Source organism: Amblyomma mixtum, chromosome 2 (assembly GCF_055824585.1).
Source record: "Amblyomma mixtum isolate Tamu chromosome 2, ASM5582458v1, whole genome shotgun sequence".
Classification (NCBI taxonomy): domain Eukaryota; kingdom Metazoa; phylum Arthropoda; class Arachnida; order Ixodida; family Ixodidae; genus Amblyomma; species Amblyomma mixtum.
The window spans coordinates 44,318,946-44,607,303 of record NC_143013.1 but is presented as its reverse complement, the minus strand read 5'-3'; the positions used below and the strand labels follow the sequence as shown (position 1 = coordinate 44,607,303).

Below are 288,358 nucleotides of genomic sequence, written 5' to 3'. Positions count from 1 at the left end.
ATTTCAGATGAGACAAGTAGGAAATATCTAGTTTTAGACTTCGCAGTCCGCTTTTCCTCGCCCAAGAATCTTCTAAACTTGACGATGCAGCTCCCAAAAAGGATTCAGATACCCCGTGCATTTGAAGGCAGCTATACCGCATGCCGTTTTCAACAAAATCACAAAGCAGGAGTGTTAGTATTGCATGCTAACGTTACTTAGAAATGGGCTCAGAGGTTTTTATTGAGCCTTTGCGCACTACGAAATAATAACTAGTACTTGTAAATACCGGTAAAGATAACCATGGTATCCAGCGTTAACGTCCATGCAAGTGAGCGTGCGTGCGTGGGAGTGAGTGAGCGAGTGAGCTGGATGGGTGCGTGGTGAGTAGGGCCTGGAACTTTAGGCAATTGCCTAAAAATGCTTATAAATGACTAACTGGAAAATTGTTGCCAGTGCCTGCCTTTTTTTGGTGTTCTTTAGTAAATGCGTCTTTTTTAAGCATAGTTGTTGCCTATAAACGACTAAAACAGCCATTTGGGTACATGGTGCCATTTTGCTGTCCTGCGACGTCGGTCGAATGAGGTGGAAAGGGCGCACCGATGCACACACAAAAGAACGGATGAGCGAGTATTACTAACGCCTGTTTTTGTATTTCTACGCTCGCGCGCATAAAACTTAACGTGACGCTGCGTCCCTTCAACAATATTACTTGTAGATTATGGCGTTTAGGTAACTAGAGTACTGCAACTTCCGGACTATAGTCCGAATGCGTGTATATTTCGCAGCGCCCAGTTCTCACATGCCGTTCGCGAATGAGCCAATTAACCCCTTGACTTCTAGAGTACATGGAATGTTTTTGGAATTTTTCCTGCTTAGCGCGTTTTAAAGAAAAATACTTTGTAGCCGACACCCAAATAACATCGTATCAAAGAATATTCTATAGTGCGTCTACTGTATAACGGAAATCACGGTACATGTCGTTCTAGGTAGCGCCCAGCTTTTAATAGGGGCAAGAATGTTTCTTTCATTGAGCACTGAAAAAATTCCGACTGCTATAGGACCTGCACCCATTCCTATGAATGCAAATCAAGTTCTACAGCGATGAAAGGTGGCCCAGCAGCTACTAACTTATCGGACTATATGATAACAGAATATAACTTCTATGCCATTCAAACTAACATTACGTACGCGAATGTTACTTCTGTGGCTCGAAAACCTGAACTCTTGGGCAACGTCTGGTGCAAGCGATTGTCCAGAAATGCTTAAAATGTTTTAAAATTTTTATCACAGCTCCAGACAGCAAATGCTCAGGCCTGTAATGCGTTCCTGCGGAATCTCGCACCGAGCGTACGGTCTCGCAAGTGTTGAATACTAGTTTGAAGGATCAGATGGCCTTCTAGTTACGAAACAGGTCTATGCCATGCAGGAGCTTTGCGACGTTGTTATGTAACATTGACTGCCCTTCGGCTTAGCTGGACGCACTGTTCTTCAAGCAGCCTTAGTGGCTTACGAAACTTGCGTGTTCTTGTCATTAAGGCTCTAAGGTTTCTTTTTCATTGCAATCTTTGATAGCAGCACAAAAACGCTAAACGTCAAATGCTTAACTCACGTTGTATAACTCGCTTGTGTGCTATGAAGGGCGTAAAAAATTGCCGCAGACTCTCCCACTTTCTTTCGGCGCTCTTCGTGCCTCATCCATAATCGGATAAGCCAGGACGCCGTTCCCATCGCTGCGTTCAGAAAACGTTTAATGTGAAAAAGCGCATTCTACCTTGCGAGTGAATTGAAGCGCATAATATAATGCACCTTACTGCGGTTAACGGGCTAAGGACCGAGGAGATGGAGATAACATTTAATTACTTTTTTGAGCGAAAAAGGCAACTATCGACCACACATTTCTTGCAGCCGTTCGTGTACGTGGTGTGTCTCGTCAAAAATAAAACCAAAGTCTAAATATCTCATATCTTTTTTTAAAGTGAATTCAGTAAGGCGAAATGCTAGCCCGCAGCAAAGCACTTGATATTAGCGAGCAAAACATCGACCGCATTACCTTCGGTGTACCTACACGTTGTGCTACCTTTAACCTAGCGTCGCCTCACGTGGGGTGCGTTTATGCCTCTACAAGCCTCGAAGTGCGCTGTGTCTGTCTGCATCCTCATGTAGCTTCGTCTGGACGCCTCATGAGTCACATGCCCTTTCAGCGCAACTTTAAGAGTAAGCTAACCTCGGAGACTTTCGAAATTAGAACAATTTCACCAGCTTCTACGCCCGACTATATTTAGGCTTCGAAATTGAAGGCGTAGCCGTGATGTTCGGGTGGCATTTGTGAAGATGCTTTCTCTCAGTTCAGACATGAGAAGGGAGTGGACAGTCTACTCAGACAGCCCCCTAGGTCCTTTAGGAAAAGCGTGAAAAGCGCTGACATTTTTCAAGTACGCAGTATTTATTTACGGGAATTACGCGACACACAGGTATCCGAAGCGGGCGAAGCGGAGGCAAGATAAGCAAGCTCATAGAATTATATGTGATTGGATAGATTGGAAGTCCACAGGGAACGTATAAACCCAGTGGAACTGAACATGGACTACACAGTCTTCTTACTGCACAGTAAAACATTTGTTAGATAAACTATCATTAGACACTTGGAAAGTGTTCGAATGCAAATTGAACGCCTATCAGTAAACAATGTCGATTTTGGTGGTTATTTCATATCGGTGACCGAGTTCAGCTAGACAAGTTGATTTCAGTAATCAGGCGCGTTAAAAACCTCTGCTCCATGAAGCGAAAAGGGGAGGGGAGCAATGATATGCGTCGGCGCAGAGACTGGAAGGGTGAAATGATGCACGTCCACGCTGCCAACGCTTCCACAGCATATCGGTACTTAGTGAGTCGAGAGAAAAGCTCCCCTCTTGCGGGACTATCGCGGGACAAATCTGTAGGCGCAAAGCAAGTGTAGACACAGCGGATTTTCGGCACTCACGGTTCTCGGTATTCCATTAAAGCTTGTTTTTTTTTCGATTTTTTTTTGTGCTCATTGGTTGTTTGTCCCGATGTCTTACAACCAGAAACACTCGCGAATTCATCGAAGAATACAAAAAACAATGTCGTCACTTCCATGCACCTCACTTACGGGCAGCAGGCAATAAATATGTATGAGTTCTGAGCAAAAGCAAAAATGCATGGATAATGTTTTCACTGCAAACCAGGAAAAATAAGGAATTAATGGTAAACAAATCACAAGAACATTGATTTTTTCCCCTGCCTCTTTTTTTCTCCTTGTGTACTCAAATCTTGTTTCTACCGAATGTATAGCACAATTCCTGTGGCAACAACCTAAACCTTGTTTTATATGCGCGCATGAGAAAACTATCCTTTTGTGGAGAGCGTCGTCTGCTCTTGCTGAGGACAGCCACTCAATAAGTGGTCGTGTTTTCGCCCCGGAAACGAAGCACGGCAAAGAAAAAATCTGCATATGGTCAAAGACAGAACACGACCAGGAAATAAAACCGGTTGCCGAGACGCGCCGACAGGATCGCAGTTGTTTCGCAGTCGTGAAGCCCGTTGATAAGTGCCAATGAGATCCGCTTCCGTTCGTATCGTCGTTTTGTTGCATTCTCCTAACCCTCATCTTTCTTTCATGTTCACCACACAAATCTCCCCGCCTGGTTGCGGTCGGAATGCAGCCCGCGTGTACTTTGTGTTTATGTCCACCGTTATTTAGTGCTGTGTGCTTTCCGCGTTAGGAAATCTCCCTTTCAGCTTCCTACAGGGCCTGTTTGCTCCGATCGCGCCGTACGCTGTATAGCGTTATCATTCATTCATTCATTCATTCATTCATTCATTCATTCATTCATTCATTCATTCATTCATTCATTCATTCATTCATTCATTCATTCATTCATTCATTCATTCATTTTTATTTACACCAAAAAGATGTGCGTAAGCACCGGCAAAAAGCGAAAACATTTTCGCTTGAAATGCGCCGGCGCCCCCCTGTACATGGCATACAGCGAAACAGCACACAAAGTAATCACATAACAATTCATACTCTGTTAGTTTGTAGACGAAATACTATTAAGAAAACAAAAATATACACATGCTTGCATGCGTGAATCCTCAGTCGGAGGTTAGTTATCGTGGTGGAAAGTAAATGACGAGAGCACAAGAAGGTGCAACCGTCGGTAGTTGCCACAGGAACCGTCCGGAAGGTGGTTAGCGTAGGAGGAGGAGGAGGGCGGGGTGAGAGCGGAGGGATCTTGAACTGGAGGGTGGCTACCGTTGAAGGCAGAGGCAATGGCCAGAGTGCAAGAAGGCGCAACCAGTGGGTGGTTGCCATGGGAACAAACCTGAGGGTAGCTACCTTGATAGGAGGAATTGAAGAGAGAGTGCGAAGGCATAACCGGAGGTTACCACAGGCGCCATCTGGGGAGTGGTTACCGTGGAAGGAGGGCGGAGAGGTTCATCGGTGCCGCACCGCGCTTTGAGCGGCGGCCGGGAGAAAAGAGATAGTCGCAAAACAAGTAAATGGGGAGTTATACAGATATAAAGGCGCTCTCATATTAGCTACTCAGTATATCTTTATAAACGCCTTAGAAACTGTCGCTGTACCTTTCGTTACACAGGGATAACCGTCCTGTAATATTTTATCTCTCAGAGGATGTACGCCTTCAAACAGTCATTCATATTATGGGCGTTAAATGTAGCGGATCTGTAGTCTCTTTGTGCAATTTTCGATTTATTATTCTACAGGGCGTATTCACGAAATTTGTGCTGATGTGGAACGGAGATCCTTTCGTCAGCGCCACTCTAAACGCTGGGTTAATGTTGTGCATGTCAGTTACTACTTTGCTTTATTATATCACAGAGTGCTTTTTCTATGCCCTTCTCTAGGACGCCATCGCCTGACCACGCTCACGAAACACTTGCGCCGTTAAGCTGCAGAAAAGCGCTAAGGGAAGCTAAGGGGACACTTGGTTAGACAACGTGTGCAGAATGCGATGTAATTAGAATCGGCGAATTTTATGACAGATCACAACGCCGGGTTCTTTCCGCCGCAGGTGGCACGCCACGTGGCCAGATAATGTCATAGCTGTCGTGACCAGTCAGCGAATTTTTACGGACCATGACTTGATGACGTCGTACCTACCTTGACCAATCAATGAATTTGACGACAGCGACAAATGTAGCGCAGCGCACGTGCGCACGGATTGTATGAGCGGCCCTGTCTGCTGTCTGGCACTGCCTGCACGTGGTAGCAGGACAAAAGGTGAGGCCGACTGAGAAGGCGTGGCCAGCAAGAGATTCAAACTTGTCGGATTACTACCATTAGTGGATCCATGACCATGCGCAGCAGCTTCGCTTTCTACGCCGCCACTGTCTCGCGTCCAGCGCGCTTCTTCTTTCGGTTGAGATGCTTCGCCCAGACAACGCACACTCAGGCAATGACGACCTAAGCCGTCGGCGCGCGATTGACCGGCGGTCATTGACAGAGACAGTGCCACATTTCTTATTGTTCTTTTGCATAAACATGTTCTTTCCAGTTCGGTGTCGCTGAAGCTACACATTCTCATAGACATGGTCAAACGAGTGGCCCATAGTAGGCCATCGTTTGCGATGTTGGTTGGTTGGTTGGTTTATGGGGTTTAACGTCCCAAAGCGACTAAGGCTATGAGAGACGCCGTAGTGGAGGGCTCCGGAAATTTAGACCACCTGGGGTTCTTTAACGTGCACTGACATCGCACAGTACACGGGCCTCTCTGTTTATGTCGGTGCAAATGCAGCGCCCAAACATATTTTGTATGAGTTGCATTGCGCTTGTCCGATCTAGTCGTGTTTTCGTTTTTCAGTTCAGCGCGAAATGCGCTAAACGAAATTCTCTCTAAAGCCACGGTGCTCGAAGATAATAAATAAATAAATAAATAAATAAATAAATAAATAAATAAATAAATAAATAAATAAATAAATAAATAAATAAATAAATAAACAAACTACTTTTTCTCATTGTGAGTTTTTCGAATCTCTAATTATTCTCAAATGTTCTCGGTTTCAGGTTGCATATGAACACTGAACATTGCCGCAGGCAACTTCTTTACACGCAGCCGTTTCTATGTCGCAGAACGTTGCGGGACGTTCCTGTGTTTTTAACATTAGTGCGCGAGTTCATTGGCACAGCTCGAAAAATGGACACGGCAATGAATCCGGACACCGAATGCCTATATTGCATGAGTAACAAATTGCTTTCCTGTGATGAAGGCACACCGCTCCTCCATCCGACATCGAATACACTCACCTCGATCTCCATACATATAGCATGCAGGTTGCTTACACAAGGCATATCGAGAACCTCCTCTCTCTGCTGTATGAGAAAGCCAATGATAGGGGACTAGAACTAATGCTGATGAGCCTTATTCTCTACGCGCCACACTCTTTTCCTCGACCCTGGTACAGAAATGACCACAAGACGAACCAAGAGAGACTAACGCTCGCGAATCTGGGGATAAAGGAACAGAGCCGTGACGTGGACATTCGCAGACAGGCTCTGTATATGCTTTGCACCTCAGCCAGCAGAAGACGGTCGGGAACAACGACGAAAACCAAACCAGTATGCGCTAGAAAGCAGCATCTCTGGCATCTCTTCCTGCCGCGATCTGGTAATCCCGCTGTTTCCCACAGTGGCCGGCGGGAAAACGAGTGCTGTCAGCTGTTTCCCTGGCATCCCTATCATTGACCTTTTCCTTCGTTGCAGTCTGCCTACGACGGCATGCGGCAAAGCCTAACCGGGAGCTCGAAGGCCTCAGCCGGTATTGGTGCCGAATCCGAGGACCTGTGGTCGGAAATGAGGGCAGAGTTCCGATCTCTGTTTCTAGCTCGACACCGCTTGAATTCATATGTTGGTTGCTTTCGTGACGATACGTTCCTAATTTTAGCAGTGCTGGCTTATCGTGATCTCAGCTTATTCGAAGGTAATTCATTACTTTCGCGCTTAACATCATAGACAACTCTGCAACACATTGCGGATTACAATGGCCGCCGCGGTGGTTCAATCGTTATGGTGCCCGGCTGCTGATTCGGAAGACGTGGGTTCGATACCGGCGGCGATGGTTGCATTTCGATGGAGGCGACATTATAGGGGCCCGTGTACTGCGCGATGTCAGTGCACCTTAAAGAAGCCCAGGTGGTGGAAATTTCCGGAGCCCTTCACTACGGCGTCCCTCATAGCCCAAGTTGCTTTTGGACGTTAAACCCCATAAACCGAAGCAAACCATTTCGGATTATAAAAGCAAAAATAATTGGCCTGTTGGTGCTTTTGGAACGTGAAATACGTAGCTTGAAGAGACAAGGCCAGAAGGACCGAAAGAACGCAAAGCGACACATGCTAACTTCCAACATAGTTTTATTACAGACAATACCGATATTCTTATACCAGCAGGGTTCATGACCAGCATTCTAGGATAACAGAAATTTTAATACTTGAAAACTGTAAGGTTATTTTATGGAAATGGTTTACGGGGGTTTAACGTTCGAAAGAGTGTCAGGCTATGAGGGACGCCGTAATGAAGGGCTCCGGAAATTTCGACCACCTGGGGTTTTCAACGCGCACTGGCACTGACGTCGCACAGAAATTCACATGCGATTATATTAGAGGCACACACGAACTAGCTACATATTAACAAAATACATTTTAAGCTCTGAGCCTGACTCGAAATAAATATAATTTCGAAATTGTTGGGGGTGCAGTTTGGCTGAGTCAGACATCAGTACATGACAGCTATCGAGAGAATTTTATATCAACTCATCACTCACGACCAACGAACATGGACTATTCACACGCTTACCGCAAATATATGTGGACCAAATCGCAGTTCACGCAACCCGACTGCTCAGTGTAGCGCATTACGCGTGTTTTATTTTTATCTGGAAGTAACGTCGCAACGTTGCAGTAGTGCACAAATGTAAATAAGCGCCAAGCAGAGCGCCGATAGTTTTCTGAAATCTAAACTATGGCAGTATTTTTTTTTGGGGGGGGGATGTCAAGCAACATATCCTATAATCACGGTACATTACAAAGTCTGGCAACTTGCCAGACTGAAACACTGCGCTGCTGAGAAAATTTCGCTTGATTTCACGCAAACCGAGAACCAGTGCATCAAGAGCAAAAGCAGCAGTGACTTCATAGGCGTCAAATAGTTCGACGCATTACGTCAGCGTATACGACGCACCCCTTGGACTAATGACACTAATAGTTTGGTGCTTTTGGCATTGAGGTGCCGAATTTCTTGACGTCCTGAAGATCACGTCGCCGTTATTGCAGCCGGTGGCTAGTCTCGCTGTACTGCTTTAGAGGCCCCTTACGATAGTCATATGAACATGCACGGGCGGACGGTTTGCCATTTGTCCGTTCTGGCGCAGTCGAAGGCGCTGATGAACTCGGCCATGTTTATAATGGGCACCATGCATCGAAGCCAGGTGTAGGCCTCGTCGCTGTTCTGGTCGGCGTTACAGGTGAGCAGGCAGTACCTGCGAAAAAAGGTCCGCTGTGCCGTTACCCAGACGTCCTTGAAGTTGTTGGATGAGCTCACCGAAGCGTAGGAGGCCTTCATGACGCTGTGAGCCATCTTCACAGCGCGCGTCCAGCGGTACAGGTCGAGAGCCCTGGCCGGCGGCATGTCTTTGAGGGAACTGTGTAGCATGGAATGCACCGTAGTCTCGGTGCAGCGCAGAAAGTACTCGACATTGTTCACGTACCAGTCCCCGCCTACCTGCGCGTTGGTTGGCATGCCGGCGTTGAAGACTTCCATGGCGATCAGCACGCCCACTGTTCCCGTGTCGAACTCGATGGGAACTCGGTCTGAGTACATGATGGGGGTTCTCCGTATGGCAGCGGGCAAGATCACGGCGTTCATGACAGGAGAATACGTGGCTTGCTCCGACAAGAAGAGTCCGTTTAGAATGGCATCGCCTAACGAAGGTGGTCGCCTGAGCCGCCTGGAGGTCTCCGAAGTTTTGAGGAACGTGTACAATGTGCCGAAATCTCCCGAGAAGTCTGCGCTCTCGAAGAAGGCGACGGACTCGTTAGGCATCGGTTTCAGCGACGACTCGTGCAACGCCAGGCGCACATCGGCAAGAGCGTTAACTGCTCTCTCTATGTCCTCCTCGGCCATTCCCGAGATGACAGGACGTTCGGCGGCAAGCTTCTGGATCGCGTCGAAGATCGCGACTGCCCGAGATGGTTCCGAGGCAGAGCTGTAAGTTAGATTGCTCAATAGTCGTGACCAAGTTGGAGGCATGACATCTTGACTGGCGCCGATGCACAGCTGATCGACGATGTTAATGGCGTTCTCCAATGGATACCACTTCAGGTATTGAAACTGGCCAATCTCCATCGCGATATGCAAGAAGACATAGACGAGGCCATCTTCTAGGTGCTGGCGGAAGTAGTTGACTCTGGAGTTGATAGTGTCCAGTCCCTTGGCAACGACTGTTGACGTGTCGCTTAATTGGGTGTCGGATGGTGCGATTGAGTTAATGACGTCCCTCCATCCATGCTCGCCGAAGTCCTCGTTTAGAAATTTGAAACTAGACGCAGTGAACGCCTGCACGCCGACCGGGACCAGAGTGCGTGAAATGAGCCTGCTCTCAAGCTCCAACAAAGCAGCTGCTGTGCTCTGTGCGTTTTCACCTTTCAATCGCAGCATTAGCGGATCACCTGCCAGTCGTGGCATGAGCTCATGCACGGAAGTCAGCAGTTTCGCGATGAACTGCTTGGCACCGGTCTTGTTGGGCCTTCTCTCTCTGAGCTTCTCTGCTAGAGTGCTGCCGGGCGTGAGATGAAGCGACACGACGCCGCGGTGAGTCACCAGATTTGTGCTTAACAGAGAAGTGATGCCCCTGGTTAGCGACAGCTGGATGACTCGCCTTAACAGCACCGACATGTTTCGGAAGCTGAGAATGTCCATGTCCTTTCTAAAGAAGCCCGCCAGGTTCGCTTCCGTGTCTGTTAGCGTTGAAGTTGTCGCCATGTACGTGTAGCAGGACCTGAGCAGGACGAGAAAACTCTAGTGAGAATGCGGATGTCTGGAACATTCGAGACAATTTTGATCTCCGTAATGGAAGTTTAACACTCTGAGAGGTCCATGTGGTGGCTTCGTTCGAAACAGTAATTTGTTTCTTTTTGTCCGGAGTTAACTATTGGCTTTTGAATAAATAGGCGCCTTCCGCATTTTTGAAGTCTACTTCGGTTTAAAAACATTGCGTTGTTTCATAAACCAAGAATTTTTTTCATGCAGGACGGTCATCTTAAGGTAAGAAATTTCCTAAAGGATTTTGTATTCAGTCCGACTACTGCCTTCAATGAGACCGGCAATCATCGTGTCCTGACGAGAACTGAAGCGCTGAGATGAAGACTTGGATACAATGAACGAGTTTTTGCGCTACTTAAGCCGAGAGAACGGCTACAAGACACAGCTTAATGGACTGCTGCGGATTAGATACAGCACATGAGCATAGACCTCGCACTCATTAGCAGAGCCAATGAGGTACCGCAGCGGATATTTGAAGGCGTCGGCTGCACATCCGTAGGGCTCACCTGTAGAACTTGGCGAACTGTGCGACGCCCATCTGATCGCCAATGCTCGCGATGAGTTCGTCGTCTTTCATGGACCAGTGGAGGGTGGAGAACATGTCTTTCGCAGCCTCACCGGTCAGGTTGTCGGCGGCACTGTCGGCAACGCCATTGGCATAGCGCTCGACTGTCCAACGGCGGCACACATGCCGGTAGAAATTGCTGCACGGCTCCACTCCTTTGTCCATGAGCGAGTCGAGGAAGCTGAGCGCCCGGCGGCAGTCGTGGCTTGAGCAGTGCAGGAGCTTGCTGCGGGGGTTCGGGGAAAACGTGGCAACCAGCGCGGTGCCGACGACCAGGACTGCGCACACCGTGGCGCCCAGCGCGATGGCTGTGCGCACGTCGCGATCCGTGGGCGTAGACTCCCGCGGGAGGTAGTGCATCGTGGTGTTGCCGACTGCAGTTTGAAAGGGATCGACACCGCACGAGGGTGAGGAACATGTGTGACCTTGTTCAAAATGATGCGTGCGCATAACATTTTAATTTTACTTCACTGCCCAACGTGATCTCGGAAGCATTACAGAAGGGAGTGTTTTGAGGGCTTTTACACTCCATCTCACGAATCCTCTCAAAGCAATGGCAGCTAAGAGCGAAAGGAGACGGTTTCTACAAATGTTCTGCTCTCACGCACTCAAGAGCCAACTTGACTCTGCTGGGAGATACCCCTTAATACGCTCTAATAGCTTCCACTCCAGTGCAATATACTGCGAGGTGCTATAGTGGCTCACTGGTCACGGTGTGCGGATTCAGATTACGAGGTCCCAGGATTGACTCTTGGCCACAGTGGTCGCATTTCATTGTAGGCGAAATTCAAAAGATGCCTGTGTGCTGTGTGGTGTCAGAGCACATGGAAAAACCCCCATGTGGTCGCAATCTAGAACCCTCCACTACGGCGCCCAGTCTCCCTCCTCTATCTCTTCTCCCACGACGCGGTTTAAGTGTCCAATGAAGAGACAGAGCAACTGCGCCTTTTCCTCTTCTGAAAACCAACTGAACTGGTACCCGAATACGGCGTAGGTGCCCCGTGTCTGAACAGCTAAGCTTGATTTTAAGGCTATTAGCGGCTGCCTGCCGCGACCTGCTGCAGCTAACTGATGGCCCCTGCATAACTCGATCAAACCACGTCTTTATGAAGAGCAAACGCGATAATTCTTGCTTTTAAGTTTGTTAGGCATTCGTGGCTTAATCACGGTGACCTCTGCTCTCTCTAAGCAACGTTTGGAAGAAACAGATTCCATCAACTTAGAAGCAAACGGCTTTACACGCATGCATTCAACAAAAACTCGTCTATCTCCCAGTTTAGTGTCATATTCTTTCGCTCGACCTTACGCTTATGTTCGCCTGTAGAAGCATTGCTTTCACTCTTACATCTTTCGAGTTAATCTCCAAAGTATTATGTGCCGCCTAGTAGACAAAAGTTATCTAAATGCATGAGCAGAGTTGTTGCACACGTGTAGGTGAGGTTAACTGCGCCAGAGACAGCATTTCGTGCTGCTAGTGTCGTTGTCTGGGTTGGACCCATTGCACAAGCGGCTACATTGGCGGGCCTGACCTGGGTGTTACTAGGAATGCTGCGCATGGGCGTGAGACACTGACTATTGAGTATTCTTCACCAGATTGGCCCTTATAAGAATAACAACGACGAAAATCTTCGAGAAGTATCGGGCTGCTGCTGTGGCAACAGCTTCAAACGTGGAGCGTTTTCCACGTCTATGTAGTGGCCCTCAAGCGCAGGTGGTCAGTCAAGAGATTTGCCGGCACAGTGCCCTTCATTGCAGGTTAAACACTGCGCATGCAAAGTTTCATGCGCGGAGCCGCTTCTGCGGTCAATGTACGGAATGATCATAGGCAGGAAACCGTACAATGAGTTTCCCATGCATTTTTGTCTCTTGAAGTAAGTGAGTGATGTAGGGGCACGGTATGCGCGCGCAGGTGTCGATCTCGCCTAACTGGCACCGACCGAGAACATGAATACACTCTATAGCTTGATATACATGATATATAGCTTCCGTCTGCTTGGGGGGAGGAGCATGCTTGAGGAAGCGACCACATGAGCTTGCGTGCGGGAGTAAAGTACAAAATATTACTGTACTTATTTATGCCTGCTTCGGCCGGTGAATATGTGCACCAGAATACGGGACCGGAGCACCGAAGCTAGGGTGGCTACACGAAAGCGAAGCAAGCGAACGGCTATGTGGTGCAGTAACGTAAAATTCTTGGGTAAATACAAAACGTAATTGTACCCGTGCGGGATGCTTTTCGGGTTCTTGAACTTTGCTCTGTTTGCGAGTATTTTAACCGCAGCCAAATAGTATGGATGTACGATTTTTTGAACCTTTTTCCGTGACGCCAGTGACCCAGTACTTTGCTTTTTCGCCAGTCGTCCCGTTTGAAGTGGCACCATGTTGCCCGTTGCAGATTGAAGAGTACTGTTTATAGCAGCCGTTTTTAATATCGTGTGAGGAATTCAATGAGTGCACCATTTTTCAAAAAAAATATTTAGTCAAAGCAGCTTGCTATTTAATTTTAGCAAGTAATACTTGGTGAAGTTATTTAGAGAGTACCACTTGCAGTGCACTGATGATTTCCGCCTTGTTAAAGCCTGGGGGCTTTCTTCCTGCGAACTGATGTCGTCGGAAGCCTGTTGCCTAGGTGGTCGGTGCGGTTTTGAAGCCTGAAACAGAACAGCATTTGAGAACATCTGATATGTTCCAGCATAACTGCGCTAGACAGCGAGGGCATTCAACACACAGTGAACTGCATGTGTAATGAAGTCAACAAAGCCACGCTAGGTAACACTAGATGGTTAAATATTGTGGTGCCTTGAAGGCACGCTGGGTGTCCCGAGACCAGCTGTGGGAACGCCCCGTGTCCTGTACCTTCTTTCTTCGCGCTCGTAAGTTTTGCATCCACAAAACACCACGAAGTCTTTAGATTGCAGCGTAGGCAGGAAATTAAAAACACCCTGTGGCAGTGGGCGAGACAAAACAAGTGGAGAATAGTTTCCTGCTTCCGAGAGACGATCGTTAGAACGCTGCTCAGATTTCAGCATAATTAGCCCAAGCGCTGAGCAGAAGTATCTGACTCGTTTGTGGTCTCAGTTTGGATTGCCCAAACCTTCACTGCTAATATGTCAGGTGGTTGGACGCCCCCCGCCCCCAATGGAGGCTGGTCCTGCGCTTATATAAAACATCGAGGAGGTGGTTCCATGACGAGCAGAAACTCTTCGAAAAACGCTACCGATACCACCATTTTTAATAGCTCCAGTTACGAAACCCCCAATCTTACCGGAGCATGTTTCACGGCGAGTTTCAGCAAATGGCTGTTCTGCCGCTAAAGCTGGGCAATCATCCACTGACAGAGCTCTGACTGTTCTTTGAAATAATCCCGTTCGGACCAAAGCTGACTATAGTTCTTAATGCAGCAAGTGGCGAGGCTTGAACCTTTAAGTGTAGTTTTTATTGTAAACGCATTTTACATTTCTTCTTAGCCTCGTGGCCTGCATGCTTTCACGTCTTTTAATATGCAGGAAACTGGATTCTGCACTGCGCTGCAATGCACTGTACTGTCTGCTCTCAGATTACTTCCGAAACACTCACCCCCGTTAACGCTGCCATGACGCGCACCAGTAATGGCGACGTACTGCCAGTGGGGCTAAGACCAGACAGCTTCCTCTTCGGCTCGATGTCTTGAGCGTCGGGCTGTACTTTGCCTTCGACAACCTCTGGCACTGGGCCCTCGTTCTTAGAACTTGAGGAATACGCATTCGCCGGTATCTCGGCTTTCTCTCCGGCGTCCACGAGCGTTGGGTTCTCGTCTTTCGCTTGCAAGGAATGTGCGTTACACGGCACCAGAGCGCTGCCTTCGAAGTTCGTGGGCTTGGGGCTCCCGTCCTTCGCGTCCGAAGTATATGCCTTCCACGGCACCGGGGAATTCCCGTCGACATCGACAGGCATTGGGCTCTCGACCTTCGAGTCCGAAGGATGTGCCTTTAACGACGTCTGAGCTTTCGCTTTGACACCACCCGGCTTTGGGCTCGTATCCTTGGTGTCTGAGGAATTCGCCTTCGATGCGGCCGTTCCTTTTGGCACCGTCGGGAGTGCTGCAAAGATGCATGCACGCATCGTCACAGACTGCCATGATATGAGATCCGCAAAACGTCTTAGCTGATGGGAAGACATCGGGCAAACCATTGCAGAGAGACCACGCTCAAACTTGCATGCAACCAATTTTAACCTATAGCGTATCCATCAGAGCCGAAAGGCAGGAGGCTGAGCAGAGTGCTAGGCGACAAAAATTTGAAATTCTACAAAACAAGAGAAAGAACACTAATATACACAATGCAGCATGACCTGGTCTGGCATTATTGAGGCATCCCTGGTAAATAATCTTCAGGGTTCAATTTTCGCTAAAAAAATGTTTACTAGATTTTGTGCGCCCGGCACATTCCGAATTTCATGGTATTTTTGGCAATACCTAAATAAAAAAAAATGTTGCATAATCGGCACATACAGATAGCGCATAAAGCCAAAATGTTTTGCTTTATTACACCTATAGCTCCTGGCTGTACACCATATTTTAAGGTACATCTGAACCGTGTCTAGGGTGCTATCACTGCGTGGGCGCATCACAGTGTCTCAGAATATCAAGCATGTCGCGAAAGACTAAACGTATATACTTGCAGGAATCAGAGGTTGTGGGTAGCTTTTCCTGACGACCACGGCTTGGGAACAGTTCAAGCAAAAATATCACACTAGCACTGAATACCTAGAAGAGAACCGTTAGAGTACTGGTGGCATAAAAGCAGAATGAAAAAAATTCATGAACATGAACAATTAGAGAACAAAGAATAATATAGCTTGGACAATACGAATAAGCTAGCTGAGAATTGAAAAGGACGCTGCACGATAAGTGATAGGCACTTTCGTTGCACCACGTTTTTTTTCCCATAGTCGCGTGCACGAGTCACGCCAGAAGTTAACCACCCAAGATTGCAGGAGATAATTGGGTTCGCTTCCAAGGTACTGAAAATTCGCACGCATGGTCTTTTCGTGACCGACTACGACTGTAACCGCTCCTACACAGGCCCCGCCCGCCTGCATTACATAGCAGCGTCAGAAGTCAGCTCCGAACCATGCTGGAGTCATTTTTGACGCCATTTGCACGTGCGCAGAGTCCCATTGTTCGCGCCGTTGCCCACTGCCATACGATTTACGTGCCACGAACGGCAGGTGCACGCAGGGTTGGAAAGGACCTCTCTCAACATAGGGAAATCGAAGTGCTTAGCTTTCCTCTTTTTTGCGCTACAGTAATTCCCCGCTGCGGAGAACAGGAACGGTACAAAATAAGGAAAGGTGAACCCACGTGAGGTGTCGGTCTGTGGCGAGAGGCTCTGGGATGCCCGCAGCGGTGGGGAACCACAGGCCGCGCCGGGCGCGAGCGACTGCGAAGAGTCGGTGAGCGCTGAGCCGCTCGACTTGGAGTTGTCGTACCGCTTGGGACTCTTTGGCTGAGGCTGCGCCTGGTGTTGGCGGTGGCTCCTGTCCTTGGTGCCGTGCAGCTTGTTTTGCGCCCGCGGCTTGGCCGCCTTGGCGCTGGGCGACAGCAGGTCGGCTCGCTGAGGTTGCTGCTGCTCGGCCATGGTGGAAGGCAGCGCTTCTTCTGCTTCCTCCTCTTATTCTCACGTGCAAGGCACGAGCTCACGCAGGGACATTTCCCTAGGAACTGCACTGCATATCTTATTACTATAATGAAAAGTGAAAAAAAAAATGCTACAATATAAATGACCAATCGCTGCTCACAAATAGTAATACATTACTTTACAATTACTTTCACAAAGTATTTAAAGTTACATTTGTATTACTGTAAACTCTATTGCTTTATTACTCCACCTTGCTGCTTTATAGAGTTCAGAACGCTTCTTGATTTTCTGATGATTGCTCAAACACGCATGGACAATTAATTGTCTGCATTGTCACTGTTAAATGTTGTAGTCTAGCCTCTACAAATGCGGGGACCCCGTCCAAGACTAAAGATACTTTCACGTATCTTGTGATCGGTCACAACGCTGAACGTTCAGCTGTAAAGGTAAATGTGTCACTCCAAAAATAAAGCTAGACACTTTTTTTAACCATCTCTCTCTCTCTCTTATTGAGTAGTGAAGGAAATTGCTGAATATGTAATCAAACATATAAATTAATTACGGGCGGAAAGTCCGGTGTGGAAAAATACGGCAAAACGAAATATTCAGGAAGCCTTTGGCACAGCACAAACGTCGTTAACTTACAGGATTTAGCACTGAGAACTCATTAGGGTTAAATCTGGAAGAATAAACTCTGCCAAATGTGTATATTATTCATTTAGATAGAGATTTGACTTCAGGATCCTGTGGATGTCGCCTTGCTAGATAAAGCGATGAAATAGGCTTTGCTTGACGCGGCTTGGATTCCGTTTGATTGGACTTGTCCCAGGAACACGTCACAAGCGGGAAAAACGCTAAAATGGCTCTTTTTTTTTGTGTCCATGCGTCGCACGTGTTTCATTGCGCTTACAGCAGCCGAATGTTATAGCTGCCACACCGGTCACATGTGCGTAGGCCGGAATATAGCGGTTATTTTTATGAACCCCATTTTCTGCGTATTCCTGCTGCCGTCTGCGATAGGTTCTGATAGTCAGCACAGCTCCGCCGTAAACCACCGTAAGCCGAATTAAACAGTGGGGTGTTTTGAATTAAAATGATCTTTTTTTATTTTCAAAGGCTGAGCGAATGCCCTAGCTTCACGCTAAGTGGCCATCTAGTGACCGCTACCATGCACGCACGTAGTATACGCTGCGGTGTTCTCACTTCCATTGTGTTCGGTGTAAAAATGTGCTCAGCGACGTCACGTTGCCCAGAAAGGGCAGTAGAAAGTGCTATCAGAAAATAGGGTGGTGTGAAACAATAAATGTGCCCACGGCAGATATACTTGCAACGAAAGTTGTCTAAGTAGGTTCCTCCAGGGCAATAGGACCGCATAGGGTGGTGTGAAACAATAAATGTGCCCACGGCAGATATACTTGCAACGAAAGTTGCCTAAGTAGGTTCCTCCAGGGCAATAGGACCGCTTGGCGCTTGTCGGCGCTGTCTCGTGCAGCCCAGAGCGCGCCTGTTGTTCTTGTCCGGAGGAGAGTTTGATCGACGAACGTCGACGCGGAACACGACGTCCCCGTTGCTCACCAATATGAGCGTTATTGCCGGACGACAGCTTCGCGACGCCAGCGGGAGAAGAAGAAAAAGAAAAAATACGCTCTGTTTCCCATTTTTCTTTTTGTACGAATCCCGTCCACTTTTCTCTGCCTTCCTGGCACTGCCGGTTCTTCAGGGATATCCGTACATTTACTTTATATTATATGCTTTCGTGAGTGATTTCTCCAATCCCTGTCCGGAGAGATGGCCGTTGAGGCCAACAGACCTCCCTCTCTCTCGCGCCGACCCTCCGCCTAGCGCCTAATTGCCTGGCCTTGTTTGGCTCTCTTCAATCATTATTGTCTTGTCCTCCGCCCATGAGTGCTTATTGTGTATGCTCATCTTCGTTCTGCAAGCATGTTGTCGGCAGTTCGCCATGTCCCAGCGGCCATTCCGACCATACCACGGGACGTCTCCGTCGTTGAAGGGTGCGCGATGCCGCTGCCGCCCGTCGACGAAAGGACGATATTTCATTCTAGGCTGACACTGCGCCGGCCTGATGTCTTCGAAGTCTCTCTGTGCGAGAATCGCCATGCTATAGCTGTGGTGCACGTCACTTCGGAATAGGGGTATGCCTTCTGGCGCCAAGGCAATAACGAATAAGCAAACGCATTCACTCCAAAAACGTGCATTAGGCTATCTACCGCGCTACTGGGGTTCCACTGCTAATTATTTCTCAATATTCAGTTTAAGTATTGAATTAACTTATATGGAAACTCATTTGTGAGTTCCGTGGTGCTTGCACAATGCTTCGCCTTCACTCTTCGGGCACTAGCCGCAGTGAAAGCACTGCGTCGATGCACGCGGTTCTGTTTGACGGCGCCTTCGAGTTAACTTTGGCTCACCACTAAAAAGAAATAGAAATTGAAAGCACAAGCGCCGCCGACCGTCAAGTCGCTCAGGAAGGAGATGGGCCTCACGGTGGTTTGTGTTCTTCTGGCCATGCAGCCGGCTGACCACGATGGTGTAGGGCATGAGGGGTATGCGCAAACCAAAGTAACAGAGAAAGAACAGATACACACACCGCAGATACACACGCCATCTTGGTTTTCGCTACCCCTCATGCCATCGATCACCGACTTACCGACTTGATCAAGTTTCCACCCTTGTCACGATGATATGCTTGACCGATGCACACACTTGTGCCAGTGGGGACAGAATGCACCGTCGATACCGAGACGCGATGTATGTGTACGTACATACGATACAACGCGGACGTGTGTAAGCGATATTAATGGAGCCCAGAATATTTCACCGCTATAGATATACACACAACTTCCACTGGGGCATACGCAGACGGCGCTGCCGTCTCGTGCGTCTCAATGGAAATCTCTCTTGTTCACCTTGTGGTGAAACGGGGTAGTCGCCTATCCCGCAGATGACCACAGCGCGATCAGGTCATGCTGTCCGTCCAGGGCTGTGCTAGACAGAACGGCTTACCTTTGTCACGAGGAGCGGTGGTGCATGGGGGTATAGTAATACTACTAATAATCTCTGCATTTGCTACCGTTATGTACATGATGACAGGGGCTCGGAGAAAAAGCTGCCATAAGGCAGCTTGACAGAGCCTCAAGCCCCCAATTAGGTAATGACAAGCGAGTGGCCAATACAACTATGCGAAAATGTAAACACAAACAGTACAGTGCAATTTTAAACACCGTGAATCACAAATTAAAGATTCCACAATACTAATGAATATAACGTATGGTTTTGTGTGCAAAAAATGGAAGCGAGGAAACAAAGGAAAAACATATGATAAGGAACACAAAGTACATTGTACACATTTTTCTTTCAAACGAATGTTACACTTTCTATTTCTGCTATAAAACCCCGAATTCTGAAGTTTATTCTGAATTTAAGAAAAAAAGTTTTAAAGTAAGTGCTGGAATTATGACTCTGGTGGATAAATATTTATTTGGGACAAACTGTTAAGCAAGCGGGGCAATCTATTTTCTAATGTGTGCAGGCCGTACGTCGTTTTGTATGCGTTAACTTTAAAAGGATTTCGGTTGCGGGTTTCGTATGCTTGTTCTCCTTGTTGTAGATTAACCAGTTATCGAAGTATGTATTATTAGAACTTTCTCGTTTAGAAGCGTGACGTAAGGTGTAGTCCGGCTGCCTTATTACTGGGATCATTTTGTACCTCAAGAAAAGCTGACTAGTGTGGTGAAATAATGGTACACATTCAGCTATGCGTAAAAAGCTTTTTTTACAGTATGTGTAGTTCCCGAAGTTTTCCTGCGTTGTCGAAGCCCAGGTTAAAATGCCGTAATTTAAGCGAGAATGAAACAGAGATCAATACATTGTTATTTTCACATTAGTTGGTAATACATGCCGATTTCGGTAGACAATACCGATAACTTGTGACAGTTTTGTAGCAAGATCATGGATCTGATCATACTTTCATTGAAAATAACAGGATTAGGTTTATGGGGGTTTAACGTCCCAATTTGACTCAGGCTATGAGTGACGCCGTAGTGAAGGAGGAGGAGGTAGAAGAGGAAAGGCAGGGAGGTTAACCGAAAGAATAATCGGTTTGCTACCTTACACGGGGGGAAAGGGCTGAGGGGATAAAAAAAGGAAAGAGAAAAGAGAGTAGCGAAAAATTGAAGTCACTCTAAAAAGTCAGTGTTCGTTGAAGTCACAGCCTATCATGCAGGCCAGATGTTCGCAAGAAGCGGAGCAGTGCCTTGGAGGCCTTTACCGCCGAAGGCTTCGGAAATTTCGACCACCTGGGGATTTTTAACGTGCACTGACATCGCACAGTACACGGACCACTAGAATTTCACTTCCACGTCTGGATTTTGCTCTTATCTCTGGATTTCACACTTTGTGGCAAATGTGAATATCGGTATCTCTCAGCTCCTCCCCCAATGTCACAACTATTCTTTTTGCCTACAGTCACCTCGTCACAGGTCTCAGGTACTCCTTTGATTTATAGATTGTGTCCACCTTTGGTACTGTTCCAGGTGGTCAACTCGTGCATGCACGACCGGATTTTTCTCTTCAAGTTATGTTTTTTTAATGGGTTGTTTCATGCCATCCGTTAGTTCTTTTATGTCTTCATGAAATTCAATTACATTATCACAAGTCTCCCAACGAAACTTAACACTGTCCTATCGCATTTCAAGGCACAATTCTCTTCGGAATTCATTGACCTTCTTAGATAAGTCTTTCGCATCATTCGACATCAGATAAGCAGAACAACAACAACAACAACAACAACAACAACAACAACAACAACAACAACAACAACAACAACAACAACAACAACAACAACAACAACAACAACAACAACAACAACAACAACAACAACAACAACAACAACAACAACAACAACAACAACAACAACAACAACAACAACAACAACAACAACAACAACAACAACAACAACAACAACAACAACAACAACAACAACAACAACAACAACAACAACAACAACAACAACAACAACAACAACAACAACAGATGCAAAAATAAGGCAGTGTTTGGTAGCAGCGATCAAGCATTAAAATAAGGAAAGTGATCGCAAAAATGTTCTCTGTCGCAAAAGCAGGAATACGCCTATAGGTGTGTGCCCGCCGGTACACCGCTGCCGAACAGAGCGAGGCGATGGCCCGTTCCGCGTTTCTCGGCCAGAGAAAAAATGTGCAGGTAGCATCATCATAAATGACCTAAAGTTTATCTTAAATTACATTTTTCCCACAGCGGCAGATGCTGTCTCTCTCCCTTTCAAGAGGGCGCAGTTGAACGTCGTAGATGGTCGTCGCATCAAATAAAATGTTCTCTGCTTCGAGTTTTCACAAACGCAGCTTTTTCAGTTTCGCCTGTGGAGGCCATATCAGGCTCTGTAGGCGCAGATGAAATATTTTTCGATGTATGAAGCGAATATGCTGGAAATTTAGTACCTTTGCCTAAAACTCCAGAAAACTGCTGAAACCTGACACACTGAAGACGGAAATGAAAATTAAATGCAGAACAGATATGGCCACGACAAAGAAGCGTCTTTGCATGTGAGCCGGCTGCGAACACCAGACAAAAACGTGAACTTCACGAGCAAACCTGTGAGCCTAGCTGTTAGAGCGCAGAGTAATATGTAGCTGATATTAGCGTAAAACGGCGCACACCAGAAGAAGAAAAATTGCAGCAATGAACCGTATTTAGCGTCATATCCGCAGCACTGCTCACTCACTGGTTATTGCTCCTGAGAGCAATGGCCTCCCACTGCAAAGGTATGTTCGTGCATAAGCCACGAGCAAGGGAGTATGTCTGTTCTGTCGTAACGCGATATCGCTGTGCGTACTGCATAGAGAGATGGATATCCGGATGTCAGAGGCGAGAAAGTAAACATAAACACGGCACTTAAAAATCGGAACTGCGCTCGTTTCGAAAAGCCCAACATATTATGTAAGTTCTTCAAATCTAAAGAAAGAATGCCATTTTACATCGTGTTAGAACACAATGCTATTATCATACTTTCGTCTTGTCTCGTTTTTTTGTGTGTTTTTTTTACTTTTCATGTTAAAGAATACGCGAAAAGCAGCAGCGTCCACCCCAGTGCACTAACGCAGGGCTCGGAGTGAAGCTATCAGTCTTCTTAAAGCCAGGATCCCAGCGCTGGTGGTTTCAAGGGATCACGACGCTGAGTCCACCTGGTGTCCTGATTTGTTACCCTCGCTCGCAATCTACAGATAAAGCCAGGACATTTATTTTCTTTGCTGGCGGTCTGGAAAAGCTTCGGAACGCTAAGAATAAATTTTTATTTTCCTATCTTTCCTGCACTCAGCTCCTGTACGTTGCCTGTCTAAAGACCGAAGAGCTAAAAAGTGAAAGCGAGATACCGAGAAATTCTCGCTGTTCTCATCGGGAAATATTTTCGAGTGTAAGGTCCCGTGTTACGTATAAATAATTACCGGTTACGCAAAGGTAGTATTCACGACTCAAATCAGTGTGCTGTGGTTCGCGATTATTATTTTTACACCCAGGCTTATTCAAATATGAAGGATCTCGAGCCAAGTGCCCATCTATTAAAATGCAACGCGCTGTCGTGCTAGATGCCTTTCGCTGGGGAAATTGCACCTTGGTAACCTGAACACGTGTCTCATCCAGGTTCCTCGTATGCTTTTAATTTATTCTAATGAGGCTGAGTAGTTTCTGTGCTTTACGTGACTGTGTGCGAGTACGTTCAATTTTTTTTGCAAAATGCAAATCACTGCTTTTCAACTTGAAGCTTTAGTACTCTTCTGTCCTGTAGGATAGATTCGAACGGAAGCCTGCTTGGGGTTGCAAGAAAATTTTACCACCTACAATGTGTCTTGGAAAGTTCACATTGTCGAGTAATGAGTTTAACCTGCACCGTGCATGAGCCTCCGACATCTCTGCTTCGTTCAACACAAGCAATAAAGAGAGCGCCTGAACATTTTTGCTCTTAGAAACGTACAAGAAAACGTGTTGAAAGTTTAGAGGCGCGTGTATATTGCGATGTCAGTGCACGTTAAAGAACTCCAGGCGTTGGAAATTAGCCGGAGCTATCCACTACTCACTGGTAAAAATGCATCTTCACCCCTCCCCCTCACCCGCCTGCAGCCGATATAGCCGAGGCGGATTGCTGTAATGCTCCACGTATGCCGTCGCCCAAGTGTTTCACGAAGGAACGCTCGCAAGTATAAGCCCCTTAACCAACAAGAAACCGAAGTGAGACAGTGAGAGGCAGACATGAGACATGGGTCGCTGCACCCATGATTAACTATTTATGGTACATAACACAAAGAAAGAAATCTATTCTCCCTCTGTGCTTTAAAAGTCAGAGCAGAGCTAACAGTTCGATTAAAATCACACGAGAACATGTTGAGGGGGTACTCTAATAAACTGAAACTTTCTCTTCACTGTGGAGTAGAGTGTTTAAAAATTGCCGAAAGAGCATTAGAGAAGCGTCAGTTAGATTCCTTTCTAGACGTGAGACTTCCTTCAGTCTTCTTGTCAGATTAGCAGGATGCAATTTTCACAAAGCCTAACGCAGACAGCTTTCGGTTGGTAAATCTACGCACTAGCGCATCGGATTTTATCTTAAGAAAAAATGAAAAGTATGCCATATTGCAAAAAAAGTGGGGCTGAACCGAGTCTCGTAACGGTTCGGAACGGTTCTTTTGAGTCGCGGTTCGGCTTCAGTTCAAGATGGCATAAGGTTCTCTTCCGGTCCCGCGCAAAAATATGGGTTAGGTTCCGGTTTCGGGTTCGGGTTCGGTTCCGGCTCGACACCTTGGTTTCAAGAAAAAAATGTTGAAATATCACCTCTTGAGCATACAGCGCGAGGTGGAAGGCTGCTTTCATTAAGTATGCTTGGCCGGACTTATTCAAAAAATTCGTCCGATATAAGGATATCTGCAAGAGCAAGCGCTGCATGCTTTCCTTTTGTTTGTTTCTTTTTTCTTCTTGGCCACACATAGCACAAGACATCACGTGTTATAGCATCGGGTACGGTTCGCAACTAGCGGGCTGAACGGCATGGTGAATGTAATTAAATATGAGAAAAAATTAATGATTGTCTTCTGCCAGCAATGAACGATGCTGTATTTAAATATGTTAACAGTATCACGATGCCTATAAAAGAACGTCATAGTCAGCACAAAGGAGAAAAAACACGTTCGCGGTGCGCGTAGTAACGCACGACATAAGTGTTAAACTTTCAAATGACGCACTTTCGCTAAATGAGCAACTTCAATGATTAATCACGACTGATGCGAAAGTTAATCAGATGGTTGCTTAAATCATTTAAGATAAGAAGAAAGCCCAAATGAAAACAACAAAGTAAATTCATGATGCTCCACATCTGTAAGCAAGCAGTTTAAGGTGAGAAGTCTCACGCAGCCTCAAAACAGTCTGGAAAAACCTATAAACCAACACTCTAAATTCTGAATAATTCCCAGATATCGTGACATCATTAACTAGGGCGGAGGTAAAACGAAGAAAGCAGAAAGTTTCAGTCATTTTTCCCAATAACGTTTTTAGTTTCTGCTCGATGTCATCCTTGAACTGAACATTCTGAGGTGCCGTCAGGCGCCTTTACCACCCGGAAGCGGATGGGCATTCTTTTTTTCCCTCCTCATTTATTATTATTGATGTGGTAAACCTTTCCATTCTATACATGAATAGACACAATCATTGCCGAGCCTACATCTGTGAAAGCTCGCTACAGAGTGCGTCGCCAGCTCTGAAAGAAGACTGCCGCACGATGGTTGCGATTTCAAGTCACTCATATTTGCAGAGGCATCCATCGACTTTGCGAGGTCCAGTTGAGAGGAAAGCAGAGAGGACGCCGCCTACAGAAGACGCCTTCTTCTTATGGGTTTGGGTGAATCTCACGATAAGTGCGCTCGTCAAGATCGAAACTTTGAGACGTAGAATGACGTTTCGAGAGATAGAAATGAAAGGTGCAGGCTAAGCGCATTTTGCGTTGTTATAGTGTTTTACAGTTTCAAATGCTGTCCAGTCACCTCCCGTACAGACCAGAAACGTCCATCGTAAAACCCGCGCGTCATTTTTACCTCGTTTCGACTGCTTTTCTAGCGATATACATGAACGTGAGGGAACAGAGGCGGAGACACAATGAGTGCATCCGGCTGAAGGGAACTGTTTTCTGAGGCGCGTCCTTTTGAAGCAGAACCGCTGCATTCCAACGGAAGGCTGCCCTGTGCTATAAAGGGCTCTGGCGGAGGGAGTAGAATGCGTTGCGAACAAAAATTGGGGGCCGGCTAAGCCCGTTTTAAGCATAGAGCAGCAATTATTTTTTTTTTTTACGCCGTCAGGATGACGTATGATAGAAATAAATGAAGAGAATTCTAGAGCCGCCGTGCTGCGAAGAATATTTCATGCTACAGGGCATTCATGGTTTTGCATGCTGAGGTCGTAAGCAAAGCGAAAAACGTAACATCGAGCGACGTGCGCGCGCAAAACTGGCTCCCTGGGTCAGTGGACACCTCAATAGCGTTGACCTGAATGAAAAAGTATAAGATGCCCAGCATTCTGTTCTGTTCAGTCGCGCTGTCAGATACGTGGTGGTGGGGCCTACCTGCAAAAAACTGTGTTTTAACACAATATTTCGTGCTTGGCAATGCTAAACCGCCTGCCATTTTGTTTACAGCTTTAGGACGTATACCAAACAGACAGCCAGTTAGGATGAAACATAAAATCAACCTATCCTCATGAAATGCGGCGGGCGTTCGCATAAACAAAATAAAACAAAAAGTATCAGAACAACATCGACACTACAAGTGCATTTTCTTCGTGATGGCGTGCGTACATCATTCTCGCTACCTCGTTCCAAACAACTAAAATGCCCGATCATGCCTTTTGCTTTTTCCCTTCCAAGATGAAACTTCCAAGCACAGACATCACAATCCTCGATTGCCTCGAGTCTCCGTCTGTTCAGCGGCGGAGGCATGCTATACGGCTAGTGAAAGTTCTTTCGAAACATTCACCGACTTTCTTTTGCAATCAGCAGCTGCTGCTCCAATTTATGCTCAGGAATTGGAATCGGAACGAGGTAAATATTTACAACGCTACAACGACGTGCTTCGGAAGTTTTCACGTCAGGCATATGGTGTCTCGGATTGCATTTCTCTCCGAAAAAAAGCCTAACGAGGCGGTACACGGGAGCAGAAATATTCACAATCCGTGCACCCGATCCGCTGAATGCCATATAAGTAATAACACGGTGCCCGTACATTTTCGGCAGATGCATACCTTAACATTTAGGCAAAAATTTTAGTTTGTTGCCCGTTGAGAAACGTTTATTTTTTTATTTAATGGAAGCGGGTGTTCTCGGCATATGTCATATTTCTGCTTAGATCAGTAGTTCTCGTCAGTGGGCATTCATTCCTGCATTCTGGATAGAAATCTGGGGGCCTGCATATGCCGCTTGTAACACGGAATTTACTTCTGACCTGTTTTTAGATCACTGGGCGTATGCATTAACACCCGGAGGCCTGGGGCTTTCCTAGGAACCTGGTCGTTCTCCAGATCACAGAACGCACCTTAGTAACGTGGCATCATTGATATTACACAGATTACGGAAGCCGCGTGTGTAGAAGACGCACGAACGTCACCCAATCGACGCTGTACAAGACATCTTTTCGCGGTGTTTCAGGACTGCTGTCAAGACATGGACTCGGGATAGCTGGGCAGTTGCTTGTGGCGGACTGCGATGCGTCCTCGCGACCTGAGGGTGTCCTCTTTTTTTAGACATCGAGCAAGTTTTATGTAGGAATTTTTATCCGACTTTGCCAGAACTAGCTGGAAACGAGCAGTTGTGGGAAGAAAATTCAGATATAGATGCGTAAATACAGATTTCCTTAACTAACATGTGACTGCTAACGTACTGCACATTACAGCGACAGCGAGATCTGTATAAAAGGCTTGAGTGACGTAAAATCATGTTTGTCTTGCCTATGTCGGAGGGGGGTTCAAGGAGGTCGCGAAAAGCTCGTCAGTTTCGAGTTTTTCCTGCTTTTCCAGCTTAGAAATATGCACTAACACAAAAGTCCCTATTGCAGAGATACCTCTGTGACCGCGTCCTATAAAGTTATTTCAAAAAATTGAAAATTACTTTCTGTTTTGTCCACCGATTAAAAGCAACCTATAAAATGTTGTCAGGCTCGTTATAGAGTTCACATTTGTGCGCGATCCTTTTTTTTGTTTGTATTAGTATGATATTCTACCGTACCTGGGATGACCAATGCAACAATAAAGAAACAGCTGCAACAATAAAGAAACAAACTGCTCGTAGTGTCACTGTTATAAAGACCACTCGCATGCTCCATAAGCTGCACAGTCGACCATCGTCCACTTGACCAATGCACACCTTACCACATGACAACAGAACATTCTGCGTTATTCCAACCTTGCAGGCCTGCATACCCGAAACGAGCCCGTGCTTGACTGAGTGCACACGAAGCGAAGCTTTTGCAGCACATAACCATCGACTCCTTAGTGCAGAAAGATGATCGCGCGAAAAGCCGCGCATTGACATGCTCTTTAGGCTTTCCTGTTTTCTTTTCCTCTTTTTTATCTTCTTTATTCTTGCTTAGGCATGTCGCATTTCGATCGTTTTCTCTTTTGCTCGATCTTACTTGTGCGCTCAGATGACAGTGTGTTTATCCTTTCGACTGGCAGCGCGTTAAAATCATCGCACCTGCTTCTAATGATCACATGTATTATTCATGCCCATCGTTGACTCGTTAGTAGAGGCATACAAGGCAATGCTGGCCATGCGGAGAACCGTTATTTGAGCTCGTGTGTGCTGCGATAAATCAGACAGTCGTTATCACCGGGACGCTGTGCCATCTAGCGCAGGGAAAACCGATATACTCATGAGGGTATTTTCTCATGCCGCACGATGTAAGCGAATACTGGCGCCAACAGGAGAGGAAGGAAGAGGGATATTGGAGATAGGCAAGCACCCCCTTGGCTATAGGCCTTAAAGCCTGCCCCATTTATATTGTCGGAGCTAAGGCGAGGAAGAACCAGCCCCGACAGCGTTGGGGTTCGAGCTGTTTTTATTGGGCTGGTCGTGCTGCTGTTGTTGTTGTTGTTGTTGTAGCCTACGACAGAATGGCACATACCCACTCTGGGGGATCGGCCAAGAGTCGGGTGCTGCGGTGGCCTAGCGCCAACCTCTTCTTCCTTGTCCGGCGCCGTGCCGTGGCTTGCTACCAGATGGTTTGGTTTAGTTTACGGGCTTTAACGTACCAAAGCGACTAAGGCTATGAGGGACGCCGTAGTGGAGGGCTCCGGAAATTTCGACCACCTGGGGTTCTTTAACGCGCACTGACATCGCACAGTACACGGGCCTGAGCGCAGAGCGAGGAGTGTTACAGCATCAAGGCAACTCACTCAAAAGTGAAGCTACTCAAGAATGCACAAGACATTTATTTCTACAAGCAGAAATAAAGAGACTGGAAGATAATAAAATCTTGCGAACAGGGTTAGTGGAACATATCAGAGAGTGCGATAGAACTAAATGAAATCATGTTAAATTCCGTAGGATCTTTCCTTCAGCGTGGCTGTACGTACCAGGAACAACTGAGGAAGAACTAAGCACGCAACTGAGACAGCTGGATGCCTCCTGTGGTCACCACTCTCCCGGCACTGGCCGACGTTCTCCAGCTGTGCACGTGTGATTCGAGACAAGATTCTAGTTTTTACGCTGCTTGGACAATAATTACGGCATTCAGGTAGCGATGGCGAAGACTGGATATATCCAGCGTATATGAAGGTCGAGGCTTGCATTTGTCAGAAAAAAAGAGGATGCCGAAAACTTGCCGGAGCAGCATTCGAACAATAAGCTTGCAGTACCCTGCTCCAGGATTACTTTCATTGTTGTGTGGAAAGAGTGTAGCGCGGCATTACGGAACACGACAACGCGCTTGGCATGTCTGAACACCATTTTCGGCGCTACTTACGTCTCGCGAAAGAAACTGTGTGGTGCTTAATTGTGCGCTGAAATGACAGAGCACGGTCCTTGTGGCATGGCTGCAATGGATGCAGAGGTGGTATTGAGAAAAGCGGTGGCGCTGAATCTAGATCGGTGATGCTAGTGATTGTTCCTTTGGTTCCCCGCCTCGTGTTGCTTTTGTCACAATCGACGTCACGATGAAACGAAAGAAAGCAAAATAAAAGCGTACAAAATACGGCCTCCAATCTCTGTGAAAAAAAAAATGCAATCATGGGCGACAAGTTCTACAAAGTTCGCCATTGATTACCGTGTTTTAGGCGCGATATTTGAAATGCTTCTAGTCATCGCAAATGAAATGAATACGAGATCAGCGGCCATTGCGTCCCGACGGATGCCGATTGTGAGTGTACTTCACTGCGATGCTTATCATGTACCCATCGTACGCAATATTTACACCGTCTAATGTTACACAACAGCCTATGCCCTCAGCAGCTTTGCCTCGGTTAGAGCATGCGTGCAATGGAGTACCCTTTACAGGAGGAATAAACGTGACCTGGTTTGTTTTCAGCGGTGCACGACTACCACACTGTGCTGTTAGAAATGTCGAATGTTGCATTCAATATCGAGTGCCAAATTTAGAATTTTAAATGTTGAATTCAATTGAAGAATTTAATTTGAACAATGAACAGCAGTTACGCCCATTCCAAAATTACTGGGGACACCTAAGGAACTTTAATGCGGACACATTCAAATTCTATTCCAATTCTGTTTCAGTTATAAGCAAATTATGCTCTAATTATAATCTTTCTCTTTGTTGCTGGTGCAGTTGTAAGTACAGTTTACTATTACTGGTTAAAATTTTGTATTTTTCCCTCCTTTGATGACGTCACGTTGTTTCGACCAATAGCGAGTTTTGTAACGCCGCCAATGTCGGTGTCGGTAAGCCATCTAATACTTTCCCATTAATCACATTATCATTTTTTTTTTGTGCTGTTACAAAAACTTTGCTAGAGAATGGATGGTGAGCCTGAATGCTGAATGCATGCAGTGCACTCTGCGCCATTTATGCCGGCGTCCACATGAAAACATTATCAAACTTTCTCTTCCCTTTTAAAGGCGAATGTCTTAGCTTCTTTTATCCGCTCCGTAGACAGGATGATTCATCACAGCCCTTCTTTTAGTGACTGCAACAGACGAAGCGCAAAATTTGACGCGCAGTTTCAGCCTACACACGAGAAAACGCGGTCAACAGCTAGCACATGGTCGAAAGGACAGCACACAGAGCCATCATATTCCTACGTTACTCTGAAAGAATCTTGCCAGACCTTGCCCACGAAAAAAAAAGAAGACACGTGATTATTATTGGGTACTCGCGGCTATTAAATCTCTCTTGGATATTTTAATTCGAATATTCGAAATGCGTTGGAGTCATAGGCCGAATACGAATCAAGTCGAATACGAATATTAAACGTATGTTAGCAAATCGATACCTGAAATTTTCAAATATTTCGCAGCACTAATAAATAGTGATGTAAAGGTATTTGTATAAAGCGATTTGGCTGAAGCAAGAGATGAAAGTGTGTTGTACACTTCCGCCGATTATTAAGCTAGTCGGCTTCAAACTTAAGCAAGCGCAGAGCATGATGCGCTGAAGCCAGGCGGCTGATAAGGGAAGCAATCCAAAGCTAGAAAATGCACAGATTGGCAGAAAATAATGGAGGGAACAACCTAAAGGGTATGACGCGATTACATGAATGAGTTAATGCCCATACCTGCTGAATTTGTCATTTCAAGCTTTACATTCATATGGCTTCGGGAGTTCTCATACCACTTCTTGTGCAATGGTGCAGCGGTTGAGATGCGCCACTGCTCTGCGATGATAGGTGAACCGATGGACATTGTGCGACCTAAGATGCTGTTCCCGAGCGACCTCTCGCAGTCAGCTGTTGTTGTAACTGTCACTTGCTAGGGTGGTTAGTTTGTTCACAGTCCGATGGACAGGTTATGATGTCGCCATAATGTCACGTGACCTACGTAGCCCACCCAGGGGAGATGTCTTCCAAGGCTCAACGTGAGTGGCGTGTCAGCACGTGAGGGTAAAGCGTAAGTGAAGCCTGTCGCTGCCTTCCCTGGCTTTTATTGTGCGATCATCAATCTGTGAGACGAAGTGTACGTATTTCAAAAAGTATTATGCATGCAAACTCACCTATCTTTCTGTTAAGATGATGTCTATGCCAAGGGTGCAGAGAAAGAAAAAGTAATTTTGAACACGTTCCTGCGAATATCATCCAAGGATAGTTATTACCTCGACTTGCACGAAGCGATAAGCGAGGAAGATGTGCATACTGAGCACAATTTTTTACTTTCTTTTTCGATCGAGGAATTGAAAAGAACGCTACAGTTGCACGCGCCCTAAACTTGGGCCTGCATTTTATTACAAACGCTTATCACGTAGTTAATAGGAAAAAACACATTCAAAGAAAAAAAATAAGTTGAAAAACGCGAATAGTTTGCACAGTGTAGAAGTAAAATTAAAAGAGAAACGAATAAAAAAACACCAAATTGCCGGCTCTGCTGCGCGGTATAATAGCGAATGATGATGTCATTTTTCAAAAGAGTTAACTGTTGGGAGTGTTGTTGTTCTGACATCCCATTCATCTTGTTTAGCCCAAACGACAGGAGGAAGGGAGAGACGTGTGAATATTTATCAGACCTAAAATAGAATACGCATGCTCAGTCTGGGATCCCCATCAAGCTAATCTTTCTAACACCCTCGAAGCTCTACAAAATCGCACTGCAAGGTTTATTTTCTCAGACTACTCCTATCATTCCAGTGTCACTGCACTCAAATCACGGGCAAATCTTACTAATCTTGAAAAGCGACGCTGCATCTTCAGGCTGTGCCTTTTTCACAAGTTCTACCATACGCCACTCAATGTTTCAGCAATTTTACCACTTCATCGACAGTCAAGCCGCACCAGCCATCCTAAAGCCGTCTATCCGCCCCCAGCACAGACCACAGCCCATCTTCGTTCGTTTTTTGTTCAGACCGCTCGGGACTGGAACAAACTGCCTGTCGACGCTGTGCACCACTCCGACCCACATTCCTTCAAGACTGCCATCGAACCACTCTTCACTTGAACATTATGCCCATCCCTCATGTAATACCCCACACCAAGGGGCATTTGAGGTACTAATAATAAATAAATAAATAAATAAATAAATAATTTCTGAGCTAAATCAGTTTGGTTTAATATTGGTTTGTTAGGGTTTAACTTCCCAAAGCGACTCAGCCTATGAGGGACACCGTAGTGAAGTGCTCCGGAAATTCCGACCACCTGGGGTTCTTTAACGTGCACTGACATCGCACAGTACACAGGCCTCTAGAATTTCGCCTCCATCGAAATGAGGTAAATCAGTGTTCCTTTCGTCACACTAGCCTGCAACCTGCCACACTCCCGCTCACTGATAACACTGAGTTAAAAAACCGAGAAAGGAACGGAGGCGAACAAACTCTTTTGTTAGGGATGGAAAAAAAAAAAAAACTCAGTTTATGCCTCATGCAAGGTACAGAGGGCAAAACGCATGTCTAGAACACGCTCTGAGCGTGTTTCGGGCGTAACACGCGATAACTAGCGATTAGATTTGGTTAAAGATGGTCTGGATGTAAACATGGGCTGTTAAACTCATAGAATTTCATCGTCATTTTTTGCCTTCTTGGTTGCAGCGGCTTTTGGAGCTCTGGAACGCAGAGTTTGGTTGTTCCGGGCATGTGTTTTGCCCTCTGTACATAGTCAGTTTAAGCAGTGTGAGTCGACTCTGAGAAGAATGAAACCAAACGACTTAAGTGGCATGGAGCTGTTATCAAAAGCGCGTCGACAACAAGAAATGCAGTTTTCTTTCTCCGCGAAAGCACAAGGTAAAATCGAGCATATATTTTTTCATTGATTTTGTGTTTCGTTTGATCTCGCGCTTACAGTTTTGACGCTTGGAAAGGCGCTGGTAGTTTCGACGTATTTCGAGGATCGATGGAGAGCTGGTGCGGTGGCTTTATACCGGGACTGCGGCGCTCCAGGGTTCTTTGCTTCCGAGTCGATATCTGCACAGGTCGCCTCAGGGGAGTCGTGGCAAATGCTTCGGTGGCCTCCGCTGCGCTCTGCTGTCATGATCGCCAATTTCAAGTTTGAACGCAGGGGACATGTGTCGTGGTAATTTGGATGAGTAACGATTTCTAGAGTTTAGTCTATAGCGTCAAGCAATTTTCGCTTTATTTTAGGGACAGACACGTTATTTAACGGTTAAGGCTTAAATACGTGACTGAAGCGGTTATGGATACTGTACTTTAGCAGAAAACTGCGTGTTATATGCAGATTTTTGAAAAGTCGTCTCACTGAGAGTAAGTGAATGTTTCTTTCCTTTTTTGCTGCGAGCCCATTCGCTGATTAATGTTCACGCTGATGAATGTTGCAGAATATATATCGTAGTGGTTAGCAAAATAATTGAGTTGGTAGGCAAAGCCCATGAAGTATTGTGCCTGCTTTCTGTATTCACGTTTAATTTAGGTCTTTTTCTTCTGCTGACTTCCGCAATGAAATATCAGCTCAACCTTATGGCCGCGTAAGAGAAGGCTGAGGTTAAAAAACAAAAAAAAGCAAATGGCGAGCGACCATACGATGAGATTGAATAAATCTGCGTTATATTCCAGTAGCATAGTGACTTCGCGTCAACAGCGCCGCGTCCACTGCCAACATGTATAAAGAAGGCTGAGGTTTTGCTAAGCTGGAAAGCCTCGAAGTCTTCTTGGCACCGGACAGCCTGTGTCGACCCTTTAGTGAAGAAGGCCTTGTCACGAAATGAGGTGTTGCAAAAAGCTTCCAAAGACGGCACTGTGCGTTTGAGCTCAGGGGGCTTAAAAAATTCCAAGTACGATTACGATTATCCGCAAAACGAAATATGAGCGCAGCTCTGCCAGCGTCTCAGGATCTGTAGGCTCATTGCTTTGCTTTGCTTTGCTGGGTCGTCGGAACGTCTTGACGGCAATATTAGTTCGATATTAGTATTAGGTAATGAAGACGAAGATGTGCCGCGCACAGCGCGTTAGAACGTGTGTACTAGTCCGATAGCAGTAATAGTTGAAGAATACGACGACGTGCAAGGCAAAGCGTGAGAGCGTTGCAGTTTAATGCGAAACGTGATCGAATGCCGCGATAGCACAGTGCCCTCGTGCAGTGGCCAGCGAAGCTGATCTGTTCGCGCCGCCAAGGGTTCGAATCCCAGTCGCTGCAATGTTTATTTATTTATGGTTCGGCTCGGCGTCCGAGGGCGGCGACGTGGCTCAACCCACGAACAGGCGCTTGCTTAAGAGCCACAGAAAGCATGGCCGGTGGATTAAGAGAGGAGTAGTCGAGTTTAAAGCATGTTGGCACAGCCTTGCATCGCAGAAAGCACAAAAAAAAATAAACGAAAACAGAAAGTGCGCCCTTTTCTTCCAATAAGAAATTAATCAGTAAACCATGGGGTCCGAAAAAGATGCGTGCCGTCCGTGACACTTTCTGCCTTATAAATTCGGTCTTTCCACAAAAAGGCCTTTATATTACGATGAGAGGCGCAAATGTGAACGCTATCGATACTAATAAGGGAGTAATTACTCATTGACAGCCACCCGAGCGCAGCCATACGGCTACAAAGGAAAGCTATACAGCTTTCTCAGAAACTATTCGTCAGGAGCGAAAGATAGAAACATTTAATTTTATTCTCAGTTCTCGCAATTATTGGTGGTGTCTGTTTCTACGTGTAGAAGTCTCTCAGCCGCGGTGGAATAGGAGGACTTTGCGAAGTGTATCGAAAGTGCTATTGTTTGTTTTTGCGCTGAGGAACACGACAGAAAAGGTGCGATGGGTCTTGCTTGGATTATTTTCCAGACATCTGGCATGCACCTCGCTATAGCGAAGAGTGAAGTTATGGCTGCCGATGTTCGATGTTTGAATTTAGCCCTGGTTGTATTGGTGCACGTCGCTTTGAATAAACGTCTCAATACCAGATGGTGAGACAAGGCAGGAGAAATATCGAGTTAAAAATCACAAGCATTGAACAGCTCATTGTCTCATTTCCTTTTCCTTCGTATCCAAAACAGACTCCTTTTCTCCAGTGTTATCACCCGAATCTTCAACTTGCGAAGAAGTCTCTTTTCATTTCACAGCCAGATAACGAACATGCGTGGTCAGTGTTTTGCCATGGCGATATCTACATTGCACATTATGAGCTTGTTGTCCTCTTAAAGAGAGGGGTGTTTTACTGCGCTGCACGCAAAGGGAAAGCAAGGAAAATGAAAGGTTCAGACAGATATGCGTTAATGTAATAAACAGCGTGTTTCAGTAAGTCGTAGAAGCCGATTTACGTAACAACGCCTCTCGCCTTACAGGGAATGTGCTTAACAGGCCGTGTCCTTAACAGACCACGTCTTTAACATGTTACCGAAACGTCGCGGCTTCGCACGCTGGCTGCTGAATTTAGCGCAGACGCTTCTGCTTCCAAGAAGAGAAGCTGCTAGTCTCGTTCCCAAAACAGCGGTGTTGATCTGCGCTGGTGAATAAAATGACGGCTGCCGCGCAATAAGCAACACGGTGATAGACTTTGTCAACGGAGAATTGCGTAATATCACAACCAGCGCGAAAAGAAAACTCCAGCAGAAGCTAGTAAAACATTCGATCAAAAACCTTAAAAATTTTTGTCGCCCTTTGGCATGCTTGTGAAATATGCTACAATAACAAAGGGCCAGGCGTTTCGTCATATAGGCCAGCGTTAACATCATGGCTCAGGAATTCAGTCGCTGGAAAATCTTTGACTGGGTTTATGTGGGTTAAACAGTGTCAACTAAAATGAAGCAGAATGATGCGGAAAGTATCGTAAACTCAGCACGAACTTTGTTGCAAAGGGTTACGCAAGTTTGGGGCGACAGATGGGCCCCTCTTGAAACAACATCACCCACAAGCCTCCTGCAGCTGACGCATCTACAGTGTGGAGACATCCTACAAACAATGCAAAAGCATTGCCTTCCTCCCGCTCCCTTTTCATTCTCCCGGAAGAAAAGAAAAGCAACAACACAATGACTGCATAAGGCCCGAACCTACTAAGAGCCGCCGATCATCTCGTATTGTGAGCAGTTGATTCGTGCCGCCGACGATCGAATTTTGCGAGTGCTGCAATCAGGTTCGAGCTCTCGTCTTACACGGTCGCGAAGATTTTCACCATTGTAGAAAGGTTATAATTCTCGCTTCATCAGCAAGCCACCGCTCAAGTGAAGCAAGTTGTTCAAAGATGCCGAAAACTTGGTGTTGACGAAGGTAGAGGGAAACATGCCTTTTTTGTTTTATATATATTAGAGGGGATAGCGGTATTAGCGTATACTATTAATTCAGTTTAATTAAGTTCATTTTTTCCCATAAACCTTATAGAAGGTTTCTGAGCAAAGTTCTATTTCTGACAGCCTGACGGGGCCTTTAAACCACCAAACAACAACCAGCATTTACCTGTCGTTCTAATGCTCTAAATTTTTCGTTGTTTTTTTGGTGCTCATATTTTAATAAGCAGGCGCTGTGGTGCATTAAGCATTGCTGGAGAATTGTTGCGAGCCTCCTGACTCTGAAACTGGATATCTCTCCCCGCAAAGATGTGTTCTTCGATTTCCAAAAAGCTGTCAGCAAGACTCCATCGAAAATTACGTGAAAAGTGGCAAAAGGTCCAGTAGAAGCCGCAGTTTGTGGGCGCTATATTGCACTGCCCAAACCGGCATGGGCCTCGCAGTTTATTCCTTTTCTGCCCTGTCATTCCTCACACAACTTGGATCACTTTTGTGATGCAAGTGCGCAGTGGTGTAAACGCAGGTTGCTTCTGCCAACTTTATGCGTAGTTTTTCTTGTGCGATGTAATTACCGGTCGGTAATGGCGACGTTGCATTTATTATAGGGACTTGGATCCCGCAACATTTCTGGCACAGCACATCCCACCACTGCGTATACGCTACGCGACAGCCAAACCAGCTTTGTTTACTGTTCACCTGCAGAGTACGTGTAAATAATATACCAGACGCAAGCGAGGCTTAGGTGAATGACGTTGCTTCAGCTTGAAATACGAGGACTCAACAAGCAGAGATTGAGCGCAGGAGAAAATCTAGAGAACCGCGGCCGCTGAAGCAAATATCGAAGCAAAATAAACCTGAGTAGAGCGGCCCTCGGTTTCTTGGTGCGTCGCTACCTCTAAGGGGCGAATAAAAAGAAAAATCGATGGGAAACAGGCGTCTCATGCTGAGGTTTTCCGCTCTGCAGCTCTCTCACTTACACCGCGCTCACATCGGTGCAAACGAAGATATACCTTTGCGGATAATGGTGGCCTTATTTATTCCTGTTCGGCTTGGGCAACTGCGCCTGCTTACGCGTTTTTCACGTACTTACTTCTTTGCGTTGGTGCACCACCTTAGAACTCCGGGCTCCGCTCCCGCTCTGAAGAAAGGTGAGGCGGAAGATGCCCCTCGTTTGCCTATTTTTCGCATTACTGGCGGTAAAAATCTTTTTCGTCCTCTCAGTCAGCCGAACTGGGCGCACTTTGCCTACTCTTGTTGTACAAGTGGCCTATGCAAACGTCGAGTGCCGTCGCCATAGATGTGTTCTGGTGCGCAAGTGCACTAGAAAGGTCACTGGCTTAAAACCTGATGCGTTCCAGAAGAGGGCTGACGAGGGCTGGTTCGCACATATTGATGGTGATAATGTAAAAGCGCTTAAGACGGGACAAAAGTAACGAGACACACACTTGCCCTGACTAGCAACCAAATAATTTATAGCAACAAATGAGGCAGCATATGGAGGAAATATGGCGAGAAAAATGAGCGAGAAAAACCACACAACCGGAAAGAATTATTCACAGTAGTGGAGATTGTTGGGCGAGTTGGTGAAGCCATGTGATGAAGAAAACTTGTGGCAAACCACGACGGGACACGAGGCAGAAACACATGAACACAAAGGAAGGTCACTGATTTCAGCGTCACTGATTCAGCGTCACTGAATTATTCAGCGGCACTGATTAAGAAATGCATAAACTTCTGGGAAGAGAGCTATCGAGGGGCTGCTGATGAATGTGTCATTAGTTTTGTGTTTATGGTGGGCCTCGGAAATAAGCCTCGAGGTCTTGTTTTTATACTCTGTGATGACAGCGTTCCGATGAAAAATCTCTTCACAATTTTCGCACTCCGCACAGTGTACGGCTAGATGGTTTATTCGTCACTCGTTCTCTGTATCTTAGGAGTGCTCACGTAGTTGACGTTTGTCTGACCAAATTTCAGAACATTTTGAGATTCTTGCCTTCTCCCAGACCGAGAAGCGTTTTTACATCAGAAAACAGCTTCAGAGGCTTCCGGTAAAGCTTTGTGCGCATGCGATTGGCATGCGGCGGGGGACTGCAGCCGTCTGCGGTGATTGGTCGCCTTCTGTGCCAATCCCGATGCGCGTCGCAGCTGTCGTCTCGTTCGCAGTCGTTGTTGGCAGCGTATTAGCTCTGCGGGGCTTGCACGGATCCTACGTGAGAAGAAGCAGGAGCAACCTCGCAGTTCGGTCCCTACCAACTAACAAACATGTTGTAGATATAGCTCGAAGTGCAACACTTCGAAAGCTCTTTAGCAAGCACAGTGATTTCAAAAAGTACAGGGTGTAATAAACGCAAACTATTTTTATGCAGATAAGCAATTCAAGAACTCAGTATGGCTATAATGCGATAAACAAGAGGAAAATAATAAAGCTGCAAATTTTCGTGTCTACTGAAGCATCATCATTATCGACCTGACTGTACCCATTGCAGTATAAAGGCATCTCCCATATCTCTACATACAATCGTGTGCTGTGCAAGCTGCACCCATCCTATACCCGCGAAATTCTTTATCCCATCTGCCCACCTAACTTTCTGCCGACTCCTGTTACGTTTCTATTTCCTTGGAATCCAGTCTAAGGACAATCGGTTATCTTGCCTTCGCATTACAAGCATATTGAATCATTTCCTGAAAAAGAAACAGGGTGAATTACTCCAAAGTAGATATGTTATAACGTTAGTTCGGCAGCTCACAGTCTACTATAAAAAGGATCGATGACTTATAAAAATGCGCAATGTTCGATATGTTTTGTACTTAAAGTGATTGGTTTCGCACACCCCCTATAAAATTTGTGGCTAGTGGGAGAGAGAGAATGACTTTTTATTTGTAAAAAGGAGACCTGAGTGGATTGTGGGTGTAGTCCTCAGTCCAAGGTTCCCCGAAAAATTATGATTTCTGTGTTGTCATAAACTTTAGGTTGCGAGTACAATATTGAATTTTTAAGTTTAAGCGAGCGCATTTCAAATTCATGTCCTGCGCTACCGACGCCCGCAGTCACAGTGAAGGAACGGCGTTTTCTAAACGCATGGCTTTGCTCAGCTTACTTTTAAGAACAGAACAGAGCAGCATTTCTTAGCTGCAGGAAGCCATGGATTTGAATGCCATCATCATCATTATCATCATCATAGTTAAGCAGCCTAATAACGCTCACTTCAGGAAAAAGGCTTTTCTTATATCTCTCTAAGTAACAGTGCCCTGTGCCAGCTACGGCTACCTTGTCGGCGCAAACTTTCTAACCTCAGCCACGCACCTTAACTTGTGATGCCTCCTACTACGCTTGCCTTCTTTGGAATACACTCTGTTACACTTAATGACAATAGGTTATATTGCCTTAACATTCCATGCTCTGCTCAAGCCCATTTCTTTTCTTTGATTTGGATTGTGGTGTCATTAACTTGCTTTTGTTCCCTGGCCCACTATGTTCTCTTCCTGTCTCCTAACGTTGCACCTATCATTTTCCTTTTCATAGCTCGCTGCATTGTCCTCAGTTTTAAGTTCAACCCTTTTCGCTAGCCTCCACGCTTCTGCCGCATAGTTGAATACTGGTGAGATGCAGCTGTTATTTATACTTTTCTCTTGGGAAATACTGGTAAACTTCCATTCGCGATCTGAGAGTACCTGCCAAAAGCACTTCACCCCACCCTTGTTCTCCTAGTTATTTCACTCTTGTAATCCGAATCACTGCCTGCTCCAAGTAGATGAATTGCCTTACCACTTTCAAAGCTTCACTGCCTGTCGTAAACTGCTGTTTTTTCCGAGACTGCTGAATATTACTTTATTTGTCTGCATTTTAATTTTTAAACCCAGCGTTCTGCATTGTCTGTCTAGGTCCTCAGCCATGCTTTGCAATTCATCCCCTATGTTACTTAGCAGTGTAGCACCATCAGCGAATCCTAGGTTACTGAGGTATTGTCCATTAACTTTCATCCCTAGCACTTCGCAATACAGCTCTCTGAACGACTCCTGTACACACGCGTTGAATAATACTGGACAGATTGGGCATATTATATGAGCACGCATCAATTTCTCCCGTGTGTTCCGTGTGCCCTGGAAACCATGTGATGCATCACCCATTGTTGCGTACTTTTACGGAAATAACCAGGAAATTTTCCGGTTAGTAAAAGAAAACAGCAAAAACAGGAAGAGGCATAGGCGTGAGTACGTTGTGTGTGTGTGTGTGTGTGTGTGTGTGCGTGTGCGTGCGTGTGCGTGTGCGTGTGCGTGTGCGTGCGTGTGTGTGTGTGTGTGCGCGTGCGTGCGTGTGCGTTGCGTGTGTGCGTGGGTGTGCCTTGCGTGTGTGCGTGTGTGCGTGTGTGAGAAAGAGATAGAGTGAGAGTGAGAGCCACACACTTTCTAGCAACGCAGCGTACTCTTCGATGGCCGAAGCTGGTCAAGCGCTTTAATTCAGGCGCCCATGCGTGGCGAGCTGCTGCCGCACCGCCGCGAACAACTAATTGGGCTGAAAACAGCTGGCCACGCGCGAACGAGTCCGACAAAGGCTGCAGGACAGCAGTGCAGGGGCTCTCACGGTGGATGCAGCCTGTTGCGCTTTTTAACGTTGTTGCTGGTTTCTTTATTGTCACGTTTTGTATAGGCCCGAAATCTTTCAACGACAGCACATTCTTGTCTGGTGTACAGCGTGGAACAATTACAAGTCACGCCGCTGCCGTTAGACAAAAGAGAGCTGTCGCCCACGCAGTCGCCTGCACAGCCAAGTGGTCTCCGCCGCATCTTCTCCACGCTCAAGTAATGCTCTCTTTCTCTCTGCGAAGGCAACCAGTCTTTGCAGCCTATGAATTGTAAGCGCTGAAAACACATGACCACTCACTACTCTATTATTCCAACACGAGCACAGTGCGCCGTTGTGAAAACGACGCGTGTTGTCAGCTGAAGAGAGGCTGAATCCAGAAAACTATTTGCTAATTAGAACGGCTCGTTATTGACCAGCTCTCCTTGCGCTGGGAGCTCATAACCGCCAGTGTTGTGAAAAACTCGAACTTTCCGCTGAGCTGTTTATCGGTATCAGTCAGGTTGGAAATAAATTTGTTTCTTTGGATTGTAGTATGCGGGAACTGCCGCCATCGACTCTGAATAAAGTTTACTTCAGACCAGAAGCCATTTTGCACCACATTTAATGTTAAGGAAGTGGTCACATGACCAGGAGTGATGTTACTGAGGTTTTCATTGCTACATCATGCAGCTACAACTGATACTACTTACTTTATGCCAGCAGGCATACTGTCGCAATCAAAAAAGAAACTGCTACTACTTTATGATACTGCCACTGCTGATACTACCCCTGAAGCTGTTGGGAGCAGTACCACTGCCGCCACCGCTCCTGAGGGCGACGTCCTTCGTTATAGACGTCATATACAAACCTACATACGACCACAACTACTACTCTACTGCTAGTACTAGTACGGTCGCGACTAATAACACTCCTGCTTCTACAACTGCTCCAATACTAATAGTTCCATTGAATAGGAAGACAACGATGACTTCTATATTTTGCCGTGGACGCTGGAAAACCTCCTTTGTGTACATCTGTCCCTGCAAATATGAGGCACTGGCTCATTTGCAGCACCATTAAGTTACATGCAGCTTTAGCTGCCAAAGAACTGCACGGTTTGAGCTAGATGGAGAAGAGCGTCGCACTGCGGGATGCAGCCGCGCACTAAAGAGCGTCCATGCTTGACATGCGTCTAGCGCACTCCGCGGGTAGCCTAGCTTAATGCGCTAAAAATGGCTCGGGGAATCGTAGTCTGCCAGCTGTAGGTCCACTGAGAGATAACCATGGCAGGAACTTGTTACCAAGACGAATGGTTTGCGAACGTGCTCGAGTCACGCCTCAGACGAAGGATACTGTGGGAACACCTGCTCGTTCATTTGCATGCTTAAACCTCCAACTGCGCCAGGGGCCAATTTGTATTCAAAGCGACGAACCTGCAGCTATTGCTTACGTGTTTTCCCGCTCAGATGCGTCGTTAAAATGCATCCTTTCCCGTCTTTATACGGATGGAAAGCGCTTCTCCTTTTTATTATTATAGGAACTACAACACATTAGTGTTGAAGCGAGTTCGGGTAAATTATGGCGCCCTCTGGGTGCCCTTTTCGCTGCCTGCGGCCACAACACACAAGCCATACTGCATGGATGAAATGCATCGCAATAACGCTAAGAAAGGCCGAAACGCCGCCTTCCTTACCTGGTGGTCGCTTATTCATTTACTTTAAAGTCGCTATGAAAATCTATTCGCAGGCTGTACGAGGAATTTTTTAGGGATGCATGCACCGGATATAGCCCAACTATTTATAAACGTGCAGGTAGGAGGCATTTTGAGATCGGCATATCGGCATATGTGATGACATTCTCAAGGATAGTGGGAATAGTCAAAACATGCACATTTTGTTCTGTCCCAGTCTATGTGACTAGAATGGGCGACTGGCATGCATCCTGATTTTTTTTTTTTTTTGCGCTCAGTGACCCAGCAAAACTTCTCCGCCATGTAGTCACACTCTATATATATCACACCCTGCGCCCTCGATATGCAATTTAGGCTTTATCTGTGTTTAAGCTCGCAGCTTCGTACCCAGCTTGCGTAGCATTGGTTTTCAACATTAACTGCTTTTCTCGCTGTTGAAACCTGTTTAGAGACAACAAGCTAACGTCGCGCTACTGTGGTGTCGATATGCGTTCTTATGTGTGTGCATCGCGATCGACCCCACGTTTACACTGCGCTAATACTCGGAGCGCTCGCTTCGTTCCCGAAATGTACTCTGCCTGTGCTGTGTGGATGCACTACAGGTGTGAGATAAAAGTCATAAACGTTACTGATTCTTTTTTTTTTTGTGCCGGCACACAAAAATTGCTTGAACAATTTCATTGTTTCCTTTGTGCGGACATTTCATGTGTTGCTCGCGCGGGCATCTGCAACCGTTTCTCTTCGACCGCAATCACTTTTACTTGCAGTCACTAAATTGTCTAAAATAAAAGAAGGAAAATGCAGCTACAGCCATTTTCAAGGGCAACATTCACCTGTGATTACGTAAACTTATAGAACATCGTCAAAAGCGCGATTTTCAAAGCCATAACTGAAGCATACATGGCATATACCGAAAACCCCCGTCCCTGCGCCCTAGCTTGACAAAAAATCCAGAATAAACGGTCTCTTGCTTTCACTGCAGCAAACAACAACCCCCAGACGGGTCACACAACAGCCCAACCGAGTTTCGTTGGTGATAAAGGCGCGTTCCTCCCTCCAAGTTAGATATGTTTAATCTGCGAAGTGTCAGTTGGACGCATCATACCTCTTACTCTTCTCTCTATTTTTTTTTGTCCTTCTTCAGGGGTGTTTAGTTGCGGTTTGCTTTCACACGGTGATCTTTTACGTATCACTTACTACCTTTTCCCAAGCTGCATTCAGCCCTTACTAATGTCCTGTCGCGGTGACTTAGTGACTATAATGTTAGACTGCTGATCCCAAAGTCGTGGGATCGAATCTCGATCGCAGCGGCCTTATTTCGATGGAGTCGAAGCGCGAATAGAGGGTTGATTTTTGTAATTTCGTGGTGTGAAACGAACTCTGACCACATGGGGAGCTGCAGTGCTGGTAAAGAATAGCGGCGGGTGAAGCAACCATCGCAACATGCCAGCCTCCACACCTCGACCTTTGACCTTCACCCTTCAGCTCGTCTCCAAAACGAGCCGTGTTTCCCGCTGCCAACTTGCCTTTCGCCCACGCATTCTCAGACATTAGCATTCTGGCTCGCATCACTTACCGCAGCGTAGCCATCCCTCAGACACTACATTTCGGCCATTGCAGAGCGCCGGAAGATTCTTGATTTCATCGCCTGACGATCCACGCTTTCTTCCGGACCTTTTGTGCCCCTACCATCGAAGCCCACTCGTCATTGCTCCTGTGGCTACCATTCCAGGGGTGAAGCCCTGTGGGACACCCTTCCATCTCGTTCAGGCCGCAGCCAAGAACTCGCCCAGGGAGTAGCACCCGTCGTCGGCGGAGAATTCGGCTCCAGTGAACGCATCGCGAGCAGTGAAATAAAATATAGAACTTAGAAACCCAGCACTTTCGGGGCTGGCTGTACCCTCGCTGAAGCTGCGGCAAGCTTAGTAACCAGATCTAAAAATGATGATCATGGGTTGCGCCGTGGACCCGTGCTCTTTTTGCTGGCGTGTGCATTATTCCGCTGTTTTATGGCTACGTAATCCGGCCGACAGCAGCAACAGTTACTAAAACCGTTGTACTCCCTATTTATGAAACCATGCACAGCGCTGTGAGATCTTGATGCTGCGAAGTTTAATCAAGGAGCGAATTCAGAAACCGGTTCACATGCGAATCTGTTTTCGACTGTCCGCTGCTCGTGCGCTTACCAGTTATGACATCTCCCGATAGAACGGCCAAGGCCCCTAGTCTATTGAGGGCCGATGTTGCGTTAGAACAAATCTGGGAATTTAGCTAACTGATTAAGTTTAAGTTCCGCGGTACTGCACAGTTAGGGTGAAGCATAGTATGGGTGACATGGAGAACCCTTGAAACAGGCCACAGTTTTTTTTTTTTTCTGCTATTACAGGACACCACCAGAACTTCGCTGTTAGAGCCACTTTTGCCGTCTCTGATTGGAGACGCTGCTTTGGGAACAAATTCGACCAGCCAATTAGGCTCTAGCGTCCTTCCGTCTTTTTTTTTTTTTTTTTTGCGCACGATCACTAGAAAACCTGCGTTGTGGCTGCAGGCGCGAAAATTCGGTCTGCTCAATAACCTCAGGCGGGCATGTTTCTGCTCTCAGTCATCGCTGATTCGTAATGCCGTCCGGGAAATTATTGGTTAGAGTGCCACCGCCTCGCGATGCAAACGCCTGAAGAGCAGTCGGAGTGGTAGTATTGTTACATCGGCTGAGTAATATTATGTCTTGCGTAGAAGGAAAGCATGCTAAAAGAAACACTCTAAATAAATGCAAATCAAGGCAAAAAAAAAATAACAGAAAAGAGGTTGTTTTTTTTCCCATTGGGAGCAAAGCAAATAACAGGCCAGTTCAAAAATCTTCAGAAAAAATAACGTTCAGAAATAGTGCTTTCCTCTGCCCGCTCAGGGGTGCAGGCTCCATGTTTGACATGGACACGGCAAAATAAGCGTATTGAGAAGGCAAACTGGCGTATGCTGAAAGCCAGACGCTAGGCGCCGAACGAAGATTAGGCCCACATGCCTTTCGGGGCTCTATTTTGACAGAGAACGAGGGAGAAAAACATTTATTTTCCGACTCTGGTCCGGGTCGCCGTCTCAAGGCAGCCTTCCTTTCCGGGCTCATTCTCTTGCATTCTTTTTCCACTGATCAGCTTCGGACTCGGTACCATGTCCTGCGAAAGCATTCCTTGCTGGCTATCGGCCCTGACGACACTGGCAGAAGCAGCCGATCATGCAAGAAGGACTAGTGGGAAAATGAACCATAGCAGAATACGGCCTCAGGACAGTTTCGCCCAGAAAAGGATGTAAGAACTCTTACTTTAGTTTTTAGTCTTTACTCTTTAGTGCACACGCTATTTCACTGTTTATCAGCGACGCAAGATATTAATTAGGATGATCTGTGTTTTTTGCCCATATATTGCAGCGCACGGTGAACACCCGGCACGCTGCTACTAAATTTCAGCTTCTATTGTCTTCTCTCGCTGCGGCTGCATATGCGGCCGAGCTCAGGTGAACGATGCTCTATGAGAGCGCTTACGGATGTCTCGGTTTTGTTTTTGGAACGCTTTAAAATTATTCTGAGCTCTGATATTTTATTTATCTTTCGAAGCGACTTCTCTAGATTAGACTGCCACTCCTTTGCAGCGTTGCGTGAGACTCTGAGCCATGGGCCTCTTTAGTAAGGACACGTTTCGCTGACAGTCAACTTCGCTATCAGAAAAAGAGATGCCTAGCATCCTTCAGAACTTTCGAGAAGACGTCTGCCGTGTCGGGTAATATTGCATCTAAAATCAGAATCTGGGCTCCTGAGAGACTCCGACTGCATGAATGGCAGAATATACCAAACAACGCTGTCGACTGACGGCGACCGCCAAGTGGTCAAAATTATTGTACTTCACTGGAGTATAGATCAGAGCGATAGTAATGACATGCAGACAACCAAAGCTCGAAAACCACGCAAGGAAGGGTGCTCATCCTGACACGATCCGTTTGGTGCAAGACATACGGCAGTGCTCCATCTCAATCCATCACGCGCATATATTTGAGCTCGTGGTCGGCGTCAGGCACAGCACATGCCGCCCTGTCGTCTTTTCCGAGTAACGGTCCTGCAGATATGCGCCTTTCTGCCTTTTCGCTGCCAGCAGGACTGCGCAGTGGTGGTTTCATAAGGATGCGCTTACACACATATACTCACCAGAGCGTTTAATCTCTAGCTCAACTTTACGTAGTACTCTACTGGTGCCATACTCTCCTTCACAAGTCGTTCCTTTGCAACCATCACAAGCCCGTGGTTGCCAACGTAAAGCTGTTGTCGGAGCTACGAGAGCTTGCGAGTATAGATGCCCTATCTCAGAACAGGAAAGCAAGAGAACGAAAAGAACTGCGGTGCCAGCAATAACTCGATGAATGGGTTTCCTGCCCGACTCGTAGCTTCCGTTGTAAGCGGGGTTCGGGGCCGTTGGCGTAGCATTTAGCGACTGAAAACTTCTGTCATCCGTTGGGAGACTGCAACGGTAGTCAAGATGTGCTCTGATTTAAAGGTCACATGGGACTCAACAGTGTGCATGTGTGGTCCCATGATTCAGGCAGGTAGTTAGCCTGAAAACGGCGCACTCCTGGGGGAAAGAATGAGGCCCACCTATTGCTTTCATTTCTTTGGCGTGTGGAAGGGCGAATGAAGACCTTCGAATGTTCATTGTTTGTTGTGAGCACAGTGTTAAGACATTCTGTTGAAGTAGCGTGAAATAAATTTATATGATCATTGCCTGCTAGACCGGAAGGCAATTACGACATTTAACACTAAGGTCAGTCAGTGGTAACTATAAAATCATTGTTTAGCGATAATGGCTAATGGTACTCTTTGAACACATTTACTTTTTTCTTGCCCCGCCGCGGTGGCTCAGTGGTTACGGCGCTCGGCAACTGACCTGAAAGACGCGGGTTGGATCCCGGCTGCGGCTGCCGAATTTCGTTGGAGGCGAAATTCTAGAGGCCCGTGTACTGTACGATGCCAGTGCATGTTAATGAACCCCAAGTGGTCGAAATTTCCGAAGCTCTTCACTACACACAGCGTCCCTCATAGCCTGAGTCGTTTTGGGACGTTCAACCCCAATAAACAAAACCAAACATTTACTTTCTTATCGCACTGCTCTCCATGAAGCCGAATCAAACCAACTGTCACATTCATTCCACTTGCCAAGTTCAATGCAGCTCGAAGGCGATCACTTCAGTGTATTCGGCACAACTGAATGTAGGCAAGGTCGGCGTCGTTGCACTGGCTTTATCCGTCACTTAGCCGAAGCGCGGTTATTGACTGGTCTATTAAAGCCCCGGTGGCTTACGGCACCGAATTGCGTGCGGTATTTGCGCGCAACTCTCGCCTGACAGAACCTTGGCTCCGTCCAATAACACGTCTTCAAATTATCCCATAAAGAAAATGCACGACGTCGAATTATCACGCTGCTATAAAATTAGTGCCCTGGCCTCGCTGCCGCTATACGCTCATCATACGTATTCGATTCGGTGCAGAGCGTTGATCTGGCGTCTAAACCACATCCTCCTTTCAAGGGCATATTAGCCATTAAGCTGCAGTGCCTCTGGAAGTCTATTCCCGACCTTCTTTTCCTTGTTTCTTTTCTTTTATTATCTTCTCATTTTCTTTTTTCGTTTTTGTCAGCGACGCAGTCGTGCTCAGCGACGTTTTTTGCAGCGTCGCTTAATCTGTAAACGGTTTTCAATTTCTTGTCAGACAGCCACGTTCCTCCTGCAGAAAACATAAAGTAATGATGACCCGGGTAGTGCAGAACACATTATTTGGTTTCATTTCTGGATTTTATGTGCCTCTGTACTTTCCGTGCACTCGTTAAAGCGTGTCGACCGAGCGAGAACCTGAAGCCCTTAATGACCATCTGCGCCAAAGCTGATGTTGTGCAGCCATACAGGAACGCAGAATTCCAGAGTGTGACATCGATTCCCTGGACGTCCTCGGCTGTGAGCTCCCTCACAACCAAGGTCAAAAGGAAAAGATAATAACTGGTCGCACTTTTCGCCCCCTATTTCAGAAAGCTGGTGACATTTTCATTTCTTACAGACTTTGACTACCAAGTAGCGACATCTTATTCCGCAGTGCCTGCATGGAACAGTAAACAAAATAGTTTCGTACTAAAAGAATTGAAAACAAAAACTATGACAGTATTATATCTTTAAAAAATTTTCCTGTTAGACACAAGGTCCGCAAGCGTGCAAAGCCCACTTCTTATTTTAGTCAGGGAGATATATTTTCATTATTTAGAACCACTACACACCGGACCATAAGAAAAATTCAAACTGGTGTGGCACCACAGGGACAGGGACCGAGACAGAGTGACAACAACACAAGTGACAACAACACAAGGCATTGAAAAATTCAGTGCCTTTCACCGGTGCTGGCGTCATTATCGACACCACGGCAAAAAAAGAACACCCACGCAGGATATCCCACATCTTTTGCCTTCTGAAAGTGCAGCGGTGCTGTACAGGGATATAAGCCGTGGTTCAGGTTCAATTGGTCTCTAAATACTGGCGTTGTTGCCCTCAAGAAAAGTGTTATGAAACAGGAAACCACGCAAAAGAATAGAGTGTGGTAGTAGTTGTTGTCATGTTGTGCTGGAAGGAGCGGGTTACTTGGGGCTCTCCGAGGAGCCCCTTATGCATCGCTTATCCCAGAATGGCCGTTCAAAGCCGTATGTCCATGCGACGCGCGCTTTCCAGTATGCGCGCTTACCGCGCCCACAGGAGCGATGGGCGTAAACGAGCAGCTCGCGCCAGCCCGTGCTCTGCGTGAGCTGTCATCTGCAGGAACCGCCCCACCGCGCGCGCTATAAGATGCAGCCGGTACGCGTAGCTTCAACTTCAAGCAACTCCGTCACGGTCAGGAGGGACTCCAACTATGCTTGCATGGCCACCCAGTGATGCGTTTACGCGGGCTGCCCTATTTTGGCACGCACTGTGATAAACTCTCATTATATAGGCAGCCAACGATCCCTAACTGTTTACGCGGCTCTCGGCCGGTGATGAAAATAAGGGTGAGCTGCTTGGCGATGGAGCTCTGCGCTGGCATTTTAGTGCGAAAGCCCTACTAAGACGTACCAACCACGAGCAACAATCTTGTCTTGTCCTGGCCCGTGCCCCGAACTAACTCGGGCTTACACGAGTTACTCGGGTTAGTTCGGAGGAGCGTCGCGCCATCTGTAGCCAGGGGGACGCAGGTGACAGTTAAATTAATGACTGCGATGAAAGAAAGTGCCTCAGAGTTTTTTTCGCAGTACGTAAATTTACTCAGCCGGGTATCTAGGATGATCGCGCCAATTACCCTCCAGCGCATGCCAACTGTTAATGTTATCGTATAAGACTAGGTGCACGTTTTCGGTAGTTTAGACGTAAGCTTATGTTCGCTTGAAATACTAATGCAACCTCTAGGTCTTGTCTAAGACACTGAGATGGCCTAATATTTCGAAGCAGGGTGGTTCTGTCTTAAGTTAAGCACAAAGTGGTTCCACAGAGAGTTTTTCCGGACAGGTCTGGATATTCTTTCGTTTTTTTTTAATCTAGTGAATAGACGTTCAGCTTACTGAGCATCTAAGAAGGGCGTCTGTTCTGAGGTGAGATTCGAAGCCAAGAAAGGATAATATATTTCAGGAAAATCGAATAGATTGCCTCTCTCCTGTGTATTGTATCCTGCTCAGTTTTATGTTTTGTAATCATGTCATACCAACTAGCCCCTCATCGCTCACTCTTGGAATAGATTGAGTATATCGCTCATTTCGCAACACCTGGCAGCAGACGCCTGAATGGAATTCGCATAGATATGCGGAAAGCGTCAACAAGCCCTTGAAAAGCGAGGCGGATATGAAATAATAATAATAATAATAATAATAATAATAATAATAATAATAATAATAATAATAATAATAATAATAATAATAATAATAATAATAATAATAATAATAATAATAATAATAATAATAATAATAATAATAATAATAATAATAATAATAATAATAATAATAATAATAATAATAATAATAATTTTTATTAGTCCTCATAGTATACACATGATAACTTGCCGGGCCTGCCGAAGCCTCTGCATGGCTTGTATGGCAGAGCCCGGCAGCGGGGCAGAATCTGAATTCACAAACAAATGGTATGCGCTTGTTCAGATTAACAGACAGCCAAATATGCTATTGGCGTACACACTGAAAACTCATAATTGTGTCATATAAATACGTTAAAAAATATATATATTTTTTTAAGTTCAATACACTTTCAATGTATTAACATAAATCAGTCAGACAAAATAAAGAAAAGAAGACCGCACTGAGCAATGCCATTGTGCACATACATAGAAAGGAACAAAGCTATATCGGATGCTCCGAAACATCATAAAATACGTACCAAAAGCACTATGCACCACCTATTTTTGAAGTTTTATTAAAGCTCTTTTGATTCCGGATCGTGTAGTTTGTTGTAATACTGTCCCAGGAAGGTCATTAAAGGTCAGGGGAATGTAGTATTTTCTAAGGCTTTTACCGTAACGTGTTCTTATAGGAGGTATCGCAAAACCTGTATCGGCACGTAAAACTTTACCGATGCTGCGTCGCTGACGAAAGTCAGTATTCCAGAAGTACTTGGGAACTATGGTGGAGAGAAAAAGGGTGTCGAAGTCTGGAAGTTTTAGATATTTAAACAATGTAATACCAGGTGCAGGGGGGTTGGTGTTATAAGCAATACTCTTAAGAATGTTCTTGAGCAGCCCATTAATTTTGTTTTTCCAAAACAATGAACAATTGAAAAAACAGGCTATACCATATCGAATGACAGAGTATGCTAAGGAGTGTAAGATCATTTTTTTTACACGTAAAGGAACAAGTGATTGCAATCGGTACAACATGCAAGCAATCTGTCGAAGTCTAGTACAGATAAAGGACATGTGTTTGTTCCAAGCCAGGTCGGAGTCAAAGTAGACACCCAGATATTTTACTGAATCAGTGTACTGAACGGGTGGGCATGTGCAGGACGAGCATTTGTGGGAATGAAGGTAAACAGGTATTTGTGTACTGATAGTTCGCAACGGATTATGAAAACATACCAGTTGTGTCTTGGTTGGGTTTACATTTATCTTGTTTTCCTGAAACCATGCCATGGTTTCAGATATGTCTAACTGTAGCATTGACACAGCGTCCTTGTAATTCATATGCCTAGCAATAATAAGTGTATCATCGGCATACTGATAAATATTACTGTATCGAATGACCGAGCTAAAATCATTAACATAAATGTTAAATAGTAACGGTGATAACACTGATCCTTGTGGTACACCCGTCTGAGTGAATTTTATGGTACTTCTAAATTCTCCTAAACAGACTAACTGCGACCGCTGCGAGAGATAATTACGCAAAAAATCATGAAACTGGCCGCGGAAGCCATAGCTATACAACTTGCTGCACAGTATGTCCCGACTGACAGAATCAAAGGCCTTGGCTAAATCCAAGAAGAGAGCACATGCAATCTGGTTTCGCTCAAAAGTTTCATGTAGAAAATCTGATAGGCTTTCGAAGAGCACATTTGTACCGCTACCTGCTATGAATCCATATTGAGAAGGTGTGAGCATGTTATGCTTTTCTACAAAGCTGTACATAACATCGAGAACATGTTTTTCTAAAATTTGAGATAGTATAGGCAGTACAGATATCGGGCGATAATTTGCGGGGTTCGAAGGATCTCCATTTTTGTACAGGGGAATGATGCGTGCTTGCTTCATTTCATCGGGCATCAGGCCCGTCTCTAAAATAGTGTTCAAAATAAAAAGAACCGGTTCCGTCAATACCGGCAGATTCCGCCAGATATCGTCCGCAGATATGCCATCCACACCAACAGCGCGTCTTTTCCGAGACTGTCGCACAATGTGCACTAAAGTTTCCTTATCAAGTGGTGGTAGGTAGGCCGAGTCCGTAGTAAGGTTCGCTGGCGCCTGATAATGAGATCGTTCATGACTGTCAGCTTGAGACCCGAACGAAAAGTGGTCATTTAGACTGTTTGCAACGTCCGACGATATCTCTCCGAATCCTTTTTTAATGTTATCAATGTAACTATGCGATTGACAACCACGCAGCTCATTTACCAGCATCCACGTTTTCTTTGCATTATTCTTAGAAGCTGAAAATTGGGTGCTATAATGCTGCCGTCTAGAAGCCCGCAGCATTGCCGTTACTTTATTTCTCGTGGCTCTGTACAAATCCCTTAGTGACTGGTTATTTGGTGATTGTCTGCATTTCTTCCAAAGTTGTTCTTTTTCTTTTATAACCGTTAATATATTATGATTCAACCAGTGCAGATTTTTATGGCGCTTTTTCACAGAAACTGTTTTTTTACACTTGTCACGAATGTCAGAAAATATTTCTAGGAACCTCTTATAGGACGTACCTGGACATGAACTCGAGTGTACCGTTTCCCAATTTTGTTCTGAGATTAATTGGTCAAGCTTAGCTCTGTCGATTATCTCCAAACAAGTATTCAAGTATAAACAAGTATAATAATAATAATAATAATAATTGGAATGAAGAAGATGATACAGTGCTACCAACGACGACGAAGCGCTAGCGCCGAGGTGAAGAAGAAGAAGTCCGTAGAAGGCTCGTGCTGGAGAACTGCCGCTTTCTAGAGGACAACAACAACAACAACAACTGCCGCTTGTGTGCCGGTCCCTCGCCTCGCTGGTTCCCGGACTTCTTGCGCCAGGGTCTTTATCGCTGGTGCTACAACGTGTCAATAAACCGCTCTACATTTGGTGGAGGTTGCGGCGGTCACCTTTCCCCATCACCGTGGACCTTCGCAGTCTCACCATCCCGATGTCCAAGGCCGGTCAGCAGCCCCCCAGTCAACAGCCAGCCCCCCCGCCGGAGCCAGTCATCTGCTCCGGTGCCGTCCGGCAGCGGGACCCCGCTGTTTTCAGCGGCCACAGCGACCAGGATGTGGAAGATTGGCTGGAGTCGTATGAACGGGTGAGCCGCCATAACAACTGGGACGACCGCGTCAAACTCACCAATGTGATTTTCTACCTCAGCGACGTTGCGAACCTGTGGTTCCGGAACCACGAGGCCGACATTCCCACCTGGGCCGTTCTGAAGAGCACACTCGCGGAGGTTTTCGGTCGTCCCGCCGTGCGGAAACTGCGCGCTGAGCAAAGCCTGCGTGTCCGAGCTCAGAACACTAACGAGACTTTCACGAGCTACATTGAGGATGTAGTGGACCTTTGTAAGCGTGTTGACCCGGCTATGACCGAGGCTGACAAGATAAAGCATATCCTGAAAGGCATCGACGACGACGCCTTTCAGATGTTGTTGGCGAAGAGCCCCACCACCGTTGCCTCGGTGTACACCCTGTGCCAAGGTTTCGACGAGTTGCGGAAACAACGCCTTTGTGCTCGTCGCTCTCCCCCACCTGCCGACTCCATCTCCGGCCTGGGCATCAACAATGACTTACTCGCTACCATCAAAGACTTCGTGCGGGACGAGGTCGCCAGGCAACTCTCGCTCCTTTCTCACCAACACTCGTCACCGCCCGTCCTCAGTCCTGAGATCCGGCACGCCATCACGCAGGAGGTCGCCGATGCACTTCTTTGTCTTCGGCAACCGGCACCCTTGGCTCCCCAGGCCGGTCTTTTCCAAATCCAGCCCAACCCTGTTGCCGCCCCGCTGAGCTACGATCCTGCAGTAACCGTGCCGCCTGCGCCCGCACCTGTGCCTCTCACCTATGCCGACGCTGTCAGAAGACCACCGCGGCAGCAGGCCTATGCATACGCTCCTCCTGCGGTGTCTGCGCCTGCTGCTCCACGACACCGTTTCGCGCCCGCTGCCTACAATCCTTGGCGCACGGCTGATAACAGACCTATCTGCTACGCCTGCGGTATTCCAGGCCACGTCGCGCGCCTCTGTCGACGTACTATGCCTGCGCCTCTGCACCCCCTGCCGGACTACCCCGGTACGGATCGCACCTTCCGCCCACCTTTCGAACCACCCCATCGGGGCGCCTCGCCTGATCGCGCGCTTGGTCGCCAGCCCTACGTTTCACACCGCTCGCCCTCCCCTCGCCGCCGCTCCTTGTCGCCCATGAGGCGTCGCACCGCCACCGCCGATTCGGAAAACTAGCAGCCGCAGTTCCTGGGGCACGAACTGCGCTCTCATCGCCCTGCTCAAGTCCTCGCCTTTCACCGCCGAATCTTCTTGACGTGTTTGTAGACGGCGTCCCGACACTTGCGCTTGTGGACACTGGGGCCACCGTTTCTGTTATTAACGAAAACTTCTGCCGTTCACTTCGAAAAGTTACCACCCCATCTTCTGGACTCTCCCTCCGTACAGCTAGCGCCGAGCCCGTTGTTCCTTCTGCCGCTTGCACAGCACGCGTCGTCATCGCCGATGTTTTATATGTTGTCGAATTTTTAGTCCTCCGTGCAAGCTCCCATGACGTCATCCTTGGCTGGGACTTTCTATCCCGCCATAGCGCCGTCATTGACTGTGCCCGTGCGCAGGTCGTCTTTTCTCCGCTTTGTGATGCACTCTTCGACGAACCTCCGATTCGCTGTGATGATAAGCTTGTTGTTGCCGAGGACACCGATATTCCCCCTGAGAGTGCTGTGCTCGTCCCTGTGTGCGCCGCCTCTGTTTCTGACGCCACCGTTCTCTTCAAGCCTTCCCCCCTCCTTGCCTCTCGCCGACTTCTCTCTCTTCCTTTCGCCGTCATCAACATTCACCACGGTGCTGCCGCAATCCTCGTCTCTAACACCTCATTCTCTGCGTTTCCCCTGCTTCGTGGCGAGTGCCTTGGTCATTTTGAACCCGCTGACTTCATCTCTTCCTTCGACACCGATGTGCCCTCCTCCAGTCTTGACCTCGCTGCCCTCACCCCACGTCGCGCTACTCCCGATCACCCACTGCCTTCGGACATTTTCGACCGCTCTATTGATCCTGCCCTCGACACAGCTCAACACGCGCAGCTTCTTGTCCTGCTCGACCAGTTTCGCTCATCGTTTGACCACCAGTCCTCTTCTTTGGGCCGTGCGACCACTGTCGAGCACCACATTGAAACCGGTACCCATACTCCTCTCCGTCAGCGCCCCTACCGTGTGTCACTTCCTGAACGCCGTCTCATCGCTGAGCAAGTGGACGATATGCTACAACGCGGTGTTATTCAGCCATCTGCAAGTCCTTGGTCCTCCCCAGTTGTCCTGGTCAAAAAGAAGGATGGCTCGATACGATTTTGCGTGGACTATCGCCGGCTCAACAAAATTACGCGCAAAGACGTCTACCCGCTACCCCGTATTGGCGACGCCCTTGACTGCTTGCAAGGCGCCGAGTTCTTCTCCTCTCTGGATCTCCGTTCCGGCTATTGGCAAGTCCCGATGTCTGAGTCCGACCGTCCTAAAACGGCATTCGTTACCCCTGACGGCCTATACGAATTCACCGTAATGCCATTCGGTCTGTGTAACGCTCCCGCCACGTTCGAACGAATGATGGACAACATCTTGCGCGGCCTCAAGTGGAACATTTGTCTCTGCTATTTAGATGATGTTGTTGTGTTTTCGCCCGATTTTCCGACGCATCTCCAGCGCTTGCGCCAGATATTGAGCTGCCTCACCCGTGCTGGCCTCCAACTTAACCTCAAGAAATGTCACTTTGGCGCCCGGCAACTGACAATACTCGGCCACCTCGTATCCAAAGATGGCGTCCTACCTGATCCTGACAAACTCCGTGCTGTGGCTGACTTCCCTAAACCGATCTCTACGAAACAGCTGCGCCGATTTGTGGGCCTCTGCTCCTATTTTCGGCGCTTTGTCCCTAATTTCGCCTCTATCGTCGAGCCCCTTACGAAACTCCTCAATGGTCCCGCCGACCTGTCTACGTGGGACTCTGCCTGCGATGAAGCTTTTGCTGCGCTCCGTCGCCTTCTTACTTCACCCCCTATTCTTCGGCACTATGACCCCAGTGCTCCTACTGAGGTGCACACCGACGCCAGCGGAATTGGCCTCGGTGCTGTCCTGGCCCAGCGCAAGCCCGAATTTTCTGAATACGTTGTTGCGTACGCCAGCCGTGCTCTCACCAAAGCCGAGTCGAACTACACCGTGACACAAAAGGAGTGCCTGGCCGTAGTGTGGGCTCTCACGAAATTTCGCCCATACTTATCTGGCCGCCCGTTCACCGTCGTTACTGATCACCACGCCTTGTGCTGGTTGGCCTCCCTCAAAGATCCCTCAGGACGCCTTGGCCGCTGGGCGCTCCGTCTTCAGGAATTCGATATTACCGTAGTCTACCGGTCGGGCCGCAAGCACTCCGACGCTGACGCCTTGTCACGCTCGCCACTGCCCTCTCCTGCGCCTTCTTCCCCCTTATCTGATTCCCTACTCGCAGCGCTCACTACTACGGACATGCCCAATCAACAACGCCAGGATCCATGGATTTTATCCTTGCTCGATGTCCTTCGTGCACACTCTACGTCCTCCTTCCCTCGGGCCCTTCGTCGCCAAGCTTCCCATTTTGCCATCCGCGACGATCTCCTATACCGCCGCAACTATCGTCCGGACGGCCGAAAGTGGCTCCTCGTGATTCCCCGCCACCTTCGGTCTGAGATCTGTGCGCACTACCATGCCGACCCTCAGAGCGCTCACGCTGGATCGCTAAAAACCTACGAGCGCCTACGGCAGAGGTACTACTGGCGGGGCATGTACAACTTCGTTCGTCGCTACGTTCGCTCCTGCACAGCCTGTCAGCAGCGGAAGTCGCCACCTCGACCCTCGACTGCCCCGTTACAGCCATTACCATGCCCGGCTCGCCCTTTCGATCGTGTGGGCATCGACCTATATGGGCCGCTCCCCTTCACGACCGCCGGGAATCGATGGATTATCGTTGCCGTGGACCACCTCACTCGGTATGCTGAGACCGCTGCCCTACCTGCGGCTACTGCTCGCGACGTCGCCTTCTTCCTTCTTCATCACTTCGTCCTGCGTCACGGCGCTCCGCGAGAACTTCTCAGTGACCGCGGCCGTGTCTTCTTGTCTGAAGTTGTTAGAGAGCTTCTCGATGCGTGCCACTCAGTTCACCGTACCACTACTGCTTACCACCCCCAAACCAACGGCCTCACCGAACGATTCAACCGGACTCTTGGGGACATGATCGCCATGTACATTAGCTCCGACAGCTCTAATTGGGATCAAGTCCTTCCGTTTGTGACCTATGCATATAACACCGCATCTCAGGCAACCACCGGCTTTTCCCCATTCTTTATTTTATTCGGGTGCGAGCCTTCCTGTCTCCTGGACACAATCCTTCCCTACAACCCCGACAGCTCGGAATATACTTCCCTTTCTGACATTACCCGCCATGCTGAGCAGTGCCGCCGGTTGGCTCGCTCCTTCACCGCCGAACGTCAAGGACTCCGCAAACATGAGTCCGATCAACACACGCCCGCTGCCCAATTCTCCACTGGATCACTGGTCTGGCTCTCTGTTCCGGCAGCGTCCAAATTTTCGGCCAAGCACATTGGTCCTTACCGTATCTTAGAGCGTACGTCACCTGTGAACTATATCATCGAACCGGTGACACCTTCTTTGGACCATCGCCGCCGTGGTCGCGACGTCGTTCATGTCAGCCGCTTGAAGCCTTATTACAGCCCTCTCGTCGTCTCCTCGCCTTGAGTCGCCAGGATGGCTCCCTCTTTCCGCGGGGGCAGTTGGAATGAAAAAGATGATACAGTGCTACCAACGACGACGAAGCGCTAGCGCCGAGGTGAAGAAGAAGAAGAAGTCCGTAGAAGGCTCGTGCTGGAGAACTGCCGCTTGTGTGCCGGTCCCTCGCCTCGCTGGTTCCCGGACTTCTTGCGCCAGGGTCTTTATCGCTGGTGCTACAACGTGTCAATAAACCGCTCTACATAATAATAATAATAATAATAATAATAATAATAATAATAATAATAATAATAATAATAATAATAATAATAATAATAATAATAATAATAATAATAATAATAATAATAATAATAATAATTAATAATCTTTATTCAGCATAATCTGAACATACAAAGAAACGGAAGCGCCGAAGCCACAAGTGGGCTTGTGCGGCGACAACCGGCAGCCGCGGCAATCTTCGCGCTACATCAGAGCTCCATCAGAGGCAAAAGAAAATTAAAAGACGTAAACATGAAGAACACAAAAATTTTGGCACGGAAAGAATGAAAAAGCACTGATAAGATTTTAGTACATGTTAAAGATTCTCTAACGGTTGAACAGCAACACGCAGTTTTTTGCGGGTGGTTAAAGAAAATAAATCATCCGGTAATTCGTTAAAGATAGCTGACACGTAATATTTTCTAGTTGCTTTGCCGTAGTGAGTGCGCACTCTCGGTTTATGATAGCGAGGAACATGTCTCAACGGTACCGGTTTCGTATTTATGTGTCTGTATGCGCTATTCCAAAAATATTTCAGTACTACAATTTGTTTAAAAAGATTGTCGAAAGAAGGCAAACCGGCTGCGGTAAAGACACTGTTGGGCAGATTTTCCTGCGGCAAGTAGAGAACGCTTGTAGCAATGTTTTTCAAAATCCTATTAACACGACATTTCCATGTGAAAGAGCAGTTAAAAAAACCACACATACCGTATCTCAAGACACTATACCCCAGAGCCTGGGCGACTAATTTTCTAACGGAAAATGGCATCATAGTTCGCAAATTAAACAACAAGCATGCAACACTTCTGAGTTTCTTACAAATGTGAGTCATCTGAGTATTCCATGCCAAATCACTGTCTATGTATATACCAAGATACATAACCGACGGGACGCTAATTATAGGTTGACAAGAACACGAAGAGCAGTATGAGGTGTGTAAATATATGGAACCTGCACTTGGTACATCTTTATGCGGGTTACGAAAACAGACAAGTCTGGATTTGGTGTTATTTATTTGTATTAAATTTGAGGCAAACCAATCACTAACTTTAATAGCGTCCTCCTGAAGGTTAGCCAGGGCATATGAAAAATCAGGGTTGCTTGAGACTAGTAAAGTGTCATCGGCGTAAAGGAATATGGTGGATGATTTCACATGGTCACATATGTCATTCACATATAAGTTAAACAACAAAGGAGATAAAGTGGACCCTTGCGGGACACCACACAGCACTTTTACAGCGTCACTGCAGATAGGCCCAAACATGACTGCTTGAGAACGATTGTGAAGATAGTTTTCAATTAAAGACAAAAAAGGACCCTAAATCCATACGAGTACAGTTTAGAACACAAAATTTGATGATTTACCGTGTTGAAAGCTTTATTTACGTCCAAAAAAAGTGCGAATGCTACCTCATTGTTCTCCAGGCTTTGATGGAGCAAATCGGAGAGATTTTCTAATAGCACCTGTGTTCCTGACCCGCTGACAAAACCGTACTGATTCCCACTCATTAGGTCATGTTTAGTAATAAAAGCATTCATTACAGAAAGTACATGTTTTTCCAATATCTGGGATACGCAGGAAAGAATAGATATAGGGCGGTAGTTTGCAATATCATTCTTTTTTCCACTTTTGTACAGAGGAACAACGCGAGCGCTCTTCAGTGATTCTGGCCATGTACCACTCTTAATTATGCCGTTTAAGATAAGCAGCAAAACATTTTTCAGAGCTGTAATGTTTCTTATCAGATCACCTATGAAAATGTTGTCAAGTCTTTTGTCTCTTGTCAAGTACAAGAGACAAAAGAGATAGTAGCTTTCTCAGCATTTCCAGGGCAAAGAAACCTCTCAGTTCACGGCCACCAAGCCTGTTCACTTGCGTAAAGCATCGAGTTTAGCCGTGGACAGTTCGAAGTTCCCCACAAATGCTGAGCGTATCCGCAAGACACCTGTGCCATAAAACTTATCATCTGGACTGGAGTTAATGACTGCTGGGGCCTTTTGCGCTACTTAAACGCGAGTATTTGCTCCGACATTTTGTGCTGCAATCTATTTACCATCCCGAAAGCCCGCGAAAAAAGAAAAGAGCATGTAAAGGTGAAAAAAAAAAAGGTTTTAAGTCGAAGAGTTTTTTCATGGCTTAGGTTTGCGAAAATATACAGCAGCGTCGGTAAGTTACGTTTCAAGGATGTTTGTACGTCCTATGGAGACCTTTTTTAAACTTCAAGCTCTTTACTACACTTCGCCTTCATGCCTTCTTTCTTTAGAAGCGAAGTACGGGAGCTGGATGCATTAACGACGGCACCATCGTTACGCGGAAAGAACCGTCAGGAACAGTTAAAGCATTTATAAACCTGATTGGACTGTTCATATCACGTGCCTCTAACTTTCTCGACAACATTCTCGGGCAAGTGGCTTCAGCACTGCATTCGGGCTAGGTTAATTATAGCACAGAGCATGCAGTGATTAACAGAACCAAGCAGCCAGGTTTTCCACATTCCAATAAATTATGCTTTAGGGGGTAAATGAAGAGGTACGAGGCGTCAAATAGAAGTTTCACGCGGCGAAAACTCGCGGACACGGGGAAAACTTTCTTCACAATCCAGCCTGCATGGTGAACGTTTTGCTTGTAGAGCAAAACAAAATTAACGCAACTACAGAGCTGGTTGTGCCGCAGTAAAATCCTGTGATAGGGTGACGAACGGTATTCGTCAAGCGGGTGAAATTAATGACTTAATGTATGGTTACGTTTACAGGAATGCAGGAAGCACCACATTTTTCATTCAAAGTACTGATGTGCACAAAGGAAGAACTAAATTTGAAGGAAGCCAAAAGCCGCCTAATTCAAAGTAAGTATAGTGGAACGTGTTTTTTTTTTGTTTGTTTGTAGTGGGTATCAATGGCAATTTATTAGTTCAATAATTTTTTGCCCGAAAGATGAATAATTACAAGCTAGAAGAAAGGACAACCCCATGCCACCAGTAGGATCCGTGCTCATGGCCTCTGTATGTCGCGTACTACGGTCTGCCAACTGAGCTATGCGGCTGCTATCCAACTTTCTGCTTTCGAGTGTATTCAAGTTAGGAATAATGTAACCTTGAAAGTGTTCACCAAAGCAGCCCTCGTCTTTAGCGGCGGGCGTAGAACGTCCTGTAATAACCTAAGTGCCTCGTGTAGCGTTATCTCATGGAAAGGGCGACATTTTTGCGATAAGCTTCTTATGCTACCTACAGAATCAATATTCCAGAACCGAGGCTCTCGTTAAGCTATTGAACAGACAAGGGTAGGGGCACGAGGGAAAGCATAGGAGAATAGGGTATTATACATGGAATATGGTTCAATACTTGGTATGCATGAATAGAAAATTAGCAGAGTAATTTTTTTACTTGAAAGATAACTGATTTCAAAAAAGAAGAAAAACAACCACGTGCCACCAGTGGAATCCGAACCCACGAACTTCGTGCGTCACGTACGGTACGCAAGAGAAAACTTTATTTATTGTAAGTATGCCTTTAGCAAAGCAGGTTAAATGGGTGGGCACCCATTGAAAGGGTCGCATAATCAAAAGCTCGTGTCCCAGAACGTTGCTAAGAAGCCGTAATGTAACACGAACGATGGCAAATATTTTATCTCATCCAGTGTTTCAGCACATGCTCTCATCATCGCCCTTGTTTGTAGCTTCTTAATAACCCTCGAGTAGCACTTTAAGGGGGTGCAATTAATGCTTCCTACCCCCATTTCGTGCCAGCCGGTGTCGTGGTCTCCGTCGAATTAATGCAGTCGCAGCCCCAAGCTGTGGCATTAGCTATCTAGCCAGTGTGACAGTGTGAGCGCCATCCAGATGAGGCAGGCGCTACTAACGACGCGCGCTGTGCTCATCGTGCAGTCCAAGAACGATTCCTTTCCCGGTACATTCTTTTGCTATCTTGCCCTTTGGTCATTCAAATTTTCTATACCGCAGTCAACGGCTGGCATTTATTGCACAGCTGTTGGACATGGCGTCACGAGTCGCAGCATACCACGACAGAAGGAGTAAAGATTGGATGAAGAAAACAATCTCTGAAAAACACGTTCCCTGGAGGCCATTACCGATCGGTGCCTGGACGCGGGCGGTATCCATGAAGTCGCATGGGGACCGCATACAGCCACATCGTTGGGCAATAGTTGCGTTCATGAGGCACTTGCGGTAGGTTACGTTTCTGGGCTAATTGGTTTATATTAGATTAAAACAAAAATGCAAAGGTTCGTGCTTATGAAGAACAGGGACGAGTGCTGTCATCGGGAAAAAACCGCGTGTGTGGTTTAGTTCGTCGTGAACGGAAATTCCCGCGTTCACTCGCTGCCCGGGGCTGATGTCCGCGTATGCACGCACTACATGCGGTGCGATGTGGAGGAGGAGGAGGAAAACTTTTATTTCTATTTACAGTGAGAGGTCGATGGGGCGAGCCGGAAGGGCCCGCCCCTTACAAACACTAGGAGGGATCCCTAGTCCGGGATCCCTGTAGCTTCCGCAGCGGCCCGGGCTCTAGCTACCAATGCCTGTTGGGCATGGAGTTCGGAGCAGCCGCGCAGGGCAGCTTCCCAGTCCTCTCGAGTGGGGTGGAGGTGGGGTGGGTAGGCAGGATTGGAAGGGCATGCCCACACCATGTGGTAGGTGTCCGAAAACTCCTCCTCACAGTGTGGGCACGCGCCCGAGAAAGAAGAATTGAAGTGCTTAAGTACTGCCGGGCACAGTACAGTATTGGTATAGAGGCGGAGAAGCCAGCGCTCCTCCACCCTGGTGAGGCCTTTACAGGGAGGGGGATAGAGACCATGAAAATTTTGATAAAGAGAGGTGATCTCTTTAAAGGTGATGGCCGGATTGAAATTGAATTCCGGATCAGGCTGCGGATGAGGCGACGCCCGGTGAGTAAGCGCGCGGGCGGCAGCGTCTGCTGCCTCGTTCCCCTCAAGACCCGCATGAGCCGGAGCCCACACGATGGTACGATGGGTCGGAAACCCTGTGTATTCGCATGCGTGAAGAATTTTGAAAGCACGGTCTGGAATATACCCTTGCTCAATATTGCGGCAGGCGCCCCTGGAGTCCGTAATAATGACTCGGGACTCTGGATCTGCGGCGGCCAGTGCAATGGCGATCTCTTCCGCAAATGTAATGTTTGGGGCACGGAAAGTAAGGCCCTGAACTGTAGTGTTTAGGTGGATGACGGCCGCCGTGTACCAACCCCCATGGTGTGGGCCGGCCGCATCCACATAGAAGACACCTGGCTTATGGCCATATTGTTGAGAAATAGCCTCCGCCCGCGCGAGACGGCGACCATCATGGGTGTCTGCAGTCATGTTCTTCGGAAGGGGTCGCACCTGGAGTGCAAAGCGCCAGGCTTCAGGGATGCGGACCCGTTCTTCTGTATGTGTTGCGTAGGATATGTGCAAGCGGGTCAGAAGGCGGCTCCCCGCAGGTGTTTTGCTTAGGCGCAAGTATTGATTGTTAAGATGAGCTTCTCGTAACTCCCCAAAGGTGTTGGTCATCCCCAGACCGAGGAGACGCTTGTTGGACGTCGTTATGGGGAGGTCGAGCGCTCTCTTATAAATCTTGCGGAGAACTACTTCTAAGGCATTCTCATCGCATTTGCGTAGGTGGAGGTAGGGAGCCGAATATAAAATCCGGCTGGTCACGAATGCATTGGCCAGCCGCAGGGCATCTTTGCATCGTAGTCCCCCCCTTTTATTGGACACCCGGCGGAGCATCCGACCCACCTGGTCCCCCACCTTACGTAGCTTGTTTAGGGTAGTGTCTATCTTGCGCCTATGATGAATGAAAAGCCCCAGTACCCGGATCTCCTCGTGTTCAGGTATCGGTCCGCTAAGTAGGGAAAGGGCAATTTTGGTTGTGCACTTTGAGTTGGGGCGTATGTGCACAAATTCAGATTTGCTCGGGGAGCATTCAAGACCACAGCGACGAGCGTATTCGTCCACAATAGCTGCCGCTTGTTGCAGGTTGGTCTCGATGTCTCCAACCGATTGTTGTGTTGCCCAGAGGGTGATGTCGTCCGCGTACAGAGCGTGCTGCACACCGGCGACCTCTGCCAGCTGGGTAGGGAGCTTCATCATGGCCAGATTAAATAGTAATGGCGAGAGGACAGCTCCCTTGAATGAATCCTTGAATGATTTGAATGAATCCTGTGGGCCACGAAGAAAGCGCCTTGACACGTGGCGGGGACGGACTATTTGGAATGGAAGCATTGTGCACTGCTGCGTTTAGGTGAAGCAGACGGTCCAATCGCATTACTAGCTCCATGCAAAAGAAAAGAACACCTCTAGACCTCAGTTTCTGCGGAAATTCTAAATCCGCGAAAACACTTGCGCCACTCAGGAACACACACAGAAACTAATGCAGAAGAACTTGCTTTGGGGCTAGTTGGTTCATGATTGAAGTTCAGAATGGCGCAAAAGACACACACACACAGGAAAAATAGGGGATGACACAAAGAGCGCCTCTTTGTGTCATCCCCTATTTTTCCTGTGTGTGTGTCTTTTGCGCCATTCTGAACTTCAGAAACTAATGGCTTGTCCGAAATAGCCAGAGATGTATATTTCTATGTGAGCACGGTATACTAATGCCGGAAACTACTACATCGATTATTTTAGGTATGCGAGCTGCTTATGAGCAAAGAGGTTGCATATTACCATCATTATTGCACTTACATGTTGGCAAGTTAATCCGTAGTGCTGCTCCTAACGTGAGATCGATTAATTAGTCGCACTGCTTCCTAAAGTGTTGTCTTTTAAGTGCTTTGTCCCCGGACCAGCCTGCCAGGCCCCTCTAAAAAGCATGAATCTCACGGCGCTGGGGCGTTCTGAGGATTATCGCGTCGACGCTTTCATCTTAATCTTTCAGAGACATAATTGCGTACATAATCGCATGAGGCTGCCTAGCAAGATGACACGTGTGCGCTGATGGACTGCTAAGCTTTAATGTGCCTTCCTGGAGACATTTCTTTGTTAAACCAGACACGTGGCAACGGTTATTCACTGCTTAATTTTCTGCAGTTCTTGAAGGTCGCAGGCCGTCGGAACGGAATAGCTTGGTGTGGCTGCGAAGTTAAGCGGCTTTCCCGAGGGAAACAAAGCATGGAAAATAATAAGGGTGAAGAAGCCCGGGGAAACTGTACACACGGTGTACAGAAAAAAAGAGTCAGAAGAGCGGTTCCAGACGCGCTTAAATTACGCTGGCATGAATTCATAAGACGTGCTGATCCCTGACAAAGTGGAGTTTTGGGACTGTTGGGGATTCATGATTTGCAGGTTGGCTTAGCGCGACACAAACGAGGACAAGAGGGGGACACAGGACCCTCCTTTGTCCAACGCCAAGGACTAAAATTAAAGGTCACCAGAGAAAAACTGCGCCAAAAAAAAAAAAGCCCGCACGAGGCAACGTGTATTATCAAGTAATTTCCGTACAAACCAGGCATGAAGATTTCAAGATGCTTAAAATAAATTGCTTAAAATTGCTTAAATTGCTTAAATTTGCAAAATGCTTAAAATAAATAAAGAATTCTAGCTTTAATGCTTACTGCAGACTTTCTGTTGTGCAAAGCTGTTTGCGCAATCCTCCGAAGTAGTATGCAGCCAAATACGCATTTCTTTTTTTTTGAGCAAGATAAAATTAAAAAAAAAATGACCACAGATGTCAGAATCTTATTTGGCCAAGCTTTAAGCTCCTCTCTTGGTAGCGGGGACGTGAGAGCTATATCTCAATAAGATAAATGGCGCAGAAAGGCTGCCAAGCCGCCAAGCATACAAGAAACCAGGGTCAGCTGTATATTAGCAAAATTGCGTGTTCATTATCCGTTCATAACCTTTTGAATACCTTTTCACGCATTGGTAGCAATTCCTAACGCCTGTATATTTAAGCATACAGCGATTGACCATTCTGATGAAGAAGGCTCTTCTTCAGGCTCGGGCTCTTCTTCAAAGTTCGTGTCTAGCTATTGTCAAGTAGAAAAAAACAGGAAAGTTTCAGTAACATCGCGTCATATCTCAGGGCGAGAGAGCAGGAAAAAGAATAAGCGGACCAGCGATAGGAAGAGCGCACGAATTTTGTTTCTCTGTGAAGCTCATTCATAGGTGCGAATAAGTACAGTGTATTATTTTCTTCATCTTTAGCTATTTCTCTGAAGCATACGCAAATACAGTTCTGACGCCAGCGTAAAAAGCCAGACGATATTTCACTGGCCTTTTTGGGTCCTCCTGTCAATATATCTTTTGGTGGATTTGCTCTTCTGTACTTAATCATTTTTCCTGCAACTTTTGCAATCAGCTCATGGAAGGATTCCCCAGCTTTCAGTTTCTTGACAGCTTTCTTATCATGATTTCCACTGGCTGATTTGGAGCGAGGTGCTGAATCCGCTCAAGAGTGACCAAATCTGCCGCAGAGCGATCCAGTGCTGATCGACCAGCGAAACACAAAGATGCTCCGGCAGGGAGCATAACGGAAGCTCTCATGCTCAACCGGTTCCGGAAGTCGGGCTTGGCATCCATCCGCACATTTTCGTTTGACGATGACCAGTGATGTGTGACGCGGTTCAGTCGTATCTCGCACGTAGCTTGTGACGTGCGCAGGAATTTGCCATGGTCATATGGTCCCCGACATCCTCAGCTTAACACCGGGGGTATGAAGTGCAAGGATTTGTCGTGAGCACTTCCAATTTTTCGGAGAAAAAGTACAGCACTTCACATCAATTTAATAGCCCCTTTAACAAGTGCCGAGAAAGACACGCCGTGGATGGCATCTTAAGGCATTCGTCACTCTCACATGGGCTGTATACGCGTCCCATGTAAAGGCTCTTGTTAGAGGTAGAAGTAAAAACAATATTTTAGACATTTTCACAGCTGCGGCTCTTCATTTATTTGGAGCGTTACACCTTATTAGCTCGTACCTCAGTTTCGCGCCGTCGTCCTCGTCAGTAGCGCCACCTGCCACCTTCTTTTATTGGCAGGTGGCACCTGGAGAGAGAGAAATCTCCTTCGCCACGCTTAGACGAAATGGGGCAGAAGGAAGTGGGGTCGGAAAATGGGAGTGAAGGTGAGACAGGCGGTTCTAAGGGGCATGCGCTTGGAAGAGGCCCTGCAAAATTTTTTCGAGTACCACGGCAGCCCTGTTTCAGCCCCGGCTGTCTGCTTTTGCGCAAAAAACAAACAAACAGCATGTTTGTGCAAGATTTTTTGCTCTCATAATGCAGTTAACGCTCAAATATTCTTGTTACGCACTCGTAACCATCCTGGTTATTGTTTTTTTTTAAGCATGAAATGCTTTTAGCTCCCGTTGTCGGCAGTGTGGTGACGTCACGCCGAGACCGAGATCCATCATCCGGGCACTGAAATCCACTCATCCGAGCACTGAAATCCACTCATCCGGGCACTGAAATCCACTCATCCGGGCACTGAATTCCAGTCATCCGGGCACTGAAATCCACTCATCCGGGCACTGAATTCCAGTCATCCGGGCTCTGAAACGAGAACATCCGGGCACCGTACGAGACTTAACGAGATTTAACGAGACTTTCTAAGCCCTCCTACGCGACCGGCATGCAAGCGCCGGTTGGTCTCCAAACGAGACAAAAAATAACTGCTGCCAGTGCCTTCTCAATGTTTATCAAGATATCAGTGGAGCTGTGGGTTTGATAATGCACGGAATTATAATTTCCGATTTCTAATAACCGTGCAAAAAGCACATAAATGCCACGTTACACTTCGTTGTCATACGTGATCTCTTAGGGGCTTCGCGCATCGAAGCAAAGCCGCGCAGGCGCACAGGGGCCCGGGGGAGAAGCGCTGCGTTCAAAGGGCAAGGCATCGCGCCGAACGGGTGGTGGCGTTCCTCCCTTCCTTTACGGTGCGGTTCGGGTGTCCACCGAGATGGCAGAGAATTACTGCGCCATTTCCTTTCCTCAAAAAACCTTGCGTTCAAATGGCAAGGCGTCGCGCTGAACGGGTGGTGGCGTTCCTCCCTTCCTGTAAGGTGCGGTTCGGGTGTCCACCGAGATGACATTAGGCCCGTAAACATTTCATGCTTACTCTACTCTCGTTTACGGGAGAGGCAGCTAATTTTTCTCTAAGTATCAGTCCCATCTATTGGAAACGCGCAATGCCTGCTTTTCGTGGCTGAAAAGTTTATAAAGAATGCTACCTGAATTCTTAAGCAGCAGATACATTATTCAGCACGAGCTTATTTGTAAACTTCTTCCCACTTCGTTGTCAGTAATAAGTTGGTCGTTTCTATTATTACGCGCCCGATTTGGAAGGGAATAAAATGCGAAAGGTCGACGTAGAGGAAAGGGGAGAGGGCAAAACTTCTTTTCCCAAGTTTGCTATTGCCACTCCAGCTCATTTGCCGACCCGATTTTTCGTCGCTCGTCGTCTCCTGTTGCTTCTGAAATTGCCTTACGGGGAGAAAAAAAAAAAGAAAACCCCGGAGCACGAACAACCATCCGCTAAAATGGCGTTGAAAGGCGAGGAAGACATTCTACTCTTTTTTCTGCAGGAATGCGTGAGCAGGATCCGATTTCTTTTCTTCTTCTTTTAAAGTTTTTGTTTTGTACGTCAGACTGCACGCTCGCTAACAGCGCCTCCCTGTCGGAACTGAGCCGCGGAGCACAAGAAGGCAGCGCTAATGGAAAAAAGGTTCGCCGGAAGAGGCGCGATAGAAGCGCTTCTTCATCGCGCTGCTCCGGATCAACTGTGGAGCCATTCCTTACGCAAAAAGTGATCTGGGAGACAAATGGGAGCTCCCGCTGAACGCGTGGTATTGGTTCGGCAACACCTCCCACTACTTTGAAGCTTTCTCGATTATCGGGTGCGCATCTGTTCGCGGTGTGGCTTTGCAGGAAGGAAACGTTATTTCTATTTTCACCATGCATGGACAGCAGAGTGGCTTTCGTAGAAGTCTGAATTTGGAAGCTATGCGATTAACTTAGAGTCACAATTGAGCATGGGTTCGGGCTGTTGACATTTAATATTGTTTTGATTTTAAGAGCTTCACATTTGTTTTTGTCTGCCTGCCCGCTTATATGTAGCCTTAATAACGTACCATCTGAGTTGTATAAATCAGTGGTCACGTTAAACTGTTTCCATGTAGTGACCATTTTTTCAGAATGTTTCTGTGAAGTTATTCTATCGTGAGCTCTCCTTTCATCCGAAGTTGCCGCCGTCGCGCGAACCCTTGCTGGCTCTGGATAGCCACCAGCATCGTGTAGGGATGTTTCAGTAATGGTAGTCTTTATTACTATTATTATAGCAGCAGCACATCAGCACTAGTAACACAGTAGCAGAACCATTAGCAGCACAGCAGCAGTAGCAGCACAGTAGCAGTAGTAGCACAGTAGCAGTATAGTAGCATAGTAGCATAGTAGCATATTCATTCAATCTTTTTTTATTTACACCAAAAAGATGTGGGTAGGCACCGGCAAAAAGCGAAAAAATTTTCGCTTGAAATGCGCCGGCGCCCCCCTGTACATGGCATACAGCGAAACAGCACACAAAGTAATCACATGTCAATTCATACTCTGTTAGTTTGTAGATGAAAAACTATTAAGAAAACAAAAACAAAAATATACACATGGTACAGATCACTCTTCCACCATTCATTTACACTGACAAGTTATGAGAGGAACATGGTTTTGATGGAACGCAAGCTGCATTTTTCCAATTGTACGTTGCTGGTACAAAAGGTATTTAAAAGTCGTGGCATAGTGGAACACAACATCTGGCAACCGAATTGAGTTCTAGAACTTGGAACGTAGCATAGTAGCATAGTAGCATAGTAGCATAGTAGCATAGTAGCATAGTAGCATAGTAGCATAGTAGCATAGTAGCATAGTAGCATAGTAGCTTAGTAGCAGTAGCAGCATCTCAGCATGGTAGCAGTGCCATGAGCAGCATATCAGCATAATAGCAGTAGCATAGTAGCAGTAGCAGCATCTCAGCATGGTAGCAGTACCATGAGCAGCATATCAGCATAATAGTAGTAGTAGCATAGTAGCATAGTCGCATAGTCGCATAGTAGCATAGTATCATAGTAGCATAGTATCATAGTAGCATAGTAGCATAGTAGCATAGTAGCAATGTGAGCACAGCAGCATAGCAGCAGTAGCAGTAGCAGCATAGCAGCGTGGTAGCAATGGCAGCACAGCAGCAATTGTAATCGTAGCAGCGTAGCAGCAGCAACAGTAGCAGTAGCAGCGTAGCGTTTGGGTTTATTGGGGTTTAACGTCCCAAAGCAACTCAGGTTATGAGAGACACCGTAGTGAAGGGCTCCGGAAATTTCGACCACCTGGGGTTCTTTAACGTGCACTGACATCGCACAGTACACGGGCCTCTAGAATTTCGCCTTCATCGAAATTCGGCCGATGCGGCCGGGATCGAACCCGCGCCTTTCGGGTCAGCAGCCGAGCGCCGTAACCACTGAGCCACCGCGGCGGGGCAGCAGTGGAGCAGTAAAGCAGTAGCAGCAGTAAAGCAGTAGCAGCAGTAGTAGCAGCAGCAGTAGTAGCCGCAGTAGTGGTAGTAGTAGTGGTAGTAATAGTAGTCGTAGTAGTAGTAGGGTTAATAGTAGCAGTAGTAGTAGTAGCAGTAGTGATAAAAGGTTCAGTAGTATTAGTAAGCAGTAGGTTCGACAGTTAGTATTAATAGAGATAGTAGTAGCAGCAGCAAGAAGAGGTGCAGCAGTTGTAGCAAGCAGTTGGTGTTGTACTACTTGTAAGTGTAGTGGTATTATTAAGCAGTAGGCGGCTAGAAGTAGGCGCAGCAGAAGTAGTAGTAGTAGTGAATAGTATTAGTAGTAGTAGCAGTAAAAGTGGTGCAAGGAACATACGAAGATGACTGAAAACACTTGTGAACAGAGGCATTAGTCTGACGACAGTTTGTCACGATATGGCACAGCCTGTAGCTTGAGAAAGCGGTAAGCGGGAAGAGGAGAGAGAAGTGCTGCACATGAAAGTGTAGATCCGAACAGTTATTTGATCTAGAGGCCATCAAAAGCCAAAAAAGAATAATAAAAACTACGGCCTCTTTTCTAAGGAAATATAGAGTAAAATAAAACAATGTTAATGCTGATACTCGTTACCGATGTGATTGAACGCTGTAGTGTTTTACGCGGGTAGAGCAATAGGCAGAGCAGCGCAGTGCGCACGCACGGCTGAAAAGAGTAACAAAGCATGTGCTTGTGGTGTCAGTTTTTTTGTGTTATCAAAGTTCTCTGCGCTGTTTTGCCTATTCCTATAACCAACTAGGCCAAACCTCCCCTCTTCTTCAGTGCACAAAAAGAACCCTCGGTAGCGCGGCGCGCGATTAACGCCGCACACCTGAAGACAATGATGCGAAGAAAGCGAAGCAAGAACTCTGCCGCAGACATCCCAGTGCCGAGAGCTGTAGCCACACGCCAGCCGCTGCAGTGTAGTGAAAGAGACAAAGAGGCAGTATAAGCCGTGGGAGACAGAACGGAAAAGGCTGAGCTCTTGTGGCGGGCCGGCATTCCAGGCCGCAGCTATTACTCTTCTTCGGGGCGGAAGCCACGAACACTCCGAGTGTCCTTTGCTGTCTCTCTGACATTCTTTCGTGCCTCACCGTTTTTTTTTCTTATGCCGCTCGCAGTCTCGGTGGAATGCTTGGTGGGGCACCTTCATGCGGTAAAGCCAAAGTGGACGCTGCGAAAACTCCGAATTACGCTCGGAATCCGGGGATCTATTCGGCCCGGGAATAAGACCACTCTCGTCAACTAAACCAGTAACCTACCTTTTTATCATGCCTTTGTTTTTCTCTTAGTATATTCATACGGGTTGGGCGGATACATTTGGCTGCAAAAGGAAAAAGTCGTCATTGAGAAGCGGGAGAACAGAGGATTTATGGGCACGATATAACACGACTGAGGCGCCAATGTCATTTGGTCCAGCGAAACTCCAACGCACAGCTGCTGCTGTGATATTCCGGAGTGACGGCTTCGACGGAACTGGGCGCAGAAAACGACGAGAGCTGCCTTAGTTTATTTTATGTCAGTAATCAGTGTCCACGTCAACCTCTGCTACCGGTCTTTCCTCTACAACGCACGCTGTAAAAACTGTTCTCATGCTATATATACCCTATTTTTAGTGCCAGCTCTTAAGGCGTAGGTTACCGTCCTATATGCGTATTAGTCGTTGTTGTCAATATCAAACGTCCGCGAATGCGGCGGACGAAGCGCAGGTGATAGTTTAAGGAGGTACAGTGCGAGAAGGAGCAGGGCAGAGGCCGCGCCGTGCATGCAGACGGTGCGAGTCTAGAGAACTAGATAATCAAACGAACGTGGCGCTCATACAAAATCGCCTGCATTTCGTCGCATACACAAGCCGCTTGGCAAAGTTTCTGTTCCGTGCTCCAAAAACCTGTCGATGTAAGATAGTGTTATAACCAGAGATAGGCTATGCAAACGCAGAAAAAAAAAAAAAACTCGGCGTTCTGCGTTTGTACGCGACGCAGTACAGAAATGAGATTTTGTGCCTAGGCCACGTTATTTCACTTATTGTCGAGACAATAATTATACGTCCATTCCTCTCGGCCGTGGCTTCTCGAGCCTCGTGGCCTAAATACATGGCGTGGCATTTGCAACCAGCCTGTGTGCAGCGATGTCCCGGTATAGAAGGGGAGAGTTTTTCTTCGTTTTCCAGAAAACGAACGCGGAGGTCAAACGTAAGGCTCGAGACAACCTCCAACGTGCGGGCGCTAGAGAGAGAAAGAATTTATTTTCTGACCCTGGCCCGGGTCGCCATCTCTAGACGGAGAGCCGCAGCACATATCATCCAACACGTGACCGATATGGGCAACGGGCAGCGGCCACATTATTGGGTGCAGTGCAGCAGGAGGAGCGGTCCAGCTCTGCCTAGAATAGGGTGCCTGGATGGGTAGCAATCTGCATTGTAGTAGTGTAGTGAGTGACTCTGTGGCACGTGGGCAGGTCCAGTATATGTGTGTGGTGTCAGGGTATACGCACCACATACCTGACAGCAAGGGGGGGGGGGGGGAGAGCCCTTGAGAATGTAGTGGTTGTACAGGTCACATGGTAGAGAATTTGTCTGCGCTTGTCTAGTGGAAGTTGAAGATATCAAGGGGGGAGTGGAAGGGGGGTGGTGGGGAGGAAGGAGGCGGCGGGAGTGTGGCAGTTTTTTCAGACTTCCTCTTCGGTGTTTTCGGTGCGTAGTCCGCTCATCCTTGGGGTTGTAATCATCCGGCCAAGGGTTGCTCGGAGACGTGTCGCGAGCGAGGGCATGTTGCCATTCGTCCACTTCTATTTCCTGGTGACTGGGGACCCATTCCGGAAGGACGTGCAGGTTTAGGTGCTGGTGAAGGTAGGTGTTTAGCTGGGTGGCGTGAATACGTCCGTGGATTGTGTTGGTGGCGAAGTCACGGAGGGCGTTCTGGTTGTCCACGCGCACTGTGATGGTGTTAGTTTTCCGTACCTGTCTTCCGTACCATACCGCACGTGCCTGTCTGGTCTCGCTTTTTGTAACTAGTCCTTGTGCTAAAGTATAGCCCGCCAACCTGAAGATGACAAAGCAACTAGCCGCCATTACAGCATTGCTTGGTGCTAGTTTGTTGAGAGTGTTTAATGATCGCTTCTGCGATTGCTTGCGCTTCATATGAGGTCGGATCAGGAACGCCGGTATGATTACGGAGATCCTGATGGCAGGGGTTAAGACTGAGTTGTGACGTTGGAATCGGCGAAGGTTGCGTCTGTGTAGTAGGGGTCACGGGATGGCGTCTTGAGGTGACAAGCTCTTGCTTCTCGGTGTGCTGAATCCCTCTCCGGGTCGAGCTTCAAGCCACCCAGTGAAAGGTTGCAAGATCATGAAGTATATATATAACCCCAACAAGCTGGCAGAAGGTTCCTCTGAATAACACCGGAGCACCCAAGTTCTGACTCACGAGGCTGCAGCCACTCGTAAAAGGCGTGTAAATCAAATTTGCGATTTGCGAGTATATAAATCGCAAAATGACTGATTGAAAAACGCCAGCCGAAAACAGCTAGCGCTCGTTATCCGCAATACCACTAATGTGTAATCAACATATCGAACTTGTTTTTTTTGTTTGTTAAAGTATCTGCAAACTGTAACCAAAAACCTGCAGTTTGGTTACTTGGGTAACTGACTACAGCAACGGCCTGTTAGCTTAACAACTCTCGAGCAGATATTTGCGATGTCTGGCCGCAACACGTGGCGCCTGTTCCGCGCTCTCATCGATCCAACACAAACACGCACGGAAACCCAACGCCAATTACATAGGGCCTTGCACAACTTTACAGGAACGACAAAACAGCTAGCGCACACGCTCAGGGATCGATACCTGTGCACCACTAAGGACCCCCGGCAGGCGGCGTTCTCGTATGCAGGCGAAGAGAACACGGAGCTGGACAAGCCTTTCCAACTCCACGACCTCCGGGCAGCCTTAAGCAAAATGAAGCGGGGCACTGCACCCGGGCGCGACAAGGTTACGGTCAAGCTCTTGGCCAACCTTCCCGACGCAGCCTACGCCGCGCTCCTCAAATACATCAATAGCATTTGGGACGGAGAGACTCCTCTCCCTCTCGATTGGAAATCGGCTCTCGTGACCTTTATTCCGAAGGCCGGAAAACCTATTGATGTGGAGAACCTTCGCCCCATCTCCCTCACGTCTTGTGTCGGCAAGCTGATGGAGACGATGGTGCGCGACAGACTCTCCGATTTTCTCGAAACACAGCACACTTTCGCAGACACCATGTTCGGTTTTCGCCCTCACAAGTCAGCACAGGATATACTTCTGCAACTTCACCACGACATCTTAGATCCTGTCGAATGTCCCCACAACGACAAGGTGGTCCTGGCCTTGGATCTTAAAGGCGCATTCGACAACGTCAAACACGAAGTAATCCTGGACCACCTCAGTAACACCAACTGTGGCCACAAAATATTCAACTGCATAAAACAATTTCTTACAGACCGTCAAGCCTACATACGCATACAAGATGCGGAACACGGGCCATACACCATCGGCTCGAGGGGAACACCTCAAGGCACGGTCCTATCTCCCCTCCTCTTCAATTTGGCAATGCTTCATCTTCCCTCCAAATTGTCTTCTCTGCCCGGGATACATCACGCTCTTTATGCGGATGACATTACAATCTGGGCCACGCAAGGTAACCTGGGCCACATGGAGTCCTGCCTGCAAGCAGCGGCGACCCTAGTCGACGACTACGCGGCCTACTGCGGACTCCAGTGCGCCCCAGCGAAATAAGAATTTGTGCACTTACGTCCCTCCCCTCGGGACACAACACCGCTTCGCATCAGTCTCCCCCCAGGACCGATTCGGGAGGCCAAGGAGATCCGCGTCCTTGGCCTCTTCATACTCCACCAACGCAGAGTGGACACCACCCTAGCCAAACTTCGCACGGTGGGAGACCAGGTGGGCCGAATGGTCCGCCGGGTCTCCAACAAGCGGGTCGGATTACGAAGCAAGGATGCACTGCGGCTTGCCCATGCTTTCGTAACGAGTAGAATCCTCTACTCAACTCCCTACTTGCACCTGCGCAAACACGATGATGACCAACTGGAGGTCATCCTGCGGAAAGTCGTCAAGCGGGCTCTCGATCTCCCGGTCACTACGTCCAACCATAGACTTCTGGCCTTGGGCGTGGTGAACATATTCCGGGAGCTTCGAGAAGCCCACTTAGTCAACCAATACACGCGTCTTGCACAGACCACGTCCGGTCGCCGCCTCTTGGACAGGCTACACTTCAAACACGACTGCCACATTGAGGAAAGGGAGAGAGTGCCAGAACCCTGGAGACGCGCCCTCCGGGTCCGACCCCTTCCCCGCAACATGTCCAGAGAAGACCATAGCGGTCGTCGCCAGGCGCGCGCGGAAGCGTTGGCGCGATACTATGGTAACCAAGAACATGTGTATTACGTAGACGTTGCCGGCCGGGGTGGTACACGGCCGCAGTCGTACACAACACAAACAGAGTTAACGGGCTCACTTTCAAAGCCTACAGCGCAACACACGCGGAGGAGATTGCCATTGCTCTGGCTCTCACGAATCCCAAGTCAAAGCACATCATCACCGACTCGCGAGGGGCCTGTCGGAACTACGAGTTGGGCTGGGCTCCCCCGCTTGCCTGGCGCATACTGGAATATAGCTGTCGATCTGAAGATTCAACTCCACGCAACCTGATTTGGGCCCCCGGTCACCAGGGACTCCAGGGAAACGAACAGGCCGATCAGGCCGCCCGCGCACTCTCTCCCCGGGCTATCTCCCTGTCCTTGGAAGGGTACTCCCAATCAGACAATCTGGCCATTACATTCAAACAAATCACCGATTACTACAAGGAGGAGCACCGGCGCTACCCGGCCCCTTGTAAGAGTCTGGATCGCGCTGACGAGCGCCTCCTCATCAAAATTCTCACTAACACTGTACTGTGCCCGGCGGTGCTTAAACATTTCAATACATCCTTTGATGGCACGTGCCAGTTCTGTGGGGAGGTGTCTGACAACTTCCACATGGTTTGGGCGTGTCAATCTAACCCATCTATTCCCCCCAACCCCAACCCCACCAGAGAGGACTGGGAGGCGGCCCTGCTCGGCTGTCAAGATCTAAAGAGCCAACAGGCCTTGGTTCAACGGACGCGGGCGGCGTTGCTTGCCAATGGGGCCCCGGAATAGGGGCTCCATCTAGTACTGTGAGGGGAAAGGGCCAATAGGGTCCTACCCCAATCACCTTTCTGTAAAATATTTAATTGCCCATAAACGTTTTTCACCACCACCACCTTGCACCTCTGAATAATTCTAGCTTTGTGAGCGTAGTTTCATCGTGCACAAAATGAATGAGGAAATGCTGCGGCTGTGTACACCCGAATAACGTTGTACACAACCCCATTAGGAGAACCACACGCACCAAAAAAAAAAAATTCTCTGCCTCTCCCGTAACCGAGAGTAGAGTAAGCATGAAATGTTTACGGGCCTAATGTCATCTCGGTGGACACCCGAACCGCACCGTACAGGAAGGGAGGAACGCCACCACCCGTTCAGCGCGATGCCTTGCCACTTGAACGCAAGGTTTTTTGAGGAAAGGAAATGGCGCAGTAATTCTCTGCCATCTCGGTGGACACCCGAACCGCACCGTAATGGAAGGGAGGAACGCCACCTCCCGTTCGGCGCGATGGCTTGCCCTTTGAACGCAGCGCTTCTCCCCCGGATCACGTATGACAACGAAGTGTAACGTGGCATTTATGTGCTTTTTGCACGCGTTATTAGAAATCGGAAATTATAATTCCGTGCATTATCAAACCCACAGCTCCACTGATATCTTGATAAACATTGAGAAGGCACTGGCAGCAGTTATTTTTGTCTCGTTTGGAGACCGACCGGCGCTTGCATGCCGGTCGCGTAGGAGGGCTTAGAGAGTCTCGTTAAATCTCGTTAAGTCTCGTACGGTGCCCGGATGTTCTCGTTTCAGAGCCGGGATGACTGGAATTCAGTGCCCGGATGAGTGGATTTCAGTTCCCGGATAACTGGAATTCAGTGCCCGGATAACTGGATTTCAGTGCCCGGATGAGTGGATTTCAGTTCCCGGATAACTGGAATTCAGTGCCCGGATAACTGGAATTCAGTGCCCGGATGAGTGGATTTCAGTGCCCGGATGATGGCTCTCGGTCTCGGCGTGACGTCACCACACTGCCGACAACGGGAGCTAAAAGCATTTCATGCTTAAAAAAATTGGAGGCGAATTTGGGCTGAGCAGCCGAAAGCAACAGCCACTGAACCATCACGGCGTCCACATCATTTGCAAGGCCCGCCAATGAGCGTCCAAATTCTCTTGCCCTTGCACTTTGTTTTTTTTTTTTTTCGCGGGGACGTATTGTGCGTTCACAAAACTGCGGTTCACCATACACAAAAAGCGAGCTGCGGGGACGACCTCTCGCGGTGCGAAGACGCGTCAACAGATATCGCCCGCACTATGGACCCGGCGGCAACGAGTCGCGGCATGCTGATCCTCCCATTAGATAGCTGTGCTCCGCTGACCCCGTGCGCGTGGCATCCGGCTCAGCCTTCGGGTTGCCTGATTACCACCACGGCGACAAATGACGAGCGACGCAATTACGCTCGGCTTAGCGCGCGCCTGCGAGCAGCTTACCACCGACTCCTCGCGAGCCAGGCGCGCGAGTGTGGTTCCCAGGGTAAATCGCGCGTTGCTGGTTTCCATGCGCAAACGGCGCACGCATTCACGAGGGTCGATGTAATTAACCTTTCGTCGTGTCCTTCAGGAAAATGGGACGCATGCGATCCCGCGCGGCGGAATTCACTTTGGACCAAGCACGTTGACCACCATCGTTCAAATGGCAACGCTTAGTGGTTGCGTCCCAACGTTGGTTGCGTCCCCTGTCTGAATGAGAGAAAGACACTTTTAGCCCGGGAAACCGCACGATATGCTTCGTGCTAAATTACTGGGCAATCAAAGATTCACAATGACTCCGGCGTCGCAAACGATCCCGTAAATTGGTAAATTGGTTTTTGAGGAAAGGAAATGGCGCAGTAACTGTCTCACATATCTCGGCGGACACCTGAAACGCGCCGTAAGGGAAGGGAGGAAGGTAGGAGTGAAAGAAGATCCCATTATTCGAATTATGAATCAGATTCCCCATGACCCGGCGTCGCAAACGACCCCCTTATTCGAATTATCGCGCGACCAGCCATTTATTTATTTATTTATTTATTTGTCACGCATTCCAATCCGCCTGCTAGTAGCAGCGATGTCGGTTTGCCCTATTTATTGCCGGATGCAATTAGCACTTCAATAAAGATAGCTTGGACTTCTTAGTTTTTTTCTTTATTAAAGCTGCATGAGCCTCAAAGTTAAGTATGAGCACGACCTCACGTAAATTGCACAGCCCACTTCAGCGATTACAGCAAGTCCGGATGGATCGCCGTGGTGCTTACGATCGGAAAAGAAAATGAAATCGTGTATCCTGCTCAATGCTTGATATGAGCACTGTTTTTAAAAGGCAGCGATTCTGAAAAGTTCTCAGCGTACTTTGTAGGTTACAGGTACAGTGTCCAAGCTCTGTAGAAAAAATTACGAGGAACTTTAGCGGCTAAAGTGCTGAAAGGCGAAAGCCTGAGTGCAGCATTCTGCTACACGATTGTTCACTTCACATTTTGTTGGTGCATTAATTAACTGCCAATTAATGACGCTTAAGCTTCGCCTTTAGGAGTGGAACGCGACAGCGTGTTGTAGCGCTGCCACGGAGTCCACCGAACGCCACCACCCGTTCGGCGGGATGCCTTGCCCTTTGAACGCAACGCTTTTTAAGGAAAGTAAATGGCGCAGTAATTCTCTATCGTCTCGGTGGACACCTGAGCCGCACTGTACGGGAAGGGAGGAAGTGTGAGTGAAAGAAGAAAGAGGGGCCGTAGTGAAGAAAATGACAATTGTATTTGAGGAAAGGAAACTGTCTCACATATCTAATTGTATTTGACGAAAGAAGGTTGCGCAGTAACTGTCTCACATATTTCGGTGGGCACCCGTCAAAATTCGCGCGTGGTGACATCACGACAATTTGGACCAATCTGAAACGCGGACAAATACGCCTTGCTCGTCAGTAAATTGTTTTTTGAGGAAAGGAAATGTATCTGTCTCGCATATCTCGGTGCACACCTGAACCTCGCCGTAACGGGAAGGGAGGAAGATGGGAGTGAACGAAGACACCGTATTCACTAGACGCACCTTTGTTCATTCCAAACCATCGAGCTGGCATAGCGGAGTGGTAGCGTGCTCGACTCGCACTCCGGAGACCGGGGTTCGATTCCCAAGCTCGGCCAATTTCTTAGTCGGTTTTATTTATTTATCTGGTCTGACTAGAAAGGTTAATTGGACTAAATGGTTAAGTAAGCAATTAACTAAACTGAAACTTACTTGGAGCATCACTATACGATCCCTTTAATTGGTTGCATGGTTAGTAGCCAAAGTACAATTGGCCCCGTTTGAAATTCGCGCACTGTGCCGTTACGACCGTTTCGACCAACTGAAAAGCGTGACATTTCTTGTCGACAGCTCCTGCTTACAATGATGAGGCATTAAAGGCTTCCGCCTTAAAACTCTAGGCTCTTGACGCTCCAAACTAAAGCACTGCGTACGCCGAGGCACGCCGGAAAGTCCGGGCCTTCCCCGGCCGGCGTTGCGAGCAGTGCGAATTTCTTCCCAAGGCCGGATTGCGATATTGGTTCATTAAAACTGGCAGTGCGGACTCCCGGCTTCTGAAAATCAGAATACAAAACGCCTGGTATATTCGTCGAGCACTGTTCATATATTTTAGTTTCACATTCAATTTTCTCGCATCGCACTTATAACTTGTGAATCGGTAATCTTTATTAAGGCGAAAGCCTTTAATGTCTCATCGTTGTAAGCAGCAGTTGTCGACAGAGAATGTCACGCTTTTCAGTTGGTCGAAACGGTCGTGACGTCACAGTGCGCCAATTTCAAACGGGGCCAATTGTACTTTGGCTAGTAACCATGCAACCAATTGAAGGGACCATATAGTGATGCTCCAAGTAAGTGGGACTGAGCTTAGTTAATTGCTTAATTACCCAATTAGCCTAATAAACTTCTCTAGTCAGGCCATATAAATAAATAAAACCTAGAAAGAAATTGGTCGAGCTCAAGAATCGAACCCCGGTCTTCGGAGTGCGAGACGAGCATGCTATCCACTCCGCCATGCCTGCTTTTTTTTTTTTTTTTTCTTTCATGGTATTTATTTACATGGTTTTGTATACAAAGCATATATATACATATGTGTGTGTGCATATACACACACAAAAACAACTATTTACAGAGCACCTAGGTAGGCGCTAGGTGGCAGAAACATAATAGTAACAAATTATAGCTAAAAGGCCGGTAAAGATATACAGCGCACCAGGAGAGGAAACCAATCCGGTACAAAGTCCGATTTTTTGTAAATGTCCGTTACCTGCAGCAACATTCGGCTAAAGTGAATTCTGGGCGAAACAACAGGTTCAACGTTGCGATCTTGCATGCGTGTTTTCCAAAGACTATGAAGTCCAATCAGAAGAATCATATCATAAGGATTCGAGTCAGGTTGGGAAACAACAAGGTAGCGCACACTGTAGGAATTTAGGAGAAAATCTTTCTGTAGCGTCCTTTGCAACACATCCCAAAACAAAATCGCGTCTTTGCAGTCTATAAAACAATGTTCAATTGTTTCAGGCACATTGCACAAGCGACAGTTTACAGAAGACACAAAAATGTTTTTCCTATCGAGCCACGTCTTGACAGGTAGAGTTTCAGTGTGTAATTTATAGAAAAATGTTTTGGTGCAAGGAGAAATTGGCATTTTACGCACTCGCTTTAAAACATCATGACCCATGAGCCCAACGTAGACGGAACGATACAGTGGGGGCGGGAAGAGCATGGATATCAAATCCCTGTACAGATTTTTGCGCGAAACAGAATATAAGTACTCATTTGAAAACCGAACTGTCAAAAAACGCACGGAGGCATAAACTTCCTGCATAAAGCCTTGTAAACGGGGTCGTTCAGTAAAATTGGAAGAAACTACTAAGTTCGGAAGTAAAGTCATGAAGTTAACCTGCAAGAATGCTCTAATAATCGGAAGGGAACAAGCACGAAAAAAGAAGAAACGGGCAACCAACTGTATCACATACAGGTGCTCTAGGCCCAGGCCTCCTGCGCAAACAGGCCTGAAAAGGTTATCACGCCGCATGGGCTCAAATTTGGAGGACCAAATAAACGTCGCAAATATACGATGGAAACGCTGTATGTAATGTCTGGCGCAGTGAAGGACCTGGAGTACGTAATAAATTCTTGTTACCAGAAAGGTGTTGCAAGCCTGGGCTCGACCAAAAATTGAGAGGCGATGCGGTACAAATGTCTGAGCATAACGCTCAACAGCCGGAACTCGCTCTCTCCAGTAATGGGCACTGGATTTGTAGGCATGAAGTGGAACGCCAAGATATTTAGGAGGCACACAAGACCATTCTATGCCAGCGTACAGAGGTGGAGTTGTGCCCCATGAACCAAACCATAGGCCAGAACTTTTGGAGCGATTCATTTGAGCACCAGAAACGATGCCGAATTGATCTATTGTGGACAACACTGATGTGTTGTCCGCCATGCCTGCTCGATGGTTTGGAATGAACAAAGGCACGTCTAGTAAATACGGTGTCTTCGCTCACTGCCATACGCCTCCCTTCCCTTCCGGCGAGGTTTAGGTGTCCACCGAGATATGAGAGAGAAATACATTTCCTTTCCTCAAAAACCAATTTCCCGACGAGCGAGGCGTAGAACCGAATGGGCGATGGCGTTCTATGGACTCCCTGGCAGCGTTGCAAGACGCTCTCGCGTTCCACTCTTAGAGGCGAAGCTTAACATCTTAACCACACATCAGTGACCACACTTTAGGTCAAAAAAAGTGCACCCCCCCCCCCCCCCCCCCCCTGAATTTTGACGGGTGTCCACCGAGCTATGTGAGACAGTTACTGCGTAATTTTCTTTCCTCAAATACAATTTTCATTTTCTTCATTACGGGCCATCTTCGTCTTTCTGCTTTCACTCCCACTTCCTCCGTTCCTCTACGGTGCGGTTCAGGTGTCCACCGAGTTGACAAAGATTTACTGCGCCATTTCCTTTCCTCAAAAACCGTTGCGTTGAAACGGCAAGGCATCGCGCCGAACGGGTGGTGGCGTTCCGTGGACTCCCTGGCAGCGCTACAACACGCTGTCGCGTTCCACTCCTAAAGGCGAAGCTTAAGCTTAATTAGCAGTTAATTAGTATTCAGGCATTAACCAGTAATTAACCATTAATTAGTGATTTGTCATCACTTAGTAATCAGTACTCAATTACATGTGACGCCACCAGTGCCACAGAAGTAGTCAAAGTGGTGCGGAAAACGCTTTCGCCTCTACGCACTTTAGACAGTCAAAGTGCCCCCTGAATTTTTACTTGAGTTTTTAGACGAGCGGTTAGCCTTTTTATCTTAAATTTATCCTCATTTCTAGGCACCCATCACGTTTGACGGAAACTCTCTAGCCGTTGCCAATGTTTATTTCAGTATTGCTCTACCACATCATGGGGCGCGTGATGAATTTAGCTGATGAAACTTTCATTCTTTCCTCAGAATTGAAGGTGCTGAGAGCATGCGCCTGCATTAGCCTCATTACTGACTTCTTGCGATTTCTCATATAAGGTCAGTAGGTAAGCACCTATGCGATTTTGTTAGGTTTATTACGTTCATAGTTCCTGAAAATAACTTAAATACTTTCTCAACTTTCTGGAATAAGTACCGCCTTTGCTATGCCATAGCGTCCGTTGCATAAGAGTTCCTATTGTATTCTGTGTATAATATACGCCTTCAAGCATACAAGATAAAGTGGCACCTGCAGACTTAGGGGACAAAAAGCCTTTCACGCCTGAACCAGCTGATTCAGTTAACCGAGTCGGTCGGGGCCGAGCAAGGATTGCGCAGAGTGATTTCCGTTAGCGCCTGGATTGGACCCGGTAAGACGAGAACTTAGCGGGTCCGAGCTGCGCCGGGTCCTTGAAGGGATCTGCATTAGATTTGCGAACGAAGAAGAAGATTGTCTTCACAGCCTGAAGTCACTGTTGCGCAGGGGCGTAATTAACCGCGCCACCTACAGCACTGCGACTTTCCGTTCGCACGTACGGCAGCCAAGTACCTTTTGCAGATCCCTCTGCTTGTATCAGTGCAGCCGCATCCAACGCAGTTTACACGCTGAACTGCCGTACTTTAAAGGATCAGCGGTAAGATGGAGGAAGTGCACGCAGACTTTGTGCATGGAACATGTTCTCCTCCTGGGTACGTACACGGTATTCTCTATCAGTTAAAATGGACATACAAGAAAACATGTCCTGCAGTCAACTTTGGCTGACGTCCGTCGATCTGAGGAATGACACCAGCGGCCTCGCTGCCTTGTTAGTTGACAGTTAAGCGCCATAGCCGGCTTCGACCCTTTTTTGCCTAGAGGCTAGTAATCTGAATTCCGCTGCTCGAACGGAAGCGAATGTAAGGCTGTGATATTAACTGGCAGTGTTCACAAAGAGGGTTCCCTCTGATCTCTTAGAAACCGCAGAAGTCTATATGTAGGATTTTTGCCTTGCCCCTAGAAAGTGTGGAGAGAGGACGAAGTTACCGACCTGTTACCGAGAGTGCAACAGGCGCTAGAGAGAGTTCATTTGGGGAAGAAGAAACTATAGAGCAACGTCCAGCCTTTAAAACTGGACAGGTGGTCTTCCTCACGCCGAGAGATAGGGAACGACATCGTGATCCGTGTACCAAGAGCAATGTGCTAAAATGAAGCAGTACCTTATTTATTACTCGGCAGCCTCCGTCAATATTGCATCCTAGTGACTTAGCTTTTCGCGAGGAAACTAAATAGGTGTGTCGAAATGACGTCGATCAACAGCGCCAAATTAGCACTACTCCCGTTCACAATGCTCTGTAAACGTTACGGGAAAAAAAAAACAACATCGCAGCGATGAGGTTTGTCACTCAGGATAGTGTGTCACTCAGGATAATGTCGCCCACCACCAAGCGCAAGCTTGGTGGTGGGCGACATTAGGCCCCTCGAGATAAGTTCTGAAACGTGCTGTTCACATTTCGCGCCGCCATCGTCCATAAGCATCCTCGTAATGCGGATGAAACTTTCGTGCCGCAGCTATGTCTCTTGTTTGTTACTTCTTTTTTATTGCGTTGTCTGCTGTACATACGCTACTGTACAAATTACCCGCTGTTTTGCTCCGCCTGTGTCACTCCACTGCAGTAATCTGGTTTCCAGTGCCTCGCACAGCCGTTTCTGCAGTTGTCATGCCGTATGCGTTCCTTCAGTTTTGGGAAATAAATAGCGAGACCGTAGAGCAAAAGATTAGTAAAGCGTGGTATCACCGCGCACAGGTTCTTGGTTCTACCCGCACACACACACGTACACACACACGCACACTCATACACACGCACACATACGCACATGCACGCACACGCATGCACACGAATGGACACTCACGCATACGCATGCACACACGCACGCAGGCACGCTCTCGCGCGAGAGCGGTCAGAACTTGGGAGCCAGAAGAAAAACCTGAAACTTTAGTTTCCTGCGTTTCGTTGTGGCCATCTAAAGACCAGTTTCTCAAGCACAGCACAGAGGTGCAGAATAGAGATAAGGCAGAGTAAGGTTGGCTAATGTAAGCTTATGACTATTTCGTTGGTGTGTTCAACAAGCCGAAGGCCAAGAGGACAATTTTTATGTATAAGAATTCATTCAGTGTGACCGTTGCGCTATTAGTATTGTATATGTTTCTCTTCAGCGTAAAATTATATCTGTTTCTCTTCGGCGTAAAATTCAGCGCACAATTCTAACAGGAGAATGTAATGAAGTTTCAGATCAGTCGAATTTATGTGGAGAAATCCCCCGGACCGCAGTTTATTTGAAAATAAACTTCTCCACCTTGCCGGATTCCCTTAAACACGCTTAACTAACACTGTTATTCCTTCGAGTTGTTCATCTATTTGGCCTCGGCCAGCCGTCTGCTAGCCTTAATTGGTAGGGCGACTGCTATGGAAATTGGGCACTGTTCCTGGGTTCGATATCTGAACTAATTTTTCTTCAAGTAAAAAAATTATGCGAAAACTGCGAAAATTTTCCTAAGTATGACTATTTATGGCTGCGCTGGGGTGGATACTAGTGAGTAGTGACAGCCTTATTTCAAGTTTAAGACAAGTATTTGCATCGCATCGCAAGCGGCGCACATGCTCGCGAGTCTGGTTGTTTCCGCAGTGTTTCGCAGTGAGTGCACATCACGTAATAAGGCGAAGCAAACTGCCTACCCTTGATAACTCTGAAAGTGACAGGTAGGAGTTTTTTTCGGAGATTGACGCGGTAATAGTCAGCTTTAAGACTGTCAATGACCGCATGCATTCAAAATACCCGAATCTGCGGGGAAAGCGCGAAAGTGCGCTTCAAAGAAAATAACAATGCAAATTTTAGCAGCGAGAAAGCCAATGACGGTGGCGACGGGGCCTCTGCATGATTTCCGGTAACTACGAATTTATGTTTAGTTGCGAGATCGTGCTTCTCTAAAGTTTTAGTCGTGGCCACAAATAAATATGGGGTGGAGCGCATATTGCAGGTTTTCTCCGATCATGAATGGCAGTTTACCAATATCTCTCAACAGAAGAGGATATAACAGCTGTAAGCTAGAGGTACTCACCTATAGGGCAGAGACGGGGAGGCTAACTAAATGAGTTCAATTTAAGTTAAGGACAACACAGCGAGTTATGGAAAGAAAAGTGATAGGTGACAGGAAGAAGGTAGAGTGGATCAGGGATCTAACGCGGCTTAGTGACATCGTAGTCGAAATCAAGAGGAAGAAATAGGCTTGGGCAGGTGATGTAATGCGAAGGCAGGATAACCGTTGGTCCTTAATGATAACGGAGTGGATTCCAAGAGAAGGCAAGCGTAACAGAGGGCGGCAGAAAGTTAGTTGGACGGATTGGATTAAGAAGTTAGTGGGGATACGGCGGCCGCAGCTGTCAAAGGACAAGGTTAATTGGAGAGACATATGGGAGAGGCCTTTGCCCTGCAGTGGGTGCTCAGGCTGATTATATAGTACAGCATTACGACAAACGCGGCTGTTCGTTTGTTAAGGTTTATTTTTCGAGAATGGCATTCCCTTCGTCAGGGCAGGCTTCCAATGTAGCAGTTTTGCCAATATAAGGACACACAACGAGTGAGGAGGCATATTGAGGGCGGAGGTTATACGTCCCCTCTCGTTTGAAGGTGAGGGTGGAACGTTAAACCCCCATAAACCCAAAGATGAGCTGAGATCCGAGGTGTGCGTGTTCCCCATGGGAGGACGACGATGCCAGCGTTAGGCACGGGCAGGGGGTGATCACGTGATCTGCTACAACATCTTATAACGACAGCGGTGGGGGCAGGTGTGAACGGCATCCCTCTCATTAGCTGCACACTGCGCTCAGTCGACCCAGAGGTGGTCGAGGAGACAGCCATCGCGCTCGCTCTCTTCACCACAACCACCAGCATTATTATGAGCGACTTCAAACGCGCCCTCCAAAACTGCGCCCTCGGCCGGATCTCTGCCTTTGCGCAGCGTGTCCCGATGCACAGCCAATCTTCCCATTTTATTAGTCTCATATGGGGCTGGGCTTACTCCCTACTCCCTGGCAACGCTTCCGCCATAACACCGCCCTCTATTCAGTCTGCCGGGCAGAGGCAAAAGGGCATGCCGAGAGTGCGCACATGGGTACGTTCGTCAACTGCCACAAAATAACACAAGCCTACTGACTGCCCCGCCGCAGGTACCCGGCGGGACGAGAAACACTGTGCAAGGCCCGGTAGCATTTCTGGCTCCGCCTGCAGACCAACACATTTCCACACCCCACTCTGTACTCCTACATCTATCCCGGCCGCTACTCCAGTGCTTGTAAGCTTTGCAAGGTGCCAGCAAACCCAAGTCACGTTCTCTGTGCATGTCTGCAAATATCAACCCCCCGCTGTAATATCAGCACCATGGAGCAGTAGGTGGCACTGCAGCTCCAACCTTGCCGTTCAAGCGGTGGTTGTGGGCTGGGACGCGGAGGCCGGCCCGGCTCAAGGGCTCCCGGCCGCCTGATTCACCATGTTCCCTGCTCTCATTGCTAACAATAACGTATTCATCAGCCAAACAGTATCACGAACATCGACGCTCAACCGTCGAATTGGTCATAAAAAGCCGTGTTGTCAAAAACAGGATCGAACCAAAGGAACGAGAAAGGAAGCCTTCGATTTCATTTCGTATCATGACTAACGCATCTGAAGTAAGAGCCTGAAAAAATTGTGCAGTAGGGGCACGGTAGCAAATACTATGGAGGACGTGGGATTGAGTAGTAATGCAGTTCGTAAACTCTAGCGTAATAGATGTTGAAAGACAAGGTGGCAGACACGAAAAACATGGGCGAAGCAAATAATTTCTAGTAATGATGAAAAGTTGACAGTATAACAAAGCACTTGCTGGTGGCGATTAGTACAACAACACCGGGCAAGTTATCAGGTGTATCGTTAAGGAATATACGAAAATCGATGACAAGACTATTTTCCTTTTAAGCCATGTTTCGGGTACTTGCAAGAAGTTACATGAAAATGAACTTATTTTCCCCAGTGAACTTCTCAGGGACACCTCTGCTATAGTGTTAGAGAACAGGCAAAAAGTTAAAAGGTAATGATACCCAGAAGGCAGTTGACAGCTTCGCTTTCACGATGCCTGAGATGCCTGAGTGTAGTTGAATTTGCAGGTTTTGCGACCTGTGACAACATTTTAATGCAGTTTTCCCAAATTGACGTGGCGCATGTTAGGAGGAAGAGTCTACACAGCGCCATACCCTGCAGTTTGATCTTCTCTGGCCCTCTGAACTTAGCTGAAATCTGTCGATCTCAAAAACACAGAGAGCAGTCTTCATAAATTCACTTTAATTTGGTCGCAACTCTGGCTTAGAACTTTTATCAGAGTCTCACAAAAGCCTGCGCTGTGTTTGCGCTGGGTGGGCCCAAAGCATGCTCAAAGCACTGATGCTGTTGGACCTCCCGCAAAAGACGCGAGGCATCCATGCGAACGTTTGTGTATGTTCGATCACGTCTCCTTTGGTGGGCCTGTCGAAATCAAGCTAGGAGGCCGGTGCCGCAACACAGGGCTGAGGGGTCGACCAAGTACCGCGTGTGCTTCCAACGCTGTGCCGCCCTTGGAGGGCCTGGACAGCGTCCCGGCGGCACTGCTGATGTATTCGGCCACTTGGCGTCGTCTGCACCATCGATCCGATCCCGCATCTTTGGTGTCTTTTTATGCGTAGCATATTGCAATCACTCAGTTCAGCCCTTGGGCGCGGCCAGGCAGCCACCAAACCACGTGACGTGACGTCACGTGGTTTGGTGACGTCACCAAACCACTTAAAAAAAGGAAAAAAAGAGAAAAAAAACTAAGAAAGGAAGAAAAGGAAAAAGAAAGAAAGAAAAAAAAAAGGGACGGCTGAGCATGGTGGCGGTTGCCACCGCCCCGTTTCAAAGGGGGCGCTCCTATCCATCCATCCATCCATTCATACGTCACGGAGGAAAAGCTGCTGAGAAAATCGAGTGACGCCAAGCAATACCTCGCGCAAAAAGACCGCGCAATATGCAACGCATTCTTGACTTAACCAAGCTAAGCCTGGGCATATTTTTATCTCTTGTCTCGATGTGAACACAGAAGCGCGAACTTTATCTTTTGTACCGTGACTTGTCGGGCATTTCCTGATCACACCCTGCACATGGTTTCGCTGGCTTTAAGCGGGATTGTTCCTCAACGCTTCTGTATATCCGCGCGCAGACAAAAAATATAAATGTTCCTTTTTTTCCGACTTTGCTAAACTCCTGCAAAGAATATACCTTGCGCTAACAGAGCAGCACGTGAAGTTTGATGGAACATGAATGATAATCATGCATGATGCATTATACTATCGCGGTATGTTGTTACCCATGTCCTGTAGCCTTATGGGCATATTTTAAATATACTTTTTCGGTACTTTCTTGACAGCTGGTTATTACATGTTGAGAATATAACCGTAAAAAAAAAACGCAACGTTCCGGTCGTCGAACAGGCCTTTTTGAGGTGCAAATATAGGTTATATCTATATTCTGTACGCAAGCTGCATGAAATAACTTGAAATTCCGTCTCATCCCATGACTGACTTTTTCTCCATGTTCAGTGCTACCCCTATTACTCCCTATATGCGACAATGGACAGGTTTCTGGCGGACTGCGAATTTATCACGCACGCAGGCTTGAGGAAATTATTAATGTAACAAACTTAACTATATAAAGATGAATTGTGGCTTCTCCTGACTTAGTTGGGAAGTTTGCGTAAATGACAGGTCGTGAACAGCGAGAACATTAGGACAGAGCATGGGAACGACAGAGACCGTGCACTCTTGTGCCAGAGGCTTGGGCACACTTTGCAAATAGAGAAAAATGTAGAAAAAGAGGAGAGAAAAGAAAGCAATCTTATTGCATTACGTTGCTACTGGTTTTGGTGTCGCGTTGTTCCTTATTTTTCCGTAAGCTGTAATAATCAGATGCCACTTCCATGCGTGAGAGTCGGAATTAGCCCAACGAAAGGACTTCAGGTCGGTGCAGATTTGCGCCATTCAGAAGCTCCCCCTCGCTTGTTTGTGCCTGCGACGCGGCAGTCGATCGTCAACACCACGTGGAGCAAATGCCTCTTTCACTCAAACTTTGGAAGCGGCACATTTGGACGCCTCAGCCTGGTGTCAAGTTCCTCCACACGCGGCGTACGTCAGGACGAAGAGATTTGTGCGGGGTGTATGGGATGCGCAGGGCCGGATTCCAGGGCGGGCGCCCGGAACGTTCCTGCCTGGTGACGGTCGTCACTTGCGCCTCATTTTCTGCCCGCTGGGGCTGCCTGTCGCCCCGCAAAACGGAGATAAAAAACATCCTAACAGCCTAAAATGGCGCTCATTTTTCTTCTTTACTTTGCTTTGGCAGGCTAGAAGGAGGGACCTGCACATTCTAGCTTCACGGACGGTCATACCGCCTTTTTTTTTTCTTCTTTCCTCCAGATGAAATGACGGTTACGAAACTGACACCCTCTGTACAGCTTATCGAGTTTGGTATTTTGATACGTGGACGAGGCAACGGCGAATGTTCGGCGAAATTCGCTACATTCCAAATTGTCCCAACGGGATCCCCCCCCCCCCCCCCCAAAAAAAAAAAAAAATGTTGATGTATATTCTTGCCTTATCCTTTGCGGTTGGATCACCTACGATCGGTAGTGTAGCAGTGAGTGATTCGCAGAGCCAAACAGGCAGCCGTGAAAGTATGTTACGCCGAGAAATTTGATAAAAGTGTGTAAGAAATATGGTTTAAAATAATGCAATAAAAATAATCGGCTCTTTGGCCCAGATAGTCTTACATCAATTATATGATTATATGAGGCCACTGCCACACACAGCCTGCCGGAAGCATGTCTAAGACTAGAATAAAATGTAGGGCTCTACCTGAATAGAACCCATCTGTTTCTGGTAGCTATGCTTCTCGTCCCGGACAACCTGTTTCATTATGTCTGTTTAATTACTCAGTACGATCTTAATACCTAGTTACTTGCTAATCTTCTTTTTATGAATATCATGTGATCATTATGAAATGCGCAAAAAAAGTGATTTTAATAAGCCATGTTGTTTCATAAAAGGAAGTACATTAGGTTTTCGAAAATTTGTTACATGAGCTCCGGTTTTACCTCCCTTTCATTATACTGTCGCCTTGTCGACCAGCGGAGTCAGTAAAAAGTCTGCCCACTTTCGAAATTGCATCGCTTCTAACTGTGCGGACGCCTTTACTTCGGCCCCACACATCGTCACTCGTTAAATTGCTTTCTGGTATCCAAACCCGCTCTTCGCGTCCTCTAGTGAGAGTGCGAGGCAGTTGCTGCCAACAAATAGCTTCGACGGGCAACCGTCCCGGGTGAAGCACCGGCGGCACGCCAGTCAGGCAAGTCCTGCTTTGCAAGCAGAACAAGTAACGGCAGTTTGATTTTCAGACTCAATGACATAAAACGTGCGGTCGATACGCCGAGGGGATTTCCGCCATGTGCATGTGAACGTACAAGCTCGGCTACAGCACTTCACTGGTTACCTTTTTCGTTTCCGACTGCTATTTGTTAATTCATCGAACACTAAAGTGCCACTCAGTCTATAAGTAGGTCTAGCTTTCTGAGCGCAGGTAAGATATCTCCCAGATTTCGGGCAGCTCCCGACCACGCACCTGTAAAGCTTTTCACTCAGCTCGCTGTCGCGCACATTAGTCACGGCGCTGAAGCCAAACCGCTTGCTGTCACTCATATATTTGCACCCGAGCCCGCATTGCTCTCCTCGTTTAAAACCTAGAATAAAGGAAAAAGCTATGGTAGTATGTTTATGTAAGCGTGAGTTAAGGGCGGCTCGGAGCATGTTAAAAAAAAGGGGGAAATCTTGGCTCTAAGACAGTTTGACAGTTTTAGTGGAAGAAACCGCCAACTACATTACACGTTTTTCGTTCTCTGACTGGAGGCGTTTCAGTTTTTTTCTTACAGAAAGTAGACGCGGTTCTCTCGGTGTAGTACGCGAGGAGCCATCACTTCTCGCGTCGTCGCGGCTTTTATCGTAGTTGTGCTCGGGTACGTGCACTGCTCTCCGGGGAGCTGCTTTCGAATGCGTCGGGAAAAAATACTTCCTCCGGCCGACCGAAGTCGGTGAGGTGAAGGCTGACAAGGCGTGAAGCATGAACAACTCTTCGCACTGCACTCGAGGCGGCATGCATCCGTTTCCGACGGGGATCCTGGACGTTCTGGCTAAAGCGCACTTTCAAACTCGGCTTCAGCCCATTACAAGACCTCGCTGACTGACAGCATGGGCAGCGAGAAGGAGGCATGTGGTAGATTTCAATGCCACTCGTTTCATTCTCAGGGTTAATCAATTATATTTCTTATTTTGTGCATTTATTTTTTTCCCTTGCCAGCTACGTCATCCCACTCATCTATTTCTTACGGTTTCCGCCTTGCTTTTTGTTATCAAATTCTGTTTTCTTTTGTAATTCGTCTTCCGCTTTCTTTCGTTATTTTACTTTCTTTTCTTTCTATTGGTATCATTTCTTTTTCTTCCTGCCCTGTGGACCCTGGCAAAGCACCGTCTCAAACGCGGTCTCGCGTAATGCTGTTTTTTTTTTTTGTTTCTAGTTGCTTGTGGTTTTTCTTTATTCTCCTGCTTACTGCCCAGCTCATGTAGCAAGCAGAGCACCACGACCAGAGCGTTTCATAAGTTGAAAGGGGCTAACTAGAGGCGCCACGTCAGCAAAATTTAGCCAGCTTCTATTAAGTGCAGTGCAGATAGAGTAAAATCCCGTTAATGCGGACACGATCCCGGTCGCGGCGGCTAGAATTTCTTTGGAGGCGAAATTCTAGAGGCCCGTGTACTGTGCGATGTCAGTGCACGTTAAAGAACCCCAGGTGGTCGAAATTTCCGGAGCCCTCCACTGCGGCGTCTCTCATAGCCTGAGTCGCTTTGGGACGTTAAACCCCATAAACCAAACCAAACCTAATGCGGACACACGAGGCCGAAGAAAACGTCCGAATTAACAAAAAGCTCGGCCTTAAGCGTATGACGCGGTATAGCTTAATGGGTTAATGCTTATATAAGCTGAATTGGTCATTCCCTACTTTACATTCGTAGATCCCTGGGCGTCCTCGTACCTCTCCTGGTGCAGTGGTGCAGCGGTTAACGATGCACCACCGCCTTGCGATGGCAGGTGCTGCCACAGGTGTTGCTTGTGAGACCTAGGTTGCTCTTCCCGAGCGAGGAACCATTGCGAGTAACCATTTTAACCTACGACGGTGACCAGCTTGCTCACAGTCCGGTGGGTAGGTTGCGGTGACGCCTCAAGGTCACGTGACCTAGGGGGCCCACGTGCCTCCTAGGTTGCTTCTCTGTGGATATTTCGTGGCATTTTCGTTCACGGCCAGCGACGCCGACGCCCAGCTTTTCTGATGCTCGGGCTTCATAACGTTTTCGCGTTTAAATATGGACTTGTTGGGGAGACTAAGAAAGAAATATCAAGTGCCCCACATCAACAGCTCCTCCCACGATGATGGACAGCGACCTAGTTGACTTCTAATAGCAGTCGTGCGTCGTCTACGTCGACGACGTTGTCATTTTTTTTTCTCCCACAGCTACGCAGACCACCTCAAGGAAAGCTGTCTAAAACATGAGAAATGCCCTTTCTTCTTCGAATGGCTGTAGTTTCCAATGTACCTTTATTTCTTAAAACATCAGCAATCATTGATTGCTTCTTTCGGGAAATTGGCGTGGCGCTAATTATTTTTCGCATTTCCGCCAAATGGTGTAGTCTGCGCTCACTGTCGGATGAACCGACACATCTGCCTCCTCTAGGACACTCAGGGCATCAAAAGCCTCCCCCTCCACCACAAGCACATCCGCACACACACACACAAAAAAGGAAGAATGCCCTGCGTATGCTCACCCGAGACAAAAAGAAAAATATTACAAGCTCCGCGGACCCACCACCGTGGCTGTGTGGTTTTAGCGTTTGGCTGCTTATCCTAAGGTTACGGGATCGAATTTCGGCACCGGCGGAGGCATTTAGATGGAGACAATATTTAAGAACACCCAGTTTCTGTGAAAGGTCAATCACCTAGGTGGTCTAAATTATTTCAGTGTCCCCCACTACGATGTCCCTCATGGCCCATGTGTCGATGTGGGGAGGTAAACTCCACAATTTACAGTTCATAATTTTTACTGGGGGCGCAATAACACGAAGAATGCTGACAGCGGGGTCCGCGACGCACACGCAACGAAAGCAAAGGAGAAAATGGCGCAGCGCAGCACACTGCAAACAAGCATCTCGGAGTACCCGGGTTCGAATCTGACCGCGGTGGCTGCGTTTCGATGGAGGCGGAACGCAGAAGTCGGCTGTGTGCTGTGCGATGTCAGTGCACGTTAAAGATCCTCAGTGGGTGGAAATTATTCCAGAGACCTCCACTACGACACCTCTTTCTTCCTTTCTTCTTTCACGTCTTCCGTGGCATTCCCCCATTGTTGTGGGAGCGTGGGCCTCGCTTTTCGATAAAGCGGACGCAAACCGCGAGGCCGTTGGCGCAGAGGCGGGCTGCTCACTGACATCGCGAGCACCGCCTTCCCCGGATTCATTTCCAAATTATGGGCCCTTCCGCCGACGACTTCCCCTCCAAATTGTCTTCTCCGCACGGGGATGTCGTCACCATGATGGCACTGCGCAAAACCCAGAAATAGTGTAAAGAAAAAGGGAAAGATAGCGGCAATTCTTTTCGAGCCGCTTCTCAAACGGTAGTGCGCAGCTCTTCGCTTTTCTCTCTGTTTTCATTTAGCTATGGTCGCCTTCACACCACGCGTCACTCGTATAGACGCTCCATCATTTTATTTCCTTTTTCTTTTTTCTTCATTTCACCAGTGCGTACTGAGTTCTGTGCTCTTGCGGCGTACATTTTTTCCCCTCTCCTTTTATTGCATTCTCGTCCTGACCTAGATACAATGAAGCAGTAGCCACCAGCATTGTAATATCTCAAGAATAATTGTTTTTTGAATGTTTGGCGTGCTTATATCTATTCGCTAAGTGCGCCGCTGTCAGTATTTTTTACCTCTGCTTGCTCTTCCCCATTCTTTACCGACGTGTCTTTCCTGATAGCGTGGTTCGGGCATCCCACATCAGAGAAACAGATACTACGCCTTTCCCGTGTTGGTAGCCTGGGCTAATCAAACCTTCCACTTGCGTTTTTAACGTTGCAAATTAGGTATGACGTCTAGTCAGCGAACATTCAGTTATACGCACCAAGGAAAATGCGAACTGTCTTTCAATCATTGCCCTACACTGCGCGCTATCTATGCTTTTTGTGTCTCCGCATCCCGAGCCTCGTGGTCTCGTTACATCGGCAAGGTCGACTGCATCTCCTGCACTTAACAATGTGCAGTTTCTTCTCATGTTATTTCTCTAGTGAGGATAGCCTCCTTAGAGACGAGAGGCACCTGGCTCGTTCTTAGACTAACGTCTCTCGTTATCGCTTTTCCAACCTCAATTTTTAAAATCTTCTAATTGCTGCAGTGTGTTGCGGTGATGGTTCTTTGCCAGGAGCACAAATTGCCGCGGAGCTCTGGGATATGTTTGATTGTTCATCCTGGAAACCTCCTGTACCTAGTCTGGTTGTGATGAGAGATATCTTAAGATTTATCTGGAATGTTTGCAGCCGCGCGCAGCTGTTTCTATCTTCGAGATTACTGTAGGCGCTTTAAACGCCTTATCCGAAAACTTTTTCTTTAGCTTTAACCCACATACGCCGAAACTTGAGAAATTTGAAAAGATTAAAATATTTTCGATATAAGAGGTTTATTTCACTGCAGAATTCAGAATCATCCTTTCATTGGTGGAAATCTTTATCTCAACCCATATAGAAATGGTCTATAGACTTCTTATAGACTCTATTGCCTTTCTAGTACCTATTTCTTTTTGTCTATTCATAGGCTACAGACTGTCTATTGACAAAAGCCATTAAAAGTGTATGGCCATAATTCTATAGATTGTCTATAGACTGTCTATAGGATTTGTATTGCCTCTATAGACTGTCTAAAAAATTTTTGTAAGGGAACTTTTGAGTCGTTCTACAATATAGGATACTAAGCGAACTTGCCACTTGTTACGTTTGGTAAACTTTCAAACACTTTACATCGACTTTTATATCACATTTCTCATCGCACGCGGTGATTTTGTTGTGACAATGCGCAAAAATTATTTGTTTCTATTACAGAATCGCAATCTAGTCGCTGTAGTCGAATCGAAAAATGACTTCCAGAAAAGACTCGCCGATATTTTTCAAAGCACACGACGCACAAAATTCAAAGAACACACTCCATCCCTTGCACACAGAGAAATTTTAGCTCTCTTGAACCTACACCAGTGGGCACAAGCTTTTAGACGATAATTTTTTAGAGTTACTGCGCCAAAAAGCGGCGTCCTACATGCGGGACGCTGTGCATATATGGGTGAAGCTGAACGCGGTCGAAAGTGGCGGTGATTCTGTTCATCGAAGACCGTCCAGCACGCATGTTGCTATCGCTGCCGGCTAGTTGTTCAGTTCTTTGTTGGCGCAAGTCAGCACAATGTAGAACTTTTTTTTTTAATTTCTTACACTGTCCTTCTGACTGCTAGACTTCTGCCAACACTATGTGACAATACTATGGGCGTTTTGCCCACGCAGAACAGCAGTGACTTTGAACCTTGCGAGAAAATGGCGCGAAGGGCGCGACGCAGATGATAAAAGCTCTGTCATATCCTTCGTGCTGTTTTTGCACCATGCTGAGCTCTCAAAGCTAGTATTTCTGCCTCTTTATTCTCGCGTTTCAAAGGTCCTGTTCGCATTCCGTTTGACCTCAACGGTGTCTTAAACAATACGTCGCAAGTAGAAAACGCTGCGGCAGCCGTGAAGGCTAGAACTTACTTTAGTCCAATTAAACGACACATGTTTATGCGTGTGTTTCTTTTTCCAACCCAAAAGACAGCTTTTGTACAGGGTGTTTCACCTAGGTCTTTGCATAATTTTCTTAGATAGGCTTTTGGAGTTACAACAGCGCTTTTTTGGCGTAGCATTGCCAGCGATGTAGTACATCAGAATACAGCTAAGACGGGGTAATTAGCAGGATGATTAACTAACACCGAATACTTAACTTTCTAACTACTATTGTCAGGCTCCTTAATTATTGAGAGCTGTGTAGGCCACCGTAAGTGATATCCATGTCAGTTTTTAGAATTGAAGCGGAACGGCAAATTTGATTTCAGGGGTCCTTCTCGTCCTTATGCCCCCTTGCCTGCTTTCAGTATATGCAACCTTCGCGAGTTTTTTCTTCTAAGTCGTGTTTAAGAAATTTCGCTAACATCATTCTAGCATGCCGTATTAGTCTCAAAGCATTGTCATCGACGCGTTCTCCACGATGCAGCTCAGATTCAATGTGGTTTTAGGCGCATCGTGTTGCCGGTAACAAAAAAGTCATTTTTAAAACATTTGCTAGTAATTGCTGATTAAAGGAAAAACTGGAGAAAGATATGCCTCATTCCACGGCCTGTCTACCTTCAAGTTCCCCCGTCCATGCTTGTTGCTAAACGAGTGCACTATTAATTCCTCGTAATGAATCAACCGGTGGAAGCGAATTACGCGGCTGAATCCACCACCTCGGAGCAGCTCGCCATCGCATTTCTCAGCGCGCCGCCGTAATAAGCGACGCCTGCCCACTCATTTCTCTAACGCGCACCTGACCTCATTAGCGTCCCCATTCGCTCTCTTCGCTGCATATACGCGCAAACCATAGGTGCCATCAACAGGCACGGCGATAGTGCTACCTGCAGGAGCTCTATGGCCGGATTTTTTTCCACTTTTCGCCGGCCTTTTTCTTCTTGTCACCTGCTTTCTACCGTGGCTTCTGGGGTGATGCGCAAAATAAATAAATATGCTTATAAATGTGCAGTACCAGCACGCTAACAAGCCCCTCCTGAAGTGCGCATCCCGGGAAGTTTCACTTGCAAGAGTCCGAAAAGTGCCCCCTCGCGCGGTGGAGCAGGAAAAAGTAAAACTTTATAAACGAGATCTAAGTAAACAAAACTTTGTGCTGCGAACCCAGCTCTGACGCACTCAACACCGAAAGAAACAATACAGTGGGCATTCAAAAGTGCGCACTCTCGATACGCCCTCGACAACTCTGGGCACCCCTCTTCACATGAACCTTCGTCACTGTTAAGGAGTGCATGGTTTTCGCATTTCCCAGCCATATGGCAGGCTAACGAGAATCTGCGGGGCTCAGCTAAATTTAACCTTGTCTCTGATCTGTCGTTGTTTCCACCACAGATATATTCTACACGCTTCTCGTCACCAAAGGGAAAATCGGCATTATCATCATCAAGATTATTATTTCTCTGCCTTTTTCTTTAAAAGGTGCCGAGAGTTTTGAAGTGATATTGTTCTCTTTTTTTTCCTTATTTAGACATGCTTTTACTCTTTTAATTCGGTTCATTTTGTTCCTAGAGTGGCTGTGTTGTAGAGACGATTTGCGACTTTAAATTTACTGCAGTTTCAGTATCTTATCTTGAAAGGATAAAGAAAAAAGTTTTCCTTATAAAAACAGACAGCCTCTCTAATTATTTCTTCGCGGAAAACACGTCGATTTATACCACTATCAGCAAAAAGGTTATGAGCAAGACAGACGATCACGTGGTCAACCTGCCAATGTGTCCATCCTTTAATCTCTCTCTTTTGCGTGTGCGTCTTTCCCACGCCTCACTTCTGACCAAGACACTTAATCTCCAGCAACACCTATTAGCGTAACCACGAACCATTGGGATAGAAACCTGACTGAGCCGTTTAACGTTCATGGTCACTCGTTATTATCATCAGTTACCTTTGATTCGCCGCGTGACGTCGTAATTTTTGTTCTCTGCTCGGCACGCTATAGCTCTGCAAAATGTAGGCATAATATGGATGTATCTTTGTCCAGAAGGGATTATCTTACTGTTCTGAGTGGAACATTGAAGGTAAGGCATGCCGGTATAAAAATAATAAAAGGATGGGGAAGTTAAACAAGCGGAGGGGGTGGCGATGCAGAGAGAGCCACGTTAGAAACAAATTGGGAAAGTTTGACAAGACGGATTTAGACTCACGCCAGTCATCGAGCGATCTTCTTTGTCAAGCAGCACAAATGTTTTCTGGCATCCTAAGTCACTCTTTCTTTATATAGAGTGTTTTTTCTTTCACTGTGTGACACCACGATACCTTTGCTATGTCTCCTGAGAACGCTAGCGAAATGCCTTTCATCACGTTCATCGTAATGCATATCAATCTCAATAACAAAACACCTTTCTTTCAGTTCCGAACAAGAGCTCTTCCTCTAAGCCTTGGCAGCGCTTGTCGGCAAAACGCACGAGTGTCGTTTTCACATCCCCAAGCTCGCACTCATGCCTTGCCAAAAACCTGCCTTCCTTGAACTCGAAAGCGACGCTACCTTCAATTTCAGCGCCTACTACGAATTCTCTCACACTCGGCACCGTTTCCAGAGTAGAACAAGGACGGAAAAGACACGGTATAATTTCAATCCATCAGCGATGAGTAATGGACGCTCGCTCGAAGTGCGAGGCCCTGTTTCGCCGTGTGAGGAGAGATCGTATGCCAGGGACAATTCATCGTGATCCCTTGAGTGCATGCATGCTGAGGCGTTTCTACATTTACATCTCTCGCCTAAGCGCCAAGCTTATCGCGTTCAGCCGTCACTTTTATTTTTTACGCTCGTAGGTGATGTATGTGCAGACACTCTAAACACGTGCAAGCTCAAGTTCAGGGCTTTCTCGGGCTGTCAGTCGATGGTGCATACACGTGAACATAACGACACTAAAAGCGTCATCTGTTTAGTGCACCTTGCTTGCTCTTTTACATTTGAGATCCAAGAGACAGGAGAGATTACATTTTACTCTTCGCTGTCCCGTTTAGCTCATCCGAGCTCCTTTACGTTGGCCGAGACCAGACGCACGCTGCATCTGATGCCTCCTGCATTTGTGCGCCGCTATCCCATACGCAGTTTCCAACACAAGCACGAAAGAGGCTAATTGTTATTTAGGAATCGGTTGAAAGTTCTTCGCTGAACCTTAGCCTCCGGAGCAGTTATTAATAGTTTTAAATGCTAAGCATAAAGATGTTACACAGCGTAACCGAAATGGCAGCTATCGCGCGAAAACATTTATGCCAGTGAGTGAGTGAGTGAGTGAGTGAGTGAGTGAGTGAGTGAGTGAGTGAGTGAGTGAGTGAGTGAGTGAGTGAGTGAGTGAGTGAGTGAGTGAGTGAGTGAGTGAGTGAGTGAGTGAGTGAGTGAGTGAGTGAGTGAGTGAGTGAGTGAGTGAGTGAGTGAGTGAGTGAGTGAGTGAGTGAGTGAGTGAGTGAGTAGTGAGTGAGTGAGTGAAAGACGGCTAGCTAGCAAGTGACCAAATGATTGATTGAAATTTCCCGACTCAATTATGCAGGCATTCATTGCAAGTCACATCACGAACATTAATGTCAAAAATTGCATACCATACCCTTCCATGTTTTCATGACCATTAAATTTGAGTATTGTATTCTTTCATTTGTTGCATCATTAACGCCTTACTTGAAGTTCTACGTCTGTGTGCATACTGTATCAAGCGCGTGCATCACCGTGCGCTATCAGGCGCGTGCGTGACAGTGCGCCTGTTCCTGACATGCGCGCTGCTGTCGGCCCGTTATCACTTAGTCGGCTATAAAAGCAACACTTCCCAATAAAACTGCGTTTTTATTGTTCTGGCTATCTTGCTGTTGTCACGTCCTTCGCGGCTCGGATACACATACAATTTCGCGTGAATGCTTGTCGCTTCATGAAAAAGGCTTTCAGATTATGGCCTTTAGGTAAATAAAAGGCATACTACCGTAGCTCCCAGATTATAGCCCGCCCCTGATGTGTGCCCCTCAGCATTCAGTTCTCATTTGCCATTTGTAAATGATCCTACATCTTTAATATATTGTCACGTGCTTCCACAGAAGGAGTTCCACTAGAGTGCGACGCTCGGTTGTGGGAAGAGCCTGATTAATCATAGTCTTAACTTGGGTCTCCATATCTCTTTTCACGTGCTGCTCACTGACAGAGTTGGTTAACGTCGCGACGGAACCTGACACACCTTCCTCGAAACGGGCGAGTTTGAGGCCCCGGGGCAACACAGCTGGCTCTTCAGAGTGGTTCACTGTCCACAGCTCGGTACGGCCTCCCACCACGGGAACGACGCAACGAGGCACGACGATACTCTTCTTAGAGCAGGCGAGTGTCGTAGGCTCTGCCACAGCTTCAAAAGATTCGCACTGATTGTGAACAGAGGAAACCCGCACGAATGCTGCGGAGAAAGCTGGTACAATAGTGTCTTCTTCCACCGCAAATGCTCCAAAATCCGGTGTCGAGTTATCCACAAGAGCTGAAAGTAGTGAAGAATTCAAAGAAATTTCTCCCGTACGACAGTCTAAAGTTGCACCACACTCTTGCAGAAAATCAATCCCAAGAATCACATCATGCGTTGACCGTGGTAGCACTGCGAATTCTGTTCTAAACGTTAGACCACCAATAACAACATCCGAAGCACACACACCAAGTGGAACCAAAGGTTCACCACCGACACCACGGAATAACGCTGCACGGTCACCACTAAACATCACTTTCCTACCTAAACGGTTCTTAAACCTCAAACTCATAACGGATACGGTAGCACCAGTGTCCACAAGAGCCATTGTTTTCACACCATCAATAAACACTTCCAGTTTGTTCTTCAACATAAACACGGGCAGAGGTATATTGGACGTCATCGACTCGCCGGCGGCCTCACCTCCATCGGCCGCGCCTCCTAGTTTCCCGGAGGCGGAGGGGATGCACGACGTCGAGGAGAAGGTGACCGCCGTTGGCGCTGAGGTGGCGGCGTCACACTGCGGTCAGATGCAGGTGATGAACTCCGCAAAGTGCTCGGACGGTACGGGTCCCAAGCGGACGTTGGGGGTCGCTGCTGCGCGGTGTGCCGTTGTCCGTAAGTAGGCGCCGGGGGTTGGCAGTCTTGAGAAGTCGGGAAACGACGGCGGCAATATCTAGCGATATGCCCTGCAATACCACACCGGTAGCACAAAGGTTGAGAGCGCCAGCGACCGCCATAAAAGTCCTGGCGAACAAAGTCGCGACGTTGGCTGGAGCCAGGATCTCGCTGCTGACGAACCACGTCTTCTGGGTAAGTGGGCCTCCTTTCCGTCGGCTGGTAGCCATAACGTTGGGCAATGTTCCGATCTTCCATGGGCAAAGTGCCGTTAGGTTGAGCCCACGGAGTCGACAGGGCGGCAACATCGTCCTCCGGTGCAGAACTGTGCCGCGGATATTCTGTGCGGCAGAAGGTGTCCCGGGATCTTGACAATTCCTCGCGCACAATCTCTCGAATCATATCAGCCATAGAATTTGGAGGACAGGCTTCAACACTGGCTATAGAGGTGACATTGGCCAATCTTCCGAATTTAGGGGTGATTCGACGCAGCTTAAGAGCTTCAAATGTTCTGCAATGTTTGATAACGTCAGCGGTGGTGCTCAGGCTCTCTTTACTAATCAGGAAATTGTAAACATCTTCCGCAATTCCTTTTAGAAGGTGGCCGACTTTATCTTCTTCAAGCATACTGGAGTTAACTAGCTTGCATAACTTTAAGATGGCTTCGATGTATGCCGTGCAAGTTTCTCCGGGTACTTGCGCGCGGTGAAGCAATGTCTGTTCCGCACGCTTCTTCTTAGCCGATTCATCCCCAAAATTTTTCTTGACCTCGGTCGTAAATGTAGCCCATGAACTCAGTGTATCCTCATGATTGTCGAACCAGTCAAGGGCCGTGGCGGCAAGGAAAAACACTACGTTAGCCAGTTTAGTAGCAGCGTTCCAGCGATTGTATTTGCTCACCCGCTCGTAGTGTTTCAGCCACTCGTCAACGTTCTCTTCAGGTTTACCAAAAAATGTGCGGGGCTCTCGATAATGTGGCCAGTTGTTCGCTGTGGATATCCCCGGTTGCTCGGCATTGTCGTCTCCAGGCATGTCCGATGGCAGTGGTGGGAAGCCTGCGAGTCTACGGCTCCTTCGGTAGATGGAATGCTCCGTGGTCGATACCCGGCACCTCTCACCAAACTGTTACGTGCTTAGCACGCACGGGGGTTTATTCACAGAGGGGATCGGTCGGAGCAGGATGGAAGCAGGCAGCCTACCAGCGTCCCTCAGCTCTTTTGTAACTCGATTGTTACTTGCGCGGCAGGACAAATGGAATTCTCGGATAACGTCTGCCGCAAGCGGTTTCCCAGATACGTTTAAAGTAAATTTAGTTTCTCCCGAAGCTTCCGTCAGCAAGTCCACCGACTTGTCATGCTCTCTTCCGTAACATCAAGCCGTGCATAAGAGTCTAACAAGAGATGCCAAGTCTGAAGGATCAGACTGCACTCTAGTTACGAAACAACCCTTTTCAGGGGCTCACCGGCAAAGCTGTCCAAGAGCTATAAAATGACTTTGTAAAGCGGTTGCTGGACACGACGTTTCTGGGGCCGGCTTTTTGGTGGCTTACGAAACTTGTTTGTTCTTGTCGCTGAACCACTACAGTCTGTCTATTCGTACCAAGCGGTATAAAAAAATTGGATTCCATAATGAGTAAGTAATGTTTCATAACTTGCCTATAGTATATCTGCTAAGCGCCTGAGAAAACTGCCGCAAGTCTTTTCCTTCTATCGGCACTATTCATGGCCCCTATTGAATCCAGTGAGTCCGGATGGCGTTACAACATCGCTGCGTTCAGAAAAAATGAACACCCTACCTTGCACGTGATTTGAAATGAACAATTTTATGCCTCGTAGCCCACGTTGTCAGGCTTGTGGTCTGAAAGGGTGAAATTGATTGCGTTCAGAGCGAGGCATGCAGACATCGACCACAAATTTTCTTGCTGCCAGGCGTCTAAGTGATGTGCCTCGTCTAAAAGAAAACTGTAAACTATCCCTATCAGACCCTATCTTTCCACACCCAGTTTGAGTAATGTATAGTGCTAGCGCACAGCCAACAGTGCTAGGTTACGGAGCAAAACGCCAAACGCATCAGCAATACTTTGAGCTAGTTGGTTGTAGCCTGACATGGTTTACGCAAAAAGCGTACTGGCGCTAAAAGACGGAGACAACACACAGAAGGCAACACACACAAGACAGGACTGGCGCCAACTTCCAACTAAGTTTATTCTCGGAAAGAAACACTTATTAACCACACGAGCAGGCCAAAAGATAAAAGCAAAACAGAAAAGAAATGCAAGAGTGAGACAGCACAAGATTGCTGTCAAAAATGGCTATGGCAGCCACATGGCCACTAAATGCCGTCCCAGTTTTGAAAACACTAAATTCATTGCAAGGTCTAAAGACATATTAAAGCGTGAAATAATAGAAGCATATTACATCAAGCAGAGGCGGCATATCTGCATAAGCAAGCCATCTGGGTCGCTGTCGGATGAAGAGATTAGTTTTCTTAGTGGATCTTTGTCAGCGTTATACTCATTTCTTTGGTCCTTTTGGCACGTGTGCCTTTCTGAAATCACGCCTTGTATCGGTTGCTTTTTCTGTTTTGCTTTTATCTTTTTGCCTGCTCGTGTGGTTAATAAGTGTTTTTTTCCGTGAATAAACTTAGTTGGAAGTTGGCGCAAGTCCTGTGTTGTGTTTGTTGTCTTGTGTGTGTTGTCTCCGTCTTTTAGCGCCAGCCCGCTTTTTGCGTAAGCATCTCAGGCCGAACGCATCGCTTTGCCTGCATTCCTGCAAGTGTAGCCTGTTACGCGAAGCGTAAACCTCTGGCCTGAGCGTCCACGTCAGCTGTGCACGTGTAAGCAGTGGTCATCGAGCTTCGTCTGGGTATCTGCGTAAGTATTTCATGAAAGTTTTATTCGCAGTTATAACAATTCCGCCTGCTTTTGCAACCGAATACAAGTAGGCTTCGCGAGTGACCGTCAAGTACGGATGTCATTTGGAAAGCTGTTTTTCTCCGGCCGCGGCGGCTGAATTTCGATGAAGGCGAAATTATAGAGGCCCGTGTACTGTGCGATGTCAGTGCACGTTAAAGAACCCCAGGTGGTCGAAATTTCCGGAGCCCTCCACTACGGCGTCTCTCATAGCCTAGTTGCTTCGGGACGTTAAACCTCAATAAACCAATAAACCAAAACCAAGCTGTTTTCTGTCTTTCCGGACTGGGGCGAAAGACTAGGAGGGTCTGCATGGTGAGCTCTCTACAACTGTTTTAGCAAAAACATGACAGGGGATTGTAAGTTTGAAGACAAGGTCTTTTAAAAGTGCGCAGCGTTTAATAGCAGCAGTTTAGTATGTGATACAAAAGCATTCAGAGCGGAGGAAGGGAAGGCAAAATAAGAAAGCCATAGAATTCTACACGGTCCAATGGAACGAAAGGAAAGCCACTGGGATCTTAGAAACATGAAGTTTCGTTCCTACAAAACATCAGTAAGTTTAATACATTGACTCTCATAATAAAGCTAGCAAAGCTTCAAATGAGAGTTGCCAAAACATTTATCAACAACAACGTCAAGTATTTTCAGGTTGTCTCACGACGACCATAGAGTTCAGCCTGGAAGTGCGTTATAGGCGGCCGCTCCACGAAGCGTAAAGGGGAACGGAACAGTCATCAGCTGATAGGGAGTCAGAAAGCGTGCATTTTCAACGCGAGGTGGCGGCAACGGTGAGGATAGAAGGGAAGCGCAGCGTAACACCAGGCCCGCCTGCGTCCCTGGAACGATAAGGGGCGCACGAGGCAGCAGAGAGTTTTAGCACTGCCGTACACGGTAACTACGGTTCGCCCGGCAAATGTGCCTAGGCCGGCCTGGCAATGGTAGCAACGGCAGCGTACGCGTTACCGTTACCGTATTTGACGTACGGCTAACCGCCTAAGCTAAAACTGTCTCGCTGTCTGCCATGCGGTGAGCTGTCGGCGACCGACTGGGTCGGCGAATGGAAGCCAGCGAAAGGCCACAGCTGTGACTGTCATGCACTTTCTCGAACTGTGAAGTTGGCTGGATGAGGCAAGTGCATGGTCCGTAAAGTTTAATTATCATTGATGAGCGTATGAGTCACCGCACTCAGCACGAAGCCATATTGCAGATAAGAGTTTTGCGCCGATGGCTCGCGCTAAAGCTCTTTCATCCTCCCAACAGCGAATCACGTGATCAGAATCCGACCACGATCGGCGACTAGCTTTGGGAAACCAGATAACGATGGGGCTGCGTGTGCACTCTAGCGTTTATAATTTATGATACTCTGCGCCTCATAAAGTTTCAGAAAGTTGCCAGAAGGAAAAAGGGGCGCTGCGGTCGTTGATCCACCGCAAGAATGTCGGGACGGGTAAATTTGATATTTGCCTTGACTAATAAATTGTCAAAATACGGACATATGTATAAGAATTTGAAAAAACCTCAAGAGTAGGTTGTAACTATACGACTTTTTCTAAGTCTAAGCACAAGTTCTAAGAATGCGTCATTCTTCGAAGAATACGACTGTAAGCTCGAAGCGGTTCTCTCATGAAAGCGATATAGTTAAGAAAGACATGTTCATGGCATAATAAGGTCTGTTAAAAACTGTCGCTCTCTGTAGCTTAATGGGTAAGGGAGAAATTGTGAGCTCATAGAGAGACTGGAAGCGTGAAATTGTGCGTGCCCGCACTGCCAGCACGATGGGTGGCCGCAGCGGGGAGGGCAAGTGAAGCACAGCGAAGCGCCAGCTGAACTTGCGTATTTGAAACTCTAAGCGGTGATAATTTTTTGAAATGTCTATATCAAGCTTGGCTTACGGTACTCGCTATTATTTATTGATTTATTTATTTATTTATTTATTTATTTATTTTTTTATTTTTTTATTTATTTATTTATTTATTTATTTATTTATACAATACTGCAGGCCGTTAAGGCCCAAGCAGGAGTAGGATAAACATACAGAGAACTCCGACGACCCGCAGAAGACGACGCCAACAGCTGAATTCAGTAGAAGCGATGTAGTAAATACGGAGCATGAAAATAAAACAAGTCGCAACAAACAACAGACAATATTTAACGGTCAAGTACTTGTTCAATGGCGGAAAGCACATTTTCGGATACAAACACATGAGGGGGTGGTTGTTCTATTCGGCTATAGTTCGAGGAAAGAAAGAATATTTAAAGTTATTGGTGCGGGCAAACAAAGGAGATAATTTATGCGGATGGCAATGCCTTGTTACTCTAGTTGTTGAAGGTTTCATATACAATGAAGGGTCAAGACGGAACTGAGAATGGTAGAGTTTAAAGAGGAATTTAATTCTTGCTGGCTTTCTCCAGTACTCTATGGGTTTGATGTTATTGATTCTCATTAATTCGGATGGGGAGTCATGTCGGCGGTACCGGTTATACATGAAGCGAACTGCTGATCTTTGAATCTGTTCAAGTTTGCTAATGTCTTTTTTAGTGAAAGGGTCCCAAACCCCGCATGCGTACTGCAATCTAGATTTGATCAGTGTGCCTTGCTGAAGTCCAGGAATATAACGTCAATCTGACCGGAACTATCGAGAACGGAGGAAAACGAATGAATTGTGGAAGCTAGTTCTGTGGTTGTCGACAGGCCTTTGCGGAAACCGTGCTGGAAAGGAGACAGTATGTTTTTACTATCGAGGAAATCAGTGATGTAGTTGGAAATGATATATTCCATGAGTTTGCATGAAGTGCTGATGAGAGATATCGGTCGGTAGTTGGTTAACTGAGAGCGGTCACCTTTCTTAAATACAGGCACGACACGTGCGAGCCTCCAGTCAGACGGGACATCGGCACTAGAAAAAGACAAACGAAAAATGACAACAAGAAACCGGGCAAGCGATTCAGCGTAACGGCGCAAGAATGCGTTTGGAATACCATCAGGGCCGCACGATGATTTAGGATTCAGATTTAGGAGCATAAAAAAGATGCCCTCATAGGATACAAATTCCGGGCTGACACTGCTCGTGCCGTTAAAACAAGAGGGTCGGGGGCGGGAGTCTGAAAAAACTGACTGAAAGAAAAGATTAAATTCTGTGGCTATCTGCGGCTTGTCGCGAACAGTTTTTTTGCCGGTCTTGATGTGATCGATGGATTTTCGTGTAAAACTGCTTAATAGAGCGAAGTTTTTCGGCAAGTAAAGGTCTTATGTTTAGAAGCGCAGGGTTGTTCTTCGTGTGCTTTCTGAGCCTTTTTATTCTGCGTAAGAAATGAATTATTTCGCGGCTGATTCATGGGTTTTTACGACGCACATTCTTAGTTTTGCCCGGAATGAAGTGTTGAATACAGAAATGGCAAGCAGATTTGAATTTATGCCATAGATTATTGACATCATTTCCCGTGAATTTTTCTAAGGCCATTTCGAGGTAATCAAGAACTGACTCATCGTTAGCCCTACTAAAATCTTTAACTGTGATTCCGTTTCTAGTAGACGAGTTATTAGATGCGTGTGTTCTGTATGTGAAAACTACAAGCTTATGATCTGATATTCCGTCTTCAACTGCAACATTAACATCATCGAGAGATCTGGTATGAAAGATAAGGTCTAAAACTGATGATGATGTTCCCTGCACTCTGGTTGGAATATTAACCGCTTGGGTAAGGTCACAAGCCAGCATGATATCAAGGAGGATAATTTCATGGAGAGGATTTGATGATATGTCGGGCCAAACAATGTCAAGTAGGTTGAAGTCTCCGGCTATTATTATGCAACTTGTACTTTTGCAATATTTAATGAGGTGGTCATGCATTTTGTTCAGGAAGTCTATGGACGCAGAGGGCGGACGGTAAACTGCAAATAATATAAATGATTGTCCATTGTAGTTTATTCGTAGGCCAAGACTTTCATGGTCAACGACTTGTTCTAGCAGAGACGCTTGAACACCGGAACTTAGAATGACGGCTACGACGCCACCACGGGAAGGCCTGTCTCGCCTATATATACTATAAGAATTTGGAACGAAATCCTGGTCACTTATCTCTTCGTGAAGCCACGTTTCAGTCACTACAGTCACATGGGGATCGTGAAAAAACAGTATACTTTCAAGTTCTGCAGTCTTGTTAACGATACTTCTTGCGTTAATGTTAAGCAGTCTCAGGTACTGCGGTGCAGACCTCGGACTTTGTCATGCACTCACCGGTGAAGCAGATGTGGACGAAATTTTTACTCGCGCATATTTAACATCGTCCCACACAAACGTATCATTGTCGATTCGCAATTTATCATTTGTCAAAAAAAAGAAACATGCTTCCCGTTGTCCTTATCGCTATAGCGCTTTGCCACAGCAACCTCCGCCTTCGAAGTGTACAGCGAGAATAGTCATTTTCAATAAAAATGTCGGTGTTCTTTAGCTTTTTTGCATTCATGAGTACAGCCTGTTTTTCATTGTAATCCTGAATATACAAAATCACAGGCCGATTTGCGCCTTTTCGACCAAGTCTGTGAATTCGGCCAACAGATTTGCACTCCACATCAAGCATTTTGTCAAATACGTCACTGATTACTTTACTCTTAAGCTGATATACCGATTCATTTTCCGGTTCCGGTAGGCCATAAACCACCAGATTGGACCGGCGACTGCGGTCTTCAAAGTCAACAATTTTTTCAAATTGTTGCTTTACATAACACTGAAGTTCGTGTAAAGAACCATCTAGACCATCACACACAAGTTCAAGAGGGGCTCTTTCAGGGATAGCGTGAGCGCTGGCCGGTAGAAGCTGAGGGAGCAAGACAGTGCCTGTCACAACAATAAGTCTGTCTGTCAAACTAAATTCGGTTGTAATTTGATAACTTTGGCTCATAATTCAGCGTCCTCGCTTAAGACTGCGCCTGACTCACTGTTGTGGCCGGAGGCCATCCGGTACGGGAGGAGACAGCGAACAGGGAAGCAGTCGCGTGCGGTTAACGCTGCTTCAAACATCAGACATGCTGAGAACAACACAGGAAACTTCTGTTCGGTCCAAGAACGCGCAACTGTCTTTGCTAATTTAGTATCGGTGATGAAAATCACTGCCGATCTGCATTCACGTATTTGTCTTTTTATAAGCATGCCACCCCAGCACTTTTCACGCATGCTTTTGTCGATGCGTGTTTGACGGGTCAAGCGAAGCCAAGTGCCGTGCAGACTCAATGAAAACAAATTGGACCTATCAAATTTTTCTTCAAGCACAAAGCGTGGACATAGGCGCTTATATCAAGAAACGAAAAAGGTGGTGTACTGACGATCTGCTCCACGTAGTAGTAGGGCTTTGCGATATCTGTTGGCCATATAAGTGCGCCGTCGGACGCATATTCGCTATCGAACAATTTAATGGATTTCGGAAGCTGTCCGCACAGAAATACTCAAAACGCACGCCCACCATCGGTGAATAAAACACGCGACCTTCTGCTATTCTTCCTGCCATGATGAGGAAGCCGGGAAAGCGTCCTGTCGTTGCTTCTACTGCCCGCCGCTAGGAGGCTTTCAGTGTCGCCTATACATACCTCTGCAGTCCAGGCACGGAGCGTATATAACGAAGTATAATGGAGCCATTGAAGAATAGCGTTTTGAGCCGACGGCTCGAGTGAAATCTCTTTAATCCTGCTATCTGTGACTCCTTTGATAAGAATACAACCATAATCCGCGGCTGCAGCTCTCCAACGCCAGATGGCGATGGCGCTGCGTGTGCCCTCTGGCGTTTACAATTTGACTTTCTACAGATCGTAAAGTTTCTAAAATTTACTTAGAGGAGGCAGAGGTGCCGTAGAAATGCTGAAACAGGGGAACTTCATATTTGGTTCGGCTAATATATGGCCGAAAATGCGGATATGTTTCGATTTTAACACTTCTCGAAGTGTTGAATTAAGTGTAGGGCTGCGACATTTCCTCAAGTGCAAGATTAAGATTGAAGACAGCTTTTCACGAGGAATAACACTACGTAGAACATACATTCTGTAATTATTATTTATTTTGAGGGTTGCATTATTTTGGGCGAACGCTATATTGTTGTCGCAGTGATGTATTCATTTTGTATTTTCTTCCGAGAAAGAGACGGATGGGGAGCGGCGATCATTAGCCCATTGGGCGGATTTTTTCCGCTACCTCCGTCATCATGTCTTAGATGGAAAATGAATATATCGTTGTTATGTTTCGAAATGGTACCAGCTCTCCTTGCGTGCCAGATGTCTGCAACTTCATGCTTAAATCACAGTTTATTTTTCTTGCTATAATTCAGGGCCAGAAAGCCCGGCTTCATGTATCGTTCTGTCTCGTTTTATTAAGGCGGAAGCCTTTAATGGCTCATTGTTGTCGTGAACCGAATGTGTCCCGCTTTTGACGGGTGTCCACCGAGATAGGTGAGACAGTTACTGCTAGTTTCCTTTCCTCAAATACAATTTTCATTTTTTTTAGCCGCCGCGGTGGCTCAGCGGTTATGGTGCTCGGCTGCTGACCCGAAAGACGCGGGTTCGATCCCGGCCGCGGCGGTTGAATTTCTTTGGAGGAGAAATTCTGGAGGCCCGTGTACTGTGCGATGTCAGTGCACGTTAAAGAACCCCAGGTGGTCGAAATTTCCGGCGCCCTCCACTACGGCGTCTCTCATAGCCTTATATTATAGTCGCTTTGGGACGTTAAACCTCATAAACCAAACAATTTTCATTTTCTTCATTACGGCCTCTCTTTCTTCTTTCACCCCGACTTACTCCCTTCCTGTACGGTGCGGTTCAGGTGCCCACCGAGATGACACAGAATTGCAGTGTCATTTCCTTTCCTCAAAAAGCGTTGCGTTCAAAGGGCAAGGCATCGCGCCGAACGGGTGGTGGCGTTCAGTGGACTCCCTGGCAGCGCTACAACACGGTATCCCGTTCCACTTCTAAAGGCGAAAATTAGGCGTCATTAATTGGCAGTTAATTAATATATAGTCATTAATCAGCAATTAGTAATTAGTAATTTGTCATTACTTGGTAATTATTCATTAATTATGTGTGACGTCATACAGTGGTGACGTCACCAGTGCCACAGAGGCAGTCAAAGTGGTGCGGAAAACGCTGTCGCCTCTACGCACTTTAGACAGTCAAAGTGCCCCCTGAATTTTTTTCGTTCTTTCGCATGCAAGTTCAGCAAACATGCATTCAAACCTGCTGGGATTCTCCGTGCTCTGCCATTGCGTGCTTTGTCCCCTGCAAGGAGCACGCGAAGAATAAAACCGTTCAAAGGTTGGAGGCACTTTTCGCACGCAACGACTGCCATTTCGGGCGAAATAAACGCAATAGTTTCTGCTTAACTTCTCGATAAAAAAAAAAAAATGAAAAGCACGTGCTCGACCTCGCCCTCCTCATCTTTTATCTTTTTGGGCAGTACAGGAGCGGCGGACGCAGCGCATCTACAACGTTCCCATGCGCGTCCACTTTTTTCACCGGTTCAGCCGCAAAGGAGACATCGGGGCGCACCATTGTACAAGTTGCTGAATGTAATCGCTTCAATACCATGAACTATTTGGAACGCTTACTTCCTGATAAAAATGAAAACGCGGACAATGTTATTTTTGAACGAGGCACCAGTGTGTAGCTGTTTTCTTGCTTTAAGGATATGTGTTTTGTTGTGCTCGCCGTCTGTTCACCAACACGGAGGTACATAAGTGGTCGCATCAGTAAAAAAAGCAACTAACTAAACGCAACAAAACATTGGTAACCAAATCTTCGCATTATTTTTCTTGCTATTTGCATACTTTAAGCATCGAATATTCGACTGGAAACCACATTCATGACTGTGCACTACTCGGCGGGAATTCCGACCGAGGCAGAAGCAACACGCGAATTACGTGTCACTTCTGTGTAAACCGCGGGAGCGCAACTGCGCCTTGCGTGCCCCAAAGGCTGTTGTGTGAGGAGATCATGCGGTTCCCGAGAAATGTCGAGCGCTGAAACACAAGGCGGATGTGCTGGAAAACACGACGCCCTGTCCCAGTATAGAAAGGCCGAGTGTTTGCGTGTCTCGAAGCAACTTCCCGGTTCGAGGTTTTCTGTGACAGATTTCCTGTGACGAAGTTTCTGCGACAGTTGCGTAGTTTACCTCTGTACCCGCAGTGCGAGTCGAGCAATTTTATTTTGATTTCTTTTTTCTTGCCCAGCCTACTCTTTGTAACCGTAGGAAGCCTCTTATGCCATACGCAGTATGGTCTGGGCAATATTATTTTTACTTCTTTTGGAGTGCCCATTCTACTTTATGTACCCGCAGGACTGCGCTTGACTGGACGCTAATGACTGGTTACTCCTTTATATCAGGTCTACTCCGCATTCGGGAATTCGCCTGAACACAGTGGAGGTTTTCTGTTCTAACGAACCGTTTGAGCTGCCAGTGCTGTTGTATCATTGTGAACGAGATTGCTGTGCGGAATTCGTGAATGCATTTTAAGCGCTTTGTATACTGCCTGTTGGGATCGGAAGAATAGATTCAGTGTAATCACGTGGTGGCTACTTTGACAGCATTTTCGATAGTGGATCGTGTATAGGGCGTGCAACAAGAGCACGTATAGCGTCGTTGATAAACGGGCAGAATCGTTATACCATGACCTTCGTTTTGTGGGAAGTGTCGCTCATACGCGCACCATTCCTCAAAATTATGAAGCCCAGGGAATTTGCTTCTCAGCTACGCCATGTGGCTCCCTTGCGATCCTAGCGCCTTGAATGTAAGAACAAATTGTTTCTTCCCCAAGGTGTGTTGCTGGGCGAGTTGGTTGGAGAACATCTTGAGAACAAACAGCGCTTACAGACAAAGGACCAGAACAAGAAGGACACACAACTGCGCTGAGAACTGGGGGGAGTGAAGCGCATGCGCAAAGATCAGGAAAGTGGGAGCACGGAAAGTGCCAACACATAGACCAAGTATTCTTATCGTCACTGATAAACAATAACGCAGCAAAAAACAAGCGAGAAAAGCAGGGGAGACAAAGGCAGGGAGCGTTAAGAAACAATTCTAAAAAATCTAAAAGATCCTGAAGAAGCCAACAACCAACACGGCTAAACGAATGACGATGAAAGGTGACAAAGATAAAGGCACTAAAAACTGAACAGACTGAAGCATAAAAGGTGCAGGAAAAGGCTGCGGAAGATGTAAAAAATCGGCACGGCTGAAAGATGACGGAATTAAAAGCGTTAAAACAGATAAAAGCAAAAACCTGAGAAGCCGATGAGAATAAAAACAAGCAGGAAAGGTGGTCACTAAAAAAATGAAATTGAACAGACAACAGATCACTAAAAACAAGCAATGAATCGTAAAAACATGTGGGCGATAAAACCTAAGGTGAGAACAGAAAACTTTTTACAGATATGTTTAGGATGAAAAACATCGTAAAATAAAAAACACGGGAAAAACCAAAAGAATGCGCTGAATCAAATCGAAGCAGAGAGGAATGAACACTCTTTGTCTAACAGGGCAACTGACGGCGTGCTAACGCACTCATCTTTTAGCTTGATAATAGTGGCTGCTTCAATGATTTCTCGGGTCATTTGATTGAAGTTTTTCGCCAGAATATCTGTTTCCTTGAAAGAGGGGGAGATGCGACGGCAAGGACTGCAATCACGGCAGTGGATGGCCAAATTACCGGACCTTTTATCCTCAGCAGTAGCTTTATGCTCTAGTAACCGCTTGTTGTACAGCGCAGTTGTGTGTCCTTCTTGTTCTGGTCCTTTGTCTGTAAGCGCTGTTTGTTCTCAAGATGTTTCTTCCCCATCGGAAAGCTTGAACTTCTACGGATGCTACACGGCTTAGAAGCAAACCCACCTGGGTTATAAACTTTTGACAAAGGCTATACCGAGGTCAAGCGAGCAGCGTTCACGAAAGATACAGCTGCACGTGGACCCGGGGATATATACAAAGAAATAATACACGAGTCTTGTGTTACCCGCCAGCGAAGGGCACATTTCCTGCCAGTCGCTCATACCTGCCGATGAGAATGACATCCGGCGGCTGGCGCAGTTAAAACAGTCCGTCTGACAGGTGGCACTGGGAGATGAAATACCAGACGCCGCGGTATAAAATCGCGCTCTTAGGACGACGTATATGGGTAAAGTTGTTGTTGTTGTTAGCCTCGTACAATTGCGCATGCCCACACAGGGGGATCGGCCGAGAAGTGAGATGCATAGAGAGTTTTTGTGATGATTTTTTTTTTTCACTCGCGCTACTCAGACAGGCACAGTTTGCGGATGCGAGGTAAAGAAAGAGGAAAATGTTTCCGAACACCAGTAGAGGAGGCAGCGACGCGAGAACAATGACGTACTTTATGTGGCAGGTCGGTTGTAAATTGTACGTTCTTTTAATTATTTCGGAAGAAAGAAAATTATACGCAGACGAGCACGTGGCAGTCGGTTCGTATTCGCGCCACAGTGCTCCAGAATGACAGCAATATCGCCATCGGTAAACGTGAAAATAGGTGCAAGAAACGTGCTCTTCTTCGCGATAACGAAGGGTTAGCCGCTGAATCCAGATCAATCCAATCCAGCAAAGCAAGAAAGAAGCGGGACCCTTTCCAATTTTAGCCAGTACGCCATCGCGATAGCGATCATCAACCCGCGGCTAACAGACCGCGGCCGAGACCGGCCGCACAGCCCGCTCCGGGGCCGTCAAAATTCCCCATTTCGGCGCTTCTCCGGTGGGCCGTAAGGCGTCGCGTCGGGCGGCGACTTTGAACAGCTGGCGGGGCAGCAGGCGGTGCGACGTCGGCGGCGCGGCGAGGCCAGCGAGGCCGCCACCCGCCACACCCGCCGAGACACTTCGAGTCGGCCCGCGTGCGTGTGGTGTCCGCGGGAGCAACTGCTGCTGCACGGCTCGCCTGGCCTCTCGTTCTCGGATCGCGCCGCCGCTGCCGCGTAGGTCGGCGACCCTCACCGACAAAACACAGCCCGTCGTCCCTGACCGCGCAAGAGAGCCCGCGCTCGCCGCCGCCAGGCCGCCGCTGCATCGGCCACTTGCCGCCCGGCGCTTTTCTTTTCGTCCGGACTTGGCGCGACTTGGACGCGTGCCTCGACTGCCCCGACCGAGCTCCTCGGAGGCCTTCTTTGTGCGACGCGGGCTCCTCCTCCGATCCTTCACTTTCTCCCCCGTGCCGGAGAACGCTGCCGTCCCGGCCGACCGCGGCGAAGCATGGAGGTGGTGCCTTACTTCTTGCTCCTGCTCGAGCTTCTGGGCATCGTGGGGCGCTGTGTGGTGTCGGTGCTTGTGTACCTGCTGCGACTGGCAGTTCCGGGGAGCCGCAAGTCGCTGCGTGACAAGCACGTGCTCGTGACCGGAGCGGGACACGGGCTGGGACGCGAGATCGCCCTGCGCTGCGCGGACCTCGGCGCAAAGCTCATACTGCTCGACATCAACAAGGTGGGCAGGGCAGAGATTGCTGCTTTGTTTCTCACTTTACTCGAGCCACGCGGTAGAAATCGTTTGGTTCCGTCTACATCCTACTTTCATCTTGCGCCCGTCAGTAGTTGCCGTATCTTGCTTGTACCAGGTCATGCTTTCCTCTGATTTGGATTAGACGATACACACAAGCCGGGGGGAAAAAAAAACGCATACACACACACACGGAACAAATCCGATCTTTCGGACTGGGCCATTTCCTGAAGTTTGGCATTAATTGCATTAACCGTGTTTGCAGACTCCGGCACATGTAGTTTTCTTCGCAGGCACGTCAGTACGTGAATCCATGTATAGCGCTTCCCGAATTAAGGCGTCTCGTAATTCTGACTGCACGAAGATATTTACTCTGCATCAACCTTCACTGAAATCACCGCTCTGCCATACGTTTTGCGTATCGGCGTATCGGTCCGTTTGTCGGTCTACACGACGCGCGGAAGAGTTTTCCTTGATTTCCAACCCAAGCTAGAACCACTCGTCCGCAGATTCTTGTGCTTTCCTCTTCCTTAACGCGTTACACGGCGTAACGATGCTTTTCCTGCTTGTGTTTTTTAAGAATTAGCCACGGAAAGGCACCCACTGGCCACGTTATTTTTTGCCCCGGTTTTAATAATGAGCCCGCCTACTAGACTTTTGTCTATGCTCTTTTTAAACGCCCTGCATTGAGGTGTGCCTCACTTTTATGTTTTCAGTCAGCTTGGAAGCGTTGGGAAAACAAAGCAGTGTCTTTATTTTTTGTGGTGCAAACGCAACTAACCTCCACGGAGCGAAGCAGCGCTGTCATCAGGAGCAATTTGTTTCAATATAAACGTTTGTGAGTGGTTACAAGGACCTGCGAAGCTGATACCGCATGACTCGGTATTCGAGAACGGATGTACAGTCAGGCCGGAATGAAACGCGAACTCGCATATGTCATACATTTCTGCTTTGCAGCGAGATATTCCTTTACAACCTATTTTCGATAATGCATTTCAGTAGGCCATTTACCCAGACACATGAATCAGGCTAGTTGTACACTTCAGCTGAAAGTAGGCAGGTAAAATATTTTGTTTTCTTGACATGCTCTGTTCGCGTTTCATTCCGGCCTGACTGTACCGTCAAGAACTTCGCGAAACGTAGGCGTCATTCACGTAAGCACGTAAGCGAAACTTTGAACTTGCATGCTGCTGTCGTCTTCCTACTCGCTAGCAGCTTTCTTGCGATCCCGGCCCGACTTTGTGATATAAGCTTCAAGCTTGTCATATAAGCCCTCGTCAAATAAGGGGAGATTAGGTTAACTGTTTCTCATTGAATATAAAGGCCTCTGTTCTCTAAATATTCATCGTATCACAGGCCAGATTTGTGCGCATTTTGAATTCCTATTCTTTCGCGCAATCCTGACAACAAGAAAACGCTTCGTCATCATTTGATCAGGCGCCATAGGTTCGGTTATCGGCAGCAAATCGATTAACGGTTATTCGGCAGCAAATGGCACAGCTAATAACGAGCGCGGCTGGCATATACTTCCAGTTGCCCTTAGCGAGCGACCTAGAGTAAATCGCGTCATTCTACCCCGGTTTTCTTCTGGGTGGTCGCTGATAAGCCAAAACGCTTAGTCTGTTTTTAAGTGTTGGAAAAGTTAAGTTGGGTCGATTGAAAGGAAAGCCACTAATTCTGGACGCTGGTCAGGAAACGAGTCAAACGCCACTTTCAACTGAAACCAGACAGTTGTGAAAAGAGCCTCCTAATGTTCACGCACGTTTTTTCACTCCAAAAATGCATTTTGCGTCCGCATCATCGCCTCGCTGTGTCCGCGAACATTTTCAGTCCGTCCACGCCACTAGGATACTCCCGGAAATAGAATACACCAGAAAGAATTTCAGGTCTCATTGGACTACGAACCATCGCCCCTTAGGTGCGCAACCGGATGCTTGCGTGACGCATTGAACAGCTCGGCTATTGCTACATAGCACTTGCGCATTTCGTGACTTGCAAAAATTACTGGATTGCGTTGAGAAGCGACGCCTTCATGGCGGAAAAGCAGCGCGTAGAAACGAGAAGCGGAGCTGGGAGAGACAAACGCACGATGAACGCTACGTGCTCATTTGGACACCACACGCCTAATGAGCCGCGATAAAAAGAAGTTGGCCGCGTGCATCAAATAAGGGGGGGGGGGGGGGGGGGTTGAAGGGGTTTTAATAGTCAGCACGAACGCCATGCTGAAGCAACAGCGGGTCAGAGCCTCCACCGCCGCGGAGCGACTGTAGGATCGCTTTCGCAAGGAACGGGCGAAACCCAAGAAGCGACGAACATTTGGTTCAGTGTTGTCTCGAACATGCAGTCGAGCCAAGCCTTCACGACGCCCTTAAAAGCTCGGTCGCGGAGAAAGCTTGGCCGGTTGTCGAGCATGGAGTGGACGTTAATTACTTGGTCCCCGTCCTGGACGACTTTGCCAAAGAGGAACGCATTGAAACGAATGATTGAAGGTGTGTTCACTCAATACGCTCGAATACGCACGGCAGCATAATACAGCGCAGCGTGCATCTATTCCTGGAGTAGGGTAGTCCAGGTGCAGCACGGATTAGACCGCAAATTTTTCAGGGTGCACGGCCGCACTAAACGGACCACAGAGCGGAACGAGCAGCGTCGCAACGGCTCATTCTACTGGCTGTTCCGTGGCTTGCGTCACGAGCTCGAAATGTATTCAGAAACTTGTTTCGGGTTCCGGTTATCATCGCCAGAAGCGCATGCTTGCTTCCCGCGCGACGGCGTTTCATCTACGTCCTGTTTTTCTTCGTTTTTATCGCAGTACATACCGGTAAGGGTGCACGTGGCCCGCGGCTGTTTGAAGCGCTCGGCCGTCGTGTTTCTAAGAGCGTGATGGGTAGGAATATTCAGTACTTCCCCGAAGTTTGTCTGTTTGCGCCAGACTCCTCACGCCGAACTCGAATGCTGAGCGCAGCAACACGGTCGTAGATTGATCGCTTTGATGCCCAAGTCGACGGAGGGGGCTGTACTTCGTTAACTGCTGACTTCTTATGCCTGTCAAGGAAAGCGTACGTCCCATCGAAAGGGATGCTCACTATCGGTTAATAGTCGGCCCTCTGTTTGAAGCTTGAGACGCCAGACACAAGTCGTAGGAGAGGTACACTCCCTGGCTCGTAGTCTATTGGCACTAAAAGTCGAATATGGTTACCTTGAAACTTGCTCACATGAAAATCGCGTCCGTGGTAAATGAAAGTGTCGCTGAACATTCAGGGGGAAAAAATGCACTGATAACGACGGTAAATTTCACGCATTAAAAACTTGCCAGCTCGAGGGATGTGAGTTACACTCTGGAGGGCGGCATTTCAGTGTGAACGCATGGAGCACACCGCGCATTCACCAATGGCTCTCGCGGAGCTCCCACTTTGGAGCAGAGCATACGCCCTCGAAAACAAACCGCGTGAATGCATGGAGCAAACGCCACGTAATCACTTCAATGCAGTTAAGCGAAGCAAACGGCAAAAACGATAAACACGGCGTGTGATTGTGTTGGGGGTGTTGAGAGCCGGCAGATTTAACCTATTACATCGTTGACTTTAGCAACTGCACCGGCTGTGTCTCATAGAATTCAAGGCAGGGGTTGAAAGGCCTTTTTCCTTGCTGTGTTCGAGGCGGCTGAATCTAAGGCGATGTCTTGAGCTGAGACGCGAGCGGAGCCGTGTCGTACAAGAGGAACGATGAACGTCCCGCGTTCCCCCGAGCTGTCGATATTTTATGCGTAGCATATTGCAATCACTCAGTTCAGCCCTTGGGCGCGGCCGGACAGCCACCAAACCACGTGACGTGACGTCACGTCACGTGGTGACGTGACGTCACCAAACCACGTGAAAAAAAAGGAAAAAAAAAAGCACGGCTGAGCATGGTGGCGGTTGCCACCGCCCCGTTTCAAAGGGGGCGCTCCTATCCATCCATCCATCCATCCATACGTCACGGAGGAAAAGCTGCTGAGAAAATCGAGTGCCGCCAAGCAATACCTCGCGCAAAAAGACCGCGCAATATGCAACGCATTCTTGGCTTAACCAAGCTAAGCCTGGGCATCTTTTTGCCACCGCTTTCTTGTAATCCGAGGCCGTCGTACTGACCGTCACTACCGACGTCTCGGTTTACTGAGTTTACCGATGTTTCGGACTTGATGCCTCACCGTGGTGCGTTGCCCACTAGTGACACCAGAGCTCGCGGTACAATCTCTTTCAGCAGCCTGTTGTGCTGTACGGGGGCTAGCTCGACGGCGACAGCCGCAGAGGCCAGGCTTCGGCGCTCAGCTGCACGGCGCAGCTGCCGCGTCGCTAGCCGTCATGCCTCGTCAGACATGTGCTCATTCAACTGTCGAGCCGTTTTGGCCTCATCTCACCATTCGATTTGTTTGCGAGTTCACTGAGTTTAAAACTACAGCCGGTCGAGAAAAAAAATACGCTCAATTCAGCGTCCGTATTAGTCACGTTTTCCCCAATCTCTAACTACGCAGCCTTAGAAATGAGAGGCAGTGTATGCACGGAAGGAAGGTATGACGGGAAAGAAGGGAAGAAAGAAAGGGGCGAACGAAGGTATGACCGAAGTGAGGAGCAGGACAGAAAGTAGAATTGTAGGTACTGTGCTAAAGTAACGCTTCTTCACGGACAGTTGGTTCATGATCTTTGGAATACGTAGGTGTCCTTTCAACTGAGTATTTCCCTGTACGTTAGTTCGTCAATTCTTTAGTCTATTAAGCGCACACTTATTTCAAAGATCAGGTACTATCGCCAGCAAACGTTCACACGATGCGCTTTCTTGAAAGAAAAAAAAAAAAGATTTGCTCTATAATGCTTCCTCGCCTTCCAGTCGCCTGGTATTGTTATCTTGTTTGGGTCCCTCCGGAAAGGAACGAAACTAAAAAAGAAATAAAAGTGGAACAAGCCCGCACCTGACGGAGTTGTTGCGGGCTCAGCAAACATTTGCTGCTGATAATGTGCACCACGCTCGGTCTTGGCCGGGCTTTTGCTCAGTCCACGTTGGCAACGTCAACTGCAGGATCCGAAAAACGGAGGAGGATCCCATGGCACACAGTGACATTCGTACATCCCGAGCGATCCTGCGGGGAGTCCCGAAACCCCAACTCGCCACAGCTTGGCTAACTTTTGCGGCAGTATACTTACACCGCAAACGCCCGCACGTAATCTGCAACCGTTGTCGCCTGTCATTTAATGGTGCGTCCCACATCCGACGCCACGATCAATAAATCTGTGCGAGATGGAAGAACAGATATCCGCCGTCCAATCCTCATAACAAAGCAGAATGTCCGCTCTGTATCTCTGTGCAGAAGCGCCTCCAATGTCGGAGAACAACTTTTTCTCGCCTTTTGTCGCTTTCTCTTTTGTCTCTCCTGTTTCTTCTTCGCTCGCATTCACCGTCCTTGCGTGTCAGTGTGTTCGTGCTAATGACTTCGAGATGGCTGCAGATGCTTTGCGCGCTCGGGTATTGGTTTCCGATAGGGAGCATTCACCAAACGAGCCGTGAGGCACGTTTTTTGGCTTGTGCTTTTCCAAGCCCGGCTCGTATCCCGATAGACGAGCATAAGGAGCGTTCCACGCTGGCAGCTGCGTGTACACTCGTATTCTGCGAACAACAGCGGCGTTTTCTTTCTTCCATTTATTTTTATGGCACACACAGGTCTGCTGATATCAGGCCCTCTCGGTGTACAAAAAGGAATTCGCGGAAAGCGCTCCGTGTAAGCTTGCTTTAATTGTGCCGGTGTGCTGCGCAAAACAAAGGGCCTCTTTGAAGCAGGGAAGACATTGAACGGCTTTAAAGATGCATCTAAACATCGTTTTTATTGAAAGGTCCCACGTAAGTGAAGCTTTCACCGTTTAGTTTTTTTTTTTTGCTTTTATGTCCTTTTTGAGAGAGCCGTTATTCTCACGTTATCGCCTGTAATTTGCGTATGTAGTCGGCAGGTGTTCCGATGTTGCATCACGCTTCGAAACTATTAGCAACCACAACTGCGCGATTGCTTTCTCTCTGGAAGCCATTGAAATTCGAGAAACCCCATTTCAACATTGCCCGGCTTTGCGCGCAGATGCTTGCTGACATGGGCATATTGTGACGACAGCAAGCTCCGCTGTAAAACTTCTACTGCTGTGGAAAGGCAAACGGCTCTGATATACGCATCAAGATAGCACGTTGTTCGCGTGGGGGTACAAAATAAAGAATATGGACGAGACAATACAAGACGGGATTGCCCCGTATTTCATCTTGTATTTGACTTTTTGTGCAGTTTCTTTCTTAATGGTACACGTATGTGGCATGTCGCAGGAAAAAAAGAAACGAGCAAACAAAAGGAAATAAAACGAAGAGCTAGAAAGGCACAGTGCTTGTGCTGAGTTTCCTCGTAAGTGACGCGCCATGCCAGAGTGTTGAACCGAGTTGTTTTTCGGCTCCGTTATCCTGCGCATTCCAACGTAACTGTTCAGCTGGTGTTCGTTGTATAGGAGGCAGCATTCACTGTGCCGTTCGACAGCGCCCTCAACTCCCGCAGAGTTCCCGGCCGAAGATTCACCATGCGTGCGTTCTGGAGCCCCCCAACGGTTCTCAGCAGCAGTCGCTGTCCATTTTTACGGCCGGGTAGGCCCAGGTAACATACCGGGCCTCTCCCCGGCCACAGCCTAGCTCTGAGCACAAAATGACTCTGCAAGGCTTGTATGTGTGATGTGTCCTTGCAAACTGCTCTTATCCCGCATCGGTGGGACTGGTAATCTTCAAGAGAAACAAGTTAGAAGCTGTAAGCCATTTGTGGTGCTCTGAAAGCGATACGTTGGTGAGAGAAACCTTCGATGCTGCCTGTAGACATCTTTGCAATATGCTAGCAACATCGTTATCCTGCTTCTCAAAACCGTTTCTGATATTTGCACATAGTTTCCGCTGCCGTGGGAGAACAAAGCGGGTCTCTTTAGGCGAGAAAACTCCTTCAGCGACAGCCTTAAAGGACAACCGAGCAAGTGGTGCAAGAGAAATAAATATGCGAGTTAAGTGTACGCTTAAAATGTATTAATTGCACTAAAAGATAGAAACCAGACATATTGGAGTAGAGTCACTCACACCTTTGTTCAGCAGCCGATGCCCTGCGACCACGCTGGCCCGTATTCGATCCCCAGAGGCACAATTCCTGTTTCTGCATTCTTCAGTTTGAGGTGCACTTAGTTCAAAAACACGGGACAAGGAACTCCTTCTCCTGTAAATACCATAAGTAGTCGCAAACACAGATTTCGCACTGCAAATAAGATTCTACGGCCAAGACCATACATGCGCGCTGTGCACAAGTATCAAGTACTGCACAATATAGCCTACTTTAATCATGAAATCCCCTTAATTTCCCTTTCTGAGCTTCGTTCCGAATTGAAGGAGATGTAGCCTTCTAGTTCAGTTCAGGGTCGGGCAAAATACCATTTATTTTTGTTTTCCCTCGGTGCCCCGCGCGGTGCAGATATCTACGAGGAAACGTGGCTCGTTTTGTTAATTAATGCAGTCCTCAGTCGTGATGTATTCGGTTCCCACTTTTCCTGAGGCATGCGTCTTGTCGGCGTGCTCTTTTGTTTTATTTCCTTTATTTCTTCGCCCATACTTACTCTCTTAGTCTCAGTTCCGTACGTTGCGTAAGCAGTTCGTGCAAAAATGTGCCGCTTGTCCAACTCTTACGTCACATCAGCGAAAGTTAGGGCTGTCCGGCTGGCAAGTCTGAATGCAAGCAGCCAGCTTGCCGAGCTCATCCGTAACAGGGTCCGCTTTAATGGCAGTCTTTAGATGAGATCGGCCACGGTGCAAAAGGCGCGCGGCTCGGATCCCCGGAGGGACCCGTGGCGAGTCCTTTGTCCCGCCCTGCCTCCCGTCAGTCCCGTCAGCGTGGACGCCCCTCCTCCCGAGGCGTCGGCGGTGCCTGCAACGCAGTGCCGACGTCGTCGGCGCCGCCGCCGGAAGTTGCGAGCGCCCGGCGGTGCGCGCTATCACGCTGTGTGCACCCTCCGGAAGTGGCCCTGACGCACCGTGCCCCACTTCCGAGTTCCGGAGCGTTGGTCGAAAGCCGTAAGAAAAGTTTTAACAAGGTGCTCTGGGGAACGCACGACATAGCCGAGCAGAGGGAGCACCGCCCGGTTGCCGGCTATCTCTCGCTGCTGAGCCGACCCTGCGCTCAGTGCGGTTCCGGTCTCGAACGCCAACTCAATAAAGGTACAGGGGCTTGATGATCGGTGGTTTAGAGATATTCGTAAATGCGGTTCGAGACATGTTCGTGGCAGCTATCGGTATGCGCTGTAGGTTTCGAAGTATCTTTGTGTCGTACACACCCGCCGCGGTGGCTCAGTGGTTACGGCGCTCGGCTGCTGGCCCGAAAGACGCGGGTTCGATCCCGGCCGCGGCGGCTGAATTTAGATGGAGGTGAAATTCTAGAGGCTCGTGTACTGTGCGATGTCAGTGCACGTTAAAGAACCCCAGGTGGTCGAAATTTCCGGAGCCCTTCTCTACGGCGTCCCTCATAGCCTGTGTTGCTTCGGGACGTTAAACCCCAATAAACCTAAACCTTTCTGTCTTACACTCCTGGGTTGCGAGTTGCATGAGTTTCGACTTCACGCACGTCTTTGAGTATACGGCATGAGTTTGTAATGCTGTTCCGAGCCAGGAGTTTGTTTTTCCTTCCTCTTGATACACTGGCCTCGGGCTTCGTCTACCATTATGAGGCTGCACGCCTTTACACCCTCTCAACGTGACATTATCATAAGCCAGGTCTTCCCTTTCATACCTTTTGAAGTTAGCTTTTACTCTGTTCGCAACCAAATACGTAACGTTTCGAGCCGCGCATGTACTTCAGTCGTATGAAACGTCGAGTTCTTCCATGGATATAGATTGGGAGGGCACCAACTCTCTGCACTACAAGCAGCTGCTACTTGAACTGTCCTCCGTTTGGAATGCTCGAACGGCATTCCGTCTCTTTTCTTCTTGTCTGGCCCTCACGCGCTTACCTGTACACGTAACTGAAACAATTCATCGGCCACTGCAATTTTTCTCTATCTGCAGGCACCTTAAAACTCTCCCCATTATTTGTACCTCCGAAATGTGCCAAATAAGAGGCGTGAGGAGGAGGTAGTGGTACTCGGTGCAGAACAAACAACAAGGCGGCCGCCTGATTATTTGATATTGAGCGTTGTCTCTTAATGTGCTCTCTCGTCCACACGAATAATTCATTGATAATCTGCCTAAGTTAGGTCCAGCACGGCGTCGCAAGGAACGAACAATCTCTACGGGCGTAACTCGGCTGAGATAAGCTTTCGCCTGGCTGTTTTGAATTTTATTCTCCAAAAACTGCCTACATACTACCGCGGGCTCCTAGCCATGAGTGCAGGCCACGAAGTTAATGGAGGTCCGCTTTTTCTGCGTTAGTTGTGTGCTGTGCTTAGATCAAGGCGACAAAGTTAGCAGCGCAGCCTAGTGAGGAGGAGAAGGAAAATATTGTAGTGATGGGAAGGGGATGGGTAGTGTCGAGCAGTTTGGTCGGCTCCCTCAGTCCAGGGCTCCGCTGGCTTTGGCTGCTTCGGGGACCAGGTGGACGATCCGTTTCTGGTCGTCCAAGGCCTCGCTGGACAGCGCCGCTTCCCACGGCTCGTATGCGTCTCCTGTGCGTGCTAGGTTTAGTGGTTTGGCTGTGCACCCCTGTGATATCATATGCGGAAATGGGTTGGGCAGGCATCACACCAGGGTCAGTAAGAGGTCGGGTATAATTTGCTACTGATGTGAAGGTTGGGATACCTGTTTGCTTGTATGAGTTGCCAATCACGTCGGCTTAGAATTTCGAGACGGTGAGAAAGAGGAAGTGCTCCGGTACCTCTGACTTCCATTAAGCCTGAGGACATCATCATCATCATCATCACTTCCGTATAGACGCGGCACAGTGCCTGCCTTAATGCATTGTCACTATATTGTGGGCGGTTGGATGGTTGGTTGGCGCCGAAATTATAATTAATCGGGCCAACCTGCCCACCACTGCACTCTCCGTAAGTTTGGAGGGGGTGGAGCGACAAACTTCTTCACCCCGCGTGCAAAAAATGAGGTGCGACTGCTGACCGGCAATAGGGGCCACGCCCGATTAGCCGTTGACCGGAGGCATGAGGCGTAGACAAGTTCCTTATCAAACGCTTTTACTCGGGCAAATGATGACAACAAAAAGTCGCAACACAAAGCTCAACAAAGAGGAGTGCGTGCACAGGCGCGACGCGAATTGCACACACACAATAGGGGAACACAAACAACTATTGACAGGAAGAGGAAAACAGAAGAGTGAGAACTATACAACGTACAAAAGGTTACGACGAGAAAGGGCGACAGGACAAAGACAAAGAGTACAAAGGAGTGGGGAGAAACGGTGGCTTAGGTCCGGTCGCAGGGAGCGTCGGGCTGCGGAGGCGCGCGGCGCTGATGGGGGGTTGCGGATACGGGTATGTCATTTCAATACATTCATGTATTTCAACACATTCATTTCGTTGTATCTCAGCACATTCACATTGCGGCCGCCGCAATTGCTCATGCATCTGCGATCGCGCGCTCATCAGCCGAGCCGCCTAACCGTTGAGCCAATCAATGCAACTCGCATAAGTACAGCTATTTCCGGATAACAAATGTCCTGTGTTGTTTGCCATCTGCATGATGTCACGCGCGCATGTAATATCGTTCGCTGTACCGGCTGCATCTGCGCACAGGCGTCGCGTTATTTGCATGACGCATATTGTGTCTGCATGGTTGGCTTCGGAGTACGAAGCTAGTTTGCAGGGCTGTAGCTGGTTGGATCATCTTCATCGGCATAGCGAGGTCATAAATCTCTTCTGCGTCGTTGTGGGGGCGTTGCTTTTTCAACCGCCTTGCATTCACGGTTTTATATATTTCTGTGGTCTCGCCAACGGCTTGCAGGTAGGGACTAGACTTTTCTGTCTACCGAAAAACACCTGCAAAAGTATGCCGAATTCAGTTTTAAAAATTCGATCGATAAAGGTCAGGTTCCTTCATATGCGTACTGCGGCTTGCTGGGTATTTAGTAGAAGTAACACTCAGTCATGGAAGTAAATTAACAAAGTACAGAAGCCAGGGTTGGGGTGAGACAATGTCAACGTTAGATTTAATGGTGCAGTTGTACGTTTTCAGGCATTGCTGAACTTCCTTGCGGACAGGTAGGCTCCACCTGATCATAAAACAGTGTCTATTAGTGCAGTACTCTTCACAGTCATCACGCGCTCAGGGCAGTTACTTTGGTAAGTAGGTTTCTCGTCGGAATGCATAAACGTTATGCATAAGCACTAAGAAAAAAATTGGCAGTGGTTTAGCTCTCGTTAAACCGGGTAAATTGCGTTAACAATGGTTCGCGCGTTCTTGTGGCGATGCTTCGGCGCGTTGCCTTCGCCTGGCAGCATTGCGGCGTTCCTGAGCAGTCAGGTGTTGAGATTCATCGGTGACCGAGGACGTGGAACCACTCTTCGAGGTAGAACGTTGTCGTCGAGCTGCATCCTTAGCACGACGTTTTGCAAGAGGTTCTTCACGCTGTTCTGGCGTCTCTTGTGCATGTTGTCGCTTTCCCGCTTCTTCCTGTCGCTGCCACTTCTCCTTAGAGGACTGCATAGCAAAACATTCACGGTTGGTTGCGACTGCGAGAAGAATGAAAAGGGAAGTGCACAGGCCTGCCAACTGGCTCAAGCCGAGCCACCACCGCTGCCACGTGCAGATATAAGAGAAGAGAGTTGAAAGATAAGGGCAAAGAGAAAAAGAGAGATTAAAGACGCGCGTCGCAACAACCGCGTCCGCCGGAGCGGACGCTGGCTGAAAAAACAGATACGCAGCCGTAGCCCGAAGGCTGCCGACCGCGTCACCACCTCCGCAGCATTGTTGTTGTTGTTGTTGTGACTGAGAGAAGGATGAAAAAGAAATTGCACGGGCCTGCCTACTGGCTCGAGCCAAGCCACCACCGCTGCCACGTGCAGATAGAGGAGAGTTAGAAGATCAGAGGAAAGAGAAAAAGGAAAGAAAAGACGCGCGTCGCAGCAACAACTGTGTCCGCCGGAGCGGACGCTACCGGCGCAGCGGCTGTTCAAGGTCATCCGTCCCGACCGACCGGGGCTACGCGACGAGGCAAAGCCTGGAGTAGTATTGTTAACGCAATAAAAACTTCTTTGTACAGGTCATACACAATCTGTAGAGAGTCTGTGAGCTCTGTTGAAATCTCCGAAGGAAATTCGACTTATCAGAGTCAAGGCTTTTATTACTTTGTATTATCATCTACCGTAACTTTACTGGTTGCTGAAAGCTCGAAGAATATTATCCAGCAAGAGCATCACCTGCTCTTCATCCAGTGGCCGGAAAGTTTCTGTCTCCTCCTCCACTTTCAGGTTTTTCTACGTCGCTGAGCTGAAGAGGCCGACGTGAAACAGTTGGCTACAGCCTGCCCTGATCAAAATGCAGAAACTACGATCTACGGTCACGTACCTAGAAGACCGCGATTACCGACGAGCATATAGCGGTGGTGGCCGCTGTAGGCGGCGTCTTTTCGAAGTGAAGAAACGCTGCCGGACTCGTGCGCAGGAAATCGAGGCAGCGGCCGCGTAGAAAGAGAGCGCGATAAATCAACAAAGTGAATATGACTGTCGCACGCGGTGCTGCTCCGGGCGCAAACACCCGCTCTGTGGAGCCCTTTCTTCTCTGATCTCTTCCTTCATTCGCAGAATGCAATGCCGGGGAAAGAACGAAAGAAGGCATTAAGCCTGCGAAAGAAGTCGGAGCTGCATCGTTCCGGCAGCCTTCTCGAAGCGCGCGTTGGGAATTGTGCGCGTACGCTGCTTTCGTAGCTGTGTATCTCGTCTGCCCCCTTCACGCTGAGCCACGTGTGCCTGTGGGCGAGGCGTGAGCGGTTTGCTCGCAGGCGGAACAAGTGGCTCTGGGCGAAAGAGATTGGGTGGTCCGTCGCCTCTACGCGCTGCGCCTGATACGCGACGCGCTCTGAGCGACGAGGCTCTCGCACTTGCTGTCAAGCAGCTGGGACATGTTGGGGGCCGAAATCAGCGTTGAACGAGGGCGTTATTATTGCCATCAAGAAACAGATTGTTCCAGGCTTGTTTGACAGCACTGAAATTGTCTGCCTCATTTCCAGCAGTGTCATAAGCTGGGGCATTGTCACTGTCTGGGCATGAATCTCCTTGTCACTGTGTGCCTTCAAATGAAGAAATAGGATCACTGCTCCTGCTTCAATTTTCCTGATAGATGCTGCCATTTTTGTTTTGATGCTCTAACAGTTGGTTGGTTGATTGGGGTTTAACGTCCCAAAGCGACTCAGGCTATGAGAGACGCCGTAGTGAAGGGCTCCAGAAATTTCGACCACCTGGTGTTCTTTAACGTGCACTGACCTCGGTACTATATGGAACATAATTTTTATATTCCCCTAAAACTAGAGGGGTGTTTGCTCATTTTGATGCCTATCATGCACGCCGTGGTTCCAAATTTATGGTACCCATAATACAAACTTTCTGAATACAATCTGGTGTATCGCCTACTGCGCGAATAGAATCCGCTTATGGAACGGGGAGACAAACCAGGCTGTTTTCTCGTTCTGGCTTACTTGTTTGTTTTTTCCTCTAGTTGCAGCGTAAGTTTTTTTTTTTTTGTGCAGCAAGGGTTGTACTTTTCCCAGTTGCTCCCGGTGCAGGCGTCAAGCACAGCATCACGAAACGGAAACCGGTCCGCAGCGTTAAGTGCGTCGGCGGCAGACGTGTCGTTGGTCGGCGGTCTGTCACACTAGACCGACGACGACAACATGACTAGCGACCACGTATCGGCGTATTGTGACTGGTCCTCAGACCAGCGACGGCGGGCGAAGCCTATCGGAAGAACGGTCGGCCGACTGATCCTCGGCAGGTCGGTGGGCAAGCGAAAACTTCACTCCGTCGAATCGACTGCCTGCATAGCTGCGCTTCTCTTTGCCTAATCCGTACTAAAAATAGGCAGAACATGTGGTCGTGTTCCATATTTTCACATCTGAACAGTCCCCAGTGGTTGACTTTTGCCAAATTCTTAAATTTCAATCGACGCCGGCCCCGTCCACAACGAGTAGGCCTAGCGAGTCGGCAAGATTAGTGTGTGCAATTTCGGCGATTGTGCATAACGCATTTACAAATATTAGCGACTGAACATGGTCGTCTAGCATAACTTTGGCCAGAATGACCTCAAATCTGCGATTGCTTATATCGTAGTACGCGCTCACAATAAACGGTAAGCGCCGGTGTGACCCGGTTTGCCGACGAATATATCTGAGGCGCCCGCTGGCAGTCGTCGGCGTCACTCGCGGAATATAAATCATTCCGCGTTGACTATTGCAAACTGTCGCCGAACATATATCTCTGGATAGAGCGATTTAGAATCTAGTATTGGTGACATCGTGCGGAGGGGGGATAGCGAAAACCAAATCCAGTGCTGGCCAAGCGCAACTTTCTGGCACAAGCTGCTGATGCCTGAGCTCCACGGAAAAGGAGTGTAGTTCACAGCGGACAGAACGTTTAGACAGGGTGGGCTTTTCCCAAGCCAAACAGCCCGGGGAGGGCACCTAACAGGCTCGGCTAAGCCAGTCAGGACATCGGGCGTAAATGTGACCCGCACGTGGTCGTGTCGGCGGTACCACGGAACGCACCGAACGCCTGCTAGGGTGCAAGCGTCCCCAGGGATTGTCTGGCAGTAACCTCGTGTTAGTCACTCTATAGGCGCGTAATGTGCGACACGCTTCTTGGGTCAAGGTAAAAACAAACACCGCGGGAGGCGCTCCGTCTCCACCCGACTGTCCGTCCGGCGGAAGCAGCAGCCTTCGTTTTACTGATTCCACTTTACTAATATTTGAAAACAAGCGGCTCTCCAGAAAAACTCGCCGCACCCTCGTAACCGTTGGCACGCATGAGCAAGCGCGAGGCTGTCACGAGAAATCATAGAAAGTGCAACGGTTTCTTCCGCGCCTCGGATAAGGCTGTAACGGCCGCTGTACGGCGCCGTTTTGAAGAGAAGGCGCCCCGCTGTCCCTTGTGAGCAGCGAACCGCAATAAATGCGGGCGCCGATTTGGCGCTGTTCATAAAGCCTCGTGTACTGAGCGCGAGCGCCCCGTTCTTCCTCACCACATTTACGGGGGCAGTTGCAATCGCGCTTGTTCTGCTTTTTAGCGTAGTTGTCGCTACTCGCGCACGTTATCCTGCGCTCCCCGCGGTAACCGGCCCTACAGCGAGTGTATCGAGCGGTCACGGGCAAATTGAGCGCGGTCTCGATTGCCGCGGGGCAGCTTACTCCGCTTAGATTTACCGACTGACACGCGCTAGCGTTCTGCACACGTGCTTATAGCCCACACATGCGTGGAGACTGTAACGGGAGCAGGTCAGTTGTGCAGGTTCCGCTCATTCTTAGCCGCCGAAAATGCTTCATGCGTTGCGTCAGTTCCCTGAAACTATGCCTTCATCTCAGACTAATGGGTTTGCTGAGGCTACCGCGCATTGTCTTTTATGTGAATAAGTTCTACGCTTGGAAGTGGGTTTCACTTTTACATCGCGTTTAAGTGAGTAAGTTTAGTACGTTTGGCGTTGTTTTCTTAGCCGGAGCTGTAGACAGAGCTCAGAAAGCAGTCAAAGACACCCGGGCGTTGGGAAGCAAACCCAAAAGTGTAGATATAAAAACAAAATCATAACCAAAGACCCGATTTGGGAAGCTCGCAGTCGATAACTGTGTGGTTCCGATTCGTTTTGGTTACTGAGGAAAAAGTACACCTACAAAACTAATGAAATATGGACTGTCCTTAACAGCCAGTGTGGAAAGTTGCATTCCATTATCTCTCTTATGCTCCAGAAAAGATTCGGCTATATTTTGGCTCGCCACTTTAGCCTTTGTTCGAGTCTCTGTACTACGTATACGTTGCCCTCATCCCGCCTAATTTTCAGTTCACTTGCGGGAGAACATTAGAGATGTGCCATGGTCCTGTTTTGGGCGATAGGTTTCGGCTTCTGAAATCTTCGTGTCCTGCAACCTATCACCGGCGGTAGACATGTTAGGCGGTGAGCGTGTTTAAAAGGACACCAAGGGTTGAAACGGCGATCTTTTCTTGATTTAAGGAGAGGAGTGCTTGAAAGGTGAGGCCCCGCAGGAGAAATCGGCGTTAAAAGCTGAATTTTTAAATTTTAGCAATATTTAGTTGTCGCGGGATTCTTGGCCATTTTCTGATTGCAGATGTCAGAGATTTCTCTTTCAAGAATGAATGCAGCAACTGGGATGGTTGGACGCTCATCCTGCGCGGGATTTGTGAAACTACCCATGAGCGTATGGGAACTTTTGCGTTCATTTCGTGTGAAAAACAACCAGACATGTTATACGCAGCATTCCATGATGGTCATTCCATAAAGATGGCTAATTAGAGAATGTACAGGAAATAAGTTTCTATAGTAAATTCACATCGAAAATTTTATCGTGTTTCAAAAAAAAGGTAATTTGCATATAAACACTTGCACAGATTTTTTTTTTTTACTTTCAAGAAACTTGGCAGTGCTGTCATATTTTCTTGCTGAAATTGTGGCTATTCTGCAAAGACGGCTTATTAAGAACTCGCCGTAAATAATTTCTGTAGTAAAGTCGCACGAAAGATTTTGTTCAGTTGAAATAGAGGTCGGGCCGCCGCGGTGGCTCAACGGTTACGGTGCTCGGCTGCTGTCCCGAAAGACGCGGGTTCGATCCCGGCCGCGGCGGCTAGAATTTCTTTGGAGGAGAAATTCTAGAGGCCCGTGTACTGTGCGATGTCAGTGCACGTTAAAGAACCCCAGGTGGTCCAAATTTCCGGAGCCCTCCACTACGGCGTCTCTCATAGCCTTAGTCGCTTTGGGACGTTAAACCCCATAAACCAACCAACCAAATAGAGGTCGCTGTACAGGATCTGAGTTTGTGTGCACATTTAGAGCCGTATGTAAACTCTACAAGGACTCCATGTTCCGCTTCGTCAGAGATTACTGCTGGCAGCGCAAAGGATGCCCGTCCATTGCCTGCCTGTGGCGCCACAGGCACATCTGGATTACCACCTTTGACGCAGCGCTCTGGTAGAGTCATCACTGTATGTTAATCTACTATAGCAGACGAAGCTACATCGCTGAAAGGGGCACGAAGCAAAAACAGAAACGAAACAAGAAGTCGGACTGCATTCGTTTTCCTCCATCACTGAAAAATCACCCGGCATTCTACGTGTTGTGCGAACATCGGTTTACTTTTCCAGGGACGCCACATGTCGAGGCTCAATACACATGCTTGCCCTCGGTCAAGGTTGAAACGTAATTGAAATAGCCGCACGTCACAGGCGCAGCGTGGACAACAGGAAAATCCAGGCACTTCTCTGTCGCTCCAAAGCCGTTATACGACTACGGCTCGCCTCGTGACAGTTTACGATGTCCTTGCGATAAAAGATTGTCTGCTGTTTGCCCGTTCGAAAGTCGCGGCCAACTCAGCTACCATGCATGCGATGATATGTTCGGCTCTTTCTAGTTCCTTCTTTGGCATGTGGCTGGACGCCCTTTCACGTGTCCCTTTCCTTGAGTCCGCTTTTTATGCGTTCTTGATTTCATTCCGAAGCCTTGTTCTGAGCGATGCGATGACGGGCTCATGTTTTCTCGAGGTGCTCAATCCTGCGCGTGGGTCGTACCACCGGCGACGCGCTTAGGAACAGGCAGGTGCGTCGCTGCATGACGAACGTGCTTGTCGTACGTCACTCGTGCAGCGTTCCGGTCGCCTCTTCTTCTTTAACGCTCTCCTCTCGCACGCTTGTGGGCCTAAGACACGTCACGAAAGGAGCATTTCTCTCATTCTTCGCGAGCGGGACTTAGGTCGCCTATTAGTGTTTCTCTCTCTTTGGGCGACCGGCGGCAAAGGTCTAAATGCCAGTTTGTTTTTACCGGAAGAGAATTTGAAATCTCTCTGCAGTTGCGACATTCACACCGTATAGCCATTACAGTTTCTCTTGGTGTTCCCTGCCTCTAGAGCATAATTAAGGGCTATATAGTTTTTGGTTTTTATGTTTTTAACATTCGACGTACTTTTTTTCGGTGTTTATTTTAGAACAGAGGTAATGTTTTACTTTTCGACGAACAATATTTCCTACCGATTAATTACCGGCTTTTTTCGGTGACAAAATTTAACATTCGTGTGCTGTCGAAAAAGTCATTTATAGGTTATCTTCACCTTTGTGTTTACGGGAGCAGTCTAATTAATTAATGCACAAAGGGTCGTACTTAGAACAGTTTTTGTAGGAAGTGCTGTCACCAGTAAAAAAATGACGGGGTAAAATGAGAAAATGACAAGAGAAAATTTGTTTCTAAAAACTGGGCTGGGCTGGGCTGCACTGGTAGGGTGAGAGGGCGGAGCATCGCGTGGTCTGCGTTTATACTCCGTTGCATACATAGTTGGCAACGCTGCGGAGGTTGCTAAAATAGTGCGTCCGCGAAACCATATTACTCCGCCACGTATTATTCTTTCTTCTCGAAACTCCGGTCAGTGTTTGGACGAATACAAAGAGTGGTATAGAACGATGTAGTAGCATTGAAAATCACTGTCAAAGCTGTTAGGCGCTCAGTGTTCGGGCTCTCTGGCCATAATTTTCACTGAGAGTGAACTACTTTTTTGGGCGCGGGTTTAGTACAAGCGATTCGCCCTACCAACCGCGTATTATACCGCCACGTGTACTTTTTGCTTCTCGAAATCTCGACGAGTTGCAGTACGAAATTGTGGCAAGAGATAAAACGAAGTACAGGAGGCGTCAGTCACGGCACTTAAGATTTGTCGCTACGAAATATGTTTGTGTTCGCTTTGGTTGTATGGCGAACTACTTTTTGCGTGCGGACTTAGCCTGCGCGAACAGGCGAGCTAGCTTTGGCAGCGTTGCCTGCTATGTATGAAACGGAGTATAAGTGCAACGACCGAACTGTCACTCAACCGTCGCGGTATACCCACAACGCAATTCTTTTTCGTGACACTATAGTGCATAGTTTCACGTCAATTTCCTTAAGTGCAGCGGAGAAGTCCACTTAACCAAGTAACTGTGGGGATCGGGAAATGACGGCGAACGAGCAGCGCTTCGCTGCGAGACAAGGAGGTGGCGGAGCCTCGCAGTCTGCCGAGGACAAAGCGCACAACTGCGCTAATCCAGCGGTACTTACGTCTTACCACATCCCTGCTTCCGTACTTCGCTCGGTCAATAGGCGGCTAGCTGCGGCGTGCGTGCCAAGTTAACCGACCTTTTCCAGTTGAAACCGAATTTCGAAAATTGAATTCGGTGTACTTATATTATTTATTAATTTTATTTATATACAAAATACTGCGGACACTGGGTCCGAGCAGGGTGGGCGAACAAGTCAATCAAGAGAGAAAAAAACGCAACATTTCAAAAAATAACAACACAATATAGTAAAAATTGGTTAAAACTCATGGGACAATGGTTTAACTAGCTGATTACAATCTGTTATTGTGCGTGGAAAAAACAAAACTTGTGTCTGTTCTAGCGAATGTAGGGGTTAGAGAACTGGGATGGTGTTGTCGAGTTTGTCTGGTTGATGCCGGCGTTAAGTATGATGAGGGATCCAAACCAAGTTTGTTTTATAATAAGAGAGAAATAAATTCTAACCTAAGCTTTCTTCGCCGATGTTATGGGGTTGAAATGGGGGATAAATACGTATTCCCCTTTTAAGCGCGGCTGACATAGTTCAAAACCGCGCGGACCCCACCCCGTGATCGCGAGCGCTACTGAGCGCACGCCGACCACGGCGGGCCGTGCTCTACGGGAACAAAGGAACGACACACTGGCTGACACAAACAAGGCATTTATTGCTATAACAACAATAACGCCAGCTAGCAACAAAATACACTGAGGAATCGAGGGAGTCCGACTCACCAGCACGGCTACGAGCGAACGTCCGCCCACGGTAGGGCAAAGGGATAAACTCCGAGGTCGAGCGGAACGGGCTCGGCGGGAGTAAGTTCCGGCCGAGAGGCGCCCGTCGACGAAGAGCGAAGCTGCGAGCGAAACGTCCGTTCGCTTCCCGTTGCCGAGGGAGAAGAGACCCCGTAGCTCCCCGCGAGCGCGCAGCAAAACGCCATCCGTGGCGCTGGTGTCGCTGCGACGCGAGCGCCCTCCCCTGTTAGTGGAAAGTCACCGAACCGAGAGGAGTGCTTTGCGGAGGAGCTAACCACAGGGAACTAGCGCGTTGAGGGAAAGCGAACGCAGGGGACGAAAGCGTCCCCACATCCCCCCAACCTTAAATAAATAGACCCACGCGCCTGCAAGTTACATGCTATGGAGGAGTCTCCTGGTCTTCATGCACTTGAGGCAGGTCGTGCAGCGGAGGTCACGCCGACAGGGTGCACGCAGTCTTCCGCGGTATTCCGAAGGCGGCGTGAAGGTCTCCGCTGGGACGACTCGCATTGCCCGCGGGCTATGTGCCCGCAGGCCCGCGAAGAGGAGGGCCGGTTGACCACTGCAGTCCAAGATTCCGCAGTAGTCGCCAGGGCAACAGCAGCCAGACGTGGCTGCTGTCTGGTCTCGCCACGGCTGCCCCGGATGGATGCGGCGAACAGGATACAGGCCGCTCCGTCGCAGCAGGCGGCAGCGAGACGATGTGCACAGGACAGCAAGCCGCAGTGGCTCCAGATCTGTAAAATTTCCGAAACACACTCCGCATGCCTTTAACGTAGGTCACGGGAGGGGAAACGGCGTACACAAGGGCCTCGTGGCTCAAATGCTCAACTCGCTAGCAAAACGTGTCGGGCGGCTGTGCAATGCAAAGTTCGAGTGAACAAAGCCCTTTCTTGAGTTGAACGAGAATGCTCGGTTCATGCGAGGTTAAAAAAAAACGGGTGGGCCAGCAAAGTGCGCCCCCTCTCAATACCACGGTCCGGTGGTCGTGTCACTTTTGACATGGCGCAGGCAGCTATGAATAGCCTTAGGCCTCACTACCACTGTGAAGGTCGACGACCCCCAACAAAAGGAGGACCCGGAACGGGTTTCGTGCGCGCAGCCGCGAGGAGACATCAGCGTTGTGGGGTGGTCCTCCCCGCTCACTGCACAAAGCAGCTTGAGCGATCGGCGCCCACCGTATCGGACGGTGTCGGAACGCCCGGTGCCGAGCTGCAATACCAGCAAGCTCGTTAAGGCACCCGTGGCCCCAGGCCACCCGGCTCCCAGAGCCGCGACTCCCAGAGTCGGAAAAGAGACAGCGAGAAAATATATACAGAAAACTCGGACCACCCACGCGGCTTCCGTACTCACTCGCTTCGGGCTCGGCAACTCCGCGGGCGCTAGGCCTCGCGCTCCCTCGATGCGGACCAAGTGGTTCTTGAAGAAACTCCAGGAAGAAAACTTCACAAAAAAAAAACATGCTGAGCATGTCGAAAAGTTCAAACATGCTGCAGCGCAATACACCTCGCACTCAAGAAAGCATGCCGCAGGTCCTAGCGATCAAAATTCACTCTAGGCCTAGCACTTGTCAAGTCCGGACAAAGAGCGTTCCTCGAACCGAACAGACTGTCGTCCAATGTTCCAAGAGCAGGCCCCACGTTGGGCGCCAGATATGGGGTTGAAATGGGGGATAAATACGTATTCCCCTTTTAAGCGCGGCTGACATAGTTCAAAACCGCGCGGACCCCACCCCGTGATCGCGAGCGCTACTGAGCGCACGCCGACCACGGCGGGCCGTGCTCTACGGGAACAAAGGAACGACACACTGGCTGACACAAACAAGGCATTTATTGCTATAACAACAATAACGCCAGCTAGCAACAAAATACACTGAGGAATCGAGGGAGTCCGACTCACCAGCACGGCTACGAGCGAACGTCCGCCCACGGTAGGGCAAAGGGATAAACTCCGAGGTCGAGCGGAACGGGCTCGGCGGGAGTAAGTTCCGGCCGAGAGGCGCCCGTCGACGAAGAGCGAAGCTGCGAGCGAAACGTCCGTTCGCTTCCCGTTGCCGAGGGAGAAGAGACCCCGTAGCTCCCCGCGAGCGCGCAGCAAAACGCCATCCGTGGCGCTGGTGTCGCTGCGACGCGAGCGCCCTCCCCTGTTAGTGGAAAGTCACCGAACCGAGAGGAGTGCTTTGCGGAGGAGCTAACCACAGGGAACTAGCGCGTTGAGGGAAAGCGAACGCAGGGGACGAAAGCGTCCCCACAATGTTCAAGTAGTTCAATTTTATTAATCACCATTAAAGTGGTTGGGGAGTCAGACCTTGCATATTTATTAAAGATAAACCTAACAGCTCTTCTCTGTATTCTTTCCAGATTTTTACGTTAGATTTAGTATACGGGTCCCACACTATGCACGCATATTCGAGTTTAGGTCTAATTATTGAAGAATAACAAAGTAGCTTAATGTTAGAAGGAGAATTTTTTAATTTATGTCTTAAGCAGCACAATTTTCTAAATGCAGCAGAGCAGATATTGTTTATGTGCATGTTCCACGATAGATTGCTACTTATGGTTACTCCTATGTATTTGTAGTTGGATACTTGTTGAAGAGGGAGAGAGCCTAATTTATGTGTGTAGCTATGAAGATGGTTTCTCGGAAGATCGGCATATAAACACTTTTGTCAGCATTCAGAACCATGCCCCATCAGTCGCACCATTCAAAAACGTTGTTCAAGACACTGTCCAGGTCACTTTGATCCTCCTTATTTGTAACTCCTCGGTATAGAATGCAATCGTCAGCAAACAATCGAATATGCACTGGTGGGTTAACAACTTGAACAATATCATTGACATACAAAAGGAAAAGCAGAGGACCCAAAACACTTCCTTGGGGAACACCGGATGAAACTGGAAGAGAGCCCGAACGTTGTCCACCCACTTCAACAAACTATTTGCGGTCTTTTAAGTATGCAGTAATCCATGTCACTAAAATATCAGGAATGCCAATTTCTTTCATCGTTCTTCTTTCGTTTGTTTAAGCCGAAATATCCTGCCTCTACGCATGGTGCACGTCGGTAGAATCGGCTGGCTGGTTATGTTCACTTATGCTTCGTTGTTGCTCACTTCTATCTACTCTGCCGCCTGCTATCGGATCAAATGCAATAATAGCCGAACAGCAAGAAGAGTAATAGCGGGTTCCTTCGCCTAATGCGTTTACCGTAGCTCTCATTGGGACAAATGATAAAAGTGGCACTGTAGACGTATACACTGAGGCCATTTACGGCCGATTATAGCTTCCCCCATTCGCCCTTCCTGTCGCCACAGCGCAGAAACGGCTGTCATCGCCAAACTCTGCTAAGTGAAATGGGCTCTTCGAGGTCCCCGCGGCTCTAAACGACCGTCCGAGGATACGGCACGCCCGCCCAGTCTCCCGAACTCCCTCCTCACCGGTGGCCATTCCAAAGCAGAGTTCGAGGCACACTGCCGTCGTGCAGCGATCAGGACGACTCCCCCTTTCGGGAACTCACGGTCTCACCCGAATTCAGCGTCTTCCTATAGGCCTCCATCGCCGTCTGCTCCATCTTTCGGAACGGTCTTGCTAGGCGGTAATGTCTGGCCGTTACGGGCCTGCCTAATACTTTAAGCGTTTATGATCTGCATGCGAACGGAAGCTGTGGCGAAAGTACTGTTTTCGAAGCTGAATCTCGTGGGTTACGCCCTGATATTGAAGCGGTTGTTCTTGCCTATGTGTCATACTGAAAACGACGCGCTCCGGTTTGATCATGGACGTTTCATGTCGCGGCATTTGCTCTCTGGCGTACATAGCTTGTTACATTTGCACCCCCACGTTATGCAAAGAAGGACGAGGAACTGGTAAGCTTTTGTTTTTTTTTCGGGATGTTTTCGTAGGCAAGCGTAATATGTTTTCGAGCTGTGCAGTACAGCGTTAATACGTTATGCCTGCTGTGTACTTATGGCCGGGTGCAATAATCACATTGTCAGGTTCAGTGCACTCTGCTGAAGGTGTGATTAAAATGGCAGCGCTTATGAGATGTAAGGTGATATTGAAACAGAAACGAAGATTTTCTCATCCCTCGTTCTGTACTCTCTGTAGTTATAGCAAAAGTCGTACTGAAATTCTCTGTTATTAGTTTAGGCTACTGGGATAGCATAACGCTCACTAAAATCTCGGGACCTAGAGCTTTATTGCGTTACCGCCAGCCGGAAGTGTTACAGCAGACGGATATCGCACACTCGGCTTCTCCCTTAGCAGCTCAAAACGCAGTAGTATCATAGCTGGTAACGTGTCGCGAAGGTTCGCGCAGCTCGTAGAGAGTACCAGCTTTTTCTAGCGATAAAAGTAGCGTATTTACTCCTTGCTACCGTTTGTATCCGGTTCCTTTAGAAGTTTGTGCACCAGAAATGAGGCCCAACTACCCAAATTTTTGGCATTCCCTTCTCATACACGCCAAAGAGGAACCACTTCTTCATCGATTGCTCTTTCTTCGACCTCTTCCACATTTTCCAGTGGCTTTCTTTCTTCGAGAGCTTAAAAGCCTTGCTGTGAGGAGGAGTTTGGTCGGAAGTTTCTTCAGCCAAGTTAGAAAGAACGCTTGAACTAATTAGCGCCGCACTTGACAATAACTTCCTTGTTCTTTGTTTTAGTGAGTAAGCCTTCTTTCTCATTCTTTTTCTTCGTGGTTAGAAACACAGTATGCTGCGGCTTCACGTTAGTGGGCGTCGAGCTTTATTGTTTGTTGCGCTGTCCAAGAATCGCTTTACGCTGTCACTGACAAACACTGTGTCCCGCGGTCGGCCTCCGTTTTTTTTTTTTTTTCTGCAACCTCTGGGAAGCTTTCTTTAGAGAAGCTTTCAAGGAGTTTATAGCTTTTGTGCTCCAAAGAGGGCGTGTTACAGCGCGGCTGTTGTTCCAGCGTCCTGCGTTGGCTACAAGTAATTTGCAATATCATTGACCTCCGGAGAGCCAATTTCGCCTCCGCGTCCGCTGCGCCCAGTCTAGCTGCGCGGCGAACGTCGTGGGCCGCGAAGTAAACGTAGGTGAGCGTCCCTAGTTGAGCTGAATGTCTCGACTGCTAATGTCGCATTAGACCAAACTTCCGCTGTGATTTTGAGGTGCCTTAATACATAATTAATCTTGAGTGCTAGTGATTCGAAGTGCACGAATAGGGTACGAACTAGTTTGCTGTCTATAGTGAAAAAAAAACAACAAAAAAACACGGGACGTTTACGAGCGTGTAGCGTGGATGTTCGAGCATTAGCTGCGGTGTGGCAAAGAAGCCGGGCGCGAGGCGCGAGGACGTTGCACCCGTCTTCTTCCGACGGTGTGTTTCCAACCAACCATCTCCCGCAGCCGAGGTGGACGCCTAAGCCACTAGGCCATCCGTCGCCTGCCACGAGTTTCTCTCCCCCTCATGTCCTCTAAATGTGGAAAGCCTTCTCTCCACTTTGCCACCTGCCAGCCGGAACAGGAGCTAGGTGGCACTGCGGTCAAGGAGGGCGCAAATTTGAGGAATGAGCTAATAGGACCTAAAAAAAAAGCGGTAATAGCCTTAGCTGGGCCCAGTTTTATTCATTTATTGCGCACGCGGGCCCCGTCATGAGGCATTACGTGAGGATGTATACCGAAATGTTTACAGGGTCATGATTACGGAGGTCAACGACGTGACCTGCGGTCGATTTCAAGCTGGGGAGGTTTCCTCTCGCATATGTGGTCCGGAAAGTTGTTCTACTCTTTGGCTATGTGTGGGAATCCCATTTTGTGTACACGCTGAGTGCAAACACCGTTGATGTGGCCGTTCACCCCGAACGATGATCAATATGGGTGAGGTGATGTTTGTGCACTGGAAAGCGGTAAAACAAATATATATGATAAAGGCGCAATTTAGGGGTAATTTTGGGATTAATTCCATTTATGCGCCCGGTAACACCGAAAACAGTTGCTTGTTGCTGTTGGGTCCTGAGATCTCTAATGACGGCCGAAATGGATGCTTAGAAAAAGAGCAGAAGGGGAGGAAACTAGCAGTTTCCTTATTTAAGCGTCCACACCAGAAACATTGTCATTGGCTGAAGAGCGCCGAAACAATTTTATTCTTTGTGTGATCTCGAAGATGCTCGACTGGAGCGATGTTTTCAATTCCGCTCTCCCACGAGATGATTGTTAAGGCTTTCACGCAGTGATAATAGGTTTGGGAGTGGTAACAAAGAAAGTAAGTTCTAGGCCGGAGAAGTAAGAGAGTCTAAAATGTCGCTTCGGAAGACCGCACCTTCGTTATGCAGCGGTGGCAGGAGGAGTCCCGTATTTAACTTCTGCTCAGCTTTACGTGAAACAGTCTCCCTGAATCCCGCTCGCGACGCATTTATTGCCTCCCGTAGACAAGGAAAGTGAGCCCACACTGCTTGCCTATCGGACACGTAGCTCTCCCTGCGTAAGCTCTCAGACAAAGTGGGCAGCGCTGGTTCGTGGAATTTGCAACTAGCGCCGCTAAGAGTGCATTGAATTGCGTGGCAATTTACACCGTAACTTTTCCTGATGTTGCTCTTTTGCGAATCGCCAGCTCATGCGCTGTCCAAGCCATGCGTCGAAGAGCAGCTAGTCTTCAGGATGTTGTAACATTCTTTGTTCCTTTAGTGTGTTCTTCCCTAGTGCACGTATCTCGGCCGTACTTACTGAAATTTCCTTATCGCATAGGTAGGACACGTCATTCCGCTGCTGCTGCTACAGCCTTAAGAAGTTTCCCATTGTCTGCTCTCTCTGGGGGCAGTTCAATCAGCGTAAGTGTCGTGGCGTGCCACGGACAGCCAGGCGAGGCTTCGTAGCCAGCGGGAGAGTGTCTCGGGTCGTGAATATTGCATGCGCACCTGGCTGAAAGGAAGGCAGTCCGAGATTTCCTCTGCCCTTCCCGGGAAATTGTCGCGCCGAGCACGTATGCCTTCTCGCATGCCAGGTGGCAAATGTATTTCGAAGACTGCTTTTGAAGCTTCTTCTTTTGTTGTTGCCAACTGAGAGAAAAAAGCGTGAGTTTCGTACACCTGAGAGACTCTTTGCTTTGCACTTCAAAATGTTCTTATCCACTGACTACTGTCCTGCGCATTCATTTCTTTCAGTGTGCTGTGCTACAGTCGTCCGTTCTTCCACCGCTCGAGAATGCGAAATCGCTCTTTTTGATTTTGCCCTGTGGGCTGCTTGACGTGCAGACTGTAAGAGTTATTCTCATTGCATTTACACGCATTGCAAAGTCCGTACCGACGTAGTCTGATTGGTTGTTCTTAACAAATAGCTAGTTGCTACCTTATCGTACACAAAGTGGTCTGATCTTTACCCCCACATTTGCAGCCGCTGCTCAGCTCCTGTAGCTGTGACAACTGAATGCGAGGTCACTAGGTTCTGTCTTTCGGGGGGAGGGGGGGGGGTTGCGATGCGATGCCAAATTACTCTATTACTGCGCTCTTCCCGCACCTTAATACCGAGGGTTTTTTTTTTTTTTAGGGGGGGGGGGGGGGGTCACAATAATTTCTGGTCCTTCCACTCCGGCGTGCTTTACAACGCCCGCTCGCGTTAAATTGACGTAAATGTTCATCAGTCCTAAAGTTCAGAGCAATACACGGGTTTCGGACTGTCTTCAAAGTAGAGCATTACAGTTGCGCTTATTTTACTGTGTTTGCAGGTTGACAATATGTCCAGAACGCGGGGGTGAAAAAGTAGGGTTACGTTCTTGTTATGGGTAAGGCAGCGGAGAAAGGGAAAAAATATTGAACGAACGTTTACTCATGTGGTAACACGAATTTTAAGCGTAAGCAGGGATGGTGATAATGTATATTAACTGCGCCTGGGTGTGGGATATGTCTCTTCCCCGCACCCCTCCCATCCCCTTGCTACCGTTCCCTCCTCCCTGCGCTCATTTCTGCCGTTATTGATACAATGAGCCGTACGACGTACAGCCTTTGTCAGAAGTTTGGAGCCCAGGGTGTTTGCTTCTGAACCTCGCTGTGTGGTTCGTGATGCATCTCCAGCGCTCGAAATTTCCTCTGGGTAAGATTTCTGGTTCTGCCTCTTTCAATGGGTAGGACTTCCCAGAATGCTTCAGGAGTCCCACTGCAAGGCTAAGAAGTAAACCCCCTGGGCTCTAAACGTTTGACAAAGACTGTACCTGGATGAGAATGACGACGCAGTTTCTTCGAATATGCCATATACAGCTACACGTCTGTGTAAAACATTCTAACCGGCTGTTCGCGCACGTCCATGCTGCAACTTGTTCATTTCGCGCGATGATATTCAAGTCACGTTCTTTCCTGCATCCCTTCCCTGATTGCGTTATAGAGTGGACACGCTAATGTAATTGAAGAATCCATCTCTAATTGCACGGAATGTGTGAGCCTGTGCAGGACTGGGGCTGCTCCTTTGCTTTGAAGCCCACTGCTTCTCTCGCATGATCATATCATTGGAATCTAAAGTGCAGTGAGAGCGACTATGTTTTACAAATTTCCCTTTTTTCGTAGAAAATGGTCTGTCAACGTAATTTTAGTTGCAGAACCCGTTTCACCATCCGTTTTCCATCAGTGAAGTTTCATCGAAGAACAAGATTGCATTAAGAAGCGGAATTTTTTGCCTTCGTTGCAGTTGTAGTCGTGATATTTTTTCGCGAACCTAAATTCGATGCAGCTATGCCGCTGAATTCTTGTGCCCAATTTGAATGGACAAGTCTGCAGTTTTATACATACTGCGTAGATCTTCTCGCTGCCGTTTGGACTGGCCAAATGTTTTCGTTTTTAGTATCGATCTTGGATCATTAAATTGTTGCTTTCCTCCAGGATTTTATCCTAGACGTATCTATGTTGTCGCGAAGCTTAATGGCGCTCTTGTGGACTTGTGCACGTAGCATTTTAATTGTTAAGCTAGTGAGAAGCGGGAACTTACGAGAGCGTTGATGCACACACGAGAAAAAAAAAAGGCTACTCAGAATTTTGCCCCATTGTGCGAAGCATCTGCGACAGCAGCGACTAAGCGTTGCACAGCGCTGTCATCCACACCGGCAAATGCGCAGTTCCTATGAATGCTGCCCTACCGTACCGTTAAATGCTGTTCGCCTATTGGCCGGCCGTAAGGCACTTCTTTCTCGTTGGTCCACAGGCTGTAAGCGCGATGCTTCGAAATGCGACTGCACACACGACGCGTCTGTGTAACGATCTATCAAAAGCCGTTTAGCTTGATGGCATCATAATTTGCTGTTTCCAACGCCGACAACGGTGCCGCAAACGCCGCAGTAAACCTCCATATACAGACTGATGCGAGACGAGGTTGACACTTTGCACACTGTACACAGTTCGGGCAAATGCCACAGTCGCATTAATTACTGTGCTGTGACCGGAGCCGCAAAGCAGCCTGCGTGACCAGTATCGTCACCGATCAGTATCACATGAAGTCAGCTAGCGAAGGGCGTTTGATAAGTTCAAAGCCTAACGTAAAATCAGGAACTGTTGGGCCAAAACACATTTTTATTTCGGAAACAGCCGCTCGTCCACCACGTCAACCTACTTCACACATCGCCTTGATAGTTGTCTTAATCCGGAAGAAGCGGAACTTTGGTCACATCCGTAGCTTTAGTGCTCAGCAGCCTTTTGAGCCCTTCGTCGTCGAGGCGGTTCAATCCAGGAAAGAATCTGTGATCCAACTCCTTCCTTTCTTCACTTTTAATCAAAATGCAAAAAGTGCAGTATTCGTATATCCTCTGGGGAAGCTCTGTGTCGTAGGAGCCAGATAAAAAGTCGCTCTTTTTTTTTTCCTCCGTTTTGTTTTTGCTCATCTTCTTGCAGAGCTGCCTAAACGTCAAGTCGTTAATCTAAACGCCCATGCGTTGCCATCGGCCCGGCTTATCGATAAGGGCTATTTATTTCGACCTGATCTTGAAACGGAGCTCCAAGGCTTTCCTCATCTTCCTCTTAAGGATCGCACAATCTCCTTTAAAGGGACACTCCACCTAATCACTGCTATAAAGAAAATGATTCTGTGTCCCCTTCTGGCTAGGTTGACGGTTGTCCGGCAGCAAAACGCGCATTACCGGCGAGAAAATTGCATCGAAAAATGACCCCTCCTGTCGATCCAAAGCTCTGGCGTCATTACCGAAAGTTAGAGTTTCCACCATTTTGAAGCTAATGGCTTTATGGCGTCGGTTCCGGTATCCCCACCCCACGCATTTTAATTTCGAGACCGGCCGGCGATGGCGACACTTGTCCATTTTTTTGGGCCATTTTTTTAGCTCATAAGAGCGCTGTTTTCGTTGAGCGGTGCCCTGTCAATACAGGCCAACTTCCATTTGTCCGCAGTGTCTCTTTAAGCAAGGCTGAGGCACCCAGTCGTCCTTCCTGTTTACAAAAGGTGCTCATGGAAGGTTGTAAAACTTGGAACAGCGTAAGGGTCCCAATGGAAAAAAAAGAGCGCCTCGTCACAGAGTTTTCCGGATCAGTTTTTGAATCTGTTCCGCTGCTGCGGACCTCTTTCTTCGCGCTCAAAGGACCGAGGTGAAACTTGAGAGGTTCTCTTTCCATTCTGACATCCAAACTGCTCGATTTGTTCTTCTGGGTGGCTCTTCACACGTGTAGCCGAACGCCGGCGCGCCTTCGACATTCGTTTAGGATCGATCGAGAGCCCGCTGCTGCGGCAACAGCTTTGAACCGGGTGGCCCGACCGGGCCGTGCCGTCTTCTCGAGCCAATATTTGAGCAGAACTTCTCCCCCGGGAGATTCGCTGTAACGGGCGTCGATTGCCCTCGCTGCACGGTCCGCCCTCTGGCCCCGCGAGCAGCGCAAACTTTGAGGAGCCGGCAAAGCGAGCGATGAAACGCGATGCCGACAGATATTCCCGCTCTGGAGTCTTGGTACCCGCACCGAGCAGACGCGAACGCGGTTTCCGTTCAGTTTTATTCGTGCCGTGACATTTCGCATCGGTGGGCCAGTATGCTTCTGCTATTTTTGATGAGCGCCACGACAGAGGCTGGTGTGTGGCGCGAGCTGTAGTGTCCTTACGACCGCAATGTTGTGAGCGAGAGTGATTTGAACCTTTTTAATGAAGCCCCGAGTCTGGTGCTTCTTTAACTTAAACCCGAGCTTTTATTGGCTAAGAAGGGGATAAAATTGATGCAAATGTATCGCCAGCACAATCAAACTGCAGTGCGTCTATATGTGGACAATTTTTTTTTCCGGATTCCTGCGACTATGCTAGGCCGCCATTCATTCCGCGTAGTGATCATGGAGTCCTCTTGGTTCTCGACGTTGCACGAGTTTGAATCGGGTGGCGGAAAAGTTCTTAAATCCAATTTTTGCAGCGATAAGTGTGTCTTTCGGTGCCGTACGAGCATATTAGCATAGCCGTATAGAGCCGAGCAAACGATTTTTACTACCACAAATTGGCTGGGTTTGTCGGGAGTGTCCCTGTAGGAATCCACGGCTGCCCTTCTCAGCTTAGCGTCCTGCACGCGCGAAGAAGCGAAGCGGATGCAGGGAACGAGTTAGCGTGAGAGGTGGTCTCGTGTCAAGCTGAGATTTGGTGTATCAACTTACTTTTTATTCGTATTTGCCGGCAATGGCGCAAATCAGCGAGGCGCCAATTCGGGGAACTGACATTTTATATACAGTGCTCATTCCTGCGGCTAAGTTCAAACTTGGTGGATAACAATATTTCTCCATTCACTGAGTTTAAGTCGAATGTTGTCGATTTGGGTCGAAGAAAGAGACCGTGGTAGAATCTCGACGATATCACCGCTCTTTTTTCTTTCGGTTGACGCGAATTCTTCAAAAGTGCCAGCCAGGCTTTGCCACCTGCCACCTGGCGCAAGTGGCAGGTGACGCTGCGGGCGTCGACGCCGACGACGACGAACACAAAACTGAGGAGCGAGCTGATAAAAGCTGAGGCTCTAATTTCTAAGAACTGAAGAACACTGGGAATGTCTTTCTGTGGAGTATCCGCTTGCCCCATATTCCACTCCTTTTTCCAGAATCGCCGCACTACCTCAAAGAGCACGCCGTATAGAAAGAGTGAATATATTGCTCTATTGCGAGATTACCGAAAAAAAAAACAAAAAAACTAGCTACTCTGGAACGAGGAATCGAACCGCAGAAACCCTGCGTGGCGAGCCGGGTGCGCTACCTCTTGATTACCGCTGGGACCAGAGTCAGTGTTTTCGAACACTTATATATGCTTTCATTTTGAGTTCCACGGCGGCTTCCTGAGTACGTTTTGCCACATTCTATTGTTTTACTTGACAGGTAGCTGCCACGTTAGAGTTGGCACAGCTCAGTAAATGATGAAACAGTCCAAGTAGCAGGTGCACGCCACGAGTATTCTTCGCTCGGAAGCAATTTCAAAGTGCACGGTATGTTGAAGACTCGCCCTTCGTGAACGATATGACTGGTCGCCTGTTGCGTAATTCTTTGCATTAAAGATGATCTGTACCTTCACTTGAAAATTGTCGATCCTTCGCACCATAGTAGCACTGCAGTAGGAAGCATTTAGACTGATCTTTCGCTGCGTATCGAGAAGGTTACGGGATGTCGCTCGTTTCTGCAAAGCTTTTTTCCTCGGAAGGTCGTTGTTTTGAAACAGGTGTACCAAAATATAAATGGTGGCTCCGGAGGGTGTAAAATATTTTCACTTAGCGATAAGAGCTACGTTTCGGATAAATGGCGACAGTTACGAGATAGTCCGTTCTCGTACGCATGTACGGAAGTGCATGCCTTCGCTGAATGATACTTATTCAGAACCTTTGCTCAGATATATCGCTTCTTTTCCTGCAGCTCAAAAGGAGCGCTCTTTATGCGCGTTCAGCCGAATCAGAAACGGACTTAATTTGCGTGAGATGCGGGTCACATATGAGCGTACAGCTCCGCTGCGTTACAAAAACGAAGAAAATAAACATCCTCCAACTCCTCCTGGCCGATGAGAGAGTGCACTGGCAGTTGTACTCCTTGCCGAAGGAGGCATTTCACTCCGTAGGCAGTTTGGATGAAGAAAACAGATGGTAGAGAGAGTACAGCCGCCGGTATGTATACCCTTTCAGATAGAGTGCCAGTCCTTAGAGTGTAAAATGAATTTGTACCACGGCGCTCTTTGGCCAAAGCTCCCCTTGTGCCAGTAAAATTCATCTTCATCATCATCATCGTAATACTCACCATCATCACAAGAAACTTCGAAAAATAGTGATGGCGCCTCCGGGTGAGAGGCGCTGGCGCATCTTCGGGTCGTGTGCAAAGCGGAGAGTGTGGGAAAAGGATTCAACGGCCACTGTACCAATTTGCGTCTGTCTGTGGTCCCCTTGCACTTGTCTTCAGTTGTGCTGCCGCGCTACCGTTCATCGTGCCATAGGCTCACCGGTCGGCCCAGATGTCAGCGCTTCGCAGCGCAGTCTGTTAGTGCGTCGTGACAGCTTAGCAGCTGCCATAATTCGGAATTCCGCCCTCTCAGTAGAGATCAGGCGTAGACTCCTGAAAGCCCTAAAAAATGCGATATTGAAGCTTTGCGGCATATTCCTGTGATCTGGGAGCTGAAACAGCCTGCTTAGTTAAGGACGATCGATGGCTTCGTCGTCGAAGTGCGAACACTGAAATAATTGCTTGGTAAGCCGCCTTGGACTGCGGAAACGGTGCATTCTCCCGACTTTCTGCAACCTGCCGTAAGCTGCGGCAGTATGCGTTTCAAGGGGGGGGGTCTAGGAATTAGAGTATTTTTTTTCCTGTGCTGGCTAAAAATATTATCTCTGTCCATTTTAGATTATAGCACAGTACGTACGATGACCCGTCTTCGAAAGTATAAGAGACAGTCGTTCGAATAATTCATCATCTACAGCAGCAGCTGCCTGACTACGCCCATGGCAGTGCAAAGGCCTCTCCCATGCCTCTCCAATTAACCCTGTCCGGTGCCAGCTGCGGCCACCTTATCTCATCCGCACAACTAACTTTCTGCCGCCCCCTGATACGCTTGTCTTCTCTTGGTTTCCTGTCCGCTACCATTAACCATCGTCGGTTATCTTGCCTTCGGATTACATGTCTTGCCCAGGCCCATTTCTTCTTCTTGATTTCAACTAGGATGTCATTTAACCCACTCTGCCCTCTTCCTGTCTTCTTGTCCCTGAACGTTACGCCTATCATTTTCCTTTCCATAGCTCGATGCATTGTCTTCAATTTAAGTTTAACCCTTTTCGTCAGCCTCCGCGTTTCTAATTAGCCGCCTTCAACTAATATCAGCTAATTTTCTCGATCTACACTGCCTCCGTCGCTTTTCATCTCATGCCGACAGTCCATTAGCCTTCCTTCAGTGGGCGGCACGCGGCTTCTTAAGCCAGAGATGTCACTAGGGGAGCCCCTTAGTCAGCTTCGACCTGTCAAAGTCTTGACTTTTCGTGCTATTTAACTTTCGTGCGAGCAACCGGACGACTTTCCCATCCACATTGGACTATTTCCTGCAGGAACGTTCGAAACATTCCCAAGAGCGCGCGGTTACGATGCTCCCTTCGGTGATCCGATTGACCAGCAGAGCGAAAATTCCGATTCCTTTAAAAGAAGGGAGCTCAAACAGGCTTATTTATTTTGTTTGGTGTTCATTTCCACCTTTTTTTTTTCCTTTTAGATCGCATAACTCTCCTCTCTTCTTCTGCTTGACAGGCTTCCTTCTTCAGCGTCTTCCTCGGTTCACTTCCAGGTCTGAACGAGCAGCCAGGCTTCATGCAGCGCACGCGTAGTCAAGGACGACTGCAAGTTTTCCTCTGCGGTGCCCGCGGAGTTCTGACAAAATGCCCGAAATAATCTAGGCTTTGAGCCGGACTTAGCCTATCCGTTCCATCTCTTCCCGTTCTATCCTTCTTTTTTCCTTCCTTTGCTTTCTTTTCGATCTGTGTCTATCTTTCTCTCTTTGTAGCTATCCTTTTCATAACCTCGCCGGAAGTTTCAGCGCCGTTCTGTGATTCCTGCCTACGGTGTGCACCTCTAAAGTTAGGTTTGTTGTGCGGTTTTGCCGTGCCAACGTTTACCCGGCGTGTTTATTCCCAACCGATTTCCTTTCTGTACACAAATGATGCCCACAGCTTTCTCCTCGGCGCAGCAACACTTCCGCTGAAGCTCAAATTTCTGTGCAGTTTCAGAACAAATCTTTGAATGAGCTGTAGTGACAATATAAAGAAATGGCCACGGGGCCCCGTAATTGCCTCGCTTAATGGCGAGCGCCCAGAGTATTGCTGTGTTGCTCGACTGCGCTGAAGGATTTGGTTACAAGGACGCGCACAGTAGTATCTCGCGGGCGAAAAAGTGCGAGGCAGTGCATAGACAAGACGGGGCACTGCAGGTGATTATACAAAGGTTAGATTGATGGCGTAATTAATTGATATTAGAGTTGTCCTGGCCGCCCTGCATTAGGAAACCTCTGCTCAGTGGGTGTTGAAGACTCACCGGACAGTGCACGGCCGTTTAAGATCCAGTGAAATATGCCAGGTCTATAACTGGTGGGGGGTACAATTCATACATGCTCAACGTAACCACGCGAGATAATTGCTTGTGTGACCTGCCGAGAGGTGAGAGTGAGGATCTGTTGAGATAGTGGGACATGCGCATATCACTGTCAATAGCCGCATATCACTGTCAATGCAAACATTCAGCTCTGTCATTCGGACCAGCAGAAAGACGCTCAAAGCAAGTCAGTGCCAAGTGGCTGCTAATCTCACGCAGAATAAGAACGCTCTTCGTCTTTGAAGTTAAGCGGAAATGGCGAGGGTAGTAGGGTTAAGATAACTGGATTTCTTTCTGCCCTACCGCGCATGATACTTGCATTCGAGCCTACTTTCTTCAGTGGCGGTTGTCCAGGTAAAAGCCAGGGAAAGTCTAGCCTGTTAAGTATTCTGTTCTGCCAGTTAACGTTATTGTGAAATCTTTCTCGGGGCCTCCTAATGGCCTCATTATTTTTGCGGTTTGAAATTAGCATGATTCTATGCACGTCTTCGCCAGTTCCGGCTTCGACAAGTATGCATCGCTGGCTTAAACCCAAGTCCTTCCGTGAAGGCGTTGTTCGTGTCAGCGCAGAATGCCTTGGGCGGCATAAGCCTTTCATGCACTTGTTTTGTTCATTTCATTTCTGGCTTCTCTTGTAATAAACGCGCTGCTGACTGGCTGGCAAGTGTCGGGATGTGCTCAGTGTCGTCATTTAAAGCTAGACGCATGAACTCTTTTTCTTCCTTTCTTGTTCACACTGCAGGAAGTTCTCACTGCTCGCGAATCGTCCAACCGGTTTGCTCTTGCGGAGATTGAAGAATTTCCCTGGTCAGAAATTTGGCCTGAGAGCAGTTTGCTTGGCCATCTATGCTGTATACTCAGATGATGACGCATCTGGTTTAGACAAAGGCGGGCTGTATGTATAGCCATCGTTCGTTTAAGTACATGTGTTTTTTTCCTTTCTGGCGCTCACGTTAGCTATCGGTGATAGGGACCTTTCAAACAGCGTTCCTTACTTCACTTCGTGCTTACCCGGTCCGGCACGTACTGCTGATTGGTCGGCAGGCTTTTGGTGGATGCGTCTAATGCAGCAATTTCAGTCCGGGCGCCATGAATTCTCTCCTTCCTTCTTTCTCTACACTGCAGGCAGTTCGCAGATTCGCAGTTCGCGGATTATGGAACGGCAGAGCAGATTTCGATCTGGTTCCCCCATTTCAGAAATGAGCGTTAATCTTGCCGGCCCGCATAGATATTTCGCCACAGCACTAAAGAAACAAACATCAGTTTTCGTGACTTTTATATTGAAATTGTGACACAACTGTTCGTCGTGCAGCGTTCCGTTTGATGTCATAGTTTTCTCGTTACACATGACACACATCTGCTTCGAGCTTGAGGCTAGCTTGCGAAAGGGATTCCAACCGACGACATATAAATTAACGATGTACTTCCAATTGAACGCTTTCCCCGACATGGGTATTACATCTGTGATGCAACTGCTTTTCATACAGCGTTCAGGGTGATGTCACATGATTTTCCGTTACACATAACATACAGCTGCTCGTCAAGTTGGAGACTAGCTCGCGACAGGGATTCCAATCGACTACATAAGAACTCATAATGAGACATTCATGCGTTCGCCTTTGCAGCTCGTAAGCAGTCTTAGGTTTCCTCCGTATTTTTTTATCTCCTTTTCCATTCTGCCTCACCTCGATCTTAGTGGATTATTTTTTTCTAACTTGTGCTACTTGTGCGAAGCTCACGCATCCTCCTTTTCGCTTGCAAAGCCATGCACGCGCTTCGCGGGCCCCCAGCACCTTCCGACTCTGTCTGGCTTCCTTGGCGTCCTCTTTCGATTTCGATTTCGTGAGCTGTGCTGAAGCGGTTGAGAGCCTACCCTCGGGAAGCAGCTGAACCTCTTCACCGGGAGTAACCGGTATCTACGGGGTAGTTTTCCTTTCTTTTTTTCTTTTTTCGGGGCAGTTTCACGTGTCTCTTAATCATCTACAGGGCTCCTCGTCTTACGTGCTCTTGTAACGAGCGCTGAGAACTCTCCTGCCAGAGATCGTGACCCGAGCTACGCCGGAGAGGGCTCATATTCTCGAGCGCTGATGTATTTGACTTACACTGTTCTGGTCGGAGTATCTCAGTTGCTGCGCGCATGATAGCCAGTAGAAATGTGCCAGCAGAAAACTTGCGGGAAATAACACCCCCTGGATACTGATTGGCCTGACTCTCAACCTTCTCCACAAGAGACCGTTCTTACTCTCATCCTAAGGATAAGGTAGCCATTGAAAGGTGCAATTTCGTACAAGCTTTAGTCAGGTCAGAGTTGAAAGTTCTAAATGCTACGCCTCCAGACGTTTGTTCAATTTTTTTTTTTGTCATTTCAGCTCGGGACTTGGGTTCCAAAGTCCCAAGGCTCGTTAAATATGCATGCCAAACGCTGAGCTGCCACTAATTTTAGAACAAAGCCACCGTATTGGAGGCATCGGCTTTTTTTTTTTTTTTCTCAAAAGACGTGACGCTCTCTAGAGAGTGGGCGAAAAATTGGTTGACAACAAAGGCACGTTGGAGACGCAGGCGCGATCCGCTTGGTCGAGGCGCATACTGCGCCCCTGCAAAGTGGCAAATGTGGGCTTGACAGCCACCGTCATCTGTCGCTTTCGCCTACTGCTAACATGAACTGCGCGTGCTGAAGAGGAGGTGGCGGTTAGTTTTCAGCTAATAGAGCTGGAGGAGAGGAGGCGCGCATAAACAATTTACGGCCGCGTGAAAAAAGCGTATTCCGCTTGAAACCACGCATGGTTTGGCTTGGTTTTATGAAGCCCAACATATCAAAGCGACAGAGGTCACTCAGGCAAGCCAGGCGTAGCTCTGTCATGCTGATGGGCTCGTGCGTGGTTGGGCATGGAGTATCGGGTGAACCTGAAGACTACGAATATAACACGAGCCGCTGTCAGCTGGCGCGACACTGAGTGCCAAGGCATATGTGCAGCCGCAGCAACAGAAACGGAAGGAAAAGGAGGAGCCAGCAGAAGCGGCGGTGATACATGAGCCGAGCCGCTGGTAAATAAACCGCCGTGTGCAAAATGGCACAGTGCGGCCATGTGAAGCGCGACCTGCGTGAGAGACGAGCGAATTCGTTCGGCCCCGTGGCGCTATGTTAGCGCGCAAATCTTTTTTTTTTTTTTTTTTGCTGTCAATATTGTGAGAGTATTCGGCCCGCTGTACGTTACAAAATTTACCTGTCCATTGGTACTACTCATGCAGGATTATTGAGAAGAAGAATGCCGTGAGTTTTCGTTTTCTTTTTCTTCTTTTAAGTCACTTCAGGCGTTTCGTGAGCGGAATCGCGGGTTCCAGTCAGTATATGCACCGAGCGTGTTCGTGGTAGCTTCACCGACGATATATTTGACGTCATCTTCACGCAACGCACTTCCTACGGCCACGAAGCGCAGTGTCGATTTCAGTTTCCGGTATTATGTTGTTCTAAAATTGTTATAGAAGCAAAAGGAGAAATTTGTAAGATGTACGCTGACATGATTTCCTCAAGGAAACTTTCAACGAAGCTTTGCACTTGAGCTTTAAACCTGAAGCGAACACGTGAAATGTCTTATCGTCGGTTTCTCTCCCTTCTTCTCCTTCTTTTCTACGTATAGTTAACTATAGTTAAGTATAGTTCTTTTCTACGTGGCACTTGTAATGCCTAGCCAGGCACAGGGGCCGGCAAACAGGTTCACTCTTACAAATTATTCCGCAGTAATCCTCTTTCCTGAAACCGGATCTCTGGAAAACCAGACATTCGACAAGAACGGGGGTTCAAAGTCTTGTCTTTCCGAGCGCCGCCGAGAAGGTCGCGAGCGAGGCGTCGCGAAAAGTGTGGCAGTGTTTTAACGTATGGTTAAACCGTATGGTCCCGGGTTAGAATCCCGGACCAGGACGAATTTTTCTTTAACTACGAAGTTTCTGAGAAAGCTGTATAGCTTTCCTTTGTAGCCGTATGGCTGCGCTCGGGTGGACGCCAATGAGTAATTACTCCCTTATTACAAATATACTCCACCTTGGGGGATTCCCCTAAACATTTGGTCAACACTGTTCCCACTTCGAGTTATTGATCAATTCGCTCTCGCCCTACCATAAGTTTGCCGTCCCGGTTAGCTCAGTTGGTAGAACGACTGCTCCAATGAAGCGGTGGTCTCGGGTTCGAACCCCGGACCAGGACGAATTTTTATTTAACTACGAAGTTTCTGAGGAAGCTGTATGGTTTTCCTTTGTAGCCGTATGGCTGCGCTGGGGTGGAAGTCAATGAGTAATTACTCCCTTATTACAAATCTACTCCACCTTGGGGGATTCCGCTACACTTTTGGTCAAACCGAGTAGACGTGCGAAAGCATCTGCTTGGCTCATGGTTTTGCTTTACTAGGTCGTCGGCACATCCGGCGACGATATTAGTGCGATGGTAGTATTGCTTGATGAAGACAATAGCATGTAATGCACAGCGCGAAAGTGTGTTGCAGTTTAACACGAGGCGTATTCGGCTGCAGCGATAGCATAGTCCATTAAAGAAAAAAAAAAGGCAACGATAGCATGGTCCTCTCGTGCACAGGCCAGCGAAGCTGATCTGTCCGTGCGGCGGATTCGAAACTCAGTCACGGCAATTTTATTTATCTGGCACAAGCCCACATACAGTCGCGGGTAAAAAAGATTAGCACACGAGACGGAACACCAGAGCGCCGGAATGACAACGCGTGGCGCTGCGGGTGGCGAAGAGGCTGATAACGAGAGTGCCGGTCCGTTCCCATTCTACAGTATTAGGGGGGTTTAGTGGACTGCCACGGACGAGCAAAATTACTGGCTAAAAGCAGCGCTATCAGGTATTGTTCCCGCGAGTTCCTTTTGACAAACCATCGCGGACATAAAAAAATCAGTAATAAAAAGAAGCCATCTTTGCTTGATAACCGAGCCAAAATAAATGCCGCATGCGCAGTCACGTAGGGTTGGCACTTCAACGACCGGGGGTGCACGCTTGATAAAGCTTACTTCCTGCCGTCCCCCCCTAGGCTGCAAAACATGGAAACGGCCCGAAAGCAGGTCTGCGTACCGCAGCGCCGCGTGGTGAGATATACGAATTCTAATCGCCAGTGATCTGTGCTAATGTTTTTTGCTCGCGACTGTACATCGCAAGACCTTTCTCGGGGTTTACCCATCGGAATAGTACTTTCGCACCAAAAACCGTACAGTACCATGGCGGCTAGAACTTGTGGTGCCATCCGGCTTCCGGTCAACTAACTGCGCGTAACAGCTATTCGTAGAATGAATCTTGGGTCACGGACCAAGTTAAAAACGATAGTTGACGCTGCGTAAGTCGTACTGGTTACTTGTTCACAATGAGGAACCGGCCGAGTAAGATTCATCTGAAGTAGCTTTGACTAATCGACGTAATGATTTTGCATAAGCCGGGGGAAGATAGATTCCACTTCGTTCTGCTGATAGTATTCAGCGTCTTCTTTGTTATCAGGGATTCCAGGTGCAGCCGCGTTGGCAGATCTCTCTCCGGTAGCAAAGGTTTCCATCTGATATCAAGCTATTTCATGCCTTCTTTTTGCGCGTTCTGCCAGAGCCTTGAGGCCGTCCGATTTGGAGACATCACTACAGTGCTCTTTTAGCCGCCTTGGCATATTTCCAGTCTCCCCGATGTGTACGGATTCACCATCATCACGAGGCATTTTATATACGGTACCCGGCAACTTTGAACGTTGCAGAGCTTCTTTGGCGCTCAAAATTTTCCCGCGCACTATGCCAGTCGACACCGGTGCCAGACCGGTGCCAGGGCTTACGCCTGGGGTGCAAGGAATCGCCGCACGTTTTGGTCGAGATGATGCTGTTGCATTTTGTATGTAGCTAGCAAAAGTGTGCATTTTCTTGTGCTCCGGCTACACAACAGCTGTTCATGAATGGCTGGTAGTCGTAGCCAGCGGTGCACGGTCAACCAAGCCCCCGTCCAGTCACACAACAGTCTCTAGTGCGAACAGCTTGCGTGAACTCGGCATCTGGTCGCCGGCCATGCATTGCTCGACGCTGCACGTTTCTGCGAGACGAAGCGTGTTGTGAGCCTCGGAGGAGGGGCGCACTGCAGTGCTTAACGAGGCGAAAGCCGGTTTACCCCGAGTCAACATGGCCAGAGGAAACTGATGGCGCGACGCACACGCTCTTTCACGTTTCGCTTGCTGCACGCGTGTGCGGGGCCGGCGTGCGTGCGTTGCGCCCTCTGTCGCCCCGCTATTCTTTCATCACCTACTCTGTTCTCTTCGCGGCCTCCCCACACGGCGTTACGACACGCCCCGAAAGGTGGAGCTGCTGTTTCTGCAGCAGACTGAGACGACGAGTCTCTGAGAGCGACGGCGCTCGGGGAGCGCGTGGGGGCGTTTTACAATCCTGTTGCGTTCATGTAACTTTCACGCCGGTGACTATGTCTAAACTTGATTACGTTTTCATGGGGCCACGAAAAAGTTCGTTCGCTTCATGAGCGTAACCTTTTCGCTTGAGAGCGAACTGCAGTGCGTCAACCTTTTCGCTGCTGCTTTTTTTCTTGATGCGCGTGCACTCCACCTGGTTCTGTAAACCTTCATGCGCTGCTTGTGTTGTTATTAGGCATTGTGTGTTGTATAAGTAGGGTTCTTTGTTTTCGGGCTTTATATTTTTTCAGTTTCGGGGGGTGAAAATCGGCCGGTATTGTCGAACTTGATATTAGGGGACAAATCCAGTTTTTCGCGCAAACATTAAAAAAATATTGTTTTTTTTAGGGTTTAATTTACAAACTGTAATAATTTATCCGTTTTTTATAAATCGGATGGTAACAATTAGGGCTGTGCTTAGGGGTAGTAGGCGGGGGAAGATCTGAGTTCTCAAAATATTCCGGAATTTGGTGTTTCTTTGCTAATTAATAAGTAGTGGCAGTAATTAGCCTGGCTCACGTTTGGGACATGAAACAGTTCATTCACACAAGCTGGTCATCAACTTTTTGCATGTCCTTGTTAACATACCTAATTATCTGCATGCGCAGCATTTTGGTTTTCACACGAGACCTGTCCGGTCGTTGGGGGTATCTCGGCTGAGAGAACATTCTCTCAACATCACAGCTGCCATTAGCTGTGCGTCACATAGTCAACTCGGGGTTCGCAACCTCGGAGTAGCGCACAGTTGTGTCGCGCGTGCCAATAGTCCGCGATGCCTGTATTAGTGGGGCTTGCTTCCAGCAATTACTGTTAAACTCCTCGCGAAGCGGGTCTGCACGTCAGTCACGGAAATCAAGAGGGGTCGGTAGTCATCAAATAACTGACCCAGCAGCCGCTTCTGGATTAGATGCAGAACGGCTCCCAATTTCCGTAGCGTCAACTGGCTATCGTCTGTCTGTCGGCTGTCCCTCAACCGCGCGCCAATTGGGGGCTCCGCAGGCACAGTTCTGGAATTTCTGGATACTTCTGGATTTTTCTGGATTTCTGGATACTGATACTTCTGGAACATGTTCGGGGGGGGGGGGGGGGGGGGGGCGAATTGGCTAAAATCTGGTTTTACTCCAAAAAGAAGCACTCGGCGTGTACGCCAGGCTTAGCGTTCAGGTAGGAAGGCTTAGCTTGCGGGATTTGTTTTCCTTTCACTGCTTAAAGTGTTAAAGTGCTTACGTAATTGTTAGCAACGCTTTAGACTGGCATGAGCTTCATGTCTTGAAGTTGAAACTTTGCAGTTTGTTTGCCTATTCCGAATACCATATACATGCTGGTACACAGTACGCGGGCTGTACATGTCTTAAGGCTGCAAATTTGTGCTTTGGGGACTATTATAGCTGATTCTTTTTCAATATCGCCGAATATCGGATGAAATTTCCAACACTTATTCTATTATGGGGTTTTGTGACACTTGCGGTGTGAACATACATTTTTGTGCGCGGCGCTCACACCTGTCCTCCGTGGGCAATGGGAACAATCTAGCAAAAAAAAAAATCAATTTCTCTCAGAATTGAGTCTTGTGGACTGTACATCGGGGGTTACCCGCGGTACTTTAGTGGAGCGGGCGAGGTTACTTTCAACCTCAATCTACTTTCTGTACATCGGGGGCGGGCTGTATACGGAAAAGTACGGTACTTTACAAGTTCCTGTGTGGAGCATTGAGCCAAAGGGTTCATTTAAAAGAAAAGGTACAACTGCATCCAAATACAAGAAACAACAGTGCTCAACGACGCGGGAAACAAATATAAATGATGTTGTGTAGTGAGCGTTCAAGCGCTCAGAAAAGACGATGATCTTTGATGAAAAAGATTGCACCAGAAAGATTATTCAGAGTGAAATTGCAATCCTTGTCTTCGCGCAAATACCATGGCTATATAGGGATTATAATAAAACGGAGGCATTTTGACACCGTGTTCTTTTCAAGGCCTTTGGACTATGGCTTATACGTAAGAACCGAGCAGTCTTTCAAACCAATGCGTGTGTAGGGCTGTAGTATTTTACTAGTGTTATTTTTGTTTCGTCAGAAGGGGACGCTGATTGAGTAGTCTTTTCAGGTGGGTATTCACTTAACGAAGACGTATTTACAAGTCGCCGTCGGTGGAAGCCGAAGCCACGTTCTCCACGTATGTCGCCTAGGGCCCTACCAACTCGGATATGCCGGCGATGGCTGGCAACGAATACCTCTGAAAGCAGATGGTGAGGCTGGCACCCGCGTGCAGCTGAGTTAACAGCATCGCACGCGACATACGCGTAGTTCGTGGTTTCGGTTGCCACCGAAGGCGGCTTGTCTCTGCTCAGTTCAATTTTATGTCCTCTCTGTCAGAATACTATAGTGCCTTCTGCAACCCTTGCTTTCGGAGACATCTTGCTTCTTTGAATTTCATCGTCGTGCCGTTAGCAGCCACGAAGAATATAGACGAGGTTGAAGGTTGCGAGGGGCGATCTCAGGGCTCCGTGTGGTGTCCGCCTCCCGAGTGCCTGCCGCACTTATTCGTAAATAGATCAATTTTATGCGCAACTCTATATATCGTAACAAGCCTCCGTGTTCTTGCCTGCGCAATGAACTATGATTCGATATTTTCTCGTAATTGTTTTTTTAATTGCTGCAATTTTTTTTCCCGTAATTTTACCAACTATAGTCAGGGGCTGCATTAGCGGCTGAATGTTCGACACAATTCTTCTGAGTGTCTTCAGTGATACAGAGCTTAGAACTTCTGCGCCAGTTGTGTTACGCATGACTGCCGATAGCTTTTTCTTTTTAATTATAGCAGCGGTTATTACTGACAGGCTTCATGCGTGCTGTTCGCAACTGCACTGACCATAACTGCTTGATTTTTCATGCGACTATGACAGTAGAAAAGACTGTTAGTTATCTCTTGTCACCAGAAGCTGGATAGATTAAACAAAGTAGTAAAGAAAACAGTAGTAATCGCGGATACGGCAGCTTTTCGTTCTTTTGTTCTCTTTTTCTTTTGTTTTCTAAAACCGTATTGGATATGCTTTATTCGGTGCTAGGCGTTTCGTGCTTTTTCAAGGCTAAAGCCTAAGCTGTCAATAAGTGCACGGCATCGCTGGTTGCAAGAATAAAACCGCACAATGTATAGAGTCGCCGGTTCTTCTCTCGTCTTTATTTTATCTATACTGTTCCCGAATTTCGATGGAGGCGAAATTCTAGAGGCCCGTGTACTGTGCGATGTCAGCGCACGTTAAAGAATCCCAGATGGTCGAAATTTCAGGAGCCCTTCGCTACGGCATCTCCCATAGCCTGAGTCGCTTTTGGACGATAACCCCCAATAAAGCAATGAATACGCTTCCTTTTCTTGCAGCACGTACGTTCATACTGAACGAGATCACAAGCTTTCAGGTGTACCACAGGCTTGACGCTGCTATAGGAGAAAACAAGAACTGCTCCGGCCCAGGAAACAATGACCGCACACGCTGCAGAAGCATAAATCCTCGGATTTCATTCCTTGTTTCAGGACATCCGTTCAAGGCACAAATAAGAGATTCCGGCCAGCTTTGTCTCGACGGTGCAGCGTTTGCGCTGGATGCGGCTAAAAGAATATTGCACTCGCGTGGGCTGCGGGCCTCCACGTAGCTTTCAATCGTCCTCCGACAGAGAATGGCGCTGGAAAGCGAAGTCTCTGTCCGTCAGGTAGTAATTCATCTCATTTCGGATAAAACTAGAGAAAGGTTTCCTTTCCTGCTCGTGATTAATCGCTGCGTCGGTCTACAAATTTTCGGCTGTACATGCTGTCCCTTACCTGGTTCGTTTTCGTTTTTTTCGAATGCTGAGCACTTTCCACAAAGCTGACAATGGGTCGTCCGTTGATCTTCCTTTAAGAGCGTCCTCTTCCATCTTTTTGTATTCAGGTGTTCAAGATCAATGCCCTCGCTGCTGACGGGGTCGGCCGTGTGGCCGCGGCTGGCCGCGGCTGGCCGCACTCCAAGCTACACACTGCGCGTGTGCTTCGGAAGCAGTTCGCTGGTGGAAAAACTGCGCTGGGGGAGTGTTCCCAGCGCAGTAGATCATTTCCGTCGCTACGAATGGCACCTCCACACTTAGTTTCTTTGTGCTGCAGGCTATAGCGAGAGCACAGAAAGCATAGAGAGGGTGGAACTTGTCCAAGCATGATGGCTGCTAAAAGGGATTAACGGGTTGACCTGCAAAACTGTGAAAAAAAAAAAAGCGATAAGAGATAGCTTGGCGTTCTCTGCAGAACTGGAGTTGCCCATAGAAGCGCCCGAAGCGCACTAAAAACCTTGAGGTCGCAATCTCTACTTTCTTACGTACATAGAAGTTTGTTAAAATGCAGTTGAATGTATATCCTGATAGAAATGTCTCTTTGCAAGAGAACATGTTGAAGTGTTGTGTTTTTCTCACATAATGTTTTTTTTCTTCACGCGCTGTCCGTAGATGTTGTTCTAGTAATTCTAAACTTCTTTATACTACTCTACTGCGCTATTTTCCCCCTAAATAACGTTCTCTGTCGTAAGGGGCCATACATGGGCATTTAGAGAGGGTGAGAGAGACTTTGCTTTATTTGTATGGTGACCCTCTGAGGGTCGCCATACAGATGGCCTGTGTGCACCAGCAGGATGTGGATGTCACCTGAGCCAGTCCACGTAGCGGCGGCTAGAATTGGGGAGGAAAGGAGGGGAAAAGACGACTGGGCAGTGTTTAAATGCATGTACGGCCTTGGTGGGCGTTTGAGAACAGCTTAGACGATACGCGAAATTTTCTTTATTCAAAAGTTGAGTGAGAACTGTCCTGAGTTACACCTGCCTGAAAAATGTAGTCGCACATTAGACAATCTGGACGATGCGTGACCGTGTGACTGCGAGAGCATCGAAGCAATTAAAAAAAAAAAGCAGTACCATCTAGGCATCTTGCTGTCCACTGTAGCAATTGCTGGGCATGTAAACGCAAGTCCCTTCTCGGTACTGCCAGATTCTTGCTTGGAACAACTCTCAGCCTTGAAGGGAGATCACTGACGCTCATCGCACAGCATTGCACAGAGGCTTGTGTGTCAGTGCCCGATCAGTTTTGTTTGCGACAGAAATAGATTACTCATTTGGAAGATTTTGAACCTTTCGCTCGCCTGTGGCACGTGACCCATCTGGTTTTCACTAGTATTTTTACGTAGGTTTTGTCATCATTGTTCTAATTTTTGTCATCTCTTCTGTTCCTATTCGTTCTTTCTTTCTTGGCGTTGAGAGTAGTGTTTGTTTCTAGTTTGCTGGCCATCCTGCTTGGACTATTGAGCAGTATAGCTTGCATTGCGTGCAAATAAATAAATATTCTCATCTTTTTTGTTCTGGGTGTGGGGCGGTGGAAAAGTGATGAAGTGTCACATTAAGTCTATTAGTTCTTACTCAGGGCTATGTCTGTCCAATTCTTTCCGCGTCCTCACTGATCTCTCGACCTGTACGCCAGCCATTATTAGAAGGCAGTCGTCTACCTTCCAGTCTAATGTGAGCTGTTTGTGTGGCGTGGTGCAGCGGCATCGGCTGGTCTTGAATGCATTGTAGGGTTTCGTTATAATGGCTCTGTTTCAAAGGTGTACATCCTTTGTATTCAGTTCACTCAGCACGGCCCAGAAAGCTACTGGCGCTGTGTTAAATGCATTGCGGGCCGTCTGGTGTTTCAGGTCATTTGCAATGGTTGTCATGGGGCTTATGTTCGCGATGAGGGTTATTGTTCTGGTGTTTTTGTTCTTGCACAAGTTTGCAGAATTTGGGCATTAACTGGGTCAGTTGCTATCTGTGAGTAGATACAAAACACGTAAGGTAAGAAGCAGTCCCTTTGCTTCAAAGTAGCCGCCGCGGTGGCTCAGTGGCTATGGTGCTCGGCTGCTGACCCGAAAGACGCGGGTTCGATCCCGGTCGCGGCGGCTAGAATTTCTTTGGAGGAGAAATTCTAGAGGCCCGTGTACTGTGCGATGTCAGTGCACGTTAAAGAACCCCAGGTGGACGAAATTTCCGGAGCCCTTCACTACGGCGTCTCTCATAGCCTCAGTCGCTTTAGGACGTTAAACCCCACAAAACCAAAACCAAGGCTTCAAAGTAGGAAACGTTAACATAGTTGTGTTGGGAATTTCATACTGTGCCGGCTCCAGTGTCGATTCCAAAATTGACCCGCCACTGGACAAATAATAAAGAACGGAGACATTATCTGCTCTGAGAAGTGCCATACACGAGATCCCTGTGTACGCGTCCAGAGTGGCTTAGGCCCTAGCTGCTGCTCAAAGTCAAATCGACAGGGATACGTGTCTCCCAACGACAGCACATGAAAGAAATGCCCCTGCCTCCTCCTGGCTGCTCTCTTTGAAGCCCTCCCGTGTTTTCCCTTTTCCCGGCCGGCTGTCTATCGCCGTCGGCGCAGCAGCGGCCGGAAGGCTCCTTTGTGTGTTTGTAGAACGATTGAGCCGTTGGGCGATTCGCCGGCGAGCAGCCACCCGTCGGAGGAACTTCTCGCGAGGCTGTCGTGATTTAGGCGGGAAGGAAAGAGGGACAGAAGGCCCCCGACAGGGCGCGGACAACGGACGGGAAAACGGAGGGAGGCGAGCGGGCAAGACAAGACGACAGGCTCGCAATTGTTTTCCGGGCAGGAAGCCCATTAAAATGTGATGATCAGACTGACCGTACAGTTATCTTTTCGGATTTTCTTTTTCTTACCCCATCCGATGTGTCACCCTTTCAGACGCGCGCTTTGTTCCCTTCATACCCTTGTTCCCCTTCTGGTCCGCTCGCGCACTCTGTTTCTTTCTATGGTTTCCCGCTGTCGACGTGCCCTTTCGGGAGGGACCGCGTCAACCTGCGCTTCTTGCGACTACTTTCGCCTCCTTCGTGCACTTAGTCTGTTTGGATTCGCCGCCGCTTCGTCTCCCTTATTGGCTGCTCGCGCCTTTCCCTCTCGAATTCATTGTAAACATTATTCATTGAGTACGCGTGTATTGTTCTCGACCGGTTCCCGTGACACTCGCTCCCTCATCGTCTCTATCTTGCACAACCTACGGAATTCTACTTGATACCCCCTTCTTTGTCTCGTGCTTTGGGGTCCATGATCGTAACACTCAAGTTGTCTTTGTTCCAGACAGCCCACTTCGACTATTGGACTCTTTCTGTATTTTCCTTTCTCTGGCCGTGTTTGTCAGCCAACTTGTTTCCGATTCTTGGCAGCACTATCCATGCCAACCTATTCACGGCTGCCTTCCAGTGTTATAGTAACGTCGTTCTAGCTGGCAAGCAGGTCCTAAGTGAAGATTCGGTTCTTTTGCTTGTCATTTGAGAAAAGTTTGGCGAAGTCTGGTGGTGGCCTTTTTTTGCCCACGTTTTTATTAATTAATGTCTAAGCAAAACATAGAGGTAGGGGGAAAAATGAGCTAATCCTGCGTTAGCTCTAAGCTTCCCTTACTTCGGATGAGGGGGAGGGGGTTAGCAGTAGCACACGGAGAACTTCTTTACACAGTTGTAGAGGGCGAGAGAGAGAGAGAGAGAGAGAGAGAGAAACTTTATTATGGCAAATGTGTTTAGACCTTCCTTGGGTACCTGGACCACCGCACGGTCCCACTCTACGTCGGGACGTTCATGTGGTGTTTGTTCATGACATCGGCACCCCGAAGCACCGCAGCAAGCTGCGATGGCGGGTCCAGAGACGAGAGCACGACCTCGCAGTCCTCCGAACTTGATAACGCGGGATGTCCCTGCGGGAGAGGGTCAGCAGGGCAGCCGAAAAGGATATGGGAGAGAGTGGCGTGAGGGTCGCCGCACAGGGAGCATGCAGGGGAGGTGCCACAGTAGTGAGGTAGCAGCTGAGGGGATGAGAGAGAGCGGGTCTTGAGGTGTCTCCAGAGGATCTGTTGGGAGTGGGTAAGGGAGGGGTGTGGAGGAGAGTAAGTCCGACGGTCCAAGCGGGGCATTTGCGTGAGCTTTGCAAAAGTGTGTGCCCGTTCTGTCGAGAAGCCTGGACCGAGGCCGTCCTGAGCCCGGCAAATCAAACTTCGGGCCAATTTATCGGCAGCCTCGTTTCCTGTATTCCCAGAGTGAGCCGGCACCCACTGGAGGTCTACCCTGTTTGGTAAGTTTTTTTTTTTTTTTTTTTTTGGGGGGGGGGGATGTTCAACAACTTCCAAGCAGAGGCGTGAATCCTGCCTCTCCCGAAGTTGAACAGAGCCGTTTTGGAGTCGTTAAAGATGTAGTTTGCATTGGAATGTACAAGGGCTAGGGCGATGGTGGTTTCCTCTGCCCCCTCAGACGTAGAGCCCGAGGGAAGGCGATGTGTGAGGGGCTGTGCTAGGGCTGAGTGGTAACCAAATGCTACAGCTTCATGCGTTGTGCACCTGGCGTCTACCCAAATGGCGTCCGGGGCTTGTCCGTAATACTTGTGAAGGGCCTTAGCGCGAGCAGTGCGGCGAGAGATGTGGTACTGGGGATGAAAGTTCCGAGGAAGGGGTTTAACAACAAGGGGAGTATGAACGACAGTTGTAGACACGTCACGGACGCTGGTCAGTATGTTATGCAAGCAAATGAAGTCTACTCCGTATGAATTATAAGTTTTTACAACATACCTTAGGCTAAAAAGCACAATGATCTGAGAGATGTTTCCGCGTGCCTGGTGAGTTAAGTTATTTCGCTCCGCCGTAAGCATGTCTCTCGTAGAGGCTGACATGGCGCCACTGTGCCTGCGAACCTTGTGTCTGTGACAGAGACAGGCTGAGAGACACTTTATTCAAAAGCGCCGCCGCGGTGGCTCAGTGGTTATGGCACTCGGCTGCTGACCCGAAAGCCGCGGGTTCGATCCCGGCCACGAAGGTCGAATTTCGGTGCAGGCGAAATTCTAGAGGGCCCATGTACTGTGCGATGTCAGCGCACGCTAAAGAACCCCAAGTGGTCGAAATTTCCAGAGCCCTGCACTATGGCGTCCCTCATAGCCTCAGTCGCTTTGGGACGTTAAACCCAAATAAGCCATAAACCAAACTTTTATTGAAAAGCAGAGATTGTAGCCGGCATGAGAACACGCTGTCGCGTCCCACTCTTAAAGACTAAGCTTAAGCATCCTCCAACTTTTTTACTGTGCTCTACCGCATTTATGCCGTACTAGTATAGCATAATTATTTTTCTGCGACTAAGCTGAGGCCCTTGTGATGGCAGCAGCAAAAATAGCTCAACGTGAATACTAAAAGGAAATGACTCGCGCCCAGTTGCTTAGTGGCGCATTCGACTCCTTTGCACGGTTTCGCGTGTCTGATCCCCGCAGCAGCGACTGCACTTTGATGAAAGCGGCTCTTGTGCTGTGATTTTCATCGCATGGTCACAAACCTAAAAGTGGTCGTTATTCACTCGGAGCCCTCCACTACGCCTTGACGCATGACCCTCACTGATTTTCTGGCACGGACAAATAAAATTCATTGGTTTTATTTGTTATTGTTTAAAGACAGGAACTGCTCTTTGGACTGATCTAGCCGCCAGGCACGTGTTCCCGCTGCGACGACACGAAAGCGTTAATTTGCGGTTCTGGATAATGATTTAATTAGCTGCATCCCTTTGTCCGTGTTTGTTAGCGTGTAGGGCAGCAGCGAGTTATGAACCACCTCATTCGCAGCCTAAGCTGCATCAAGATCCGTCTTTTTGCGAGGATGCGAGGTGAGCTACGGCAGCTCGCGTAGAGAAAAACGCACCGACTGTATACGTGCAGTCGTAGGAGTGGCTCCGAAAGCCTTTTTGGCCGCCGACACAAGGTATACGAGGCAAACGCATGAAAGGTTTCGGAAGACAAGAAACGTCCGGGAGGGCCCGTACATGGCTGTCTTTATGAAAAACTCTCGATCGGTTTGTGGTAAAAACGGAATGGCACTTAGAGGGCGCGTTTACGTTGGATGTGTTCGCTTAGCACAGAAGCACAGGGGAGTTGAGTGCACGGCAGTTTGGGCAATAAAAGATAAAACCCAAACTGAAAACAAGAAAATTCAGAAAAAGTGCTTTTTGGAGACTTAGGAATAGATCCGGAAAGTGGCCGTCTAAAGGAAAGAAGATTGTACACTGGTCGTGCTCGTTCCCTTCCTCTCTCTCTCTCTCTCTCTCTCTCTCTCTTTGCGCGTTCACTTAATCTTTTTTTTTTTTCGTGCGTCCTCAAGAGAGCAGTCACAAAGAGCGCTCCCCTTTCAGGAAACCACTTGAATCGCGTCCTAACGAACGCTCGCCTGACAAATGGCCCAGCTTGGCCTCCCGAAACGGAGGCTCGTTTCACACTGCTGTCGCGCACATTGTGAATGCAGTCCGCGGTCGACGTTTACGGCGGGGTCGCCCCACCGCAAATAAGTGATGGTGTTTACTCAGCCGTCCTTCGTAGCTTCCTAACGACGACGCCGCGGTGGCTGCATACCCCGCGCTCGATTTCCAGCGACTGTAGCGGTCTGCCTGCATTCGAAAGAAACGCTCTGCACTCGCCGCGAAAGTTGTCCGCCATCGGCCTGGTCCTTGGCACCCTCTTTTGAAGTTCCATTTCATGGCCATACCTGAATGTCTTGAAAGCAGGACAACAAGAGGCAAATGGGCGCAACGAACACCCACACAGCGCTAACTTTTAATGCAGGAATGCATTCGGCGACCGCATTTTCACTTTTGTCTGCAAAATTTGTGCGTCCGGCTTCCGTACGTCAAGTCCCGTCCTGTAGGACCAAGTACCGTTCAAGTGCACAAGGTGCTCCTTGAACGAGGCTTAGAATTTCTGGTTTCCTGTTTCTTGAAAGTGGTTGCAAAGACTTAAGAAATGTGGTGTTAGTTAAGAGTAGCGTTAATTTTTGCTGTATGAGCTACGCGGTGTTTTAAATTTTCACCTACAATAAGAAACTTGCGAAGCAAAGTATCTGTGGCTTCACAAAGGTGATTTTCTGCTGAAAACATTAGGCAGCGATTGCGTATAGCTCCTAAGTCTGCCGTGAGGGCTCCCGATGGCTTTACTCACGGGCTCGCGAGCTGAAGTGTTCCTATATATGCTCCCGCAGGAGCATATACTAGAACACTAGCGAGCTTGGGCTCACGGCTGCCGTGTCGAGACCAACCAGAATCGCTGTGAGGGCAGCCAGACTGCGCCTCCTGTCGGTGAACTGTGTGCAGCACGCCTGAGACATATTGACTAACCAGCACGCGAGCAGTGATGGCGCGCGATACGGAAACGGTAGTGGTGCGCGCTGTGCTAACTCTCTGTTATGCTGGGGCCAAAACTAGCGTTCTCTTTTCTTTCACTGTCTACTTCATCGCTTGCCTTGCGGCACCGCTCCATAACCAGCTCCCCACTCTTGCGCGCGTTACGTGACACTTTCTCGGCATGTGCTATGCACCTGTCCACGCACACTCTCCATACGCTCTTTGCAGGGATGCGCTCATTGCCTACGCTCCCAGTATACGCACTGGCCCCACATTTCACCCGGCGCTCGAGACGGGCGAAACTTTTTGACTTGGCTTTCAAATCTCACGCCTAAACTGTATTACTATGATCTAAGAACACGCATCAGCACGCATGCATTCCTGGAGTAGGGTAGTTTAGGCGTCGCCCGGTTTACTGGGCTACTTTCAGTAGAGGAGAGAGTTATAGCATAGCGCGATGCGCTGCCCTAACGCGCTTCCGCGGAGTGCCACGGCGCGTGCGCGGAACGCCTGGCGGCGCCAGTTGTCAGCAAGCTGCGCGCACGCGTGCCACGTCGGGACCAATCAGCGCGTGCGCACTGGCGATGCGTTGAAAGTGATTACGGTTGCGGATTGCGTATCGCCCTATGCTATAACTTTCTAACCTAATTTCCTCCGTGTTCAAGGGAATCATGTTGAGGGAGTAAACCGCACTTTACTTATCACTGACGCGTGGGCCAGTGTTTTGGGCGCCCGTCGTGGCTCTGCGAGGCAGTTGGTTCGAAACTCACCGCTGGACGTTTACCAGTAAAAATCGGGGCTAGCGTCCCCTGGCCTGCTGCCAGGTTTTTTTTTTTCAGGTATGTGCGCTTCAGAGAAGCTCCGTCAACACTGCTGCACCTAATCGTGGGCCAAGTCCAGTTTCGAATGACCTCGCATCCTGCTAAAGGTGGCACCATTCGGCCAACGTGGTTGGAACGCGAGGAAAGCCTTGATGCGCGGTTACTGGGCGCGCGCACTCCCTAGCGTATCGCCCTCTGCTCTTTCGTGAGGACAGAACAGCCCTTCCGCATGTGCAGAAAAGGTGGCGTCCGCAGCGTCGGCGGTTCAACTCCCCTCAGCGCCGCGGTGCCTCCGCGACTTCGCCTCCGCGGGGATCTCGTGAAACGCACGCAGCGTAGCGAGCGGTTCCCAGACAGAACGCACAACTCTCGCCGAGCCTTGAGCCGCTGCGCTTTCCGGCGCCAGCCGATGACAGGCAAAAAATGATAGCTTTTCGCTGTTTGCGGCAAGAAGAAAGTTATGCGAAACACGGGCAGTGGTTTGCTTTACAGTGCAAATCGGTGTGAAGGTACACGCGCATTAATTGAATCGCTATGACCTTCATAAAGCAAGCGTAGCGGGCATTTTGCGGAAAACGTCTGTCAAGAGACAGTGCTTAATTTTTATATCTTTAAATGACCGACCCTGAGAATGCCGTTGAGGCTATAGTTCCGCGCCATGCTGTGCACTTGCATCAAGTATCGCGTGTTCCGTATTTATTACTCCGGGTTATAGAAAATTCTCATGCTGAAACTACTGGCCTATTTGAACTCCAAACACAGACCACAAGGTAGCTTTGATAGTCTAGGTTTTTTGTTTTTAGTAATTTAACGTCGGAACTCGTTTGGATTATCCGCAATCGGCGAAAACCTCCAATCGGCTGCAAGATAATTTTGGCCGAGGCGAGCCGGAGAAGCAGATTTTATAATCTGCGCAGTCTGGCGAACTGCGATGCCCACCCATGCTCCGTTCCGGGAGATTCGTTGATTCACCAAAATCCTGCTTTTGAGCCACATGTACTTCGCAAAAGAATATTCGCAGAATTCACAAAATTATTCGCAGAAACATTCAGAAAAGAATATTTTGAGTAAACTCTTCTAGAGTGCACCTGGACCCTTTGAAGGTGATTAAAACCTGAAACCTGAATTCAAAGCCGCCGACGTGAAATTTGAGGCCCATATTCAGGCTTCTAACAAACAGAAGCAGACATGTTTCCTATTCCTACCTCGTATTGAAATTTTACCTTGATTGTCCCCTTCATTCAGCCTGAGCAGTTTTACGCTTATCCGGTGAATATTGAATGAAACTTAGCCTTCCGGTTGTGTGCGGCTTTTGTGTGGCTTTAGCTTTTATTTTTTTTTTTTTTAGAGGGAGGGTACCGTAATGCTTTGTGAGCCCTGTTAACGCGTCGCAGCTGTAATGAGCCGCACGTTGCGCATTAATTACCGAGCGACTGGGAGACGGCTGTCCGCGAAAGGCTGCGTGGGGGATAAGTACTCCCTGAAGTAACTTAACGACGAGTAAAAAGGAGTGATCCGCGTTTTGGGGCGGCGAAAGTCGCAGGATGCGAGATGGTGCAACAAGGAAATATGTCTAGTACTTTCTCTCCGCCTTCTTGACCGCGATTTCTCCTTTCATGTCGCTCGCGAGTAGCTTTTCTGGAACAGGGTGAACATAATTTGCAGATAGGATCGGTGATTCATGGTTGCAAGAACTACAGCGCGTTTGCAAGACAGCATCATGTCCGATATTCTCGGACAAAAGTTTTTAAAATTGGAGAATTGTAAGATACTGTATGGAAATATTGAAGGTAATGGTCCATTCTTATGACATGCTTCTAAATATTTCTTTTGAAGGGTTTCCATCGATCGCATCGAAGAGTTAGGACTGCTATAGGAAATCAGTGGGGAATGCATTTGACGATAGAAAAACGTTAATAGGAAAAGAACTGCAAGACGGCCGTCGGGTAATCTGCGGATATATTTATTGTTATAGTGAAATCTTACATTATATGAAAAAATTGCGTTTATAAACGGTTTCCCACTCAAAAATGCTTCTGTCTAGAATTGTTGGGTATGAGGTTTTTCTGTTTGCCTTGTGAATACGCTGTGCAACTTATTGAAATTCTGAACCAGACTTTATCGAGAAAATAGTATTGAGGCATGGCAAACACTTAGTAGGCCTACTCATCAAGGCGTGCTGGTGACCTGCGATCTCGTGTGAGCCGTATGAGGTCGATGCTCGCTAATATAGTTTTATGGTTCCTCCTCACGCATTGCGGTTGCAAGCTTACACCTCCGAGGTGCCTCCGCGGTGGCTCCGTTGCTGTGGTGCTCGGCTGCTGACCCAAAAGACGGGGATTTGATACTGACCGCGGCGGCTGAATTTCTTTAGAGGCGAAATTCTAGAGGCCCGTGTACTGTGCGATGTCAATGCACGTTAAAGAACCTCATGTGGTCGAAATTTCCGGAGCCCTTCACTACGGTGTCCCTCATAACCTGAGTCGCTTTGGGACGTTAAAACCCTACAAACCAAACCAAACCATCTCAGAGATATCGAATATGTAGTGTTCGGCTTACATTGTTTTGAGAAAGTGTCCGAAACAGCTGTAATACTTTTATTCACTCCTATCGATTTCGTAAAAACTTGCTCACAAATGGAGTGGTTCACTTAGTGCTATCTGGGTCACTGATCTATTTAGAAGGGTATTTACTCGCCTGCAGTTGACGCGGTCTCCTGTATGATAGTTTCGCCGGCTTTTCACTGAAACATGTTCGTTTCATCGCACCTGTAAAAAACACCAGCTCATTCATTCACAGATTAACTCATTCAGTAGTGTATTTGTGAACAAGACCATTATTCTGGTTTTTTTTTTTTTGCGCAAAAGACACGACACAAAAGAAACGAGGTAGACAGGACAAGCGCTTGTCACGTCTACCTCGTTTCTTTTGTGTCATGTCTTTTGCGCAAAAAACCCAGAATGCTTAGGCACCAACTAGCCTGCAAAAACATACTCGCAAGACCATTATTTCCGAAAGGCCGCTTGTTCTCAGGTTGACTTTTGGTTTAAAGTTTTCAGATGCGTCACGTGCTTTCGCGTAACGGGTAAGCCCTCGCTACTCTGAAACTCAGGGACAAAAACTTTATTCTTAAGTCACTTAATCAGTCCTGTACCAACCCATTGTCACTACATTCCTACCACCACCTCTTACAGAAACCTTGCAAAGTTCTGTAGGCTGGTCCCTTTTAGTTGTGGTCTGCTTTCTGTGGTCCCATCTTATTATTCGACGAACGGGTGCGCTGCAGTTAATCAGTTGCACTCGCTCGCCTTACACAATACTCCGGGCTGCCCGACAAATTGCAACCGTCCGTATCTTATCTCCGCGTTTGTTCGCGGACGGTTTTCTTTACAGTCTGTAGAAGCTGGAAGTAAATAACCGCCGCCTCCGCCGACCTCATCGGGCCCTCTCTACCGGCCGGCATTGTTGTCGGGCCGGTAATGGGGGGATCTGATTTATCGCGCGAGGCCGTGTTCAAATAATGTTCGCGCGGACCAAACCTCGCTGCGTGCGTTGCCGCCGCTGGCGAACCGCACACAAAAGACACAGACCAGTCGGGAAGCGAGGCTCGATGGAACGCCCTGGCTGCGAGTGGAGGGACACAGAAAGCCGAAACCCCACTTCGCGAAGGTAGGAGAGTGTCAGGAGCAGAAAACAGCGGCGTTGTTCGGCAGCGTACGCGGCAATGTCGTCTCTGTTATGAAGAATGGTCGAGGGTGTGTTGCTCACAGTTCCATACAATAACATACGCAAACAAATGCGGTCTCCACTACAGTAGGAGCTCTGGGTGGCTAAAAATTTTCGACGAAAGATTTTAAATGCCATAACATTACATGTGAAGGAAGCCGACAGCCACCGAAACCAAGGGGCACAGGGGATTTTTGATTAATTTATTTGTTTTGTGGTGTTGATCAATTTAGAACATTACTGAATATGTTATCGCTTAAAGCGAATTGATAAGAAAAGCAGAAGAAAAAACAACCACATGCCGCCGGTGGGATCCAACCGGCGGCATGTGGTTTTTTCTTCTGCTTTTCTTATCAATTCGCTTTAAGCGATAACATATTCAGTAATGTTCTAAATTGATCAACACCACAAAACAAATAAATTAATCAAAAATCCCCTGTGCCCCTTGGTTTCGGTGGCTGTCGGCTTCTTTCATATTTATAACGAGCCCCTCATTCCCCTTCCCTTCTTTGCTTAATAGCATTACATGGAGGAAGGAAAGAAGTAAGGACGGCCGTTACGTCACATTTTTTCGAAACTGGACGTGAGGGCTTCCCCCTAGCTGGCCGCCGTGTAAGCGCGTCAGCGCATGCGCAGCAGACTATGAAGCAGACGACACCGCTTCGCCCAGTGTTACTATCGGCTGCGCCTTTGGCCAAAGACTGCAAGTGGGCCTTGCGAACACTGGTGACTTCCGGCATATTCTGTGCAATGCAGCTCAGATAGCAAGGGTCTCTCCTTAGCCTCCTCCTTGCGGCTAAGCGAATTCGACTTTACCACGGAGCTGTTGGCCACTAAGGGATCTGTGCATGTTCGCGGTGCCGTTGGGACCATTCGCCCTTTGGTTTCTCAGCGTCCAGCGGCTGCGGTCTTCCAGGAGGGTCAGGAGTTGAGAGCTCGTCTTAATGCACGACCACGTACAAAGGTTGGCAACACCACTGCTCGAAGAGGGGTGCCGCTCAATGACCGGCTCCATCTTGTCGCAAAATATGTCACAGGGACGTTATGACCAGTTATATAACTAACATGGAAGGATCCCGGATAGAAAAAAAAAAGCCGACGTAAGCGTGCAGGCTGGTCACAACCGCATCCGTGCCACAAGCTTATTTGCATTTAAAACACAAAGATTTAGCGTTGTAATCGACTTCAGCCAAGGTGCGAACGTTCACGTTGTAGAAGCGTCCACAGGCTGATATAGTGTAGCTGGCGAACATCAGTTAAAACACGGCATCGAAGGCACGCAATATGGACAGAATAAACAAGAAACTAGCAGAAACAAAGCGGCAGCCAGAACGCAGTAATGCATCGGCGATAAGTTTGTACATGCTTCTGTTACTGCTTCCCATAAAGCATATATGCCCTTATAGCTCATTTGTTCGTTCATCTCCGCGGACTCGCCACGAAGGGACTCGGCCGCAAAGAACGGCGAAGAAAAGACGCCCAACGCAGCGAGTAAGGACTGCATCTGCGGGGCACTCGGGTACAAATAAAAATGGCCACAGCTGACACTGGAACACCAGTGAAAGAAAGTAATGCTACTGGCTGTCCCTGAAAGTTTATATATCGGCGCCGAAGGCCATTCTGGTGGTCGCATAGCCTCGCTCATAGTCCGCCAATGGGTGTGCACCGATCTACCGCATTTGCTGGATTATAAGGATCCACTGTTTCCCCTGTACGAATCCTGCGATGTGGTTGCGCATCTCTGCTCGAGAGCGGCAGTAATCTACGAGGAGCACTGCTACTAATGAATCATGAACTTACCTCATGATGTGCTTATCACTGAACCTTGTCACTGCAGTAAATGAGATGTAGTGGATCGGCATTTTCCCAATTCAGCTTCCCCTGCAGCTAAGCTTTCCGTAATTAGGCGGTGATATGAATACTTCAAAGGGCCGCACCGCGGGATGGAGGCACGTCATAGTGGAGTGTTCTGAGTGGATTTCGAGCACACGCGGTTCATTAACGGGCACCGAAACCTGTGAAGGGGGTCGTTTTTGCATTTCACAACAGTCAGAAATGTGGCCGTCGCGCCCTGTAATGGTTCCAGTAATTCTCACCAAAAAACGCCGCGTCCGCTAAGGCACGACACTCTGCAGAACATTTTTACAACGCCTCGTATGTCGAAGAAGCAAAACTACAGGAATGAAGTTTTAGCAGCTCCGTATACCAAGCAAGCTTAGAACATCAGAGCTCCAGTGGTCCGCCGGACAGTAGATGATCCCGCGCTTCACACTACGACGCAATTCATTTTACCAAGCCGAAGATTTATCACATGCCTTGAATGAACAGGTCGACATGCACGGCGGATGGGCGTTTCGATCTGCATTCGATTCAGCTGCGGTCAGCACACAAATACATTTGCCCAAAGGAACATATTAACGCACCCGCACGTACATTCTTTATAATTCATTGTGGGGTCATACCTTGGTTGTGAGTTGAATATGCTTGCATTTTTTCCCCCTGCTTTCTCCTCTATTTATGTCACACAGGTTCCCCTGCTGTGTAATTTCCCTGTCTTCTGTTGGTCTGGTTTTTTTTTTGTTCCGTCGTGCACTGTCATCGCACAGTACACGGGCGCCTTTTCGCTTCCTTCTTTGTGAGCTAAGTACTGAAACTTTTCGAGGTAGGATGGGGGGTGCCAAGATCAGGAACTCACGGTATCAACAGCGAACCATCGAACACAATTGTGGTCATTTCATTCGGTCATCGTCACTTCTCGCCGAAGAGCTTCCCTCCGGGAGCAGCTGCCCGCCCAGAAAAGAAGTGCGCCCCGCTCAACTCTTCTCCGTTTGTTTGTGTTCTTTGGCGACTTCCCCCTTCGGAGGTTAGGATCGTTGCCCCCTGCCGCAGCAGCAGCCGAGGCAGCCGGTCGTCGCGGTTTCGGGGAAGCCACTGCGCGAGGGACGAGCAGAAGAAACGGGAAGGAACTCCGGCGCCGACGGCAGCGCCACTCGCGGCGAGGAACCTGCTGCCGAATAAGCTCGCCGCTGCGCGAGCAGTAACGGCTGCACTCCGATCACGGCAGCGGGTCCTGCTACGCTCTCAGTTTGCTTACGCTGGTGATTTTAATCACAAATCGTTGAGTTGAAATTCTAGAGGCCCGTGTACTGTGCGATGTCAGTGCACGTTAAAGAACCCCAGGTGGTCGAAATTTCCGGAGCCCTCCACTACGGCGTCTCTCATAGCCTCAGTCGCTTTGGGACGTTAAACCCACCTAAACCAAACCAAACCGTTGAGTTGCCGCACCGTTGTCTGCTGCAGAGGCTTGCACATGCGATATTTCAACAGGAAGTCTGTTTCACAGTTTAAGAGCGTACTTTGTTGGGCTAGTCGGTCAATCATGGTAAATAAAAGGGGGTACTGCGCACAAAAAGACACGGACAAAAAAAGGCACGGACTGCGCTTGTTGTGTTATCTTCTTGTCCGTGTCTTTTTGTGCTCAGTACCCCCTTTTATTTACCGATTTCACAGTTCCTGTCGATAGCGCTTGTCCCGCGGCAAACTTTGCATCGCACACACCATGAATGCAAATTGCATGTAAAAATAATTATCCACTGGTTACTCGTGAATATGTGGCAAGCTTTTTGTTGGTGGTGCGAAGCCAAATGAGGCCCAACCCGGCTTACTACCGCTCGGAACTGTTGTAAAAGCGAGACTCCCGCCTCTGGCTAGGGGATCGTTGTATTAGTGCAAATGTTTCTGGGAGAAAAAAAATCCTTCGCAACTAGTTTGTTTTAAGCACAAATTCTCATAGCTCTACGGAGAAGGCGCTTCTTCTACGGAAGCTGTCAGCCCGCCGTGCCCTAAAAAAATTGCGTACGTGAATCACTCGTAAACTTTGGGCGCACGCTGAAAAAATATGCAAATAAATATAGCTCTCTCAAAAATATGTCACCCATTTTGTCCCAGGTAGAAAATATCTCAAGTTGTCAAATTGAATTAAGGAAGATTTTTTGTCAGGTGGCGGCAACATTTTTTAGCTGGAATCAACTGTTTGATCACTTGGGATATTTTCATGAACCGGATAATAATTATTAATTACTCCATTCCTTCGCTGTTGTCTTCCCTATTTCTACCAACCGCCGTATGCTTTCAGTACGGTTTCCTGCCTGCGGAAACGCCTCAAGCTCGTGCTCGGCTGATCCGAGACCGGAACTTCGCATCTAGCGCGCACAGAGTGACAACTGCACTGTGCTTGCATTATTTTGCTTGCTGTACTACAGCCGCAGGCCACAGAGAGTATTTTGATGTCGGCTTTAGAGTTGTAGCACTCTGATGCGGTAAATACGCTAACTACGGTACCGACCGCATGGCAAATGCGGGCAAACACAGCGCAATGGTCGCAACGGCCGAACGGTACCTTATGACCGGACGCGCGGTTGTGCTACAAGTCTAACAACGGTGAAATCTATACGCAAGCAAAGTACAAACGTTTACTGTCAGGAAGTACAGCGGCGCGTTTATCATCGACGGCGTGCACTTCGCTGCGATCTGCGGGGCGGCTGACAACACAGGCTCCGTCGTGTAATATACGTGTCCTTATTCAAGAAAGCGCGGGGCTATTTTAAATTTCTTGGACGAAAAGAAAAATTGAAGAATTCAACGCTCGAGGCCATGCAGTCTTGTCGAAACAATTATCCGCACGCTTTCTCTTGCGGAACCCAAGCTGAAGTTTGCCGATTCGAGTGCAGCGCCGTAACACACAGCATAGCGAGAGGAGCAAGCAGTTTTGGGGGCGCTCTTGGTGCTATTCCACGCCACCTTCCTGGGCTTATTGGCATGAGCTTCTGCGCTATGTCGAAGCCACGCGTGGTGCGTGTCAGTTATCTGGGTTATGTCTACAGAAGCGAGGCAAATAGTGCTACCAACCAAACGCGGGCATATAATCGTTCAGAATGTGCTCTCTCGTTTGTAGCGGCCCAAGCGACTGACGGCAGCTTTTTTTCGGCACCTAGTTGAATAACTGCAGTGCCACCTGGGCAGCGATCCTCCTGTACACTCACCGCCGCTCGCTGGGTGGCGCTGGCTGCTAAGCGACTGTGACGTCTTTTGGCGAATTCCCGTTCCTGTGGACTCTGAATAGGAAACACAAAATTCGGCTGACACAGACTACTTACGGGCTGGAATGCAAAAGCATTGCTGTCCCTGGGTGCATTGTTTACGCCATTGTTTGTGCATGCATTAAAGTTCTTTTTTAACAGTTTGTGTTTTCGTATTGGTTGCTAACCAGACCGCCAACGATTGGACCTCCTCGCTGTACAGCGATTAGGTTGGCCTATTTTGCGTGTCGTGGGCGCAAGACGTAGATGTTTGGTTCCTTATGACGCCACGCGCGCGTATGACGCCACCCGGAAAGCTGTATGACTAACGGTTGCATCACATTTCTATAAAGCCGCTGCGGTGGCTCAGTGGTTGCGGTGCTCGACTGCTGGCACGAAAGACGCGGGTTCGATCCCAGCCGCTGTGGTCGCATTTTGATGGAGGCGAAATGGCGAAATTATCCGGAGCCCTCCACTATACAGCGCCCCTCATAGTCTGAGTTGATTTGTGACTTTAAATCCCATAAACCAAGCCAAACAATTCTGGAACGAAAGTCTGGGAGGCCATACAATGCAAGGTGCATATGTCGTCGGTTCGAATCTGTCTCAAGCTAGACTCCAAATTGACTAGCACATGTAAGCCATATGCAACGAGAAAAAGTATCACACCACCCGGAACGCTGTTCGACAAACGGTTGCGTCACAATTTTGATACGAATGTCGGGAAAGCTGGCGCCACATGGAGATCGGTGAGTGGCCAGTATACAGGGTGTTCCACCTAAGACTTTCTGCAATTTTTAAAAATAAGCTATTTGAATTAGATGCGCGCTTTTTCTGGCATAGCATTGTCAGTGGTGTAGTACATCATAATTCAACTAAGACGTGCTAACTAGCAGGCTTGTTAACCAATATTTAATAGTTAACTTTTAAACTATTACCGTTGGGCTCCTTAATTATTGAGAGGCATGTAGCCCACCGTAAGTAATGTCCATATCCGTTTTTAGAATTTCGAGAACGCGATTATCCTCGGCGCTGTGGCCCAACAAATTTTGGCTATTTCGACGAGTTAGTTTCACTGGAGAGGTTGCTTTGCCTGCAAGCTTCTCAAACCGCATGCATTTTGGCGCGATGTAGGCGAAATTTGTTGGGCCACAGCGCCGAGGATAATCGCGTTCTCGAAATTCTAAAAACGGATATGGACATTACTTACGGTGGGCTGCATGCCTCTCAATAATTAAGGAGCCCAACGGTAATAGTTTAAAAGTTAACTATTAAATATTGGTTAAGAAGCCTGCTAGTTAGCACGTCTTATTTGAATTATGATGTACTAAACCACTTACAATGCTATGCCAGAAAAAGCGCGCATCTAATTCAAATAGCTTATTTTTAAAAATTGCAGAAAGTCTTAGGTGAAACACCCTGTATATAAACGAATGAAATGTATAGGATTGCCTGAGTATCTGTTCTCGCTTCGGCGAGCGCGGCTTCGGCCGCTTATCTGTTTTTTGAGCAGCGTCCGCTCCGGCGGACGCAGTTGTTGCTGCGACGCGCGTCTTTTCTTTCCTTTTTCCCTTTCCTCTGCTCTCTTAACTCTCCTCTATCTGCACGTGGCAGCGGTGGTGGCTTGGCTCGAGCCAGTAGCAGGCCCGTGCAATTTTCTTTTCATCCTTCTCTCAGTCACAACAACAACAACAGGATTGCCTGAAGTGGCGGTGCTCGTCCTGCTGTGTGCGTCCTACGGGCGCTTGATGACGTCACCTAATTTTTCTTGCCACTGCTGGGATATTTTGTACGATGTGCGAGTACACACACACGCCACCAACTTTTCTCGTAATGGGACTAGTAATGTTTTCTCATTAAAGGTGTATGGCTGTAAAAATTACCGTCATGGTAGCCCAGTTCACAGGGCGGGACGTGGCCGACCGGAGCGCTGCCTGTCTTATCGTGACCTATCGGGATTCACCGTTGCACGAGGGCGGACACATTTACGAATGGTTTGTAAGCGCCAAGGTCCGTGAGATTCGGTCCCTGATTGTCTGACGTCGCCCGTAGCTCACACAGTTTTACTCTTTAATCAGAAAGGAAGCACTGGGAAGCTATGTAGGTACAAAAAAAAAAAAAGAATGCGCCGGAGCTTAGCATTGGCGCCGACGCCATCGTACATCTGCCATCGACTATGAGGGGTGTAATGCGTTCTCCCTCCTTTTCTATTGTTTCTTCTATTTCTCCATTCCCCGTGTGTAGGCTGGACGACCGGACCTTAAATTGCTTAACATTCCTTCCTCTTCGCTTTCTGCTCTCGCTTTCTCTCTCTCTCTCCTTGCTGTCGGTAGTTCGGGCGATATTGGGTATGTCGAAAGACGGCAGTGATATCAGCCGCGTATGCAGGCCGCCGCTGTAGAAAGGACCACACACACAGTAGACCAGCGAAAGGGCATCCATCGACGCGTGCACGGCCGAACGTCGGCTCCAGGGGATGCTACCTTCGGTCCACTCCTGTGATGCCGCTGTCCTTCTGTCAATATTGACGCTCCAAGCCGTTCTCGGAGTTTCGGGCGTTGCTCCATCGCTTGGCCGAAAGCACACTAGCGCCCTTATTAAACGCTCGCGACTGCAGTTTGTGGAACTCGAGCGTTAATTAGAGGGGTAGGGCAGGCTGCATACGATTCAGGTGCTTTCTCTTTTTCATTTTAGTACTTTCTCACACGGCGCACAGCACCTTGCAGCAACTTCACAGGTGGAAATAATTTCGATCGAAGAGCGCCTGACCGCCTCTGAGTGGCTTCGAAGGAAAGCTGCACAGTTTTTTGAGATCGTCGTTGTTGCAAAAATTTCCCGGTAGCGTAATTTCCCTTTAATCTAACTAAAGCTTTTGCTGTCACTAAATTCTGGCCTGCCGCGCCAAAATCGCTGCTGAAATCGGAAATTGCTTCGTCTTTGAGACGGTGTCAACGTTTATTTTTGCTAGCTTTTCATCTAGGCCTCCACAACATACGACCAAGTGTTGAAGAAAGAAAGGAATGTGGACGAGCGAAGAAATGACTTGGGTATACTGTAAGCACAGTGTGCGACCTTCGTGTTCATCTGCAAAAATGCATCATCATCGCACATCTTTGTCTTCGGAGAAGGGGCTGCCATACTTTCGGGTGGCAATAAAGCTGGCTCCGTCCTCAGTTTCACAAGGATTTCCGCAAGGTACTTGGATTTCCGAGATTAAAATGAAGCGAACCAAGCGGCACTTTACACTTCTGCCGCGTTTTATTGAGGTTTAGCTTGTTTTTTCAAGCAGCATTGTAGCTGTGAGAATGAATAGGCGCACAGCCTGTGCTGTTATTCTCAGAAAACGATGCATCTCTATGCAACGTGGTATAATACAAATTGATATTTTTAGTGTAGTGCACTGCGCATAAAATATCTGAGTATTGAGGAACGAAGGCGTGCAGAGCGGCGGACTCACGCGTATAAGTGCAGGTTAAATTATGGAAAGGTAATTTTCTATGTTTAGGTGCGCTTTTGGGAACAAGTGGCAAGCCACAGCAGGCCGAGCGTGCATGTTTAAACGCTAAAATGTAGCATCGGTCACAAAATTTTCCTTATTGAAGCGAAGTGACGCCAACAGACCATCTAAATCTTATTGGCAGCATTTAATGTGACGTCACCAGACCGGGTAATTTTCATTGGTTAAAGGCAAATGACATCACCAGACTGTGGCATCACTTCCTGCAGAGAGATAAAGAGCTTCTAATGCTGTTGTACTGCCAACAAAGAGGTAAATACACGTCTCTGCTAATTTTTTCCTTTAAAGTTTATATAACTCATATCTTGCTGAAGAACGTTTCAGAATCAAAGTCGTGTGATAGGTGAGGATGTGAGAGACGCAGAGGCAATGTAATGGCGGCGGGTAAACTTCTCTCGCGACTGGGCAGAAATTCTCCGCCACGGTTTTGCGAATGGAGCGGGCGAATCGAGCTAGTCGAGCAAACACGCACATGCGTGTTTGCTTGACGTAAGCTTGCAAGAATGCGAGGTGAGCCGCCTCATAGTTTCAGGAACTTATTATTTTGCTTTCTAGAATTTCTTGAGCGCCTGTCTTTTTCAAGTGGAGTTGCGTGGTAAAAAAAAAAAGGTGGAGAGAGGGGGGAGGGGGGGTGGAGGGGGAAGTTGGCTTGGGCAAGGCGGCCTGCGCGTACATTGAAAACGGTATTTCACTGTACCGGTATGGTGAATGCTATGCCCGTTCTTTTATGGCCTTCACTTGGAGCCTCCACCCAAGTATCGCAAGTGCGTTTCTTTTTTGTGTTCAGTATTTGTGCAAGTGACAGATTTGGAGCTGCAGGTGGGGAAGAGGGGCGAGGGGCTGCGTGTTTGTCCTTGTCTCTGGCGGCCCAATTGCGCTGTGTGCGAAGCTGTCTCTTAAAAAAAAAAAACTTTTTTTTTTGTCGTTTAGTAGAATAAAAGAACGATTGTGATCTGTCACATTACTTTTATTCGGAAAGGTCCATTAGACGATTAAGGTGCATTCCCTTTGTATTTTCTGTATGTGTCCATCGCCTCGGCAGGCTGTATGTCGAGCATTCCGCTCTCTTGCCTCTCTCTTTTTCCACCATAGAGAATCAGCACGAAAGCACGGCTCCCAGACTGCCATCATTGCGTTCGCTCCTACAGCGAGGCTGTGGAGTCGGTGTTTCTCCAGTCACACGTCTTTTCTCGAGCGTCATTAGTCTTCCCTCTCTGTACACATACCCCACTTGCTCAACGCCACCTACAGCCGGACATAATTCAATGCCGTACTGTTGGCGACGCCATGACTATAAGTCGGCACCATTGGTTGGAATCGTTCTTTTGAGGAGTATTTGCGGCTGCGTTTTCCAGTTGTATCTAACTATGCTCCTTTGCGACACGGCGTCTACGATTGTGCGCGAGACTTTTCAAACTTTATTTTTGAATGCGTTGGTGACTTGGTGGGATAATCACCAACTCGCCCAAGAGCTTACCTTGTCGTACTTCATTTCTCGTACTAGGGGCCCTTTTGCATGTGACATTGTTATACTTGTTTCAGCGCTTTGTTTTGTCCCTGCGTGGTTCCTTTTTCTTGTCCCGTCAGTCGCGCTGTAGTCATGGAATTTTTTAATCGTCTAGAGCAGTTTTCACGAAGTCAGTGATGCCGGCAACATTTTAAATGCCTGCTTTATGCAGAATGGTAAGACCACTTCGTGCCCAGAAAAAAAGATCGCTTTTCATAAACAAGAATTAAAGATGGAAGGTTGCAAATTTCTGTGGTGCACCCAGGAAGTGCTGTTTGCTGCTGTAACTTTTTTCTTCTCACGCGGTGGACTGTTTTACTAGAGGGCATTGTGGCTGGTTTTTAGTTGCGGAAGCTGCTTCAGAAGATAAGAGGACATTGTACATAACTCTATCTTTTTTTTTTAAGGATAGGGCTGAAATTCCGTGGGCATGAAAGTGTGTGCCGTGCGTGAATTCATAAATTTTTTGAACCTTTCATGTTATTTTTGTCAACTGGAGGGGGGGGGGGGGCAATGGAAATATACACACTGATTTCCAGTTTTGTTTTGATAGTAGAACATAATGCGTGCCTAAAACAAAAACAGTACGGAGAAAGCCCGAACACGGTCTCCTCTCTCAGGCACTGACGTCACTTGTGAAATTATAGTCACGGTAGTATCACATGGGAAAGTTTCAACGAACGAGACGACACACGCAGGAACGACACATATGATTATCTCATTGTTTGTATCGTCGACGCTGCGCCTTGTTCTAAAAATTTCTAATAGCTGACAACATACCTTGGTGAAGGATTCAGCTGGAGAGAGCCTGCAGGTGTCTCTCCGTGAAAAGTGGGCGCCCTTATTCCGTCTCATGCGCGTGCCTTCTCACGCAGCTTCGCGGGATGCGGAGATCACCGCGGTCGAAATGAAAGGGCTTGAGTCACTAGAAACTTTTAAAATAGCGTATGCAGCCACCGGCATCGCCAGCCGCCATTGAGCATGCACAGATTGGCCCGTTGCGCCTGGCACCGTGGAGCCTTACGCGCATGCGCAATTGCGCCTGGCGGTCACGGTAAGCAGCATAGCGGTAACTGTATACAGACTGAAAGGAGCAAGGCATTATAGACCTGCTCGAACCCCTTTCCTACAAGGCCCGTACTGTGAGCATTGGCCGTGTGTGCGCTGGTGTCGCGGCAGAATGAAGACGTCCGTCACATAAGCCTGCACGTGTGCCATAGGTGATGCTTGTTGTCGTGCACAGTTTCCAGCAACGCGGCAGCGAGCGCGCTGTCATATACGTGCGCAAGTGTTTTGTTCCCCAGATCTTCATATTACGGATCATTGAGCTCGTTCCGGCATGATGGTACAATGTCCTTATTTCGTGGTTCTTTCTATGGTCGCCATGCACCCCGGACTGCTTCCCTTGCCCGCCTTGCTTCGCCAACAAGCGGCGATCGTAATTTTCAGTGATGTCCGCGGAACCTCTCTTATTCACGTTCTTATGCCAATGGTCAGAAGCACTTTCCCCCGAAAAAAGGTGCTAAAAAGCGGTCAGTATGTATCACGGCTGTCGCCGGCATTGCTCGCTTCTGCAAGTACATATATTGTGTCTCCTACGAACTCGTTCATAGAAAATTACTTGTAGGATTGCAGCTGTCTTTGTTTATTTTGTCTGTATTCCTGCAAGGAAGGAGTTGGCACTGCGCGAGTCATCGGTTGCTGACGTGTGATGTGAATAAGCCTCGCATCTGCTTATCAAAGTTGCCGCTTGCTCCGGTCATTTGCTATTATTAGCTCACTACTTTCCCCATAGAGACAGCATATGTGTCGTCTTGACATTGTTCCTGCGTACGGTTCTTTCTCCCTGTGCATTTTTTTTCGTTATGAACTCAGTAATCAAGCAGCTCTTTGTCGCCACGTTGCACAGCAGGTTTCCAAATAATAAAAACAAAGAGTATTGAGAAATGCTCCATTTCATGTGTATAAACCGAGCGTCAGCGTCTTCACTGAAGCAAGAGTTTTGTTCTCGCTGACGTCCACAAAAGCCCGGTGAGCGGAAAAGCAGAAAGTCCCACCTTAGCACTTCGCGCGTCATGCGGACTGGCTCTTGTGTACGGAACGCTTTTGCCGTTGACCTCATAGGCAGGCGTGATTCGGCCTGAGTGAACCCTATAGGAGGGGGGCCTGTCGCCCTGTGCACACTCGCGCGAGAAAACGATGCAGCATTGTGAGTGGCGTTAGGTCGCGTTGGTGAACGAGGGATCGCATTTACTGCGCTGCTTGCACGGCCAGAAGGACTAGCGATTGATCGGTCACGATTTTCAACGACATACTGGCCTATAGCCGTCAGCCAATGTGGAATAGATCGCACTGGCAAATGGGTTTTGTGCACTCCTCCTCAGACCGGCTTACGCTAGTTGAAGCCTGTTCACAACACTGCATAGTTTTAAGCGGGGCGGTGTACAGGCAGGTACACGCAGCAGTTTATTGTGTCTGTACGCTGTATGAGCGCAAAGAAAACGAACTGTAGGGAGTCAGCTGCTTGGTAGTAAGCGTGATGGGCGGGTCGTCAACTTCCGCGGTGCTTGGTCTGCAGTTTGTTCCGTTTGCAATTGATCTCAGTGCTTCCGATTATAGTATGGTGTGATTGCAACAGGGAACAGTGGCGTCCATTCGCCGCGGCAAAAAGAAAGAGTAGAAAACGAGGTATGGTTTTCGCCTGACAGCGATCTGCGATCTCTCTTGTGCGCCCCGATACCGGCTGGGTACGTCCAACGGCGATCGCAGGTACCTTCTTGAAGGGAACTTGCGCTTATATCTAATTAGCCTGTAGCTCCTTAGTGGTCGGTACTGTAGTCGCTGAGCTCTGGGTCAGCCGGGAAAGCAACGGGGTGGTGAAGCGCATATATTTTTCCTTCGTCTGTATTGGCCATGCTATCTTTAGCGAGGTTACGAATTCCCACTAAGCACCCTCTTTCTACATTTCTCTCCGACTTCTATGCACATATTTTATCCCAGCTTCCGGAATTTCTTAACGATCCTTGCAGTCATAGTGCCTTTGCGGTAGCATGGCTGTACCTTCAGAGGTTTGAAGCGGACATATATCCGTAGTGCCCCTTCGCGGAAATTCTCGTCTAAAACCTGATGACCGCTTCAAACCACGAACCCTTCAGGCGCTTATCATGGGTTAATTGGTAGTGACAAACAAGAGACGCGTAGTCGTTTACTACGTTCTCTTGTGTTCGTTCTTTACTTATGCTCGGTTTTTAACACATCGCATGATACGAGCTACGTCTCGCCGTCGTTTTAAGGCAAAGTCTGTAATGCAGGCTGTAAACACAGTATATGCAGTGCTAGCGAGTAGCGGCTACAGTTCTGGCTGAAATTTTGGCCGATGCAGCGGTATGTTAGCAAAGACTCCCGCGTTCCCTTAACCGCCTTCCCTTTGCCTTACGGAAGATCTACTCCAGGGATTTGGGGCGCAGATCCGCTTACGCTGGACACCTGCGCCTCTCGGCCGCGTCCGCCGAGGTCGCGCCGGCGTGCGCGGTGAAAGTGCTCTAAGTTGCGCGGAGATGGAGACTTTAGGTTTATAAAGCGCCCGGCTCGGTGCTCGACAGCTTAGGGCTAAAACACATTCGCGCCTCGGTCCGCGAACTGTGTGGTTGGATGGTCGGTGAACTTTGTGGCTGAAAATGAGTAAAATCTTGAGGACGCATCAGGTAGGGCTAAATCGTATGCTTCCTGGATATGACCTTAAGGCACATATTGCGCTGTTAAGTTATCGGTAAAAACTTTTTTATTGCATTTAGTGTGGCTACAGAGTTGCTGCTCCGTGCCCCGCGCAGATTTCCTCCTCGTAGCTGCATTGTTAAGCTAACGGGCCACACGGTAGACGGATAACTGTGACGAAGGCGCGGCAAGTTAATTCTAAATGATATTGATAGCGTTCAAATTTAACCACATTAGGGCCTATGGTTATATATCTCTGCGTTGTCGGCGTGTCACGAACTATACAGGCTTGGCGAATGCCGACAGTTTTTGGTTATGCTCGCAAAACTGTATGAAGGTACTGCACTGTTGTAGAAACAGCATTTCATGACCTATTTACAAAATGGAAGCTTCAACTGCCTGAGGACCAGAAGACTTGCCGAAACACTGAACACCACTGACTGCAAAATCTAGTTTTGCCGGTGAAATGTAAAATTTTCTGTGGCATACTGCCTCATAAGTCGATGATAGAACGATTTCAATATTGATTCCAATTTACTGTGTCTGTCTAAGTATGCACCAGAAGTTTCATCGTTCTTAGTGGTTAGGAAATTAGATTAACTTGTTAATTACAATTATAATATTTTGCTTACAACTTTACGTGTATTAAGTGTAAAGGATCAGTACCGACGAAATGGTTGGGTGCAGAAGTTTCATCGCAGTTTTTCGCTGCCTGGGTATTGCAGTGAATTTGTATAGTTTGGAGCCATTCGTATTCAAAGTTCAAAACATTGCATCTGCTTCCTGTGCAAAGTAGAGCCAATGACTGCTTGAGCCAGTTGCTTGCATTTGTTCCATGGTATAGGCTTTCTTTATCACATGGGACCTTTCTCATTCCCCATTCATCTTAGAGAAAATATTGGGGCAGCGTCAGGTTTCTGCCACCTGCAGCTACTTCACAGTGAACACCTTTAGTATAGTATTGCGTTTGGAGGATGATCACATTCTCCCAGACTCCAGTGTCATCTCTAGGCTAGTAAAAATTGATGTTTTACTTCAGAATCGGAATCAGTTTACTGCAATCAAAAAGGAAAGGTAAGGTGTACAAATTTATACGGAAGGAGGTCCCATAGTCATGGACCTCCTCGGTAACTTTTTCTTCAGCGTTCTCGTCTTCATTTGTATCTGTATTGTGAAAGCTTTTAATAAATCTTCTCAACGTGTACCTCTTCTGAAGCTCGGATAATAAGCAGTGTATAAACTATTGCAAATGATAGCATCCTTCCTATATACCCCGGCACTGGTTCGTGGTGTTATTTACTTGTCTATCCGTGAGATGAAGCTTTATAGCTCGAACACCCCTTCTCACGTTGCTGGAACGTAGTTGCAACATTAATGAAAGCACTCACGGAAAACCACTGCAATACTAGTGCGATTCGCTTCGAAGTCTTCGCGCGGCTCCTGTGAGAGTAAACACTGCGTTTCGGAATATTTTCTCACTGATACTGTCCGTCGTCCTGCTTGCCAGGAAACACTCCCTCGGTCACTCAGGCCCATTTGCGCTGACGGAGTCACAACCAATGGACAGCATCACGAGCGGCCCTTGTTTAAAGCTCAGACGTCTGTTTTCCTTACATTTGTTTAAACGTGCGTTTGATGTCTAGATGCTACTACTGGCGCCCACCTCTGCGTACGTGGCGAAGCCCGCTTGGCTGTTAATTCCGGCAGGTAATCCGTGGGGCACTGCTTGGCGAGCTGAGCTATTAGCGCATTGCGGAATGGCGGTATCTGAGAACGCCCTGGGCTTGTCTTTATTCATTCTTCGCAACTCAACTCTGCAAGGTTGTTTTCGCCGCAGTGCGCGCTTTACAAGTGGCCTGTTGTTCTCTTAAGCGCTGACGATCCGGCAAGTAGCGCTAGCAGAACATCCATGCAACGAAGCCATTCTCGTCGATAATCCAATTCAAGGCCGCGCTCATCGGTGGGACGCACTTCAAGAGCCGCATATTGAATTACGCAAACGCCGGCAGCAGCGCTTGGCTATGCATCAGCTCCTGCTTTGCCCCATCGTCTCCCTTTTTCGCTGTAGTCCGGGGATGTTCTCGAGTGGCTGGTCGAAGAGGTGTTGGGCCGAACTCTGGGCTGTGTAAAATCGACACACGCTACTTAATGTTGCATGAACAGGGAGGCATGGAGCAATTGATTTTTTCTGCTTGCTTTCGTGGCTTTTCTTGCTGGAATTCTGGATCAACAGCGAAGGTGGTTTTCGCCTTTTCTTCGCAATATCTCGCTTGGGTACGATCTACAACGCCACCTGAAATCATACGAAGGGTTCATCAGCATTTATATTTTGAAATGGGAGGACGAGGGGGTGGGAGAGGTTTGGGTTGAGAGGTTGAGAAACCTTAGGTGTGTGATGCCAGAAACAGGGGAGTCTGTTGTGAGCGCCGGATTGTCTATGCTGTCTGACAGAAACGAGGTGCCGGCTAAGAAAGATTTTGAGAAAGTGCGTGTGCGTGGCATAATTGGGGGGGGGGGGGGGGGGGGGGGGGGAGAAGCGATAAAGCTGCCATCTGAAAGTTGTGAATTCAATATAACCTAAACGGTCCCGGAGCAAGGCATAGAAAGCTCTACTATGACGGCACGTGTTTTGTTGAGAGCTACCGCTATGTGTGAGGCCATGTAACTCTGACGCTAGTCGCGCAGGCTACAAAGCAAGGGTAGCACTCAGCGCTCTGGGCCTTACCCGAAACACACTGAGGTTACACGACGTGATATTAAGTCACCAACGTGCTGTGTGTCACGGAGGGCTTTTGCTAACGGCTGCGTAAAATGCTTTTCAACGTGTTTGAATGTATTTTCTGGTTAGGCGACGACTTAATTATTCCTCACCACTGCCAATCAAGCCTACAAATTTAGTCATTTTGGCTGAGAATTTCTCCGGCTGTCACAGCAGCACGTAAGCTCGGCGAAAACGTCGTATTCGGGTGTTCTTCGTCTCCTGTTCTCATTAGCCGCTATATTGTGAACGGCCCCGTACAATGTTTCCCCGCCGTCTTTGTTTCTCCCGGCGAGTCTTTCATGACTGTTTTCTCAAGGCAACGCTTCAGCCTCCCCTCGAAATGAGTCGACTCGAAACGCGGCATCTGTTTCTGTGCAGGAGCTCCGCATTAACGACTTTCCTTAGCCTGTTTTTTCGCACACGACTCTTTCATTGCAGTTTGTACGCGATAGCAGTCGCGCGGAGGCCTCTAGACGCGCAACCCTGTTCTATACGCAGTCTCCTGGCACGCCCACAAAAGAAGCGAACAAAATCGGGTGGACGGCAATTTGCCTGTGAATTCATTGCCCGGCACCTGTCTCATTTTCCTGCGCGTGGCTTATACCGAATCGGGACATTTCAACTGCGTCACTTCTCCTCTTTTGCGTCGCGTCCACGGCGAGGTGATTGTTCTCCGCCCCACTGAAATCGCGCTGTGCAGTCCCGTGGAAGCCACAGCCAGCGATGGACAATTGCGCATCGAATTTACGAATCTTTTATCACGCTCCCCCAGATTTGGAATGGGCGAAGCCTGGGTAATATTGTCGTGGCCATCATTACATGGTCACAGCTGTGGTGTGGGCGAAGCCGTTCCAACACGTGCGAAGGAATTATTGAATCCAGCCCCACTGGTTAGCTGACGCATTTTCCGGCTGTTACAGCGGTGTACAGTTTTAGAGAGACAGGGTGTAGCGCTCCCTTGCAACAACTGTCTGGAGGCAGTTCGTTTCTTTGCGTGCGCGAACGGATCAGGGGAAACGCTTCCTGCAGCGAAGGCGACGCGCGTCACCAAATACCCGCGGGCTATACGAACCCGTCTTCGTTGCTTCGAGTTCGACGCGGCACCGCGTAATTTCTCGCTGGCCTAATTGGCTCGGCAGCGCAGCTATTCACTCCATAGCCTGGTGGGGAAACAGGGTTTGGCAACACCGGACTAGCTCGATGTATGCGCCACTCAGCGCAGCCTTTGTGTGGCAAGATTCTCGTCACAGCAAAGTAAGAGATGTTACTCCTGTGGGGGCTTCGTTCGCTTCTGCAGTCCTGGGAAGCTTTTTGAAGTAGTTTTCGGAATCTGACGCCTATATATCTTTGTCTTCGTTTCTGGGAGCTTGGCTTCGTCTTTAATCGGTGCACAAGGATGCCAAAGCATGGCCTGAATGTTTTGAATCTAGGTGCTTAGCAGCCAGATTCGCCGAGGGTCAAAAGTAGGGTTAGCGCCCATAGTAATCGCCCAACAATTCCAGAAAAAAGCATTTTTGAATATCAAAAAGTTTGTGAATGCGATTTTCATATATTGTAAGATTTAACTATAATGATTATATCCGCAGATCTTCCGCTGACAGACTGCAATTTTATGCTTTTCGAGGTTTTTGCGATCGTCGAAAGCATTCCCCGTTGGTTTTTTATGGCAGTCTTAACTGCTCCATGCCAGCGATCGAAAAACTTCAAAACAAAGATTTGCTACACATTGTAACAATAGATCATTACTTTCAGTATTTCCATAACGGCACCTTCAATATTCAATATTTTTGTCCAAGAATGTTGGACATGTACTTGGAAGTGAAAGTTTTCAAGGCAGTTTTTTTAATTTCACAATGCACCTATGATGTCGTCCCTTCTTGAAGAACAACTAAGTTCATCCTAGAACAGATTACGGAAGTATGAAGCGTCATTTCGAAGGTGATGTATATTTAGAACACCGCGAAACATGCGCATGGGAGTCGCTCGCCGCTGAGGGTACGAGACGTGTTTCGGGATCCATAAAAACACATACAAGGAAAACTTTCCCAATTATTTATCTCGTTTTACGAGGTGCCGATAGAGTGGCCGTTCGTGAACGGTTGGCAAGTGCTATGAAGAAGAGTTTTACAAAGGGCGGTTCCTCATTTCAAGGTAGATTTGTAAAACACCACGATAAATGCGTAAAAGTGGTAGGCTTTTAAAGTAGTTAAACCCAGTAGACGTGCGAAAGCGTATGTTTAGCCTGGCTGGCTCATAGTTCTGCTTTGCTGGGTCGCCGCCACGCTTTGCGATGGTATTAGACTCAGGTTAAGCTGTTATCGAGTTTAAGCTATTTTCTGTTTGCGCCGCAGATGGAAGTTGATGAAGACGACGACGATGTGCAAAGCGAGACAGTATGTTGCAGGTTAACTCAAGGCGTGATCGGCTGCGACTATAGCATTGTGGGCAGTGGGCAGCGAAGCTGATCGTTCTCGCCGCCGCGGGTTCGAAACCCAGTCGCGGCAATATTTTATTTCGGCACCCTTGAGGTCAGGGACGCCACAAGATTTCTGGTTGATTCTCACCCCGTGAAGCAGTGTTTTCGCTCTAATATTTCTGAAAGTTTGCTTGCATGTGTTTCAATACGCAGTGCTCACCCCAGCCAGGAATCACCCCTTCGCGGACGTCTTGGTGTGTCACTGCGCGTTAAGGACCCCCAGATAGTCGAAATTATTCTGCAGCGCTCCACTATGGCACATCTTTGTCTCTTCCTTCTTTCATTCCTTTCTTCGTTCCTTACCTGCGGCGCAGTTGAGGTGTCCACCGAGTAGTGAGAGAGTTCTTGCGCCCTTTCCTTTCCCTAAAACCAACCTCAATTTCTCGCCGTTTAAGTTAGCCGAAAAGCCGTAACGACGTGTATGATTTTTATTTTTCATCATATTAAACAAAAAAAGGGGCAAATTTGAAAGCAAAATCTTTTTCTGCGACACGTGCTACCGACCAAACTTTGGGGCCTTTGCTTCTCCGAATTGACGTCTATGGACGTTCATCGCACTTTTAGGTAGAAGGAGAAGCAAGCATTTATACAACGTCCGCGAGCGAGTCCGTGTTGCGGACGTAATCCGAAATCTTGGTTTACTGCGTGCTACTACGCAACACTACTGGCGATGAGACAGACGAAGAAACTGACATGCACAAATGAGGCGCTGTCTAGCGCACGAAAGATCAAACCCACGATTCGCGCCTCGTTTCTGCTTGTTTGTATTATCGTCTGATCTGCTCGTCAGTAATTGTGTGCAGTAGTGCGCAGTAAACAAAGATGCGGAACCAACTGGCCCCAGTTCTAGCACTGCTTAATCCGATGTAACGCGAGGCACAGACAACGCGAGCGTGCAGCTCATCCTCTCTCTTTTCTCCCGGACGCGTGTCTGGACGGATCAAGCCCACGATTGTGGTGGCACCGCGCCTCTTTTTGAGTTTTCGGTCAGTTCGTATTCTGCCCACGTTGGCCTAATTTACTCCGTCGCTCTTCGGGTTTCCCTCGACTCCTATACTGGAAGCGACGAAATGAAAAGCAGACTATCTACAGAAGGGTGCGCTGCCAGAAAGCAGTCTCATGGCATTGGTTGGCGTATAGCCGTGCCTGGTGCGGAAGTGCGTCGATTCTACAATGATGGCATGTTATGAAATTGGCCAGTGTATCTGACTGTCATCACTTCTAGCCCGAGCATGAGATTGATTACCATTTGCTTTAAATTTTCGTGACATGAGACAGGGCATTCATCGGTACGCTGTCTGCTGTACTGATCTTGCAGGTTCCGGCCTTCCGCGCTCCATTCTGTGCCGGGATGAGTGCAATGACTAACGTTTAATGTAAAAGAGTCTATAAATATTCAACTATCTCATCCATACATTCTCGTTTTTGCCTCCGGCCACCCATGCTCCGGTGCTTTTTAAAACACCGCGGAACCGGTACACGATAACTCTAGTTGTTTTCGAGTGGCGTGCGTGAAGGGAGATGTTAGAACGCTGTCAGTCTCACGTGCATTCGGCTGCTGTGGTTTACGTTGCGCCAGAGTCGCATCAAAATTTCTCTGCAGCTTTGCCATGCAATGTCCTTTCCTCGCGTTCCTTCGTACCATCAATCGCGCTATGAGATGTGCGACTATAGCCTCCAATGAACTGTCACCACCTCGCTTCGGTTAGTGCAAAAGATCGCGAATTCCGTCCACGTGTACAATCATTCTCCGAGGCATCGCAGACATATTTGCATGCTTTCTCCATGTGAAGCCTTCGGCAACGTTGCTTTCGCCGTGAACTGTTCGCCTGTCATCAATCCCACAAACCTGACTTATTTTCATCATAAGAGCACGTGAAATTTTCGTCAGAATGTTATGCGTCGTTTTTTTTAATATTATCAGACCCCTGCACCTTAAGTGTACCGCGTTAAACTGTCAGGTCATTTCTAGCCGCCTTCGGGCCGAGCATACTCCATACGTGCACCCGCATCCATGCACCCGCATCCATGCCATCGGTCCGTATCCCGACTTTCTGGCTTCATCAATTCGCAGTGCTAGAAAGAGTGTCTGGAAAGTAGAAAACGGGCGCGATTCCCTAATATCAACACGAGCGAACGGCGCTCAACGAGAAGACTGTTGTGGTGTATACTCTTAGGGGCGTCCTCGGCGAAAGGGATGCAGCGCAGAAGTGATGCCGGAGCGCATACATTGTTGTGAACGCGGTCGAAAGTTTGAGACCGCGACGATGATCCCAAAACAACTGCTGTCAACCAATTCCGCTCGCATTCGAAAGGATTTTCCGGCGAGCGCCGCGAACGTCGGTTTTTGAGTTCCGCTTGCTCAAGTCCTAGATTGTTTATTGTTACGCGTACTGCGTAGCTCATTCTTAGCTTGGCTAACGCCGCTGCCCTTTCCGGATAAAGGATGCCGGAGACGTCGACAACGCAACTGCCCATCCGTGACAGAGCTGCTCTTGAAGCCCTACCGCTCGTGCAAGATTTCCCTTCCAAGCAAAGAGGGCGGTCGTGTCCTTTTTTCCCCCCTGTGCGCATCTCTAGGGAATAGAAACCGGCTTTTTATTTCGGTTTTGAATAGCCAGAATGATACGCACCAACGAAGGGGTCTTGTTTGCCCCTGGCGGAGATGGAAAGCGACCCGGCGTGACAGATGGAAAACGGCGGCGCGCTCAAGATAGGAGCAAGCAGCGTGGAGTGGAGCCTGTTAGGGGTTACTCATTGATTCCCTTTCGTCTGAGCCCAAATGTCAAGAGGAACGCGTAGCCCCGAGCAAGTGCGTTCGCTTTCATACATCTTCGCCAAACGAGGTTCGTGAAAGGAGTTTCTTTAACCGTGTTTGAAGAGAGGTCACAGCACATGAAGAGAACAGTCATGCGCTCTACTCGAACGGGTCGGATTGTAGTCAGAGTGCGCGAATGTGCACTCGTTTGATTTCTGTGCGTTTCTGCGGATGCCGTCGTGTCGATAAGTACAGAACACCGCAGAGGTAGCCTTGAGCTTGTCAAACGCTCATTTGTCGTTGCACTCGAAGGAAGCCTCTTTCCGTAGAACCAGACTCATTTGACGACTATGCGAAGGTCTCTCTGCACCACTCAAAGTCTCTAAGGGACTCCTTAAACTTCAGTGGCCGTACTTTCTGGCTACCGATGCCAGGCATTGTCCGGTAGCGTTCTGCAGCGAGCGCTTCGCCTGAGCGGTGGAGCGTGGGCGGATTCTGTAGCCGCTTGGCGATGGAAAGGTCATTTTATTACCTGGATCGACATTGTATTTCGGCAATGCTCAGCAACGAATGCAGCGCCGTTCGAGCTTCGTTCCCGCTTTTTTCTCGTTTTATATTAACCGCGTTAATGTTGAGCTACTTAACATCACTGCTTTGCACATTTGCCGATATCTTTCGCAGTGATAGAGATACCGAATGGCGCACGCGGCAAGACGTCATTGTGTTAGAACTTTGAGGGAGAGTTATATTCCCTTTTGTTTCTGTCGTGTCCGGTCGCTGTGTTGAATGCAGCGAAGACGCACACGGTACTTTAAGACTTCGTTTATTTAAAGCCGATGAGGGTGCGACCAGCGTCGACCGAGGCAGGAGCCGAACTGGCCGCCCGAAGAAAGGAGGGAGTGGAGAAGCGTCCACGGGAGGGAGTGGCTTCCCAGAACAGGAGGAGGGTGCGGGGGCGCACCGTGGGGGGGCATCCGGCGACAGCGTGCGACGAGGGGCAAGCGGTCGTTAGGAGGAGGATGCGAGTGGTCGTTAGGAGGAGGATTGAGTGGTCGTTAGGAGGAGGATGCGAACTGTCGTTAGGAGGAGGACGCGGGGGCGCACACACACAAAAGCAATAAGGGGACACAACACTTCCTTCCCCCTTAGAAAGTTGCCTGGTATCGTGCAGGGGGTCGGCGCTCACGCGTGGAGGCGCGCTGGCTTTGTGCGCTCGGGGGAGAAACACTTGTAGGCTGGCTGTTGTTCGCTGTGTCTCCTGGGTCTGTCCTGGGCGAAGTCTCTTCTTCCGGGAAGAGGTGCCAGGCTATGTGGGAAAATGGTGCACGTGTTCTCTCCGCTGGCGGACAGCTCTCAGACGGCGTCGTAAATCTACGCAGCTGGTTGAGATGTCGGCGTGCTACTGTGCCATGTATGTTGACGAGCCAAGAGCGCAGGCCTATGCGTCTGACAATTGTAGCTTCCTCCCAGCGTGGCTTTTTCAGAAACTGTCGGGCGAGGACGCGCTGCCCCTCATTAAGCGTGCCGCAGCGCGGAATTGCTTTTTCTTCCCGGAACGTCTCTGCCTTTGGCTCGGGGAGGATGGCTGTGAGCTGGGTTCGCATTTCACGCTCGAACATCATTTTCGAGGGGGTCTCGCCTGTTGTGCTCTGAACCGTCGTGTGCTGCTTGAAGAGAAAGCGCGCAAGGCGGCGCTGCAGCGAGCCTGTCTGATCTCTTTCAAGGGCGCGTTTTAGCTCGGCTACGTAGCGCTCGGCTTGTCCGTTTGTCGCTGGGTGGTAGGGGGCCGATGTAACTGATGAGATCCCGTTGTCGCGATAAAACTTGAGGATCTCCGCAGACACAAACGGTGTTCCGTTGTCCGACACTACCTTGCGCGGCAGGCCGAACGTTGCAAATAGTGATCGGAGGTTGTCAATGACTGCTGCCGAAGTCGTCTGTCCCATTTGCCTTATCTCAAGCCACTTTGTGTAGGCATCTACGACCACAAGGAAAGTGCAGCCCTCAATTGGTCCTGCAAAATCAATGTGCAGTGTGTGCCATGGTGTGTCTGGCTTTTCCCATTCTGGGACAGGAGCTTTCGGCGGGGCGCTCCGGCTGCTCTGGCAAGGCTTGCATTCTCGCACCACTGTTTCGATGTCGTTGTCAATGCCAGGCCACCACATGTAGCTTCTGGCACACTTTTTCATTGCAACGATGCCCCGATGTCCGGCGTGGATGAGAGACATAGCTTGTGCGCGTAGTTCTCTCGGCATCACAACTCGGGACCCAAATATGATGCAGCCGCGATGGGTGCTCAACTCTGTAGCTCGCCTGCGGTAAGCGTCGAAGTTGTCCCCTTTGAGTTTATGCACGTTGCCTTGTTGAACAGCTGTGTAAACTAGCCGGAGAGCTGCGCACTTCTGCGTAGATGCTGCAACTGTGCCTGCTGTAAGCGGAGGTTCTGGCAGTGCTTCGAACATCAGAACGTCTCCTGGTGGAAATGGTTCGTCAACAGTTGCGTCTAGTGGCAGACGGCTTAGCGCATCGGCGTTTTGATGTTTACTCCCATTGCGGTAGACCAGAGCGTAGTCGTACGCTGAGAGTTTGATGGAATGCTGCGTCGGCTCGATGACACCTTGCTGCTCCAGTTTGTCCAACTCTTTTTCAACTGAATCTCGGAGAGCAAACGGCACCGGCCTGGCCTTCAGAAATTTGGGTTGCGCGTTGTCCAACAACTCCAGTGTGACCGGGGGCCCTTCGTTTCCTGGAATCTCTTCCGAGAATACTCTTTCGTATTTCTCTTGCAGTTGCTCAACCATGTTCTGGCTCGGCGTCTAGTGTATGCCGCATATCATCACGCCTAGTGGAGAAAACCAGTTTCGCCCTAGAAGGCTTGATCCTGTGCCCTTCACAACAAGCAGAGGTAGCGTATATATGGGTCTGGCCGTTGTAGTTAACCTGCACGTTGGCAGAGCCCAATAGTGGCAGATTCTGTCCTGACCACGTTCGTAGGTGCGTGTCGTCTTGTTGCAGGGCGGGTGCGTCAGATGGCCATGAAGTTCGGAACGTGTCCTCACTGATCAGAGTACAGGCTGCGCCGGAGTCCACCTCGAACTTAATCAGCTGGTGATGTACGCTTACTTCTGTAAAAATCTTCGGTCGCGTGCCGAGATTCATGGTGTTCAGGTCGTACAACACAGATGGTGTTGCTGATGTTGTTCCATGGAGATCAGATAGCGGCGTATTCTCTGAGGCGTTGACGCTGTGATTAGGCTGGGAAGGTGACTTTATCTTGGCAAGTCTCCCTTTCGTAATGCATGCTCTTTCGATATGCCCTCGCTTGTGGCAAAAATTACACGTGGCTGACTGGAATCGACATCCCTGGGGGTTGTGTTGGTCGTCACACCGCCAGCAGCGTTGTGCCTTTTTGACCGATTTTACAACAACAGAAGGCTTGCGCACCTGGTTGCTTGTCTGGTGTACCGGCTCGGTGTTCCGGCGAATCCCTCTCTGCTGGTGACCGGCGCTCTCCGCTCGAACGGCGATGTCGTAAGCTTTGCTGAATGTGAGGTCCTTCTCAGCGAACAGGCGCTGCTGCAGTGACTCGTCACTCAGTCCGCACACAAATCTGTCGCGTAACATCACGTCCAAGGGAAGCATGGTGGTGTTAGCAGAAGAAGCTGCGTCTCCCTCCTGCCCGGTAGCTGTTGTCGACAGCGTTCCAAAATTGCAGTCGGCAGCGAGCTTCTTGAGCGCGGCTACGTAGGCGCTCACAGTTTCTGCCCCCAGTTGATCTCGTCGTTGGAAGCGAGCCCGGCTGTAGACCTCGGATGGCCTTGGGTCGTAGTGCTTTTGCAGCGCTTTTACGATGTCGTCGTAAGACACTGCCGCTGGTGTGCTTGGCTGAATAAGGGCGCAGACAGTATCGTAGGTCTGCTCCCCGCACAGCGTCAGCAGGTTGGCCCTCTTCAAGGCTGGGTCTGTGATGTTGTTAGCTTCAAAGTAGAACTGAAGGCGTCCAACCCACGATGACCACGATGAGCCGTTGAACTCTGGTATCTGATTGGGAAACCCTCGCGTAGCCATGGCTTGTCAATAGCGTTGCGTAGCGCGGGTCGAATCCACTTTCTCGTCGCCACTGTCGTGTCCGGTCGCTGTGTTGAATGCAGCGAAGACGCACACGGTACTTTAAGACTTCGTTTATTTAAAGCCGATGAGGGTGCGACCAGCGTCGACCGAGGCAGGAGCCGAACTGGCCGCCCGAAGAAAGGAGGGAGTGGAGAAGCGTCCACGGGAGGGAGTGGCTTCCCAGAACAGGAGGAGGGTGCGGGGGCGCACCGTGGGGGGGGGGGGGCATCCGGCGACAGCGTGCGACGAGGGGCAAGCGGTCGTTAGGAGGAGGATGCGAGTGGTCGTTAGGAGGAGGATTGAGTGGTCGTTAGGAGGAGGATGCGAACTGTCGTTAGGAGGAGGACGCGGGGGCGCACACACACAAAAGCAATAAGGGGACACAACAGTTTCACAACATCTGCCCTTAGTGATCTATAGTAACGTCAGTATACTGCCACTTTTCGTATTTTTGTGACACCTGATAAGCACGCACTAAACCAATAGGTTGCATGTTAAACCGGAAAAATTCTTACTACGTTTTGGCCTCGTTAGAGGTTTCAAATTGTACTTCAGACATCCTTCTTGCATGGGCATATGCGGCTGCACTTCGCTAGACGTAGAAACTAGACACTAACACAGAAAGTCAGCGGCACGGCCTTATTGTACTGTTTTAAAGGAAGCTGTATGTACGTTGTAAGGTGTATGTATGTACGTTTTAAAGGTGACTGGTGCGTTTCTTTTCTGTCCAACAACTAGATTGCGTAAAAAAATGGCCGCGATTTACCTGTTCAAGCTAAATGCGGCTTAAATGCGCTAGCACGTTCGCCTTTGTTTTGCTTTGTTTATCTTTGTTTAGCTTTTTATAAGCTTGAAAATTCGAGTTGCACACAAATGTTCTTACAGTTGTTCCTTGGCTTTCCTCTTGCGATAAGTCCTGCTGCTCGTTGCAATTTGAGTCGCCGTTCCCTTGGTTCGGCGGTCTCTGAAGCCACTTATGCACGCCTCTCTGCTGCATGTTCCTCTGGCTACTTCATCATTCCCCTATTGAGGAATGTGCATTGGTTTAATTCGGCCAGTAAATAGGATTATGTTACGTTTGGTGTGGCTGTGTAGGATTAACATCTCAGAGCCTCTCACGATATGAGGGACGCCGTAGTGGAGCGCTCCGGGTAATTTCGACCACGTGGGGCTCTTTAACATGCACTGATTTCAAACAGTACTCGGAAATGCAGAGATAGGGCAATCAGGGAGCTGTGGGAAGCTTGCTGCATGGAATCGGGAAAAGGGACTTGTGTAAGGGACCCCTCGGTTTTGCTTTCCAAACAGGAAATGTAACTCTTGGATCAGTGTTAACGATTTTAATCAAATTTTTTTTTTTTTGATGCTTGTTGACATGATTGCAATACTGCTGCTTAACTGCGTTTTTTGGTGATTTCCGTTGTGGCATGTGAAGCTTATGCTCGTGTACCGTGCAGTGTCAATGCACGTTAAGAAGCCGGCGTGGTAACCAGCGCTAAAAAGACACGGACACAGAAAGACGCCACAGGACACACGCTAGACTTGCAGGTGATATTTATTACGATACGGGAGTATTTATGCACTCGCTGAGCTGGCGCCACCTGTCAGCTGCAGTCGCGTCTGGTGATGATAATTAGCACTGCATCTGATAGGTTTCACCCACTGAGCGAGTGTATAAATACTCCCGTAGCGTAATAAACATCAGTTGCAAGTCAAGCGTGTGTCCTGTGGCGTCTTTTTAGCGCTATAGTTACCATGTCAGCATCCTTAAACCATCTGGCCCAGTTAACAGCCTTAGGCATGTGAAGAACCCTAGGTGGTCGAAAGTATCCGTAGCTCTACATTACGGAGTCCCTAATAGTCTGAGTCGCTTTGGGGCTGCAATCCTATAAAGACAAACCAAATGTGCCATAATCCATTCAAACCTATATACATTTTTGAATAGGGACCTCTTCTTTCTGGCTCTTCGTGTTTCTCGCTCTTGATCGATTTCAGCATCCCGTTTAGCTAGGTTATACTGCCTTCACCCCTCTGCTTCGGCTGGCCGCTTCCTGTACCCACTGGATCTGTTGATGATGATGATGTCCTCAGGCTTAATTCACGTTGGCTCTCTCTTCTTTCTCTTTGCTGTTCAGCTCGGCCATAACGTCATTCGGCTTTTTTGATGATTTACCGTTGGCTGCACTGCACGCTCCTACAGCGACTTTATCCTTCGCCACTTCTTTCATTCGGCATCTGCATGTGCACGCAACCGCGTTTCTCGCTCTTCATTCTTCACACCTTCACTCCATCCACTCGGCTGCAGCTGGAGCTACGCTCCTCCGAGCTTACGTGATCTTCCAACCATTGACAGCAGCTGGTGCGACACTAAAGCGCCATCGATATCCGAAACGAAATTCGCTGACTAGTCGAAAGAGTTCGCATAACCTTGTGACGCCATCACAACGTATTTTGATGAGCCACCCTGATAGGTCGAGACAGGTCAAGTGACCTCGTGGCATTTTACAACCTTCCCACCGTGGCATGTGACAACTTGGCCGCCGGATTGTGAGCAATCTGCCATCCGGGGCAGGTGGCAATTAAATTGGAGATTGGAAGACAGAGGTCACGTTACGTTTTGTCGTCGTCGCAGCCTGCCCACCGGGTTGTGAGCAACCTAGTTTTCAGACAGGAGCCTAGAGACATAATCTAAATAAAAACTCATAACAAATGTTATATACGCAAATGTGGGCGCTGTCACAGCATAGTGGATATCTCGTACTTAAGCTAGCAGTCACTCTTACGGTTAATAGGCCGACTATTGTAAAAAAAACTAACGCAAACACACACAGAAGTTGCAACACAAGCTGCGACTGTTGTGAAATATAGTGCTGCCGTATTCCACTCTTAAGTGACCCAAGCGTCCGCATAGTATTTTATGCGCCTAGCAAGGGAACAGCAGTTCGCAATGGTAGCCAGGTGCTGGCAGTAGTAAGGGAATATGTCTATTTAGGGCAGGTAGTGGCAACTGATCCGGATCATGAGAGAGAAATAACTAGAAGAATAATGGGGTGGAGCGCATATGGCAGGTTTTTCTCAGATCATGAATGGCAGTTTACCAATATCCCTCAAGAGAAAAGTATACAACAGGTGTATCTTACCGGTACTCACCTATGGGGCAGAAACGTGGAGGCTAACAAAGAGGGTTCAGCTGAAGTTAAGTACTACGCAGCGAGCTATGGAAAGAAAAATGATCGGTCTAACGTTAAGAGATCAGAAGCGGGCGTTGAGGGTGAGAGAACAAACGCGCGTTAATGATATAGTTGAAATCAAGAGGAAGAAGTGGGCTTGGGAAGGGCACGTAATGCGAAGGCAAGATAACCGCTGGTCCTTAAGGATAACGGAGTGGATTCCAAGAGAAGGCAAACGTAGCAGGGGGCGGCAGAAAGTTAGGTGGGTGGATGAGATTAATAAATTTGCGGGAATACTGTGGCCGCAACTGGCGAAGGACAGGGTTATTGGAGAGACATGGGAGAGGCTCTGCCCTGCAGTGGGCATAGTAAGGCTGATGATGATGATGATGAGTATCTTCATGATTTCCACTTCCGCACTGGCTGTGCGTGTAGTCATAGGTGATGAGAGAGCAGGCAAAAGCTTTCACATTGGTATTTTGCATTACTGGCGCGGTCCCTTCCAACGATCGCAAGGACCCTCTCCGCCCTCCTTCGTCCGCGCAGTTTGCCAAGTGACGATGCGACAGAAGGCAGCTCTGCACAAACCCTAGCTCAAAGGAAACGGGAGCAGTTTTCGGCACTGTCCTGGCAGCGTCCGAATGCTACCCACATTCGATGTCGCATAGCGGGCTGAACAACTAAGCACAAAAACTAAACTTTCTTGCTGCCTGTGTGCTGAGGAGAAAGAGAGATGAAAAATGTGGTAATAACGCTGAATTCGTCGCACTCGTTCACTTCAAGAAAGAAAAAACCTTGAGGTCAGCAATGCAGCAGCAACAGTGCATTTAATGTGTAGCGCCCGGCGACGCTATAAAGCGCAGGCGCTGCGATCGGCGTTCCCGCGACAGAAGAAAATAAAGAACGACAGCGCGTGCTCGGAGCGCACGCCCTGCACGTACAGTCCGGAACTAGAAGCCTGCCACGCTGGTCGTCTCTGTCTGGTGCTCCGCTGCGACCCCGCTAATACCTCAACAGTGGTGACCTGGCGAACCGTGCCTTCTATCGCAGCGGCGTTCCAGCATGGCGTACTGGCAGCACCCAAGTTTCGACCCGCCGCTCTCGGCGTTCCGGCCTGCAGGCGTCGGCGGGTGGTTCGCCCAACTGGAGGCTGCGATGTACCTGAACGGCATCACCATCCAGCCGTTCAAACACGAAGTCCTTTGTGACATCCTCCCGGCCGACCTCCTGCGTCGGCTCACCTACTCTGCTTTCGGCGGCCGGCCATACGATGAGCTGCGTGCGGCCGTCTTGGCGTACTTCGGCGCCTACTACGTTCCGCCGCCGCTCTACGACGCAGCGGACCCGTTTTCGCCGCCGCCAGCCTCTGGCCCTGCACCGGCCTCGCTCGCGCCCACGCAGCCTTCATCAGAACCCGGCCCGCCTCAGCAGCCCCTCGCCGCCACTCCCGTCCAGCGTCTCCAGCCCGGCTGTCTCTCTCGACGCCACACCAGGTGGGATCCGCACGAGCTTCGCCTCGCGTCCTTCTCCCACTACTATCGTACCCGCGTCTCTGGCCCTGCCTCTTTGCGCTTCAGTGGCGTTGTCGCCAGAGCCTCCTGCAGCCAAAGACGACTCTGCGGCAGCAGCCGTGCCGACATCTCCATCTCCCTCGTCACTACCGCCAACAGCTCTGCAGGCCTCTTCTGTGAGGTTGAAGCCGTCGCCCGCTGATGCTAAAGAGCCCTCGACAACGACCAAGCCTGCTTGTCACACTCCCAGCCCCTCAGAAGGTCCGCAGAGCACTACTCGTCATCAGGAGCAGGATGAGAAAGCCGACCCGATGACAGCAGTAACAAGCACGGCGATCGCCTCCAGCCCCACTTTGCCTGAAACAGTTCCTGACCCAGTGTCAGCGCTTGCTCTCAAGCCCGACCATGCCCACACGCGCATCAGCACTGGCCAGTCGCTCCGGACGGCCACTCCCGCTTTACCCCAGCACCTGGAATTGAACCCAGCAACTTCCTCCGTCATCACCACAGCTGTCACCGTTGTCTCGTCGGTCACACCTGTGCCAACCCTAGTGGCCGGACCGCACTGCTCGCGCCCTACATCAGGGGCACCTGAGCCATGTAAGCCAGCCATTTCCACCTATTTGGACGACTTGAAGCTGGCGCTACAGCAGCGACACGACACCACGCTAAAGACCACATCTGTCCACGGAGCCGTTTCGACCGCTCCCTTGCTTGTGACGGCGTACTCTGTGTGCCAGCTTCCCGCCGACATCAGCTGCAGCGGTCCAGCACCAATGACACTTGTGCCAGCGGGCAGCACTACAGTCGGTGACGGCCCCACCATGGCCTCCATTGCCCTCATATGCTTTGTCAGCTCGGCACTCTGCCTCATTCGCCCGCTGCGCAGCAGCCAGGCTCGTCCACCTGAGCCCGTGCGCTCCACCCGACAGCTCTTCCCGGCCCCCGACATGAACTTACCGGACCTTGTAGCGACCCCGTGGGGACACTGTTACTCCAGCTGCCTGCTTGCCTGCCGTGGCTACTCCATCTCTGCCCCGTCGGCGCGTATATTTCGACGTTCCGTCTAGGCGGGGGGCCCTGTAGCGCCCGGCGACGCTATAAAGCGCAGGCGCTGCGATCGGCGTTCCCGCGACAGAAGAAAATAAAGAACGACAGCGCGTGCTCGGAGCGCACGCCCGGCACGTGCAGTCCGGAACTAGAAGCCTGCCACGCTGGTCGTCTCTGTCTGGTGCTCCGCTGCGACCCCGCTAATACCTCAACAAATGATAGTCTCGGAGGATAAAGCTGTTAAAGAGATTTTCAAAGCCGTCCCAGGGAAGCGCAAGCGAGCTATTCAAATCCAAGAAAGAGAAAACTACGCAGAGGGCTTCCAGAGGCGAAATCACGGTCGCGTTGGTTTCGTGCACAATCTCCGAACATTCTATTCGCCTGCAGTTTATATCACCTTGAAAACGCGAGGCCCCGACGCGCTGCGTTACTTTCTTGGCATTTCCATTGCCTTCTGTCGTTCACCGCGCGCGGTGTTTTTTTCGTTCTGTCGCTGTAGCAGCGAGCGTGGCTGCTCCCCCCCCCCTCCCCCCTCTTCCCAAACTGCTCGGTAAACGAATCGACCTCACGCACGCCACCTTCGTGGGTTACAGACTGCAGTGCGCCGCCTGTTTTACTCGTAGAAAAAAAGATTCGCTGTCCACATTTTTCCTTTGTGTTGCGTGGCAGGGGAGGCCTTGGAAGGGGCTTTTGCTCGGTGCCTTCCCCGAACAGCGAACGGCGGCGCCGTGAGGTAGTGGCGTGCGTTAAAATCGCCTTACCGGTAATAGAGTCGCTATGCCACTCTTAATTTTCCCAGGCTTCGAGTCATTGCCTTCAGTCCATTTTCTTCTTTGGCAGGCACCTTGGGCTGTTTTCACTCAAAGGTACAGTTTTCCTGCTACTAAAAACCCTACATGTACCGATTGCTGAGTGCTGGCTTTGGTTCTCAGCTGCCGAACACGTTGGAAAATAGAAGCAAGGAAACGCTTTACAGCCGAAAAGATACGACTGTGGAATAATCACACTAGAAAGTACATACCAGGTTTGCGTACAGGACCGGGCAGACCTAGCATTTCAATTTGCCCCGTTGAGGTATAGCTTTTCACATCTTATGTCTTATAGTTTATAAAATCCGTTCCAACGGGGAAGGCTGAAAAGGGGGGGGGGGGGGGGGGGGTGCACAGCTGCTGAACGGCGAACAAAGGCACCGGCAAGAGAACCAAGGCTCCTCCTCGGATATATACGTGCCTGACGCCGAAGCCTTTTGTATTCAGTGAACAGGATTGGCCCTCGAGCCTGCGCTGTTTAAACGGCTTCAAGCGCCGGGGCGTGGAGTTTGGATGGACCAGAAATTGCCTGCATCCGTATTGACATTCCGCTCACACATGCCGAAGGAAAGGAAGCGCGACCCTGTACAGGACGTAAGAAGAGATGCACATGGATCGAGCGTTGCCATACGTACGATCTTACACTGCGCGTCGTAGAAGCGATGAGGCCGGCGTAGAGGCCGCACTTACAGCTTAACTTGCTGTTGTGTAAATAAAGGAGAAATGAAATTCAGGGGGTAGAACTTGGACCAGTTGATCGGACATTTAAGGAAGGGGAGAAGGAAGATTCCCCGTGTTTGTTCCTTCACTTCAGTTTTGGAGGAGCGTTGCGTGAGCCTTGACCATATTAAATAGATGCTGTGAGGCCTGTGCAGGGAATAAATTCTGGGGCTTATTATGCTATCGGCAGTCATTATGCAGCCGTGGATGCCTCCGCTGTGTGCAGCGCTTTTTCTGCGCAGATTGGCCAATCATTGGCAAATACAACAGGGCACTGCTCGGATTCATCCGAAAATGCTTTCTTCGCTGCGTACGCTGGGCAAGCGGAAGCGCTGTGGGTTGTTTATTTCTGTGCCTGCTTTTTCTGATCGTGGGCAGCCCAGACCTATGCTCAAGGCTGCTGGCGTTATTTCGAGCTCTCTGTTTTCTTTTTTCTTCATATGTATGTTGTTATTTTTTTGTTACTCAGCGTGCTGGGTGCCCACTGTTCCGCTAAGTTACTAAACTGGAGACAACTAGGTACCGCCGGGAACACATCCGCCACCGTTCATCGATGCAGAATGAAGGAAAATATATGACCCGGGGCTGGAAACCTCGCGCCGGCGGGTCTGGACTGGACAGCAACTTCCTGCAGCACAGCAGGCTGCATGGAACATTGTTTACGTGCTTGTGTGCGGAGGTCGCGCAAAGCTTGCTTTATTATTTGTGCATCCCTGTCAGGTACGGTGTGCCGCTCCGGCGCTATCATGTGCAGGCGAAGAAGGTGACGGAATTCTTTGTTTTCTTTTTTTTTTCCGCGCACACCATATCGCGAACCTTCTCTGGGCACCTGACACCACGCCAGCGTAACATGCCATCGCGGCGTTCTCGTGCTGCCTGGAAATAGGAAAGCTTAGCCAGATTTTTCTCTTTGAATATGCTTTTTTCTTTGCTTAACTACGCCGTGCGAGAACGCATTCATGTTTCCTAGAAAAGAAAGGAAAAAGTTTCCAGACTTGTTCTATTTTTTCATGCCATTCCATCCCCACATTCGCGATCCCTGCAGGATGTTCACATCGTCTTTACGTAGCTGCGTGTTTACACTTCGCGCTTCTTCAGAGTTGGCTGTAAAACGCCACACTTTTGAGCATGGTCGTGACACTCCTGGAGTGCTTTATGACAAAGCACTTAATCTCTAAATTGTAAATTGTAATAATGTCCCGAAGCGGCCTGTGAGCTATGAAGGATGTCGTAGTGGAAGGCTGCTTATAATTTAGGCCACCTGGGGGTTCTTTAACATGCGTTGACATCCCACAGCAGAAATGATTTCCTTTTTTGTATTTAGCCTCTATTGAAATATAGCTGGCGCCGCCAGGATCGAACCCGCCACCTTGGGATCGGAAACCGAACGCCAAAACCAGTGAGCCACCACGGCGGGTGCACTTAGCCTCTGTTATAAGTGAATATGAACGTGCCTGCGTTAATTGCTAGCTTACTCCACTGTGGCGAACGGATGCTTCCCATCGCAACGGCAACGATATTCCCACTCGTAACATCGAAGCACCAGAAAGCAGGATGCCGCCGCGTTTAGGTTCGCTTTAGTGCCTTACCATTTTTTCCTGCTTCACATCGTTTAACTACGTCTCTCTTCGTCTGTTTCCCGAGCAGAAACGAACAGATTGTGTGCACCTTTTATCCCTGTGTTTGGCACGTGGCAACTCCGGCACTTATGCTCCACAAAACCCAACCTAACTAAAGTACTGACGTTTAACTGCTCGCTGCTTTTCAGAATTCTAGAGATCAATGACGATAGCTTGGGAACCCAAATGTTGCATTCTGTTCGTAATATTCTACCTTATTGTGTACCTAGTGTGCTTCTGCTTAATTACTTGACTTTTCGACCCCGTCTCCCCCTTCTCATAATCTATGATGCTGCCTTGGTACTTTGTTAGGGTTAATATTACCGACTTTTCCCTCTTCCTTTCGGTCTCTGCCTGTGTCTCTCCATTTCCCAAGCCGTCCACGGTTCTGTGCCACGGCCAGTCTGCCGAAAAGCCGATGGTGCAAGTTGGCCTAATTAACGGCAAGCTGGCTTATGTGCGCAGTCCACCCCCGATTTCGGCGCCCAACGAGGCAGAGCGTAGTTAGGGAAACTTGCGACCCACCCCCCCCCCCCCCCCCTCCACCCTTTCCCCTTTCAAACTCCCGCTCTTTCTTTTCGCCGTGCCGTTCCATCGCTGTTTCTCTTCCCCGGCTATTGACTTTTTATAGCTTCGCCAAATACGCTCCCCGCTTCTGGCCGGAGATATCGCCGAGGCAGTATTTGCTCTGCGCAGCCGTGCGAATTAAGCGGGATGCGTCCAGCGGAGGGGCCGGCTGAAGCTCCTTTCTTTGTACACGTGTGCGGCCGGTGCGGACTCAATGGCATCTCGGCTTTGGTCACCTTTCTTCTGTTTATTTTTTGTTCTCGACTGACAAGCAGCTGTTTCCAAGCATTTCGCCCTTTCCATTGGAGGCCCTCAGGTCCCCGGGGCACGACGCATACGTTATTCACACGCAACCACTTGGGCTTTGTATCAGCTCGCTGCGCAGTATAGGCGCTTGATTGTTTGCGTTTCGGGGTGGGGCACTAGAAACACCAAAAGCATCAACATGGCGCACTGGGAAAAGTCTGTGGCGGAAACCTGTTAGCGCTGCCCCTCAGACTACGCGTTGCCGACGGCCGTCTATATGAACTGTGCATCTCGTAGTGCATTATGTGGCGCGCGAGACAGCGCCTAATTGATGACAGTCCACGCGCCGCTGCTCGCCAGCAGCGCTCTTTTAGTGTTGGTACTCCAGCAGTGATTGAAAAACACGCGTAAAAAGCGAGATGAGAAACAGGGCCCTTTTTTTTTTTTTTAGGGTGCATCTTTCGCGCAACCCTTCTTTTCACGTCTGTTCCTTTATTTTTTTGCACAGCTTGCTCGTTTTATATCGCTTTTATTGCAGCGTTTTAGCGACGCCGCTTCTTTCTGTCAGAGAGCGATGCAGTTCCACATGTGTGGATGCGCCATTCTGCCCGGCTGCGGTCTTTGATACGGCTCTCTGTCTATATTTCTGTGTCGTACGCGGCGGCTGCAGGCGTGCCTCATCTTCCCGGGACCCCGCGCCGTCTCCGCATGGTCCGTCTCTGGTTCCTTTTATCCTTTGCGAAATGCCTTCAGGTATGGAGGCACCCGTTTCCGTGAGGTTCAGTTCCGCGTTTCTTCCGCTTGCCCACAAGCGGCTGTTATTCGATAGTCATCCGAACCTTTGTTTCCGGGTATATGGAAACAGAGAAAGACTCAGCAGGACGGAGGGCTTCTCTGTTTCCATCTTTCTACGCATGCACCGAAATAACAAAACACTTTCATTCGTGCTGTCATTTGGTCCAGCCTATGGCTCAGTTGTAATGTTGCCGTGACCACGAGCCATAGACAACGCGGGCGTTCGCACGCGTCATTGCAGCAGCGGCACCCTTCCGTCGATCCAATGCATAATAAACACTGAGCAGTGACAGACAACCGCCATTATTATCGTAAACAGGCCCTGTCGCCGTCTACCGTGCCCTGCCTTGCTTGGATAGCATCGCTGTTTTCTTTGCCGGCGACGACCCGCAGTTAGCGACACTTCCAGCGTTTCCAGCGGTGCTTCGGTCGCAAATAGTTCAAGGGGTACTGAGTAAACCTCTGAATTTGCCTCTGTGTTTCTTTTCCTATAATCCGACTTTCCGCTTTACCTACGCAATGTCTGCGCAATATTTTTGTTACGTTTGAATTTTCCTACAGTATTTGTTTATTTTTCTGCACGCTTACAGCCCGAGCGTTTTTCACAGGGTAGTAGTTAGGTTACATTACAAAAGATATAACAAAACATTCGAGAACGCCTGTTTTTCTTTGTCCACCACTATGGACAGCCAATCCTGTTCTTGAATCGCCTCCTCAGTTGTGATCTCTTCTTAGTCCGGTTTATCTTCAGCTTGCTGAGAAGGAACTGATAACTAGAAAAGCACTTCTTGAGTGCATACGTTGTAGCGGAGTAATATCCGTTCGATAACAGAGTGCGGTGGTTTCAGATTGTTTATGCTGTTTTCCACACCTCTAACTGCTTTGTTATCCGAAGGAGAAACACGCACCGGTTACACATGAGCAACACTAGCAGAAGTGGTCCTTAGGCATTCCGTGTTTACCTATCACAAAGTGGGCTCGCTAAGCAGGTGAGAACGAATTCTAATTACGCTTGTTCTGATTGCCGGCACGCAGCTCACGGGAGGGCACTTTGTAGGTGCACACATAGGATTATTGTGCAATCGAGAGGGATATCAGTGCGTAATTCCTTTCATTTATGCCTGCCCAAACTAGCAGCTCGCGTACGTCTTGCGAAACGCTAGGCATGTTCTCCGCGGAAGTCGTCACATGTGGCTTTGATGAGGAAGATGGTTTATGGGGGCTTAATGTCTCAAAGCGACTCGGGCTATGGGGGACACCGTAGTGACGGGCTGCAGAAACTTCGACCACCTGGGGTTCTTTAACGTGCACTGACATCGCACAGTACACGGGCCTCTAGAATTTCGTCTCCATGGAAATTCGACCGCCGCGGCCGGGATCGAACTGCATCTTTCGGGTCAGCAGCCGAGCACCATAACCACTGAGCCACCGTGGCGGCTGATGAGGAACTGGGTATGTGTTCCTTCCACTAAGGCAACAACGACAACAACAGGAGAGACATTCGGAGCAAAGTAACCACCACAAATACATACGGTAGAATCCTCCTGATCGTTGCTACAGCGTTTGCTGTATAGGTCATGTTTCCCATCTATGCTGCGTCGGTATCGTTGGCGCAGCACAGCAGGTGCAACACAGTGGGCGCTGTCACACGTGACGTCATTACAGTGCGCCATGATTTTTAATCAGAGTTGAGTGAATAACAACACGCCAGGCTGATGGGGCAGAATGCCGATTTGCGAACGGTCCGAACAGTGACATCATTTGTGACATCACGAGGCATTCATTAGAGCTTGTCCATTCGGCTGGTGCAAGGGTTGCCGCTTAAACACAACAGACGCCCCGCACTCCTACCCAGAGTTTCTAAAGACTCCGTGTGGCAATGACATTTCGCACCAGTCCTGCTGTTGCTGAAATTGGTATTAGCACAGCGGTAAACGTCCAACCTTGAAGTGAAGGATATTGCGCGTCTTCCAAAAACTTATTGTCGTGGTGAGGTGAAGGAATGAAAATTCCCCTTTGCGCCAATTTGTGAACCTGCTCTTTCAACTCCAAGCGTGGATTTGCAGTTGGCGAAAGAAGCGTCCCATCCTGCTCGTTTAACTTCGTTTCCGCGCGTCTCTACTACTCGATGTCAGGAACGACGTTCGACTCATTTAAAGAAATTTCCGGCGGCGTACAAGTTTGTGAGTCGGTGCTCGGGGAATACAGCTCGCCCTCTTCGCCGAGGGCCGCTCAATGCGCTCATTAGCACGCCAAGGAGGGAGCGCTGGCAGTGCTCTTCTTCCGAGCCCGCCTGGGCCTCCTGTGAGACCTGCATTAGCATCAAAGAGGCGTGACGGAGGAAGAAGCATGCAGCCGCACCGAAGATATCGACCGTGCAACAGGTTCATGCGCACTTCGTCCGATGCTCGCATTTGATGACGGTTCAGGGGCCCGCAGGGAGGAACTGCTACGCTTTTTTTTTAGGCCTGCAGGAGCTGCCATCAATTTTAATGTCGTGGCGCTTCGGCTGAGCGATGCACCCGAGAGGATCGGTATCAGAGGGGTTAAAAGTCGCCCCTCGGGGTTGACGAAGTTTTGAGGGACTCCTACAGGATCCACGGAGTTTGATCGATGCTGTCAAGCTGTTTTTACAACATGGTGGTGTGTACTAGAAATATGGCCCCCTGAAAGATTATAACTGGAGAGCAAAGCCGATGTCGGCTTCCACTGCTTCTCGTGAGTGTGGTTCCACTGACGAAGCGCTGTGCCAAACCGAGTGGACTTCGGACTTAAGAAGAGAAACGTAGGCATTATCAGTGCACTGCTAAGTTCCATACACGATTAGACGGTTACCTGCCTCAGCAAGCAGAACAAAATTACTTAAAGACCTGCAACGTAAACCATGGTCAACCAGAGAGAAAATTAAAGACGTGTCCTTCTGTTTTATGTTCCGTTCGCGGTCCAGTTACACTGATGATTTTAGTTACGGGTCATCGTATGGTCAACCACATGACTGACGTCTTGAACCAGACAAAAGGAAATTCAGCCCTGTCATCTAGTGTACAATACAGTCCCTCTCTTTTTTTTTTCGGTTGCACACTGAAGCGCAGAACTTGGAGCAGGAGGCTGAAATTTGGAGCGCTAGGCTGTGCGATTGCGCAGTTGCCGAAGAGGAGTAAAAAATAATAGCACGAAGCGAAACGTCTTTCTCGCTTGATGTCTTTATTATTCTTTCTGTTCTGTATTTATTTTTTTCCTTACTTGTGTTTTTCTTAATTTCTTTAATTTCTTCCTTCGTTCTGTTTTTCTTAATTTCTCTAATTTTCTTCATTTCTCTAATGTGCCTCCTCTCTTGCCCTTTGTCTGTATTTTCGCATTAATTTCTTTTATTATGTAACACCAACTAGCCCGACAGCACGTCCTTCTTTAATTTTCTTTCCTACTTTGTATCTTTCTTTCATTTGTTCTGCCTCCGTACACACTTTTTTCCCTTTTTCTAGGCTGTCGTTCTGTAAACACCCTTCGTGTCTTCACCCCTAATATCTCTACTTCGCACTGGATCGTCCACATTACGGCTGCAGGCGAAAGAATCATCCATGCAACTGTCGGTGCTTTTTCCGAAGGATGCTTCAAGGAAAATCGTTCCGAAAGTATAACTGCCCTGAGGCGGGCAACAAATGGTAACTGCGAAAAAGCAACACTTCTCAGAAGTGCGCATGCGCTTATGGCGTTCGTTGCGTGCAAGGAAGAAAACTCGCCTCACGGAGCGGTGTCCATTGCAATACCGCTGGCCGCAGTTGGCCTTTGGATGGCCCGCTGCTATGATCTAGCGCCTCGTTAGAAACTCGAGCGCCCTGCTTGAAGACGCCGAAATTCGTGCGTACGAAGCGGAAACGCCCGAGTACCAGTACGGGCCTAATTGCGAAACGCAACTTCTTGGTCTTTCATTCTTCATTCGTATCCTTTCCTTTCTCTCCTCTTTCATTCCTGTTCCTTTCAGTTCACTTTGCTTTCAGGTGACGACGCATAGACTACTGCAAAATAGTGCTGTGATAAAAAAAAAAAAATGCCCAGGCTTCGCTTGGTTAAGCCAAGAATGCGTTGCATATTGCGCGGTTGGCGGCACTCGATTTTCTCACCAGCTTTTCCTCCGTGACGTATGGATGGATGGATAGGAGCGCCCCCTTTGAAACGGGGCGGTGGCAACCGCCACCATGCTCAGCCGTCCTTTTTTTTCTTTGTTTCTTTACTTTTTTTAGTTTTTTTTTTCTTTTTTTACGTGGTTTGGTGGCTGCCCGGCCGCGCCCAAGGGCTGAACTGAGTGCCTGCAATATGCTACGCATAAAAATCTCTGCCTCTCCCGTAAACGAGAGTAGAGTAAGCATGAAATGTTTACGGGCCTAATGTCATCTCGGTGGACACCCCAACCGCACCGTACAGGAAGGGAGGAACGCCACCACCCGTTCAGCGCGATGCCTTGCCATTTGAACGCAAGGTTTTTCGAGGAAAGGAAATGGCGCAGTAATTCTCTGCCATCTCGGTGGACACCCGAACCGCACCGTAAAGGAAGGGAGGAACGCCACCACCCGTTCGGCGCGATGCCTTGCCCTTTGAACGCAGCGCTTCTCCCCCGGATCACGTATGAGAACGAAGTGTAACATGGCATTTATGTGCTTTTTGCATGCGTTATTAGAAATCGGAAATTATAATTCCGTGCATTATCAAACCCACAGCTCCACTGATATCTTGATAAACATTGAGAAGGCACTGGCAGCAGTTATTTTTTGTCTCGTTTGGAGACCAACCGGCGCTTGCATGCCGGTCGCGTAGGAGGGCTTAGAGAGTCTCGTTAAATCTCGTTAAGTCTCGTACGGTGCCCGGATGTTCTCGTTTCAGAGCCCGGATGAGTGGATTTTAGTGCCCGGATGACTGGAATTCAGTGCCCGGATGACGGGAATTCAGTGCCCGGATGAGTGGATTTCAGTGCCCGGATGATGGCTCTCGGTCTCGGCGTGACGTCACCACACTGCCGACAACGGGAGCTAAAAGCATTTCATGCTTAAAAAAGCATGAGCCACCGCCACTATCTGTAGCAGCGCAATCGCGACGACGTACTGCCGACGTACGGTTCGTCGTGCAAAAAAATAAAAATAAAAAAGACGTACACACGAAGGGAACGCAGCAGCCAACGCACGAAGTGCAAGAACTGGAGAAGCGCGCACCTTTGCAACCCTTCATCGCGATCAAAGCTTTGTACTGCGGCAGTCCCGTGACGAGAGCGGTTGCTCTTCATTTCGAGTAACTGCAATACCCCTTTCCATTTGGAGTGCTGACAGCGTTTTCGTTCTTGAAGTTTTTGCTTGTGTGCACAGCCTACATCGTTTCTCTTTCTCACTGCTGGTAAACAACTCGTGTCTGTTTTTTTTTTCCTCAGTGCGAGTTGTTTTCATGGGCCTTCCAGAAGCACAATAAATAACGAGTCGGCAACTCGGCGAAAAATTGCTAGGACACACGTGAGGCCGCCATAAGCAGGAAAAATATGTGCGTAATTTTGATGTGCGGGCGTCAAGTGCGCAAAATTTCGAAATAAACGTTCGGGCCACGAAATTTATTCTCCACACTGCGCTGAGTTCGCGGTGAACTCGCTTGTGGCGAAATCATTGGGGTGAGGTCGTTAACTGCATGTTCAGGAAAAAAGCAAGCTATGCCTGCGAATTGCGGGGTGTTGCAAGAGAGTTTTCGTTCAGTTGAAACTGGTATGTGCTTAGCTAACACGGAGACTCGAAGAGGCTGCTTTGGTAGTGCAAAGCGGTTTGCTATCTTACTGCATTCCTCTAGTACAGCGTTACAGTACGAAATTGCAATATGCGCTTTTTGCATGCATTTGATGCTCTCGTCATATCGTATGTCTGTTTTTCTTTCCTCGTTTCGCAACTATAGGTGCCTACCACTGCAATACCATGTTTTTGTATAAGCGAATTTCCGCGTTCTTTAGCTTCTTTTTGTGCTGAGAAGATTATTAAGCCTACTGTACTGACAATCCAAAAAGAGTGCTTTTTTCTGATGGGTGTACGCCGCGGCTTGTAGATGCAATATGGTTCGTGCTGGGTTATTCTCTATGCTTTGCATGCTGGCGCAATACCTTGGACCAACATCACAAGCTAGGTGAACTATTCTTCAAACGTCTGCTGCTCAGAGACCTTTGTATATTGTGATTCTTAATACGGGCGAAAATGTCTCTGCCAAAAGCTCGGATATGGGTGCTGTTCCGGTTGTCCCTCGTTAAAGTGGCGCGTACCACACATGCACGCACGTGCACAGGCAGGCAGGCAGGACACGGCAGGGCACGGCAAGGTAGGGCAGGGCAAGGCCGCCTTCATCCACACATGCGCGCAGGCAGGTAGAACAGGGCAGGGCAGGACATTACACGGCAGGGCACGGCAAGGTAGGGCAGGGCCGCCTTCACAACTCGAAATGCCTATTTAAAGAAATTCTGGTTCACCTTTAGGGGGTTAAATTGGGGAGGTAAATCCGTTCTCCCCCTTTAACCGCGGCTGACCCAGCTCAAAACCGCGCGGACCCCACCCCGTGGTCGCGAGCGCTCGCCGACCACGGCGGGCCTTGCTCTGCGGGAACAAAAGAACGACACACTGGCTGACACAAACAAGGCATTTATTGCTATAACAACAATAACGCCAGCTAGCAACAAAATACACTGAGGAATCGAGGATGTCCGACTCACCAGCACGGTTACGAGCGAACGTTCGCCCACGCTAGGGCAAAGGGAAGCTCCGAGGCCAGACGGGACGGGGTGGCGGGAGCAAGTTCCGACCACGAGGCGCCCGCGGCGAAGAGCGGATCCGCGAGCTAAACGTCCGCTCGCTATCTTATCCCGATCCCAGGGAGAAGAGACCCCGTCGCTCCCCGCGCGCGCGCAGCAAAACGCCGTCCGTGGCGCTGGTGTCGCTGCGATGCGAGCGCCCTCCCCTGTTAGTTAAACACAACTAAGGGGAGTGCGTTGCGGGGAAGCTAACCACGGGGAACTTGTGCGTTGCGGGAAAGCGAATGCAGGGGACGAAGGCGTCCCCACAACCTTCACTGAAACAACTGCTGTGTGTGGGTGTGTATATATTTTTGTTTCTCGTCTTCCCACTTGGACGGCCCACTATATATGTATATACAGGGTGTCCCAGCTAACTTGGACCAAGATTTTTAAAAAGCTAAGCGTTCTTCAGAACTGAAATCGCGTGGATGTTATTGAGGTTTATCTAAAGTTACAGTACCAGTTTTTCGCTCCTCCTATTTGAATAATTAGTCGAGATATATAAATTAACTTTTTAAATATAGCTTGAGACGTTGAGACGTCAATGGGAAGGTTGTGGAGCTCCACAAATATGGTCCAACCCAGGCACTTCCAACGAGATAGACCTAGCGTGGCCATTTTTATTCGGGAAAAACGAAAGCCCGCGGAGTTTAAAATATACCACGTGACAGCGCGCTCTGTGCGCCCGGATGAGCCGCGATTACAGCGCTCTCATCCGTGCTCCGTTAGAAACATCACCCGCTTCGGGCCTTTCGTGCTGCCCAAGACAGGGCTTCGCGATGTGCTTGGCTCCAAGATAAGCGCCAGTGGGTACGGGCGGCAATGGAAAGAAAGCGCGGCTCCTGTTTTTCAGCGTAATTCACACGACGTTATCAGGTTTGTTATATGCGTCTGTGCTTGTTGGTATCTTGCTCCCAAATTCAAACTCATGAGATTGTCATCGTTCTTCCGCATGCATTCTGCTAACGTGAGTGTGCAGTTATTGCCCTCAGAAACGGGAGCCGCGCTTTCTTTCAACTCCCGCCCGAACCCACTGGCGCTTATCTTGGAACCAAGCACATCGCGAAGCCCTATCCTGGGCAGCACGAAAGGCCCGAAGCGGGTGATGTTTCTTACAAAGCACGGATGAGAGCGCTGTAATCGCGGCGCATCCGGGCGCACGGAGCGCTCTGTCACGTGGTATTTTTTAAACTCCGCGGGCTTTCGTTTTTCCCGAATAAAAACGGCCACGCTAAGTCTATCTCGTTGGAAGTGCCTGGGTTGGACGATATTTGTGGAGCTCCACAACTTTCCTATTGACGCCTGAACGTTTCAAGCTATATTTAAAAAGTTCATTTATTTACTGCGACTAATTATTCAAATAGGAGAACCGAAGAAATGTTACTGCAACTTTAGATAAACCTCAACATCCACGCGATTTCAGTTCCGAAGAACGCTTAGTTTTTTCATAAACCTTGGTCCATGTTAGCTGGGACACCCTGTACACATATATATATATATATATATATATATATATATATATATATATATATATATATATATATATATAGCACAATACGATAAACGTACTTGGTTGCTAGAAATAAGATGCGAAATTCAGAAACGCTTATTTTAACTTAAACATTTATTGGGAGTCGACGTTTCCGACTCGTCGGACTATGATAATTCCGGCAACACCTCCTTCGATCGGTTTTTTTCCGGCCTCCAGGGTTTTTTTTTTATTTCCTGAAAAAACGGTCTATGCCGCCTGCTGTTTATGAGAGGGTGTCTATCAGGCGGTATAGTTTTCTGCTTCTTTCCCTTCTTTTTTTCTTTCCAGCATATCGGCAGGCGTCGTCTCCCGATTTGTTTGTGCTACGGCGACCACCAACAGTTCTTATAAATTGTCTTAGCTTCAGGAAGCTTGTCGCTGCTGGGATTGTGGGCACAGTTTTGAAAAGCAAGAAAAAAGTGAATAGGCGAAAAACTAAACTTTGTCATGGTAGAGACCTCCGCTGTCAGCGTTTCTGTAGAAAAAAAAAAAAAAGGCTAGTGGCTCTTACGTGTTTTTATTGACCACTTTATATATATATATTTCCTTCCGAGTACACGATAAAAAGAAAGAGATGTTAATGCACCTCTTGCGCCCCCAAGCTCCTGTGTGCGGTGCCTTGGGCAGCGTAGTGAAGGAGCGCTGCGGATCAATTTCAGTCACCTGGGCTTCTTCAATATCCGCCGGAATGTTCGCTCGAGACCGCGGTTTTCCATTATTCTCCCCATCGAGTTGTGACGAGGGGCCTGCCTTGCGCGTCCCGTGCATCGTTTTCATTTTTTTTTGTTTAGTCATGTTGTAGATTTATACCTTCCACACAACCTTCAGTTCCATTTTCGTAGAAAAAATCACGATTTCAAACAGTGTTGGACAACAGGAATTTTCATGATATTTGCAAAACTTTGGCTTCGGAGAACAGCAAATCCAAGTGCAACGCGCACAAGTGGAACTCTCGTAGAGTAACTGTGAGGTCAATCCAACTGTGAGTGTTCGACCGAGACTTCCGTACTTTCTATTAAAATGGGAGTTGGCATCCCAGAACTGCTGCATGAAACTTCCTGTGTCGCGCCGGTACGTGGATCGACGGGCAGATTTCGCTACGGCACGATGTAATACGATGTTGTATGAGATGGTATGTCGGAGTATGTGGGGTATGGTGCGGTATAGCATGGTATGGTACTGTATGATACCGTATGGTTTGCTTTTTATTTTATGGGATTTAACGCCTCAAAACAACTCGGGCTAAGAGGGACGCCGTAGTGGAGGCCCCGAATAATTTCATTCGCCTGGGGTTCTTTAACGTGCACTGACAACGCACAGCACACGGGCCTCTAGAATTTTGCCTCCATCGAAATGCGATCGCCGCGGCTGGATCGAACCCGCGTCTTTCGAGTTAGCTGCCCGTGTCACTCCCGAGTGTCATAACCACTGAGCGGCCGCGGCGGAGTATGGTATGACATGACATGACATGACATGGCATGGCATGGCATGTGGATTTTAGTGCCCGAAATCTGTGTACATATTATGTGAGATATCACAGTGGAGGGTAACGGATTAATTCTGACCACCTGGCGTTCTTTTGAGTGCAAATTTTATATCTGAAAATTATCGCGGCTTGTGTTCTCACCTTCACCGCTACAGTCTCGTTTAACACTCGCGCCGCTGTATAGGAAACTCCGCATAAACCAAGCCGGCTGACGGGAACCACAGTATCGGGAACGTACTAAAAGTAAAGTTTCTTGAACAGCGACTTTAGTTCCCGTTGCTTTGAAACGCACAGCTTACCGGTCAGAGTTATCTCAAAATTTTGTTCTCCATTGCACTAATTTTCAGCAGATTTATTTTGTGAAAGTCGAATGGCTTTTGTGTCCGCCGCCTTTTTCTGTACAAAGTTCTCCGAAAATGTATTAATTTCACTCAGCCTATGGATCAACGCGAAGCCAATTTGCACAATGCACTATTCTGCGCAAGTCATGTGCGAAGTGTCGCTCGGTAAAAGAGGAATCCGGCTTTCGTTGCCAAACCCACAGGCCCCTTAGCCGTATGCGTCTCTGCGTAGCAGTGAATGGCAGGGAAGCGTAACTAGCAGCGACTCTACGAAGAGTCTTCCGTTCCAGCAGGCGCATCTGACCTGTAGTCACCGTAAAGTGGGCAGAGGTGTACGCGCGCTCGCTCGCTGCCTCGAAGCATCACGCGCGCAAATGAGGCTCGTGCCTGACTGGCTGCCAGCGGGCTGTTCCCTGTAACATGGCGCTGATTTCGCGAAGGCGCGCGAGTTTAGAACGGTACCTGCAATGCTGTGGCTTTCGGGTGCAGCAGGGACGTTGCGCCGTTTAGGTTTACTTCTGTATAATGCTGCTACACCATCTTAATACAGCCGCCGCGGTGGCTCAGTGGCTATGGTGCACGGCTGCTGAGCCGAAAGACGCGGGTTCGATCCCGGCCGCGGCGGCTGGAATTTGTTTGGAGGAGAAATTCTAGAGGCCCGTGTACTGTGCGATGTCAGTGCACGTTAAAGAACCCCAGGTGGTCGAAATTTCCGGAGCCCTTCACTACGGCGTCTCTCATAGCCTCAGTCGCTTTGGGACGTTAAACCCCATAAACCAACCAACCAACCATCTTAATACATAACAAAGGAGGCGTAAACGACCTTGAAAAATCACAAACCGATCAGCTTACTGTCCGTTACCTACAAGATATTTACTAGGTAATAGCGAATAGAGTCAGCATTGAGAACAGGTGAGAATAAGAGTGAACGGAGGATGCGTTATTAATCTACAATTCGCCGATAACATTGCCCTGTCAAGTCACTCAGGAGGTTAACTGCAAGCATGATCAATGAGTTAGACAGGCAGAGCAGCGACTGTGGGTCTAAAATTTAATATGCAGAAAACCAAAGTGATGTTCAACAGTCTCAGAAGGGAACATAATTTTACTATTGGTATACGGAGGTACTGGCACTTGTAAGGGAATGCGTCTACTTAGCGGAGGTCGGTACCACGAGAGCGAAATAACCAGAATAGCAGCAAGTGGGGTTGAACACGTTTGGCAGGCTCTCTCAAATAATAAATATCAGTTTGCCAATATCCCTCAAAAGAAAAGTGTATAACAGTATTTTACCGGTACTAACCTATAGGGTCAGAAACGTGGAGGCTAACGAGAAGGATTGAGCCTAAATTGAGGACTACGCAGCGAGCGATGGAAAGGAATATGGCAGATGTAAGGTTCAGAGGCAGGGAGAGGGCAGAGTGGGTCAGGGAGGCGTCATGAAAATGCGTCATTAAAATGAACCTCCCTACTTTAACGTTCTAAATAAGCTGGCAGTATTTAGACATCGCACAAAGCGCAATCCAATTCCCTCTCACTTCAGATGCAACAGTTAAATCAATTTTGTGGCGTTTGCTTAATTTGGACTAAGAGCGACAAAACGTCTCCGTTGTAGACCGAAACTTTGATCTCCGTATGTCACGTGGGGTTATCATGCTCTGCAATGGTTGCTGGCGCTGCATGTGAGCTACAGTGGCCTGAGGTGGAGCTGGGGTGTGACGCGCCTTCGTTCCCTTCGCAGGAGAACAACGACGCGGTGTGCGAGGAGCTCCGTCAGCTGGGCTGCGAGGCGCACGCCTTCCAGTGCGACGTCACCTCCGAGCAGCAGGTGGAGGCCGTCGGCGACGAGGTGCTCAAGAAGGTGGGCCACGTCGACGTGCTCGTCAACAACGCCGGCGTGGCCATGTGCCAGGGGCTGCTCGCGCTCAAGCACAGCGACATCCGACGCACGTTTGCCGTCAACACCCTCTCCCAGTTCTGGGTGAGGAGTCTTCTTCCCTACCCTTACTAGAGGCACAAAAAGCCGGGCGAGCTAGTCAGAAATCGTGCTGCTACAGCGCTAAAGACGGAGACAACGATCGAGGCATGACAAAGGGCGCCATGTTTGCTTTCCATCTTTCTTCGTCTCCGTCTTTCCCACTGTTGCGGTATGGAGTCACTAACCCCTATCTGACGATGCGTGCCTCAAGAGCTTGCGTGGTCGCAGTTTTTCGTTGTAAAAGCATCTTTATTACCTCTTTGCTTGTCTTCTTGCTTTCGCAGATGGTCAAGTTCTTCCTACCGTCTATGAAGGACAGGGGAAGTGGCCACATTGTGTCCATCGCATCGGTGGCGGGCCTCCTAGGATCGCCCTTCATGACTGACTACTGGTGGGTCTAGCTCGCGGTATCCTTAACTATTACGCTGCTGTACCTCGCCTGCACAGCAAATGTGCGAGCACCGCAGCAGCGGCGAGTACTCTGAAGGCATTATTTACATTACGTTCAAGCCAGGAAGTGAAATTTGCAAGCGCAGGCTTTGAGGTGGCCATTACCAGTTGTTATTTTATGATGTGCTCTGAAATTAAACGCTTTAACAGCGTCTCACTCCCGCAGTCATTAGGATGTGGCGGCTCAGATCCTAAATTGTGTTGGTTCGCTATAACTTATAGCCGCCGCGGTGGCTCAGTGGTTATGGTGCTCGGCTGCTGACCCGAAAGACGCGGGTTCGATCCCGGCCGCGGCGGCTAGAATTTCTTTGGAGGAGAAATTCTAGAGGCCCGTGTACTGTGCGATGTCAGTGCACGTTAAAGAACCCCAGGTGGTCGAAATTTCCGGAGCCCTTTACTACGGCGTCTCTCATAGCCCGAGTCGCTTTGGGACGTTAAACCCTATAAACTAAACCAGCTATCACTTATAGTGGCCATTCCCAGCAATTAGCGTTTTTTTTTTTGTTTGTCTGAAGCCTGCTTTGTGGTAGGCTTCCCACCGGGTTGTGGGCAACCTGCCCAGGTGTGCATATAAATGCACCTGACGGGTTCTGACTCAAGGTCACATGACCTAGGTGGCAGGTGGACGATAAACAATGCAAAACAATGGCCACACAACGCTAGCGCGCCTAATTCGATGTAGCCTTACTACGCAAATTGACCGCCATTTTTAACGCGATAGCATCAAGGCTCTCGTTCTGCTGTAAATTCGGCGTCGTTATCGTCGTCGCCGCCGTTGTGTGCGAAAAAAGTCGGAGAAGGAACCTAGATGGGCCACCTAGATGATGCGACATTGTGACATCATCACAACTTACCTGCCTACCAGATTGTGAGTAAACTGACCACCCTGGCAGTTAAATTAAGATTTGTCGGGAGAGGGTGCTCCGGCAGAGCAACCTGGGTCGCGCAAGTTCCGCTGATGGAAGCACCTGTGGGCAGTAGCTCACAGTGGCACATCCCTTAACCACTGCACTAGGAGTGGTGTGAGGACTCTCAAGGAACCTATTTTAGGCAAAGTCGAGAATGAGCAGTTCAGCAGCCCACCAACGCGATCGCATCATACCCTTAAATCGGAGCTTAAGTGTCCGCTCTAATTTTTTTCTACCCTTGTGGATTGCACTCAATTGTGATCGCGTCTCGTTCCTGTCCACCATTTTTGCTCCTTTCTTGGCTGCAGTCTTGTTTTCGTAGTGACTTTTGTGAGAAAGATCCACGGTTTCGTCGCTTAAGGGCTCGAGCCATCATTTTTCTGTCTCACTTTATTGCGGCAAATTTGAAAACAGCAACCACTGCCATCGGTGTGGCTTCTTACGCACTTTCTTAATGGAAAAAACAAAACAAAAAAAAACACGCACACACCGCGCTGCTGGCTGCCTTTCTAACCTTTAAGGTCCTTTGGGATGCGAAACCGCAGTTTTGCAGTGCAGTCGATGTCGGATATAAAAGCTGGTAGGAGCTGACAAAATAAAAAAATAATCTTAGTTCTACTCCTTACGAGAAAAGCTTTGTGAAAAATAGCCGCTGTCCGGATTCCGGGGAAAAATGAACGCTCACTCTTTGTTGGCGCTGTTTGGGGAGATTATATTACGTCGGCAGTCGTTCTTCTTCCACGCAGATCGTCCGGTTATTCCGCGTATACGGGACTGCAAAGCCCCACGGCGAAACTATCGCTCTTCGCTGAAGCCGCGGATTCTGAGCGGCGCTGGTTTTATGGGATCACGAATGCGGGTCCACCTGCGGCCCTGATTTGTGGCCCCGGCTCGCGTTTTCAAGTTAGAACTCGATATGATTCTCTCTTTTTCTGTATGGCTCGGGAAACCAGTATATTCGGGGATGGGCAAGACACCTTCATTTTTTTTTTTTCGTGACAGCCTTTTATTTCTGCTATCTTTCAATGTACTCGTGTTCGCCCCAGCGTGCCCGCGCAATGCAGCCTACGGTGCGGGTGGTAGGTTTGCGCTTCAGGGAAGCGAACGCACACTTGCCTAGTAGCCTTAGTGTAAAGTTTAGAAAAATACAATACTTTTTTAGGATGCATTGCAGTGAGCCAATCTTAAAGGCACAGCATAGCAATGTTCTAAGGCCTGAGAACGTGAAGCACCGAGCTGCCTATATTGCTGCACTTTTGAGCGCCTCGGCACGTCATCGTATAGCCTGCATAGCGCTGCACACAGTGAACGCTCTTGGCGTGGCTGGTTTCGTACGGTGAGCTTACGCCTGTGTTTGGTATTATCCTGAATTATAATCCCGGCAGTGTTCCGGAACCGTACGTATTTATGCATGATTTGCAGCTCACATCTCAGCTGTGTTGGACGCGAAACCTACCTTAAGCCCGTGTTTAACTGGTGGCGTAAAAGGCTCTGCAGTTGAAGTCACCTCCTTCACGCACTGCCATCTTTCTACCACAGAGCACCCCCGCTCCACTCTACGCATGCTTTCTTATTTTGTGCGCTGGATTTTTTTGGCAGCGTGCTTAGGAAAACTTTAGCGTGCTATGTCTTCTATGCTGCTATGGCATTACTTAAGTTCTAGGAGTTTCCGTAAGGATATCCTGGGGCGAAATTGTGTGCAAACTGCTCTCCTTTCCACCTTTTTCAGGGGCAGCGTATTCTGTACCTCTTTAACGAGCCTAATTCTAGTAGCCTCATATTTCAAGATTTTCTTCTCTCTTTCTGTCGAGTTTCACAACGCATATTACTGCAGACATTTGGACAGTTAAGTTATGCTCCCGAGAAAGCATAAGTGAATTTATTGAGTACTTTACTTTCTGGGATGCGAAGTTCTGAAGGCTTTCACTTTTTTATAACTTCATTACAGGGCGTAAAACGATGCTTTTGAAGGTTGGAACTTTTACTGGAAACTAAGGTTACTTTACTTTGTGGGCGAATTTGAGGTAATATTTTGCCGCTTAGTTGTTGTATCGCACAGTCTGAGCCTGCAGCTGTGGGCGTCCTAATAAGAATGGATGAAATATGGCCTCAAAATTAAAATTTCTGCTGTTCTTAAGAACTTAAAATTAGGTCTAAGTGGCCTGTTTGAGTTACGTAGCTGTAGCTGTGGGTTCTTAGTACGGTTGTTGTCGTACATTCTAGGAAAAATGGGAAAATCCTGACGATACCTTTTAAGCCTGCTTTTTTGGATGTTCTAGTCCTTTTTTTAAAGCGCTTCTGCACGGACTGACACTGAGAAGGGGCGGTGCTTCGAAGGGGCAGTACTGCTAATTCTTACACCGACTTCTTTGCTCTCTGCGCGCTTATTGTGAACTTCAGAGGCGTTTTTAGATTTGAAATATGATCGTTTGTCACAAAATCTGCGGCCATCTTCTTCTTTTAGCGTGCTTATTTGAATCATTGAAGAAGCGGCATCGAGGCTTCGACATCGGCTTCGAGCGAGTATCGTGCGTTCGTTCCGGCTGAAGTAAATTCGCCGAACTCTCTTCGAGGGTAGCGTGTTCAATGAATGCTCCCTCGTGATGGCTTGCGAGCGACACTCGCCCAAACCTCACTTCATTGTGTGTCTCTGGTAGGGACATATGTGTGCCGCGTTTTCTGCGCCTCTATCTCTGATCAAAAGGGAGCCAGAACGTGAAACGCAATGGTCTGGAACACGAAGCGGTGTGTTTGGGCCGACAGCCTTGCCTGTTCGCATGGGTCTCCCGCTTCAACTGCGCTCTGCCCTCTTTTTCGCAGTGCTTCCAAATTCGCGGTCGTGGGCTTCATGTACGCCCTGGAGGAGGAGCTCTTCCACACGGGCTTCGAGTTCATCAAGCTCACCACTGTGTGCCCCGTGTTCATCAACACGGGCCTCTTCCCCAACGTTGGCGCCAGGTACGGCTAACCCCTTGCTTTGACTGCCGGCGAACTGAGAGCGCGCGCATGTGCGCCACACTACCTACTTCCTTCGTAGCTCAAGGTCTGTTGCCTTCCTGGTGCGTGTAGCGCGGGGTCGGCCTAAGCAATCCTCTCCTGAGCCGTGTGGGGAATACTGCTGTATGTCGTGCAAGTTCTAAGCAGAGAAAAACGTCGGTGACTCAGCCGCGAGCCACTCCACGCCTTGGTCAGTCTAAATGAATAAATAAAGCATCATCCTTTTTCCGCAGGAAGCATGAAAAGGCAGAACGCGAGGGGCTGGCAGGAAAACCTCTCATGAGGACAGCTTGAAAAGCTGCAGACCCCCACCTTTGCAGCTTTACAGTGTTAATTATATGAATGTAAATCATTACTCATGTGAATCAATATTGCTACATGAATGAGAAATTTCTACAATACGTTGTGTCGCTGGTCATTTAATCAGGAGTTAGCAAACAGAAATAAATTTCCGAGCTGAATTCTGTTTTCTCCGATTTTTTGCCAACACGCCTATGTGTACCTCAGGGCTCGCAGCTTGGCCCACTGTTGTTCCTAATTTATGTAAACGATACTGCTCTAATATCTAACACACCGGATTTGACAATGTATGACGATGGCCTTATCGTGTTTTATGCATCTAATGGCACTTCAGAGCTTTCTTTCAACGTAAATGCGTATATGTAAGTCGATTGCCTGAAAGGCAGAAAGAGTGAACAGCCTCAAACTAAACACTGCAAAAACTACGTACATTTTATTCAGGGCTCGTAACAAAATCATCCATTGATATTAACATCAGCTTCAGTGTACTAAAATTAATCGCGTCAAGGAACAAAAATTGTTATGCAGGCGGTTTCACGATGATTTATCATGCAATTCATATATAAGACATGCATTCACTTGTCTAAATCTGTCGGTGTCATTAGTATAATAACCCAGCAGATTACACTTTGGCTCAAACAGTAGTTGGCCATTTTTTTTTTTTTTTGCGTAAATGCAGCCTCGAACTGGCAAGTTGCCGCACTAATCGGCAGAGTTTACGTATCTGTATTTTTAAGTTCCGTGTTTCGAGCAGCTTTGAAACGATAATGCCTTTTTAGTGATGAGCTAGTCGATATTTCATCCTCCCCGTTGTATCGTGCTTTTGCATTGTTTGATGCGCGTTGTTGGCGCTGCTTTGATGATTATGCTTTAGCGACGATGCCGCGCCCTTTAAGGAACAGAGGCGGCAAATTTTCAAATGCAGATTTTTTTCCTTTGAGTGGTGCACTGCAGAGTGCTGTGCATGAGTCACGACGTGGAGTTCAGCTACGGCATCTGAATGATTGATAATTGAACTTTTTTCGCGTGTCGTTTTGGTTTTCAGCGATATAATCGCTGCTTGTTCATTTTTTGCTATTCCAAGACTTGAGCAGGCTTGTGTAAAGTTCATGTGAATTAAAACGAAGAAAACAGTGACAGTACTGGAGTTTTTGTATGAATCATGTGACCTGAACGTGTCTTGTAAGACATTGCCGACGTTTGGCTGTTGAAAAGGGAATCGAAACAGCACGAGGGAAAAAATACTGAATTATAAATTATCTCTTGAGGGTGCAGTCGACGTTGGTTTCCATGTTTTCGTATGTGCTGCGCATCATTCTAGACAGTGTAAACAGTTAAAATTTGGTGTCTATACTCTCTTAATACTTCGCACATCGCTCATTACTGACAACGTTTCTCATGGTCAAGCCTTGAAGGTCTTTTAGAAAATATTCGAGCGAACACTCACCGTCGCTTTCTCATCGCCTTCTGCAGCATTCAGATTTGACCCGTCGGTGTGAGTACAGTCGCGAAAGAAGTTCCCGCGGAATTCCTGAATTTTCTGGGTGACGCCCTTTACAGCGCCCTCAGCGTGCGGCAGCTAGGTCAGTCGTCTCGAGAGCGTTCTCTCGTTCGGCCCTTTCAGGTTCCCGCTGCTGACGCCCATCATGGACACCCGCGACGTGGCCCAGAGGGTGGTGGACGCCATCCAGCGGGACGAGTCGCTGGTCGTGGTGCCGCGCATTATCGAGCTCATGTACAAGTGTCTCAAGTGAGTCCTGCCGCTTAATCACCTGTGCGCTCATATGCACGCATAAATGGGTGTCTCAAGAATCACTCATGCGCAATCAAGCTCAGGGACAACTTTATCAAATAAGTTCTTGCGCATACTCGCGCGTAATCGAGCTCAACTACACCTATCACTCAAGTGCTAGCTCTGATTGTTCAAGCACTTCTCCTACGCCCTGGACTAGGCTGCATAGTGCACGGAGTTTCTCACATTTCCCCAGCGGTAAAAAGGAGTCATTGCAGTCGTTCATCTAGCGCAGGAATGCCGAGCAGCGTAAACTGAAACATATTTGGCTTGACTATTAATGGCCTGACAACGCGCATTTAGTTGTGAGATTACTACTTTTCTCGAAGCAAGCCTCATAGAAGTGCTTTACTGATTTCTATACGCGTCTAATGCCAAACATTCACTTGCAATCATTTAGTTGACGTAGGGCAACACGTACTATTAAAATATATTTATCTGCTACTATTCGGAATCAAAGCCGCGCAAGCTACGTTTTAGAAGCTCAATGCACGTTTGCAGTCGAACACTAGCCAAGAAAAGTACGAACCTTAAACTTGTCTTGCCGGCACTCCCGCTGTCGATGACGCACTCCTTAACGACGCATTAACCCGACAGCGTTAGAGCTGAGGTTCGACGGAGACTCCGGGGTCACAGCGAAATTCCTCGTTGGTCTACAGGGCCTAGTGATTGTCATCCAAAAACCCCACAACGATCAAAAAGTACAACAGTGATGACGCCACTACACGATTCGTAATTAGTCGGCAGGGTCGTCAGGCCATTCCACTACCATTACTTAAAGCCTTTGCTGTTTGCTGACTGATCGTGCTGTTTGAGGACTGCCTTCAATGTAAGCCTTGATATCTTTTGAACGACAATATTTTCTGAGGAATATAGCGTGTGCGGCAGAATTATCACACTACATGAGAAGATTGCGGGATTCAGGGAAACACCCAGAGGAGAGAGCGCCTGTTGGGTGTATGTCCGGCTTCATAACGCACATTTACTGTGACATTTTAAAACGATGGCTTCGAAATGACGAAGCGTACTTCGTCACACTCTTCTTCGAAGCACCAGCCCACTGTTAACGAGAGGCCGCCTCCATGGGCGCTCAATCAAACGAGAAATATAATATGGCAAATTTTGCTTACATGTGTTTCTATGGGTCGCGCTACCATCTCGTATCGGGAGACTACCATGCGCACGTTTCGCAGTTTTTTATAGATATGTCGCTTTCGAAATGACGCTTCATATTTTCGGAACCTGCTCTAGAATGAATTTGCTTGTTCTTCACGAAGGAATGACATCATAGCTATGAAAACTATTGGTTCTGTGTGTTCCTATGAGTGCTAAGTCTACATTTCACACCCAAAGGGATCCGCCTACCGAAAACTCCCGTTTTTTTTTTTTGTAAACACGGTGTTGGTCTATAGCTAGCAGCGCTACGGCATTACACTCTTAAGGCTATTCCGATTTGCGGTCCGGAGCAGCTCTCCGATTCCATGAAGAAGTAAGATGTCTAGCGGGTCTAAGGACCATACCGCCGAGGTCGAATCAGAACACAGGATCTGAACAATAGTCGGCCATTGAAACACGCTGTTCGGTTTCGCGGAACAGGTAAACTTGCTTCTGATCGCCGATTGGAATGCTCCATAAGAAACTCGATCAGATGGTGGCTACCTCTATACCACTTTCTAAAGGAGTAGCCACCGCGCATGGACCCAGCACGGACATACCGCACAGGCTGAACCTTCTGTGCGTAATCATTACGGCATTCCAGCTAGAGGTAATTTTCCGCATTGCAAGTTTTATATTCCCAATTGCATTTTTCCCCCCATCTTCCTTCTTTTCGCAGACCACTGCCTGAGGATGCTCAGAAAGCAATTCAGCGCTTCCTCGCCTGCTCCATCCAGAAGCCGAACGCGTGATGACAGCGCCGCCTATACCTTCCCACTTGGCGCCGCCAGCATCTGCAGACCTCCACATCTATCCTCTCGCTCTTTCGACGCAAGCAAGCAGAGAAGCGAGGGCTCACTCGACCTGACTGCAAAACCTGTTCGAAGGGTGTGACTACGTTGCTCGCGAGTTGCTTTCTTGTTGCGTCACGGAAAGCCCGTTCGATGCGCAGCACGGCGCTCGATGACTTCTGGTGCGCTCGGTGGACTGTTGCCTGCTCACAGAGATGACGACGTTGCAAAATCGTTTTCCTCGCCAGCCCGCGGTGAACCTCTGCATGTTGGAATGCACTGTCTCGTTGTCTGGTGCGCAGCTGAGCGAAAAGAGAGGAAGGAACCTCATGATGTCTTTGTCGCATTTTCGGTCGAGCGATCGTAGTGTATTGTATGGGTTCGAAACGTGCTGCGTGAGCGAGTGGTTTCACGCCGTGTGGTTATGAGCTCACTGGTTTCGAGAGTTTGCATAACAGGGTACGTAGGTTTTTGTTGTTGAAAGGGTGAAAAACGAGAAGAAAATAACAGTGACGAATCGCTAAACCGCTGTTTTGTACAGCGTAGTTTGACTACTGAACGCATATTTGGCTTTACCAGTTTCCTCTCACGTTTTGGTTTATCTAGTTCAACTCTTACTGACTGTGCGTTAAAATACTTATGTTGTTGGTTCCAAAGCCAGGGAGATAAAGTGAATGTACTGAATCACAGTGTTCTGCCGTGCTTTAATGTGAATGCCATGATTTTGTACTCTATAGCATTACTGCGCTTCAGCGTTGCTCGCAGCATTTTCATGCTTTCTTTGAACCTTTATGGCTACTATTTGTTTTAGACACAATTCTAAGTACGAATGTTACCATGTGTTTTCTTTCTTGCTTCTTGGTTTCAATTTGAATATATAATGAATTGCTCTCGCTGTATGTGGATGGTACATCAACGCCGATAGTCGTTTATGTTCGGGCATAGAGAGTGGATCAAGCATGAGAGTTATTCACACGTTTATGACGTTTAGAAAAAAAAATCTTTCTAACGGTGCTCTAAACAAACCACTGACCTAGCGTCCATGGTTATCGAAGTAACGAAAACTAACCGAGGCTTTGATAACCGTGCAATCTTGCTGGCTCAGGACAGCGCGTCACAGAGCGCTAACCAAAAGTTCGAGTAAGGAAGGAACAGGGTACAGTTATAGGCTTGTGAATGCTATTGAGGAGCGTTTTCTTAAGAAGTTAATTTAAAAGACCGACTACAAATCAAGAGCGAACGGAAAATAATAGCATTTTCAGAACTTCTTCTACCATTAATACACTGCCCGTTTTCTTTTAATATTAACCTTGCATCATCGTGGACGAGGCTGTGTTAGGAGTTTACTTGAGCGAGTGTCTCCGCGTGTTCGTGGCAGATTGAAATTGCGCAGTAATATATAGTCTCGATCAGTTTTTTTTTTTGTAGACGTTACCTGTCGACAGAACCAGAGCCGGTCTAGGCGCCTTAGAATACCGCGCAGTGGAAAGGGGCCAACATTCGCGAAATTACATGTCCTCGCTGCTCATTGAGACTGCTCAAAGCATGCTGGCACACGACGTCAGATCGGCTCCTTGGCATTTGTGGTTGCGCCAGTAGGTACCTTTGTCGTGCTGTGAAGGGCAGAACCAGCATAAATAATTCAACGCTACCATTTTCCGTTCTCCAGCGCCCGCGAGCTCACATTCGATAACGTTTTGTTTGGCTCCTGGGCCTGGTTAAACTATGCGTGCCCTAGGCACTCGCGGAGTTCTGCCGCCCTTACTTTAGTTTTTCGCTCCCTAGATATGGATGAAATGCTGTGGTGGTGGTTTGCCGAATTCTGTAATCTGTCACTCCTGGCAGTCTATTACTGCGTTTCTTTCGCGCGTTTCTCTCAGCTTCGATGACGTCCTTCTGTGACTACCGTGCAGTTGTGCCAAAGGTGATCTCTAATCATTTTGGTTGCGCCTAAGTGTTTCGCTCTGAAACCTGACCTGTGCGGGTGTTGTCTTCACTTGATATTCTAGGAGTGACGAAATCTCATTTGGTCGAGTAGTGAGTTCATATCAACAGAAGAAACGAGAAACGCCGACCAACGACGCCTCCACTTCTTCACATAGGCTCTCCTTTGGGCGGGTTATTTCAATGTTTTTTTACTGTACGGTGATATCGTCGGCAGCCTTCTAAAGCACGTAATTCCACTAAGTACGCGGAGCTAGCTAAAAAAGAAAACAACAACAATTGGAAACCAGTTGGGAGCAATAAATTTCATTTGTTTTCGGATATCTTCCAAATGGGATTCTTAAGTGGGAAATCACTCTTGTTCCTGATGGCATAGCTTCTGTTGACCAGCTGCTTGATATCGAAATTCAGACACGCGCACGACACAGCTTCGCGTCGAATCCTACCTAGGCACAATGTCACGCTCAGCAGCTCACTGCGGCTAGCACGGAAGTTGGAGCTGCGACACGTAAGATGCGACCGTAGTCAGCGTCGAATCGCTAACGCATCGGGTGGATACTTTGGGTGTTTACCGAAACCATTATGTGGCCTGAGGCACCGCGATTACATAAAGCTCACAGACCAGAAACAAACAAACAAAAAACAATTAACAGCTGCTTTGCTTTCCATTGCATTCATTTGCGCTGTATCAGAGAGAATACCAATTAAAAAGGCTAGCGGATGACGTGGCCGTTCAATTCCCTCAGTCCTTTTAGCATGCCACCTATAAAGCGACGGACAGCGAGCCATTTTATTTTTCTCTTCGCAAAAAGATTTCTCACCTTCGTACATTGAGCCCGCCATTTGGCCGCGCTGGCACCAAGCTGTGCATTTTCAGTTTTCTTATAGAAGCGCCTGACAACGTTCAATTAGATTTGAGCGAAGCCCCACGTACATTCTTCAAAGCGTTGACCGTGTTTCTATAAATGTTGACTTACGCTGGTATGAAATCGCGCCCAAAATTGCCCCGGTGGATATGACTGCACCAGAGCGTGCGTTGCTCGCATTTCTTCTTTACGCTTGAGGCCAATAACTAGCTCTTTTGACGTATACAGGGTGCTCTTTGGTGTGTTTGCAAGTTATTACATGATCTGCAAGAGGAAATAATGAGAAGGAGGGAGGGAGGGGGAGATACTTCTCAAGCGCCTCATTCCCGAGCCATGGTCATGGCCCAGGGTTCGATGATGCACTTGGTGTGAGTGCGCAACTACCCGTGCCTATTTGCTGCCTAAGAAGACAAAAAGGGCCGTTGTTACCAGTCTGTCGGTCGCAGCTTTCTTACCCGCACATAATCCGCTCGTTCGTACTGTTCCCCTTGCTTCGCCCGTCGGGATGGGCTGATGGTTCGCGATCAGGTGCATACGGCTTAAGAGGCTGTCTTAGTTGGTTTTCACGTGGGAAGAATGCCGGCGGGAACGCCGGAGACAACCCTTCATATGGCGGCCTCTCTTTCGCTTATCTGCACTGCTCGAACTTTTCACACTCCGTGGGTACAGAGGTAAGGCGCAGATATTGTACGGCTCAAGAATTGGAGAGTGTTTTTTTTTTTTTTGTTACCACTGCGTTATTCCACTGAAGCAAGCCTGTGAATTAAACAAGTGGGCTACCAGCGTGCGCTGCATGTCTCTGCCTTCAAAGTATGCGTGTGCTCAGCGTGATCTATCTTTGGTTAACAGGTGCTATAGAGTTCGCTCTGTCGGTATGCCAGTGCTCAATGACTTGGTGCATATTCCGATAGCATTACCAAAGCTGTCCGCTGAACCCTTTTACACTGAAGCGGACTAACGCGACATCTGGGCATTTTTTTTTTTTGTTAGGCCGTCTGGCTATTTTAATTATCTTCTCCATTCGCTTTTTTAAAGGAATCAAGTGGGCTATTGAACCGCTTTCACGAAATATTGGATTTTTCTGACGTTTTTTTTTCATCTGGTCGGCGGATAATCATGACGGTGAGCGTTGTCACTGTCGAAGAAGTTAAAGCACTGACAGCGATGGCTTAAAGACCATCGCTGTCAGTGCTCGATAAAGGAGAGCAACCGTGTGAAGCAGCCGCGGAAAAGAGCAACACGCGCGGTGTACTCGGAGTACTGATGTGCAGCACAAGCTCAGCAAAAAGACAAGTGGTTGTGAACAAGGCAGTCACTCGTATAGTTTGCGCTAGCACTGTTTATCGCGTGCTCTGAATGAGATGGACGCTGAAATTGCCGGCATCGTGCTATGGAACTTGTCAGTTCGGAACAAAAAACTGTTTCGGCGGCGTAGGAAGCTTCGATTGGTACCCTGAAAGAATAGAGCACTCTGCACACGTGACAGCAGCTTACACCAAGCTGTGTTTTGGGTCTTCTGTCACGCTCCCCCAACCTAAGCACTGTTTCAATCAGAAAGAGTCTTTCTCGCAACCTCGAGCTCCAGAGCGCCGAGTGCACCGCAGAACTTCTATCAGCACAGCGCGACCTCTGATACGGTCAGGCGGGAAGTGGGCTTTTGACCTGAGACAGAGACTGCAAGTACACTGTGCAAAGGTGACTGCTGTTCACGAGAAAACAGTAAAATCTTCGATGGCGTCCAAAGTGGGTTGAGCGTTATTTCAGAACACGTCGAAATGATTTTTTTTTTCGCTTTCACAGCTACTAAACATGTGGTGACTATCCACATTGTCTGCGCGAGTGAAATTCATTGCTCTAAAGGCTGACGTTGGCAGCGCCATAGTTTCGCACTGGCAGTGCTCATTGTTGTCGAGACGAGTTGAAAGAATGCGGTGTGCTAGTCTTTGTTTGCCGCTGTTTTGTTTGGAAAGCAGCCGGCGGTGACGATGGGTTTTTATATAAGCGCAGGTTTTCTTATAACTTTTCATTACATGCTTTCAGTCATATTTTGTTTTGCTTGTTTAGTCTGTTGCTATTACCGTTCGCTCACAACGAAATCGCTTGTTATTGCGAAATGAACAGCAAACTCGCACTGAGTTGCTGCATCGGTGGCGAATAAAAATATGTTCAGCATTTCATTGTTTCTGATTGAATTACAACCACCTCAAGACACGATGCGTCCGCTCCGAGCGCAGAAGTTTTCAAGCACGTAGCGATGGTGAGCACACAAACGCAAATAACGCGCCGAACACCAGCCATATTGTTTCCATGCCCAGGAATTAATGAATGAAAAAGTTCTGCTCGTGCCCAACCTAAACTTTAGATGGGACCGCTTGTTTGAACAGATTGAGCTTGCTATAGTCGAAGAGCGCCATTGAGTAACCGCTGCTGGTTTTACAAAGCGACTTGAAAGGGAAACAAGACAGAAACGGAGGCAGGGGTCAGGCGCTACGGGCAAGGAAGAGTGGATGTAAATTAGGAAAATGGGGATAAAATCTAAATGACGTCATTTAAAGACGTGCGCGTGACAAATACAAGACCTGTCGCGCAAGCATGGTGCTTTCAGGAAGTGGATCAGTGTCCTACTAGCTCTCGGGGCTATAAAGTCGAAGGAGTTCGTTTTCCGAGGCAGTAATGTACGACATGCGGGCATACTCATGAGCACATCCGTTTCGCCTTACCTTATTGACATATGAGAATGTGAGGGAGTCGATGCCAGGGTGAGTAAACATGAGTATAATGGGATGTATGGAGCATAATATGCTTTGTGGGGTGTAACATCCTTGTGCGGCACGTGGACTGCGAGTGCGCCGTAATGAGGGGGCTTTGGATTAAATGACGTGCCCCTGACATCGCGCAGCACACGGGAGTTTTTACACTTCACCTCCATCGGAATGCGGCTGCCGCGGCCGGGATTAGACACTAAGGCCTTGGGCTTTGCAGCAGAACACTGTAATCACTGGGCCAGGATGGGACAGTATTGGTTTTTGAGGAAAGGAAATGGCTCATGAACTGCGGACTCAAGGCATACTAACTCCTCACTGGAAGCATGCCGGTGATGCTTATCCCTAAACCCAAACGACAACCCTCCCTCTCTGCTCTCAGGCCCATACCGCCTACCTCCTGCTTATGCAAGCACGCCTGCAGGACTATATTGAAGATCAGAATCTCTTTCCCCTTTAATGCTCGGCGGGTCGTCCAGGTCTCTCTACGCAAGGCGCCTTTGTTCTCCTCCAACACGAAGTCCTCACTTGGATATCACCCTGCGGAGAACACCTTGTTCTCACGCTTGATATTATGGGTGCCTTTGACAACATTTTTCACTCTGCCATTAGAAGGTCTCATTCAGATACATTGCGGCTGTCGCACGCCATACATCTTGACCTTCCTTACCGCTAGAGCGGCCATGATAAGCATCGGATCTATCAGATCGTCTCCCTCCCCAATACCTGATAAGGGCACTCCACAATGTGCTGTCCTATCACCACTGCTTTTCAACTCAGTCATGGCTCCTCTCGCGCACAAGCTCTTCACACTCTCCGACATCGGATATACCAACTGTGTGGATGTACCAACTTTGATCAACCCGAGGAACACCAAAGAACAAGCCCTACGAACAGCCATCACCATGTTCGAATATCTTGTCCAGGCCAGCGGCATGTACCCGGCAAATCGGAAATAATCCGTATTCACGGTCCCTGCTATCATTCCCCCGGCCCAATCATGCTCTAAATTCACGAACACCCTATAGAGGAAAAATAACTCATCCGAGTGTTTGGCGTCTGGGTCCAACATGATGGCAAGCCCACCCACACCTTTGTGCGAAGACACTATCTGCCGCGTCATGGCCCTGGCCATCCGTCGAATTCAGTGTGGCCTCCCCTACCACAATGTTGATCGCACCTCCAAGAGTACGATCGATATGCTTATCCGTACCCTTTTTAAGGCAGTTCTGGGCCTCCTCATTTGTACGTCTGCAACTAGAGTCCTTGCTCCGGGGGCTCAAAACACGTTTTCGGAAATTCAGGAGGCTGTTTTCAGCTCCCAACGCGCTCGTCTCCTCACCACCTAGGTGGGTATGGCCATCCTCTCACGAGTGGGCGACCCGCAAGCCACCAAGGCCCTGACCATGACTGAGATTCCACCCCTACTATCCGCTCCCACCTTGGCACGGACGCTGCCTGTCGTCGCATGAGCCATGGCTCTCTCAGGCCTCCCGCCGTCAGGTCCGTCTTCGCAGCCTCCGTGACGATACGGCCAAGACACCACGGCCATGTATGTGGATACGACTTCATGTGCACAGCCCCATACATATGCCTGCACTGCTGTCATTCACGCCAACGCTCCCTATCTTGGACCGTAATTCACGGTCCCAGACACGGGTGCCGCAGAAGCCATCGCTATACCCATCACCATGAACATGAGCAACACCCAACACCACAGCTCCCACAATTTTTATGGACTCCCAAGACCCCACACGAGTGGTCGTCCCCTGCGCGCGGCTTTGATTACTGGCCGTCTACCTCCTACATGATCATGTCATCATCTGGCTGGCTCCCAGGATATGCAAGTCTCGATGGAAATATTAGGGCCGACGCCCTAGCTCGAGAACATACGTACCGAGCAGGGCACACCGACTCTACCATCTAGCCCCTCTCAACCCATTTTTACACCCGCCTAGAGACCCTCTGCCTAAATCGGCGTCTTCACCCACCGGCACATAAGCAACTTTTTCCAGCGGATTCCTACCGCCTCAGACGCATCCAAACAATTACTTTCTTCAATCTCCACCACCTACACCGTATTCACCCAACACCATACGCAGATACGTGTACATGTCCCTTGCGTGGTGACATTCCTACATTTTGCATACTACATGGACATGCACAGCTAAACCCAACCACTCAAAAACACCCAACGCAGCGCTGAAGCAGTGGGAGGTGAAGATGGCCAAGCGGCACCTTGGGAGTCGAGGAGGGTCTCGCCGCCATCACCAAAGTGTTGGCGGAAGCTACTGGAGCCCTGGACTGAGCACCCCACCCACAGTACGTACCGGTCTCCTTTCTTGCAATAAAAGTTTATTCTCTCTCTCTCTCTTTTTCTCTCACTTCTCGGTGGACACCTGGACCGTGCCGTGAGGGAAGGGGTGTAGGAGTGTGTTGTAGAAGAAAAAAATGGCTGAGGCTTAGCTAAGGTTAAGCCTAGTCAGATGCGAAGCATATTGATGGCTAGGCTTGGTAATACATGGCTTTCCTTGGTTGACGTTCATCCCGCTCTTCATCGGTCTCTGTGGCACGCTGAAGCTTTCGCTTCTCGTTCAAATCAGCCCTGCTTCTAGGCGGCATCCCAACACCTGGCCGCCTCGTAAGTGCCCGGAGAGCGAGGCAAGCTCAGCTTTATACCGCTGCTATAGCGTCACGTGGTCAGCTGCAGCGCCTCTGATGTGGAGCCTCCACCGCCGCGGCCTACCGCGCGAGCCGGCAGCCCATCTCTCCTCTGCTGTGACGTCATGTTGTCACGCGGTGTCACGTGGTCACGCTAAAGGTCAATGGTAGCTCCACCGCCGCGCTCGACGGGCTGTAGTGTAGCTCTAGTAATATGCTTCGCATAAAAGAGAAAGAGAGGCTGTAGCGGTGGGCTTCGCAATAATGCCGACCACGTAGAGGTCTTTAACGTGCATTCTCATTGCACAGTACATAGGCGCCCTTAGCGTTTCGCCAGCATCGAAACACGGCCGCCGTTGCCTTCCATGGGACACGTTGGCTTCTACAGGCGAGGAAAGGCGCGACAGGAGCTCGCGCGCGCTTAGATCAGTAGTGAGTAGGGAGAGAATATGAAACTTAGGAGGGTATGGGTGTAGGCCAGTTGGAGGCTCAGGATAGAGACAGTAACTGCAAAAAACACTAGGCAGAGGCAGAAAACAACACCTGGCGGTAATGAGCAAATAGAAGGCGCTGGAAATCTCATCAATATGCATTGATGGTCTAAAGCAGTGACGTCTTGCAGGCTTATTGTTGCTTTATTATTACTGTTTTATGGAGTATAATGTGAGGTCGGCAAGCGCTGGAAGACAAAGAAACAAAAAGCAGCTCATGCATCATCATTCAGTGGCTCAAAAAACAAAGGGTTAAAATTGCACATAAGATTAAAAATCACTTTTAAGTGCAATGTTAGAAATAAGAGGTTGGAAAGAATATTGCGGAAGGAATAATTATTCGAATTGTTTAAAACAGATATTTAAAAATTCGCTAGCCAACTGGGAAACAGCGCATAATAAACTTAGCTAACCACAGTCATGAATGGTAGCAATGTGATCGGCAAGATCATTCCAGTAGTCTATGGTTTGCTGAACGGCTGAAGAATTAAAAGCCGAAGCTCGACCGAATAAGCGCCTGCAGACCAGGTGATTATAGAGACGACGAAAAGTGCGATGTAGTTCGGCAAGGGGAAGGGTTGTAGGAGGCTGAATGTCGATTATTTTCCGACATAGGTAGAGCAGAGAGTTCTCTACGCAACTGTTAATTCGTAAGCGATAGGTACAACTTGAGGTTGGTGACGCTATGTTGCCGATCATATTCTCTTGTTGTAAAGCGTGCCTCATGGTTCTGAATGCGCTCGAGCGATTGTATTAGATAAGCTTGGTGTGGTGATCAGATGGGTGAGGCGAAAGCTAGATGAGGGCGAACAAATGTGTGTTAAGCATGTTTTCGGGTGGTTGAGGGGGACGTCTCGAATATTATGTTTCAGATAGCCGACATTACGTGATGATTTGGCGACAATATTATGTTAGTCGTCCAGGAGAGGCTGAAAGTGAGATATACTCCAAGGTTCTGTCGGGAGAAAAAGGGGGTATACTTCGCTCGGCGCGTGGCGAAGCGAGCGGAAACGGCATCGCAGTGACATCTACGGTGACGCCACTTTTTCCTCTAGGCAATTTTGAGAAAGTTTGTGACGCCTCGTATCAATAATAGCCGCAGTGAGGCTGTCACAAAAGTTCTCTGGTTCTCAGTTCTGTGGTGACGACGAAAGTCCTACGAGAGGTATCCAGTCATACGCGCGGGACATACAGTGTGGGCGCCGGCCGAGCACTCGTAAATCAAAGGCGGACAAAGTTGCGACTCGATGGAAGATCGAGAAAACCGCCGGTCCGTAAGTACGACGTAGTTTTCTGTCTCGAATGAAACTTTAAGATGGCAAAGTATAATGAAAATAATTCGTGCAGGCAGCGAACGTGAGTGAGGAGACGATAACGGCCCTTTAATTTGAATTTAGATTACCTGCCCCAACTCAGGGGCCGAAAGGTGCGTGCATCATCTATGAAAGAAACTTTGCCGTTGAAACGAAAACGACAGAGACGCAATAGCGACGAAGCTACAGCGAGACAAGCTCGACTTTTTGCAAGGGAGATAACGACGCGGAAATAAAGTTGCACGTAGTAAACGTCAGCGAAACGAGACGGCAAAAGGCGGCTAGCGTAATGTGCCAACACGATGCGTCGTAAAAGTGTCTTTTCAAACTTCGGCAACCTCTTCACGCTGGAATTCGCGCTGTAACGAGCTAGCTACCGCGACAGCTGAGCTCGTCGGGCAGCAGCGCAAAGGCTGGACGCTTTTTTTCACGGAACACTGGTGACAAATGGCTCCCAGGCAGGTATTTCAAACCGTGGCGTGGCTCTAATGGCGAACCCCTAGAAACCTGCAGTAAACGAGAGAAGGATAGAACACGGAAGATAAATATTTTGTGTTTACCTGTATGCGCGTGGTCGCAAACTGCTTTAAGAGCCAACGACTTCAGCATCAAACTCGCGTTCAGTAAAAGGTACTCCTTACAACAGGTGTCGGTCTTAGCGGAGGGTAAGAATAATACGAACAGCAAAGAAATTCTCCATGCATACACATGGTCGCAGAAAAACGAAAACTCTCTGCAACAAAAACGGAAGCCCTATATAGGACAGCTGAATTCTGAACTTTGCTGTATACAGGACTCACCAGGTCATTAAAGCTGTTTTCCTTTTTTGTGGCAGCCTAGCATGTGGTTTATGCCTGAGGGTTTCTAAAGAAATACAATCATCAGCGAAGTCATGAACGCTTGTTCTGTGCGTACTGTGTACATTGATGTGGACATGTTCCAACGAAACCGGCTGCGTAATTTCAGCACTTCCAGCCAGAAGAATTCATGGCGATACGATGGTAGCATTGTAGCACGACATGCGGCCGTTTGCGAATGCCCGCAGAACAAGGGTAGAATTGCCGTGCACGAGACGACCAGTGTAGGAGCTCTGATGACACTATTCACCGTTATTAAGAGCTGATCAGGACTTTTTGCATTTCGTTTCATTCATTTTACCCTCAGGGCTTTCGCATTCAGCTACTTTCAGCTCAGAAAGAGTGCAGAAGAGCCTGGCATGCTTAAAAATGATGTACCGTTTTGGTGTTCACTACTGGCAACTGTGAGCGCTGCATGGGAAGATGAGCGTGAAAAAGTAAAATTATTGCTATGTTTTTATTACGAATGAAATTAAAATTCAGCCTGAAAGAAAGCATCGTAGGCTTGCACAGCCGGTTACACGCCAAAACCAGCGCTGATTTTTAAGCATGAAATGCTTTTAGCCCCCGTTGTCGGCAGTGTGGTGACGTCACGCCGAGACCGAGATCCACTCATCCGGGCATTGAAATCCATTCATCCGGGCACTGAATTCCAGTCATCCGGGCTCTGAAACGAGAACATCCGGGCACCGTACGAGACTTAACGAGAATTGTTGTTGTTGTTGTTGTGACTGAGAGAAGTATGAAAAGGAAATTGCACGGGCCTGCTACTGGCTCTAGCCAAGCCACCACCGCTGCCAACGTGCAGATAGAGGAGAGGTAAGAGATCAGAGGAGGAGGGCTTACAGTCTTAACGAGAATTGTTGTTGTTGTGACTGAGAGAAGGATGAAGAGGAAATTGCACGGGCCTGCTACTGGCTCTAGCCAAGCCACCACCGCTGCCACGTGCAGATAGAGGAGAGTTAAAAGATCAGAGGAAAGAGAACAAGGAAAGAAAAGACGCGCGTCGCAGCAACAACTGCGTCCGCCGGAGCGGACGCTGCTCAAAAAGAAGCGGCCGAAGCCGCGCTCGCCGAAGCGAGAACAGATACTCAACGAGACTCTGTAAGCCCTCCTACGCGACCGGCATGCAAGCGCCGGTTGGTCTCCAAAGGAGTCACAAAAAATAACTGCTGCCAGTGCCTTCTCAGTGTTTATCAAGATATCAATCGCTGTGCGTTTTATAATGCACGGAATTATAATTTCCGATTTCTAATAACGCGTGCAAAAAGCACATAAATGCCACGATACACTTCGTTGTCGTACGTGATCTCCTAGGGGCTTCGCGCATCGAAGCAAAGCCGCGCAGGCGGACAGGGGCCCGGGGGAGAAGCGCTGCGTTCAAAGGGCAAGGCATCGCGCCGAACGGGTGGTGGCGTTCCTCCCTTCCTTTACGGTGCGGTTCGGGTGTCCACCGAGATGGCAGAGAATTACTCCGCCATTTCCTTTCCTCAAAAAACCTTGCGTTCAAATGGCAAGGCATCGCGCTGAACGGGTGGTGGCGTTCCTCCCTTCCTGTACGGTGCGGTTCGGGTGTCCACCGAGATGACATTAGGCCCGTAAACATTTCATGCTTACTCTACTCTCGGTTACGGGAGAGGCAGAGATTTTTTTCAGCGGACTCCATCTCCTTCTCTCCCGTCTACTTCTTGCTCAGTACAGCATCAGCTTTTGTTTCAACGCTGTTCGTTTCTACCCATTCGAAATATAATATGGAGTTTCTTGCATGCGCGAACTGCAGAATTGAAATGAAAGCTTGGAGGAACTGTTCACGATAGATCGGACACTCCTTGAAAGTGGGTCCAAAATAAATAATATGAGCGCGCTGCTTTCAGCGAGCAACTGAAAGCAGGCAGGGTAACTGCGCGTCCAAAACATCCCAAATTTCTTTTCATTCATTTTTTATTTCTTGCATATCCGCAGTTTCATTTGCGGCAACATCCTAGCGACAGCATCCTGCCCATGACGAAGACAGCTTCGATGGATAAAAATAGCCAAGGAGGGGCGCAGGGAGGAGGTTGAGGGGGACAACGCTCTAAAAACGAACCCGAAGAAGGCGGAGCCAGCTCTTCAGCGGAGCCTGCGGGAGCGCGCTGGCGTACTCTTCAAAAGTAGACAGTTTCAGAGCTTTTCTCTTGAGACGCGGACGACGTTGCAGACTCCGGAAACCCATTCGGTGAAGAAACGACCGTGTTTTTCATTCCGCAAACGCTGCGCCCATTGTTCACCACTTTTGTTAATGTTTACTTTGCCCGCAGTCTCTGCGATTGCTCAGGCGAACGTCGGAAGTAAAGCCAAGCACTCGAGTGACTGATATGCCGCCTCTTCATTTCGAGTGAAACGAGGGACGGGGAGATAAGAAGAAACTGCTGGGTTTCTTTCTGCTGAAGTTGTAGCTCATTATGAGAAGACAGCATTGTCAGGATAGTACTGCGGACTTCTTTGATTATAGGCAGCTCTTGAAGCACTCTTTTCGGTGCTACTAGTGAAAAAAAAAAATCTCAGGAAACGTTTCTTAGTGCGAAAATTCGCAGTTGCGCCCATTCTTTCATTCGTCTATCCTTGTTCAGCCCTTTACTGATTACTACGACATGCGTATTGTCTTATGCGGCAAACAGGCACTTGCTGAATGGTTTGAAACGGGAATGTTCCTCACTTTAAAAGAAACTGGTTTTTATATAAAACCTAAGGAGACCGTATTGCCGAATTCTCATTGCTCGTAATGAATAAAGCATTATCTTCAGAGCTGCATAAAGCAGTCAGGCAATAAATTCAGCATTCTGCCGTGAAGAAATACAAAGGCTGCAACATGAGCTTACCAATCAGCGACGTACGCTGAAACAAAACGTTTTGCGAATATCTGTTCTGTGCGCGGAAAGGCGGACAAAGGGAAAGAAATGTCTTTGCAGAAAGTAATGCGGAAAACGTCAGGAAAAGAGAAGCGGCTTGCGGGCAACGACGAGTAGTTTATAAATGAGCATCAATGCGCGAGTGCCTGCCATGGTTAACCAAACAAATATTTTTAGAATCGCTTCTGCAATGTATGCTTCGTTGTGCCCTTTTGCTAACTTCCACTATTCGATCTGCTTCCAACCAGAGTCACAGATTTCTAAAGAATTATACGGCTTGCGGACAACGACAAGTAAGTCTCCCCAGAAAGTGTGAACACTCCTGCGATGATTCAGTGCAGTCAGAGCTTTTTCTGCTTAGGTTGCTGAATGCCTGCCAGAAAGGGATTAAGAGACATTGCAGAGGTTTCTGTGGCACTTGAGGCCCACCACAGGGAAGAATTTGTGTTTGCTTACCCACTCTCTTCTATCTTCCGGTGGGGACGCATTCCCCATGTACCACGTGATGTTCAAAAACATGCAGTCTGAAGCGTACGACTATGCTTTCTAGTGGCCCATCACCGTTTCGATTATTTAACAGCTCCTGCACAAAACCGCCGCAGTATGGTAGCAGCTCCCGGTGGCCGAAACCATGAAAACTCCAACGCGCTCACAAATGCGGCGGGAGCTAAAGAGCAAGCGAAAAACATGTCCCCTGCAACCCTGCAATAGCATCACCCACTTGTAGTATGCGCAGGCTTAGAAAAAATTGCTATATGTGCACTTTGTATGCTTCAACACATGAATGTATTTTTCCTACACTGACGACGGATAAAGGCAGATGAGGAAGAAAACAAATTGGATGTGCGCATGTGGTGTCCCCTCTCTTGTTAGTGTCCTTGTTGCGCCGCCGTTCATTTCATAATGGGGCACTAAAGCTTCGTCTTAAGGATATGAGGCGATAGTTTAATGGGTTCATGCTCATATATGCAGGATGAGTAATTGTCGAGTAAAATTCATAGACCGCTGGGAATCCTCATACCAATCATGGCGCAGTGGTGAAGCGGTTAAGCGATCCGCCATTGCCCTGCGATGGCAGGTGCTCCCAACGCCGCAAAAGGTTGCACACTGTTTCAGTCACGCTCTCCGAAAACGTTGTACCGGCATTCCGAACTGCAAACTCGAAACCAGCTCCAGGCCTCATGCGAAGCCTTGAACAAAGTGTGTATGTGTGTTGGAGGAAAGAAGGGAAAGATATTGAGCACGGTGCGTGGGTCAGCACTACCAAAAGTGCGAGGGAGAAAAGAAAGAAGCTAGGCGATGGAGTGCGCAAGCAGAAAAAGTGTTCATTTGAGCATCGTGTGACGTCAATTCGTTAGCGCGCCATCCTAAATCCCTCGACGGTTTTTAAACTGCATCCGAGCCAGAAATTACGGCACCCCAATGTATTCCTCGCGGCGTTCTGCATGCATAAAGTCGGAGCCCGTCTCACGCCCAGCGAAGTGCCCTTGCGAGACAGTATTTCTGGAAGAGTACGGGAGTGGTCCTCTCGGGAACAATGCGCCGGTAGGCGTGTGCCAGGGAATGCGGGCCTCCAAGTGAGAGGCTGGAGAAAATGTGCTTACGATACGTTGGTCGTTTCGGGGACTCATATTGCTACCCAGGGGGTGCCTCTCGTTCCGCTTGCTGACCTCTTCCTGAGGGCGGTGCGATGTAAAGACGCCGGGACATTCTCCTCTCGGCTTTCCTTGCTTTATGCGAAGCAAGGAAAGAGCATTTAAAACTGCTTACAGGCAACTCCAAGAATGTTTGGAAGCGTGTTGAACGTTAATAAATGCACGCGGGGGATTCGCAAGGATGGTTTGCGTGCGGCTGCAATAAGAGCGATGCTCAGTCTAGAGATGCTCGCAGAAGCTTGCGAGCTCCTATGAATTCTATCCGCTCTCTCCTTGGAAACTTTATGGAAGCAATTCTTTGCAGAAAAAAAAGTAAATTCTTTCGATCGAAGGTCTTTTGCATAAGATTTAATAAGGCATTGTGTAATTCGCACAATTACAGTTAGGCTGCATATATCTATTCCAGGACGCAGGGTAAAACAGCGATGAAATTAAATTTTTTCGCTAATAATACCTTCCATCAACTTTTGACGGCGGGTGTACGCATGACAGATGTGATTTTTCGCACAATATGCCAAACACACTTCGCGGTAGCATTCAATGCTCACACTAAAGCTTTCGTTGTTTGTCTTTTGCGCTTTCAGTGAATTTGTAACAGTCGCAGTGAGCGCTTATGGCATAATTATGAGCCAGCTTTTCCTTTAATCATGTCGTTCACGCCTATCACATTATCTTAGAATTCTTAGAGGCAAGAACAATAGGTGAGCATCAATGACTGGAGCGTAGGTAGCGCGCGGGGACGTGTGGGTGTAGAGTCTGACGCGGTGCGAGGGTGATCGCGTTAGGCTTAGCATACTGGCATTGAAGGGCTCGAAAGTTTATTTCAGGAATACGGCTGAATGAACTGCCTGAGATTGGCCAACTGCACATTTCCTGTTTCCTGCACTGCCAAGTTGGAGAGTAAGTGACCATGGTATCATCGGGAGAGGAAGAAGCAACAAAAGGAGCTAGAAAAAAGCGTGCAAACATATGACGCTTTCGCCCTAGCGGGAAGGTCGAACGTCGAGGGAATGCGCAAGGAAGGAGGCGGGCGGCATTTTTTAAAGCTTGGCGTTAGGTTACGTGAGCGGCTTTAGTACCGACAACAAGGAGCGTCCAGTTTAGCGACCCGTGCCGTCATGTGCATGGTGCTCATGGAGCTCTGGTATCGCTTGTAGCGACAAAGGCGACAGGCTGCACAGGCTGGCTTTGCTAGTATAATGCCTAATGCAAAGTGCGCTAGCGCAAACGCGGAATGAACTAGCAAGGTCACAAGAACGACACCCAGAAGCTATTAATTATGTTTTCTATGTGAAAAGGTGTGCAGAAGATGTACACGAAACCACACCACTCACGTCGAGCACGGTGACCTGGAAATGCCATCCATTTGTGAGATGGGGAAAGAATGAAGCATCGAAGAGAGAGACGCCGCTTACAGCGGGATTGACGCGAAGCGTATGCATAGTACAACAATCATTATAAAAAAATTTATCAAGGGCACATAGATACAAGTAAAAAAGTTATGATGGTTAAACCTCATTCCTGTATTTTCTTCCTGAGATCCCCAGAATGCGGATTACAGGTCCGGAAGCTGAAGATTACAATCCATTAAAACATTGTTATCACAGAAAACGAAGTATTGCTTTTTATACTACAACGAAGGACGAATTCGCATGAGGTGCTGAAGGAAAATGTTTTTAAAGGGCGCAAGCGTTCGATATTGAGTGGAGAGAGAGAGAGAAATGCCTTATTCCAGCAAATCTCATCCAAGTCGCGTCTGGGTGTTCCGTAAAGGTTTTCTTATTAGGAACTGTCGATGCGGATAGCAGCTGGACGCCTTAGAAGTGGGCGTCCGGGCGCAGCGCCGAGAACACAGACGCTTTCACCGGTGAAGAAATCCACGGGAGACCGATGCTTGCAGGCGACTAAAGGGCCTGCCCAAGACCAATTTGATTACTGAGCCGCCTGGAAGTAGATGCAATCCCAGACCCACTTGCAAATGCTTCTTGCAGTCGTGGAGAAGAATGAGAAAGTAGATGCATATGTGAATGTGCAAGAGAGGCAAATAGCCATGGGCGCTCCAAATCAACGTAAATAAACATGAGACAAGCGAACGAGCAAACCGGTCGGCGTCCGTCTCTGCTCGTCCGTATTTCTGCTTTGCTGCCTGTCTTAGTGCCGAAACAGACTGTGCACAAAATAGAGCAGCAGTTTCAATTCCGAGCAGAGCAGATTCGCTGTCTTCCTCTTTCCAGTGGTAAATTTTTTACATTGCCTGTGAGTCCTTGTTTTCGGCCGCCCATAGTTTCGCTCTCACATCAACCACACTTAACTTTTGCCGCTTGCCAATAAACTTGGCCACCGACGCTTTACTCTCATTCAGTTTTGTTCTGTGCGTGTCCGTTTGTGTGCGCATGCGTGCGTGCGTGCGTGAAAGAATACGACTGGCAAGAAGACAGATGAAAATTTTGCGGCCGTCAAGCAGTCGTATATGGAATCTGCAGAAGCCGTGCATAGATGTTGTGCGGACTGCAGTCATAATCGCATTTACGTGAATATTGCTATGAGCTCCGGGTAAGCTTAGAACTTGGATCCCACATCGGGCTACTGGTTCTTTATTTGCGCCCATTCTTTTCACCTCATTTGGCATGCTGGCAGAGCAAATCAGAGTGAAGTAAAAAAACCCTCACTGCACTTCATCTCTCGTCATTCCAAAATTATAAGAAGTGGTATTGTTCTCTTCCTGTTTGCGGCCTGCGCTGTCAGAATAGGCCGTTGAGTGCGCTAGAGTAAGTTTCTGTACATTTACAGGTCAGCAAAATGAAGGCGGCTTGACTGATTTAGCCACATATTGATATGCTCACAAAAAGGGTCTGTAAAAGGGCAGTATGTGAATCGAAAATTTCCTGGTGATATCGCATGTAAACCGTTTGTACCACTTTCTAAAAGAATGCCGCGAATCGATATGATGCAAGCGCAGTGTTTTGTACGGGGAAAATTGTGACGCACACCTTCCTTGTGCTTAGCCTACGGGCTCGCTGCTTAGCGAATGGCTGCTGCAGTATTCGTAAGTTAGGATTTTTCAGGTCGACTTTTGCCTGTAAATTCTGTTACCATACGGCAATGTATATGTGCTACAAAATTGACGTTTTTTAACGCTGTGGCTGCACGTGCTGAAGTATGCCTGGTCGGCACGTTTCCGAGCATAGTGGAGCACTATGGTCTTCGGGTGCAGCCCGGTGTTGACCACAAGGCAAAGTTAAGCCGAGAGATAATTCAACATTTTTATATTAAAAAGAGTGGGTACAGGCGCATACGTCTGTTGTGACTACTGCTTTTATATGGGGACAACCATTCCACGTGTAGGACGGAATATGAAAGGCCGCCTTCGACAAGAACTGGAGCTCATAGTCAGCGCTCGTACCGTCTGCTTCTACTCCGTTGGTGTCGTGTCGCCCAGCCTCCCGTATGAAATTTGCTTTGTTGATTTCATTGGAGTACACTCGGCGTACTGTTATCTGTCATGCGCACCCGACGGAAAGAAGTAAATATCCTGGCAGGACACATCTGAATGTTACACACGTTGTGCGCGCATCTAAGCTGCCTCCTTCACGCACACTTCCTGTGCGTATTGCATGCGTGCCGCAAATAATGCACGCCACTCCATTTCTATTTCCCAGAGGAAACTACAAACTATTCTTTTTTGCTAAAAGTGTACAATGTAGTTCAGAAAGCGACCACTTACCGCAAGTGAATTATTTTTGTTTTACTTAGCTGCGTGCAAGTAACCGGAGCAAGACTGGAACATAGTTCAGTCTGGGCTATGCAGCCCGTCACCTTGCCGTCGGCCTTCTACGTTTATTCGCCAACAGATCCGCCTTGTTTCAAAGCTGGTCTTCGAAGACCGACTTCGAAAACGAAAAAACAGTGCCTATTCCTGTTTTCCGAAGGCCCACAGGCATAGCAAGTGGCTCTTTCAGGTCGCGCTCTTTCCTTGAAATGCAGAACGTGTAGAAAGTGAATATGGCTTCGGTGAGCGTTTCTTCGTAAACAAGTGCGTACACCGTCAGCGCTGGACCTGATCTCTTATGCTCGAATAGTCATGCCGCATGCTACGTGCTTTGGGTTCAGAGTAAACACGCAAACGAAGCAATATTGTGAAGCCTTGTTAAGTCATGTGGCTGTGAAATGAAGATAACTACGATTTATGCACCTTTTAAAATGCAAACAACTGTCATTTTATTAGCAGCCATATCGGGGTCAATGTTCAAAAACCGTAGACACCTTGACACCTTTCTAGGGCAGGCCGCGGCGTCGGATGCTGCCGTTTGCTTTTACACTGATGTGAAAAAACACTGATGACAACTGCCAACAGCACCAGTCCCCAATGAGAGTTTGCGCGCCCAGGCCGCAGATAAAAGGCACTGTACTATTTGCGCCACAAACTTGACTGGACATGCGCGAGATCAGGCAAGCCTCGAAGAATCACTGGCGAGTTGTTTCGATTCTGACCCACGCGGAATGCAGGATTGGCATGCGTTCCACCTTTGTCCGCAATCAACGCCTCGGGCGAGCGGTGGCCTTCACCGCATGCAGTATCCGTGAACGGAACTCTGTGTGTGGAGCCTCATTAAGTTACGCTAATTTCTAATCCAAGTTTCTGCTACGAACTTTAAAGCCGACAGAAGAAATATCTGCAGTCTAAGCAGTGGTTAAGAGTATACGAGTTCAAAATGCAATATTTGCATCAAGAAGTTGGAGGCGACAGGGCAACATTTCGAGCTTCGTCTCCTTAAACTGGCAAAGGTGTAGGCACCCATTAGCGTGGCAGGCCCCCGTTTCTTTGGTGCTATGGCCCAGAGAGGATATCGAAGGCGAATGCTTTACCTTCGACGCCTGCAGCCTCCTTCGCCGACGGATGAAAAGCTTCGGTAGCTCGTCGTTCGTGTGAGTTCAACCTGGTGCACCCGAGAAATACGGCTGACCCCATGTTTATTGGCGGCGCCCAAACCGCAGTCTTTGACAATTTTTGATGTCACATACCAGCACGTTGTCGGATGCGCTTAGTCTGTCTTCTCTACGTGTCCATCGCCGATTTATCGGATGTTTGTGCAGCACGGCTTTGACGCGCATCGTCGTCGTACCCTCATTTTTGTTCGGCTTCTTCCTCTTGTCTGCTGATGCTTCAAAGAGGTCGCTTAGGCAGCTGAACCAGCGACATATCCCCATAGGGCTCACCTTCTGTTTACTTACCACGTCCGCCGTCTTACAGATCCTCCTCGTCTTCTGTGGTCGCGTGTTGTCCCCGATTACTGCACCACAGACAACGAGCGCGGCGGCTCTCGCGCCATTAATTAAGTTCCTGTAACAGGGCACCGCTAGTAAAACCCTGCAGACTGCGATGGTCTTCGAGGAGAGAAAATGGTGTCGGCAAGGGATCGTGGCTTTCTCAGTGGGACCCTTTTTATTAGCAAATAGGTGGACTTGTGCGCTGGCGCTACATTGTTTTAACAGCAAGAAACGGGCATACATTTTTAACACTTACTTTTCGTTTAGATTTACTCTCTTTCTCGAAGGCTCAGGACTGCAGAGTTCCCAAACTTTTTAGTTTCGCCAAGAAGGAACCTTCTCAGAAGACGATGCTCGTCCGCTTCGCCAAAGTTTCCGACTCTGTTCAATAAAGCCCGGATGAAAAAGCCGGTTCTCTGTTCTTTCTCCGTCGTCTATTGTTTCACATCCGTCTGCGCCCCTGTTTGTCATCTTCTTGAGAGAGATGGTGATAGAGACTTTTTTCGACTTATGGCACGCGTACTCACCTCTCCGTACTCGGCGGTATGTGTCGAAGAGCCACTGTCTCAGGATGGCATGCGTAGGACTCTGAGACAGGCAGAGGGATTGGAGAGACATGCAGAGCTGCCGTGTAATCTCTGACGTAACGAAGATGCCCCGGTGAAGAGCACTCGCAGCTGTTCAAGCGGCCAGGCTGTGCAACACCGTAATACTGGCGAAGGCTGCAGGAGGTTGCATAGTGGTGTCACAGCGCTCCAAGATAGCGGCGGCTGTTCATAAGTGCACTGGTCTCGGTAAGTGGGCAGAGCTGCGGAGGTACAACTGCTGTCACTTAGTCAAATACTGACATGAAATTTTATGTTTTCATTGCCATCGTATGCTCGTTTGGCCAAGAATATATTGCACCGTATGGCTTTTTTTATTGTCAGTACGAGACAGAATGGGTGTGCTCTTGAAAAAAACGGAAAGTTGTACTTTTGTATACAATGAAAAGCTTACTACAAACGTCAAGAACGAATACAACCAACAAATTGATGAAATTTCTATCCGAAAAAAAAAAAACCCTTTAAGCTAAGCCGAGAACACAGTCAAAACTGCGAATGTTAGCCAAGTACTCGCTGTAAAACATTATATAAATAAACAATGTTTCATCAAATGCCCTGTCTATATATATGGCCAAGCTAATGACAGTATAAACGTAAAAATAAAAATGAATGTGCTGCTCTTTCAAACCCAGTCCTAATTAGTTACGCCCTTTCCCTCCTGCTGCTGTCATTTCTTTATTTGCTTGTTCCAGCGAAAATGAGACTGAAAAATTTAAATGAAAACGGTTTAACACATCATGCACATGCCTATGAGCGCAACAAAGCCTTCTCCTTTTCCGTCCGTTTTATGCGGTCGTGCTGTTCGTGGCGCGTTTCACGCGATTACGTCCGAAGCCACGTGTGAATAGGCGTGCGACGTGACATGAATACGAAGCCCCCCACGAGATGTCTTTAGAGCAAGTCGGTTTATCCTGGAGGACACGTGTCCAGAAATGCTGGTACAACATACATCGCACGAAACATCGCCTGGATAAAATCATCGTTGTCATGTTGTTGTGTTCGTGTCACGTTCAGCGTTTTCCCTCTTTTTTCCAGTCTCATGTGGAGGAAGCGGACAAGCAAAAAAAAAAAAATTAAACAAGCGGCAGCAGCATGCTGGTCAGGCCTGCTCTGAGTGTTTATGGCTAGAAAAAAAAGTAAAAAAAAAAAGAGAATAGGGAGCTTGCTTACAATGGCTCAAACGTGACGCTACGTGTCCCGTAGCCGAAGCGCCGTCAGAATGGTGCGCGGTGGCGGTGAATGCAAAAAGGTCCGAGCGCCGAGAAAGGGCGAGACATGCAAATTCGGGCACGAGCACTTTGAATGGGTGCAGAACGCTTTTCCCTTCATCCTAAAAAATGAGCGCCTCGGTTGTTTATTATGATAATATTGGTTCGGTTTGGTTTGGTTTATGGGGTTTAACGTCCCAAAGCGACTAAGACTATGAGAGACGCCGTAGTGGAGGGCTCCGGAAATTTCGACCATCTGGGGTTCTTTAACGTGCACTGACATCGCACAGTACACGGGCCTCTAGAATTTTTCCTCCAAAGAAATTCAACCGCCGCGACCGGGATCGAACCCGCGTCTTTCGGGTCAGCAGCCGAGCACCATAACCACTGAGCCACCGCGGCGGCTATTATGACAATATTACTTGCTACTTCTAAACAAGAATTATTTTTAAAATAATCAGTGCGCGGGCTCTTTAAAGCATGATCGCACCGTTGCTACATGACTGAGACGACTGAAGGCTGTAATAGGCTATCGCACAGTCTTTACGCGCACGTACCCCTGGAGGGAGGGGCTGCTGAGGTAAAGCATCCTTCAGCGTCTACCCTGTACTTCCACAGCGAAGTAAGAGTAAGAATTCTAAGAAAAAGCAAAACAGCGAATGAACAAGAGACACAAGAGCAAAACAACGTTGGCTAAGAACGAACGTTTACTGAATCAGGATAGGCAGCAAAACATGAGAAGGAACAAGGTGAACACATATCCAGGTTGACGTGGGGCACTTTCTTCTGGTTAATTCTCGTCAGGGAACATTATCTCTCAGTAGAGCAGGAAACCCGGCAGGCTTCTCATACACACCCCACAGCGCTAAAAAAAAAAATGTGGCACCTTTCTGGTGCCCGAGAGGACATAGTAGTAGCTCTAAATAACAGGGACGAAACGAGAAGAAGACAACACAAGCGCAAGACAACACATAATATGTGTTGTCGCAATCACGGAAAATTATGAAAAGCAAATGCGCCTGCGTAAAACAGGATGGAATATTTGCTGGCCCCACTAATGAATTTATCTTGGCGGAGGAGGCATGGAACCTTTATTTAACAGCACTCGAACAAGTTCTGCGCCTGTGGAATGGAAGCTTGTTGCGCCAAAAGCCCGCGTCTTTCAGTGAGAGAATACCTGTTGGCCACAACGTACAGAGCAGCAGCGGCTTCGATTGATGCTTGCCCGTACGCATGAAGAGCGGGGTCCTTACCTACGTGGGACTCTGACAAAAATCCGGTGCTGCACCGTTTCCCGAAGACTCATCAAGCCAGAACAGTGAATTAATTCCCAGAACGAGGTCGGAGCCATTTCGTAGATCTTCCTGCACGGTTCGAGATTGGCTCCCGTTCGATCCTTGCCCATGCATTGCACGACGACGCTTCCAGTCCGTCCTGCAAGGCGCCGTGAATTACTGCAACGCCGGAAACTCCCAGCAACAGTGGAGGCAGGCCATAATTAGAACAACCACGCGAGGGAAATTGGCCGGCTGCTGAGCAGTGCGGCAGGAAATTGCTTCGTTTTGTATCTATTCTTCATTTATGCTTTTCCATGCTTCAGCATACCACGGGCCTGCATAGGATCCGGCAGTCCGTGCCGATCGATGCATTTAGAAGCGTTGCTGTGGGAACCGGTGCGGAAGGGGTGTCAACACAAACAAAGCAGACCCGACACTGATGGACGAGTCTGTCGAAAAGCCACATGGCCGTCAGCGCGACGCTAAAGCACAGACGATGAAAAATAGCGCTGTCTATTCTTTGAAACGTTTTCTCCAGTTTGGTGGAAACGTCATGTCGTAGCTTTTGCGTCATCAATAGAGCAAAATTTGGGATGAAAAGAACGAAGCCGGAGATACATTTCTGGACTCTATTCGCGCTGCTTAGGGCAACAACACAGCTTGCAGACACCTAACAACAGGTCACGGTTCGCATTAGCGATCTGCGCGCAGATCGTGAGTGTGCTGTGCGCTGCTTTCATTCGTTCTCGTCCCTCGTCCCCTGCGTTCAGGATAGCGTGGACCGGACCCATGGGGGTGCCTCGACACTACTTCCAAACCGCCCTTCATTAACTGTCCTTAATGAACGAGAATTCTGGGCAAGAGTACCGGATGTGTTGAAGTGAAAGGCAACCTCCGTGCAATTCATTACCGGCTGGCTAAATGCCTAAAGACCAGACCACCGCCTCCTTCAGTCAACAGGTGCTCTTTAATGCGAGACTATTCGCAATGCAATCATTACATCACTGTTAGGCCTAGTTAAGCTTTGTAGAATACATGTTCGTTTGCTTGTGATTAAGGCGAGTGTAGCTACATCGCATCTGTTGACATATTGTGGAGCACTGCCTGGTCATGGGTTGCAAGCACGGACCGGCGTCATTCGCAATCCTTACCTCTTGTTACCGCACGGTAAAACGTGAATAGCAGGACCCAGTACTTGATACTCTTCGCGTTTAATAAAAGAACTGATGATTGCCCAAAACTATAGTTTTCTTGGCAAATAGTTAATGGAAAGCTAATGCGTTAAAATTAGGGCTGTGGGAGTGCTGAAAAAGCTGGAATAGAAATCATTATAAATTAAATATTCTTATTCAATTCGTATCACAGAAGTGTCCTAGTGGTTTGAGCATTGGCGGTGAGGTTGAGAGGTCAGGGTTACACGCCACGCGCCGCATTGTGACCTGTAAGTGACGTGAAATGGTGACGCGTCGGCCGCTGCCGACGGTGGCGCCACCGCATACAAAACGAGGAGCGCCAGGACGGACCAGGAAGCTGGTGTCCAGTCCTCGACTAGTAAAGTCTAAAGCAATATCTTTTTTTCTCTGTAGTCTGAACTTTTCACAGTTGCGACGAGGGTACAAAAATGTTGCATTACAGTATGACACAACTTCAAAAAAACAGCAGCTGCTAACACTGGGCCACGGACTGCTGCAATCTGTATTACTCCGCTGACCGATGGTAACAGTAAACGAAGTAAGCTTTTGAGTGTTTGACTATCTTAAACAAGCCAGGTATCAAAACTCTAGAACTTAGCACTATTTTCGTGTAATAAGCATCTTATTTGGGTATATAAGAAAAGTTTCAACAACGGACTACTTTTTCGTCGTGGAGGAATTCTGTGCGGCGGTCCTGATTGTGGGCCGAGCTTCACTGCAGACTTAGGTTGTAGCCGACTAGAGTACCTGGAGTGCGCAACCCGGCAACGCCCAGGCAGCATCGGCATATCGAAGATAACGCCGTTCACAGGGGAGGGTGACGAGGACTGCTTGAAGTATGTCGAAAGGCTGCAACAATATTTCATCGCTAATGAGGTGTCTCATGACAGGTACCACTTTTATTGTCGAATGCAAAAAACCGGGGAGTCTGTAAAAGAATTTGTAGCGTGACTGCGTCAGCTTGCCGACGGCTGCAGTTTCAGCAGTGAACTCGACATTAACTTTAGCGACTGGCTGGTTCAAGGCATCCACAGCAATGCGATGCGCAGCAGGCTGCTAGAGGAGCTGTACTTGACGCTGTAAAAGATCGTGACGATAGTGACCGGCATGAAAGCGGAGCAATGCGCAGAAAAGATAACTGGAGGAGCAAGCGACGTAGCGGTGAATCGCCTTACTGAGGTGACCGGGCGGCCGCGTTCTTGCCATTGCGGTGGTACGCATCGTGAAGAAGTCTGCAAATGCGCAAGTTTGCGCCGTTTGGAGCGTCGACAGTGGGGACACATAGCACGGTTTTACTGAAGCAAGGAACCTGTCGGTAGCAAGAACCGCAACTGTGAAAGAGATGGGTGCGCACGATGGACGCAGACTACGAAAATTCTGACAACTGCGATGCAGGACGCTTTGGCAACCTGTAGGCACTGATCAAAAGGTGGCAGAGTGGAAATGGTGAAAAGACTCACGAAACCGCAGAACAGAAGCCTCCACCCATGTTTGTGGAGCTGCATTTGGAAGCCGTAGCAATGTAAACGGAGTTGGATGCAGTGTCGATGTTTAAAGTCACCGAGGAAAGAGAGTTTCGTAGGCGATTGCCGACCGTCTTTATTAACTCCTCCAACGTCAGTCTCAGAGGACATTTCAGCCAAATTTCTCCTGTTCTTGGCAAGGGAATATTCACTGCCCGTTTCGCGAACAGACGGCGCTGCTGTCGTTTTTCTCGGTGAGAGAAGGAAGAAGAGCCCTCCTCTCCTCACTGAACCCTGGCCAATCCCCCGTAGTGGGTATGTGCCATGCCACCAAGGCAACAACAACAACAACAACAGAGTTCGGCATGCCTCTGGAGCAGCTTGTCAATGTCCACCAGGTAAGCCGCAGCGACGTTTTAATTGGGAAGTTTCAGGCAGTGCGTAGCGAAGGACTCGGTGAAATGGGGAGTGTAACGGTGAACATCTATGTGCCGGAAGCTGTCAAACACATTTTCCGTAAAGCGCGATCGGTACCATTCGCTTTGTTGTATTTGGTCTCACAGGAATTGTTTAATTTTCACAGTTTCGGGTGTAATGCTCTTCTTCAAAGCAAAAAGATTTACCTGATCATTCGTGTTCACAATTGGAAAATCATGGAACTTGGATGTTACTAATCCCAGTCATTGTGATACTTCGTACGAAATTTCGTGCATCCCTGTAAAAAATTAACCGGTAGTGTTTTGCGCTGGAAAAATGTCTTTATCGGGGTCTGAATATGCTATTCAGGCGGAAGAGCATATCTCAACAATTGGAGCAGAAAATGGCAGCGAAAACGGCGAACTCTGTGCACTACGTCAACGTGCTACATTTCTTATGAGAACCATGCCTTTAGCTTTCATGCTCATGGATCGATCAGTCATCAAAATTCAGTTTTCAAGAAGGTGAAAATATAAATTGTCTCATGAATCAATGCGTCCGTACTCATTATTTTGATAATCAATTCAATGTCCGTAGTAAACTATTGCTATTGATTTCGAATTCAAAAATTCGATATTCATACACACCCATAATTCAAATAATTCTGTACCTGCCGAAACAAGAGAATAAAGGCGTTCTGCTGCCAGAGCTTTTCCTCCGGGCCTCCCTGAGCCGCACTTCAATGCAACCTGAAGTCATGGCTGACACGACGCCCGAGCCATATCGCCTTACCTCTGGTAAGGCAGAACTAAGGAGAAGCAGATGCGTAAGGTACGAACTAAAAATAATATGGTGAGATCGAGGCTAGGCGCAATGCCAAAACTCTAACGTGGCCTGAAGTCATCGCATGACCGCAAAATGGAGAAGCCGATGATGGAAACCAGAGACGGCCGCACGCCAGTACTTTGCTATGGCCGCCGAAGAAGCCCTCGCCCGCTGCGCCGCTCAACAGCATTGAAAGCGTCGTCGCCGCAGAGAAGCCACTGCTGTGGGCGGAAGAACTGAACGAAACAAAAGTTGCAAAATGTCACCTGTGTACTTAGCACAGCATAGCACGCCTGTGTTGACCGTAGCTGTTCGGCAATATGTAAACTAAAAAGCAAAGAAGCACAGCACAGCGCGCTGCACACCGGCTCTCACCAGAAATTTATGCGCCAAGGATCGAAGCTTAATGAAGGCTTTTTTTGCCAACCTAATCAGGCAAGAACCAGCGCATAGATTCCATTTTCAGCCTCCACATTGGCATGAGGATGCAAAACAATACTAGTGACTCGTAACTAGTAATAATACTATAACTGTATATCAATGCGGAAAAACTGCCGATTTGCGAGCTACGGGCGCAAAGACGAGCACGCCTAAAATATCTCGCGGAGTACAGTGTCAGATACAGTTGCCCACGGGCAACGCAAACGGTACCTCCACAGGAACGAGTAACACGCACGCCGTAGACGGCACCGCGATGTATTTATCGCGTTTGCTGTCGACCGCTGCCATTCAGTAAGCGCTGATCGCGCGAACGAAGCTAACTTTGTGTATGGTCTGTGCGAGTGGCCGGAGGCGTATGTACGCGGCCAGTGTAGAAAGAAGCAAAGAAAAAAAAAAGCCACCGCACGGAGGACGCCGCAAGGACTGGCGCTCAATAGGTACAATCACGGTCCGCATTTCTCAGACTCGACGCTTTCTATTAGCGTCAGCTACACTTCTGTTGCTGTCAGCAAGAACGAAGTGTCGCAGCCGACGCAGCCCTTCCGAGGAGACAGGGGAATGTGCAAACGTCGCGAAATACTTAGCCGACCGTTTCTATTTCGTTGACAGCGAGGTTACTCCTTATAGCTTCTACGTTGCCCCGTAAAAAAATATCGATAAAACACAACGTGCTCCGTCTTGGGCCGCTTCTTGGCCCACTTCTAGCCTGATACAAATACAGAAGTGCGCTAGTTTCTAGACAGACAAAAGTAATGAAACTGAAGTTCAAGTTTATTTACGTTATTTTTATGCTTTGTTGCTTGGAGCGTTGAACATATATCAAATTCAGACTCTTTTTTTCCGCAAGTAAAAGCCGCCAGTTGGCCAGGACTGCTCTTCAGCAACTTTTGCGGCCCGGCTCATTGATTTTGATTATATTAAACTTCTTTGAGAAATTCTCCGGGAAAAAAATGGGAGGGGGGGGGGGGGGGGGATGGTAATCCTTTGCAACGTCTAGTGCACGTCTGCACTATACGTGTCTTGGTCGAGAGGGGGGGAGTCCGGTTCGTAACCAAAATGATAAGAAGCATTTGCCCAGCGACCAGCGCGCTGCCAGGTTAAAGTCCAGTAAGAGTGCTCCTCAGTAACTGCTTACGGCTGCTACTTTGCAGTGCACTGGTTTTCGGAATTGAACTGAATCCCGGAATGTCTTTCATGAAACTTCCTTCTTTAATTCACTTTTGCTCTCGATATCTGTACGGCCGCGTGGCTCAGCCGCTCTCTCGGTGGTTCAGGCGGATGCTGATTAGGCCACCGTTTGCTGACGTCAACCACCATGCTACACGAGCTTCCACCAGAGAAGCTGAGCGGCTGGCTGCCACACGCAAGATAAACTAGGATTATTTATTAGGTACGCACTTTCACATAAGTGCTACCTCACATGCAAATGAGCTAAAAAGTAAAACTGCCTTCGCCCAGTCGGGGTACCAGTGAAAATGGAAGTTTGGGCGAGTTGGCGACGTTCACTTGCCACAGCGCTAAACAGACACGGACACAGGGAGCGCCCGTCCTGTTTGTCTCCCTGTGTCCGTCTATCTTTAGCGCTATGTCGCAAGTGTATCAGTGAGCCTCTTCAGGTATTCCATAGCAACTATTCATTCATCTCCGTCGCCAGCAATTCAGTGCCATTTCTCAGTACTTGCTCCAAAACTTCCTAAAGGCAGCAAACGATGCTTGGACATTTACTAATGAAAGAAAATGTGTTCTACTCAGCCATGGGCCGCAATTTCCCGCGCCAAGAGAGGCGAAGCATCGCCACAACAGACTTTAATTAAACGGGCCAGGACCCGGCTAAGTCATTCATCCTGTCGTCACGCCCAGTAGAGAAGAGGCGCTCGCTTGCTTTAACGGTTAATTCAGTGATTGCTTTGCAGTCTTGGCGTGTTGTGGCCCACATTTTGTTATCTCGGCCTTTCTCGTGCACTCGGTCTCAATGTCCAGCGTGTAGAATTGCGCGGCACAGGTTTATGTTCATTGCTGCCTGTGGCATCAAAGAAGCAGCTCTTGTCATCTAGCCCGAGGATGCTCGGTCGTTTCGGAGAGACAATACAGCGCTGTAGTGCAGCATATCAGGGTAAAAAGGGCAATAATATCGGGAAGCTCAATATCCCAATCAAGGCCAACTTTCATGGGGACAATTAATTCGTTCATTACTACATTTCTGCAATCTTGTTCCTTATTTCGTTAACAAATTACTTTGCTGCGAGAGGGAGGATTAGTGACGCGCTTACACAATTATTAAAGTTTTAGTGAGCGTGTCCAAAAACATGTCAATATAGCCTACCAAAACGGACCAGGGTACTCCATAGAGGCGAGACCCCTTGCTGTTAACACGTAAGAAATCAGCCAACTAACATAAGCTGATGCGGAACCGGAAAAGGTTTAATAACTAATTTATTCTCTTGGTTAGCATGCTAATTTTTACTAGTAAGCTATTTATCCGCAGTTATTCCTTGGTTGCATTAAGAAACTTTTTTTGTGTGTTTTTTTGTCTTCTTGTTTATTTATCTTTTCGCTATGCTTTCACTAAGGACGCCCGACTTAAAGTATTTGTCCTTTTTTGTTTACGCGTCGCCCACAAGTATTCAAGTGCGGCAGCATTCAGATCGTCGTTGCACAAAATTCTTCGGCTTGTCTGTCGCTGAAGTCCTTGGCTGGTGTAGAGGGATCACGTGACCTTACGACGTCATCACAACCTGCCCACCGGGTTGCGAGCTACTTGACCCTCGCGACACGTGTCAATAAAATTAATTCAAATAAATTGAATGCAATTCCTACCTGCCCAACATGGCGCTTACGGGAGCTAGAGAAGAGCAACCTGGTTCTCACGAGCCCCTGCGGTGTCTGTGTTTGAAACACCAGTAGCGCAGTAGCGCAGCGCTTAACGGCAGCACCAGTGCGCCAGTAGTGGTACGAGGACTCCCCGTTATATAAGAATGCAATTGGGAGGCTCATGACGTCATCGATGCCACGTGGCTATTGGTCGACCAATCGTAGAGCAGCGCGAAATTCGAAAATGTGAGGACCCCCAAAATTTGTATATTGGACCATGCGAAAAATTCTAAAGGAGTCGTAAAATGTTTAAAGTCGGCTCAGCCCAAAAAATAGATTAAGATAGATTAGTGGGGATTAGTTGGTCGGATTAATATGACCCCACATGATAACTCAACAGAACGTACTCGAGCATTGTTGTTGTTGTTGTTGTGACTGAGAGAAGGATGAAGAGGAAATTGCACGGGCCTGCTACTGGCTCGAGCCAAGCCACCACCGCTGCCACGTGCAGATAGAGGAGAGTTAAAAGATGAGAGAAAAGAGAAAAAGGAAAGAAAAGACGCGCGTCGCAGCAACAACTGCGTCCGCCGGAGCGGACGCTGCTCAAAAAGAAGCGGCCGAAGCCGCGCTCGCCGAAGCGAGAACAGATACTCCTCTTTTTCCAACGTACTCGAGCATTCCATAAGGGGATGACTCCTACATACCATATTAGGGCAATGTAACCGGTTACAACCAGAGGTTTTGGGTGGAATATCGCAGGAAGATTATTCGCCACTCATTGTAGACACCACAGCAGTTAACCTTAATGCCATTACATTTTTTTCTTTAAGGAAGGGGTTAAGAAGGCCCTCGTTTTTTGACTCTTACTTTCTGCAAAGAAGGGGGCTTCTATTTCTAGACCGAGAAGTAAATAAATAGTGTAAACAAGAAATTTCTTGATTTGTATTTTACTATGTTGTTTCTCTAATATCAAGGTAGTCTCTTTTTGCCAGAAGCACTTACACTTCTTTGCGAGGTGGCAGCGAGCGTAAAACAAATTACAGAAATGCAACGCCAAGACCAAGCCCGATCAAACATTTAGAATGTATTCGAACAGTCGCCACAAGCTGATGCTTGCGGTAAAGCGATCGCGTAGTTGTGATGAGAGGAGCGGCCGAAAGTGAAGTATTTTAACGAACTCGCGACGCTAGTACAACGTTCATGTGAAGAGCCCTCTGTACTTGTAAACAACTTAAAAAGGTAATCAAAGTGTGTCGCCACGGTGGCTCAATGCTTTGAGTGCTCGGCCGCTGACCCGAAAGATGCGGGTTTGTTACCGGCCGTGGCGGGCGCATTTCGACTGGGGCGAAATGCTAGAGGTCCATGTACTGTGCGATGTCAGTGCACTTTAAAGAACCCCAGGTGGTCGAAATTATCCGGAATCCTCACTACAGTGTCCCTCATAGCCTGTGCAGCGTTGGGACGATAAACCCCCAAAAAGTAAAGCAAAGTAATCAAAGTATGGTCGAGGCTGTATTCACACTGTGGCTACCGTCCTAGCTTCTCTACCCAGTGACATCGGTGGGCACTGCGTCTGTGGCCAAGATAATCTTGTGAATCGTTGTAGGTTATATCAGTTGTGGACAATGCGTCCACTACGAATATATTATGGACGTAATTAGACATTGTTCAGACGGAAGAAAGAACGGTTGCGTGTCCCGCAAATGTTTATATGAGCACCACGTGTTGATAAACCCTGATCATCCAAGACGCAGGCTGACGTTACCCGTTAGGAAAGCTACGACAGACACGACCATAGTATGGTCGTATCCTAAATAATGCATGAAGTAGTGATGCTTTGCGTTCTCAGTTCGTTTTTTACGCCCTACAAGACCTAAAAACAACGTTGCAGTCGCAGCAGACCTCGACCACTACCGTGACTGCGGTTACTGCCTGATGCGTACGTGCACGTCTATAACGCACTACCAACAAAAGGAGAACCTGAACCGCAAAACAACTCTGAAGTGCCCATTCCAGCGGCCCACGCTTCGAAGCAAACAACGCAAAATAAGCGAAGCTTCACTTTCTGGAATCTGGTGCTCGCGTCTTCCGGTTTCTCTGATTTTCTTTTGTTCGCTGTTTGCCCAGCTTCTTTCGCGAGTTAAGAATTGTTGCCGTGCAGACGCCGACGGTTGTTTAGATTTTGGGACACCCGCAGAACGACATGAGTGGAATAAATTTGATGATCAAAAGGGGCAGTCAATAAGAGAAACCTTGAGAAAATAAAAATAAAACTAAGAGCTTAGTGGGATACAGCGCGAGAAGGATGACCCGCTGCTTGGCCTCGGCGGAATTGACCTTAAGGGTGTATAGCTTTTGTTGTTTAGTTGTTGTAGCTTCTTTGTTTACATTTTATTTTTCTGATTCTCTTCATACCGATTGCACAGGCTATGGAAGCTAGCTTAGAAGGACGCACAATATCAGGCAGTGAGCTTCATACGTCGAGATTTTCCACGGGCATGAGTGTCAGCTTTGGGAGCAGCCTCTGGCCTTATTATGCCACAGTGCGGCTACCTCACGTGCTTCTGTGTTTCTTCCTGCTGCCTCTACAGCTTCACTACGGTGCAGGGTGGGGTGTTGGAGAGCCAGGGGGAATCTTGTTTTCCCTCACTCGCTTTTTTTTTTCTTAAGAACTTATCAATACAGTGAACTCTACTTTCAGGTACTGGCTGTCAACTACAAGCATTTTCCTATGACGGGCATGAGGTTACTACAGCCTCTTGCTAACGTTCCATCTCTACTTAGTACGAAGCTGAGCTCTTCTGCTCATTCTGAGCACTGATATTTGCTGAAGTTAAAAAAAAACAACACGGAACATTGGTAAATATGAATTTCAACTATGCATTGCACTGCAAAAAAAAGAAAAAATCGTTGTTGATTTTCATTGCGTAAAGCGTTTTTTTTTTATTGCTTCTCTGTACCTGAAAATTCTCAGTTTTCCCGCTTTTAGGATTGCGTCATAAAGGCGTCCCGTTACACCGTAGGTCTATGCAGCCCATCCAAGGAAGCCTTGGCAGCAAAGTGGTGATCGCAGTGGGCCTGCGTCGTTGATTCAAGGGAAGTCCACGGCAGCACAGACCCGAAGTCTGACGGCTGCCACCTCCACGCTTGAATGAGGCTCAATGGTCTTGCGTCGATGATCCAAGGGAAGTCACTGGCAGCTGGAGCCCAACGTCCGACAGCTGCCACTTCCACGCTTGAATGGGACTCGATGATCTAGAGTCGATGACCCAAGGGAAGTTACTAGCAGCTCGGATTCAACGTCCGACAGCTGCCACTTCCACGCTTGAACGGGACTCGATGGTCTTGATCATATTGTTACGTGGTGGCAAGCCTAAGAAAAGGATGACATGATGAGCGATGATACGATTTAATGGCTGTGGGCCCAGCACGAGCGCTCCGTCCCGCGCCACTGCCCTCTTCTTCTTCGTAACACGACCCGGGTCCTCCGAGCGATCGTCCCGATCGTTTGCTTAAATTCTCAATGATTAGGTGGTGATGACCATGATCACAAAGGATAGAAGAGGATGAAAGGCTTGCCACCAAGATGAACGACATGATCCAATGAACGGTTGTCCCTGGAGCTTCAGGTCCAGCGGCCGGTCGCCCACAGCAGAAGGTCAGGGATTAAGGACTCGCCGTACAGCTTGGGCGGGGGTGCCGTCTTGATTCGGGTCGTCGTCGGGTCATGCTGCGTCTGGTCCTGGTCGTCGTGTCTTGTGGTCGGGGTTAGGGACGGGGCGGGGGAAACCGGCTGGTCGGTTCTGGTCAGGTCGGGCTCGGGTTGAGCTGGCGGCGGAGTCCAGGTCCCCTCGGCCAACGACGGAGGCGAGCAGAAGGCGGGGATGCTCCAGGGCCCGGGATGGCGATGAGGAACCCGCACCTCACATTAAATGTTACGTGGTGGCAAGCCTAAGAAAAGGACGACATGATTACCGATGATAATATGATTTAATGGCTGTGGGCCCAGCACGAGCGCTCCGTCCCGCGCCACTGCCCTCTTCTTCTTCTTCGAAACAATATTAAATGGTTTGGCTGTACCCTGTGTTGTATTCTGCAGAACTACTGCGACACAAAATTGCTTACTTTCACGCTCCGTTCAACTCATTCCGTACTTCTATTCTTTTCGTATCTGTTTTGAGTTAGTTTCCTGGAAACTGGATGCTGCTCTGTCAACAGCCCTGCTTTTCTCCCTTCATTTCTCTTACGTCACGTCCTGCATTTTGTAACTGGCCCACATCTGCCTCCTGATGAGTCTGAAGCCAGTGCGTCATTTCTTTAAAAACCCTTTGCTTGCTTTCCTGAGAGAGATACCAATTAGGACTGCACCTTGCGTGAGCGCGATATCGCGCAACGCTAAGGTTGAAGCTGTTCTAGGAAAGCAAGCGGCGGCTGCGTAATCTTCGGCTCAAGGACCCAAAAAATATGCAAACAAAAAATAAACAATGCGTGTTGAAGACCAAGGGAAAATGTTTATTTTCGCTTCCTCACTGTTTTGTCTCTTCTTGCAAGCAGTGATGTTTGGTGCGATAAAAAAAAAATACCCCTAATTAAATAAAACATTGCGCGAAACGTAAGCTCCACCCTTCCGGGTATGACGCAACAGGGTTAATGGATCCTGACAGTGGATCCTCTTGCCCATGCAGACACGGGCAGTGTTTCTATGTTAAGTGAAAGACCACACGACATACATATGAAGCCTCCGTTTAACCTAATTTTAAGAAAGCGCCTATTTATGAACTACGAACCGGAGTGGCACTCATCTTGGTGCAGTGCTCATCCTTACCTCCCGTCTAGAAATGTGTTGCGTTGTGTTTTTAAGATATCTTTCTTGGCATTTCCTAAAGCCTTTGTAAATAGTTCATGCATATATAACATGTGTTCAGTGTAATAAATGCCATGTCTAAAAAAAAGTTCCTTCTTGGCTATGGGTAGCATGTCTGACTCGCTTCTGAAAGGCCATGGGTTCGTTTCCCGCACCCTATTTTCTTTCCGACGCAATTCAATTACTATATATACTTCATGCTCTAATGGCGTTTGAGTTATGTTGCGACGTTCTAATCACCGGTTTTATACGGATCTAACTACTTTTCCAATTCACCGCTTCACGTGTGACGTTGATACCTTTTCGACCAATCCGGATTTTTTGCTCACTACAACGGCCTCACCGGATTTTCTGCATAACGTGAGCCTCAAAGCTGTCTGTACAAAATCCCCATTGTGTATGCATAACGTGAGCCTTAAAGCTGTCTGTCTAAAATCCCCATCTTAAGCATTTTTTTTTTTTTTACCAGCAGCCCTTCGTAAAATTCTTGCATTTTCTATGACGTTATTTTATGGTACTTTATTGTATTAACCCTTGGAATTCGTCGCGGCTAACGAATGCCATACGGCAAGGATTCGTATAGGACGGCTGGCTGAGCGTGCTTGTGATTTCCTTTCACCGCTTAAATTTCCCTCACGTATTTCAAGAATGGGCGGTCCCCGTGAAGAAAGTTGACGGCCATCACCGCCAAAGGCTACGCGTGAAAAATTAGGGGCATTCTTAGTCCTTAACAAAGGAATGCAATGGCATTTAGGTTGCCGGAATTCTACCTATACGTTGTACTTCCGGCGCCTTTACTGCTATTAAACTGTGCGTTTCGTCATCACAATTTTATGCAGATACAAAAGAAAAGAACCACCTCAGAGAGATACCGACATGAAGCCTCCCTATCGGTGAGCTCCTGGCAGAGAGGCACTGGGCACCCCGCGGTGGTGGTGTAAATCTGCAGTCGGGATCAGCCCTACAGTGGCCTGTCGGCTAGAGCTTCGCCAGAGACATTTATCTAAGAGGTTGCGTCTCTACCACCGCCGCACATATGCCATCGCTTCTCGCCAAGAACCGCTTGGAACCAGACTTTTCCGCTATTTTCTCATTGCGCCGAATTTTCCCGTCAAAACCGGTTGAAACCACCTACCCTCTTGACATCACGCCACCTATTTGCGCTAAAACTGCAGATCTACCCACTGTGCCAACTTAACCGATGTCAGGTAGGCCTACTGCCATATTTTGGGGGGTGAGCCAACTGTAAATTTCGGGGCGATCTAAGTGTCAAATTTTTAGAGTGAGCTAGCTGCGAAATTCTGGGGCTGGGCCAAGCGCCAGACTTTGAAGGTGGGAGAGCTGTCAAATTTGGCCAACACCAAAATTTTGAAGGTGTGCAAGTGCTACATTTTGGGAGTGTGTGGGTGGGTGGGCCAAATGCGAAATTTCGGGCGTGGGCCAAATGGCAAATCTTGGGGTTGGGCCAAGTGTCATAATACCAAGGTAGGCTGAATTTAAAATTATGAGGGTGGGCCAACTAGCAAATTATGAGGATGTACTAACTTCCAGATCTTTTTTTTTATTATTTTTTTTTGGGGGGGGGGGAACTGTCAGTTTTCGGGGTGAGCCAAGGATGGGCAAAGTCACAAATTATCTGGAGGCAAACCAACGGCTAAATTTTGGCGGTCCTTCGAAATTTCAGTTCTGACAGTGCTCCAAATTTCTGACAAAAGCCAGATTTTGGTAGTCACAAATTTGAAGATACTTTCTGGTTCCTGTGTTCACTTGACCCTGATGGCGTCATCTCCCAATTGATCAATCACGGAATTTCGTCACGGAGAGGCCGAGTGACTTGTGCAAGGTGACAACGTAAATGCTACAGCGTTAAAAGCAATTGTCAGACATCCAGCTGCAAGCTAAATTTATTCATGGATAGTGTGAGCAACTGTGATGTGAACGTGCTCGCAGCGAAGTGACGGTACGGTGGTTTGCAGTGCTGATCACCGAATCGTCCTTATCTCGGCATTTTTCTCGCGACTCTTTTAGAAACAGGGGGGGTGTAACTTGAGCAGTGGTAGCAACTCTAGTACTTTGAAGAAGCATGAAGGCAGCCATAAGAAAAAACCTTCCGCACTGGCACCTATTGTGCCGTTCTCTCCATTCATTTTCTGCGAATGTATTCAAGGCTAGAGCCTTGGCCTTGGTTTTGGTTTTCAATCGAAAAACTTTTCCTCAATTCTCTGCTATTTTTTAAAATTCCTTGAAATTTCATGAATATTTTCTTTTTTTCGTTTCGCCTATCTTGAGACCAAAAATTTCGAATAGGCATAACTGCTTGCATACAACATATCTAAATAATTTACGAGGGTTATTCAAGAACTTGCTTTCGACCTGGACAGCTGCCTCCTTGGTCATGTTACAGCGAAACGATAGAAAATACTTCCCCAGAAAAAGAAAAAAAGCAAGGGGGTGTTTCTAGCGATCCTTATTTCATCATTACTCTCGAGGGATATCCCACAAGAAATACCTGAAACACGACAAAATATTGCCAAGCTTTTGTGCATACTGTCAGGAAAACAAACGATCTCCGAGAAAGGTCACCTAAAATGTCTCCTTGAAGAGATACTCCTAACCTCACACCGAAGCCTCCGAGGGCTCGAGCAGACTATGTGGTCACATCATGCGAACGCAATCGGGCAGCCGTCTACAGAAATATGAGCTCTTCCCACCACGAATTTGCTCGGCGAGCTGCTTAATGACGCAGAAGCACCTCTCGCAAACTCTTCTCAATAAATATTTTCGCCCGCGCCGGAGGAGCTGCTAGAAGTCGATGCAAACTGAAGCCAGTGATATACGTCCCTAACAATGTTGCTTCCTAAGCTGGAATAGAGGAAATAGGAGTCGGTGTGACATCTAAGAGGAACATTGAGGCTATAAAACTGAAGACTTAATGGCCGGACTTTGGAAGGCAGTAACGAATTTGACAGTTTATGATGTTCCTTTTGTACGTTATTCTATACGTTACTGTTCTGCGGCGTCATTTCTTAAAACGCTCGGGTGGCACCACATATGGCAGAAAAAAAAAACATCTGCGGCTATATTCAGCAGGCACACGTCGAAAATCTCGTGTTATCTTCTCTGTAATTTTCTAGCCTAGCAGTGATTTTAGCTCTTTGTGCGTGGAATAGTTTATTCGCTTTGTTAAAGAAAGTTAACCATTATGGATATGCGTTGACACATAATTGTGTTTATTGAAGTCAAGTTATGATAGCGTCCAGTTACTGTAGAACACTCATGTTTATTTGGATAAATGCTCATATATATCAAGGATACTCTGTAATTGCACCACAGTACAGTGTTTAATAGCGAAATAATTAAATAAATTTTAGATGAAACAGCGCAGCCGTACGAAATATAGACATAAGTTCTTTCGTTAAAAATACATGTTTCTTTAAGATAGGCTTTTCTTTAATGTTGCTTTCTACCAGTTCCCCGCATGGAACGCCTCTTACACTCCTGTTGTTTGGAAAGACTCGCTAACAGCGCTGTAGTGATACCAGAGCCAAGAACGTCCTCTTGCGATTAGCACTTTGCCGGCAATCTGCAAACTGCTTCACCTGGCAGACAGTGAGAGTGTTGCTGACCAAGTTAATCTGCGCCTGGGGAGTTCAGTTTTGGTTGGCGGAGAGAGAAAAAATTTTCGAGCTTTTGTAACGGCTTTTCTTGCCAACATTTTAACAGCAGAAAAAAAAATGGCTGAGGCTTAACTTGGTTAAGCCTGGAGAATGCGAAGCATCATCGTGTCGCGTAATTTGGAGGCGCACAACCACAGCGACGGCGCGAGGTGGGCCCCCGTTTCTCCACTGTCGGGCCATCATCGTGTCACGTGGTGTGACGTCATGTATCACGTGATTTGGAGGCGCACAACCACAGCGACGGCGCGAGGTGGGCCCCCGTTTCTCCACTGTCGTGACGTCATCGTTTCACGTGGTGTGACGTCATGTATCACGTGATTTGAAGGCGCAAAACCACAGCGACGGCGCGAGATGGGCCCCCGTTTCTCTACTGTCGTGACGTCATCGTGTCACGTGGTGTGACGTCATGCATCACGTGATTTGGAGGCGCATTACCACGGTGAAGGGCTGAAGTGGTAGCTAAAGTAGTATGCTTCGCATAAAAAGGCAACGAAATCGTGGCATTCGTCGACGCTTTGCTTTCAGCGAGTTCATCACAATCATCAAGTTGTTCCTTCCCTGCTTTCCATTGCGGCCTGTTAGTAGGAGGCATGTCTCCCAAAGGAATAAACGTTATCCCAAGAAAATCACACAATGGTTTGGTAAACGAGCTCGTAGTCTCGCGCGGGGAAACTCTAAGGCAAAGAACGCTTCGAATGCACTGCACGGCTCGAGGACGCAACTGGTGTGTGCTTCGAAAAAAAGAGATACGCGTCCGACTGCCGCAAACCTGTATTTACAGAGCACTCCAGGGACCCATTCGAATCGAGCACGGCGGGGCTTGTTTAGGCCTCTTGCGTAAACGTATTTGGTGGACGCATAAATAATGAGCTGCATCGTGTGTGCAAGACGGCATGGAAGGAATCGGCAGCGTGAATACTTAGAAAGAGGAAGAAACAGCAAAACTTTTGGTCCTCCGACACGAAACGTGAGACGCAAACATGAGCGTAGTGAGCCTTCTAGGAGCGAGTGTCTGCTCTGGACGCATTCCGCGAAGCTCTTAAATGCGGCACCCTTATGTTCGCGTGCGCATGCGTCAGTATGTCTGGTGAGTTTTCAAGAGTAAGTATTGCCGGAAAGTTTTGCTATATTTTATTCTTCAATATCTTTTTATTTATCGCGGCTGGCCCGCGGTCTTATCTCTGTTCGCACTGCGAGGTGGGTTATCGCTTAATGCTCGCTAGACGAGACTATGTTACTCAGAACCAATCGCGGTCACACCTCAAGGGGTCTAAGAGGTTTGGGTTTGGTCGCAGCTTTGTAAGCGGAATATTTGGAAAGATTCTCACCTTCTAATAGAGTGCAGTACAATGCGACAGGACAGCTTTCTGGTAAAACTGCCACCTAGTGCCGCCGTTGACAGCACTATTTTTTTTCCCGAAGGTGCCAGTTTGCCCGAATAAACTAACTAGCCTTTTTTTTTTTTCAGTGCACCTGTCCGCAAGGGCGTTCGCAGAACTTCTGCAGGGGGGGGGGGGGGGGGGGGGAATGGTGTAGGTGGTAGGTTAGCACCAAAAAAGCAGTATTTGTGGTCTAAGCAAGTCGCTTTGGGACGTTAAACCCCATAAACCAAACCAAACCAACCAAAAATTAGGAACAGCAAATTAGTCTAGGCTAGGAGAACGTACATTGGATTTTATTAATGAACAAAGAATTAAACTTATAAGCAAAATACGAGAAGTTACTATCACCTACGCTTGCTAATCAAGCTGTGTAGTTATTTTCTGTTAGCGCATAAAAAATATCAAGTTCCACAGGGGCGCGGGGGGGGGGGGGGGGGGGGGGGGGGGGTAGCCACCAAATCTGTTGTCTTGAATTTTGGGGCATCGCCTCTCGGTAGCCACCTAGCTCCGCCCTATTGCACTCTAGCGCTGTATCGACTGCCCTATCTTCAAGGCTGTTGCTCGCTTTGCGTCGACATGTTTCGTATGCGCCGTGGAAATTTTTCTTCTATGTTACTTGCAATGGCTCTGTTTATGCAAAACGACGATGAACTAAATGAGGCAAAATAGGCCTTGTGTTGTGTGTTTCGTTGATTCCCGTTTGTTCTAAACGCAGTGATTTCACGTAATGAAGAACTGCAGCACCAACTATCCTGTTTTCTCGCGAAGCTTGCCGTGTTTTCTTTTCTATTTGGGCGCTGCTTAATTCATCTGAACGCCAGTGGTATCGACACTGGCGCATAACCCTTTGTGAACTGCTCGTGAATAAAGAAGACGTTGTCTCTGTAATAATGCCGCTGCTAGAAATAATGGTCCGTCCCGCAAGGATGCTTATATGTGACTTTATTATGGCAGGTTGTTCGTTAAATAAATGAGCTCTTCATAACTAGCATATGAGCTTCTGCTGAGGATAAGAGTGGTTATGGTTCTCGGCTGATGACATGAAAGACACGTGTTTTATCCCGGTGGTGGTGGTCGCATTTCGGTGGAGGCGAAATTCTAGAGGCCCGTGTACTGTGCGATGTCAGTGCACGTTTAAGAACCCCAGGTGGTCAAATTATCTGAAGCCTTCCATCACGACGTCCCTCATAGCCTGAGTCGCTTTGGGACGTTACGTTCTATAACTAAACCAAACCAAAAGAATATTAATGCCAGATTCAGATAGTAAAAAAAATACGAAAGTTCTTTAAAAATTGCGCAGTCTTCCAAGATTGCTGGACTTGGCTTGCAGCTTCTCCTTGTGTGCACCACTAAATCCTTTTTCTGGGTTCCTGCCGTCTCGCGTGTCGTTGACAAGCGAGACAAAAAAGTGCTCTTTGTAACAACCGCTCGGAAGCCCTAGCGACAAGCGATTTTCCAGCAGATGGCACTGATGTACTGATTAACGCCCGGCGCGGAGCTGATTAAACCGGCGTTTCATTAGCAGCTGCTCCTAACCTCTCTCCCGCCGCTTCGGGCAGAGAGACTTTGGCAGAGCAGAGTAGCAATCTGCGTGTGCTGAACTGCGATGGTAATAAGAAAAACGCATGCCGTTGTCGACACGCTCGAAGGTAAACAAAAAATCAAAATAGTGGGTGCTCGTTGTGCCCGCCTTTCTCTTTCACTTCATTGTCGTGACGGCTGGATGTCATGCTGTAGTTCCTTCCTTGCGCATCCGGAATCTTGGTACATACACCTCTTAATTGCCACTATGGGGATGACAGCGGCGGAAAGGGGGGTCGGTAAACGAAAGGCGGCCCCATGTAAATAAAGGCAGAAGAGATTACACAAAGATCTGTTAACGAGGTTAACTGGGAATCAAATGTCGACGAGCTTCACCTCCTCCAGCATTGTTTTCTATATGCTGGTTTTTTAGTCGATCGTACACTCCCTATGCGTCTCCTCTGGTCACAACGAAAAACTTTCACCATTTGATGGACTGATACGACTCCTTTCTTAGGACGCACTGTATTATGAATCGAGCGACCGGGTTACTGAAGTGAAACTACCTCGGGTCTTATTGTTTTTGAGTATCTAAAAAGAACTTCATCCTTTTTTTATTTCAGACAAGCTTACCACTATAAAGAAATCATGGTGCAGAAGAATTCAGCCATATAACGTTGTGCTTGCATTTAAAACGCTGTAAAATTAGAGATAATCTTGCCTCTAGAATTTTGATGGAGGCGAAATTCTAGAGGCCCGTGTACTGTGCGATGTCAGTGCATGTTGAAGTACCCCAGGTGGTCGAAATTTCCGGAGTCCTTCACTACGGCGTCCCACATAGCCCGAGTCGCTTTGGGACGTTAAACACCCATAAACTAAACTTAGTTCACTGAAAAAAATATCTACGGGACTCTGTGATGGCAAGCGACTAAGAAAACCGCCCGATACGTGCCAGAAAAGCGCCCATGCACAATATGTAATGGCACGAGCCACGTCATCTGTTACAAGGGTCGCGAAGCATCTCATTTAGGAATCAGAACGAAACTCCGCACTAAATTCGAAGCAATGTGTCGATTAACCGAGTGATTTAGAAATTATTCGGCCAGTATGTTGGGCGAGTTGATTCCTATAAGCGCTTAGAGCAGCTGCCATGTGAAGGGCTGGACCTTAAATCTCGATGTCCAGGATTTTAGCTGAGCTTGATGCTTGGCCTGTCAGTTACACACAGAAGCCTTAAACACATGTAGTAGCGGCAGAGCATCAGCGCGCTTGTGCACTTGCGTACAAGTTCGCAAATGCGCTAAACAGCACGTGTCCAGGACATAGTGGCGCATATTTATTTATAAATTTATTTATACTCACGTCCCCCTCAGCAAGAAGGATTCAGTTATCACGTTGTCCGAGATATTACAAAGGGAAGTAAACGGATTACAAGTTGTGTGGCCGGCTGAACGGTAAAATGCTCCAGTCGTAAGATGTTCTCTACTCTGAAGCGCTACCTTGCACCAGACGCCTTCTCAATCAGAACCACTGAAGTTGAGCATAAAACTTGGCACAGGCTATCTTACCAGCATAAATAACTTCCATGTTTTCCCAAACAATGCATTACCTGTCTGTGCACATGCATGCATAAGCAAGGACTGGTCTGCGCGCCGATGGAGAGCGTTTTCATACATTGATACCTTATTATATTTTAAGTTGTTCGTCTTTAGAATAACGTGGCAAAAGATACAGGACATACTCTCTGTTTTCAGTTTATTTTTGCGCGAACCCTTTTGCTTGACATACAAGTTTTTTTATTACGACGTAGTTGTGCCGACCCTGAATTGAAACTGACTTGACTTAAACAGGCGCGATTCGGCGCAAGCCTCAACGATCTCTCGGTATGATTTTGGACGCAGTTTTTTAAGAAAGGAGTCAGTGAGAGCTGAAAGCGCTAGACAACTTAAACAAGTGCTGCTGGAAATGAAATGTGCCGGCGGAATCACATGCAAGAATGGGGATCTCAGTAGAGTCGCAGTTTCACATAAGTAAAAAAATTAAAACTGGCAGTGTTTCTGCTATTAGTGCAAAGAATAATACAGCTTTTGTTGTGTGCGTATACGTGTGAGCGTATGTCTTTCTTTTGCGTGCGTATGCGTGCGTGAAAGACAGATTGGCTGTGCCAGTTTCATAGCAATTTTGTCGGCCTTATCACTTATACTTCTTTTTAGAACGCTGCCGAATGCACGCGACGGGAAAGCATATGTAGACAAAATAAGGAAACAAGTGTGCAGAACTAACGGTGAATTATTTTGAAAAGGCATTCCAGTTCATCCCTGCGAAGGAGAATTGTGAGGAAGACTACAACTCGGAACAAAACATTTCATGTCTCTCCCTCATGTCTTATCCTTGAGTGGTGCCTCTCTGGTGTCTTTGTCTTCAATAACAACACGCGACCACCATGCTGTGCCAGGCTCGAGAGTGCGGTCGAAGCAAGTCGTACGTGTGGCGCTTCTTGTGTGGTGTGAAGCAAGCAGGTAACTCTTGGAAAAAAAGAGTAGCCGATAAATCAACGCGTATTTTACTTACGGGCAGGGGAATGGATGAAAATTGCAAAAATATATTATTTTACATAGGTAACGCGAGTATCCAAAAACTATTGTGACGAACAACAAAAACAAAAAAACTGACCCAATTTTATCAAATACAGTTCATTTTACCCGAAGCAAGCGTTTTATTTTCCTTTTTTGTTTGCTTCCTTTCCCTACGCTCACGAATATTTATTGCAGCTAGTGTAGTGAAGTACAGTCACTCCTGACGTAGAAATATGTGCCTCATGTCCAACTTCTTCTGCCCATGCGAGCCTTCGTAAGTGCTTGCTTCCACTGTTTCTTTCCATCCACCTTAGGTTCTATTCTCGGGCTTTTTTTTGTTTTTATTTAACAGCTATGCGTGTCCACGGACTGTTGCCCCCTTTCTGCTCGTGGCATAGGCACTTTGTCCTGTAAAGCTGGCTTCGTCTTTCACTACAAAGCGCAATAAGGGAGCTTGCGCAAATGGGTAGCTATGAGACGCGAAAAGTATTTGCTTAGGCCGGGTGTTGCACCATGCAAGCCAAGTGACTAAGGAGAAAAAGAAGTACTTTACGAAACCGGTGCCATTTTCCCACATGCTTTTTGACGCAAGTTTTACCGAGCATGCACAATCTGCATAAATAAGCGACCCGACACAGCTTTCCCAGGAGCCGCCTTGCAAGAGGTCAGCCGGTGCTGTCTCGTGCGTTGTTCTGTAAGTACTGCGATAAGCCTTAGTCATTGGGTTCAGCCTTTGCCACCAACTTTTGCTAAAGCTTTGTTGAGCAGCTTGTATTTTATTACTAGGGGGAAAACGGTCCATAAATGCCATAAGCACTCTTGGTAAGCTAAGCATGTCAGGTGAGGAGCCAGGAGTGTAGTCAGGAGTGTGGTCAGGAGTGTGGTCAGGAGTGTGGTCAGGAGTGTAGTCAGGGGTGTAGTCAGGGGTGTAGTCAGGGGTGTAGTCGGGAGTGTAGTCGGGAGTGTAGTCGGGAGTGTAGTCGGGAGTGTAGTCGGGACTGGAGCCGGCACTGGAGCCGGCACTGGAGCCGGCACTGGAGCCGGCACTGGAGCCGGCACTGGAGCCGGCACTGGAGCCGGCACTGGAGCCGGGACTGGAGCCGGGACTGGAGCCGGGACTGGAGTCGGGACTGGAATCGGGACTGCAGTCGGGACTGCAGTCGGGACTGCAGTCGGGACTGCAGTCGGGACTGGAATCGGGACTGGAGTCGGGACTGGAGTCGGGACTGGAGTCGGGACTGGAGTCGGGACTGGAGTCGGGACTGGAGTCGGGAGTGGAGTCGGGAGTGGAGTGAGGAGTGGAGTGAGGAGTGGAGTGAGGAGTGGAGTGAGGAGTGGAGTGAGGAGTGGAGTGAGGAGTGGAGTGAGGAATGGAGTGAGGAGTGGAGTGAGGAGTGGAGTGAGGAGTGGAGTGAGGAGTGGAGTCAGGAGTGGAGTCAGGAGTGGATTCAGGAGTGGAGTCAGGAGTGGAGTCAGGAGTGGAGTCAGGAGTGGAGTCAGGAGTGGAGTCAGGAGTGGAGTCAGGAGTGGAGTCAGGAGTGGAGTCAGGAGTGGAGTCAGGAGTGGAGTCAAGAGTGGAGTCAAGAGTGGAGTCAAGAGTGGAGTCAAGAGTGGAGTCAAGAGTGGAGTCAAGAGTGGATTCAGGAGTGGAGTCAAGAGTGGATTCAGGAGTGAATTCAGGAGTGAATTCAGGAGTGAATTCAGGAGTGAATTCAGGAGTGAATTCAGGAGTGAATTCAGGAGTGGATTCAGGAACGAAGTGAGGAACGAAGTGAGGAACGCAGTCAGGAACGCAGTCGGAACGCAGTCAGGAACGCAGTCAGGAACGCAGTCAAGAATGAAGCGTCACCGCACGAGGAAAAAAAAGAAAACACCAGAATTCAAGAGCAGTTCTTCCAAATTATGAGTGATTCTCTAAAAACGCATGCGAAAAGGAAACCATTTGCCGCCTAACAAGATAATTTTTTTTTTATTTTGTGCCACTAAAACCTCCCCACGAGAAAGATTATACATGCAAACTGGGCAATGGAGGTAATAAACATGCATATTAAGTACATAAACTATGAGCAGGTGGCAAGGAGGGCTTTTTTATTCTCGCAAGCATTTACGCGGGTGCTTCCGTGGGAAAAAAAGTGCTGTTTGAGGACAATCCTATCGCTCTTGAGAACGAGAAAGGAGTCAGATGGGCTATTGTACTAACTGACGTAAACTTTCGGACACAATTGCAGCGTGAATTACGGAGATCACTAAACAGGAGGCATTACGTAAGGGCAGATGCTGCTCTGTTCTTATGTAATGTCCCTTCCTTTGTAAGAGTCGCTTCTTATACTGCAGTTATACCTTAAGTACAAACAAGTGGGATCGTGCTCAACACGGATAAATTGTGGCTCAGCCACAGGATATCGCCTGGCGCTTTCAGAAAGTGGACTGCTTGCTTTAGTCATTTATTTCTGGAAGGTGATCCACATTTATTGAAGCAGGCCCGGTAGCCGCATATGATAAGCCGGCGGAGCAGGCTGTCGACGCTGCTGGCAAGGCAATTTGCCGAGACAGTTGATGATGATGATGGTGACCTCAGGCTTAAAGGGTCCCTGAAAGGGGTGTCTGAGGTTGGCAAACAAATACTTGCATTATGTAGAGCGTAGGCCACTGAACGTTCATGCCGCGTACAATACATCAAAGGCGAGTAGATAATTTACAATACATTTTCAAAAACTACCTCTCCCGAGCCTCGCGGCGACCAGCGGCGGTGAACTTCCGCCCGAATCCGTACTCATTACGTCAGTTTGTACTCTTTACGTCACAAGTGCTGGGCTATGATTGGTTCGCGGTGACAACGTGAAATCACGCATTTAACAAACTAGAAGCTCTAGATACTTCACACTCTTACTCTTTTCGGAAACATTTCGCATTTCAGCAAGCAGAGTTGTCGTTTATATGCATGTTTACGCAGTTATTGTGTGTTCGGTGTCAGAAATTAGTACTGCACTTCCGGTTTACAATGTTTTCGTCTGCTCGTGCCGTTTGTGTCACTCCGCCGGCGCCGCCGTCGAACCGAATCGAGAATCGAGGTGCGATTTGGAGTCACCGCACTACTGATTTCTGTCGCGACCTACGTCGCATGCGCCAGTCAAAATGGACCGGCCGTGCTGTGTCGTTGGTTTCAAAGCCAGGGTTTGGCAAGATGTTGCCTTTCGGCACTGTCTGCCGAAAGATGGAAGTGAGCGAGCCGTCGTCGTCGTCAGGATTCAGCGCTCGATTTCTGAATGGCGTGTCCTTAAAAGCTTGCTTGGCCGACGCGCTGCACCGATCGTCGCTTGCGAACTGCCGCCCCACTACAAGCAGGGAGACACGGAGCGGTGAGCATCGCTGCGCCGCCCTACCCAAGCTCCGCTCACAACCGGTGTCGCACTTCGCCGCCGTGCAGCAATGCCTGAGCGCTGCTTGGGATGGTGTACAAATATCACAAGGCAAGATCGCCTTGTTATCAGAAATACTTCTCGAGCAACGACAAAGCACGCCTGCTTATGTTGCGAGCTTTCGGCAACGGCACCGCTCGCGGGCGCTCAGGGCGACGAGCTCTGCTGCTGCCTGGCTGCCGTGGTCGTCGCTAGGCCTATTGCCTCTTTGGCATCGAAGCTGCAGCGGCCGGCGCTTCGGAAGTCGCCTGAGATATAATACAAGGCTTACTCTACACATCGCTTTGCAGTCAACAGCATCATCTCACAATAAAATAATAGTATGGTCACTTTCCGCGACTCCTTCTGCAGCGAAGCGAGCGGGCGCCAGGCGAGCCGGACCCCACGTCGGGCCAGCGGCAGCTGCGAGACGGTTGTGGCAAGAAATTTGCTCGTATCACAGTCGTTACCTTTACCAGCAGCTCAGTATTGGTCAGCGATCCTCAAAAATGACACATTTTTCACATTTCTTATCCCAGGGTTTATTATTTACGTCAAGAACACACTTTAGCTCGTTTTTATGTCGCCGGCAGACGGGATCCAGGCTGGCCGGCCGGCCGGCATGCTCGGCGTACATCACGTTCGCACAAGAAAATGCAAAACAGCCATGATACCAGCGAGGATGCTTCCTAGATTCGAGCAACGAAAATATGTCTGTGCAAAAGTGGATCTTTCGGCAACGACACCGCCTGCGGCAACGCCGCGCGACGAACTGCGCGCTGGTCCCAGGCTGCCCTAGTCGTCGCTAGGCCTATCTGGTTTCGCATTGAAACCGCAGCTAACGGCGCTTCGGAAGTTGCCTGCACTATAATAAAAGGCCTACTATTCACATCGCTTTACTGCGAACTCGTCCCATAATAAAAGATATGTTCGATTTCCACAATGCCTTCAGCAACGGAGCTAGCAGACGGTAGGCGAACCGCACCAAGTAGCAGCAGCACCAAATCGGCTGTTGGATGAAATTTGCTTGTATCGCAGTCATCACTTTTACCAGCAACTCGGTATTGGCCAACGATCGTCAGAAATTATGCATTTTTGACATGCATCTATCCAAGGGCTTGCTATGGACGAGAACAAACAATACTAGCGCGTTTTTCAGTCGCCGGTGGCCGGCATCAAGGCTGGCAGGCCGGTCCGGCGTGGCTCGGCCCCGAGCGCCCTGAGCAGCGCGCTGTACGGCATCATGACGCTGCCGCTCTCCGCACTCGTATTGGCTCCCGCTTCCCGTCGTTGCGTTTTCCGCGCGAGGCTTGTCGTAGACATCCAGCAGGTTGGACGCAGGCGACGAGCTGCGATCGGTTGTTACGACGTCGTTCACAACGGCGCGCCGCAGCGAATCGCACACACTTTTCGCACATGTGTCCCCGCCTTAAGGCTGAAATCCCATTTCGGCACTCATCCGCAAAAGTCGTTCCTTCAGCTCGGGGTCTATAGTACGAGAGAAGCCGCAGCGACGGTTGCGAGACACAGGTGAACATAGCAGACCGCGGGAAAGCGAGCGAGCGAGCGATCGAGCGAAAGAGCGCGTCAACCGGAAGTAAACAAACCGATCTCGTCGATGACGTATTTGTGGGCGGAGCATGGTCCCGGCCTGTAATCTTTATTTTTTTATGGTTTGCTCCGGTGTACGAGTTGAGAGGGAAAAGGCTGGTGGTCATTTTTAATAGCCATTATCTCTGGTTCCGCACAAGGTAGATCAAAAATTTTTGCGGTAGGATGATGGATCGTTCAATGTCTATCAATACTTCGACTTCTCTTTGCCTACATGGACACCGTTTCAGGGACCCTTTAATGGCGCATACCCACGGCGGGGGATTAGCCAGGGTGTATAGCGGATACAAACCGAGACTGTTGTTGTTGTTTCCTGCGTGAGCGAGGTCTTCTTCTCCGCAGTAAACATGGCACATACCCACTCGGAGGGATTGGCCAAGGTAGGGTGGAGAATGCCAAAGAGGTATATGTGCGGGGGTGCGGGGGAAGAAAAAAACTCAGTAGAATCGCGCGCCAAGCTTCTTCTTTGTCATCATCGCCGCTGTCGATGCCAGCGAGGCTACATATTCTCTATAAAGCACATCAATTTGACACTAAAGCTTTTGACTCCATATCGACGATATATACGATGAATATCTTTTTACTGACTTCTAAATGGCACATTTTTTCCTGTTTTCTTTTCTGCACATGTCAGCCTTGTTGAAGGCTGGGTGTAGGTCACACTCTTACCTATGGTTATAGTTTACGGTTACTCTTATGGTTATAGTTCCGGCAATTTTTTGATGAGCTAGTTTTCTCGCTTTCACATAAAACGGAGCTGAAGGTTTTGTTTGGGTTTATTCAGAGCAAGTTTCACTAAAATGTTCTAGATTTGGTAAGGCTGTAAAAGCAAACATTTAAACTCATAGGTTTAGCTCAGAAAATAGCAAAGGATTTGTAAGGAACAACAGCATCACGCTTTTGACAATACAATGGCGTAGGGTCCTTTCTGTGTTACTTGGCCAGAGTCACGATCACGCCGTAAGCTATGCTCACGCGGATTGAAAATTACAGCACAATCTCGAGTTTAGCGATGGGCATCTCAGAGCCTTTCTCCTCAGAGTACAGAGCCCAGCGTCCGCAGCTTGTTCGCGAGCAATCAATCACTTCTTCTGACCAATTCTTGCGTCCTTACGCCGCTAAACCACGGCGCCGTCTCTGTCACACGGGCGAGGCGCGGCAGCATTGAAGGTCCACGTTAGACGTTAACAGATCAAAGCCCAACTTGGGTCCAGCCAAAGAAAACTCGGCAGCTTTGTATTCGTCTAATGACTTTTAATAAGAAAAACCGTGTGCTGTGCGATGTCAGTGCACGTTAAAGAACCCCAGGTGGTCGAAATTTCCCGACCCCTTCACTACGGCGTCTCTCATAGCCTCAGTCGCTTCGGGACGTTAAACCCCAATAAATCAAACCAAACCAAACCTATCAGCTCGAGAGCTGTCAACCAAGATCTGTGGTGAAATGACTTAAAAGCTTTTTTTTTTCTTCTGTCTGACGTACGAGCAAGAATTCCAGGAATCTCAATCGGGGAGGCAAGCTTTTCCCATATCTATGCAAATTTCGTCGAACCACGCTGCTCCACGTACACCTGAGGAATTTGAGTTGTCTTTGGAGGGGCACTTTTTTTTTTCTTGTTTTGCTCCCGCGCGGACTACTGCGCAGCGCGGCTGGCTTGTCTTTGGTTATGAGGGCCGCCGCTCGATGCAATCTGCTTAGTGCTTGAGTTTAATATATTCAGCTGCTTCGGCTCACTGGCGTTGTGACAAAGTACTCAATGGAAAAGAAAAAGAAAGACGACACGCAAATTACGGAAGGAATACTTTCGATGCAATGTCAAAAAAGAAAAGCAGCTCGTTATTGCTTAGGCGGCAAGATTTGATTACTTTATTCAACGGACTTCCTTTCAACACAAAGAGGAAGCGGAAATTTGTTTCTTTTTTTTGGCAGTAAAAATTCTTGCAGCAAGTAGAATGCTACCTAGCTCCGAAGAGCAAGTGTGATCTGCGTGGACGAATCATGCACAGACATGCGTGTAGTACAAGTCATACAGCAAAAATGAGAAAGCAGAATGCAGATAATCTATTTAGGCTACAAGAACTGGTGTTTTTTTTTTTCACTTATTTATTTTAACTTATTTACACTTTCACTACTCATCATTGGATGGCAATACCCGGGCCTTTATCGAACTTTCCTCACTGTAAGTTTTCATTTCTTTTCCTTTCTTACCTTTTATTTACATTGTTCTGCTCGAGACCCACATGTCCATTGCACGGTTCACAAAGAACTTTCTGCTTCTACGGCTGCGAATTTATGAGAGAAGAGTAGAAGCGAACGTGGCTAGAAGTATGATACGGCAAATGTTTTCACGAAGAAGCAGACCAGTGATTCAATAGGACGGACCACCTGTGAAAGACCTCTTCGAAGGCCGGGTATTGCAGGCGTTCGATCACTAGGTGACCTTGGTCAGCATTTTGCACCCGGTGCGCCCCCAATACTGCTGACTGCTGCAGAACGTGACGTCAGCGCTATGATCATAAAAGCTAGTGTATGCTGCCAGTTGAGACATCAAGTGCAGTGATTACCATAATTGTAGAGGCTAAACATATTAAGTTCAGAATATAACTGTCGAGAAATGCGGCCAGGCCATTGATGAGCTCGCTATAGCTTACCTCAGATTAGTTCAATTTTCGGATGCACGACTTCTGACATTCCGCCCGCAACGCTCTGTGTAATTAGTGTTGTGAGCCTTCAGATTATTTTATTTCTATTTCTTTCTCTTCTTCCACCTTAAAATATGTTGTGAGGTGTCGAAGTAATGCACACTTTATGTTTTCAGAAACTCAATGATGTTCGGAATCAAGAAATTAAATGTTAACTGACTGATGTACTCTGATACTGGAGATTTATTTGCATCAAGCAATATGTGTTAAGCACATAATACTGGAAGCACACGGAAATACGGCCTCAAAGTTAGCTGGACGAAACCGCTATGCGGAAACAAAAATCGCATCTCCTTTGGCAGCATCGCAGACGAAAATTCTTAACGATGACAGCAGCTTCAGAAAAAAACAAGAACCGTCAGAGGATGGCGTATTGCTTCACTATCATAGAAAGGAATTTCTCACGATGGCTGGGGCTAAGTTTGTATTGTTTTAAAGCCAGTGCTACTTAGACGAATGTATTGACTACCCAACCAGTCAAAAACCCCTGCAGCATGTTTTGCAACATATATGGTGCACGCGGAGTTTTATACTTTTTTGCTTTCTATTAATATATTCGTGTGGGCTAGTCAGTTACACACCATGAGCAACACATCATCATTTAAACCTGATGAAGAACACAGAAACAGTACATGTCCTGCACTTGCCGTGTTCCTCCTTTGTGCCCTCGTTTTTCACTTCACTTCACTTCATTTATTTCCTGTACTGAAAGGACATGAGGGGGCGAGAAAAAAAAGCTGCCTTACGGGCAGCTTGACAAGCTCGCACCCCCTATTACATATGGACAAGGGCAGACACAGTACATGCGCGAAACATCAGGAATTACATGTTTTGTAACGCCATTACAGTAATTAGGTAACAATTGTTGCCTAAACACATGACAACTCTATAAATACTGTAATAACATGCAAATATGACAAACCAGAGAGTGGCAATTTTCCATTGCCGTGTAAAAAAAATGTAGACATAATACACACCACTTTCACACACACATATACACATTAACTGCATTCATCATAATTCATATACCATAAATAAAATCAACTGTACAAGACGTCAAGGTTTCTAATATGTTCATGCATTGTATGGCCTTTATTAAGATTATTTAACAGTCTTGGAATTACATTACACAACATTTGCATTCCATAGTTTGTTCGAGATGAGGGAACTTCCCAGAGTTCTGTGTGCCGTGTGTAATATGGGTGAATGTTGTGACCTATGTTTGCTAACTGCAAGAGGAAGTTACTTTGTTTCTTATCTTTCACTAGGACCTTGCATAAACAAAAATCATAATAGTGTTCCATGTTTACTAAGCTAAGTTCTTTAAGAAGTGCAATAGATGAACATATTGGAGGTGAGTTTGTTATAATTCTTACAATTTTCTTTTGAACTCGACCAAGTTTAGCAATATTTTTACATGTACTATTTCCGCACACGAGAAAACAGTAACGTACAGTGGACATGAAAAGTGTGTGGTATAGCAAAAGTCTGACGTTAAATGGAAGTACGTCGCGATGGCGATAAAGCAAACCTAAGGTGCGAGCTAGTTTAGTTGTTATGAAGTCGAATTGCAAGTCCCACAGCATGTGCTCGGAAAATATAATTCCTAAAGTTTTGAAGTTACTCACGATATCTATGGGTTTTCCATTTAAGGAGAGATAACGGCCTTGTTCCAGTTTCTTACCTTTTGATCTGAAAACTACAGCTTTTGTTTTCTTAATATTAATGATTAGTCCATTACTAAAAGACCAATCAGTTAACTTAGATAAAACTTGGTTGCCACAGTGGAAAAGAGAGTCAGTATCACTATCTGCAATAAATAAGCTGGTGCCATCAGCGTAGATTATATACCTTACAGACTGATCAATTTGTATGATATCATTTATGAAAATGTTAAAGAGAAAAGGCCCCAAAATACTGCCTTGTGGTACACCGAATGATGTTGTTTTAGTCGATGAAACCCAGTTATTTAGAGATACGTACTGTTTACGGTTCTCAAAGTAAGACTCCATCATATTAAGTGCCACACCACGTACACCATACAATTCTAACTTTTTCAAAAGTAAGTTGCGATTTAAGGAATCAAAGGCCTTACTGAAATCCACAAATATTCCTAACACAAAGTTATTTTGTTCAAAATTTTCTAGAATGTATTCTTTTTGATTTAATAGGGCAAGTTCAGTTGAGCGATGTTTTCTAAATCCAAATTGCGAGTGGGATAATAAACTGTGTTTGTCTGTAAATGACGCAAAGCGAGAAAGAAGAAGACTCTCTAAAACCTTTGAGAAAATAGGCAATATTGAAATAGGCCGGTAGTTGTCTAGGTTGTTCTTATCACCTTTCTTATAAAGGATATTGACTCTAGAAATCTGTAACTCACGAGGAAAAATGCCAGCATTAAAACAAAGATTAAGGATATAAGTTAAAGGTCTGGCAATAATGTCCGCGACAAATTTCACTGGTCGAACTTGGATATCAAAAACATCAAGAGAAGTAGTATTTTCAAGTTTCAAAATTACTGTTTGAACCTCAGATTCTATTACAGGGTTTAAGAAAATTGATTGCGCGCACTTATTAGTCACGTAGGGTGCATTGTCATCAACGACTAATGAAAAAGGCAGATTGACTAAGTAGTCATTGAAAGTACTTGCCAGTTCCCTTCCAGTTACAATTTTTCCATCAATATTTAGCTCAGTGACTGGAATTTGGGACTTTCCGGTTCCGAAGAGTGTATTTATCTTTTTCCATGTTGCTGCTGAGTCCGAACCTGTCATAAATAGATTATTAAAGTATTCTGTCCTGGCACGCTTAATTTCCTTGTTAAGTCGATTACGGTACTGTTTGAATTCTTTTAATAGCTCAGGATCACGCTCTGTAAGAAATTTAGCGTACATAGAGTACTTAACTTTAATTTTCTTCAGAAGACCTTTATTAATCCACGGCTTTCTAATTTTTCGTGACTTTTTGTATTCTTTCTTCGGAAAATGCTTTGCGTATATTGCTGTGAATAGTGAAAGAAATCTGTCAAAGGAATCATTAGGATCATCCGTGCTAAATACATTACTCCAGGACAAGTTTAATATTTCCACCCGAAAACTTTCGAGCTTTTGAGGTGAAATACTTTGCACGAACATTGGAGATTGAGATTCATCACAGTGATCCAAAATAGCCATGAATATTGGAAGGTGGTCACTGAGATCACAGGACAATACTCCAGCTTTTGTATTTGCGATGGTTGAGCTAGTAAGAAAGATATCAATTAATGTTGCAGATTCAGCAGTTACCCTCGTAGGTATACTAATAGCGTTCATTAGGCCGAAACTTTCGAAAAGCCATTTTGTTTCATTTGCCATTGATGAATCTACGAGCATATCTATATTAATATCACCGCCACAGACTACTTTTAATTTATTACTTCTGCTGTACTCAAAAATATACTCAAGGTGCTTGAGGAAGTTAGGAATACTAGAGCTTAGAGGACGGTAAACTACCGAGACAAGATAACCGTTCAAATAAACAGAGTACTTCACGTGTCACTACGGGTGAGGGCTT

At 48.1% G+C, this 288,358-nt stretch overlaps 2 protein-coding genes across 2 annotated transcripts; one reads left to right on the top strand and one right to left on the bottom strand.

Annotated features, from left to right (window-relative positions):
• Nucleotides 1-8,339: 8,339 nt before the first annotated feature.
• On the bottom strand, nucleotides 8,340-16,244 carry LOC149359173 (uncharacterized). The gene is made up of 5 exons (XM_089567617.1): nucleotides 15,968-16,244; nucleotides 14,203-14,705; nucleotides 13,175-13,277; nucleotides 10,568-11,000; nucleotides 8,340-10,017 (listed from the first exon to the last, which is right to left on the bottom strand). The coding sequence occupies exons 1-5, from the start codon at nucleotides 16,242-16,244 to the stop codon at nucleotides 8,340-8,342; spliced, it is 2,994 nt and encodes a 997-aa protein (XP_089423743.1).
• A 100,521-nt stretch (nucleotides 16,245-116,765) lies between these two features.
• LOC149359172 (17-beta-hydroxysteroid dehydrogenase 13-like) lies at nucleotides 116,766-237,117 on the top strand. Its single transcript, XM_089571417.1, has 6 exons — nucleotides 116,766-117,495; nucleotides 223,503-223,742; nucleotides 224,024-224,130; nucleotides 227,918-228,055; nucleotides 230,019-230,144; nucleotides 232,021-237,117. Exons 1-6 carry the CDS (start codon nucleotides 117,268-117,270, stop codon nucleotides 232,091-232,093), a joined length of 912 nt encoding a protein of 303 aa, XP_089427543.1. The 5' UTR covers nucleotides 116,766-117,267; the 3' UTR covers nucleotides 232,094-237,117.
• The last annotated feature ends 51,241 nt before the right edge of the window (nucleotides 237,118-288,358 follow it).

What these genes read in the sequence shown, in the direction of transcription:
- LOC149359173 (XM_089567617.1), bottom strand. Translation starts at nt 16,244, where the DNA reads ATGGCCGAGCAGCAGCAACCTCAGCGAGCCGACCTGCTGTCGCCCAGC. An exon ending in TCATGGCAGCGTTAACGGGG is followed by an intron (nt 13,278 to 14,202) that starts GTGAGTGTTTCG and finishes GTTCTGTTTCAG; the next exon opens with GCTTCAAAACCGCACCGACC. An exon ending in GCGGAAATCATCAGTGCACT is followed by an intron (nt 11,001 to 13,174) that starts GCAAGTGGTACT and finishes TTCAAACTGCAG; the next exon opens with TCGGCAACACCACGATGCAC.
- LOC149359172 (XM_089571417.1), top strand. Translation starts at nt 117,268, where the DNA reads ATGGAGGTGGTGCCTTACTTCTTGCTCCTGCTCGAGCTTCTGGGCATC. An exon ending in CCCTTCATGACTGACTACTG is followed by an intron (nt 224,131 to 227,917) that starts GTGGGTCTAGCT and finishes TCTTTTTCGCAG; the next exon opens with TGCTTCCAAATTCGCGGTCG. An exon ending in TTCCCCAACGTTGGCGCCAG is followed by an intron (nt 228,056 to 230,018) that starts GTACGGCTAACC and finishes CGGCCCTTTCAG; the next exon opens with GTTCCCGCTGCTGACGCCCA.